The 288,358-nt window shown below is 40.1% G+C and overlaps 1 protein-coding gene and 1 non-coding gene across 6 annotated transcripts; both read left to right on the top strand.

The window, feature by feature from the left end:
* The first annotated feature begins 77,272 nt into the window (after positions 1–77,272).
* Osbpl3 (oxysterol binding protein like 3) lies at positions 77,273–260,109 on the top strand. Of its 5 annotated transcripts, none has more exons than XM_074065166.1 (23): positions 77,273–77,378; positions 175,795–176,033; positions 192,153–192,269; positions 192,751–192,804; positions 193,613–193,726; positions 197,598–197,765; positions 198,305–198,428; positions 200,435–200,538; positions 200,738–200,830; positions 201,908–202,064; positions 210,815–210,945; positions 214,545–214,652; positions 222,212–222,346; positions 223,283–223,376; positions 226,287–226,537; positions 229,778–229,915; positions 241,634–241,697; positions 245,291–245,369; positions 246,499–246,643; positions 250,471–250,615; positions 252,954–253,080; positions 255,700–255,822; positions 259,747–260,109. In XM_074065166.1, exons 2-23 carry the CDS (start codon positions 175,932–175,934, stop codon positions 259,841–259,843), a joined length of 2,670 nt encoding a protein of 889 aa, XP_073921267.1. In that variant the 5' UTR covers positions 77,273–77,378; positions 175,795–175,931; the 3' UTR covers positions 259,844–260,109. The 5 variants fall into 5 exon arrangements, with proteins under 5 accessions (XP_073921267.1, XP_020034995.1, XP_020034998.1 ...); XM_020179406.2 differs by lacking the exon at positions 77,273–77,378 and adding an exon at positions 97,274–97,412; XM_020179409.2 differs by lacking the exons at positions 77,273–77,378; positions 200,738–200,830 and adding an exon at positions 97,274–97,412.
* Positions 80,475–80,608, top strand: LOC141421077 (small nucleolar RNA SNORA70). The gene has a single exon (XR_012445765.1). It is a non-coding gene; the product is annotated as a small nucleolar RNA SNORA70 (small nucleolar RNA).
* Positions 260,110–288,358: the final 28,249 nt, after the last annotated feature.

Genomic DNA, 288,358 nt, shown 5'->3' with positions numbered 1-288,358 from the left:
CCATAGAAGCACTGTATAAACACCAAAGTGAAAGAGAGAACACGATGAATAAACAGATAAATGAACTCAGGACAAAAATAGACAACATTAAATAGGAAACCACCCAGGATATGGAAAACCTCAGAAAAAAGAACGAAACAGAACTGCAAAACAAAATGGAAGTCCAATCCAGCAGAATAGAACAAACAAAAGACAGAATCTCAGAACTTGAAGATGAAATGGTAATTAAAGGAAAAACCGAAGAACTATTAATTAAACAACTCAAGACCTGTGAAAAGAAAATGCAAGAACTCACCGACTCCATCAAAAGACCAAACTTGAGAATTATGGGCATTGAAGAAGGAGAAGAGGTGCAAGCGAAGGGTATGCATAATATATTTAACAAAATAATAATGGAAAATTTCCCAAATCTAGAGAAAGATAGTCCCATACAGATGCAAGAGGCCTCCAGGACACCAAACAGACCAGATCAAAATAGAACTACCCCACGACATATCATCATTAAAACAACAAGTTCAGTAACTAAGGAAAGAATATTGAAGGCTGTAAGAGAGAAAAAACAAGTAACATACAAAGGTAAACCCATCAAAATCACAGCAGACTTCTCAACAGAAACACTAAAAGCAAGAAGAGCATGGGGTGAGATCTTCCGGGCACTGAATGAAAATAACTTCAACCACAGGATACTCTACCCAGCAAAACTATCATTCAAAGTAGATGGAGCAATAAAAGTCTTCCATGATAAGCAGAAACTAAAACAATATGTGACCACAAAGCCATCACTACAAAGGATTCTTCAAGGTATTCTGCACACAGAAAGAGAAACCCAACTTAACCATGAAAAGACAGGCAGCACCAAACCACAGGAAAAGAAAAAGCAAGATAGTAGAGAGTAACCCCAACTTAGGTACACACAATCAAGCCTTCAAACAACTAAGACAACTAAAGGACAGGAATCACCACATACCTATCAATACTAAAGCTTAATGTTAACAGACTTAATTCACCCATCAAAAGGCACCGCTTGACGAAATGGATTAAAAGGAATATCCAACAATTTGTTGCTTACAGGAGACCCATCTCACCGACAGAAATAAGCATAGGCTAAGGATGAAAGGCTGAAACTTCTTCCAGCCAAGCCAATGGCCCCCGAAAACAGGCAGGAGTAGCAATACTTATCTCTGACAAAGTAGACTTCAAACCTACATTGATCAAACGAGATAAAGAAGGACATTCCATACTAATAAAAGGGGAAATAGACCAAAAGGAAATAATAATTATCAACCTGTATGCACCCAATGTCAACGCACCCAATTTCATCAAACATACCCTGAAAGACCTAAAAGCATATATAAACGCCAACACGGTGGTTGTGGGAGACTTTAACACCCCATTATCATCAATAGATAGGTCATCCAAACAAAAAATCAATAAAGAAATCCAAGATTTGAAATATGAAATAGATCAAATGGACCTAGTAGATGTCTACAGAACATTTCATCCAACCTCTACACAATATACATTCTTCTCAGCAGCCCATGGAACCTTCTCCAAAATAGATCATATCCTAGGGCACAAAGCAAGTCTCAGCAAACATAACAAAATAGAAATTATACTGTGCATACTATCTGATCACAATGCAGTAAAAGTAGAACTCAACAACAAAAGTAAAGACAAAAAACATGCAAACAGCTGGAAACTAAATAACTCATTACTTAATGAAGAATGGATCATCGATGAAATAAAAGAGGAAATTAAAAAGTTCCTGGAAGTCAATGAAAATGAAAACACAACCTACCGGAACCTATGGGACACAGCAAAGGCAGTCCTGAGAGGAAAGTTTATAACCATGAGTGCATATATTAAAAAGACTGAAAGATCCCAAATCAATGACCTAATGATACATCTCAAACTCCTAGAAAAACAAGAACAAGCAAATCCCAAAACAAATAGAAGGAGAGAAATAATAAAAATAAGAGCTGAAATCAACAAAATAGAAACCAAAAAAACCATACAAAGAATTAATGAAACAAAAAGTTGGGTCTTTGAAAAAATAAACAAGATCAATAGACCCCCTTGCAAATCTGACTAAAATGAGGAGAGAAAAAACCCAAATTAGTAGAATCAGGAATGCAAAAGGGGAGATAACAACAAACACCATGGAAGTCCAGGAAATCATCAGAGACTATTTCGAGAACCTATATTCAAATAAATTTGAAAATCTTAAAGAAATGGACAGATTTCTAGATACATATGACCATCCAAAACTGAACCGAGGAAATTACTCACCTGAATAGATCTATAACACAAAATGAAATTGAAGCAGCAATCAAGAGTCTCCCCAAAAAGAAAAGTCCAGGACCTGATGGATTCTCTGCTGAATTCTATCAGACCTTTAAAGAAGAACTGATACCAACCCTCCTTAAACTGTTCCACGAAATAGAAAGGGAAGGAAAACTACCACACACATTTTATGAAGCCAGTATTACACTTATCCCAAAACCAGGCAAAGACACCTCCAAAAAGGAGAACTATAGGCCAACCTCCTTAATGAACATTGACGCAAAAATCCTCAACAAAATAATGGCAAACCGAATTCAACAACACATCAAAAAGATTATTCACCACAACCAAGTAGGCTTCATCCCAGGGATGCAGGGGTGGTTCAACATAAGAAAATCAATAACCGTAATAAACCCCATTAACAGAAGCAAAGACAAAAACCACTCGATCATCTCAATAGATGCAGAAAAAGCCTTTGATAAGATCCAACACCATTTTATGATAAAAGCTATAAGAAAACTAGGAATAGAAGGAAAGTACCTCAACATTATAAAAGCTATATATGACAAATCTACAGCCAGCATTATACTTAATGGAGAAAAACTAAAACCATTCCCTCTAAAATCAGGAACCAGACAAGGATGCCCACTATCTCCACTCCTATTCAACATAGTACTGGAATTCCTAGCCAGAGCAATTAGGCAAGAAGAAGGAATAAAAGGAATACAAATAGGTAAAGAAACTGTCAAAATAACCCTATTTGCAGACGACACAATCCTATACCTTAAAGACCCAAAAAACTCTACTCAGAAGCTTCTAGACATCGTCAATAGCTATAGCAAGGTAGCAGGATATAAAATCAACATAGAAAAATCATTAGCATTTCTATACACTAACAATGAGCAAACTGAAAAAGAATGTATGAAAACAATTCCATTTACAACAGCCTCAAAAAAAATCAAATACCTAGGTGTAAACCTAACAAAAGATGTGAAAGACCTCTACAAGGAAAACTATACACTTCTGAAGAAAGAGATTGAGGAAGACTATAGAAAGTGGAGAGATCTCCCATGCTCATGGATTGGTAGAATCAACATAGTAAAAATGTCTATACTCCCAAAAGTAATCTACATGTTTAATGCAATTCCCATCAAAATTCCAATGACATTCATTAAAGAGATTGAAAAATCTACTGTTAAATTTATAAGGAAACACAAGAGGCCACGAATAGCCAAGGCAATACTCAGTCAAAAGAACAATGCAGGAGGTATCACAATACCTGACTTCAAACTATATTACAAAGCAATAACAATAAAAACAGCATGGTACTGGCACAAAAACAGACATGAAGACCAGTGGAACAGAATAGAGGACCCAGATATGAAGCCACACAACTATAAGCAACTTATCTTTGACAAAGGAGCTAAAAATATACGATGGAGAAATAGCAGCCTCTTCAACAAAAACTTCTGGGAAAACTGGTTAGCAGTCTGCAAAAAACTGAAACTAGATCCATGTATATCACCCTATACCACGATTAACTCAAAATGGATCAAGGATCTTAATATCAGACCCCAAACTCTTAAGTTGATACAAGAAAGAGTAGGAAATACTCTGGAGTTAGTAGGTATAGGTAAGAACTTTCTCAATGAAACCCCAGCAGCACAGCAACTAAGAGATAGCATAGATAAATGGGACCTCATAAAACTAAAAAGCTTCTGTTCATCAAAAGAAATGGTCTCTAAACTGAAGAGAACACCCACAGAGTGGGAGAAAATATTTGCCAACTATACAGCAGCCAAAGGACTGATAACCAGAATATACAGGGAACTTAAAAAACTAAATTCTTCCAAAACTAATGAACCAATAAAGAAATGGGCACATGAACTAAACAGAACTTTCTCAAAAGAAGAAATTCAAATGGCCAGAAAACACATGAAAAAATGCTCACCATCCCTAGCAATAAAGGAAATGCAAATTAAAACCACGCTAAGATTCCACCTCACCCCTGTTAGAATAGCCATCATCAGCAACACCACCACCAACAGGTGTTGGTGAGGATGCGGGAAAAAGGAACCCTCTTACACTGTTGGTGGGAATGTAGACTAGTACAACCACTCTGGAAAAAAATTTGGAGGCTACTTAAAAAGCTGGACATCGATCTACCATTTGATCCAGCAATACCACTCTTGGGGATATACCCAAAAGACTGTTACTCCAGAGGCACCTGCACATCCATGTCTATTGCAGCACTATTTGCAATAGCCAAGTTATGGAAACAGCCAAGATGCCCCACCACTGACGAATGGATTAAGAAAATGTGGTATCTATACACAATGGAATTTTATGCAGCCATGAAGAAGAACGAAATGTTATCATTCGCTGGTAAATGGATGGAATTGGAGAACATCATTCTGAGTGAGGTTAGCCCGGCCCAAAAGACCAAAAATCGTATGTTCTCTCTCATATGTGGACATTAGATCAAGGGCAAACACAACAAGGGGATTAGACTTTGAGCACATGATAAAAGCGAGAGCACACAAGGAAGGGGTGAGGATAGGTAAGACACCTAAAAAACTAGCTAGCATTTGTTGCCCTTAACGCAGAGAAACTAAAGCAGATACCTTAAAGCAACTGAGGCCAATAGGAAAAGGGGAACAGGTACTAGAGAAAAGGTTAGATCAAAAAGAATTAACCTAGAAGGTAACACCCACACACAGGAAATCAATGTGAGTCAACGCCCTGTATAGCTATCCTTATCTCAACCAGCAAAAACGCTTGTTCCTTCCTATTATTGCTTATACTCTCTCTACAACAAAATTAGAAATAAGGGCAAAATAGTTTCTGCTGGGTATTGGGGGAGGAGAGGGAGGGGACGGAGTGGGTGGTAAGGGAGGGGGTGGGGGCAGGGGGGAGAAATGACCCAAGCCTTGTATGCACATATGAATAATAATTTAAAAAAAGAAAATTTTAAAAAAATAAAGAAGTTTATGTTCTGCTCAGTTTGTCCGGGAGCTGGCCCTGTGTACATGTGATTCCGAGGGTAACAGCAGCTTTTAAAAACTGGTAACCAAATTCCAACACTTCCCATAGAATAAAAGATGCATTTTGAAGCACCCCTTGGCAAATCAAGACAGCCGGCAGTGCTTGGCCTGAACACAAGAGGGTGCTAGGTTCCACTGCAGTGCACAGTTCACTGGCCTTGAGGTACACATACAGAATGCATGTATACAGTTATTTTCCAGTGATAGTTCTTAAAAGTTTACCATCTATTAAACCTGTAGTTTCTCTCCTAGCTATATCTACCTCTAATTTAGTTGATACCCATCTCGATTAATTTTATCATTTTATGTGATGTTAAGATTTGCCAGTCACTAAATTGAAGACTTTAGTATTTCTAAAGAAATCAAAAGAAAGTCAAGTCAGGCATGGAGGGCACAGAAAGAAAAGCCCCAAAACATCCGTGAAGACCACCTATGATTCCTCCACAAAGAAGGAGCCAGAGCTGGCATGAAGTACTGCAATCCCATAAGATCCACACTGTTTAGCTAGAGACTGTTAACTCTAAAAGGGTCTCATTATGTAGTGCAGACTGCCCTTGAACTCTCAATCCTCCTGCCTCAGCCTCCTGAGTGCTGGGATTACAGGTGCTGCCATGCCAGGCTCCCATCAACTCTTCTAAATGCCACACTGATTCCATGCTCACAAAAGCAACCTGCAATATTACCTGGCTTCTGGTGGGGGTAGGGGGTCTGTATCTATGGACAGAGCACTCAAGAATAAAACAAATTTTAAAAATTCTAGTTTTCTTTAGCAAAAACAGAACAAAGTAAAAATATTATAAAGAAGTATTTGGTGACAGCTTTATTTCTTATTTTAGGAGGGTTGCAGGACAAGAAAAAAATTTAAATAGCACTTATACATTATATCTGAGTGTTAAAGAAAAATCACTGAAAGAAATAGGAAAGGCCATGGGCATCAGTGGCTCAGGCCTGTAATGCTAGCCAATCAGGAGGGAGAGATCAGGGGAATCGAGGTTTGAAGCCAGCCTGGGCAAATAGTTCATACGCCCCTATCTCAAAAAAACCCATCACATAAAAGGGCTAGTGGAGTGACTCAAGGTGTAGGCCCTGAGTTCAAACCCCAGTACCACCAAAAAACAAACAAACAAAAAGTAGTTTGGTTAAAAAAATGATGAGGGGAAAAAGAGTAGCTAAGATGTATTTAAAATAATTTTCAATAATCAAACCATATTAACAAGAAAACAAAGAACATAGACAAAAGGAGGGGAAGAAAACATTCTCCCTCCATTCCAACACACATACACTTATACTCTGGCATATTTTTCTTTCAGCATTTTTCTCATAGCATGAGAAATATTTTCACCTTTCCAAACCCAAAGAATAGACTTAGAGACATGTAGAGTACAGTGAAAGCGAAACTGTAATGGTGGTCTTATAAGAACAGGTGCTGGCTGAGTGGACACACCCAAAGCAGTTACAACAAGCATTATATTGTCTAGTGCACAAGTCCCTCCCCCAGTTCCTCAATGGCTGAGTCCTATGGGGTGTAGATTCTTTCCCATGCATCACCAAAATTGTCTATTGAGTTATTTAAAAATATGTCTCTCTTGGAATCAGTTAAATTCTAGAAGCAGGCTTGAAGTGGTATCTGCTTCCCTTTGTGGTGGGAAGGTCTTCCTGTGATATGTACTTTCTGGCACAGACCCACTTTTTGTCCATTTCCTCATTGTGCTGTGATTTACCCCTCCCAGTTTAAGTTCTCTTAGCAGTTGGCCTCACCCAACGTCTGCAAACTGATAGGCAAGCAAATAGCCAGGGTTAAATTCCTTGCCTTGAAAATGGACCACCACTGTTTTTATTTTTGACAACAGCGACAATAATAATTTCTAGGTGTCATGTAGCAAGCTCATATTTGTATGACAAGCATTTTTCTCAATACTTTAAAAATATTGCCTAAACATATGAATGAATAGATAAAATATAGTACATACCTACAATGGAATATTATTTTGCCTTTAAAGGAAAGAAATTCCAACACAACATGAATGAACCTTGCAGACATTATGTCAGGTAAAATAAGCCAGACACAAAAGGACAAATTGTGTGTGTTTCCATTTATATAAGGTACTTCAAGTGCCCAAATTCATAGATCAGAAAGCAGAATGAAGCTTGTCAGGGGCTGGGAGGAAGGAGAGGATAGGAGTAATTGTTTAATTGGTACAGAATTTCTGTTCGAGATGATTTTCTTAAAGTTTCCAAAAATGGATAGTGGTAATGGTTGCACAATTGTGTGGATGCATGCAATACCTCTGAGTTGAGCATTTGAAAATGACCAAAATGGGGATTTGGGTTGTGGCTCAAGTGGTAGAGAGCTACTGCCTTGCAAGCAGGAAGTCCTGAGCTCAAACCCCGGTACTGCCTTAAAAAATTACATAATCTTAAAGCTGGGTTTGTGGTTTAAGTGGTAGAGTGCCTGCCTAGCAAGCATAAGGGCCTAAATTTAAACCCCAGTACTACAAAAATAAAAAAATAAACCTAAAATGGAAAGGCATGGTGCCTCACAGCTGTAATCTTAGCTACTTAGGAGGCAGAGACCCAGAGGATCACTGTTCGAGGCCAGCCTGGGCAAAAAGTTCACAAGATCCCATTGCAATAACTAAAAGCTAGATATGGTAGCATATGCCTACCATGCGGGAGGTGTAAATAGGAGGTCATGGTCCAGGCTGGCCCAGGCACAAAAACATGAGACCCTATTTGGAAACAAAACAAAACAAAACAAAAAAATAAGCAAAATGAACTGGGGTGGCGGCTCAAGCACTAGAGCTCCTGCCTAGCAAGTACAAGACCCTAAGGTCAAACCCCAGTATGGCCAAAAAAAGACTAAAATGCTAAGTTTTGTTATGTATATTTCACCTCCCGTCAAAAACCTCATTCAGACCTCCTAACTGTTCTATAAAATAAGTTAAGCAACTAACAAATGGATTTGGAGCCCAAAAATCTGATCGCAGAGCCCATGCTCCTCATCTACACTGCTTCTAGTGCATATGTGTCTGTCTACACAGGCAAAGTCCATTATCATATATTACTGTTTGCACTCATAATTTTACACTCATTTTCCTTTTGACACATTTTATTATCATTATTTGTAAAGGCCACATGATCTATCAATGAATGAATCTATCATTTATTGGGCCTTTCTTCATTGATGGATATTTTGATTATTTTTAAAGTTTCCTGTGTTATAAAAATATTACTTTGTGCTTCTTTTTTCCGTGTACCTGGACCTTTTTTTTTTTTAATTCAGAATATCTTCTACAGAAAGACCCAGAATGTTTTTATGGAATACAGGGATCTGAAAAAGGGGAAAAGAAAAGAGTGGCTGAAAATAGCACATCAAGGAAAGATGGGAAAAGGTACAGGGGAGGTAGGAGGGAAGGTGTCAAGAACACCAGTTTAGCTGGATTACAGTTAGAAGCCAGCCCGGGCAAACAGCTCATGAGACCCTATCTCAAAAAAGACCCATCACAATAAAAGGACTGGTGGAGTGGCTCAAAGTGTAGGATCCAAAACCACACACACACACACACACACACAAAACCAAAACCAAAACATCAGTCAAGATATCTTTCTCCCTGCAAAGGAAAAGATGATGCCTGTTCTGGGGAAGTGGGAAGGACAACAGATGGGGGAGGAGAGAGGGGATCCAAGGAGAGGAGACCATGGACTGCTGGAGTTCTGAGCTGGAGAAAGGGAACTGAGGACTAGAAGTCACAGCTCCCGTAGTCACAGAAGGCAACTGATTAGGGGCATGGGAAATGCCAAAAGGTGCAGAACTTTGGGAATCAAGTAGCAGAGGTGAGAAAAAGTTTTGCAAGCAGCACTTGGGACATACTTGAAGTGAGCATGGGGACTGGAGTCAGCGAGGTCTAGAAACATCCTACAGCAGTGTCCTGGAGGAGAATTGGAGAAAGTGGACCAAAAGGATCCCCAGGCTTTGGGGATAAGCTCAACAGGCTTGGAGGGAAGCAAGAGCCCTGTCTTCTGCCCCACTCACTGCCTAATCAATGTACCAGCCACTCCAATGGCTTGTCATTGGTTAAATACCAACATATGTGTCACCATTATCCTCAGGAACATTCACTGCTGCCTCTCCATATGTTAAATGTCTCCCACATGCTTCTCATTGAATTTTCACAGCAGCACTAGGCAGTTAGAAGTCATTTTTTTAATCCCCTGTAGACAGGTGAGAAATGGAGCCTCAAGAAACTAAGCAATTTTGCGTGACACAGCCTGGTCATGCTTCTGAGCCCTGGGTTATGCCAGTCCTTAGTCTAGAAGTCTCTACCCCAGTGCAACAACCCTCATGTCCTGGCTCTCAGCCTCACCTTGGGCAACTCATTCCAACCCAAGTAACAGATTCCACCTGTTTGAACTTCTCCTCCATCGTAGCAGGAGAGAGCTGGACCTTTCCACATTTTGCCTTCCATGAGGAAAAGATCTGAAAGGGAGAAGCTAGAATCCTGCAGGGATAAAAGTCTGAGAGATGGACCGGGTAAGATGTCAGGCATTATGGGGAATTCCCAACAAGGGAAAGGACCAAAACAGAGCTCCCAAGTTCCTTGATAATCTTACAGCTCTACCACACCTGTGGCCAGGGAGAACGCCTAGTCTGATCCAAGTGGTGCATTACATTCCATGCCCACTGAGGGGCGGTATCTGCATTTGATCCTGCCAACCACCTTCATCCTCACAACCCCACACTCCCATTTATTAACTAGTTTTAGAAAGGAAGACTGCAGCTGATTACCCACTTTTTACAGATAACATTCGATTCTGCCACCATTACAGACACCAGGGCCACATTACATCTAGGTTTGTGAAGTTTCATCAGTTGTGTATCCTCACTCCCCATTTCCACTTTGTTTCCACCTCGGGGAGGAGCCAGAGTCATTTTGGAGACTGGGAAAGAAGAGGGAATAGAAGATAAGGCAAGGAAATAGAGAGAAAGCTGTTCTTCCCTCCCTTCCCCAAGTTAGAGTACAAGAAAGGCTTTAATCTTAAAGATAAGCTAATACATGAGATTCAATTTTAATTAGTGACTTGGCACCAGAGGATTTCTTATTACCTAAGAGTAAAGGTTGATACCAAGCCAGACCATGCTGATAAGGCTGGACCAGTCATCAAAATACTTAAATCGTTCTGTGCCAGTTGGTAAATGGCCCCGGTGTGAGCCCCCGGTGCCTCTCACTGCCCTGCCTGCCATACACTTCTGAAATCCTCCATAGAGCCCACAGTGCAACTAAGGAGGTAAGATTGGACCAGCAGGGCCCCCAGCAGCCTGCTGGAGCACTGGGGTTAGTGTGATTTCTCATTGTTTGGGATGCAGCCAGAACAACTTTAAATAACGCACCCATTTACATTGACCAGAAATCATCAAACCTGCCAAAGACTTAGTTAGGGACAGAGAAGGAAGAGTTCCACAGAATATGTTTTAACAGGCAGTAGGAGAAAGGAATAATGTTATTTTCTGACTGTACTTCCTTTTGGTAAAAATATCTGTTACGTTATTATTATGATAGGAAAATCTACAACAACCAAATGAAGGAAATGAAAAAGTCAAATTTGCAAGATATAAGAGAAATCCATACAAATCAATTGCATTTCTACACCAAGTTAAAACCTACAACAATCAAAAATTCTACTCATAACAGAAAAAAAAGCAATAACAATTTCAGAAAAGGAGATTTTTGTCAAGGAAGTAAGTTTTAAATCCTGGAAGAAGATAGAAAATGAAAGCAAGACATATCAGAACAAAGGGAAGGTTAATATACTGCTTAAGAGACCAGATACAATGGTCAGCGATTCTCACTGTGCTCTTCAAAGCAGTTACTGTTCTAAGAACTGAACATGGGACCTGTCCCGCTCTCACAGCAGTGTCTCATCTCCTACACTTACCAAAGAGGAATGGAGTTAAAAACAGTAGTGTTCAATGCTTTGAGATCCCCAGAGTTCCCACATGGTGGCACCATAGATAGATGGAGCTCTATTTGATTCCAAAGCTGTGTTTTTTCCCACCCAACAAGGCTATATCCCAAATAAGATGTTAATGCTATAAATGATAAAGAACTATCTTAAAAAAATCTTGACTTTTTTTGGTGCGACTAAGATTTGAACTCGGGGATTTGCACTTGCAACACAGGCACTCTAAAGCTTGACTCATACCTCCAGTCCATTTTTGCTATGGTTATTTTGAAGATGAAGGGAGTCTCATGAATTATTTGCCAAGACTGACCTTAGACCAATATCCACATAATCTCAGCCTCCCGAGTAGCTAGGATTACAGGCATGAGCCACCAGTGCCCAGCAAAATCCTGGCTAAGTGCAAGCATGCTCTATTCCCCTGCTCCTGGACGCCAAGGAGCCTCAGGAGCTCCCACAAGTCTGTGTTGTCTCACTCTCCTAAGGTTTCTATTCACGATGGGGCGGTGTCTCTTGAATGTGCAGTGGCGATTGCTGGGAACTTTGTCTCCTGAAACGGAAGAATGAAAGTCACAGACAATGGGGTGAGCAAAAGAGCAGAGTTTTATTAAGTAGAGAGGAAGGAAGAGAAGCTCCTGCATCAGAGGGATCTCAGAAAGACTGAGCCACCTGAACTCCTTTCGTCTAGGAGTTTTATAGAGATACTTACTTCCTTTTTGTAGTACAGCTGGCCGTTGTCTCCTTGCTATTGGTCCATTCATGGGATATACGCCTGTGCCAACCCATGGACATCATGAGGGCACTGTGCATACCCTTTTCCCTTCCCAGTTGGACTTGAGATCCAGCACACAAGCCAAGCATCCTATCAGGGCATGGCTCACATGCAGTTCACACGTCTCAGCAGTTTCAAGGTTTGGGCGAACGGTTTCAAGACTCCCCACTCCCCATACCTGTTTAACCCATCTCTGTGTCCTTGATAAGTTTCCATAGAGTTCCCCCATCCCTGTTCTGCAGGACCAGTTTTTACCTCCTAACTTCCAGTCTCATTAGGGCAATATTAGATCAGCATCTTTATAGAACAGGTACATGGACTGATTTCCTGCATTTGAGCAGTAAATTAAGAACGGATACCTTGTAGCCAACTGAGTCTCACTGCAAATTTTATCAGTGGTTATGCCGGAGCTAGCAGAAGAAGACCAATTTAATAAAGAGCTTGACCTTGGTAGCTCCACTCACACAGGCCTGTTCCAGGCATGGCTCCGGACATCACTCCTCTAATAAGCTTATGGTCCCTCCCTGCCCCTGGCAAAGCATAGATAATAGGAGGAGTTCCACTTTGGTAGCTACATCAGGTGACAGAGTTTAATCCTCTGGGGAAAATGCTGGGGATTAATGAGGCCAGTTGGGTGATGAGGCTGAATTGCCTCACTCTCACATTTCTCTCACAGATCAAGTGTTAACCAGCATGATATAGACCAGTGGCGGGTTGTGCTCTGGTAATTTCCAGAAAATAAGTGCATTCCTGCCTTTGTTCAGGACCAACATCCCCAAAGCTCCCAGTTTCAGTAACACTAATTATAAGTGGGGTTCTGATGACTCAGCTTCTCTCAGCAGTATGAAGACAGCAAAGGCTTCCAGGGAGACGTGGATATTCCTTTTATCATTTTCCTTCTCTTATAAGTGCTTTTTCGCCTGGCATCTCAAGATTTAGAAAGTCACAATCTGGTGGAAAAAGTAACAACCACTGAAAATGAACCATAAAACAGCAATTTCCCTGCTCCTAGAAACTGGTACAGCTGTTTTTCAGGACTCAGGTACAGAACCCTAGGACCTGACCTATAGTGACTTTGAGAGCCTGGCAGAACCAAAAGTCTCCAAGAGCAGACTGTGAGGCATGAGATGAGGCATGAGACCAGGGCCTCAGGCACCCAGAGTAGAAGCCGGGGTGCTGTCAGTACTTGCAAGATGGATCAGAGTAATTGGGAAACTAGAGATTTCTCCAAATTACAAAGTATCCACAAGTTCTACCTGTGCTGGGACACTTTAATTTGAGATTTGAGTCTGCCTCTTATCTCCTTGTCAGTTGATCTACAGTACAGCTCTTTCATTTGTCAAAAAAAACAAAACAAAACAAAAAACCCCAAGGACTTGGGGCACAGGAGTCCGTGAGCTCAAACTCCAGTACCACCAAAAAAAAAAAAAACCTCACAATCATAGCCACAACGCAACCTAATTAATCTTGTTAAATTCCCAAGAAGCTCTGTTTAGCTAATTTATGCTAATAAAAACTAAATAAAAAAGCAAGGATTTAATGTTGACTTTTTGCACGGTAGGTAGCCAACCTTTGCTGGATATCACCACCACCAGATTAAGGATTAATTCAGAGCTGCCCACAAAGCAAATCATAGCATTGCTAGCAATATAGAATAGAGTACTCAATAGAGCTCCGCCTCTAGCTTTAGCTACTTGCTGGAAGGAAGTCCAGTGACAGAATTGAGAAACTGAAGGAAGTTTGCCTTGTGAGGAGTGTCAAGGAGGACGATGATTGCACCTTTAATTTTACACACTTATAATGATTAATATTTAAAGGGGAACCATATATTTACTTCTCTAATAATTTCCAGCCTTTGTGCCTTCTTTTTCTCCTCTTGGATCTGTAACACACCACATAGTTATCTGGAGCAGCCTGGGAGATGGCTCAGAGTCTTGTGGCCTACATCAGGGATGTGACCCATCAGTTCACAGGTCAGTCAGCAGCAGCTGAACCTTGAACTTGAGTTAGATAAGCATCTTCTAAATCATGACTTCCCTAGGACATGTGAGAAGCAAAGGGAAGAGGAATCCATTTTTCAGGGCCTCTTTCCGATCATAGGGAAAATGTTTAAAACAGGGATAGGCTCTGAGGCTATTAGATGCAAGGCCCAAGTGCCATCTCCAGCCTCCAGGGGACCCTTAAAACTAAGCCATTATGTGGAGAGCACTTGCCAGACTCTGGGAAAAAAGGCACTCACAGAGAAAATCTCATGATATTTAATAGGTGTATTGTGCACATTCAAGAAGTAGTGGGTGAAGGACGAGCATTGCTAAGTGCATCGATGCGCACACATTATTATGCCTTCGACGGTGCCCTTGCAGTCAAAGGTTGAATTAGACACATATACATTTGCCATTGGAAATGTCTGGGGTCCCTTAGACAGTGAGAGACTACAGTTCTCCTGAGTTTATGAATGTCAGTGATAATATGTCAAGCCTTGGGGTGGGTGGATGAAGAGGGCCCTCAAACACTGTCAGATATGGTTAGGCTGTGAGTGGCACATTTGGGAGAGTGTGTTATCCCAAGAAAAGAGCCTGCTGCTATATCCGCAGTACTTGGCAGCTTCAGGCTCTCTTCTCTTCCTCTGGTAAGGGGAAAAATGACAGAGGTGACTCCATTTTGGATGAGAGAGGCAGTTTAGAAGCAGACATGTAAAAGAGACATGGGAAACAACAGGCTTCTCAGAGAAATAACAAGTCCCTCACCAAAATAACAAAATGCATCTGTACAATGTGGGTAATGGGCCCAATGGCCAGGGCGAGCTGAGCAGACTCTCAAGGCCAGGGCGAGCTGAGCAGACTCTCAAGGCCAGGGCGAGCTGAGCAGACCTTCTTGGAATGCTCAGTCCAGTAAGGAGAAGGCCGTCCTTGACTCGACACCAGTGAGTCACAAATGCAGTTTCAAGGTAGAATAGTTGAATCTAAGACAGGTAGCATCCTGTATCATCTCCTAGACTTCAGCCTTTCTTTGACTTAGCTCTTTCATTAAGTCCCACCCGGCAGGGTGCCTTGCTATCCTTTCAACACCGTTAGCGCTTGCTTTACTCTTAACTCCTGGTCCGGCATCTTTAATCATCCACTATGCCCGACATGAACTTGGGATCAACAATCCAGTATCACTCTCATGGCAGTTTTCTGTATCTGGTCTCTGGTGTTAGACTGTGCTTGAATTAAGACTTTGCTATTACAGCTTTAAAAAAAAAATCTAATTATGGAACAATCTAGCTTCTTCATGTCTGTTTTGATAATGTGTTATTTGTACTTGCTCTGTCCTGATCTGGCAAAGGAAGCTTGTGAGCTGTTCTCTAGCAAACACTTAATCATGACTTTCACCTTAACACCTTTGCTAAAGGAATCGAAAAACACAAAGCTCTCTGACTTTGCCAATAGTCTTTGAGCCAGTTTCCTTCTTAGAGTTTTGTTAATAATATCTGTTTCCTATAGTTACTATGAGAACATGATAGGAACGGTAGTGGGTTTTTGTGTATGGCAGGGGGAGGACTGGGGTTTGAACTCAGGGTTTCATGCTTGCAAAGCAGGTGCTATCCAGTCCATTTTGCTCTGGTTATTTTGGACATTGGGTCTAGCGACCTATTTGCCTTGACTGGCCTGAAATGGTGATACTCCTAATCTCAGCCTCCAAGTAGCTAGGATTACAGGCCTGAGTCACCAGGCCCCGGCTGTGTTTCATAATTTTTAAGCTAGAAAAAAAAAAATATCCTCTAAAAGTTCCTGGAAGTTTTCTGCCTATAGATGTAGAAGACCTTTCACCTTTTAAGGCATGTTCCTTTATTTTAGAAAAAACACCAGAATGAACAACTTTAGTTTAAAAAGGTAAAACTTCAGTATAAGTACATATAATCTTGGCAAGTACTAATGCATTTAATCTAATCTTCCTCACATTTAGAACATAATTTCTACTTAACAAATATTTACATAGCATTAGTATGTACCTGGCATTGATCTAAGTGCTTTGCAAATATTAAACCATTCAATCATCATGGGGTACAATTACTTCCTCAAGGTCACACAGTGACCACTAATGAGCAGGATCCACACTGAGGCATTGGAACCTATGCACTTCACCACTATGCTATTAGTCATGCCCCCGTTTCTGAGTGTAGTGTCTGCCCTGTTCACTGCCATATTCTAGGCCTAGGAGAATGCCTAGGACTGTAGCTTGCACTCAAATATAGATTAAGCTTGGCTTCCTGGCACCATTCTAAAACACTGTCTATAAAACTAATGTAGACCTCTCAACAGTCCTATAAATTATGGGTTCAGTTATTAGAGTGAACATATAATTCATCACCCAAACCAGTACACTATCCATAATTATAGTGAAAAACAAGCCTAAGTCAGAACTGTCCCAGGCAAACCAGGACATATGCTGCCCTGTATTATTATTATTATTATTATACAGGCGATGAAACCAAAGCACACTCAGGGTCATTAACTTGCTCAAGATCACATATCACTAAGTGATGGCCACAGAATTGGAGACCAGGCACTCAAACTCCAGAGGCTTCAGTGGTGGTATTTTCTATAGGGAAGTGAAACTTAAGACAGGTGACATGCTTTCCTCAATGCTACACAACCAGTCAGTCCCAAATCTCACCCATTTGTACTGTGTCTGCTTCCCCTTCTACGACATTAGAGACATCCATGTGTCCTTCACATGACCTTTCGAGAAAGAAGGTCTCTGTTTATTTCCTGAAACCTTTAGGAAAATATTCCAGCAATATTTATTTAATATTAACTTATAAATATTTGATGTTCCCAAATATCTGTCTGTCTGCAACTGATTTCTAGTTAAATTCCCTTATGATCAGAGAATATGCCTTGTGTGACTTCTGTTCCTTTTAATATGCTAAGGTTGTTTTACGGCTTTGTCTTGATGTTGAAAGGTTTATTTTGGTTAATGTTTCACTTGAAGAGTATATATTCTGCTAAGGTTAGGTGGGGAGTTCTACAAATGACATGTAGACACAATTATTTGATAGTGTTGTGTAGACCTTCTGGTTTTTGGTCAGTTTCTGACTAATTCTAACAATTGCTGAGGGGAGTGTTGAAGTCAATTATAATTTGAATATGTCTCTCTTTTGCAGTTCCATCTGGTTTTGCTTCAGGCAATTTGAAACTATGCTATTAGGTGCATACACAATTATGATTGTTATGTTGTCTTGGTGAATTAACCCTTTTTTTCATTATGTAATGTTCTTGTTCTTATCTCTAGTAACATCCCTTGTTCTGAAATCTACTTTCTACTGGCATTACCAGATGTGGTTTTAGTACATTTCTTTCCATTAATGTTTACCTGGTATATCCTTAACTATCTTTTACTTTTAACATGTGTATGTATTTAACTTTAAAACGAGCTTTTTAAAACCAGTATATAATTGAGTCTTATTTTTTATTCTGTCTGAAAACATCTGCCTTTTAATTAGTATGTTCAGTAATTTATGTTTAATATAATTATTGATATAGTTGGATTTTGGGCTACAATTTTATTACTTTGTAGTCTGCTTGTGGCCTCTGTGTTTTTTTTTTTTTTTTTTTTTTAATCCTCTTGTTCTGCCTTTTTATTATTAGGATTTTTTTGCTATTACATTTTAGTTTGTCTTTTGAATTTTTGTCTGGATCTCTTTGTAATTTTTTTCTTTAATGATTGATTTGCATTCCTAAACTTCTATAGCTTATTTAGAGTTTATCAGACCAGTCCATTCAGGTGCTGGTGGCTTACACCTGTAATCCTAGCTATGCAGGAGGCTGAAATCAGGAGGACTGCAGTTCAAAGCCAGCCCCAGGCAAATAGTTCATGAGACCCTATCTCTAAAATCCTCAACACAAAAAAGGGCTGGTGGAGTGGCTCAAGTGGTAGAGTACCTGCCTAGCAAGAGTGAGGCCTTGAGTTCAAACCCCAGTATTGTCAAAAATAAAAAAAAAAAATACTAAACCAGTCCAAATAAAATGTAGAAACCTTGCAACTATATATACTTCCTATAACCTCTCCCACTGTTAGAGCTGTTAAATATATTACATGTAGATTGAAAATCCTATCAGTGTTATAATTTTTGCTTTCAAAAGTTTTTTATATATATATATATAAACTCAAGAGGAAAAATTCTTCTGCATTTCTATGTATGCTTAATATTTATATTAACAGATAGCTACCATTTCTTTTGCTTCTTCTTCTCTCTTGAACATTTCCCTCTGGCATTCTTTCCCTTCAGCTAAAAGACTTCATCTATCAGCACCTGGCCAATAGTGCATTTTTTAAAGAAATCTGTATTAGTATTATCCAGAGAAATAGAACAATAAGATCTGTCTGTCTGTCTATGTCATCTATAAGATTTATTAAAAGATTTGGCTCACATGATTATGGAGGCCAAGATGTCCCTCATTCTGATGTTTGCAAACTGGAGAATCAAGAATAATTCAGTCTGATCCCAAAAGTCTGAGAACTAAGTATGTTAGTCAGACTTTTCATCGCTGTGACAAAATACCCGAGAAAACAATTTAAGGGAGGAAGGATTTATTCTGGCTCACAGTTTCAGAGGTTGCAGTTCATGGTAGACTAGCTGCATGTTTATGGGTCTGAGACAGTACACATCATGGTGGAACAGAGCTGTTCAATTCATGGCAGCCAAAAAACAGAGGAGCATAACAGGAAGGGTCCAGGGGCAAGATACACCCTTCAAGACAGATCCCATTGACCCACTTCCTCAGTTTCACCTCTTCCCAGTAGTCTATTCAAATTTTGAATCCATCAGTGGTTTAAACCATTGATGAGTGCAGAGCCCTCTGCTCTCACCCTTTCTGGAAAACCCCTCACAGATACACCCAGAGGTGTGCTTTATTAATCTCCTATACATCTGATCATACAATTAAATTGACAATCAAGATTAACCATCACGGAGAATCCAAAATGGCAGCTGGCACACAGATGCAGACAGCATGAGCTCTGTGAATCAGGGACCTTGCTGAGATAATGGAGACACACTTGGCTGAGGTAAAGCACAAGGGAGAGCTGAAACTTTGGCACCCTGAACCCCTAGCCTGTGGGAGGCTTCTCCATGCCACCATACACTGAAAGAACAAGGAGGCTAACACCCCCATGCCACTGCCAGGCCTTCGCCCCACAGGTGCACAGGGCCCCTGCCCCAACACAGGAGGGCTCCAGCACTGCCAGACACCAGCTCCAAACCTGCCTAGGAGATGCAGACAAACAGGACTGGAAGCTAAAGGAGCAACACCAGAACTAGTAAGACTGAAATTCTACTGTTCCTGAACCAGGAATTTTTATTTTCTTTTTTCTCTTTTCTTTAAGTGTTTGTTCATCTTGTTCGCTGTCTGATTGTCCACCACATCTCCCTGTTGATTTCTTTGGTTCTCCATTTTTTTTCCTTCTTTTTCTTTTTCTTTTTTATCCCTCTTTCTTGGTTTTGTTAGCTTTACTATTGTAAGTTAGCTAATGCTAAATTACACATAAACCAGGGACAGAAACAGTACCAAGTAGAATGATGGGAAGACAAAAAAAGGATGGAAACAATTCTCCCCCCAAAATAAATTAGTACAGGATTTAGAGGGAAATGAAGAAAACAGCTATAGCAAAGTGGCAGGATATAAAATCAACTTACAAAAATCATTAGTTTTTCTATACGTTTACAACAAACAAACTGATAAGGAATATATGGAAACATGGGACAAGAGCCTCAAAAAAAAAATCAAATACCTAGAAGTAAACTTAACAAAGGATGTGAATGACTCTGCAAGGAGAACTACAAACCCCTGAAGAAAGAGATTGAGGAAGACTACAGAAGGCAGAAAGATCTCCAGTGTTCATGGATTGGTAGAATCAACATAATAAAAATGGTTATACTACCAAAAGCAATCTACATGTTTAATGCAATTCCCATCAAAATTCCAATGACATTCATCACAGAGATTGAAAAGTCTACCCTAAAGTTCATTTGGAAACACAAGAGACCGTGAATAGCCAAGGCAATCAATACTCAGCAAAAAGAGCAATGCAGGAGGTATCACAATACCTGACTTCAAACTATATTACAAAGCGATAGCAATAAAAACAGCATGGTACTAACACAAAACAGACACGAAGACCAGTGGAACAGAATAGAGGACCCGGATGTGAATCCACACAAAATACACCTTATTTTTGACAAAGGGGCCAAAAATATAAGATGGAGAAAAGACAGCCTCTTCAACAAATGTTGCTGGGAAAAGTTGTTATCCATCTGCAAGAAACTGAAACTAGGTCTATGTTTATCCTGCACTACTATCAACTCAAAATAGATCAAAGACCTTAATATCAGACCTGAAACTCTGAAGTTAGTATAGGAAGGGGCAGAAAACACTCTGGAAGTAACAGATATAGGCAAGGACTTCCTTAATAGAACCCCAGCAGCCCAACAACTAAGAGAAAGAATAGACAAATGGGACTCCATAAAATTAAAAATCTTCTGTACAACAAAAGAAAGGGTCTCTAAACTGAAGAGACCACCCACAGAGTGGAAGAAAATATTTGCCAGCTACACATCAGACAAAGGACTGATAACCAGAATATACAGGGAACTTAAGAAACTAAACTCTACCAAAATCAATGAACCAATAAAGAAATGGGCAAGTGAACTAAACAGAACTTTCTCAAAAGAAGAAATTCAAATGGTCAAAAAACACATGAAAAAATGCTCACCATCTCTAGCAATAAAGGAAATGCAAATTAAAACCACACTAAGATTCCACCTCACCCCTGTTAGAATAGCCATCATCAGCAACACCACCAACAACAGGTGTTGGTGAGGATTTGGGGGGATAAAGGAACCCTCTTACACTGCTGGTGGGAATGCAAGCTGGTGCAACCATGCTGGAAAAAAAATTTGGAGGCTTCTTAAAAATCTAAACATAGATCTGCCATATGATCCAGCAATTCCACTCCTAGGGATATACCCAAAGGAATGTGACACAGGTTATTCCAGAGGCACCTGCACACCCATGTTTATTGCAGTGCTATTCACAATAGCCAAGTTATGGAAACAGCCAAGATGCCCCACTACTGACGAATGGATCAAGAAAATGTGGTATCTATACACAATGGAATTTTATGCAGCCATGAAGAAAAATGAAATTTTATCATTCTCAAGTAAATGGGTGGAACTAGAGAACATCATTCTGAGCGAGGTCAGCCAGGCTCAGAAGACCAAAAATCATATGTTCTTCCTCATATGCAGACTTTAGATCTAGGGCAAAAACAGCAATGTTGTTGGACTTGGACCACACAACAAGGGGACAGCACATATGGGAGTTATGGGGATAGGTAGAAAACCCAAAACATGAAAGCATTTGATGTCCCCACTCTGGAGGAACTAATACAGAAACCTTAAAGCAACAGAGGTCAACACAAGAAGGGGATCGGGAACCAGTGTAAAGATCATGCAGAGATGAATCAACTTGGGTTGTAACACATTTGTGCATGGAAGCAATGCTAGGAATCTCTCTGTATAGCTGTCCTTAACTCGACTAGCAAAAATGCTTTGTCTTTCTTATTATCCTTATGTCTTCTCTTCAACAAAATTAGAGATAAGGGCAGAACAGGTTCTGCCTGGAAGTGAGGGGGTGTGGGTGGGAAATGGTGGGGGTGGGGGGCAGGGGAGAGAAATGGCCCAAACAATGTATGCACATGTGAATAAATGAATAAAAAAAAGATCAACCATCACTCCAAGGGAGTCACTGGTACAAGGTCTCACTTTGAGTCCAAACACCTGAAAACCAGAAGCAATGTCTGAGAGGAGAATATGGATGTCTCAGCTGAAATAAGAAGCCCTTTTCACAGTGCTGGGGATCAAGCTCAAAGCCTTGGTACATGCTCAGCAGGTGCTCTATCACTGAGTTACACTCCCAGTCCATCAAATAGAAAACAAATTTACCCTTCCTCTGAATTATTGTCCCATTCAGTTCCAAAATGGACTGGAAAATGCCCATTCACACTGGTGAGGGTGATCTTTATTCAGTCTACCAATTCAAATGCTGATCTCTTCCAGCATCACTTCTTCACAAATATACCCAGAAATGTTCTAGCAACTACCTGGGCATCCCTTAGCCCAGTCAAGTTGACACATTAATCATCAGAGAGTAAAAATGCCACAGTTCATATTTTTTAAATCTTTTTCCTGTTTTTTTTAACTTTTATTTTTCTTCGTATTGCTATTTGTTTATTTAAGACAGGGTCTTGCTATGAAGCCCAGGCTGGCCTAGAACTTGCTATATAGCTATGATCCTCATGAGCCTCCTGTCTCAGCTTTCCAAGTATGAATCAGCACACCTGGCATCTCTGCGCTTTAGATAATTTTTATCAATCTGTCTTCAAGTTCACTGATTCTTTCCTCCATCCTGCTATTGAGCATGTGAAGCGAATTTTTTTTTATTTCAGAAATTGTATTTTTCAGTTCTAAAATAATTGGTTCTTTTATATAGCTTCTATTTCCCTGCTGAGGACTTCTATGTTTTTATTCCCTTCAAGCATGTTTACCTTTAGCTCGTGGAGTACAGTCATGATACCTTCTTTAAAGTCATCTTGGGTGATCTTGGTATATCTGAATAGATACTGCAGCATTGTTTGAAGTGGCAAAAAACAATTGGAAATGACCATTAAGAAGAATGGTTGCATATATTCACACTGTGGACTATTCTGTAGGTGTCAAAATGATTGAGATAAATCTATATCCAGATGGCTGGTGATTGCTAGGTGGGTTTTAATATCAATTTTCCTCTTTTTACACAATTGATTTTTAAAGCTGGGTTCCTGGGTGTCCAGTTTAAGAGTACATTTCCCAGCCTTCCTCTTAGCTAGGTGATGTGTGACTAAGTTCCAGAGAATGGGGTGTGAGTGGAAGGAATGTAGGAAAATTTCTTCTTCCCTTAAAGGGAAGGAGCTCACCCTCCTCTTCACCTTTTCATCCTCTGACCAACATCTCCCCAACCTGCCCCACCTCCAGGGACTATCAGTCCCTGATAGTCACCATTCAACTCTCTGATCCTGTGATTAATATTTCTGTGGGTGTGTGTGTGTACACATTTGTTTATTCTACTTATGAACAAATACTGCTTTATAATTGTGTTGTCAGACTTTTTGTTGCCATGATGAATACCTGAGAAGAAACAACAAAGAGGAACCATTTATTTTGGCTTATGGTTCAGTTCATGGTCATCTGGCTCCTTTGCTGTTGGGTCTGAAGCGAAGTTGAGCAGGTGGTGGAACAAAGCAGCTCAACTTATGGGTGACAGGAAGCAGAGTGAGACAGGAAAGGGCCAGGAGCAGGGTATATCTTTCCAGGACACACCTCCAGTGACCTACTTCCTTCAGCTCTCCCCATAGCCTCCTTTCTATCACCTCCCAGTGGTGTGTCATATTGTGAATTAGGTCAGAGCCTCATGACCCAATCACCTTTCAATGATTGACTCCACCATTTGGGGACCAAGCCTTTGGCATGAGTCTTTTGGGAGACACTTCATATCCAAATCACAACAATTACATTAAACATTAATTTTTAATATACAATTACTGATTAGTAATTAGTAATTATACTTCATTATATAATAAAGTATATATTACATTAAAAGAACCCTTATGTTTTGTTGTGCGATCACAAGTGAGGCCCCAATGAGGCCTGGAAAATGGAGACTTAACAAAGAGTCAGCATCCCCTCTGGTTGTTTATGTGTGTTGGGGAGCCAGATGTAAAGAGGGACTTTAAGGTTATACTCTCTGTATGTTTACATAGTTTGAATAGTTCATGCAAATATGTAATTGAAATTTTTAAGAAAACAAGGACAACTTTAGTTTTTCTTCATAAAGAAAAAGAAAGAGAGAGAGAAAAGAAAAAGAGGAGGCCAAGCATAGTGGTTCATGCCTGTAATCCTATCTACTTAGATGGCAGAGATTGGGAGGATCACAGGTCAAGGTCACTCTGGGCAAAAAGTTATGAGATTCCATCTCAATAAAAAAGCTGGTGTGGTGGTTCATGCCTGCAATTCCAGCTATATGGGAGGCTATATATGGGAAGACTGTGGTTGAGGCTGGCCCAGGCAAAAAGTGTAAAACCCTATCTGAAAAATAACTAAAGCAAAAAGAACGCATGCCTAGGAGGCACAAGGTCCTGAATTCAAACCCCAAAACCACCAAAAAGAATAGAGCTTCTAAAGAGCCTGGTAGAAAAAAAAAAAAAAAAAACTTTGTCATGGTTCTTAGAGTAACCCAATTCCTGGCCCAAAAGACAGCAGGAAGTAGTGCTATCTCCCTTCTTCTCTGTCAGTGTTTTCTCAATGGCAGAACCATGGTAGGTGATGGGTCCACCATAGCAATATGGGCATCATCCCAAGAGAGGGCAGTAAGCCTGCAGAATAGATGGCCACGAGCTAGTGAAAAGAAGGAGAAGTCTGGCTGTGGAGTTAAAAGAATGAGGCCAAACCCCAACAGCTACTTATTAGCTGTACAACCTTGGGCAATGGCTTAATCTGCCTGAACCTCTGCTTTTTCATCTATTAAATGTGAGTAATTATAACCACTGTATAAAGCTGTGAAAATTATGTGAGATAAGACATATGATAGCCTAAAAGTGTGAAATTGTTTGCTAAGGGTTGCTCTGTAGGGCTAGTGATAGAGCTTTTGCACAGCATGACCAGGCTCTAGGTTCAAGTCCCAGCAGTGGAAGAAAAAAGAAAAAAGAAGAGGTTGCTGTTCATAAAAGTCTTACCACTAAAAGTCCTGGTTGCTAATAAGATTATTCTACTTCTTGTTTGATGATACCTAAATAACTCATGAAAATATATTTAGGAAAACACTCATGAAAATGAGTTTATGGATATAATTTTCATTTGACTTGAGGTTTTATGGACTTTTAAAAACAGTACCCTTCATTCACCAGTTACACAAAAATACTTTATGTGATCTTGGACAAATCATTGAGCCTCAGTTTCTTCTTTTGTATATTGGGATTGATATCTCCTACCCTACTTATTACACATGATTTCTAAATATGATATACAGTTTGTGAAGATATTTATAAAATGAAAAATGCTAAGCAAAGATAAGATGCTATTTTAAAAATAGTATTTTATTTTTATCCCAAAGGAAGTAGGAAATAAAGTAGAAAGAAGACAAAAATCACTTAAACTTTTAGCAAACGTCCCCATTAATAATTGAATCTTATGTTATTTTCAGTATATAGTATAAGAAATTTTGATCATACATATGTATAACTTTATATTTTTCACTTCTTTACCATAAGCACTTTCTATGACACTAAACATAAAAATTCTTAGTGACTATATAATATTACCTTCAATAAGCAAGTACTACTTTTTACTTAGGCTACATGAAGTTTTCAGTGACCAGCATGAATGACAAGCATAGGACATCTTAGTGTATAAGCTCTTCCATTTTTCTAATTATTTTCAAATAGAAGTTCCATCCTACAATGATAAAACTGAGTCACTAAAACAATATCACAATGGAAATGAAAATTGACTCTACATTTTCAGAGTGGGAAGGAAAAATGTATGAGGCTAATGTGTTCAGATTATTTTAAAGGTTCTTTATGTCCTTGCTTTTGCTTCCAGAAAGGAAAATGGAAATCACAAAAGATGCATTATGGAAGTGATTTATGAAAGAAAGATGGGAGTACATAGGTCAAGAGTTGACAGCCAAGGGAAGTTTTGGCTCTGTATCAAACAGTTGACAAAGTAAGTGTGCTTCCCCCCCCCCCCCCCAATGGGCCTTACATTTGCTAGGCAAGAGTTCTACCACTTAAGCTATGCCCTTAGCCCTAAATGTGCATTTATATGCTACACATTAAAATAAAATATTGAGGATAAATATGTACCTATTTTAATGATTCTCCTCTTTAACTAAAATTTTTGATTAACTGACCAAATAGGTCCAGACTATTATAAGAATAATCAATATAATCCTAACTGAACTAATATAATTATTTATATAACCTAACATAAGTAAGCAACATTATTTGCTTTAATATACAAATATAACAAATATGAACACAATTAGTTAAATTAATATGAAATGTGTGATACATGTACAATATATGTGACATTGCAGGTCTTCAGTGTGACCCATCTCTCACAGACAGCACTGCCAGTATGTGTGAGCTCCTTCCCAGAACACAGACTATGGAATTGTTTCACAGAGAGTGCTTATGATATTTGCAGTATTTCTATAAAAATTTCCATGTAAAAATATTGTGCTGCTTATTTTTTAACATTTCTACTAAAGAAAAAAAATCTTGTCATCATTGTCTCTAAGAGTTATGACTAGGCATCTTTTTTAGTTTACATTTTCTACACTATGAAGAGCAATAAAAAGAGTCAAAACACTTTCCCCTTTTTCGGTCACCTGATCACAAAGGCTTGGTGGCCTGGAGTGGGGACAAGCCCATGCCCTCCTCATACTCCCCCTACACCAGGATTTTGGTGCTCCTGGCTACTTGGATAATTATGACTGGCACCATCAGGCAGGAGAAGGGAAGATGACACGGGGCAGTGCTGGATCTTGCATTTTGGACAGGACAATAGCACCCTTTTGGTCAGTCTGTCTCAGGGTGTCCTGAAACTTCAGTTCATCTCAGAAGTCATAATGATGATGAGAACGATGGCGAAAGTTCTGTCCTGGAGAGAGGAAGTTTCTCCACCAGTTTTGACAGATCATAAAATACAGTCTCAGAGTCTCAGTCACAGTTTCCCACTTAATTTTATTTGCCACAGCTGTACTTGCCTCAAAGGAAAAAATATGATAAAAAAACAACAACAAAATTATTGTTATGGTTGACAAGTAAATTTTTTTAATTAGTAATTTTTGAATCAAGAGAAATTTTTGTTGATAGTTACATCTTGTAAGATCTCTCTTGGGTAGCCATGGAGTTCTCTTCTTTGATCTGAAAATCTGTAATTCCATAAGCATGAATGACACCATATTATAGCCCTGTGTAAAATGTTTTGTTTTCACAGAGTACCATATAGCACAGAAAATGGCACGAAAGATTCAGCAGAGGGACTTCAAGACTGTCTTAAGTACAGCAACTTCTAAAATGGCTTCAGCAAATTGAAGTTTTTCTTTCCCTGTTGCAGTCTCTGTAGCCTTGGCCTCCCGAGGCTCCTTTTTGTTCCCACTTCTTTAGGCACTCCAAGGGTTCTCCACTGACCCCTTTCTCATCTCAATTCCTGGCATGGTAAATCCCAACCATTCCTTCTCTTGTCATGTACTCCGTCATCCCAAACCCTCCCTATCTGCCCACTTAACTCTCCCACCTAACTGGTGCTTCACACGTAGAAATGCTTATAGCTTCAAGCGAGTGACTGGAGGTGATGGTTTAAATGTGTTCTGTTACTCTGAAACTCATACTTAATTTATCTGCTGTGTGCCAAAGTAAGATGGTGGAAATGTATCTCACTATGTGTTTGGAAGTGGGGCTTTTGGGAGGTGATTACAGTTAGATGGCCTTCAGGGTAGAGCCCCATGAATGAACACTGGTGGATTTGTGAGAAGAGGGAGAAAGACCAGGAGACACACACACACTCCCTGCCTCTCACTGTGCTGCCCCTGAACTCTGCCAGCAAGAAAGGCATCACCAGATGTACTCCCTCAACTTTGGGCCAGAACCCTGAGTCAAAAATAACCCTCTTTTCTTTATAACTTATCCAGTCTGTGGTGTCATGTTATCAGAAACAGAAAATGGACCAAGAAAATGAATAACCCCTAAATCTGTTAACTGATCATTTCCTCTTGCCCATTCCCGAGCTCCAGTCCCTCTGCTACTTCACATTCAGCATATCTGACCTTCTTCTCCCTGGAGGTCCCACGGCTCCCTACATATCCAGTTGTGTTTTGTTCACAGGCTCCCAGGTTCAGCGAATGGCAACACTATTCTCTGTCTTCTTTGTTTGCCCAAAGCTCTCCAACTCATCAGTGTCTGGCCTGGGATGAGGGCCAGGACTTTCTAACTCAGGATCTGGCAGGACTCTTTATTTCTTGACAGTCTTTCAATCAGCCACACTCAGAGCTCTAAAACCAGTGTGGCTTCATCTCCATTCCCCCTCCCTCACAACCATCCAGTCACCATCTCATGGTGACTCTATTCCTGAAATGCCCGTTTTCCTGGCCATCAGGCAGTCTAGTCTCTCAACAAATACCCTGGTGCCTGTTCTCCTGTGACAGACTTTGTCTGGTACCCCTGATTCTTAGCTGTCCCAACTTAATCCATCCTGCATCCTGCACACTAGTTCTCTTTCTCAACTACCTCCTTCCTCTTCAACAAGTGGAGTTTGGGGGGCTGGCAGAATGGCTCACGTGGTAGAGCCCCTGACTAGTAAGTGTGAGGCCCCGAGTTCAACCACAGTGCCACAAAAAACAACCACCAAGTGGAGTTCGAGGACCAGAAGAATCTCTATGGATGAGACAGTTTAACCCATTTACTTTAGAAATTAGATAATGAGGTTCAGAGAGATAAAATGACTTGTTCAAGAGGGTCACCTGGGTAATCACCCAAAATCACAAGAGCCCTCAGTAGCTCCCAAATCTGTGCCTCATACATGTTCAGCTCCACGTTATAGTTCCTTTTCCCTCTTCCATTTTCTGTCCTAGATATAAAAGTCAAAGAAACTATCCACCTCAATACCAGACAAAGATTCTCCTCTTGAGAGAAAACACAGGGCCGCATTTTCACTTCCAGGATAACAGGTCAGAAAGGTCTGGAGAAGGGAAAAGAGAGTATCTCAAAAAGACCAGTGAGGGATGAGAAATACTCAACACAGAAGGCGGGAGGTAGAGGAAATGGTATTCACAGAATAGAACACATCTGAGAATGTGACACTTCTTCCCGAATCTTACAGCTCCATGCCCCTCCTCATGCCTTCTTGGCTCATCTTTGGACTCCAACCAATGCTCCAGCAACCCTAGCTGGTGGAACCTTGGATTTCATTTCTTCTTTCCTGGGCTTCTCTGATACCCCTGTGGGAAGCACTCAGCCATTCTGAAACTCACATGGACCTGAAGCCCCAGGGAGTTAGCACTCTAGAGAGCAAACCTTTGCTTTTGGGGGAACTTTGGATTAAACCACTCTCGAAGCGAAGGCCACCTGTCACCTGTGGAAATCTGCTGGTCAGAAGACTGAGCACTTACAGTTCCCACAAACAGAGGGATGGGAGCCTAAGGGCTGATGTGGACTGAGAGATGTAGGGAAGGATTTCCCTGTGAGTGGGAGTGTAGTGGGCCCCCAGGTACCGTTACTTTTCATTTCAATTTTATGTTGTGACAAAATGTGCTTTTTCCTACACCGTTCATGAGCGTGAGTTCCAGTGGACACTCGAGAGTTGGTCTGTTGTGTGAGGATAAGAGTTGTCCTGCTGAACTTTTAGAATAAGGCCAAACTCCAATGCAGTGAGTCAAGCCTCCCCTACAGGAGACACGCATTCATGAGACCAGGTGGAACTTGAGGCAGGAAACCAAAATTGCAAAGTCAAGCTTTAGTGGAGGCAAAGGGGGTTTTCATCTCTGCAGGATTCATCTTCCTGTGACTAGCTCAGAGGAGTTCCCAGCTGGTGAAGAGAAGACAGCTTCTGCCTCTGTGTGTGCAGTAAAAGATTAATCTGACCAAAGAGAGGTCTGACCTTTGACCTTCAGGGGGATTGATCTCTAGGCCTTCCCTGACAACAGGATCTTTACCTGGGGGCCTCAGGCCACACCAGATGGTCTGACAATGTGATTTATGGTGGAAGCTTAGGCCCACACAATATCCATTCTATCTCCAGAAGGGCTGGAGACTAAAGACCAATATGTGGGCAGTCAACTATGTCTTTGTAACTGAGTCCCAGTAAAAATTCTGGCCACAAAGACTCAGGGGAGTTGCCCTGGTTAACAATGCTCTGTGCGTATTTTACACATCTCTGCCAAGAAAGCTAGTGCTATCAACCACAACAGAGAGAGGATAACTGGAAGTTCCATGTTTGATACTTTCCTGGACTCTGCCCCACCCACCTCTTCCCTTCGCTGATTTGCATTTGTTGTAAACCACACCAGTGGGCATAGCAGCTTTCAGTGAGTTCTGGGGTGAATTGTCTTTTAATGAATTATTGAACCTGGAAATAGTTCTGGAGGTCCCCCAAACTTGCAAATGTTGTCCTAAGTAAAAATGGTCTATGGTCTATCAACAACTTTGCACCATCAAATAGTACAGGCCAGGTCAAGTGTGCCAGTCTGCTGTAGGAAAAAGAGGAAGAGGAGTAAATGTGGGGAAAATGGCCATGCTTACACTAATCTCTGCACGCAAGCGCACTGAGCATATCCAAGAGAGTGACACACTGCTATGTAACCACTCAAGGTAAATTACTTATGCAACTATGACTGGATTCACTTGCACAGTAGATCTAATAGTTTGGCAACATGCCACTTATGTCTACATCTATATAAAAACCACTGAACAGAGTAGCCCAGCTGGCAGCACTGAAGAATAATAAATTAGCATGTCAGACCTCCCTAAGGCTAAGGTCCCATTTCTTCTTTAGACTGCCTGAATCATGAATCCATCTGCTTGGAGCAGAGGGTTTGACCCACAGTAAACTATATTTATATATTTCTAAGTTTGTTCCAGCTGGATCTCACCAGGTTTATTGGGAATTAAAGAACCAGTATGCCTATGACTGGACTACAGCCTTAAAGATACATCAGGGAGGTCCCTGTCATAAGCCAATGTGGGGAAGAGTTGGGAATTGGTATCAGAGGTGTTAGAGGTTAAATGTTGGACTCTGAAGGGTGTTTTCTTTGGTTGGTTGGTTGGTTGGTTGGTTGGTTTGAGATGAGATCTCATGATGTATCCCAGGCTAGCCTCAAACTCATGATCCTTCTGCTTCAGCCTCCCAAGTGCTTAGATTACAGGTGTGAACCACCATGACTGACTTGGCTCTGGAGTGGTGCTACCTTTTTTGCATATGGAAATCATTCCTAATTAGCCAGACTTAGAGAATTCAATCTGTGAACTAACAGGTTTCCTGATGAAACTCATTAGGCCAAGAAACTTGTGAAGTTATGCTTCTGCATTCATCACAGCACAAAGAAAAGCAGAGAGTAAGTGTGCCATAATTTATGGCTTTTAAATTGATTCTTTGGTACATAATCTCTCCAAGAGGAAAGAAGAAAACTTTTAAAGAACATAAACTGAAAGATGTTTTGAAGTGTTCTTACCAGCTCACTTTCTGTTAGTGCTAATTTAATTTTTTCTATTTTTCTGATTTGAGTTGAAAGAACATTTTGAAGAAAAAGTACCTATGATTATCCCCTTTCATAATCATTTTGCTATATAATTACATAGCCTTCATATTACCTGAAATCCTGTTAAATGTTCTATGGAGTGTATTTGTGAACACGAGCCATAACGAAAGTGGGCTTTGGGAAGATTATTCTGGCACCATGCAGAAGAGTTTAGAGTTTGAGCTGTTGACCAGAACCTTCTGATGAAGCCAGTAGATAAAAGAATCAGTCACCACATGGAGGAGAGCACCACTCTCCTGGAACACCCGACAGAGATGAATGAACACCAGAAAGAAATTTATATTTTATTTGAGCTGTTATATCTTGGTTCTGTTTATTATAGGAGTGGAGCCTACCCAAATAATGCAAAAGTTGACCCCATGAAGAAGGGTGCTGCCCTAAGAACCCCTACAAACTAGGTGGCATCGGCTTAATGGTTGAGCATAAGGAGGGAAGTATACAGCATGCTATAAATCTGAGAAATCGGAATGCTCTAAAGTCTGTGCGCTCATCAACCACACTGCATTGCCAGACAGGGCTTCCTGACTCACCTGCTGGGAATAGGTACAGGTGTGCTCACAACTTGATGCCCTCTGCCCTCCCAGGATTGTCAGGGCTCAAGATGGCTGGTACCCAGCATGGTAACCTTCCAGCCAAGAGAAGCCTTGTATTTATCACCCATGAGCCATTTAAATACTAAATCAATGAAAAGGAAGCATTTTTTTCATTCTTTTTGACTAAAAAAGAAAGCAAACTACTCAGACTTTTTTCTCTCTTGAGTTTTACAAACAATTAAAAACTGGCTAATTTCAAACTAGTCCCTTCCACCTCTCCGCCTCCCTAAAACAAAGGCTATCAAAGTCAGTATATATCAAAGTCTCTCTCCTGTGTTAAATTGATCACTTTGTTTTTTCATCCCTGCTTATCTATAGCCACAGGTAACATGGGTAACATGGGGATTACAAGGAATTTCATTACCGATTTTCACTTGCAGCAATGTGATTAAATGAAGGCTTTATAGTTTCCAACTTTGATAGTAGGAAGTGGAGTAACCCATGCTCTGTAAACAAATAGAGCATTTCCTTAATGAACTTTGTTCCAAATTGCAAACACGGACTAGCTGGTAGAGAATCCAAGGACAAATTAATGCCCAGGCAGGTCAAATTCTGACTGATACATGGCTCTTTCCTAGATCCATTGTATTTTATCACAGATGTCTCATTTTAAAACTTTAAAAGTTTATGTCTTAAAAAGGATTAAAACAGTATTTTATTTGTTTTTGATGACACTGGGTTTGAACTCACAGCTTCATGCTTGCAAATCAGGCCCTCTACTGCTTAAGCCACACTACTAGTCTGTTCTCTACTTCTTTTTTGTTTTGTTTTGCTTTCTACTTTTTTTTTTATTTTTAATTTTAATTTTTTTTCTGATTCAAAGGAGCTATTCCTTTTTTTTTATATTCATTTATTCACATGTGCGTACATTGTTTGGGTCATTTCTCCCCCCTGTTTTCTGCTTCTTAAGCCATGCTTCCAGTCTGTTTTGCTCCAGCTATCTTGGAGATAGGTTCAAGCAAACTATTTGCCAAGGCTGGCCTTGAACCACGGTCCTCCCAATCTCAGCTTCTCAAGTAGCTAGGATTACAGATGTGAACCACCAGTGCCCAGCCTGGTAAATTTGTTTTTGAGACAGATTCTCATTATGAAACTCAGGTTATCCTTGATCCTCCTGAATGCTAGGATTATAAGCATGCAATACCATTACCAGCTAAAATGGTAAAATTTATGTTATATATATTTTACCACAATTTTTTTTTGTTGGAGCACTTGAAATGTTTTCTTTTTTTTTATTGTTTTATTATTCATATGTGCATACAAGGTTCGGGTCATTTCTCCCCCCTGCCCCCACCCCCTCCCTTACCACCAACTCCACCCCCTCCCTCTCCCCCCCACCCCCTCAATACCCAGCAGAAACTATTTTGCCCTTATCTCTAATTTTGTTGAAGAGAGAGTATAAGCAATAATAGGAAGGAACAAGGGTTTTTTGCTGGTTGAGATAAGGATAGCTATACAGGGAGTTGACTCACATTGATTTCCTGTGTGTGGGTGTTACCTTCTAGGTTAATTCTTTTTGATCTAACCTTTTCTCTAGTTCCTGGTCCCCTTTTCCTATTGGCCTCAGTTGCTTTTAAGGTATCTGCTTTAGTTTCTCTGCGTTAAGGGCAACAAATGCTAGCTAATTTTTTAGGTGTCTTACCTATCCTCACCCCTCCCTTGTGTGCTCTCGCTTTTATCATGTGCTCTTAAAGTCCAATCCCCTTGTTGTGTTTGCCCTTGATCTAATGTCCTCCTATGAGGGAGAACATATGATTTTTGGTCTTTTGGGCCAGGCTAACCTCACTCAGAATGATGTTCTCCAATTCCATCCATTTACCAGCGAATGATAACATTTCGTTCTTCTTCATGGCTGCATAAAATTCCATTGTGTATAGATACCACATTTTCTTAATCCATTCGTCAGTGGTGGGGCATCTTGGCTGTTTCCATAACTTGGCTATTGTGAATAGTGCAGCAATAAACATGGGTGTGCAGGTGCCTCTGGAGTAACCTGTGTCACAGTCTTTTGGGTATATCCCCAAGAGTGGGATTGCTGGATCAAATGGTAGATCAATGTTTAGCTTTTTAAGTAGCCTCCAAATTTTTTTCCAGAGAGGTTGTACTAGTTTACATTCCCACCAACAGTGTAAGAGTTACCACAATTTTTAAAAAATGTATATGAGATATACATTCCTATTCCCAGATGCATTGAATATTGTAGAATATCAATGTCATTAAGAAGAACCTTAGAGGTCACAGTTTGATTATTAAGCAATTTTTATTCATTCATTAGTATACCAACTTAATTACACAAAATTTAAGGCAACTTAAAAGCTATATATGCCTGCATAGCAAGTGTGAGGGCCTGAGTTCAAGCCCCCATACCACCAAAGAAAAAAGAAAAAAAGCTATATAAAAATATTAAAGATAATATAAAACAAAAGTATTAGGTGAGAACTTTAAACAAAACTAAAGGTATAAGAGAAATAATAATTTTCTAAGTTATTATTTATTTTATTTTTATTTATCTTTGGTGTTTTTGAGACAGGGTCTCACTACGTAACCCAGTTGGCTTCCAACTCAGTATTCTTCTGCCTCAATCTCCTGAGTACTGGGATTATAAGTGTGCACCACCATACCCAGCTTCAAAGTAATTATTTTTGTAATTTCAAAAATGGCCATTTTCAAAAGGTAGTCTTCTCTTTTTTTGGTGGTACTGGAGTTTGAACTCAGGGCCTCACACTTGCTAGATAGATGCTCTATCACTTGAGCCACTCCTCTAGCCTCAAAAGGTATAGTTTTCAAAATAAGACAGAATCATGTTACAATACAGAAGCAAAAATGAAAATATATTTAATGTGTTGTTAATAAGGAAACTACAAAGGACTCAATTTAATGTAGAAGTTAACACACAAATATTTGTAGGTCAGTAATATTGAAATCAATTTGCGTGTGGAAGCCCAGCTGACCTCTTGCTTTGCAGAAGGAAGTCAACTGACCATCTACTAGACAGGACAGAATCTGCATTTCTATGGGCAAACTATTTTTATTTATTTATTTAGGCAGTACTGGGGTTTGAACTCAGGACCTCATGCTTGCTAGGCAGGCGCTTTATCACCTGAGCTACTCCACCAGTCCCCTGCATTTCTATAGGCAAAAACTATTTGCCAGCAGTAATCTATAATTTTAAATTACAAAATGGCTTCCATTTAATCGGAATCAGATACTCCCAGAGGGGGGCACTGTAGAGTTTAGACAATGCACAGTTTCCAATGAAGCATAAATTTCTCCTTATGTCTTAAACCAAGACAAGAATGAAGCTAATATGAAAATATGGACTAGATTAGAATAGAATAGAAATAATTCTATTTTCACAGAGAACTTAAAATTCCAAATTCTCGAGCTTTGCTTTGTTTTTTTTGTCTCAGAATCCAACTGGGAAGTTGATTTGCAAGTCCAACACATGAATTTATTTTATCTTCCAATCCTTGCAATATTCCCATAGGTAGGATGACCTTTTATGATATTTCAGTTAATACTTCAGGGCTGTGTGAATTTCCCCTTTATTCTTTTGGATGGTTTCATCTATTTGCAGTTTAGTCTTTTTCATTTTTTTAGATAAAGACCGAGAATGTGATGTGTCCTTGACAGTAATGGGATCATATGAATTGTTGCTTCTGAGGAATTATAAATTCCGCCAATAAGATGAAACTTAAAGGTGACTTTAAAATTGACTGTGGCACTCCTTTATGGGCCTTAGGAAAAGCAATAAATTAAGAGGCAAACAAAATCCACTGGAACCGAACATCTGCTACTGCCCTTTCCCTATTGTTCAAAGCCATAAGGTGAATCTCTGTTAGCCACAGTCCATTCTGACTCTTGGCTGAGTTTCCATAGCTAAAGAACTATACCAACACAAGTTGCTTCTCAGGAAATTCAGGTCAAGGGAGAATCCGATCCTCCAAATTACCAGAAGAGGAATTCAAAGATGAATAAAGAAGTTATCCTTCAATTCAAATTTAATTCAATTTAAATTGTGACTCTGGAGCTGTCATTATCCCCACCAAGAAAATGAGGGGGTTTGTTTTTCTCTCTCCAACCTCCATTCTGAGATGACTCCAAAAAATATTTAGGGATATTTCTCATTTCAAGGGGGTCAGTTCTGGATATATCACTTGAGGGGAGAAAAATAAAATGGGAAATTGATTCAATCAACAGACAATTCTCTTCAACTAGAGCTATTCATACCTCTAGGTGCCACTATTGAAACTTGAGCTATCCATCCTGCCTGGTCCAACTCAGTCCTTTTTCTATTTTAGATTTTTTTTTTAATGAATGGTGTGAACAGTTGGGTGTAGTAGCCACACCTATAATCCTAGCACTAGGGAGGCTGAGGTGGGAGGATCATGAGTTTGAAGTCAGCCTAGACTACATAGTGACATCCTGCCTCAAAAAACCACCACCACGACAAAAACAAGGAATGGATTTAAGAACATAAATAAAAATGAAATCTAAAATCCTGTTGCTAAATGTCACAATATACTAAAGAAATAATTTACAAGAGAGGCCTAGGCATTCAAGTACATGTATTGATGCTCTAAATCTTGTATTTTATCATGGATTTTTATACTAGTGAAGAATGGGAGCACAAGTTCTGGAGTCCAGAGCCCTGACACATTGGAATATTTGTCTTGGGACTTGTCCTGACTCTTTTGTCATCACTTTTTTCTATTCTATCAAATCATTCTCATCAGCAAACAAATATGCTGAAATATCTCCCAACTGTGGAAAAGTTCTCACTTGAACACACAATATTTGTAATTTCAGTCTGATTTTTCTACTTTCATTTACAGAAAAGTTTGAGTTTACCATACTCACTGTCTCCACTTTTTCTCCTTCCATTTTCTTTCTAGTCGGGCTTTTATGCCATATGTCCCCTAAAAAACCTGCTGCCCGATCCAGTGTTGATGCCCACCCTCGTCTACCTGGACTATAGTAGCACCTTACCCACTGAAACCCTCTCATCTTCTGGTTGCAACTCTCCTGCTTTACCTTTGACCTTCCTGGCCTCTTCTTCTTAGTCTTAGCTGAATATCCTCACCTCCAAGGTATTTCACTGTGGAGTGCCCCAGGGCTGAGACATGGACACCATCTCTCTGCATGTCCACTCTTTAAGTGACCTCATATGCCCCATGACTTTCTGTACCAGCTACACACTATGACTCCCAAATTTGTATCTCACTCCTGTTTCTATTACCCAAGTTGCTCAGGCCACCTACTATAAGTCATTCCAGACTCTTCTCTCTCAGACCACATCACCAAATCCAACCCAACGGCATCTCCTCTTGGCTCCATCTTTAAAATGTATCTGGAACAGAAGAGTTCTCATCATTTCCATGATCACACCTTGTATTAGTCTGTTTTTCATTGTTGTTTTTTTCATTATTTCATCAATGAAATAAATGAGACAAGCTACTAATGAAGAAAAAGAGATGTACTTAGCTCATAGTTTTAGAAAATCTAAACAGCATGGTGCCAGCAAGAGCCTCTCTTGGCAGCATAACCTCATGGTAAATGAAAATAGCAGGAACATGGATAGGAGCAAGAAATCTCTGCTCAAAGCAGGAGCCAGAGAGAGACTGAGTGAGGCCACGCTCTGGCTTTTATAGAAAATGGTTTCCCAAGAACTAACCAGGGTCCCACAAGAAATACTTTAATCCCTTCCAAATATACCCCCAATAAGCTAATGACCTTCCACTAGGCCCCACCTCTTAAAGGTTCCATACCTTCTCCCCATACCTGCACCCTGGGGACCAGGCTCCCAACACGTGAACCTTGGGGGGACATACCACACCCAAAACATAGCATACCTCCACAGTGCAAGTCAGCACAGTCTTAGCATAGGGACTGTCCCCTCCTTTGACCCTTGACCACCCCTTACAATCCATTCTTCACATGGTAAACAAAGTAGACTTTTAACAAAGGAAGTCAGATCAAGTCACTCCCTTGCTCAAAACACTCCATTTCATGTCATGAAAATGACATCCAAATGCCTCACCATGGCCTGCCTGACCCTACTGACCAAGCTCTTGGTGATCTTTCCTACTTTATCCTCTAGGACTCTTTAACCCTCTTAGTCTACTCTAGCCACAGTGGCTTCCTAACTGTTCCACAGACTATGACGGGCCCTTCACTAGCTGTTTCCTCTATTCAGACTCCTCTCATGCTTCAGGGCTGGCTCTCAGATGGCTTCATCATAGAGGTTCTTCCAACTATGTTATTTAAGATGACATCTCCTCTCCTTCCCTGCCTCATTTGTCTTTATTGTACCCACCACCACCTGACATTAGGTTAAATGTCCACATATTTATCGTTAATTTTCTTTGCTATAAATATGTTTCATGAGGATAGGACTTTGGTGAGTACTGTAATCCCAGCACCTAGACCAATAGCTGGAATATAAAGAACAATCAGTAGATATTTACTGAATGAATGAATGAAAACTAAGGTATCTCTTTCAAAGACAGATGACTGTAACTGCAGGAAGACCTCTAGAACTAGAATTTAAGACTTTGTCAGAACATTCTGATCACTTTTGGTGTTCTGGAGTATTAAACAGAGCAATACCTGGTAGTAACCATTATTGATCCTGGGCCTCTATGGCCAGCAATTGCTTTCATGTATTTCCCAAATACTCTCTTAGTACCAACACACAAATGCATCTGTTATGGTTGGACCTGAAATGTCTCCCAAATGCCCATAGACTGAAGGGTTAGTCCCCAGCCTATGGTGTCATTAAGAGGTAGGACCTAGAGGGAGAAAGTTAGGGCACTGGGGGTGTGCTCTTGAAAGGGATATTGGGACCTTTCCCTTTTTTTTCCTCTCTCTCTCTGTTTCCCAGCTGCCACAAGGTAAGCAGCTCCTTGGCATGTACTACTCCCTGCTATAATGTATTCTGCTGCCTGCCAAAGGCCCCAAAGCAACAGGGCCAAGCAACCATGGACTTGAAACCTCTGTTATCATGAGTCAAAATCAACCATTCCTTCTTTTAAGTTTGTTTTCTCAAGTATTTTATCACAGCAACAGAAAAATGACTAACACAGCTTCCAAGATTTCAATTTTCCCACAGACTGACACTTCCAACAACAAACCAATGGTAATGACATCATCTTACAAAAGCATTCTCAAAAAAATCAAAATTTTCACATTTCATACTTAGTTCTTGTTAATAGTCAGTTAAAAACAAAGTTTACTTTGATAGAAATTCACAAGAATGTTCTTATGATTTCCAAACTCATTAGGAAGTTCTCTGAGCTATCACCCCAGAGACTTTCAAAGCTTCTTTCCACAGACAAATTGATTCCTACAGAGGACTTTCACCATCCCTTCAGGACACTCACAGAACCAGATTGGAATATGGACCACCTGGAATGCTCTATGCATCCACCAGTTAGATCACCTGTGACCTGGGACGATATCAGCTCATTGTGTCTGGTGGCCCTTAGTCTGATAAGATTTCTGCCCACCCACATAAAAAACATTGGTGACCTAGAACCACAGCCTAAATCACAGTCCCTGGTCTGCCATTGCTCCTCTGGGTAGTGGGTCACTCAGAAAAGGAAATCTGCCTCTTTGCTCGGGTGCAAGTGCTTCAGGCCAACTCGATGGCCCTTTCATAACATACCTCGTTGGGTGTAAAACAGAGTGGAGATAGTCATTTCCAAGTGGATCCACAAAAGGTTTCTGAATGTCCTGAGGAAGTATACCTCCTTGAGTCGTGCATCTTTGGATCAACAGTCAGTTGATTCTTTTCTCTCTGCCTCAAGACCATGTTTTCTATCTAAGGATGTAATAGTCTTTGGGGGAGGAAGGACTTACCCTTTATTATATAGTTGTTTTCAGGTAGTTGTTATCAAATAAACTTAAAAAAAAGTATAAACTTACTCTACTTATTTAAAGAGAGTCAACCACTAACTGTGAGGAAAGGTGTGGTTAGCTCATTGCCAGAAGGCAAACAACAAACAGTAACTACTTACTGGTGTTGTTCTTTTGGAAAAGGAGTAAATCAAAATGCAGGTGGTTTTCAACCTTTTAGATTATGTGCTAATTATCATAGTTGTTAAAAGTTGGTAAGGGAAGAAAAAAGTCTCTTGGGTACAGTTTCCTAGCAGGAGGTGAGATGTATGTGAGATTCTTCCCAGGAGAAGCATAAATCAGCTGAAAGGTCAAGAAAAAACCAGTATCACAAAATGACTTTGAAGGAGTTGGTTCAGTTAAGTGTTAATATTGCCCTGTGCCCCTGCCTTTGGAGCCTGTTAAGAGTCCTTTCTACCCTCTTGTTCTGCTCCTTTCATTTTAGCGCAGGAAAAATTTGAAGAAACAGAACAACAATTTAAAGGTAGAAAGCTGATGTTAAAAGGTTTTTATGACGGCTTATTTTAGGGGCAAGCTCTTAGAACCACCTAAGGCTGCTCCCTTTAGAGCCCTGCCAGGATGGATGGCTGGTATTTATTATTTATAAAGTATTTGCCCTTTGTTTCTTACTTGTTTTTCTTCACAGTACCCTAAGATTGATAACTTCAGACGGGAAAATGTAGGGCAAAGATTTTAAAGCACACCAAGCCAGATGACATTATAACATCATGGTACTATTACACCTCTATTCTCTTCTTGGTCACTTTTAGAGATGTTAATCCTCCCAGGCAGCAATGGTTGGGAGGCAAACCATAACTGATGTCTTCTCCCTTTCAGAGAGAAGCTCAGAAATAAATGGAGAGTGGAGGCTTCTTCCTAGAACTGCTCTTTGGCAAGAATGTGTTTGACATAAGAAGACATAATGACCTCAAAGGATCCCACTTTCATATATGCACCATGTGTGTGTGTGTGTGTGTGTGTGTGTGTGTGTGTGTGTGTGTACACCTATGCACCTGCCAGAGTCTTAAAAGAGGAAGAAGATCTGGAAGGTTTTGCCACTATGGGACTCTCTGCTGATATTTGCCAAATTGCTACTTATGGCTTATTGGCAACTTCATTCATTTTCTTGACAGTCGCTACCCAGCTCAGCTCATTCCCCAAACTGTGTTTATTTCAGAAATCTTCTCTCTGCTGTCACCTGTCCCACTAATCCACACAATCACTAGTTGATGTAATCACCAATTTGTTCTCCCTTAGGTGACACTTTTACTATATACCTGTAGCCCAAGCCTTGAGGTCTGTGGCTTCCTGCTACATGGTGGTATGGTATAGTCCCTGCCTCCCCAGTACCACGGCTGGCATTACATTGCTAGAGTGCTCTGGCTGTCCTGTTCAATTTCACTCCTCCTGGCCAGTGTGGTGCCTCTTGGGAATTACAAAAGGTGCCCCTGCCTCAAGGCTCTCAACTGCCATCTGTTGGAATGTTGCCATAATGAACTTGCACACCTACAGCAAATAAGATGTGAATGAGGCCCTTGAGAATTGTGCAGTGTGGTTGGAGGAGGTAAAGGAGGAGACAATCACGAGGTATGGTTTTGGTGACTTCAGTAGAGACCAGCTTGGAGGGCACACACAGTCTTGCAGAGCTGGCATGTGAGCAGTGACAGTACAGATGTCAGCTGGGGTCCAAAGTAGGTGATGGAGGTGGAGAGACCTTGACAAAGTGAGGTGTGCACGGTGTGGCTGTGGCCTGGTGGGGCCAAGGCCTGGCCCAGCACCTCAGGCTGCTTGGAGGCTGCTATCGTATTGGTAGATGAGGATGGAAGGGGCTGTGGGAAGGAGAGCACAGGCAGGGTCCTCTTCTGGAGAGTTGCCCCAGGACCCCACTGGAATCAGAAAGTTCTCACAGAAGTGAAGGGGAAGGGAAGGGGCCCTGTGATTCTGTGGGCTGGGGTTCATCTGTTTGGTTGCTTTACTGTGATCAGTTGCACTTCTAAGATCCTGATCTATTAAGCCACAATACCTTCAATGTTCCTTATCATCACTGAACTAAAATTGTTTGAATGTTTTTCTCCATCTCCCAGAACATCATTAAACTCGACATCTGGACCTCTTTGCTCTGGCCAGGGTTCCTTCATGCTAAAAGTAGAAAAGACTGGCAACAGAGCAAGATTCAGAGACCACTGTTCTCCAGATGCTTCCAATGGAGGAAGGAAAGGAGCAGAAATTGCTGAGTGCCACAATACTTTCAGTCTTGTATTTTGCTCCCCTCATAACATCGACTTGCATCTCTTGCACAGTCTCCATGAAACAGATAGTTTGTACAGGGTTACTTTGCGTTCTCACAATGACCTTATAAGGTAGTTTGTTTCACAGAATAATGAAAATGACCTCCCAAAAGTGTCTACGTCCTAATCCTCAGAATCTGTGAATGTTACTTTAAAGGGCAAAGAGGACTTTGCAGATAAGATTAACTTAAAAACCTCCAAATGAGGAGATTCCCCGGATTATCTAGGTGGGCCCAGTGTAATTACAAGAATAAATGAAAGTGGGAGGAGGGCAGTCACAGTCAGAGAAGGAACTGTGACAACAGAAACTGAAGCTTATAAATTTGGATTTTTTTATAAGCCAGGAGTCAAATCTACTTTTCTGTGACTTTGAAGCACATACTCTCCTCTGTATTCCATTTCTATCTTTTTAAAATTTTTATAAGTAGTGTCCTTATTGAAATCATCAAATATTTAATTGCCACAACAGGCACTTTAGAAAGAATCACTAATGGTGTACTTCTGAATATCTCTGTTTGTCACAAGTAATTTGTTGAAAGGGAAGAAAGTTTTGAGACTGGGCGTGGTGGTGCATGCCTGTAATTCCAGCACTTTGGAGGCTGAGTCAAGAGGACTAAAACTTTAAGGACAGCTTTGTCTGTATGAGTCCCTGTCTCAAAAAAAAAGTCTCAGTTGAATGTTGCCTGGAGAGTTATGAAAAGAAAACCAAAATTTCCAAATTTCCCTGCAGAAGTACTTTCATTTAAGGGGATTCATAGTTATTACTTTTAGGCTTATTTATTAATTTGGTTGAATTTATAAATGATCATGCATGGACTTAGTAAAATATTGCTCATGAAAAGGTGCAGAAATTTCATTAATAGCAGGGAAATATAAATTAAAGCCACAATGAGCTAGCACTCCACACAATCTAGAAGGGTCAAAATTAAAGACTGAGCATATAAGTGTTGACAAGGATATGGAAAAACTGGAAACTCATAAATTGATAGTTATATGTAAAAGTATAGCTGCTTTGAAAAACTATTTGGCTGTATTATCTGGAAATTCCACGTATAGGTATTTATCCAAGAGAAAGTACAAATATATAAGCTCTAAGCAAAAATGTTTCTACCAGCTTTATTCATAATAGTCCATACTTGCAAGTGATCCAAATGTCTATCAATAGGTAAATGTGATATGTTCCATGCAATGGAATATTACTCAGCAAGAAAAAGGAATGAATTTACAAAAAACCAAAAAGGGATGAATTACTGATAGGTGCAACAAGAAGGATGATTCTCAAAACTCAGTATGTATCAAGGAAGAAGGGTTTTTTTTTTCTTGCACTTTTGGTATCAAACCTAAAGCATTGAGCATGTAAGACAAATGCCCTACACTGAGCTACATCTCCTAGTAAGAAATCATTATGTTGATTGAAAGCAAGACAAACTCAGCAGCCTACCTGTTGCAGGATTCCATCCTATGCAGTTCTACATTGGGAAAAACCAACCCTCAGTGAAGGAAAGCAAGCCAGTTGTTGCCTGTGGTTAGGAACAGGGACAGGGGATGACTAGATGCTCTGTATCTTTATTAAGGCAGTGGTTACCTAGGTGTATACTTTTGTGAAAACTCAAAAAAAAAAAAGCAATTCTTTGCTTAAATCTTTGTACTTAATTTATTTCTGAAGTTTAGAAGAAGTAGTTGAAACGAGGGAACAAAAATTCCATTAAGGGCCATTTTACAATCAGTTGTGTGTCAGATGAAGACTTTTATGAGCAGGTGAGTGGAGTGGTGGAGAGAAAATCAGGCAGGAAGTCGGAGGCTTCCTTCTGGTCTTAGTTCCTTCACTGACTTAGAGATATGGATGACCTTGCAGAATTTGCTTCACCCTTCGGAGCCCCAGAGACCTCAACTGCAAAATAAATGAGCTACATTAGATGACCTCAAGTTTCCTTCTCACTCTAAAATTCCATTATCTACCTTATTAAGTGGCAAATCAAATAGGTTCAGAACTTCTAGTTGATACAGCACTGCTTTTCCAACTCACATTGATTCTAATCTATGATTCAGTTGCTACAGCCAGCACCATCATTCTCAGAGATCACATTTTCTCATTGGAAACTTGGGTCCTTTTTATCAGATAGTTTCCATCGTGGAGAAAAGCAAGTGATGGCTGCATACACTCAGATCATAGGCATTTTCCATATTCAGGCACAGCAGTGCATGTAATCTCATAGAGAAATGGTTACTGCCACTGGACATGTAGATTGGGACCCCAGGTGAGATATCACAAGATCAGATAGCACACCTGTCTCTATCTGCCTTCCCAGGGCTGGTTAAAGACAAAATGAGATCTTGTGAAACTGGATCTAACTTGCCAAATGTTGCATGAATATAGAGTGGTTTGTTCTTATTGAGATTGGGAAGACATACGAGCAAGTGTCTCGGAGGGGACCAGTCTATAAACCCATTGAAGGTCTGGTCAGTACCAATCTCAGGTGGGAAATAATTCCCTCTGTCAGTGACACTGGTGTCTGAGATAGGAAACACTGAGAGGGAGATGACATTTGGGACACGGGGGGTAATAATATTTTATAAGAATTTCTTGGGTTACCTTGAACTCACCCAGATTTCTCCTGCTTATCTATAATCTCTCAGTTTATCCCCTGCATGTGAAGTGACCTTTGATTTACCTGGCCAGATTGGGAACAACTCAGCAAAGTGAGGTTGGGGAAGGGGGAGGTACATAGAGAGTGCAAAAGCTGCGGAGGCTGCCCAGTGGATGCGGAGTGGGTGGTGGGTTTGCAGAGGGATGACCCAAAAGAGCTTTAGAGTGTGTGGTGGGGGAGGCAAGTTTGAGGGCAGGAGAAGGAAGGGATGGGGACTGGTTCTGTCCTGCACAACACAACCCTCCCTAAGAACTGTGGGTATTTGAAGCTGCTGTTGCTGCCCTGTTATGTAGCCAGCACCTGAAACTGTGTTAGCCATGAGGGAGGTGCTGAATGAATTGAATGGAATCATAGAGAAAGGCTTGCAAATGCAGATTAACTGTGCCCACCCGGCCCCATCTCTCTACCCTTGGAGCTGAAGCAAAGAAGACTCAGATATCTGTACCTAAACTGCCAGAATCACACAGCACTGATAGATATCCTTTTTCTTATTACCCAACTTAGGAAACAAACTTGATCTTTTCCTTTCTTCTACGCTCAGTCAAGGAACCAATTCATCATTCATCAGTGCTCTCAAAATGTTTTGGGTGATTTTTTTAAATCATTCTGTTTTCACTATTTCTCTTACTCCAATCCCCATCGTCTCCCAACTGGACCACAGCAATGGTCTCTTAACTGGTCTCCTCATTCCACACTGCTTCTCATTCTCTCTCTGTCTCTCTCTCTCTCTCTCTCTCTCTATCTATCTATCTATCTATCTATATATATACAACATGTACACATATATTATGTAGATATATACATCTCTCTGTGTGTATGTATATATATGAGGTGTATGTGTATATATGTGGTATATGCATGGATATACATTTATATATAATTTAGATAGTCATTTATGTAAAATAATTTACATCTGTGTACTCATATAGAGTCACTCTTCTGTCTGAAATCATCCAATTGCTTCCAGTTGCATGTGTAACAGTATCTTGTCTCCCTAATAGCTGAATTTCTCATGTAACTAAATACAAAAACACTTGAATTTATATACATTAGTGAGTTTGAGTCTGATTAATGGGAATCTGTCCCTAAAAGATGGAGGGTGCTGATGGCTCATGCCTGTAATCCTAGCTACTCAGGAGGCAGAGATCAGGAGGTTTGCAGTTCCAAGCCAGCCTGGGCAAATAGTTCATGAGATCCTATCTCGAAAAACCCTTCACACACACAGACACAAAAAAATAGGGCTGGTGGAATGGCTCAAGGAGAAGGGCCCTGAGTTCAAGTCCCAGTACCATAAAAAAATGGATTCTGTTTTGGGGTGTTAACAAATAGTATGTGGGATGCCTGGCTCAGGTATCCAAGGAATGGCACCTGAGGATATTTTACCTGGGTGTACCCATGACCTTCGTGACCTTACCATGAGTTCCTCTGGCTTCTTTTTGGAGCTTTTGTAGGAATATGCAGAGAAGAGCTCTGAATGTAACAATCACCCAAACTGTGAGAAGGTATGTAAGTGTTCAACAGCTCTCTTGTCTTGAGCTTTTATACTTTGTGGAATCTTAATTCTACCCCAAATGCCACACCTGCATGGAGGCCATTGTTTTCCTGTGTTCTCTTCAGTCTAATTGAGACAAGTTACACTTGTGAAGGAGAATAAACTAATAACCATTGAGCACTTTACTGTGTACCAAGCACTAAAACCTCACAAATATTCTTCCTCTTATGGCTATATTTCTAAAAACCAAGAGAAATGAAAAATGTAAATTGTTGATAAGCATCCAATATTCAAAGTAAGACAACACCTGTGGGCCAAATCAGACTCTAGAGATCAGGGATTTTACCCCATGTCTTAGTCCACTTTCTGTTTCTGTAATGGATACCAGAGACTGGCAATTTACAATGAAAAAGAATGCATTGCTCACTTCTAGAGTCTGGGAGATCCTGCACTGAGGGACCAGCACCTGTCGAGGGCCTTCTTGCTGTGTCATCCCATGCTGCAAGGGCAGAGAGAGGGCGAGAGGGAGTGAAGGGGGGCAAACTTTCTTCTATAACAAATCCACTCTGGTGATAACTAGCTAACTCTTGTCATGAAAACATTGACCATTCATGAGGGAGAGGACCTCATGCCCTGACCGCCTCTCATTAGGCCCTGACGACCCCTAACACTATGTCACTGCGGGTTAAAGTTCTAGTGCATGACTTTGGGGAGCACATTCTAACTTTAGCAAACAATAACACCATAACTTGCAATTTTAAGGGTACAGTTAATTCTGAGGTACAGGCGAAGCCTGGACCCAAGTCTGCCAAAGCTGCTCCCTGTGTCCTTTCTTGCTGCATTAGGTTGTGCTCTGGTGATGATGTAACTATGAGGTCATTAAGTAGTGCACGTTCTCAACACTCACACCAAAAGTACAACTTTGGTTTAGACACATGTTGACTTTATACTCACATAGTTACAGTTCAAGTGACATTTCCCAGGGAGATGTGCTTTACAAAGTCATGGGTTCCAGGTGTGTCTATCACAAGCCACCCTCCCTAGACTGACCAGGCACATCCTGCTAAGTTTCTATAGATAGACAGACAGATAGATAGATAGATAGACAGACAGACAGACAGACAGACAGACAGATAGATAAGGACTCTCCTAATAAATACAATTAGTTTCATTTTCAGGAAGTTTGCATTAGTGTGTACAAAGAAATTTGGCTTGGTCATCTCTCTCTCCTCTCTCTCTCTCTCTCTTTCTCTCTCTCTCTCTTTTTCTCTCTCTCTCTTTCTGTCTCCCCTTCCCTTTGTTCTGTCCCTTCCAGTGGCTTCCTAGGGAAAAAATAGAATGGGCAGCTGCTAACCTTTTCATTTCTCCAGGAAATAGATTTCTGACCCAAGAATTCTATTGGAAGCAGCTCAGTGATTATTTCCCTAAGCCTGGAAAGCCTTTCATCCCAATCAACTTTGCCTCTTCCCAGGGAATAGCAAGCACAGAGTGGCAAGCTGCATCCTAGCTCCCAAACCTGATTTTCTACTGCAGGGCAGATATCTCTTCCACTTAGGGTTGCTTCTACCACTAAGTTAACAGTCAGTTATCTTTCCATATAGACCTTAGGGTTTGTTTGTTTTCAAAAAAAAGAATTTTTCTTTCAAGTTGCTCTTAATCTTAATGTTTTGTTTCTTTTGTATCACTGACTGACACCCACCAGCACCACTCAGTGGGATCAGTGATAGAACAGTGCCAGCACACTGAGTCCGAGTTCTATTCCAAAGGTACAGAAAGCCCACAACTTGCCTACTGGGTACTGAGGAGAGAGAGGCCACAGTCCTTGCTGTCAGGGAACTCACAGTCCACTGGGAAATAAAAATGTGTCGATCCCCCAATCCTCCAGTGTTATAGACTCACTCTGCCCTTAGTGTCTGAATAAAAATGGCTCCTAAAAGAGAACAGAAAACATTCTCTTCCTAATGGCGTTCTGGAATCAATTTCAAATGAACATCTTGTTCTTCTCAATGCAGCAATAAATAAGTAATAGCATGGGCTATGTTTGGTGCTGCAGTATAAGATGAATATAGAGAGGAAGGAGGAAGGAAACAAGGCATTCCAGTTGGGAGTGTGGGAGAAGCCCACAGAGGACATGCTCGTCATGCTGGGTTTAGTGACATGCAAGCAGTAAACCTGAAGCATGAAAGAGCAAGCATGTTTAAGGGTCTATCATGTAAGCCTGAAAGCATGTTGATAGAGTCTGTGTATTTTTAAATCATAATGAACAATGACTTTTGCACAGGGAAAGGTCTGTGTGAATGATAAGGTATCACCTTGGCATAAAGGCACAGATAAAAAGAACAAAATTTGCAGTGCTTGGTTGCTGATAGGACCTGGAAAGCAAAGGAAAGAAGAGTCACAGTTCCATCATGGAAAACTGTGTGACACTTCCCCAACAAAATCAAAACTAGACCTACTATATAACCCAGCAATCTCACCCCTGGCCATACATGCAAGATAATTAAAAGCAGGGTCCAAAAAGGACACCTGTACTCCCATGTTCATTGCAGTACCATTCACAATAACCAAGAGGTAGAAGCAACCCAAATGTCTATTGACATGATTGGATAAAGAAATGTGGCATTTCCATACAGTAAAATAGTAATTAGCCTTAAAAAGGAAGGAAATTCTGGCATATAACACAACATGGATGAACCTGGAGGACACTAGGCTAAGTGTGTCTAGTCACAAAACAACAAATACTGTATGATTCTATTTATATGATTTATTCAAAGTAGTCAAATTCACAGATACAGAAAGTAGAAGAGTGGTTACCAGGGTCTGGGGGCTGGAGGCGATGGAGGACTGGTTGTAGAGTTACAGATTTGGAAGCTGAAACAGCTCTTAAAGTCTATTTCACAGCAATGTGAATGTCCTTAACATTATTGAGCTATGCACAGAAAGATGGTTAAGGTGGCAAATTTTATGTTAACTTTTTTACCACAGTACAAATATTCCATCTTGAGTATCCAAACGAGGAGCAGTAAAGACTGGAGGAACTGCGGGTGTGTGGATGGAAGATTGTAGGTTCAGTGTTAGACAGACTGAGTTTGGGGTGTTTCAGGGCATCCAGATAGAGAGGATAGGTCACTTATACAATGATCAAGAGCATGGGCTCTGAAGCCAGCCTCACAACCCAGTCTGGCTCACTCACTCAAAATAAAAGCACCTCCTTCATAGGGTTGTTATGAGGATTAATGAGACTGTCCATCATGGTGTATCACGCCTGACTGACAAGTACTCAGTAACTTCTAGGATTTAAAAAATAATTTTGTCTAATAAGCACTATAGTCTGGAGTTCAGGAACCTCTTTTAGTCCTTCTAAAAAAAAAGTTGGAAAATAAGTACAGATCTGCTAGGTAGTAAATGTTTCAAGATATACCAATCAAAATCAGTTTTGAAATCTGACATTTCCATTAGCTCATAGATAAATACATAGTCATAGATACATACATAGTTTGCATTAGAAATACTGAATAATAACTGTTGGACAACCAACAGTCCAGAGCAATTGATTTCCCTAACCATTATTTCCACTTGAAGGATGAATGGTAACTTCTCTAGAATTGCCTCCCCCCCCCACATCTTCCCTGTGAGTTTTAATTTCTAGTGGAAGGAACACTGAGCTTGCAGTAGAGTTTGGGACATAGTGATGTACTTCAGGGTTCCATTGAGGGATCGGGACCATCTTGGCTGAAATGATCAATTTCCATTTTTCTTATAGATGGAAACCCTTGGAAATAATCTTGGAATAGTCACTTAATTGTGAATTAACAATAAACCAATACATCATCTATTTAAAAAGCTATTGTACTCATTATTAAAGGATTATAATAATAAGCACACTATTTTCCTACAGAGGTAGTCTTTCTAAAAATTATTAATGTGTAAATAGAATTAAATTTCTCTCTGTTGTGGAAGAAGTTATAAATAGACTCAACTCTTCCTCTGAAGAAGTTTAGAGGTGTTGCACTGAAACCAGAAGTATTAATTTGAACTCATAGTATCTCAAACTACACACAAATATATATATACACACATATATACAAACACATGCATAGACACATAAATACAGAGATTAATACAGATGTGGGGAGAGGGGGTTAAAATAAAAACATATATTGGAAGTCTGGCATAGTGGCTCAAGTGACAGAGTACCTGCTTAGCAAGCATGAGGCTCTGAGTTCAAACCCCAATACTGTCCCCCCCAAAATAAATAAATACAAATATCTCTTATCTCTGCCTACTGAGAGGGTCTAGAGATAATGGTACCTTAGTAATAAACAAGGATGAAGAGTCACTTACTGCTTAGTCTAATAGCCTTATATATCTCAGTGATTTTCTTGAGGACATCATGCAGTCATTTCAATAGCTGTTGTAAGAAACAGTGATCCTGAATCATCAGGAAAAGGTTCAAACTATTCTACAGTTACCACTTTATGGTTAGGAAGGCATACAAAAGAACTCTATCAGAACTTAGCATTTAGGTTCTGCTTTCTTAATAACCATTTTCCAATATAAAGCACCAGAACTTTTTGGAGAAGTAATTGATTCTAGGGTTTGGCTGGAAAAATTCAAAATGAGCTCAAAACATTGTATGCCAAAAAATAAAGAGGTACTTTCAAAACCATGGGGCTTGTTAAAAAGATACAAGAGCCAACCAGAAGGGGCTCCCAGAGAATAAAGATGGACAATTTTAGGAACAAAATAAATAATGATAGACTTGATTATATCACATAAGATAAAATGAGTAGCGATGATTTCTTACTGATGCTAATTATTAATTTTTAAAATTAAAGTTTACCATAAATTAAATTTTAAAACAGCAAGAAGGAACAATTTTTTTTGGACAATTCTTTCTTACTAAGGATTTCTAATTTAAAAATACAGAAAAAGAGTGCAAGAATTCTCTTTCTGTGCTTCCTATTGCCATGATGTCAACTGCTCAGCTCCATCATGCCCTCCCCATCAAGATGGACTAAAACCTCTGAAACAATGAGCCAATATAAATAATTCCTCCCTTTAGGTTGTTTATGTCAGGTATTCTGTTAAAGTGATGAAAAACTGACTAACATGGAAAATTGTTACCAGACAAGTAGGGTTGTTGTGACTATTTATGGCTATGTAGCTCAGAAGCCTTGGAAACTGGTTTGTAGAAGGGATTTGGCAAAGTTTTGGAGATATGGGCTAGAGAAAGCCTGGAATGGCATAAACAGAGCTTAATGAGTGATTTTGGTAGGAGTTCATAAGACAAGAATGCTGGTAGAACTACAAACAGTGGACTGTGTTCACAAGCTTTCAGATGGGAACAGGACTCTATCAGGAATTAGACTAAAGGTCATGCAAGTTACAGTCAGGAAAAGAACTTGCCTACATTTTGTCAGTGCATTGAGACCTTGTGTGAAGCTGAACTTAAAAGTGAGGAACTAGTTAATATGACAGAGGAAATTCCAAGGCAGCCCAGCATTCAGGCTGTGGCATGGTTAGTACCAGATGCTTTTATCAAGTTTGCACTGAGAATTGTGAGCAGAGAAAAGCTTTGAAAAACTTTCAGTTTGGTCAGAAAAGGACTGCTTGTAAGGTTGGAGGCAAGAAAATTGTCACTGCTGAACAGATCAGAGCAACTAAAAGAAGCCAAGCACCTTGGACGACAATAGGAATGATGCCTGAGGACATCTCAGGAATTAACTGGACACCCCCCCACCCCCCACCCTGTAGCAAGGTCAAGGGTGTAAAGATTTTTAAATAATTTGAAAAACTTTCAGACACTTCTGGGGCACCCTTCTCACACAGGGTCACCTGTGTTTCCCTAGGATTCATTTCACTATGCTTAGCCACCCAGGCACTTAGAGGCTGCTGTAGCTGTGGTCCAAGTGGGCCTGTTACTGGTGGGTGATCTCAGAAGGCTCTAGTAGAGAAGATCTCAGGTCCTTGCATCTTGGAGCAAAGCCTTGGACAGAGACACAGATTGCAAAGCAGTAGTAAAGTTTTATTGAAAGGAAAAGATAAATACAGGCACTGCAAGAGTGGTGGGCTCTGGCTAGGATGGCATTATTACGTTAGTTGGAATTATGACTTTGTTTTTGTCTCTCTCTCTCTCTTTTTTTTTTTTTTTTTTTGGTGATTAAGTATGGTTTAGGAGCCAAGCTACTCAGCAGGCAGAGATCAAGAAGATCATGGTTCGAAGCCAGCCCGGGCAAATAGTTCACAAGACCCTATCTTGAAAATACCCAACACAAAAAAGAGCTGGTGTAGTGGCTCAAGTGGTAGAGTGCCTGCCTAGCAAGCATGAAGCCTTGAGTTCAAACCCCAGTACAACGCCCCCCCAAAAAAAGTATGGTTTAGATGTGTTCAAGTGTCAAGTTGACACCTACCTCTGCAATTGCAGACTATGTACTTGCTGCTGAAAGCCATCGATTGCAACTTAAATCAATTCTTCTAAAAGGAGATTTAAGGGATAATCAGAGCTCATCTTAACGATGGGAGAAGTCAATCAAATTCTTACCAAAGAGCTCAACTCATTTGTCTCACTTCTGAGATGCAACCTCCTGAGTACCAGCTATTAGGCCACTTTCATAACTGCAGGTAACTGCATAATTGGCACAGTTCATTCTCCCAGCAAGACTTCCCTGTCAGTTCTGTCCTGGGGTGACTATGGAGACCAACAACACTGCTAAGGAGTGCCGCTCTGGCTTCCATCACTCTCATCCTTGAGATAATGCCCCTCATTCCTATCTTCATCCTCTTTTCTCTTTGGGCTCCTTCTCTCCTGCTGCAAACATTCCGGGATGTCTCTCCCTCACTCCCCATACAATTCTGAAGCTACCGCTGCTCTCCTTGACAAGCAAAAGGCAGATGCTCTAGGAGCAGTAAAAAACCTATTTTGCTCTGCCCAAGTGCATAAGTAAATTCACTAAATGAATTAATAAAATTTCAATCCCCAGTACTGCAAAAAATAAAAAATTTTCTACCTTGGGCCTTTACTCATATATACCCACTCCCTTATCTATCTTTTTCTTTCCTCATAGTGTTCAGTATCTCAAAGTCATTGGGTCCAACTCTGAGCCCATTGTTTAACTCCACACTCATGAACAAGCAATCACCATCCTCCACCCCAAAACCACAGTATTATCTTGGTTGGTAGCTTCTGTATAATCCAAGTTGCCCTAGTTAGGACCTGGATGTGATCCCAGACACTTGCTTATCTCCTTTTTCTGACATCTAAATGGTCACCAATTCCCATCAATTTTATCTGCTTAGTATCTTCAAATCCAGTCTTTACACTGACCTTTATCTTCATCACCACTGCCTAGTCTCAGGCCCCCTCTTTCTAGCCTGGACTATTGAACTAGCTGACTCCTTTTTACCTTCTATCTCACCCCACCTTCCACCTGTCCTCCATGTTGATGTCCAGTTAAAGATGTGCCTCCCTGCTTCTGTGGTTGAAGCATTTTGGGCTGGGGAGGTAGGGGGTTCCCTGCTGTGGTTTGCATAGTTTTTCTTGATCTGGCCTTTGCCAATCTCAAATCTTCATTTTCTACCTCCATAGGAATTGTTATTGAAAGCTTCCCTCATCCTAGAGGGTATATAATTCTAAGTATTTTATGAGAGTTAGTTTATTCAATATTTACAAAATTCCTTTAGTGGAGGTATTGTTTTTTAGCCCTCCCCCCAATAGAGAAAACATTAGGGCCAGGCACAGTGTTTAACACCTGTAGTCATAGCTATTTGAAAAGTGAAGAGGTGGAGATTGCAGTTCAAGGGCAGCCTGGACAATAAAGTTCATGAGACCCCATCTCAATCCATAAAAACTGGACTTGGTGGTGTAAGCCTATCATCCCAGCTACATGGGAAACATAAATAGAAGAATTGTGGTCCAGGTCAGCCCCGGCATGAACACAAACCCCAAGAACCTATTAGGAAAAATAACTAAAGCAAAAAAAGGGCTGGGAGCATGGCTCAAGTGGTAGAGTGCTGCCTACCAAGAGTGAGGCCCTGCATTGCTAAAACAAAAAACTAAAACAAAAAAAAAAACTCTTGATGAGAGCCAGTCCTTCTTTTAAAATCCCTCTAAAACTTCCCCTTTTCACCCTCTTAATCTTCTCTTAAAAAGTAAGTTACGCCAAGAATTTCATTCATATTTACATGGATTTTAAGTGGTAAGCTGAGACTTGAACCTAGGTATACTGGTATCACACTGCCAAACCCCTAACCTGGATATGCACACACCAGAAAACCCAAATGCCCACTTTTGCGCATACACACACACACACACACACAGTATTGTTTAAGGATTTTGCATGTGTTGTTTTCCCCTCTTGGAAAGTACTTCTTCCACTTATTTGCCTGATTGCTTGATAAACTCCTACTCTATAAAACTTCTTCTATAAAGATTTTTTGCCCCCCTTCTCCAAAAACCATTATCCATCCTTACTATGGTTCCTTCTACACACCCACACACCACGCAATGCTGAATTATTTACTTTTCTTTCTCAATATTTGGTTTGGATGTTAACAGTTTTATTTGTCTTATTCCTCAGCAACTGGCAGAGGTTCTGGTACATAAAAGTCACGTTTTTATAAAAAGCTTTTTAACTGAAAAGATCAGTTTCTATTCAGGATTTTTGCTATTATTTATTTTTGATTTATTTATTATAGTGCTGGGGGTCAAATCCATTGAACACAGGCCTTCTGCATGCTAGGCAAGTGCTCTACCACTGAGTTACATTACCAGCCCTCTATGCAGGTTTTAGTATTTTATTTCTTTGTTCTTTTTTTGTTAAAGGTATTAATGTGGCAATGATAGATATCTCACAATTTAAAAATCAATTAAACATTAGAGCCAAAAATTATAAACAGTCCTAACATCCATCAACAGATGAATAGATAAACACAATGTGGTACATCCAAACAATAGATTATTCAGCCTTAACAAGGAATGAAATTCTGACATATGCTACAATGTGGGTGAACCTTGAGGACATTATTATGTTAAGTGAAATAAGCCAGAAGCAAAAGGATAAATACTATATATTTCTATTTACATGCAATACTTGGAATAGTCAGATTTACAGAGACAATAAGTCCAATACTGGTGAGCAGAGTCTGGGGGGATGGGCAACTTTAAATTATCATTTAATGAGAACAGAGCCTTAGTTTGAGGTTATGGAAAAGTTTGAATGTTTCCAGCACAAGGTACACGTACTCAATGCCTCTGAACTCTGCACTTAAGATGGCAACTTTTGTGTTACATATATTTTAGCAAGTGTAACAACATCAATAAATACTCAAAAACTATTAAGGTCTTTAGAACAAGGAAAATTTCCATAGCTAGTAGACAGAAGCCTAAAGATAAATATGGTCTCCAGATGAGATTCTGAAATAATAAAAAGGACATTAGGTAAAAACCAAGAAACTATAAACATAGTACAAATGTTAATTAATAATAATGTAGCAATACTGGTTCATTCACTGTAACAAACATACTAACCTTACTAATTGGTATAATGTTACTAATTAAAAAATGCAAATAGTAGGAAAAAATGAGAACTCCCAACTCTCTTCATAATCTTTTTGTAAGTCTAAAACTCTTATAGTTAGCTTTCTGTTACTATACAAATTACCTGAAACAATCAACTTTAAAAAGAGGAAAAGTTTATCTTGGCTCACAGTTTTGGGAGGTTTCAGCCCTGGGTCACTTGGCCCCATTGCGTTTGGGCCCGTGGTAAGACAGTACATCAGGCAGAAGCATGTGGCAGAGAAGCAAATAGAAAGACAGGAAGGGGCCACAATCCCAATATTCCCATCAAGGCACACCCAATGACCTAATGTCCTTCTTCTAGGCTCCACCACCTGAAGGTTCCACTACCTCTCAGTGGTGCCACAGGCTGTGACCAAGCCTTCAATACATGGGCCTTTGGGAAACATTTCTGATCCAAAGTACAGAAACTGTTCTAAAATTAAAAATCTATTAAAATTAGTCAATTTGATTGTCCCTTTATTAGAATGTCCAGGTCCATTTAATCAAAAGTATCTATTTAAAAACCCAAATCCCAAATTAAACTTACACATTATGATTACAAAGAAACTTAGAAATACTTCTACTCTTGTACCTGTTAGCTGCTGACAGTAAATATTTCATGTAAAGAACATAATTTAAGTGGAAAATGTAGGACAGTGACTTCAAACAGTCTGGGTGCTAAAGTTTTACCTGGTTTTGATTAAAAACAACCATGCCAAAGTCAAAAGTTAATATACTTGAGGATTTCTTCATACCACAGACAAATTAGCCCTTGGTACTTCTAGTTTCAAAGGATACTTCAATCATTAGAAAATGTGGCTGGCTACTCCTAACATGACTTGCAACAACCTCAAATATTTGCTAAGACAGGCACATGCCAATCCACCTCCTCTTCAGCCTGGAAACTCTGTTCTAAGCAAACAAGGGTGGGAATGGGATTCGGGTTAAAAAGCAAGCATAAATGGGAAGAAAGAGCAACAAAAGGAAGTGTCATTTCCTTTCTCAATCACCAGCAAGTGATCACAAATGAGCCCCTATGGACTTCTCCCTACCCCTGGAGGACCTGGGACATGGCAGCAGATCACAGGTCTGCTCTTATGATCAAGAAGCAGGAGCCAGAGGTACCCTGAGCATGGCTTTGAGAGGCCTCCCTGCCAGTCTTCCAATTTCTGAGATTTAATCCAAAACTCATGGCTGGGTCAGAATTGAGTAGGCTTCTAGCTGACTGGGAGACTTCCCAGAGTTGTGTTCTTGGGTCCTCTCTGAGTGTGGTCAACACAGTGACAGGGCAGGAAGATGCTGCTCTGCTCAATAAGGCAGTGCTAACACAGACAAGAGGGGACTTGAGAGTTACCACTCTTGTTTCCAGTCTGGTTGGTTGTGGAATAAATATCTACCTGTTTTCTTATGGTTACCACAAAGTACTTATCTTCATGACTTTACAGCAGATTGAGAGGGAAAATGGAGGTAGAGAGGGAGACAAATCATAAAATAGGACACTGATCCAATAGATAGAATAACAGATATTTATTGGACACCTATTATGTAATAGGCCACCTAAAGATGAGGACATGCCCCCTACATTTAAGAAGCTTCCAATCTGTGGAAGATGAAGAAACTCAAAAATTATAATGAAATTCCAAAGTGATAAGGAAAGGAATGATTCAACCTACCAGACAGAGCCAGGACACACTTTGTGGAAGAGGTAACATTTGTGCTGGTCATGAGGAACTAGACTACCCCACTGGGAAGAAAGGATATTATCAGGGAAATGTAGCAACATAAGAAGGCCCCATATGGTGGACCTCATTTGGGTCTGCATGGGTAGCAGTTCTCCATGGTGGGAGCATACTGTTTGTGGGCTTTTGGCGGGGAGATGGGTTTGGGCTCATGAGTACAGGGCCTTAGAGATGGTGCTGGGGAGCTGGATGCTATCTCAAATGTCTCTCTAGTGTGCCATGTCTTTTCTTCCTCTGCATCCCAGCTGCTGGCTCCTTGCCTGGAAGGCTGTGGAAGTCTGCTAATGACTGTCTCTCATCCACTCTGGCTCCTCCAATTTATTCCCCATACTGAGGCATGGGAAAGTGTTCAGACTCCTTCCTTAGAACCCACAATTGGAAAACCCAATCTATAATGGAAAAAAAAAACAGAGCAGTGGTTGCCAGGGACCACGGACCAACTGCAAAGGAGCAGGAAGGAACTTTTGAGTCCTGGCAATGTACTTTCCATATCTTGACTGTGGTGGTGGCCAATCCCTGAGCTGCTCACTTAACAAAAGGACTTTCTAATTGCACCTCAGGAAAGCTGAGTTTTAAAACAATCACCTTTCTTTGCCTTAGGATGAAAACCAGTACCCTTGACATGGCCCCCAGATCCTGCCTGACTTCTGGCTTTCTCCTGCCTCTTTCTGCACCACCCCTTCCTCACCACTCTGCCCAACCTTGCCAGATTTCCTGCATCTGCAGAACTCAATGCACCATCCTCATCAAGAACAGTGCCCATGCTGTTCTTTCTGACCCCACTGCTCATCCTCTTCCTGTTGCCTTGTTTGCCCAACTGACTGCTGCTTTCCTCCTTCAGGGGGCAGCTTACATCTTACACCCCTCCGGGGAGCTTTCCTCTTGGCCCTACACCCATCCATGCCTCTACTTATCCTGCACAATCTTGACCTCGTATGAGTAGTCATTTAGCTTCCTTCATCTCCAATGGACCATGCTCCAGGAGGGTGGAGCCAAGCCTGGCTAATCACCACCACCTCTCTGTTACCTAGCTCTGTGCTTGTTATGGTAAGGGATCAGTAAGGGTCTGAATGGATAAAACCATCTAAGGGTTCTAAGCAAGTTTCAGAGAGGTATAATATGGGCGTTGTGTTTCTGATAGAGGTTCTCAACATCTCAACAAACTGTTTGAAATGTCTTGGGTATTCTGCTTCTGACAACGACTGAGGGCTGCTATTGTCATTTAGTAGCCCAAGGCCAGGGGTGCTGAACATTCCTCAAGGTTCAGGACAGCTCCTTGAGAAATGCTGTTCTGGAAAGATCACCCTACTTGTTTGTGGCTACAACTGTGAAGTGTGGAAGAAGAGGAAAGGGAGGCTGAAATCAGAGCAACTAGCTAGGAGACTTATAATCATCCAAAACTAGGAGTGGCTGGTGGACAGAGGAAGCCTGTCTATTCTGAATAAAATAGAAGCTGAATGAAAAGAGCAAAGGGGGCAAGTTGAGAGGATTTTAGGAAATAGACTCAACAGGGTAGAGTACCTGCTTAGCAAGTGCGATGCCCAGAGTTCAACCCACAATATTGCTCAAAACAAAAAATAAAAATTAAAAACCAAGGACTGGGATATAGCTCAGTGCTTGCCTAGTGTGTGCTAGGCTCTAGGTTCAATCCCCAGCACCACACACACAAAAAAGAAATAGAACCAACAAACTAGGTGATCAGTGGATTGAGAGAATACTCCTTTGAGAAAAGAGATAGGCTGTAAAACAAAAATAGGAATAAGATGTGTGACCTTGGGACAGTTATTTAACCTCCCTATGTCTAATTTTCTCATCTGTAATATGAGGATAAAAATAACACCTGGATCACAGGGGTGTTGTGAGGACCACATTAACAAAGTCAGTATATTTATAGCACTTGGCTCACTGCCTGCACCATAGTAAGCACTAGATAAATGTTTCATATAGTTGGAGATACAAGAATAAATAGGTATAGGGAAGTATCAACAGAGTAATAGAGGAAAGAAGGCAAGATGAATGGATTGGATGGCAATCCAATATTCATCTCCCATATTGAATGTGGGAGATGAAGGAGAAAGTGTGATTCCTGAAATGTTTTTTCAAAGGCAGTCACACATTTGAGCAAATCTACCCACACTGTCCCTTCTTCCTCGATTCATGTGCAATGCTTAGAGTACCAGGTGCTTTTTGTTTTATAGGATAGAGCTACCGTGTGTAGCCTATACTGGGCCACTGCCAGCCTTGGAAGCATGAAGTGAGCAAAGGGCTGATGTGACAAGAATGTGCCACAGGCATACTGTATTCATCTGTTTTCTGTGGTTGTAACAAAATTTCAAAGGTCAGGTATTTATAAAAAAAAAAAAAAAAAAAAAGAGGTTTGTCTAGGTCACAGTTTTAGAGGCTGAAAGTCCAGGATCAGGTTGGCTCCAGTTTTTTGATCTCTGATGAGAGCCCCTTCGCTACACAGCAGAGAAGTAGGAAGAGCAGCCTCTAAGGTGGTGGGGTGGACTAACTTTGTAACAGCCCTCTCATGAGAACTAATCAGGGTCCTGAAAACACTACATTGGTTCCTCCTGAGGGCAGTGCCCCAATCACCACATTGGGAACCAGTTTTCCAACAGATGATCCCTTAAGGTTGTTACAGTTTGGATGTTGAATGCCCTCTAAAGGTCTCTGTGTTAAAGGCTTGGTGCCGGGTTGGCCCTATTGGGAGGTGCTATGGGGCTCAGTGGGAAGTTCTTATATCTTTGAGGGCCTGGTCTCAAAGAGAATTGTGAGACCCCAGTTCCTTTCTGTCTCTTTTTGCTTCCTGTCTGATGAGGTGAATAGTTTAGCATTTTTCCATACTCGTACCATGATGTGTACCTTCACTAGAGGCCAAAAACATGGCCCTCATGGGCTAGAACCTTCAGAATGATGAGCCAAAATAACCTTCTTTTTATAAGTTAATTATCTCAGTGTTTTGTTATAGTGATGGAAAGCTGTGTAATGAGAAGTATTTACTCAAATCATAGATCCTACCCAGCAGTTGGCCCCTGTGGGACACACGGAGTAGATAGTCAGAAAGAACTCTTGCAACCCCAGCTCAGGGCACTTATGGGGCACCCAAACAGCTACACCTTTCTCAACTCTCTCTCTTCTTGCTCTCTAAACATTTTGTCACTTGCCTACTTCTCTATTCTGCTTTAACATTCACCAGCGTGTGATAAACTTAGCGGTTCATGTATATTGCCTAACAGGACATTGACTGGGAATCAGGAGACTGTACTACAGTGTAGACTCTGAAGCCATTTGTTAGTGTCAAGCTGGTCATTTCACCCCTCTGCCTTCAGTAGCCAACTTGGGGAGCTCTAGAAAACACCTCAAACTCCCTGCAGCTCTAATGGCTAAAGGACTTTGTTTAATTTCACACCTGCAATCTGGCCAGCGCCTCCTGGTTCATTGTTTTGACTCCTCAACCCACCTCTCCAACACTACACACTAAGCTTCTGTGCCTTTGCTATTTCCTTGGCCTTGGATGACTTCCTCTTGTTTCTCTACTAATCTCCCCCGTGGTGGTTTTGGAGTTTCAGTGTGAATCACCCTTGGTTCCCTCGAGTTGGGGTGCTCTGGGCACCCACAGTACTCTGTGGACCCGAGTGAAAGCACTCTCCTGATGGATTTGGTGACTTGCCTGCAGACCTTTACTGCAGGAATTACATCAGTCTCAGTCTCAGTCAAGGGTCAGTTTCAAAGAACGGAATCACTCTAACCAGTTTAAGCAAAAAAGGATTTATTATGGATATTAAATGACTGATAGAGTCAGTGGGAGAGGAACAGATCGACTCAAAATGAAGCTGGCAGAGGCACATGGCAGAACAGAGCCTCCAAAGTAGCTGCTAATTCCTTGAGTATCAAGAAGTCTCCAGCCTGGCATTGCCACCATTAGCATAAGGAGGAACATGGTTCTCTCCACATTTATCTCAGTGTCAAATTCTCAAGAAGATCAAGTCTGCTCAGCTATTATCATCTTGCCTATGACGATATTTGTTGCACCAGGCCACACCCAACCCTCTAGATTTATGACTAATTGCTGCTGGATCAGGAGCTAAGTGTGGTCTCAAGACTTAAATTTTTGCTTGGGTATGTGGTCAGACTTTATGATGAAGGGCATATTTTCTGTGATTCTTTATCACACTCTCATCTCCTCCACCCTCTGAGTGCTGAAATTACAGACATGCACTACCATGTCTGACATTTTCCAGGACTGCTTTTTTCTGGGATGCTTTCTGATGATTTTGAGGCAGGATATATTAGGGAAAATGAGTGATGAGAAGCAGGAGCCAGGAATTCAGAGATAAATATTATATTAATAAATAGCTTGATTTAAAAGCTATTCAAAGAAATCACTACTTTCTTTGCATTAAGCTTCATACCCCCTCATTAAGATGCAATGTATAGTTAAGAAGCAGTTCTCTCTTTCTCTCCTTGCCCTCTTGCTTAAATGATTACTACACTCTGGAACTGATCAAGAATATCTTAAAGATGCTAATCTTGGGAGAAAACATCTGGCAAAATGATTACTTTGATCAAAGAAGTGTTTGCAGGGTAGAAAAAAATTCTCCTATAGAAGGTCACCTGGCTTAAAAGGAACATCTGATGAAACTCAACTTTGTTTAAAGCCATGTTCAAGAAAAACAGACATCTATGTCACAGTGACCCAAATTTAGTAACTTGACCAGACTTGATATCTCTGGGCCCAGTGATAGTGCCAAAACTGTGTAACAGCAAGAATGATTGAATGTACCAGGTGTCTAGAACAAAGGGTAACACTTACCTAAGGCAACTTTAAGGCAATCCCCCAACCTACTTTTCCCTCAGAAGTATCCCTGAGTTTAGAACACTCTGTGCAGCACTTATCAGATGTGCCTGTACCCATTTCTGGGCATATAAGGTCCTTTCTTTACTTTGCTTTACTAATAAACTTTCTTGATCTCTACCTCAATGTGTCCTAAAATTCTTTTTTTGTGTGTGTGACAATGTCACAAACTTGGTACCCAAGGGCCAGATAGAGGCTTCCTCACTTTTGGAAACCTCCCTGGCGCCTCAGAGGTTCTGGGAACAATTTCACTCCTAAGTCCAAACTTAATTTTTATAATTTGGTATGAGAATCTATGACTTAGTCTACCATTCATAAGCATGTACTTATTAAAATATATACTATTTCACCTTAGGTTGCTTCTCTGGGCTGACAATCTATTTATTGTCCTCCCTGAGCTCTGCTCTGTCCCCCAGACAAGGGCTTGGTGGCCTCTGCAGGCTGAGTTCTCAGGATTTCCTGCTAGATTTTTCCCTGGGAGGTAGTAAAGAGGGAGTGGAGAGGGCAGGAGGGGGGAAGTTCAGTCTGAAGTAGCCGTTTCTCTCCTCTGTGGACCCACCACTGCCAGGCAGACCCAACAAGGTCTCAACTTCTGCCAGGTGTCCTTGTCCCCAGTCTGATAATACCACCTCTCACTAAGGTCCCCCCAGCCAAGCAACTGAGGACTTCTTGGTGATGCTTAGCTCTGGAGTGTACCCATTAGTGGGGTAACTACTTGTCTATGTTAAACTCTGCTATAAATACTCAAAGGGCTTTCCTGTTCCCAGGTTAGACCCTAACTGACATAAACACGATTCTCAGAATTGGAATTGCTGTGTCACATGCTTCAGGACTTTGAAAGTGAAGGTTAAAGAAATGGCTCCTGCTTTCTTTGCTTCCTCAAGGCCTTTCTTCTCCCTGTAACTCATTAGGGTTAGGGCCCTTCCTTCTGCCACCCTATCTGTTTACACATTTCGTCTCTGGGCACTATCCCATCCCTCCCTCTGGTCACATTACATTCTTAAAATGACAAACAAAGCAAAGAGGTAAGGGGGAAAGCAACCACTTCCTGTGATAACTGATATCTAGGCTTTCAGAATTTGCCCAGGCAAGTGGAAAGAACAAGCAATTACCTGGGTGGTTCAAGCAAACATTGACTCCCTTTGTCTGTCATGAGTGCATGTTGGAAGGGAAGGAGAACTGGAATCAATTATTAATGTCTTCAAAACCATGGAATTGCTAGCGAGTTTACTGTATGCCCCACTCCAATTTCTATCCTGAGGCTGGTAAAGGGATGGCAACTGCTCAGCCATTTCACCAGTCTTTGGATTTTGGCAAGATTGGGCCAGGGGACAAAGTGACTTTGCTGTTCACAGAGCTGACAGACTTAGTGATATTGATGACACATGTTGGACAAGGAGGCTCTGGGCACTGCCTTCCCAGGCTAAGAGATGGCTGGCTAGAAATCTTTCTGCATCTTTCCCTTCCATCGGACAGGGGCTTGGTTATAAATAAGCCTGTCACCAACCGTGGACAAGTTGTGATTTATCAGAAACCAACCAAACAAAACCCCAAAAACTATCAACTCAACTATCAGGTTGCTGATGTATCTTTAGCTTTCTCTCACTATAGGACCTTTAAAGACTCTGCTTATTTAACAATATAATAATAACCACCACCACCACCACAACAACAACAAAAAACATTTGTCCAGCAAGCCCATTCTTTGAACATAAAGATAGGGAGGCAATTGCCTTGGGGAGAGTGCTGCTCTTGCAGTCAACACATTTGAGTTTGAGTTCTGGGCTTGCCAATCTCTAGCTGGATAACCAGACTCAGCCACTTAGGGTGGGGCGGCTCTCGTCCATCAAAATAAAGTGCTGTGAAAGTGAAGGAGTTAACACTAAAGACTACATAAGTACAAGTTAGTGTTATTATTCAATTCTTGGTTATATTTTTTCAATATTGGTTATAGGTTTATTTGTGAGATGATTCTACTTGTATCTTTTCATTAGCTCATTGTTAAAAGCAACAAAATCAACAACATGTGTTAGCATAACTAGTCAGGAGTCACCACTGACATGGCTATTTGGGGAGTGGGGAGTAGGATCTGAAAGCCATAGCTTAAGTGACCCTTAAGTGACCCTTAGTTAGATAGTCTAGACTGACTAGCGTAGGAGTGCTTCCTCAGTGTGTCCTTTCTGACTTTCCATTAATGCCACTGTTTGGACTTGTGCAGTTCCCATGAGCTTCCCTACTATTGTGGGATAGGGTAGCTTCAGAAGCCAGAAACCTGTCTCAGGCCAATTAGGGACAGTGAGCATGATGAAAATGACCAACCTTTTACAAAAGATCCAGAAATAACATAAGCCAAGAACACAATAGATATCATCTATGATTTACATGTGGGATCATGGAAACAAAAGCCCTTGACTATCACTGAGGCTTTGCTCTCCTAGACCAGAAAAATGAATTACAGGAGAGCAACTAGAAATGAATTCATAACTCTTTAGTTCTGTTTTCATAACAAAATTTATATTCTGGTGGGGAGAACTGATACATATATAAATAAATATATAATATAGACTCAGGAAGTGGTAAAAGTTAGCAAAAAAAAAAAAAAAAGGTAAATAACACCTAGAAGGAAATTAGACAGTGATTCTTTTAGATGAGATTGTCAGGGCAAGTGTCTGAGTGATATTTGAATTGAGACCTGCATGAGGTGAGAGAGTGGGTTTCAAGGCCGTTTGGGGCAGAAGAAACAGACCCCAATGGGATGAACATGAGCCTGGAGTGTTTGCATAATAGGGAAGTGGCAAGAAGGGCTGGGTAAAGTGTGAAGGGGGAGGGCACGGGAGAGGGATTTGAACTCTAGCTCCTACCACTAGGTAGCTTGGAGACTTTGCTCAATTTCTTAAATTTCTAGGACCATAGAATCCTTGTAACTGTCATCCTTTGGTATCCTCAGGGAATTACCTCCAGGACCCTCAAGGCACCCCAAATCTGCAGGTATATTTGCATATAACTTCTGTATATTTCCCATTATTTCTTTAATTTTTAACTTTTTGTGTTTTAATGTCTGTAGTCAAACAAAAGCACACTCCAACATGCACATCATTAGCCCTGTGGCTGTGTCTCCCTGCCACTTCCTCATTTGGTCTTTTTGCAAGTTACAGAATTACAAAAATAGCTGCTACAAATTTTCTGCATCTGGCGAATAAAAACCCAGCAAAAAGTATCTCAGTACTTGCTACTTTAAAACAAAATATCTCTAAAAAAATACAACAGTTAACTTCTGCAGTGTCTTTTTCTCCTATAAAATACTACAAAATAGACTTCTTAAATAGTGAGATAACAACCAAATTATATACATTGTTACAGTACAGTGTAAAACAAAGTGTCCAGTTCTGTTTCCCAGGTGGGGAGGAAGGCCATGGGAGAGGTGCAGCATGGAGTGTCATCCAAAGCCATGTACTCCTGATATCAGTGCAGAAGGGAGCCTTTGAGAAGGACAAGCAGGTACAAAGAGCAAGTGCCCAAGAAAGACCCATGGCTCCTTCTGAGGACAGTGAGGATGATGTGTTAGTGCTTGTTGGACTTAGGGGCCTCACCATCCAAGCAGAGTGGACTGGGGTCCTTGGTGATCTGACAACACTGCAGAAGCCCCCACCAGTGTCCCTGGTGGATGCCCACATTCACCCAGGGCCTGAGAGCTGGTGACAGGGCCTTGCAATATCAGAACTTGGTCTCTGCTGCACCCTGAGGCTGAAGTTTCTGTGTGCCCTAGTACTAGGGCTGGGGGGCATTACTCCTGAATGCAGTAAATATTTTCCCCTTCTCAAGAAACAAACCAACAAACTGAAAAAAAAATCTCCCTTGGTTTTCCACAATAATTCAGCTTTAATACATCCCAGTTGTAGATCTTGCATATAGTAGGTTTAGTCTCTGTAGGTGTATTTTAAGAAGGACAAGAAGTTATTAAGCAAATGTATCTCAGGCCTTTTCCCCTTTTGCTAGGTAAAGTTTGGGGTTGTCTAATAAGAGTGTTCCGTCCCACCTCCTCCTCCATCTCTACCTCCATTCCTACTCCTGGGTACTAAACCACAGATTGGAGGTAATCCATTGAGGAAGAATAGAGAAGCAAGGATGGGAATTGGCTTTGAAAAAGGAGAGATTAGAGTAAGCCATAAGGAGAGAGGCTTTGGGCAGATTGTAGAGGGAGGGAGGCAAGGAGAGGAATAAGGAAGGAGCAGTTGGAGAACTGTCGCCATGGGCTATGCATTGGATCCTCACTAATGACATCTGAGAGATGCTAGTAAGATTAAAATTACTTCAGTTACCCGTGACTGGAACCAGTGTGCAGTGCCTTTCTGAGATGGAGCAGGTGGGTACCTGGATTTTGTGTCATCTACATTTATCTATCTATCTGTCTATCTATCTATCTGTCTGTCTGTCTATCTATCTACCTACCTACCTACCATTCCTCTAGGAAATTATCATATTTGGGAGATGCAAGTTTTAAATACTTAAACCTACAAGGCATGAAATGATTAGAACACAAGACAAGACAGTATACAGTAATGTACAGAACTGAGTATAATCAAAGAATTAAACTATATCTAAGATGACAGAGGCACCCATGATTTACAAAATCTTCAAGTAGCCTTTGTTTTCCAGGTATGGAGAATATTTATGAAAGTCATGGAGATTCCTTTGACATTTAGACAAATAAAGCATTCTGTGTGAAAAGCACATTTCATCAGGGGAGTTTCTACATAATAATTTTGCTTTTCTATTATGCAAACAGCAGTCTTTATTGATGTAGTGCTCAGTATAAGAATGCCTTCCAGATCACTGATGCACCCTTTCACGAATCATCTTTGATGAAAAATTAAACAGATACTAAAAGACTTCCTGCTTCATAGCTAATAAACAGACCAGGAACACACTTAAGAAACCTGAATCAAATTGAAAATTTGCATCGAAACTCATTTAAGACAAAACAATGCGTGCTTTTCAAAATTCTGATTATAAAAGTAATACATATTATTGAATACTAGAAAAAAATGAGGTAGATCCAGACAGATTAACATGCAAACTTATTTATTATTTGATGTTATGTGTGTTTTAAAAGCATTTTACAGTATGTCAAAAGGATACAAGATGATAAATTCAAAAGCCTTCAGAGGCTAAGCAACCATTGAAAATGTGGACAGATAGGTGTATGGCCACAGGCACTAAGCTGTTTGTGTTGCAAGAAAGCACTATTTGTGAAGCTATGCAACCTATTAAATCATTGCCTAGGTCAAACAATAAAATAACTGTACTGGGAATATCCAACTCCCCCATGGTTTTATGTAAGCAATAATTGTTTTGAAAAACACAACTCTATATAGGCATATTTTCTGACATATGTATGCATGTTTATATATCTCAAGTAAAATACCTAAAAAAGATAAATATATAAATTGCTATTGGTGTTTATCTTTCAGAAAACAAACCTACCAAGGGGAATTGGTGAAAGAATATGCTGAAGGCAAACTTTTAATTTTTACTCTATATTTCTTGAATATTTGACCTTTATAATGGTGATATAATAATAAATAAAATATTGAGTAATTATGCTTTATCAAAATTAAAATGTAATTCAAAGTTTGTGGGAAATAATGAAAATAATAGATAAAAATCATCCATAATTGCAGGTACATCTATTGTCTTCCTGTGCTTGCACTGTTATAACAAAATATGATGGACTAGCTTAAATAAAAAACATTTATTTCTCACATTTCTGGAAGCCAGGAAGTTCAAGATTAGAATGTCAATGAGATCTGATTCTGGTGGGACCCTTCCTGACTTGTAGATGGTCACCTTACTTCAGTGGTCTCACATTGTAGAGAGAAAGAGAACTTTCATGTCTTGCTGGGATCACAGAGGTCCTTGACCCAAAAGGGCTCAGGGAAGAAATGAACAGACAAGACACATATCGAGAGGGCCAGAAGGCTGATGACCAACTGGCAAATTTTTTATTTTTCAGCAAGCTTTATATAAAAGAGGAAGAGCATTAAACACTCTGACCTAGTAACAACCTTTTGGGTTTGGCCACCCTGCATTCTTACTGCCAGTGTCCTTGACAAGTATAAACTTCTTAAGGAAACCATTTAGCATTCCTTCCCACTGTGTAGAGACATGGTGCACATGCAGACTCTGACCTTGTCAGATTGTGGCTCATGGCTCCCAATATTTCCCCCTTTCTTGTATTTTAAGTGGACATGATGGAGCTCCTCTCTGAGCCCGAAGATCTGGGACATTCCAAATCTGCAGAAGACTGGGAGCAAGCAGAACACAATGAGCAAAAGAATAATGATCTCCAGCAATATCCAAAAAGAGTGTCTTAAAATGTTAAAGGGAGTAAATCCTTGTAATGCATCTAGCACTCTATTTGCTACTTCCCCTGGGTGGATAATAGGCAGTTTGCTATTGCAGCTATCCAAGACTTTTGATGCAAAACTATCAAGTCTATACTTAAATCTGTATGGGACCAAACTCTCTGTAGATGATGTTTGATGTGCTTCCAATCCCAATGAAAATCACTGTAAGTTTGGAGGTAATGCATAACCATTGGAAAGACACATGAGACCTTAATGATGCCTTTTTTTATATGAAGTAGGATTTATAAGAGAGAAAAGAAAGGCTACAGCTAGAAAAGAGTAGTGGAGCCTAGAAATCGGTAGCTCCCTGCTCAGGTGAAGGCTGGGGTTTTTATTGATGTTTCAGCTCTGAGTTAGGTGAGTTTTTTTTTTCATTGGCTATGGATTTTCAGCCTTTCTTAGGTGAACTGCTATGGTTTGTACCTTTACTGGGGAAGAGAAAACAATCTAGAGAGCATTTTGCTCATCAGCCTTGTGGCAGATCTATCAGATCCTGTATCTTTCTTTAGGATACAGAAATGCAGTTTATAACTCCCTCTCAGGATGCAGGAATGCAGGCCTATAACTCCTCAGGATGTAAGAATGATACGGCTCTCAAGAGGAGATGGGATACCCATTCATCTGCCTTCAGTCATCAGACCAAACAAATCCCCCCTCTGAGACAAGCACCCAACTATTGTTGGGGAGAGGGGCAATGACTCATCTAGCTGCTTCATGCTGACAATGGGGCGATGGGAGGATAGGGGAGGGGGTACTTATCTCAGGAGTTGACCCATGTAGTCTCCAGGGGCCTCCAATAGAATGGATGGAGGGCAGAGGTGAATATTTCTTGAGCAAGAGCTGGAGTTTGATCCATTGGACCTGTTGAGATATGAATCTTGAGAGAGCATTTATTATACAAGGCCCACATCGGAGTATTAGCAGGACCATAAAAAATGGTCTGGCAAGGGCTGCATATCTAGGGATCCAGATTCTGCAAAATCCTGTAACTCCCAAGAAAACTCTAAGCTACTTTATGGCATAGAGGAGTGGGAAATGGAGAATTGGGAGGATTCGCTCATGACTCAGGGAGTGAGCCTGTCCCTTTAAGACCACACTTAGGTAGGTGACCTGCAGGAGGCATAGTTGAGCTTTTTTCTTAGAGATTCTGTATCTCCGGGAGGCCAGAAAGTTTAAAAGGGACTCAGTTGCCCTGCAGATGAGGGGCTCTGTAGCTCTGCACTGAAGTCATCAACATATTGAAAAAATATGATCTCTGGGTAATGCCAACCCAATAAGCCTCTGGTTAGGGCTTGTCCAAAAAGATGAGGGCTGTAACTTTCATAAGAATTTGAAATTTAAATTTAAATAAAATTGTTTTTTTCAGTTAGCCTTATTTTTATTATATAGACCCATATAGGAAGGCAATTTTAAACTGTTTTTATACAATAAGTAACCTATAAAGACACCATTTGCTAATAGATCTAATTATAAAGGAATTGAATGTAAATTACTTATGACAAAATGAAACAGACTAAGGTTACTATCTATAAAATAATGCCTATAATTTAGTTAGACCTGATTGACATAACCTTTAAAAAACTGGTTTTTCTTAAAAGTAGCACAGAAGAGGTGGGGGAGAGAACAGAACAGAAGCCTTATATTTCTTTACATTAATTCTATAATAAGAATCATCCTAAAGATGTTTAAATATATGCATATGTAAAAAAGTTTTAAGTTAGGCATGCCATAAATGTCAATTTAAGCATGCATAGATTCAAGAGCTCAAGAACATGTAAAAATTAACTTAAGTGGCCACAAGTACATCAATAAGTTATTTTTTAAAACTTTTAGGAGTAGATTGAGAAGTGTCCCATTCAGTTGTTTTAGGACTTGTTTTGGGTGGATTGATAGCTGAAGTAAGAGTCAATTTTAGGAATAGTGTTTTGAGTCAGTCTCAGTTTTTAGTAAGACTGTTATCATAGCTATTAGCTTTTTTGTCTCTAATAAATTAATCATATCATAGACGTATACAAAACTTACACAATGAAACACAAAACAATTATATTAATTTTGAGCGCACTCTTGGACATAAGACAAAAACCATTCAAGTTGACTTTTAGACACTTTACATCCTTGACCATGCAACATTGAATGCAAAACTTCTGTAAAGAGAGCCTGCTCTTTACTTTTTTGTTGCTGCATTTCCCTCGATGTTGCTCCGTAACCTCAAACTGAAACTAAAACATATGCGTGCGTGCCACCAGAGTCTTCCTTACCTTAAGCCTCTGTTCGGGTCCCTGTTCTGGGTGCCACATGCCAGGATTGCAGAGGTCCTTGACCCGAAAGGGCTCAGGGAAGGAATGAACAGACAAGACACACTTCGAGAGGGCCAGAAGACTGATTACCAACTGGCAAAATTTTAATTTTTCTCAGCAAGCTTTATACAAAAGAGGAAGAGACTTCAACATTAAAACACTCTGACCTAGTAACAACCTTTCTGGTTTGGCCACCCTGCATTCTTACAGCCAGTGTCCTTGACTAAGTATAAACTTTTTTTCAGTCAAGGGAAACCATTTAGTGTTCCTTCCCACCATGATAGAGACATGGTGCACCTGAAGATTCTGACCTTGTCAGATTGCAGCTCATGGCTCCCAACGTCTCTTCTTTGTCTTATGGGGCCACTGATCCCATCATGGGCCCCCTCAAGACCACTTCTAAACCTAACTCCCACTTGCTAATACTATCACATTCAAGGTTTAGACTTCAACAAATAAATTTGGGCAGCACACAGACATTCTGCCTTGTATAACAATCATCTTTCATATATTTCCTCCCAGTCTTTTTTCTAAATGCATTTATAATAGGTTGGATTATACTCTATGTATATAATTTTATACATAGTTTTATATCCTGTCATAAATTTTTCCTTGTCATTTTATTGAGTTGATTATTACTATAAGATAGATTCATGTAGATGGAATCAGTGGGTCAAAGAGCATAAACTTTGAAATATTTTTTAGCCAGATTGCTAATCAGCTTTCCAAGAAGAATGACTAAGTTTATAGTCCTGCCAACAGTATATAAAAGTACTTGGTTTACCACACCCTTGCATCTAACTGATCAATTTAGAAACCATAAAAATGCCATCTGATTTTTTTAAAACTTTTTATGAAATATAAAGGTACACAAAAGAACGTGTCTGGTTATCAAAAAGCAAACATGAGGCGGACTAGACTTAGGGAAATTCAGAACTCTTAGAACATGTATTGACTTAATATTGTATTTCAGGTTGAACTTTATTCTCTTCTCTGAGCCTTCTTTTCAATGGCAGATATGTGTAAATTATTTGCATGCTGGCTGGGAACAACTCAAACTGTGCCCATCTGGTTCAGAGACCACCCATGCCCCTCCCACTCATTGGTGGTTAGAAATCACCAAGTTCTACTCTTCCCATAGGTTAGTGGGTGGGAGTTTTAGAAGTATCTGGAAAAGAGAAAGATACTCTCTCTGCTTCCAGCTCATCCCACCATGGCCTTTTGTAACCTTCTTTCCTAAGTTTTAATAAAATGCCATTACCTTCCTTATTACACCTGCATGCCCTGTCTGGATGTTTCCACATGAGACCAAAGAATTTGGCAATCTTCTGATCAGACTGTTCATTGCTGTCAACAAACACACCTGAGCAATCAACACCTATAACCAGAAAGAACAATTCATCATCTTCATAAGCACCGCTTAGGCTCCTGCCAGTCGCTACTCCCCCAAAACAGTCACTCTTTTCACTTCTAACAGCAGTAGATTCATCCTGTTTACTTTCCTTGTCTTGGCATAGTATTCCACTTTAGACATCCAGTATGTTACATGTATTTGTGAACGTTTATGTTTTAAATGCACATTTGGACAGTTTTCTGCTTTGTACTATGAACATCTCTTTACAGTTCTCTACAGTTGGTGACTATATGTGTGCATTTTTTTATTTTTTTTTGGCATGTACTAGAGTTTGAACTCGGGGCTTCACATTTGCTAGGTAGGTGCTCTACCACTTGAACCATACCTTCAGCTCATTTTTCTCTGGTTATTTTGGAGGTAGGGTCTCAGCTTTTGCCCGTGTAGGCCTGAACCATGATCTTCTTATTTTACATTTTCCATGCTAGCTGGGATGGTAGATGTGTGCCACCACACCCAGCTTAAGTTTGTTGAGATGGGGTGGTCTCACAAACTTTTTTTTTTGGCCTGGACTGGCCTTGAACTGTTATTCTCCTGATCTCAGCCTCCCAAGTAGTTGGGATTAAAGGTGTGAGCCAATGGCACCCAGCTAGGTATATATATTTATGGGCATCCAGTCATTTCCAAGATCATTCTTTCAATTTAGATTCCTCCAGGAGTGTATAGGGATTCTAGTTTCTCCAAGTTTTGGTTAATACTTGATAATTATAAGTCTTTTTCATCTTTCCTAGTGTGCTGTGCTGGGTAGTAGTATATCATTGTGGCTTTAATTCACTTTTTTGATGATTAATGAAGTTGAATAACTTTTCATGTTAATCCTCTTTTGTAAACTGAGTATTTTCCCCATTTTTCTATTGTCTTCCATCTATTATTATAGAATCATATAAGCAATATTTATGTTCTAGATTAGAATTCTATGCCAGATATCAAATATCTTCCTCTACTCTTTGGTTGTCTTCTTATTCTTTAGTGATTCTTTTTTTAATAAACAAAAGATATACATTTTAATAAACTCTTATTTATCTATGTTTCCCATACAAAAGCATAGTGCTTTTATATCCTTTTGAAAAAGAAGTTGTCTACTCTAAGATCCTAAGCATATTCTCCTCTTGTTAAATTTGCATTCTTTGACACTCAGTGAAGTAGAATTCTCTTTTTAAAAATTATTGTTTTGATCTTTAGCAATTTCATTGTCAGCCCTTGTTTTTTGTAAGCATTGTTATATAAACATATTGGTGTTTTTATCAAGGTTTTTACAGTATGTTTATATATTGAGAAAATTTTTGCCTAATTACTTGCTAGACATTTTTGTTATTTCTTACCTTGTAATTATTTATAATAGATATTAATCAAATAGTGCTATCTTTTATGATTTTTTTTCTTTTCCTTTGGGTTTAAAAAGTATTTTCTTATCTAGTTGTTAGAAAGTTGTTAGGAAAAAGATATTTTCTTCTAATAATGATGTTTTTATTTTGTTCTGTTTTCCTTCTTTATGTTTAACTTTTGATTCACATAAAGCTTATGTGGATATTTTGAGGTGAGAATCTAATATGATTTATTTCCCCCTTGTGCTCAACCAATTTATTCTTTATTAATTAGATAATAAGATGAGTTAGTTCATATACCATAAATTGTTTCTCAGCTATTCATGCTGATCACTGATTTTTATGTCAGTTCTATGACTAATTCTATAGATTTCTAGTTAGGTGTTTTTGTGGTTTTTTTGCAACAAACCTGAGAGCTTTTTGTCTGTTTCAGTTTGGTTTTGGCTAAGCATACTTTCCCATCATTTTCTCAACTTTCCAAACATTATTTTGGCTACACTAGTTTATTTGCTCTTCTAGATTTAGATTTTATTTACTCTTCTAAACTTTAGAAAAATTTTTGAGCTCTCAAAAAAAAAAAGTCTTTTGGGAGTCTAGATTAGAATAGTTTAAGCCTGTGAATTAACTTGTGGAGGTCTACTTTTTTTCTGTTCAATATTTAGTCTTCCACACTGGAATTCTGTTCTGTTTTTTCTTTTTTAAACAACACTTTGGGATTTACTTAAAGCTTTCTCTCTCTGTCTCTCTCTCTGGATATGGAAATATATTAACATCCCTTATAACAATGAAAATTTGGATGTGGTTGGTTATTGGCTCTTGATTCACTTCCTTCTCAAATGTCTGCATACGGAAGTCCCAGCAGGTGATTTCTTGGGAGGTAGGGAGAAAGCAGTAAGGCTCTTTTACCAGCCTAGACTCCCTCGATTAGATCAGTGGAATGTATGCCTAACCAATGAGATACCTAGAAACTTCCCTCTGTCCTGACATTCCCAGCCAGTCACACAACCCAGAATTGTCACCATCGATATTTAAGCTAGAGTGAACAACTGCAACCAGTTGGCATGGATCTAAAACCAAGGAATGGGATCAGATTTGAATGGAACAGCAAGGAAATCAGGACATAGATTCATTCCAGCCACTCTTGAGGTAATTCAACCCATATTTTATACAGTTGAAAATCTTTGAAGCCCATTTATTGTGCTATGGCAGCATATTACATGTACCTGACAGTAGAGTTGACTTCAAGTGACTACATTGCATGGTCTTTCACCACTCCAAGTATTAAACCGAGAGATACAAAGAGTATTCTGTATTTGGGAGAAAGAGGAAAAAAATATTTATCTTTGATTGTTTATATCATGACTGATCCTAAATTTCTAACTTTGGAAAAATACTTTGGACTTGTATGTGGTTGGTGAGAGGATCTGCATGACTCCTAGCCCTAAGACTTGAGGTAGGATGGCAGCCACTAGCCCTTGTTCTGTAAAAAGCGCTCAGCAAAGCTCTTCAATGTGTCTCACATGGCTACTTGATATCTCCTCTCATGTGCTAGTCACAAAGCTAGGATTCCTACATCTATTCAGCTTCAACAGAATGCTTTGTAAAGAGGTGGCAAATGCAAATGGACTAGGTAGTCAAGTCCTTTGCCCTATCTTAGAAGCCTCAGAAAGACCCCTCCCCTCAAATATTTCCTTCCACTCAGCTGTTACAGTTCTCAACATCCAGAAATTAATTACTTTGCAACCAAACACTCTTTCTCTTCAGATGTCATTTAATATGTAAACTGTTTTTGGAAGTGTAAAGTCATTAACACCTTACTTGGAAATAGTTTCTCAAAATTAAAGAAACTGAGAAAATGTGAAAGCTCACACCCTGGGGGATGGAGAAGTCTTTTGAAAACTGGGGAGCAGGGAACAAGGGGAGACATGTAGACAATGAACTATTTTGTGATTTTGCCTAGCCTAGGCCTTAGGTATATATGACTTCATATAAACTGCATGCATGTTCATTGGTATTTTTTTCAAGATATTTTCTATATTTGCCATGAATACAACATGAAATAATTTTATCTCCTCTTGTTTTTAATCCCTTCCCCACCAAGAATATATTGGCTACCATTGTAAATCCTTTATATTTGAGAAGACTAATGTATTAGTCAGGATTCTCCAGAGAAACAGAGCCAGTTGGCTGTGTATGTATGTTTGGATAGAGAGATTTATTTTGAGGGATTATCTCACTATTTTTGAGGTTAGGAAAGTTGAGATCTGTAGGGTGGGCTTTTGCTGTGGTCCATGTTTAAAAGCAACTGGTACAGAACTCCTTCTAGCTTAGGGACAAGTCCTTGTGGTAGTCAGACCTTCAACTGATTGGATGATGTTCACTTACATTATGGATGGCAATAAATTTAGTCAAATTCCACCAATTTATTTGCTAATGACATTCACAAACCACCCTCTCAAGCCTGGTGAATGCCTGAGGCTGAGGGTCATGAGTTCAAAGCCAGTCAGGGTTACACAGGAAGACCCTATGTCAACAAAACAAAACACAAACAAAAAACCCGCACTGTCACAGGCATGTCTAGAATGTTTGGCCATCTCTGTGAGCATCATGGCCCAGCCAAACTGGGACATGAAATTAACCATCGAAACTAACTTCCCAAGTACATCCCAAATTCTCAGGTTTAATATAAAACAAATAACAACTTAAACAAAACTCTCCAAAACTTGCCTGAGCTAAAGATGCTGATAACAGTCAGGCTTAGTCTCTACCTAAATACTACAAATTCAAAACTATTTGCATTTCTGTATTTGTTTAAGTAGCGGTTCTCAAATTTGTGGTCACAGGACTTCCTTACATTCTAAAATTTATCCAGGACCCCAAAGAACTTTTGTTTACATAATAACAATAGAAGTGATAAACTCTGAAGAGTTACCAATTTATGTAAAGAACAAACAGTTAATATTAACATAAGTAACATTTTAATGTCAAATAGCTACATTTCCCCACACAAAGGAAAATACTGAGAAGAGTGACAATGTTGTATGTTTTTAGAAATTTGACTTGATGGAAGACAACTGGATTCTCTTACCTGTTTCTGCATTCAATTGGTTTCCATCTCTTGTTTTGTTTGAAGTACTGGAATGAAAATAATCTGGTTTTGTGTAGATATGTGTGGCTGGAAAAGAACTATTTTATTATGCTTTTCAGATACTAGAATATTCTGCTATGATATGTACTGCCAAATACCCATGGTTCATCTGCCAGTTGTGCTTGTGAGTAAAAATAACATTCCCTTATAAATCAGCTAGTTCAGCTCACAAACAGCTGCTCAGTCTGGAGACCACATTTGGAGAACTCTGTGTCGTCCTCACACAAAGGAGACGCAGGAGAGCAGTGGGCCGTGGCTCTGAAAAGGCAAGTGGACGTGCCCAGTGCACCCTCGGAGGGCATTAAGTGGGACGGATGGGTTTCAAAGACTTGTCGTGCTGTAGGTGATAGATAATTGCACCTTTGGATCCACAGTGCTCTTTGACTTTTCCTGACCTTTTTGGCTTCCAGAAACTGCTTTGCTCAGATTCTAAGACCTGATCACTAGGAGCAAGGCTGAACTTGGCCTCACCATCTGGTTAGGGGAACTTCTTCAAAAACGTTAGTATAGTTTCTGACTCTATGGCAGTGTTCCTTTGAGTCTAATGTACTCGTTAACATTTCAGCCTGGGGGGCCGACAATTTCTCTGGTACTGGGCATACTAGTTTTTTAAAGAATTTATGATCCAAGCCAGGCACTGATGGCTCATGCCTACAATCCTAGCGACTTGGGAGGAGTCAGAGATCAGGAGGATTGAGGTTTTGAGGCCAGACCAGGCTAATATTTTGCGAGATCCTATCTTCAAAATTACCCAGCCCAACAAGGGGACTGACAGAGTGGTTCAAGTAGTAGAGTACCTGCCTAGCAAGGCACCCGAGTTCAAACCCCAGTCCCATTAAAAAAAAAGAAGAATTTATGATTCAGTAATTGCAAAACATATCCTTAGAACTTTCTCTTTTGAAAAATAGTTCTAAATATAGATATTTCATTTTTTAAAATCTCCAAATGTTAAATAAGTACCAACTGTATGGTATCTTTGGGAATGTAGAAGAAAAGTTTTCCATTTTGATGGAAAAGGTGCAGTCTATGGCCTATCTGCCTAAGTTATCAGATCCTTGTCTTTGAGCTGACATGTAAATTGTATGTAAATTATGAGGTTGTGATTTTAATTAACACCCTCCTCCTATGGAGAAACCAGTCTCGTTCTCTCTTTGCAGTAATTCTGTGAGATAATAAATGTCTGTGTTTTCTGTTACATGCGTGCAGTGTCCGTGCGTGCAGTGTTGCGCGCATGTGGCCCTAAGCTTCCGGACATATCCGGTGAGAACCAGGGTTGCTCATACTGTGCTGCCTGCTCCGCAGAACTGTACAAACGTTCTTTAAAAGGTATTTGATGGAAATTGTTCTAAATGATGATGCAAAGAGTTATGACATATGGACCCTTGGGTGTCGGAAAGCTGAAATATCTCCATCTCAGAGGCCAAAATTAAAAAAGAAATCAGCTCATACAAACTCATTTTAATGTAGTTGCAGGGTTTTTGTTGCTGTTGTTTTGGTAGTACTGGGGTTTGAAATTAGAGCCTTGTGCTTGCTAGCTAGGTAAGCACTCTAGCGCTTGAGCCATGCCCCCAGTCTTCCTTTTTTTTTTTTTTCTGCTTTATTTTTCAGATAGGGTCTCACTTTTATTTAGGGCTGGCCTCAGTTTGCAGTCCTGCTACTTCTGCCTCCCAAGCAGCTGGGATTGCACATTTCTGCCACATTCCCTGCTTTTTTTTTTATTATTATTCATTTATTTTGGTGCTGATACTGAGGTTTGACTTCAGGGTCTTACGCTTGCCAGGCAGGCACTCTACCTACTGTTTGGCCGGTGGGCAGCCACCCCATGGTGATCAGGGACTCTCTGCTCACTTTCCACTCCATTTCCTCCTTCCCTTCATGATTTCCATGGCAACTCCTGCTGGCAGGCAATGGGTCCTGACCCATATTACCCCGAGCTCCTCCCCACCAAACCTCGACCTATCCCGATGCCCCATAATACCTTAAGCTCTTGACTTCACCCAGGATATAAAAACTGGGCTGCCATTTCTCCGGCGCGACTTCTCCGGCCCTGCTCTTTGGGGACGGTGAACCTCACCCGAGAGCGCGCTCTCAATAAAGCCTGCTTGCTTTATTATTTGGCTCCAATTTGGCCTTCCCATCAGCGTCGACCTAACACCTACCACTTGACCACTTGAGCAAAGCCCCCAGCCCCCAGCCTGTTTTTTTGAGATAGGATCTCACTAGTTGTTTTGCTAGAGCTGCCCTTGAACTCACATTCTCTCACCTCAGCCTCCCATGTGACTGAATTTATTTTTGACACTAATCTACAAAACTTGGTCTCACCTATTTGCATCACACTGGAAAGTGGCTGTTGGAATTCAAGGGAAAGTGGTCAAGTAGAAAGGCCTTTAGTAAAGCGAATGTTAAAAGCACAGCAATCAGTACTTCAAGGTTCATTTTACCATTGCATTTCATTACTAGCATGTCATTATGTTTATTTGCCCCAGACCTGCAAATGGTTGAGTTTGTAGTTCACTGCAAAGTGTCTAAGGCCCTCTGTCATCACAAAAGGACTATTTAGTTAAAGTTTGTGCAAGGTCTTAGTACATGTACAAGTGATCGTTTATTAAGTCCCCATGGATGATGACAATTATTGTGGAATCCCTCTCTAAACCCTCACTTCCCAATTTGCAGGCACTTAGAAATTAGTTTAAACTATTTCTGCTTCTCTAAGTTATGTTCTGAAACTTGGGTTTCCTTTTAGGTTGATAAAAAATACTATGGAACTACATAGTTGTTATGGTGGCACAAGATTGGGAATTTACACTGAATTGTACACTTACAATGATAACTCTTGGATTCTCTGCGTTCTACTACAGTGACAAACACCTTAACCCCATCCCCATAATCCAAAAAACAAAAACAAACTTTCTAATGATTTTTTTTTTTTTTGGTGGGTACTGGAGTTTGCTAAGAAGGTGCTCTACTACTTGAGCCATACCTGCCGACCATTTTGCTCTGGTTATTTGAGAGATGGGGTCTCATGAACAGTTTGCTCAGCTGGCCTTGAACTGCAGTCCTCCTGATCCCATCCCAGCCTCCCAAGTAGCTAGGATTACAGGTGTGGTCCACAGTGCCCAGCTTCTGATGACTTTAATGTGAGCCAAGTTTGAGAACATTTGCTTGAGAAGTGGAGGATACACCTAAGTAAATCACTAATTTTAAGAGAAGAGATTTAGGATATCAAGGCCTGACCTAAGAACAATCCTCCATTCATTTTAAGAGGAGAGTGGGCTGTAGGCACACTGGTTTCTGTTACCAGATTGTCCTCTGGCCAGATCCCATTTAGAATCCTAATGAAAGGGGCTTCAATAAAAGAGCATCTCTAACCAGGTAAGCTGATTGGCTCCTTTGCTCATGGGCACCAGATGTGCAAAGGCTGCAAACAGCAGCCTCTTCAGTTATGCACACAGCCCGTGGCTCACATAAGTCACCCTGAAGGACTTTGGAGACAGCCCTTTCTAAGGGATGCTCGTGCATCTGACCTTGTGCACTTACCCATCAAGGATCCAGACAGGTATGCTGGGTACCTTTGGGAAGCCCTAGGATACAGTAGCCAGGGTTCACATTGGCCAAGTCATCAGCTCCATCTACACCAACCTGCAGAACAAGGAACATGTGATTGAGGCCCTTCTCAGGGCCAAGTTCAAGTTCCCTGTACACCAGAAGATCCACATCTTAAAGAATTGGGAATTTGAAGATGTAGTGGCAGAGAAGAGCTTATTCTGAATGGTTGTAGGATTAAATACATCCCCAATCCTGATATTCTGGACAAGTGGTGGACCCTGCACTTGTGAAGACTTCCATTGTGCTGCCCCCTCTTAACTCAGGTCCACCTTAAATTCTACTTTCTGTCCCAAATATAATCAATAAATAGAAGAGCAAACATAAACTGGAAAAATGCAATTCAAAATGACAAACTGAAAGGCATCAACTTATCCTGGCTTCCTAATTCCTACTGAATTGCAGAATGAGGATAAAAGCTAGGAAAGAACACAAACCAAGACCAAACCTAATCAGTAGCAGAACACTCAACTGAAAATCAAATCAGAGGAAGAATGTTCCAAGGGTTCTCCCAGAGGAATGGGCAATAAGAGTGAAAAATGAAAGTCGTTAAGGATAAAGTTTCTAATAACTTTATTACAGGTCATCCAGAAATTTAGAAAATATTAAAAAAATGGAATATATTTGTTTTTAAATCTCATAGCTGAAGAAATGAGAAGCTTCAGTCCTAGAAGGGCCCCCTGAGTATCTAGCAAAATTAGTGAAAAAATAAAAGCAGTCCTTGATATATGTCCTGCTAAAAAGTCTGAACTGCAAGAAAAAGAGAAAGTCCTGAGGGCTTATAGTCAGGAAAAAGGGAACAGATGACATGTATTGAATTAGAACCACCAACAACAGATTGTCAGAGAAAATGGAGCAGTTGTCTACCCAGCCAACTATAAATCAAGAGTGGGAGAAAAATAAAAGATATTTTCAGACATGCAAAGACTTAGAAAGGTCTCTGTATGAAGAATCACTTAAGGTGAAGTTACCAAAACAAAACACAAATCCAAGAAAAAGAAGGATTCGGGATACAAGGAAAAATGAACAAAACCACTAATATTTAAGTCTAAATAATTCTTTTATTTATTTATTTTTTGGCAGTACCAGGGTTTGAACTCAGAGACTCATGCTTGCTAGGCAGGGGTGCTCTCTCTACCACTTGATCCACTCTACCAGCCCATAAGTCTAAATAGTTCTTGATAAGATGATGAAAAGCTTAATGCAATTATTAAGAACTTATTCCTAGAAAAATAAAGACATTATGCTGAAAATGAAACTACTACAGATGGGTGTTGGTGACTCATGCCTGTAATCCTGGCTACTTGGGAGACTTGAGTCTCCATCTCCAAAATAACCAGAGCAAAATGGACTGGAGGTATGACTCAAGTGGTAGAGCACCTGCTTTACAAGTACAAAGCCCTGAGTTAAAAAACCCAGTCCCACCAAAAAAAAAAAAAGTAAATAAAATAAAACTACTATAGCAATCTACAACTCTGTTCAATAGAAACACAAGTCACAAATGTGAGCCACATACATAACTATAAAAATGTAATGTAAAAATTTTCTAGTAGCTATATTAAAAAGAGAAAAATAGGTAAAATGTTTTAATAATATATTGTACTTAACCCAATATATCCAAAATAGTATCATTTCAAAGTACAACTAATATAAGAACTAGTAGCAATAGATTTTACATTTTTTTATATTAAGTCTTTGAAATCCAGTGTATATTTTGTGCCTACAGCACATCTAAATACCGACCAGCCCCATTGTAACTGCTCTGTAGCCACTCATGTCCAGTGCTATTTATTGCACAGTCCAGATCTAGAGCTATGAGTTCAGATGATTTTAAGAAAGCAAACATGTAGGTGGGAGTAAAAGCATACCAAGAGTCTTGTCTTGTGCTTTCAGTAGGCAGCAAGATAAAAGTCCTGAAAAGATGTTAAAAATTAATATTAACCAATACAAATATGATGTACACATTCCAAAACATTAGAGAAAAAGTACAATCAATCAAATAAAAGGCAGAAAGTGAAAAGAGAATAAACTGGAAGTCATAGTTGACAGTTAAAAAACAGTGTAGTTCATACAAACTTTGGAATACTGTGCTATAGTTAGAATGAGGCATGTAACTGTGTAACTGTGGTGGGCACCTCTGATGACTCCTGATGACGCCTGGTTACTGGCATTCATGCTCTGTGTAATCCACGATACACAGAGTAAGATTACTGATCTGTGATTATTCTTGCCTTTCTTCTCACCCTCACCTCTCTTTTAGCTGGCAAATCAGGAGAATGTGTATAAACAAATGTGCCTGAAAGTAGAGGACGTTGCAAGAGACCAAGCAAACCTACACAATGAGGAGTTGGAGAATGAGAAAAGAGGGGACAGAAATAGGCACAAAGTAGGGCTTCAGGAAGGGTTTTTGTGATTTTGTGTGTGAGAACTCCAAAGCAGTTTGAGATGTGTAGTGCATAGTGTGAATTGGGGCAGCTTTAGGATTTTTGAGAGATGGGTAGCAGGATTGGAAATGTCTTTTAATTAATATTTTGTAGATATATTGTATTTCTTTGCATTATTTAGGGACTAAACTGTAGAGAATTAAATTTATTAGGGTGACATATGGATTTAGGCAATATTGGCACATAAAACCCTTGTAAGCAAGGAATGAAAGACTTTCTATTCTGGGTTCTGTATTTGAAATTTCAATAGCAAACCCATATTGACAAACACCTGAAAGAGCTATCTCACTAATCCTCTATGAGATGTTGACAGTGCAAGACAGTCAACAAAAAGGACATAATTCAGACCAATAGCTATGACAGACTGAGATGGGTCCTAGTGGCCTCAGTGGTGACAGGAGACAGAGCGAGAGAAGAAAATGGTGGATACCATAGTTGACTGAGAGGCCTTTGCTGGGAATGCTTGTGAAACACCCAGAATTCATGGGGGGAACATAGGGAGTGCAGAAAACCCAGTGATTGTAGATTGTGAGAGGGTCAGAGAAATCCTGTTTCCTGACTGACTTGTGATCTAGTTTTAACCTTGGGGTTGTGAACTGTGGAGAAATAAGGATGGTACTTTCATAACATTACTAACAACCCTATTCACCCCTAAACAATGCCCCGTAGAATCTTAATACACTAAGCTAGTTCTGGGATACAAGGAAATGGAAACTCTCAGAAACTGCCGGTGAGAGTAGATTGGCAAAACCAAGACAACTTTGTAGGGAGCATTTTGGCTCTTTAACTCTCTGAAGGAAGAGAATTCTCCTTTCACATTCTACCTCCACATTTCCCAAACATACCAGTTACCTTTTGCCTATGAAAACTGTAGAAACCAGGGGTGGGGATTTCATTTGTTCTGATGGTACAATTATTTACTGTATCTCTTTTGTGCCTAACATTGTGCTAGAAGCCATGGGTTCAAACATCCTACAGTACGTGTCTCTGTCCTTCAGTTCCTATGCTCTGGTCAAGAGAGAAAACACATCCAGTGAGCCGCCAGTCCGGTGATAGTGTTGGGAATATTGACACTTTATTGATTGTCGAAATATAAAACTGCATGGTCCAGAAAGACTGCAGACTTTCTTCTTTCTCTACCTCTTTCCATTTATTCTTTTTTTTTTTCCTAAGATAGAGTTTCGCTATGTGGTCCAGGCTGGCCTCAAACTCCCAAGTACCTGGGATTACAGATGTACCAAGCCCAGTTTATCCATCTATTTTTTTTTTGTGGGTGTAAAGGGAGTTTATTAAAAGTTAGAGAAGAGAAATACAAAGGGAATCGTGGGGGGGGCCCAGGTAGAAGCTGGAAGCCAAGAGAGTATCCATCTATTTTTTTTTTTAAAAAAACAAGTGTTCATTGAGTACTTAGTGTAAGTTCTGTACTAGGTTCTGGGGATTTAAAAAAAAAGGTTAAAAGAAATCTAATAATTTAGAGCGTGGAAGCATGCACCATGCACCTGTCATCTCAGCACTTGGGAGGCAGGAGAACATGATTCAAACCCAGCCTGAGGTACATAGTGAGACTCTGCCTCAAAAAAAAAAAATCATTACTCAAATATCTTTGAGAAGTAAGGAGATAGATCAAGTAGTCATACAAATAAATATAAAGTTATAATTTTGGTAAAGGTAGGAAGTTGGACAACATAGTGTTATGAGGCTGTGTAACCTGACCTTGCATGGGATTCAAGTCTAATTTGATGTCAAATTCCCCACTCCTCTTCCTGGCCATCGTTTGCTTCCTGCACAGAGGCCAGAATCACATGTTAAAGAGAATACTGCTCAACTTGTCTCTAAAACTTCCTTTGGAGAGAGACCAAGATGGCAGATAGTTGATAAATCCTGGAACTCTGAGCTTTCATGGGTCTAAAATTTCCTTTCCTTCTTTGAGCAGTCCTTGTCATTGCTGTGACATAGCAGTATGATGTCAGGCTTCGGATTTGGAAAGTCCAGTTTCAAACTGACTTTGGCAAGTGAAATTGGCAAGCCATTAGAATTCTCTGGGCCTCAGGTTCCTCAACTGCAAAACAGGAATACTGGTGCATGGTAAGCATAAGGGACACTACACATACGCACTAAATGTCTATAGCTAGGTACAGCTGAGACTCTAATTGCTCATAAATGTGGACCCTTAAACCCAGGAAAATGGTGTGGTTTGTCTAGAATTAGAGCCATAGTTGATGTTTAAGTTAGAATTTTGGTACCTTATGCTCATGAATTTTTTTCTTGATATAAGAAAAAAGGCAATGAAAAAATATATATAAAAGAAAAAGACAGGCCCTGTGGTGTTTGTGTTTATACAGTCAGCATTTTGTGTTAAAGGAACCATTTGAGGAAGAGTTTCCAGCCAGAGCACTTTAGCTGTATATTTTGGCAGCAGTCAAGGGAGTGGTGTAGGGGCTCTTAAACATCCCGTGTTTCTGGAAAGCTGGAGTCAGGGCTTTTGTTCCTGGAAGAGTGACGTTAGCTTATCCATTTACATCCAGTAAGTTTATTATCCACTGATTGTAATGCATCACAACCCTCTGGAGATATTTGGGCTTCAGTTCTATTACACTCTTGGCTCATGACTACTGCTCTTCTTGACACCTCAGTTCTATCCAGGTGAGTGAGTTCTTGCCAAAAAATCTACATAATTCTGATCAGTTCTTTGGATGGAGTCTCTGGGAGTGCAAGTGGCCCATCCATCTGACTGGTCAAGGGAGTTTTCCCCTGCCCCCAATCTGGAGATATAGAGACACATAGGGATCATGTTTAGATGAGGTCCTAATCCTGCGTGCCACTCACAAGCTGTGCAACTTCAGCCTTCATCATCTTGGTTTCCTGTGCATGGCACATAAAAAATGTTTTGGGTATTACTAATGTAGTGTAACTATTATTCTCCCCATCTTCATGTGGGTAGAGTAGTGAGATTCAGAGAGATTAAGGTCAAGGTCAATGTATTTGGTTGGTGATGCAGCCAGTGTTTAAACTAGGGTTTCTCAACCTTGGTATTATTGATATTTTGGGTGAGATAATTGTTGGGGGTAGTCTGTTCATTGTAGGATGTTAACAACATTCCTAGTAGGTACCAGAATCAACCCTCATAAATTGTCCCCTGTTTTGACAACCAGAAATGTCTCCTATGGGCTAGATGCAAGGCCAAGTGGTAGAGTGCCTGCCTAGCAAGTGTCAGGTCCTGAATTTAATTCCCAATACTGCTCCTAAAAAAAAGTCTTGTATGTGGAACAAAAACTATCCTTTGCCTTCAATAGAGAAGTACTTTTTAAAATCAGGTCTTTCTAGTTCCAAATCCCATGATCACTCCACTACATCATGTTGTCATTCGTATTTACCATATGATTTCCTATTTTAAAAAAGAAATTTAAGGGTGGAGGATGGAGCTCAATGGCAGAATGTGTGCTTAGCCTACACAAGGACATGGGTTCAGTCTATAGCACCAAAAAATAAAAAATCTAAAACATAAACAAGTCTTTTAGTGATCTCAACTTTGCTTTCTGCTTACTCCCACTGATTTCATGGCTTCCCAAACTCTGTCATAATCCTCTTTTCAAAACAGGGGCAGGAATTTCTGGCCAGTATGGCCAAAGTCCCTGCCATACCACTCTGGATGTTTCTGCATGTTTACTGAAAGTATGGAGCCTCCATTCCTCCAATATGAACACCTTTGCAAATGTGGTTTCACCTCTGAAACAACAAAGGCAATGATGGCCTTATTTTCTTGTTTATTATTAAAATTTGAACAAGTGCTTAAAAATGCATGACCACTTTGATTTACATTTCATGATGACAGTGACACCAATGGTGGGGGGAGAGAACTGATGAGATGGGTGTCACATAATACATGGCATTGAAGATTGAGGCTCCTTTAAAAGAAACAATAATCTACATTGACCTATGTGGTAGCAAATTGACACATGTGACTACTGAACACTTGAAATTAGCAATTAAGATGCAGTGTAAGTGAAAAATACACACTGAATTTCAAAGACTTAGTATTAAAAATATAAAATGTCTCAATATATTTTAATTGGTTACATGTTAGAAATGACAATGGCATATTTTATTACATGAAATATATATTAAAAATTTAAAAACAAAAACCAAAGTGAAATATATGGACTCATATTTATTTGATTTGACAGGGGCATCACTAACATGTTGCACTAGTTCATTCTTCCATTACTACAGTGAAATATCTTAGGCTCAGTACTTCACAAAGACGTTTATTTAGCCCCCAGTTTTGGAAGCTGAACATCCAAACAGCATGATACCAGCTCAGGCAAAGACCTCCGTGACTGCATTCATCATGGCTGATGGTTGCATATGTGAGAAGGAGTGGTCACAGGAAACTAGAAAGCACAACCAGGGATTAACTGAGGTTCCATGAGAACTATATTAATCTTTCATGAGCAAACCTCCAATGATTTAAGGACCTTCCATAAGACTTTACTTCTTAAAGCTTTTATCCTTCTTAATACAAATTTAGTTTCCAACACTCAAACCCTGGGGGCACAAACCACCCATTGCATGTCTTAGCCATACCTTGAGTGGCCCAAGGAAATTTCCCATGCCAGCTCCTTTAGTCTACACATTTCTCAACAAAATACTGCTTCCTTTCCCCAAAAGAGGTCATGAGAGTTCTGCCATGACTGCACAGCCAAGAACGTAAAGAGACCCCTGAACAGACACCTGCCCAGCCTGTCCTTGAGAAGGAAAGAATGAAGGCCCTCTTGAAATTATCCAAGAGGGTTAGAGTGCAGACAAGTCATAGAGAGTGCAGAAAAGAGTGGCAAGCCTAAGGCTGCTATCTTTAGAAAGGCTTGCTTGCAAGTTGGCACTTGGCTGGCATCTGGGAACATAGATGTAGGGAGGGTTCCCACAATTCCTTAAGTGCTGAGTGGCCCAAGGTGTTTGTGAAAATGATGTGGTTTATGCGGAACACCTGACTCCTTCTATGTGTTTCCATTGAATTGTAGTTTTTGTTTTGTCTTGTTTTTCAGATCTCAACCAGTCATGGCATAAATTGTGTTTGGTTCATGACTCCTTTAAGTATGAAGGGACACATATCCCAATTCTGACCAATGAAACATGATGGCAACTTAGCCAGGGGTTTCTGGGAAAGGCTTCCTCACTTACAGGATGTGACTCAGGAAGGGATATTCTTTTTTGCCTCTGGCTATGGTGGTTTTCTGGATATGATCTTGCTAACTGCTGCATCAGTATCACATCCAAACTGAGGAGGAATCTCTCCCAGTGAACTTGCAGAGCAAGAAGACAGAAAGAATTTGGGTCCTTTGCTGATATATTTGAGCTACTGAATAAACTAATATTAAAGTCACTATATCTCCAGATTTCTTGCTATGTGAGATAATATATCCTCTTATTTAAGTGGTCTTCAATTGAGTTCTTCTCACTTACAGCCAGTGTATTCTAGCAGACAACAGGAATGTAATTACACTACATGTTATGTGAATTTAGATAGTAGGTTTAGCCAGACCTGGTGGCACAGGCCTGTACGACCAGCACTTGGGAGCCTGAGGGTGGAGGATTATGAGTTCAAGGCTGGCGCAGGCTACATAGTGAGTCACTGTCTTAAAAAAATTAAATAGTAGTTTTGAGGAAATACATTTGACAGATAATTTATGGAATACCTTTTATGTGAAGGGAGACTATCTAGGAAGAATAAAGAAGAGTTTATAATCCACAAGGAAATAAATGGGAATCCGAGCAAATACAGTAAGAGGCATTTGAAGTCACATGAGAGACCACAACACAATGCTGGTGTTATCCAAGCTGTTTTATGCAAACGCTATTCTCAGTTCATGTTATTCAGGATATAAATTATTCCGAAGGCCACAGCAGAGTTATCTTCATGTTTCAGTGTCCAGAATTGGGAAACATGCCTGTTCTTTCTTATAGCAGTTGCCAAAGTCAACCACCACCTCCCACCACCATGATAGACTGAGACTCTGGAAGCAACAAAGAAGGGCTTGAATGGTCAAGGTCTTTTCATTCTGTCTCCCACTCTGAGAGGAGTACAGGTATCAGGGAGCCCTGGTCTCCAGCCCCTTAAGGTAATACTGCATATGTTTCAGGCACACTCTAGGCTTAGGCTGTTGAACATAAATGGTCGACCCAGTGAAGAATGGTCAGCCTCCCAGACCTCATGCTCCTTCAGCAAGTGGACTTATTATTATGATTTCCTGTTTACTCTTGGATGGGAAGAGGTTGCTCAGATACCATCCTAATGAAGGAAGAAGTAGTTCAGTTTATGGGATAAACGAGCAGGGTTTCTGACACTCATTAGTTCAGTGTAGAATCATTACAAACATCTTTAGAAATATAGCTGTTTGGGAGAGGATAGGGTGAGAGGTGCAGGCTTCAACACTGCCATAGCCACAACTGGGTGGCTTGAGGAAAAACCATTTCAGACCCATACACCAGTTATATCTTCTCGCCCAGTAATTCCACTCTAGGAATTTCTCTAAGAAGGAACTAGTGAGAAGATAAATACTTCACTGTAATGTGATTAAAATAGAGATCAGCTGGGTGCCAGTGGCTTATGCCTGTAATTCAAGCTACTCAGGAGGCAGAGATCAGGAGAATTGCAGTTCAAAGCCAGCCCTGGGTAAATAGTTCCAGAGACCCTATCTCGAAAAAAACCCATCACAAAAAAGGGCTCATGGAGTTATTCAAGAGGTAAGAGCTCATGCCTGAACAAGTGTGAGTTCAAACCCCAGTGCCACCCAAAAGAAACCCCAAAAAACAATAGAGATCAATTTGATTTTTTTGGGAAAGAGAGGTTCATCAAAATAAAATTTACTCAAAAACAAATTTGTATATTCTTGAGTACCTGCCTCAGCTGAGTATATTATTAAATACAATTCCTTGAGTAGTATGAAGCAGCTATTTATTGAACTTGATTGTAAAAATGAAGAAGCAAAAATTTAGAAAGGTTAAATTACTTGCCTAAGAAGAAAGAATCACTAAATGGGAAAGGTATTTAAATCTAGTTCTTCATAGCAAATTCAGTTATTTTTGTGAAGGTACAGATTTAATTGATACAATACAGATTTATCAAGGTTTTTCTTTTTTGGGGGAGGGTGATTGAACTCAGGACTTGAGCTTGCTAGGCAGGCACTGTACCATTTGAGTACTCTGCCAGCCCTTCAGGGTTTTTCGTCTTCAAAAGGATAAATTCATAAATATTAATAATATTTAATAAATTCATAATATCGAATTGATAGTTATGGAACTAGGAAACCATACATAATATCAAATCAAAAATAGAATTTGTGTATTTATAAAATACTAGAAGTAAACACTGAATAATGAAAAAAGATTTTTCTGTAGGTAGCATTACAGGCAGTTTTATTCCCTTTCTTTAACTTCTATTATTTTTTGGCTTCACTATTCTTTCCCTATTGTTATTTTGGTATAAAGTTATTTCGCAAGAAATATTGATGTAAAGCAAACATTGGAATTTTATACTTTCAAAATCAGACATTGTTCTTCATTTTACAGTCCCAGCAAGTTGTACTCATTTTGAGAGGAAAAGAAAGGACTGTAGGTATTGATATATTTTACACTAAATAAGTCCATACTTTCCACAGAGGAGTTTATTTTCAGTTCTGAAAATTTAGTTTGTTGTTGTAACAGTCTATAAGAGCCAGAGCAAGACAGTCACAATTTCTTCTCTGAAGTGCTGATTTTATCTAAGTATGATTTTCAGGTTGCTGTGAACCAGTAGGGAATTGTGTGGAAGCAATAAGCATCAGGGAACAAAGCTCGTTCTTAAAAAATTTTTTTTTTACTTATTCATTCTTACTTTTATTTTTTAATTGGCATACATTAATAGTACAAGGGGGTTCATTGTTATAATTCCATATTACTTATAGTATATTTTGATCAAGTTCACTCCCTCTATTCTGTTCCCATACAAAGCTCTTTCTTTTGATGATACCAGATGATCCACCATTGTGGAGAAATACAGAGGTCAACACAGAGATGACAAACACACTGCCAGAAAAGGTAAAAATATATATTCCTGCAGAGGAATTCTAGTTTTCATTTCTGTAAATAGAGAAAGGTCTATGGGAACCAACCTCTAGCAGAATGGAGGCAGTCAAATGAAGCCCACCTCTTTTGATGTATTTGGCCGAGTTGATGTGCACACTTTAAGAAATATATCAAAGGGGAAAAATGATAAAATTAAAAGTTAACTCATGGTCTTGGTAATTTGGTAACTTTAAAGGAGATAATTTTTCTGATGTCAAGTTGCTATAAGATCCTCTCTAGGACCTAAGATCCTGAGTGGTCTCTATCTATAAGGCCTGTGATGGGCACCCACTCCCAACTCATAACAACACCCCTGTTGCCATTAGAGTTCATTCTTTTGGATTTCTTTTACCCTTTCAAGAAATATTTGAAAGCTTATTAAAGAGTGTGCATTGAGACAGATTAAAAACATAAGGATCTTCACCTTGTAACACCTACAATCCAGTTAGGAGACAGAAATTAATCAGAAAATCACAGAAATGAATATGATTACAATTGTGATAGGTATTACCGAAATAAACAAAACCCAAAACAAACAAAAAGCCCAGTTTCAACCAGAGCAATGATCATATGTGTGAATCTGATTTCGAAAGTCAGGGAGGATGTCCCTGAGGAAGGAATGGCTGAATATCTAATGGATGAATTAGCACTAAGTTAAAGAACAGAAGGGAACAGCATGTAACAGGACCATGTTTTAGGAAGGAACAAAGTCCTGGCGGGCAGGCCTGTGCAGAAAGGGGAGAAAAGAAGGGGTAAGGTGGCACAAGATGAAGTACGTAGATGCCAGACTGTATGGACTCTTGAGAACAATATAACTTGGTTTGTCTTTGTCCTAAGAGCAATAGGAGACTCTGAAAGAGTTTTATGGTCAGATTTGGCTGATCATAAAACCATTCTGGCTTAGAAGTAAAAATGGCTTATGGCAATATAAAGGTAGATCCTGGTCTTACAGTTTTCCAGGTAAGAAATTATGGCAGCTTGGACTACTGTAGTGGTGCTGATGGATACAAACGTGGGAATGTAGAGGGAATCATGAAGAACTATCCCTTCTGGGTTACTCTATAAAAATTGAAACATAGAAAGAGGATATCACATATATAAACTTTTTCTGCCAATGTATTTGTCAGAGACTTGGAGGAAAAGATATGGTGGAGGCTGTGGTTTGGCTCATTCAGCTTTTAACTCAACCTTTCTGTAGCACAGAGGCTGAAAAGATAAGAATTGCATTTCCTTACCTCTCTTACAGCTAGACATGAAGTAATAAGAGAGAACAACAGGATTTCAGGCATACATTTTGCTGGCGTGACTCATAACAGAAAGGGTGTGGTCCTGGCAATTCAGCCAAATCTTGCTATTTGAAAGGCAGGCTTCTGATAGTAGCGGGAATAGTAGCAATCTTGGCAGTCCAGTTTGGCACCTAAACACTTACTACCTATGAGCTGTGATTATACTTAATATTTACAGTAGATAATGATATAGGATCACAGTGCTAGAGTTAGTATTTAATGAAGTGCTCAGCCTGAGTCCTGAGGTAGTTCAGTCCTAAAGGAAATTCTGTTTCATGGCATAATGTACATGACATTGATGTCCTTCTGCCCGTTATGTTCCTTTTTACAAGTATGCTCCTGCAGTATAGCATGCTTTAAAAAGTGGATCTGTCAAATACTTGGGAGAAAGCTATCTTGTTCCTAAAGGTGAGAGATCTAGAACATCTCAGAAATTTTAAACAGTTGATAAACAGTGACTCACGATTAGAGTGAATGGTGACCTCAGAAGCTAGCCACTTACATTAAGCAGGAACTGTAGCTGAACCAGGAAACCTAAGAGTGTGGCAACTTCCTTTACAAGGATAACTTTATTGTAATAAACACAAATTTTTGATCAAAAGTTTAAAATGTCAACAAAGACATGCAGGAAGTGACTCTGTGCTCCTAATTCTCAAAATAATCTCTTTCTTCTCTGAACACATTTTTGGTATGTCTCTTAGGACATTTTCGACTTTTTTTTTAGCTTGTATTATAGTTATTTATATCCATATTTGATCTGCCACATAGATGAAACTGTAAAAGCAATGAGAGCAGGAACACCCACCGCTTCATCTTTCATCTCTTAAAGTGTCTGCTAAGAATGGTCCCTTATACAATAGAGGTAGGCAACCTATATTTAATCAAGGAATGGATGAATTCATGTACAATCCTTGTCCTGAGCTTACTGACACTTTTGAAAGACTGTTTCCAAGGTGTTCCTATGTACCAAAATGCTTTGATTCCATTTTCCAGATAAAAGTGAAGGAGGGAGATGAAAAGGAATGTACAGGATGGGCAGGTGGTATCACTCCTCCAGATAAATGTTTTCTCTGCCTCTCCTATGTGATGGATATAGAAATGAGGACTGCTAAGCAGGCAGGAGATCTAGTGTCTGGTCTGTATGATTATGGTCAAGATGTTGGAGCTCTCTGGGCCAATCCCTCCATAAAAGGGGTTGATGAGGTAATAAGCTATGGTTCTGTCTCGCTTTTAATCACCATTCCAGAAGATTTGAAAGCATTAGGGATTTTAAAGGTCCTCTATCCCCAGGATGGCAATTCAGCACCTTCGTATGTGTTGACTCTGGTCTATCAGTAGTGGCTTCCTGGAGCACTCTGTTAAGGAGGATTCTGAGGTCCTATTTGAACTCAATAAGAAGTTCAGCCTTGAGTTAGTGTCTGTAATGATGCCAGGAAGGGAGTAGCAGCGAACAAGCCAAGATATGTCATCCCTTATTTAGCCTTCTCCTCACAGGATGACAATGAGACCAGAAGATTGTTTTGAGCTTACTGAACAAATTGCTTTTACACACTTGTACTTAATTGGATAATTTTAAAAACTTAACATAATTATGATTCCCATTTTACAGATGAGGTTTAGGGAGGCAAAATTTGCCCAGGGCTCACACTTAGAAATTCATCCTTAATCACCTGTTTATACTGCCTCCTAATTCCTGGGCATTTGCTGTGTGCTAAGTGGTTTTCTTCCTGGAATGATTTTGATAATATCTAGAGACCTTTTTTTTTTTGGTTGTTACAACTGGGAAGGAGGGGGTGTTCCTTTCATTTAGTGGGTAGAGGGCAGGGATATGGCTAAATGCACAGGAAAGCTTCTATCCCACAACCAAGAATTATCTGGCCTTAAATGTCAAGAGTTGAGATTGAGAACGCTGCTAGGCTGTATGCCATTTGTTTTCAGATGATCAAACACTTCCAGAAGGAATAATTATTCTTTGCATTTCAGAGTAGGAAAGGTATCTCGGAATGCGGAAGTAGTTGTGACAAGACAGAAAGCCAGGTGGCTTGATTCTAGAATCTGTGTAGTTTCTGCCCACACTCCATTATGATCAACTTACTTCACTATCAACACATGGAAACTCACGCAGCTCCTGCTTATCTATTATGACGTTCAGACGCGGCCAACTGCGGGGTGGGGGGCGGGGCGAGGGAAGTCCCCTCCATGGTGGGTGGGAGTATCTTCAAAGATAAATGGTATTTGTTCAACAGTTCAAAGAAGAGGTGCTCTAGAAATTCTTACTATGCAGCCATTTATCCTTCTCGCGTACATTCAAATCATTGCTTTAAAATAAAACTCCAAGGGGAAAGCTAATTTTGGACCATTAACAAGCTTTTTCAAGAATAATTAGCTCTATGTGGGTTTCAACTTTAATTTTTTTTCCTTTTGATTGTAGCTGGAGAGCCTGGCAGCTTATTTAGGAGTAGAAGAGGAAATGAAACTATGAAAAGACACAGTAAGATTCCTCTTTTTCTTGGAGGCAAGGCACAATCTGGATATGAATAAATAACCCTCTTGTCCTGTCTAATTAACTGCCTCAATAGGGAAGCGCGCGCACACACACACACACACACACACACACACACACACACACAGAGAGAGAGAGAGAGAGAGAGAGAGAGAGAGAGAGAGAGAGAGAGAGAGAGAGAGAGCCAAGAATTGGATGCTAGATTAAACAGTAAGACCCTACGCAAAGAAATTCCTTTCGTATTGAAGATCTGCCTCCCGCAGAAAAAGTAAAGCTGATGAAACAAGCTGATGGTGGAAGTGGGGAAAGAAGAAGAAGGAAAAAAATAGCTTGAGTGAGAGAAGGGGCGTGGAGGAGGAGGTCGGAGCGAGCTTCTCTCTCAGGGAAGAGTTACTGGAAGGGGAAGTAAGGTCGGGAAAGCGCAGTGTGAGCGGCTCAGGCAGCCGGGCTGGGAGTGAGCAAGGCGTGTCTTGAATTGAAGATGAGTGGTTCGCGGGCCCGCCAGACCCGTTCCTCCACCGGTGCTCGTCAGGTGTCAGGGGTGGCTTAGGAACCTCCGCGTCATTCCATTTGAAGTCTTCTGCAACACAGTTCTTCGTGTGCCAACGTGGGCAGCATGGCAGCCAGTTTGTTCTGCAGCATCTCGGGATCCTCCCGCCCTCGCCCTCGGCTTGCCAGAACCAAAGCAGACAGTCCCACGCACTCCGCCACAGTGAAGGTTCCAGAAAGCGGAGAACTGAGCGGGATGAATAAAATGCGGAAAGAATCTGAGAAACCTTAACTTGGGGTCAGTGTAGATCCTGGAAATGCGGCGACGGCCGCAGGTGGCGTCTGGCACGGGAACTAGGCGTTCTGGAATGCCTACAGTGCCAGGAAGGGAGCCTAACGAGCCACATCCATTGCCAGCTCTGTCTTCAGAGAGGTTAAATGCTTTGCATTTGCGCTTCCCTGTGTCTTGGGACGCTCTTCCTGAGTCTGGGTGTGGCAACTCCTTTCCCAATTCAGGAATCTGCCTAAAAGCCACCTCCGCCAGGGGCCTTCGCGTTTCCCCGTCACACACATCGTCACTTTGTGAAAGCTCTGCGTGGCCCTCATCTCAGAGCTAGTAATGCATCATTTTCTTGTTTATATTCGTGTATTCTCCTTTGTTTACTGTCTGCCTCCCCCGGGTACCTTTTTCACAGGTGTAGGGCCGCAGCTGCTCCTGGCACACCAACAGGCACTCGATAAGTGCTCATTCTTCCCTTCCCTCCCCGCCACCTGCGGCACTGGATGCATTGCAGCCTGCAAAATGACCCCAGTGATCAGTGGCTTGCATTCCAGCTAGGACTGGAGGACGCTCAGGACCGAAAGGGCAGTCAAGTCAGGTGGACCTTCCCGTCTATAAAGGAGCTCCTGAGTTTTAATTGCAACTATACCGCATCTCTTCCTTGCACCGAAATTGCAAGAACAAAACGAGCAGTCTCCCCTCACTCTTCCCCTGGGTCCCGGCACGAATCTGTGCGACTGCCTGGGTGGCCCGGTCACAGTCTCGGAGTCCAGTGTCCCACATTAATTCTGTTCTCTGACATCGTGCCTACCTATCATCTCCTCGCCACGTATTATCCCGTTCTCGGTCCCCCCTGACTCAGACTTTTTTCAAGCAGTCAAGTGATCCTTGCCTGTTAGACAACATGTGTCCCCTGGAACCTTCTCCTTAAACTAGTCCTCCCGCGCCACCTTCATTTCTCCTTTCCTGGCCCGGAAATGCTATTCGACAAACATTCGTTGAGGCCCTACAGCACACCAGCATCGCGCTGGGAGGCGGGGAGTCCCTTGTTGCATTCGCCGTAGTTTTCATCCCCCTCCGCCCTTTCGACGGGTTCCAAACCCAGGGACACAACTCGTCTGACGCATCACGGAATCAGCCAGTTTCTTCCAAGAGCAGCGCCCCATCTTCGTTCCCGACTGCTGATTGGAGAACGTGGAAGTCACTCTGCCGTTCTCCCGCCCTCCCCACGTAGGCCCGCCCCCAGGACCGACGTAGGCTCCTCCTATTCGCTCTTGCTCCCGCCCCTTGCTCGGAGGCTTCGACTAATCGCCCTGCGGCGCGCGCGGAGAAGTTCTGGGCAAAGTACTGGGAACTGTGCGCGCGATCGCAGCGCGGGCGAGCCGGCGGGACTAGGAACCCCAGCGCCCGGCGGCCAGTGCGCGGCGCCAGCTCAGTCAGCGCTCCTGTTTCCTGCGGCTGGTGCGGGAACTGTCAGCAGCGCGTTGCAGGAGGGACCAGACAGAGAAGCCGGATTTGCCTCCGTCCCAGAGAAGCCCGGAGTCACCCGGAGACACCGGGGAACGAGGCGGCTCCCCCAACGGCAGAGCGGGCAGGTAAGCGGCAGGGCGTCCGCCGGAATGGTGCTGGGATGGGGTGGTTACTTGGAGGCGGTGGGGGCTCGAAGGGCTGCGGTTTCGGGGAGCAGTGTCTTCTAGGTAGGAACAGACTCTGTCCTGCAAGGAAGAGCTGGCCGGCGGGATATTCCAGAGCCAGAGAGATCGCCCCTGTGTCGGCTTCAGTCCTTTCCCCAGTCCCGGGAGGAAGGACCGGGTGCTTCCTACTCTGCGGTTCTGTCCATCGAGGGACAACTTGGCCCTGGATGACTGCGAGAAGTACCAAGCGCAGGGGCCTGGGTGGGTGCGGGAGGATGCGGCGCGCCGGAGCTGTCCGGAGCAACGGCCAGGCGCGGTGCCGGAGAGGCAGGCACAGGAAACCCTTTTAATTGGGCCAGGCGCGAGGCTTTACCACATCCGCAGGTTGGGGTGCGGCAGGCCGACCCCAGCGACGATCCACAGTGAAGGCGCCGCGCTCGCTCGGGTCCCCAGCGCCCGGGCCACTTGGGACTCTCAGGCGCCCCGGGGAGTGTGTGCAGCCTCTGGAGTCACTGCTGGCACTGCCCTACATCGTTTAGATACTTCTTCAGCCAGGGCGCGCCGCCCTCATTCTTGGAACTGAAAGGACTGTGGAGTTGTCGATTTCCATGTGTGTGAACTGCTCTGAGGCTTTGGAGTCCCCACAGAGGACGCACCGACATTCAAGTTTTAATTACTGGGATGGGGGCATTTAGAAACAGTATTTTAAACTATAGCTGCAAAAGACAAACTTTCGTAGACATGTGAAAGCGTGGGTCTGGCTTCTCATCATCCACACTTTTACCCCAAGCATTATACGAGGTGAGGTCCCCCTTCTGGCCCAAAGGAGATTAGTCAGGCAGACCCAGGCTGCGATGTATCCAAGCTAAATGGCCACTCTTCCCAACGCCACGCCGCCCTGTTTCCTGTTACTTGTAGCACTTATCCTTCTCTGAAATGATATTCTTGGTTTATTTGTCATTTGCCTTCACCTACTAGAATGTAAAGCCCAGGAAAGCAGAAACCTTACCTGTCTTGTTCATCACTTGATCCTCAATGTCATGAATACTGCCGAACACACAGTAGGTTCGCAATACACATTTGTAGAACGAATAAATGAAAAATTTTCTGCAGATATGAGAAATGGTGATTTCATAGCTGGTTTTGATTTTTCATCTTTATACTTTTTTTTCCTATTGGGAAAATTAACAATTAGCAATTGATGAGCACCCACTAACTGCCTAAATACATGCTAGGAACTTTGTATTGTCTCATTAAACTTTACAGTAATCTAAATATCTAGGTATTTTTAACCAGATGGAAAATTAATTTGTTGTTTTACCACTGTGATAACACAGGTTAACCAGTTTTCCCAAGGTTGTCTTGGGAAAACTAGGATTCCAGACTATTTTCTTCTTTGTTGTGCTGTGCCACTTATAAGAAACTAAATGTTGTTTTCACTGTTAGAACCAATGGACCTTTAGCTTTGTTGCAAGAGCTATTGCTAAGCCAAAAGATTGGTTGTTTTACCACTGTGATAATCTTTTTTTTTTTTTTTTTTTTCGGTACTGGGGTTCACTTTGAGCCACTCTACCAGCCCTATTTTTGAGATAGGTTCTCACCAACTCAATCCTGCTGATGTCTGCCTCCTGAGTGGCTAGGATTACAGGTGTAAGCCACCAGTGCCCGGCCCACTGTGATAAATTTTCAATAATAGCTAACAGTTATGTTGTAGGTCAGCTACCAGCAGGCTGCCGGAGGTCATATTACTACATTTTCTTCATCATCTTGATAGGCAGTGTTGTGATATTATCTCCATTTTCTCAGGTGAAAAAAAACCTGAAGGAATTTGCCTAGGGTCAATAGTAAATAGCTGAGCTAGATTTTATTACTCTTTCTGACTCTAAATCCTTAGCTCCCTCCATTACACTCTAATGTTTCCAGCCCTACCATTTAACTAGATGTTAAGTCATATGGATAGAGCCCAATGATACCATATATTAAAACCATCTGAGTTTGGGCTATAAACTTGCTGTTGCCAGGATAGTCTAGGTGCACTGTTTCTGAATTGTTGATACTCTTGCTGCCATTGGTTTTTGTGGTTGAGTCTGGTAGATCAGGTGGCTTTTAAAAGGGGAAGAAATACAATCCTCCTTTCACCTAATCTAAAGAGAAATCAGATTGTTTTTGCCCACTGTGGTAAGTGAACTTTGAACAGAGTTCTACCTCTTAAGGGAAGTGCGGAGAAACCAGCTAGTCCCACTACATAGAAACCATTAATTCCAACAGCCTCTGGAGCAGTCTTTTAGTAAAATAACATTGCAGCTTCTTCTCTCACATTGAAACTGAGGGTGCAGAGCAGCTGGGAAAGAGTGGCATGGTTACTGCCTAGAGGGCCAATGGCAAAACGGCATGGGAAAGGACTTTTTTCCCTCTATTTCATTTCAGTTTGGGGGGACAATACAGTGTTTTTCCCTGCACGAGGGTCTGGATTATCCATAATTTTAGGTATGATGTGATTCTTGGCAGTATTGTGTTTTCTTAATTGTCATTTCCATTTCAGAAACCAGCCAGGGAGGGTTGGAGGAGAGTGCCCAGGAAGTGAGGGGGGTGTGAGACATTAGGGAAGGTGGAAGCTGTTAAGTTGAAATGAGCCTTCCATGCATAATTGAGAGTTGTTTATGGCTCCCTGCACATTCATAGCTGTTCATCAGCTCTCTCCTCTGAAAACTTCTTTCTTGACTTCCCAAGACCATGTTCATGTTTATCCAACTGTTATCTCAATATCTTCCATGTGGGTCATTTCCTGTTGCCCCCGTCAAGTCATAGTTCTTCACTCTGCCCTATCATTGCCTATGGATGGGTTTTGCTACCTCTGTCTCCCTTTCATACCATGGATGGTCAGGTAAATTGTTTAAGTACTATCATTACATTTTAAAAAACGTTCTGGGTGGCTTTTATAGTTAATAATAACAGTAACAGCGGCAAGAGCTGCTGAACTTTCATGTGCCAAGTGCTGCATCAATGCTGTACAGCCATCATTGCATTCAATCTTGGGAGTCACATCAAAGCTGGTGTGTTATACTCTCAATCTCCAGATGAGGCTAGGAAAAGTTAAGTTCACATCTACTGTGCAACCAATAAAAGTTGGAGCTAAGAGCCAAACCCAAGTCTTCTTTCCTACTCATCTAAGTATAAACTCCCAGCCAGGATCCAATAGCCTGGGCTCAGCCATGGCCTTCACTAATAATTCACTGACACTGTGTCCTTGTAATCTGAACAAAGCATTTTGTCTTTGAGCCTGCAGTCCTGTTGCCTAGAAAGTTCTCTCACTGTCTCCCTGAGAAAATCTAAATCTCTTAAGGCTGAACTCTTAAACTACTGTCAGCATAATCTCTCTGAACCCAAACTCTGTGAGCATTTAAGAGCCAGAATGAATCTCTATTTTTATTTCTAGTCACTGAGAATGTTGCTGCTTTGTTTCATTCATTACTTCATTCATACTTTTTACATTCCCTCATTCCTCCTATCCAATTGCCTTCTGACCCAGTTATTTATTCAAATGTATTATGCTCTTCCTAGATTTTAAGTGTTTTGAAGGCAGGGCAAGTATGTATTCCTCATGTTTCTGTCTCTCACATAACTAGGCTTGGTGTCCTATCCTTAGTAGGTGCTCAATTCAAAAAAGAATATTAAGCAACTGTATTTGGTTGCATTCTGTTAGAAAAAGTAGTTGGAATGTAGCATTTTGTTTTCTAGTTTTTGATGCACAATACTTTAGTGCTTTCATCAATTTATGATGAAGCAATAGAATCTCTAGTTAAATTTACGGAAAGCATCTATTCTGGTCATCCTTACCTGTGGACCGTGGATCTATAGCCAGGGAACCATAGATCTTTACAAACATTGCCTATAGAATAAATATCTTGGCATAAGGCATTTACTGTTTTTTATATTTTTGGTAATGCTGTTATTAAAATGTATTAAAATTGTTCTTGAATTCACACTGTTTGTGAATATTTTGATTAATGAATATTTCACATTTTAAACCAGGTTGAAGACATCTCTGTCCAGCTCCTAGTACACCAATCATCACTTGCTCTGTTTGTTCAGTCTCACTGAACTAAATGCAGCGTGGCATTCCTACCCTCAGGGCAAGGCAGGATGGGGTTTGGCCTCCTGGTTTTTGCATGATCTTTTATATTCATCATAATCTTTTCTTCCTCGCCCACTTTTGCCTGATTCATTTCCAGTCATGCATCACATTTTAGCATGGATGGAACTTGTAGCTTAGCATGGATGGAACTTGTAGGAAGTCTTCTTTAGCCTCCTTCAAGTTGGAGTTGAAGAATGCTCACCATGCTTTGTGCCTACCCATTTTATATGGAGCAATTATCTGCAGTTACACAGCATTGTGTAACTGTCAGTCACTTGTCTAAATCTTGCCCCAACTCACCATTTCTCCTTTGGCTTACATTGGAGTTACTTAGAGATCCTTAAGAATTTTCTCTACCAGTGCCCCTTACTTCCAAAGTTTCTGGATCAAGTAGCTTGGGTTGAGGAAGGCTGGTGACTGGAATTTCTTAAAGGTGCTTTCTCCTTCCTTGTCTATTATAGCTGGATATTGTTTCATTGTATGAACTTTATTAAGTTACTATTTTTATTAAAATAGCAGCTATAATGAGATATAATTCACATAGTATACAACTCACCCATTTAAATAATACAATGTAATGTTTTTTAGTATATTCACAGAGTTGTACAGCCATGATAACTAATTTTAGAAGATTTGATTACTCCAATTTTATGTCTGTATGGACTTGCCTGGTCTATAAATGATATCATATATTCAGTCTGAGGCATTTTGTGTCTCACTTCTTTTATTTAGCAGGTTTTCAAGGTTCATCCTTGTTGTAGCAGGAAGCAGTACTTCATTCCCTTCGTTGCTTAATAATATCCTATTGTGTGTAGATGCCATATTTTATTTATCCATTTGCCAGTTGGTGGAGCTGGTATTGTTTTTGTAAAGCTTCTCTGAGAGATCCTCATGTACAGTAGAAACTCAACTGGAATTCCTTTGAGTCTTGCTTACTGTGTGTCTTGGGGCTGGAATAGTGTGTGATAAACATCTGAATGAATAAAGCATATTACTAAAAATAAAACTATTATGTTGGAGTCATCAAAAAATTATTATCTTTTTCTTTTCTTGTGGTGCTGGGGATTAAATCCAGGGCCTTGGGTGTGCCCTACCACTGAGCTACACCCTCAGCTCTAAACATTGTCATTAAAAAGAAGCCATCATAGGTAATTATTATTGTTTAGATCTCAATTTAAACAAACCAACCTTGGGGAAGGGATGGAGAGAGAGAGAGAGAGAGAGAGAGAGAGAGAGAGAGAGAGACTGAAGGAAATTTGAACATGGATAAAATGCCTTAATTTTTAGGATTTCCTTAAAAGTAATCTGTGGGTGGGGAGGAAGTATAGAGGAAGCAAGGCTGTCTGAGAGGTGCTAATTACTGATGCTGGGTGATGTGGTCCTGGGGATTTAATGCCGTTCTTCATATCTGTGCTGTCACTGGGCCACCATTGTTTATATGTGGATACTGAGCAATGGAATTGTGGCTGGTCCTTATTGAGATGTGCTGTAAGTGTAAGCACACACTGAATTCTGAAGATTTGGTATGAAAAAGAATGTAAAAGTATCTCAAAGCATTTTGTTGATTACATGTGAAGATGATAATATTTCAGGTATATTATAATAATGTATAATCAAAACTAATCTCACCTATTTTACTGTTTTCCGTTGACTACTTAAAAAGTTAAAATTACATATTGAGCTCAATTAATTTCTGTTGAACAGTACTATTCTATACTTTTGTACATGCTTGAAAATTTTCATAATGCTAAAAAAATCAAAAACGTCTGAATCATTTAAAAGTCTAAAGTAAGATGTTTTCATAAAGGATTCCTCTTATATGAAAAGACTGGGAAGTGTTGATTTGTCTTCAAGATATTTCTTTTCAGACGCTGATAGCAGCCAGGTGCGGCGTTCCATTCTCACTCCTGGGCTTATTTCAAATAAATGGAAGAGCAGCTTGAGGGAGAAGGAAAATTAACTGCTTTGGTTATTATCTGATTCTTTTTGTTTTGAAGTTGATGAAGTATTTCCTTCATCTTGGAAAAATATAGAAAATGGGATAGTAATTTCAGTGTTCGTAGTCAGTTCATACCTCTGAAATTGAATTTCCCCTGGACTTGCTTTATAACTGCTTTTACCTAAGTCTAGTGTTTATTTTGGGAGTCAGAATATGATTGTTTCTAGACTCTCCAAGACCCCTTTAGGATGAGTGGAATATGATTCTTAAATAATAATAGTGTGCCAATTTAAAGCTGTGCAGCAATCTGATTTCATATAAAATTTCTTCTCTTTAAAAAGAGATTACTGGCATATAATATTTGTGTAGGAGGATACATTGTGATATTTACACATGTGCTTACAATATATTTTACATTTGTCCCTGCCAATTTGTTCTCCCTCTTCCCCCCTTTCCCCTTCTTGAACGATTTCAACAGGTTTCATTCTTCTATTTTCATATGTGAGTACAAAATACATTCACCATATTCACCCTTCCCTTGTGTCTACCCACCTTACACTAGTACCCCCTCCCAAAAAAAAGACCTATTTTACCCTCCTGCCCTTCTTTTTCTTTTTTTTAAATCAAGTATACATTGATAGTCCGAGGGGGGTTCACCTTGGTATTTCAGGCCTGTATATATCATGCTTTAATCAAATTAACTGCTCCTTTCCACATTATTTACTCATTCTGTATCACCATGTTCCCTTAATATTCAACAGCTTACAGTACATTATGTTATATTATATTCATATATAGATGGGCTGTTTCAATATTTTTCATTCTCTAACATTTTCTTTCCCTCTACTGCCTCCTTGTAGTCCCTTCAGACAGACTCACTAATATAATTTTGTTCTCTTTCTCCCAATATATCATACAAAGTTTCTTTAGATGAAAGTTACGTCACTGTCTAGATGTCTGTGTTTACTCATAAAATCATAGTGGAGGTAATAAACCCAGTTCTTTGATGGAAGTGTGAGCTTGATGAACAACACTGAAGGATGGTCTCATTTGTGATTCTGACACTATGAATGTGGACCTGAATTAAAAATCACTTGAATCTAAAGCAGAGCTGAATCTAGTTGCAATGAACAAGGGATCAACAGAGGATCCCAGGTACTCAATATACACAGTTGCTAGTTGTTTTTACTCTCTATGGTTACAATACTAAAATTTTTTTTAATGTTGTATGGGTCAAACACTTTTCTCAATATAACATTTCCAAATATAACATTTCTCCATTTATGTATTAAAATGTAGTAGTGGTAAAGATTTTAATCTTGTTTTCTATCTTGATATTAAATATTGTAATAGTCACAAGATATTAACAATTCTGATTTAAGTCTTCTAAAACAAATATTCCTCCCCAAACTATTGGTTGCTGGTGGGCAAAAGCTAAATTATATACAATTATCTGTAATTTTAACCTCACAAATATCATTAAATTTGGAGTAAATGCCTTCCTAGAATTAAAGTGTGTACTAAAATTTTTGTGTGTATGTGTTTCTTAAGTATTTGTTGAGCACATGCTAAGTGCCGGCCACTGGGCTGGGAAAGGGGATGGGGTGATGAATTAGACAGAGGTAGAAGCTCCCTTCAAGGACTTTACAGTCTAGAAGAGGATATAGACATCAAACAGAGAATTAGTAAATTATCATGGTGATATTGTGGCTCAAAGGGGAAGAGTCTGGATTTTAATTGGGACCCTGGGGGGAAAAATTCCATTTTTCTATAGGTCATGATTCAGGCTGCAAAGATCTGAAAAAGGAAACAAGAACCTGGCTGGGGAATCCTCTGGGGAAGATGAGATGAGCAAAGTCCTGCCTTTTGTCTCTCAGGGGATTACTGGGGACTATGTAGAACTATGTAGGAAGAGGGCTTTATCTCCTCTTCTAAGGGCTTGAATTTCTCTCTGTGATGCTACATGCAGGTTCATTCATTTGCTAATGGGAATTGAATCCAAAGTTGCAAGTGCACCGCCTTTATAACTGAGTCTAGATCTAACAGCCTGTCCTCCAGTGTAGCCCTGAAAGTAGTTTGAAATAACTTGCTGGCTCCAATTCTAGTGTAACTCAGTTGTCTAGCATCTGAGATGAGTTAAAGGTATTTGAAGACCTGAAAGAAAAGAGGGAAACCCACTTGAGTGTTTTTTTCTTAAAGGTTCAGAACTGCTTCAAGCTGATTTCTGGTGTGAATAGAGGTAACTGAGGTTTGCTTCATTTGCAAGGTGTCATCAGGAAATGGGGAACTATCTTACCTTGAAAGGTTGTAATGCTAGTAAGAACCATCAATATAACCATCAATTATAATATAATGGCAGTAGGAACTGTTTAACTATGTGTGGGGGTCAGTGCTTTAGTTAGACTGTCTCATTCTGTTTGATAGTTTATGATGGTTATCATCATTTGAGTTTACCAATGAAAGCAACAACTCGGGGGTTGTTTTGCTGTTTGGTTTTCCTTCATCAATCTACCCTTCCTGATTTCCACTTGAGAAACGTCTTTTTTGCTTTTGGACCAAGTCTGCTGGGAGCAGAATGAGAAGCCCTATTCTCCTCAGTCTTAGGTGGTTCTGTGTCAGATGCTTCTTCCTGGATTGTGGCTCCAAACGAAGGGTCATGGAGATTCTGGTGTGAGTATGCATCCTGATCAGATCATTGTTGGCCACACAACATTGATATAGTCTGGCTTTTGGTTCACAGAGATGTGTCAGGGCTTTCCTTTCTAGCTTTCTTTTAGTTCTTCAAGTTGATGGCTTTTAAAATCCATTTTCTTTGGTTATATTTGCAAGATATTAAAGGAGCACAGAAGGAGTGATGGGAGATGCTGTTGCAGAACAGTGGCTATTTGAGCCAAGGAAACACATATGAGATGAAGGAAGGGATGGAGGGCTTGGTAGAAAGGATATTCTAGGCAGAAAATGCAGAATGAGTCAGTGCATAACATTTTAGAATGATGAAGGGAAGGACTGTTTTGATGGGAGAAGTGACAGGATATACATGTGAATATGAACACGAACGGAGAGGTAGATTGGGGCCCAACTAAATCCCACAATGTAAGCCTAGAAACCATTCTGTAGACAGTGCTCAAGGGAGTGGCATGGTGGGAGCTGTCTCCAAGGAAAGCTTTCTGGTGATGGTAGAGGTCAGAGGTTGAAACTGTAGGCACAAGATGATGATCACAGTGGGAGAAGAAAGACAATATCAAAATATTGATATTAGCTCCTAGGAATAGGGGTGGCAGTTAAGGGAGAAGGCAAAGATGATTCCATGGGGAATAATAAGTGGTAGTGGCACATTCAGATGAAAAATAAAGTTGGAAACATGTCATGCCTTCTACAAAAATAAATTCCATATACATAAAAAATTTAACAATTAGGAAAATAACATCCTGTTTAATAATAGTGGCGATGGAAAATCTTTTCTAGATATGACACACAATCTAGAAGCTATAACAAAAGATTGATCATTTGAGTGCATATAATTTTTACAGGGCCATTTTAATTTATTTTTTAGCTATGTCAAAAGGCCAAAAATTTTAGGAAAATAATTCATATCATAAAGATATACTTTCATCAATACATAAAGAGCTCCAACTAATCAATAAGTGAAAGACTAGTTACATTGGAGGCAAAGAATATGAACATACAGTTCCCAGAATCATATTAAAATGACTCTTAAACATATTAAAACTTTAACCACACTCAAAAAAGAAATGCAAATTAAAACTTTAGTAAGATTCTATTTTCCACCTGTGAGATTGGTACATATCACAAAACAGGATAACAATATTGATAAAGGTTTGAGGAAATAGGTCCTCAGACACTGTGGGTTGGAAGTGTAAATTGGTCCAAGCTCTGTGGGGAGCCATTAGCAGTGTCAAAATTCAAATCATGCATTGAATCAGCAATAATAATTCAAGGAATTTTATTCTGCAGATATGCAAATATGCAGAAAGATGTATGTGCAAAGTTATACGTTGCAGCATTGTTTGACTAAATAAGATTGTAAGTAATTTTCATCAATGAGTACTGGCTAATAAGTAATAGAGCACTTAAAAATGAGGCAGTTCTACACCTACTTATATGGAATGATATGAGAAAGTTATTGTTAGGTTAAAAAAACAAGATGTAGAATATGTATGTGATCTACATAAAATATATGAAGGTATGTATGATATTCATCATTTGGGTAGTATGCAGTATATATGTAGTATATTTTATGTATATATATATGCTTTCACATACATGTCACATATATACATATATTCACATATGCATGCGTATATACATGTATGTATATGTATAGTTTTGGTAAATATATAATAAAATAACAATATAGAGTAATAATAGAAAATCTTGAATGATATATAAGAGATTGATAACTTCAGATTCCCTCAGGAATGGGGTAGTGGGAGGCAGGAAGACAGGTGTAAGTTTGAAATCGTACCTGTCGAGTTTTATTCCAGGTGCTACTTATTCTGAAATAAATATATAAAGCAACCAAAAAGTCACTGCAGAGCTTCTGTCTATGTGTTTGTGTTATTTATGGTGCCATTGACTTTGATCAGAAAAAATAGAAAGATAAGAAGCTCTTAGGGAAAAAGAAGACTTCTGATTTCGAAAATGCCAAGCTTAAAGCATTACCAGTATGACGATGTCCAGCTGCAACTTGAGAGCGAGGCAAAGCCAGTGGTCAGTTTGGGGTCAGCAGTTTAGTTGAAATTGTAACAGTAAAGAAGTTTCCAAGGGAGGCCCCGCCTGTATAGGTCCTAGAGAGAAAAGAGGGGTGGTGTATGAAATACTGTGGGGAATGTAAGCCATGAGGTAGGTAGGGAAAAGGTCACTAGCCACAGGTAGGAGGACCATAATATCATCATTAGAGTAATTTCTTTTATGGAGTGTCTACTGAAAGTGAGACACCATTCTCTGTACTTTCTAAAAGAACATCATCTGATTTAATTCTGACAACCACATTCTGGGTTGAGTTCATGATATCCACTGAGTGGGGGAGGGAATTTCCAAAGACTCAACCATGAGAGCCCTCCTAAGAGGGATGTTAATAGAGCAGGACTATGGAGTGGGGTACAATTTCAAAAGGTAGAAAAGTAGGCAGAGAATGACATTTCAGGCCAAGGGGCGTGATGAGCAAAGATGGAAATCTGGTTATCCTTTGTAGCTGCTGGCAATCAGATATAGATGTTAAATGTTGTATTACTGAAGCACTTTCTCTGTGTTTGTTGAGGAGAGCAGGAATGATAGGAGACAGGAAAAATCACCATAAGATGTGAGATCGATTGTGCAGGTTGCCTGTGAATACAGGTACCGGTGAGTCTATATGCAGGTGTGATGATGCCTTGCATCCATTCAGTCGCTGGTGTTTTGATGTAAGCTGAATTTGCTTGAGTGGCAGAATATATTTTTTTCATCTGTCAGTTACTTATGGAATGGAGGCGATACTGTTCAGAACCCTGTGGATGGGGGCTAAGCAAAGTGGAGGTGAATAAAGAAATGCTTATTTGTTGGCATCTATTTATATGTATATGATTTATTCATGAGTTGCACCAGAGAAGTCATGGTCTACCTCACAAGGTACACACTCACACTCCCTGCCTCTGTTCTTCAAGGGACACTGTTGGTACTAGCAATTCTTTCTTTTTATAAACCCCCAACTAGGTGTTTAGCTCAGGTTTTCTATAGCCCAGTGTGGTCATAAATTCGTTGTAGATGTATCATTAAGGAACGACACACAGAATAAGACATCAAAAAGGAAAATGAGAACGCCTGTGGCCTACACATGGTTCAGAAAAAGGACTATGTGGACTTTCGTGGTGCAAAGCTGTGAAGGTTGCATACTTTGGACTTGTAATTCCTGTTTTTCTAGTCTTTGATCCCTCGGCCAGAATAACATTCCGAGTTTGTTAGTTTCAATTCTGAATCATGTGTTCCTTGATTAAGGGCCTGAAAGCCTCTTTTGTTCTCTGGTACCTAAAGGTCTTATTTTTTTTAGTGTATGTAGATAGGTATAGATAGACATATAAAAAAGATTGCTGCCTTTTCTGCCCATTGTCTGACAACTGTTGGGAATCAGAGGATAGAATATGAGAATTTGGATTTCTTCTGTAAAATGTGAGCTATGTGGTCTCAACAGATGCCCTGACTTTCCTTCACTGAGAAGATCTTCATAGACTAGTTGGGCAGAAATAACTGTGTTCTAGGAAGAGAAGTAGTTGGGTCTTGCTGGAGATAGCTAACTCATGCTGAGTTTTAGCAGGTCTTGAACTTGACTGCTTCCCTGTGGATAGCACTGCTTCTCCATAGCCAAGATGCTAATAGATGTAAAAGGGGCTCTGCAGGAAACAAGACCCTGATGATTGCTAGCTAGGCAGGGAGCTAGCTCCAGGAGTGGGATCTTATGAGTAGAACACATAGTAATAGATTTCTGGGGGCAGTGGTGCTAAGCTTCAGCAGTATCAGAATGCCTTGGAGGGATTCTGATTGTGCACCCCACTCCCAGGTTTTTGATTTAATAGAGCTAGGGCAGGACCCAAGATTTGGCCTTTCTAACAAGTTCTCCAGGTGATGCTAATGTTGCTTCTCCAGGGACCACTTTGCAAATCTAAGCATTGCTTTAGTGGGCAAAAGACTTGAGTCTGCTCTGATTTGGGGAAGAGCCAGAGGATTCCAGTTATCAATAGGTTGTCATAACTCCCTTATTTTGAGCAGTATTTCCAAGTTTATAAGTCACTTTAATATGATTTGCTTCTGCTCTGGTTTGGAGAAGTCTCCCAAAGGTTCATGTACTAAAGGTTTGGTCACCAGCCTCTGGCACTGTTAGAAAGTGGTAGAACCTTTAGGAGATAGGGCCTAGTGGGAGGAAGTTAAGTCACTGTGGGGGAGTGTATCCTTGAAGGGGTTATTGGGACCCTGGCCCCTTCCTGTCTCTCTCCTTTTCCCTTCTGGCCACCATATGATCAACAGTCTTCCTTTGTCTCTTAGCACCATTATGTATTGTACTGCCACAGGAGCAAAACAACCAGGCCCATAGTCTAAAAACTCAAAACCATGAGCCAAAATAAACCTTTCCTCCTTTGAAGTTGATTTTCTCAGGTATTTTTGAGGGCGATGGAGAGCTGACTAACACAGCTTCTCACTACAAAATAACCATGTGCTCAAGGCAGGACAGGTATTAGCCTTGGTGGACAGTGTGGAAAATCGCACTAGGATAGCCGAGTGCCTCACCCTGGGGCCAATAGCTGGCTGAGACTTGCATCTAGATTTTCTTGCCTTGAATTCCATACTCCTCCCACAGTGTCTATAAAGCTGATGAAAAGCTTAGAGCTCATCTGCTCCAAAACCACACAAAGGGTGTCCAAGTTTGTTTGTTTTAGTCACACCCTCCCAACACAAAAAACAACTTTCAATTTTAGAAGAGTTTTAGAATTACAAAAAAGTTGTGCAGATAGTACAGGTCAGTGCCTCAACCTGGTTTTCCCTATTAGTAAAGACGTACATAAGTGAGGTACATTCGCCACAGTTAATCAACCAATACTAACCAATATTATTAAAGTCCACATTTTATTCAGATTGCCTGAGTTTTTTCCTAAGGTCCTTTTACTGTTCCAGGATCCCATCCTGGAACATCTCCTTATTTTTAATTGTCACATCTCCTTAGGTCCTCTTGGTTGTAACAGTTTCTTAGATGTCTTAGTCTATTTTGTGCCGCTATAACTGAATACCTGAGATTAGGTTCTTTATAAAGAAGATAAACTTATACTTTCACAGTTCTGGAGGCTGGGAAATCTAAGATCAAGGTAATGCATCTGATGTGGACCTTCTTACAACATCCTCACATGGCAGAGGGGCAAAGGACAAGCCAGGAAACCTACTCTTTCAAGCCCTTTTAAAAAACCCATCCATAAAGGCTCCATCCTCATGACCTAACTACTTCCCCAAAGTCCTCTCTCTCTCTCTCCTCCTACCACTGTTGCATCAGGCTTTCCTTGTTTTTGGTGATCCTTACAGTTTTGTGGGATAGTGGTCAGAATTTTGTACAATGTCCCTCCAAGGGATTTGTGTGATGTTTTTCTCATCAGTAGACTGGTGTGAGAAAAGAAGTTCCCTGAGGTTAAGTGCCACTTTGATCATGCCAAACCAAGGGTATATGCTATCATGATTTTTGTTTATGTTCATGTTCACCTTCTTAGTCTGGAAGGTAGTATCTGTCAGGCTTCTCCACTGCAAAGTTTCTTTCATCCTCTTTCCATTCTATGCTCTTTGAAAGCAAGTCACTGTGCACAGCACATCCTTAAGGAGTACGAGTTTTGGTTGACCTCCTTCAGGGTCTCGGATCTAAGTTACTTGACATTTTTCTTTGTGGCAGATTTGTCTATTCTCTACCACTCATTTATTCTATTGATTGGTATTTACATGGATTCATGAATATTTGTTTTCTATTTTGGGTTCTAACCCAATAGTACTTTATTTTGTTTCTCAAATGGCTCCAGCTCTCACTATTAAGAGCTCTTTCAGTTGGCTTACTTGTCCTTTTGATACAGGCCCACCATCAAAGATTTTTTCTTTAATCATGTTTTTACTTTCTGGTACTGAAACTTGCTCCAAGTCATCTTGTATATTACCTGTCTCAGCCCTAGATTATTTTGTTTTTAAATTGACCTTGATCTACTAAATCAATCTCCCCACCTACTACATGGATCACTACCCATAGAGAAGAGCACATAGGTATTTCTACCCCTCACATGTTAAAGATAAGAAATTTATTACATTGAGAGGTGAAATGGCTTAACCAAGGTCACTCCTAGTTGGCCAGGACCAGTCCTTTCTACCACTTCATGCTGGTGGATTCTACCAGTGGGGACCAGCTTCAGTACACTTCCATTCCACCCAGGTCCTGTGCAAAGCAGTTAGATGTGAACTCTTCTGGATGTGCTACTGTCTAGCCAGGGCATGTGTCAACAAAAAGGGGCAAAGGGTATTGACCACATTTCTTGTGGAGGCTGCCATTGTGGGTCTACACTGTCCGGACAGAATGAGGTTTTGCGTTGGTGAGTAAGTTGCAAACTCATGGCATGTCACTGCCAACATCAGTACTTTGCAACTGTGCTTTGAACACATGACCTGCCTCTGTTTTGTGTAGAATCCAAAAACATTCTTCTTAAGAGTTCTCCTTTCCACAGAGGAGGATAAAAGTGAATCCAGGCAGCAAAACCCTCAAGTTTCACTTCATCCTATGAACTCCTGAGAGCCACAAAGACAGAACTGAGCAGACAGGTTTTTGGTTCCCTGAAAGCTTAAACAACTTGGCATGAGGATCAGGTGTAATCAATTATGCCAAGAAGCATATTTTCCTTTGTGAGAGAAGAAACAACTCAGTCATCCAAAGGCTCCTAAGATCTAGGGACTAATAAGAACAAACTTATTTCATATTAATTTCTCAATGTTCCTTTTCAAAAGATTTCTATTTATTCATTTAATTAATTTATTTGTAATTGAGGGTGGATACTCTTCCTTTTTAAAGAAATAAAACAACGTTAACCATATTAGGATGTTTATTTGGATCTCACCTTCTGTCTTGTTTCTTTTTTCCAGCAGAATGCCTACTTGGTGATGTTTCTATGCAAAACCAGTTTTGTACATTGACCAACATGAACTGTGATGGATTTTGTGTGAAGTTCCTTTAATAATCTTAGTGTCACCTTATAAAACAGGAAGTTGAAAGTCACCTTCGAAGTCACCCCCATTCCTCTGGTTGCCTAGATTCACATTTTAAAAATTTGCCTCTGTCTTGAGTTCTATGAGGATTAAGTTAAAAATTCATTAACAAGAAGTCAAAAATGATATGATACAAGTTCAGGAGCTTTAGGGGTAAGTGTTTGGGTCTGTTCTCAGTCTCAGAGTGCTATTTCTGTAGTTCATGGCCAAAGAGAAAAGATTTTTAAAAATATGTCTCTATTAGCAAAGATAATTGAGTTTACTATACATTGATTTTATGTTGTCTGGTTTCTCTGTTTGTTTTAAGACCTGCTTGGCTGGTTTGGCACCATCAATGTTTTTATTTTACTTCTTTTTTTTTTTTAATCTCCAAAGTATTTGCATCTGGGCTGTGGTCAAGATTCATAAAAAACATTTTGATTAGGTTTCTCATTCATTTATAAGCAGGGCATGTCTTCATATTATGAGAATACATATTTTTAGAAGACTAATGAGGTGGAAGGATTGTGTTTCGTTTCCCTTAGTTTCCCTCTGTTCAGACACCTGCATTTGCCATTAATTACTACTCCCATAGTGCACACTCTCTCTTTGTCTGCTGTGCAGTGTTTTAAATAATATTGGGAGGAAAGCTGGGTACAGAGGCGCATGTTTGCATTAAAATAAATGCATGCTTTTATCTTGGTAGTTAACAGAAGAGTCCTTTAAGAGTAAGAGCTATTTTGGTACCATTTTTAAGGAAATTCTTTTTATCTTTTTCTGCAATCTTTGCCTCTTCTATTCAGGCAATCTCATTTTCCTTCTTAATAAAAAATTTGAATACTATATGTGATTCCTGCTTTGTTTCAGAAGTAGAAGATTGCTTCGTTTGACATCTCTTTTCAGCAGTAGGCTCTTGGGTCAAACCAGTGCAAATCGATTGGGTTTTGCAAGTGGCTGATAATCACCACAGCATTTAAAACACATTTATTTGTAAAAGGCATCTTACAGAGAAAATATTCTGTAAATTTTCTGGAAGTTTAACCAATTGCTTTTATTTTAGGTAAACTTTTTATTGAAGTATGACATATATAAAGAAAGCTATGCAAATCACAAATGTGTAGTTTAATGAGTTTTTATAACCGTCATCCAGATTAAGAAATAGAACATTACCAGCTCTTCAGAATCCTCCAATCCCTATCTCTGTTCAAATGGGTAGTTTCTAACCTGATTTGTAATGCAGTCACATCACCTTTGTGTGTTATTGTACTTTTTATGAATTGAGTTGTGTAGACTTCCGGTCTGGGAGTCTTACTCATATTTGGTTTGTTGTTGTAGTTGTTAAATGTGTGGGTTTCTCCAATTTGGGACTGAATGTGAATATTCTGTACATAGCTTTTGGTAAGCATATGTACATGTATTTATTGAGTACATTCCTAAGAAGTAGAAGGACTGGGTCCCAGGTTGACAAATGTTTAGCTTTAATTGATTCCCCCAAATGGTTGTGCCAATTTACAGTTCCTCCAGTTGCTTTATATCCATGCTTGTTACTTTCTGTCTTTTCCATTTTTAATGGTATCTTGTTATTTTTAAATTGTATGATCTTGGTTAGTGAAAAAGTTAATATCTTTTCATAGGCTTATTGGATATTAGTACATTGCTTTAAAAAAAGACTTTGATTTTAGTTATATTTTTAGTCATTTAAATCAGTCAACATTAAAACAATAAACATTGAACAACTTGGAGGAAAGATTTTATCAGCATTTATTAAATTGTGATATAAACTTATAGACCAAAGGACATGACTCCAGATCTTACTTTTTTTCTTATCTTGGTGATACTGGGATTTGATCTCAGGGCCTCATGCTTGCTAGGCAAGTGCTTTACTGCTTGAGCCACTGTACCAGCCCTTCCAGATATTTAATTTGCTGTCCACATCGCTAGATTTGCAATGTTGTTTTGGACATTTAAAAACACATGTGCAATTAGAAGTCCGTCCTTCCTTCCTTCTTTCCTACTTTCCTTCCTTCCTTCTCCTCTCCCTTCCTTCTCTCTCTTTCTCAAGGCCTGATACATGCTATGCAAGTACTCTACCTCTTGAGTCATGCCCCTTAGCATTTTTGTTTTTGCACTTTGCTTCTGAGATAGGGTCTTGCTGCTTACTTTACTTGGGCTAGCCTTGAACTCATGATCATCCTGTCTGTTCTTTTCAAGTAGCTGAGATTACAGAAGTACATCACCACTCCCAATTCAAGTCTTTCTTTATAATTGAGTCTTTCATTTTACATTGGAGTAAATGTTCTGTACATCATGTTAAAATGAAATATATAGTATTGACCTTCAAGAATGTCATTGCATGTACATGGAAGAATGAAGTAGTGCTATTATGAAGCTTTGAAGATATGCCCCAGGTACTTTGAGGAAGGAGGGATTAAGCCCTATGAGGAAGATAGGGATTGTTTCAGAAGCATTGAAATACCTTTGAACTTGACTGTCAAAATATTTTGTAAGTAAAAGATGGAAGGAATGAGCATTCCTCAAATTTCATCCATTTGAGGAATAGCAAGTATCTCAGAGTGAATGGATCATAGAATGTTCAGAATGAATAGAGGAAGAAAGTTAAAGAGAATGTAGTAATTTTTCCTAATATTCAAAGATACCATTAAAAAAGAGCAAAAACCTCATTAGAAAAACCAAATTAAAACACATAGAGATACCATTTCCACTATTCTATTGACTGAGATGTAATAATCTTTGAAAAGAGCTTGACAAGTGTGTGGAGAAAGTCTCCATTTATGGCTGGCTGGAAAATAAATTGTTCTAAAAGTCTATGGAGGGTAATCTGGCAATGTGTTTCAAAATCGAAAATGTGTATACTCAGCAGTTTTCCTTTTAGAAATGTACCTTGCAAATAATGTTTAGTGTGAGCAAAAGGTTATAATAATAACCTAAATGTGTGAGAATGTTTAGCTATGGTCCATCCACTGAATGACTTCTCATGCAGCCATTAAAAGTTTGGGGGAGCCTCCTGTGTATTGACATATCGTTATACAACACTCACCAAGACATATAGTTAAATGGAAAAAAGAATGTCTAAATAGTTCATTGCTTGATAGCATTTATGTAAAAATTGAGGGGAATTAATTTTGCATCTGAAAAAATAAATTGAAATCGATGATATTAATTGCTTCCTGAGAGAAGAATTAGGTGGCTGGAGGCCAGGAATGGGAGACAGACTTTTTTACTGTATGTCCTTTACAACTTTAGCATTTTAAACCATATGAGTGTATTATTTATGCAAATAAATGAAATTATCCCTCTCATCCCCCTAAAACCAGAATGAGATCATGGAGGACTTCGAATTATAGTCAATCAGTTGTATTGGTAGGGTTTATAAAATTAATTCAAATGCATTCCTTCCTAAACTCCACAATGTCAAATAAGGAAGCCATTTTTATTGCTGAGACTCAGGGTTTTCTTTTTAAAGCAATTTGGACAAAATCATTCAATGGCTGATAATGTAATTGAGAACATCAAGTGGCTTGTTTAAGAAACAACTCTATGTACTATAATTATTTTAGTGAAAAGATAAAAGCAAAATGCTGGAGAAATTTTTAGGCAGAATGAACATATAGCAAATAATAGTAGTTGTGAGCTAACAACTTGAGAAATGTTTACTAGCAATTTTTAACTAGATCTTTCTCTGCATACCTTATTACTCCCCTGATCCAGTCTTAGCTGTACAACCTAGATTAGAGCTTGGCTCCAAACTCATCATCGCTGTGTGGCAAATTTGAATTCATTAAGAAAGAGGCAATAAAAAGCTTGATGATTTTTGGCTTAATGAACCTATGGATTGGGGTGGTAGAGTCTGCTTAGAACTACGTGTAATCTTTTTTTTTTAATTGATGGGAAGGCAGGCAATTGGTTTTGCTTCCCAAACCTTACATTGATGTTGGTGAATTTTTTCTTTTTTCATTTTCTGTTCTGCTGTGTCTCAGTAAAGATCATAAAAATGAATTAATATGACTTCGATAGGATTGGGCCCCTTCTTTCAAAGTATTAAGTTCTCTTTTATCAGAAGAAATGAGCCATTCAAGTATAGAGATTAGAACTTTCTAGTATATTTTAAATAGCATCTCTCCCTATTTGTTATTATTTGACCTTGATAGCACTGGGGGAAGCAGTTAGAGTATAACTTATTCCAGCTGTACAGATGAGAGGCCAGAATTGTGGATGTGAAAGGGCATATCCAAGATCTTACACTGGTGGAACACATAGTGAACCCAGGAACTAAGTCAATAGAACAAAGACAGGCTATTTTTAAAAAGAATTTCAGCAGACCAAAGGAACTTCATGAGAAGAAAGTAATGGTTGAAGAGTAAAAGCATTAATAGAGAGGGAAAAAAAAAAAGCTGTATTTTTCATAAAGAAACAAAAATGTTTATCATCAATGAAAAATAAACTATTAAACAAAATTGCATAATTAACTAAAAGACAGATGGGAAAATCACAAAGTGTCAGAAAAGGCCAGATTCTAAAACGTTCATGTCTAGCAATGAGACCAACTTTATAAGCAGAATACTTTTTTTTGAGAAATGTTAACATTGTGTGTACACAAGACAAAGGAAGATGCCTATATGATAACTCTGAGAAGACATGAGAAGGGCAGTAGATGTTCCAGTGTTTTGCTCTTCAATTTTTTGAAACAAAAAATACATGGAAATGAGCAGGTGGGAAATTAAGCCGGAGTAGAGAAAATGGATGAGGGATTTTTTTTTTGTTGTTGTTGTTATTTGTATTCTAGTCAGATTGGCCTGATTGTTCTGAGAGTAAAGCCATTTTGTCCACTGTGTCTTGTGCAGATGTGGATATGTCTGAGAAGAACAGACAATGCTTAGTTAGCTGAAAGCAAGTTGGTGCCCTTGAGACAGGACCAGGGATTGCCTGGGATAGGCAGGACAGGCTTGGCAGAATTTCAGGCATAGGGTGATTTTTATTGAAGTCTTCATGACTAGTGGGTGACGTGAGTAAGTGGGTTGTGGATGATGGGAGTCAGTACTGAGTCCACATCCAGATGTTGACTGTGGGTCACTGTCTCTGGGGAGGAGTCAGTGATACTGATCTAGGGCCTGACAGAAATGGACATTTTTATTAGTGATCTGGAAATGAAAAGAGAAGTATACTTTTATGGTTGCAGATGGTACAAGCAGTTGGTAAGTTGAGAATAGTGGAAAACAGTCTGATCTGATAGCTGCAAATGTAGGTTTTTTCCTTAGTAGGATCAAGAATTAGTTTGAAGGGCTTGGGAGTGGCTCAAGTGGTAGAGCACTTGCCTAGCAAATATGAGGCCCTGAGTTCAAACCCTGGTACTGCCAAAAAAATAGCAAACTAGTTTGATTGAAAAAGGTCTGTAAGGTCACAGTGACTAAGCTGCATAGCAGTGGGCATGCTGAAAGAGCTTAATGACTGGACATTTAAAAAACATTCATTCTGTATATATTTATTGAATGCCCACTAATGAGTCAAGTCCCCTGTGAGTCCTGGAACTATAATAGTGAATGAAGTCACTGACCTCACGGAGTTTCTGTTGTAAACAAGCAAATATATGTGTCAGGTGCAAGTGCTATGGATAAGGAGGTCAGAGTGTGGAAGACCAGGAGTTGCTGTTCGATTTTACTTAGATCGTCAATGGCTCTCTGATAGGGTGACATTTGAGCAGAGATCTGAAGAAAGAGAAGGACCACAAACTTCACAAATGTCTGAGGAGACAGTTATCCAGGTAGAGGAAATAGGTAGTGCAAAGGCCCCCAAGAGCACCCCAAAAACTTGTCCTCCAGAGAGCAGCTAGCTGAGTCACTAGAATGGAAGCTCTATGAGGGTAGCAACTCCATCTGTCTTATCTACCACTGTATCGCCAGCATCAGAAAAATTCCCAGCATGCTGTAGGTACTAAATATATTTTTGTTGGTGAATAAATGAATCCCAAGATTGTGTGACACGGTGGCACCCGATCTCATTTTTTGCCTTATTGGTGAAGAATTAATTGGTAAATTTGCTGCTGGCTTTAAGCAAATTAATGAGTGAATGCACTGTAATAATTCATTAAAAAATAATTTATTAGGAGCCTCTTATGTGCCAGATACTGTTCAAGGACTAGCAATGTATATAACAGTAAAGAAAAATAAATCCCTGCCCTCAAGAAGTTTCTAGTGCCCAAGACATATCATGGATTGTTGAAGTCATGGTCATGTTGAGTGTGATCACATTCCCATACCTGCCCTGCTGCCTCTACCTCCACTCTGTCCTTAGATCCGTCCCTTTAGTACTGTGGCCAAGAACCCTTGGCCGGAAGGACTACTTGCCAGACCTCATGTGGTTCTTCTTGCCCTTTTCTGGAAACCCCTTCACTGTATCTTTCATTCTTATCATTTCTAGATGATATGGTTTGGTTAGCATTTTCCTGCTAAAAATTTCCAGGTTTGAAATTAGAGAATGTCACAATGACTTTTTGTTTAGGGTTTGTCTTAGTCCATTTTTGTAACTATAAAAAATACCCGAGACTAGAAATCTGTAAAGAGCTTGAGTTATTTGGCTGACAGTTTTGGAGGCTGGGGAGTCCTAGAGCATGGTGTCGGCATCTGGTGAGGGCCTTCTTGCTGCATCTTGGGATGGTAGAAGGTGTTATGGTAAGACAGAGCAAGCATGCTAGCTTGGGCCTCTCTTCTTTTTTTGGTGGGCCTGGGGTTTGAACTCAGGGCTTCAGACTTGCAAAGCGGGTACTCTACCACTTGAGCCACATCTTCAATCCATTTTGCTCTGGTCCTTGAGATGGAGTCTAAAAACTATTTGCCTGGGCTGGCCTCAAACTATGATCCTCCTGATCTCAGCCTTCCAAGCAGCTAGGATTATAGACATGAGCCACTAGCACCTAGCTTCTCCTCTTCTTATAAAGCCATTGATGCCATCATGGGGCCCCACCCTCATGACCTCATGGAATCCTAATTACTTCCCAAGGGTCCATCTCCAAATACCACTAACATACAAATTACTTGATTAAGTTCCCAACACATTCAAATCATAGCTGGGTCCAAATCTTCAGTTGTTTTTACTGTGCTGTTACACAGAACCTAAGTTTATCTGCAGGAAGGAGGGTAAGGAATATTGCACAACTGGCCTTTTTGCACCCCTGCCTTTCCTTTTTATCCTGAGCTGTGTGAAAAAATTGGCCAGGCAGCACTGAATGATACAGATAAACAGAGTGTTGTTTGTGTAAATACTTTCTTTGTAGCAGAAATGCTCAGGTTAAATGGGTCTGTAGTGGATGTGTTTATATGAATTCGAGTCATGTATATGATTCTTGGTGTAAGAGTAGCTGTAAAGTCTTATTATAGAACTTTTTAAGCTATTTTGGTTTGATGACTTACCTTGGAACTGATAGATTTTGACATCCTTATGGAGAAAGAATTAAAAAGTAACAGTTCAAGTATGATATATTTGATATACTGGAAGAATTTTTGTAAATGACACAGTGTACCCCCATCCAGCACAGCAATAAAAAAAAAAGTAAGTCTTTCTTAGGACAGAGAATAAATAATAACTTCAAGAAGTTGTCTTCATTTGCAATAATTCTGGTAGTCCAGAGTGTTTGACTAGACAGATTTCTCATTGCTTAATAAAGCAGCTAGTGGACTCTTGGGGCTGAGGAAGATGTCTTGGTTTATGAGGCCATTATTGATACTTTGTTTCCCACATGAAATATGTAGTTCTTGACAAAGTAGAAAGTGGAACACCATGAAAGAGGAAGAAGGGTTTGGGTGGAGTATAGCTTAACATGGCCTATTTGGGTCTGCCACTTCATGTTACGCAGATACCTCTGCGTCTGTTCAGTATCTGAGGAAGTATCTCAGACTGGTCTCACTGTTGGCTGTTATGTTGATTAGCATGAAGATTATTTTCTTCATGAGTTGCTTCAGCTCACATTTTGTAGCAAGAGCTATCCTGAGATACTTACTACATCCTTCCCGTTCATGTCATTGGACATTGAATGCAGTGTCAGTAGCACTGGCCATTTTTTAAATGGACCCTCAATTGTGCCTTGGTCTAAAGTGACTTAGTTTTATTTTCTTTCTTTCATTCACCAGCATTTATGGCATACCTACTGTGCTAGGACCGGAAATGGGTAGTGTGTACAACTGTGTACAAATGTGCAGCTTCGGTTTAAAGTGAGCTCCCTGGTCTGGAAGTGTAACTCAGTGGTAGAACAAATGCTTAACCTGTGCCAGGCCCAGGGTTTGATCCCCAGCACTTCCCCCACCCCAAATATAAATAAATAGTGACTTCCTTTCTTGACTATGAACCACTTCATCAGTGATAGTCTTACCGCTTCCTACTATGCTGATTTCTTTTTCTGGTAATCTACTTAATGTTCATACTGAGAGTAATAACAAGTACTTAATTAATAAATGTTTATTTAAGAGGAATATTGAAAGTCTGGTCCTGATTCAGCAGATATTCAGTACTTATAGGAGACATTTAAACCCACCTTCTGAGCAACCTTTCCTACAGGGATAAGAAATTAGAACCTGCTAGTATAATTTTCCCTGAAAGAAACCCTAGGGAAATGTTGCTTGGTTTGGAAAGATACAGGCTGACTCTCTGGCAAAGCAGATAAATGGTTGACTATTAAGAATTGAGTTGTAGATGGTGGCCAGAGCAAGTAGAGTGATGAAACAGAACTATTCCACTGAAGGATTTTAGTCTTTTCATCTTTTTGGGTGGTATGATGTATGAAAAAGCCCAGCATTAGTTTAGGTGAGATGGGGGAGGGAAAAAGTAATGGGTGATGGGGATTTGGGTCAAAAATGTTGTAAATCTGAAAACCTTAATGGTTCTCTTGTTTATAAATTCACCTAATATTGTCAAGCCAGGGAACCCTGAAATGACCTCACCTTGATCTTCATAGTCTTGATGGAATGCACAGAGTTAAGAATATTGTAGGATTTTGTTTATGAATATAACTAGGTCTGGCATGAATTGCCTTGAAGTAGGGGAACAATTTGAGTCCCTGGCATACTCACCATCTCAAATTTCATCCAATTCCAGGTTATTCTTCAAAGATATTAAAATAATTTTTAGGCATGGAAGATTAGACCACACCTTCTGAAGTTTCTGAGGTTTCCGTTTGCTGCAGTGTGTTGTAAATCTTGAGCCTCAGGGCCTTAGTTCCTTATCCTTTTAAATCAAGGATTGGAGGCTGGGCATGGCAGCTCATGCCTGTAATCCCAATTACTTGGGAGGCAGAGGTAGGAGGACTGCCATCCTAGGCTAGTTTGCGCAAAAGTGAGAAATCCTATCTGAAAAACAAAATAAAAGCAAAAGGACTAGGAATGTGGCTTAAGTGGTAGAGAGTTTGAGGCCTTTATTCCAATACTGCCAAAACCAAACCAAACCAAAACAAAAACCCAACTATAACAAAACAAAAACAAACAAACAAAAAAACCCAAAACTAAAAAACTAGGGTTGGGCTGCTTATGTTTTACCTGGCTTCTTACTGATACCAAATCTGAGCCTTGCTCAGTAGACTTTTGTGTGCTATCCAGAGCTGGGAAGTTCCGGTGCCTCATGATAAATCCTGCACGCCAAGACTTAGCATGTCTAAGCTCCTTTTTCAAGGCTGGAAAGAGCAGCCTGGAGGTGACCTCTCTGCAGTCCCTCCAGTACTTCCTTTAGTTATTTGGTGATAGAATCTAGTTCATAGTATCTCTAAGAAGTGTTCCCATCAACAACACTAAAGCTCTCTACAGTCTCATTCATGCTTGAATAAAATGACTCCTTTTTATGTTTAAAACCAAGATGAAAACATTTGAGGTCTCGGTGGAAGTGTTTATTCATGAGGCTGAAAGCTGTGCTGTGGGTGTTCTGTCTGATTCTGAGAGCTTCTGCAGCAGGTTTATGTCTAAAGTGTTTGTCCCTTTTTATTTCTATTTGTTTAGACTGAAATTAATAGAAAGATTTTCCTGCAAGCCATGAGGGTCATTAATACGGGTTTTCTCCCCTGGGGTGTTTTTTGTCAGCCCTTGCCTGGAAGAAAAAAGTGAAAGAAGATTTTTTTTTTCCTGAGCTCAAAACTTCCATTTTTACCAGTCAACTGAGGAACTTGGGGAAAAGAAAAGGAATATTTTGTGTGTGTGTGCATATCTGTGTATGTTTGCAATAATGGTGTTTAAATCATGAATGCTAACACTCTATGGCTTTTGTAAACAAAATTTCTCTCCCAGCTCTCAGAGTGTTTTCATATTTTATATCAGCTTTCATAGTCATGAACTTTATATGCGTATTTTTAATATTCAGTAACCTTTTGATTTGCCTTTAATGTTCATTTTCCCCCTTCTGATCAGAAAGAATATATGAAGTTAAATATAAATTCTTTGTGCACAATTGAAAAGTGATTCCAGCTTTTTACTTGAGCAGGAAGTTGCCTGTGTGTGTGCGTGTGTGGTACTGGGAATTGAACTCCGGGCTTTATGCTTGCTAGGCAAATGCCCTACCACTTGAACCTTTCTGCCCATTCAAGAAGATGCTTTTATTCCAATAAGACATTTTGTTGTAAAGAAACTTAAAAAAAAAAAGACCACCTAAGGAGCCATTAAAAAACATTTTTACATAAGATTTTGATTGACTTCTTTCACAATCTATTTCCATAATCCCAGAAATCATCATTTCTTTCTCTTACATTCAACCTTCTGATGCCACAAGTATCAAAAATTGGTGTTTGGGGAGTCTTTTCATTTTAATTGGGATTTTGTGGGCAGAGATTGTTGAATATTAGTTGAGCAAATGGTAATTGTGGGGAGTTTATACAGTTTTGCATCTTTAATCTATCAAGATTTAACAGGGCAGTGACTGTAACTCAGTGTAGAACATTTGCCTAACACATACAAGGACCTGAGTTCAGTCCCCAGCACTGAAAAGAAAAAAGTGTTTTAGCTTTATATAAATATGAAACTTAAAAATGGTTTTCAACTCAGGCTCAGTCCCTGTGATTTTGTAACTTGAGTTTTAGCTGTCGGGCACTGTCTTTAAATTGTGCTTTGTGGTGACTTGATTTCCAAATCCTATAACTGCTTTAATTCTGAACAGACTTGTTTTTAATGCTCATTTCTTTCCTTTTACCAAGATAAATCACCTTTGGCCAGATGTTTTACATGTTTTCTGTCTTGAACTAAATTGTTTCTGCTCTTCCCCTTTTGGGAGCTTTGGTGTCTTTCTTGGATTTCAAGTTTTAAGTAGTTGTAAGGCCTTAAGTGATATTGATGTAGACATGTTGATTCTGCAGGTACCTGCTTTCACCAGTATGTGTGTATGTTTGTGTGTGTAGATGTCAAGATGGGTGGATATTTATTCCTGAAGCCTTGATTGCATCACTCCTGTGTGTGTGTGTGTGTGTGTATGTGTGTGTGTGTGTGTGTGTGTGTGTGTGTGTGTGTGTGTTTTCTGGTAAAGAACTCAGTGTTACAAAGTTTATGTGCTTCCTTAGGAACTTCTGTGCCGGCACTCTGTGCTGTTACAGTATTTAGTCTGTAACATTTTTAAAGGCCAGAACGGAAACCTAATCATTTATAATAGAATTTCTATGGGAAAAACAGATTTCAAATCCAAGCAGTTGATTTATAAACTTACTTTTTACCCATAAAGCACTGGTAACTCTGAGACTGTTTAAATAGTCCACCAAGACCAGAGCTCTGTTTTGGTTCCTCTGAGTTTGCCCTAGTTTGGTTTCCATGAACACAGAGCCTGAAGCAAGGATTTGAGTTCAAGTAATTTATTTGGAAGGTGATCCCAGGAAGCAGGGGTGGGGAGCAGGGGTGTGACAGAGAGAGAAGAAAAGTCAGTGTCAGAGTGTGCTGTGAAGGTTGATGCTGAAGGTAACAATCTGATTCTGCTCTCAGACTCCACCTTTCTAGAGGTAGGAGTTAGAATGCTTAGAGCCACCCCTGTAACTGCAAGTCGAGATGGTACCCTGGTCCATTTGTGCTCCCACACTTGTGGGCTATACTTGCCTTTAGGTTGAGTTGGTGCCCTGCTTCAGGGAAGACCCTGGGGAAAAGAAGAGACCCCGTGTGTGCTGCCTGTGGTAGAAGCTGTTAGCCAAGATCATCATACTTAGAATTCCTACCATGGCCATGGTGAAATCAGAGCTGGGCTGAGGGAATGGGACAAGAGACGTCAAGAGTATCTGCTGTCAGTACCCAAAATGGATTGATTATGTACAGTTCAGTCAACTATTTCATTGAATCAAAGCCCATATTTATTGAAAGATCCGTCATTAATTTATTTTCACTAAGAGAAAATGCACCATAGAGTAATTAAAATACGCTGTCAAGAAAAGCATTAACTGTGGCTCAAGTGGTAAAGTATCTAACAAGCATGAGGCCTTGAGTTCAAAGCCCAGTACCTCCAAAAAAAAAGAAGAAAACCATTAATTGTGAGACACACCCAATATCAGAGATAATAAAATGTGGGGAAAAGCATGTCATAGAATTGATGAAATGCTATATAGTAAGTACACGTCTCGCCATAGAAAGACATCTAGAATACATTGTTAAGTGAAAACAATTCCATTAATGTGAAGAATCAGATTGATTAATTCTAGGTGGATTTATACAAAACTGCTAACATTAATTCTCCACAGCAAGGCAAGATTGCTAACAATATTTTCTGGAAATTGACAAAGAAGAAAAGATGTAGTGGTCTAGAGGAATCATAGTTTGTTGAGTCTTTTGGTAAATCATTGATAGTTCATGAAGGGCATATGTAAAACCCTTGTGAATATTGTCTAGTTAATTATGTTTCTGTTGTCTGGAGAGCAGCAGTGTCTTTAGATACTTCCGGTTTCCTTTGATGAATCATAAGCAATCATATACTCGGTACACAGAAAAGCTTTTTCCTGGGGAGTCCACCTATCTGCCTTTTCAGTTAAGATCCTTCTGTCATCTTTCTCCTATCCTTGATAAGGAGGTAGAAGGGTCATAGTGAGACTAACTGGCTTCAATATTAGACTAGGCAAATACTCAAACAAAGATGTAGGATTAAGAATCTTGATATCTTTAATAGGTGATTTGGGAATTCTTTGCTCAAACAAAAGATGAAAATTCCTTTTCCATAGAATGGATAACAGTGTCTCAAAGAGAGGTTCTTAAATATCATCCAATGCACTGTGCCATCTGGTTCTGTAATGTACACAACTTTGCTGGCAGACATCATTTAACCTCTGAAAGGTTTTTCAGTGATTCAGCTATGAGCTTTGAAACTGTTGGAAGGTTTTTTTTTTCATTTTTCTTTTATTATTCATATGTGCATACAAGGCTTGGTTCATTTCTCCCCCCTGCCCCCACCCCCTCCCTTACCACCCACTCCACCCCCTCTCGCTCCCCCCCCTCAATACCCAGCAGAAACTATTTTGCCCTTATCTCTAATTTTGTTGTAGAGAGAGTATAAGCAATAATAGGAAGGAACAAGGGGTTTGGCTGGTTGAGATAAGGATAGCTATACAGGGCATTGACTCACATTGATTTCCTGTGCGTGGGTGTTACCTTCTAGGTTAATTCTTTTTGATCTCACCTTTTCTCTAGTTCCTGGTCCCCTTTTCCTATTGGCCTCAGTTGCTTTAAGGTATCTGCTTTAGTTTCTCTGCGTTAAGGGCAACAAATGCTAGCTAGTTTTTTAGGTGTCTTACCTATCCTCATCCCTCCCTTGTGTGCTCTCGCTTTTATCATGTGCTCTTAAAGTCCAATCCCCTTGTTGTGTTTGCCCTTGATCTAATGTCCACATATGAGGGAGAACATACGATTTTTGGTTTTTTGAGCCAGGCTAACCTCACTCAGAATGATGTTCTCCAATTCCATCCATTTACCAGCGAATGATAACATTTCGTTCTTCTTCATGGCTGCATAAAATTCCATTGTGTATAGATACCACATTTTCTTAATCCATTCGTCAGTGCTGGGGCATCTTGGCTGTTTCCATAACTTGGCTATTGTGAATAGTGCCGCAATAAACATGGATGTGCAGGTGCCTCTGGAGTAACAGTCTTTTGGGTATATCCCCAAGAGTGGTATTGCTGGATCAAATGGTAGATCGATGTCCAGCTTTTTAAGTAGCCTCCAAATTTTCTTCCAGAGTGGTTGTACTAGTCTACATTCCCACCAACAGTGTAAGAGGGTTCCTTTTTCCCCGCATCCTCGCCAACACCTGTTGTTGGTGGTGTTGCTGATGATGGCTATTCTAACAGGGGTGAGGTGGAATCTTAGTGTGGTTTTAATTTGCATTTCCTTTATTGCTAGGGATGGTGAGCATTTTTTCATGTGTTTTCTGGCCATTTGAATTTCTTCTTTTGAGAAAGTTCTGTTTAGTTCACATGCCCATTTCTTTATTGGTTCATTAGTTTTGGGAGAATTTAGTTTTTTAAGTTCCCTGTATATTCTGGTTATCAGTCCTTTGTCTGATGTATAGTTGGCAAATATTTTCTCCCACTCTGTGGGTGTTCTCTTCAGTTTAGAGACCATTTCTTTTGATGAACGGAAGCTTTTTAGTTTTATGAGGTCCCATTTATCTATGCTATCTCTTAGTTGCCGTGCTGCTGGGGTTTCATTGAGAAAGTTCTTACCTATACCTACTAACTCCAGAGTATTTCCTACTCTTTCTTGTATCAGTTTAAGAGTTTGGGGTCTGATATTAAGATCCTTGATCCATTTTGAGTTAATCTTGGTATAGGGTGATATACATGGATCTAGTTTCAGTTTTTTGCAGACTGCTAACCAGTTTTCCCAGCAGTTTTTGTTGAAGAGGCTGCTATTTCTCCATCGTATATTTTTAGCTCCTTTGTCAAAGATAAGTTGCTCATAGTTGTGTGGCTTCATATCTGGATCCTCTATTCTGTTCGGAAGGTTTTTTTTTAAATTAATGATAAAGTAAGTCTGCCTGCTTTAATTTTTATCTATAAGCCTTAGACCTACCTTCTGAAGTAAAATGAGTCAAGGATCTTCTATATCTCAGTACATCAAATATTTCCTCCAAAGCAGAGTAAGTCTGATGTCTTTGGTTCAACAGTACATCAAATATTTCAAAATAGTAAACTTGTCTTCTCTTAAGACTTTCTTTTTTAGGTCAAAATTCTCAGATTTGATACCACTGGGGAGATTTCTGTCTATCTCTGTCTTCCGTAGCTCAGGGAGGCTGTGATTATAATGTGTTTTTGTGAGTGTCAGCTTAAGAAGACTCCATAGGACTGTGAATTTGCTATATGGTATTTAATTTTTTTATTTCCATCATTTATTTCCAGTAAAATATTTAGAAGTGAACATTGGATTTTAAAAAATCTTTAATATTATTAATTTTTATTCCATGATATAATCTCTTGTATATTTGACAAACAGTGAATGGATGGGCTATTTGGGACCATTATAGTTTCTGCCTGTCTGTCAGATCACCAATACTTGTACAGAATCTGCACATAAGTACTATGCAATGAATATATATTTCAGTTGGATATGTATATATTTACATTTATGTGTGTTTACATTGTAGTTTAGTGTATAGCTTATTTCTGATGTTTAGACTTCAGGAAATGTTCTGATTTCTATTCAGAAATAAGTGACTCCTAGATATTTTTGGCAATATTTGATTTTCTTGTTCCCTGTATAAGTAGGAAAGTTGCTGATATGGTTAGGGATGAAACATGATGCTAAAAATGTGACTCATTTTTTGTGAGTCACTGTGGAAAGGTATTTTCTGTGAAATCAGAGTTTGTGACTTTTAGAGGCATGGAGGGTGCAAAGGAAGAAGAAAAGGAGTGAGCTGGGGGGGTGGTTGCAGTGAGATTTCTGAGCCTCAGTGGAGCCTGGGTGCATAGATCCGTGGCTGATTCCTTCTGTGGACCATTGAATTACACCTTGAGAAGATTGATTTAGAGGATTTCCTAGCTGGCCTTTTCTTTTTTTTAAATATGTTTTTGGAAAGAGGATAGTGAATAGTAACATCTTACACACTTACAGGAATTCAGCTTTGTATTCCTTTTCTAAATCCCTTTTTATGGAATTACAGAAATCTTTCTTAGAAGAGATCTTGGAATCTTAGCGCCCAGAGGCCTTGGGATGTTTTTATTCTCTCTACCACACATTGACTTGACTATTGTTAGGGATAGGGAAGCTCTGACATTGTGTTTGGACAGCTCTAAACCTCGCTAGGACTCAGCAGTCCAGCCTCCTGGTATAGACTGTCTTCTCTGTTGTAGTGATTTAATTCTATCGGGTGTGGGAATAATGAATATAGTGCTCATCCTTGTTTTTTTTTTTTTTTTTTTTTGATCATAAGCCAAATATCAAATCTTTGTTACATGCCTGTTAGGTGCTGTGGGAAGAAAAAGGATTGAGACAGCTTTGATACTCATAAAGCTAATGATAGAAATGGAGTCAATTCTTCTCTTTCTCTCTCTGTTTCTCATAACACACACACACACACACACACACACACACACGCCCAGAATTTCTCCTCCCCTTGATAGGTGTGGTCTGTGTACCTTTCTGTTGAATATGAGTTGGCTTGTAACTGCTCCAACTGATACAGTATGGCAGACATGCCTGTATGACTCCAGCACTAAGTTGTAAAAGGTCATATAATTTCTGTTTGCTTGTCTTAGTTCACTGGTTCTGGGTGGGGAGCAACCTGCCAAGTAGAACTATGACTACTCTGAGATTTCCATGCTGGAAAAGCCACATATCATGCTCTAGCTAACAGCTCTGATTGAGCAGCCAGCTAACTGCCAGAGTCTACCAGCAGCCTTGTGGGGGACCCTCTTGGTCACCCACTCACTTGAGCTTCAGTGGACTCAGGCCCCACTGTGAGGCTAATTGTAGTCATATGGGAGACCTGGAGCCAGAACTGCTGAGCTCAGCCCTTTTTGAGTTTTTGACTCTCTCAATTTTGAACTAAATAAAATGGTTGTTTTAAGTTACTAGGTTTGGGGGTAATTTGTTACTTAGCAGTAGTAATTGTAAGAAGTACTAAGAAATAAAAATGTTTATAATCAACTGTGTTCTTCATCTCTGTAAAATTTCTTCTGTACTGTACTCTTTTCTTTGAACAGAGCCTAGACATAATCTGAACCTCTTATGACCAGTGTACACCTTACTTTGTGATTAATGTGGTTATGTCTTCTAGCTGTAAAATGGGTTTCAGAGGGACTCTAGACTGTGCAGTTTATCAAAGTCTCATGGGTACTTCCAGTTTATTCTTTTCCATTGCTTCTGGGCATCACTTTGCTGTATCTGAGCCTGTAACTCTCAACAGGTTAAACCACATTTGAAGTCATTGTGTTCATACAGAATGTTTTCACCAAAGAATGTAGTGAGTGCTTACTTTGTGTCTGACATAGTTCAAGGTGGTAGATACAACACTAAGCTTTAAGAAAGCAGTGATTTTTGTCACCTATGTGTCCCCAGTTCCAAAAATAATGCCTGGTGTTTGCTAAGTCTTCATTAAATGAATAAATGTGGACTACTGTGTAAGGTGGTCAGAGCACATGCTCAAAATAGATTCTGCCCTTAGAAGAGTGAAGAAGATGGAGAAAGAGCTGGAAACTGTGTTAGGAGAGAATGAGTGAATTAGCTGGACATGTTTATCCTGGGAAAACATAAAGAATTGCTTAAAGTAGTGAAGGATTACTAAATGGAAGAGGACTAAATTTAAAATAAAGCATTTTTCTTCTTTGTCTCTTTTTATTAAATAATAGAAAGAGTAATCAAGTCTTAGGTGGAGTTTGCAGTCCAATAACCTGCCAGGGTTGGTACTAGACTTGCTTAAATGCAAGAAAAAGCCTGATCTTGGCATTCATCAAGAGAAAAAGTAAAATGTTGACCCCTCTGGGTGAGAATTATTGCTTCGTGTTTTGTGATTTCTAATATATGTTTTTGAATGTGGCCAGTGTAGATTATGCACTCACTTAAAATGTCACTCACTTAAAACGTCACTCACTTAAAACGTCACTCACTTAAAACGTCACTCACTTAAAAAACGTCACTCACTTAAAACGCCACTATTAAAGAGAACATGAGGTGCTTCATGGAAGAGTTATGTACCTTGCCAGATGAGAAAAATCAAATAACATTTTATAGTAGGAATCTTTGGATAAAATGGTGAATGCAGAAGAACGTTGGCATTCCTTCTCTTTTTGAAATGTTACTGTGGTATTTGTAGCACCTGAAGTTTCTTTTTATTAGCATCACCATGTAATCTCTGTAATTGATCAGATTAAATTTAATGCAAATGAGAAACTAGAAGCTCTTGGTCAAAGTTTTGGAGGTGTTACTGCCACTTTTCTAACCAGAATGTCATACCTTGTCACAGAATGCAAAGAATCCTGCTATCTCTCAAAGTCAGCATCACTTTTTAATCTTTAGTTTCTCCTCAGTAAAATTCTTTTCTTAAATGACCTTTGACTTTGGATTGACAAATTTTAATTCCTTCTTTGGTTTTCTTTGGCTATTGAGGGAAATTATTGGCTACTTATAATCTCTGATTCATATTGGGAACACTAATTAATGGATTCTAAGTTCAATTGTTCTTGTCTCTTCTAGTTTGTGTTACTCTGAAACACAGTGTAAACTTCATAAACTGACTTCTGTGGTTGAGTACAGTAATAAATGGTAGTAAGAAAGATTCAGAATGGACCAACCCAAACCACATATGTTTATAGTATCTGCTCTGGGCAGTGACATCTTCAGTAGTCTAGCCCGATTTGCTTCGCAGTGAAGATGTAATCAGCACTGGGGACATGAAAGGTTTTCTTAGAGTCATATTTCCATTTTATTAAATTTGACTTGTCTGATTTGTTTCAAAATTTAATCTGTTTCTTAGCAGGACTCTAATATTAGATGGGTTTCCTAGGAGATATATACAGATACAGAGTTATAGTGCTCACCCTGATCTTATCTAGGTTAATAGGATTCTTCTTAGAAAGGTATGTCATTAAAATATTCCACAGTAGCAAATATAGAGACCATGCAGATAAGATTTCAGTTGTTGCCTTTCTGGTTGTGAATGTGCTGCTTTATCCTAGTGGCTGATTTCAGAGGTGGAGATTGAGGAAATAATGGTGGTTTGGGGTATCATTCCAGATAGATTTTAAAAAAGAAAGACTATGTGGAGGGCTGGGGATGTGGCAAAAGTGACAGAGTGCCTGCCTAGCAAGCATGAGGCCTCAACTTCAAACCCTAGACTATATGGATAAATACACATGGAAAGTTCCAGTCCTTATGCTAGTAAGAAAGACTTCTTAGAGAAGTCTTCAATGGAGCCTCATAAGGGATTTGTGACATCTTGTTCGAGCTCATTGATCCATCTGAGAAGAGTCTATCTGAGGTGTACCTTCTGATGCTGAGTCTGATCTGTGAAAATGCAAACTGATACTCACATACACGAATGATCTATAGAAATTCAAACTGACATTCACATACATGGATGACATAAACACTCGGTAACTGTGTTCGTAGTTCTTTAGGCTGTTTAGTCATTCATTTCAACAAAGGTGTATTCAGATTATTGTCGTATCAGTGGGGATGCAGATGCCCCATTTTTTTCTGCTTCATTTTTACCCACTTTCTTTGTGTTTTTCAAACATATGGCAGTGGACATGCTACTCACTAAACCCTAGTGCAGCTTTCTTAGAGGGCCAGGAAACTGGGACCTGGAATGCCTTGAGTGGGTACATCTCTCCTGCCCCATATTCTTCAGAGAGGGTCTGATGTAGAAGCTAGGCACCTTGCTTGTTATTTTTGTTTTGTAACAATACCTGAATGAACCCACTGAAGTGCTTTCTGTCTTGAAGCTCCAGGAGCAGTTGTGTACAGGCTGCCTCTACAGTGTGAGCATCTTTCCCACGGTCACGACCTGTGCGGCGTGACCCAGAGCACTGAGGGCAGGGGAGGAGCAGCATTGCAGCATGAGCACAGCCCGTGAGCCCTGGGCATGGCCCTGAACCAGAACAACCATGGAAGGGCATAAACTGGTTAAGTCATAAGTCCCTGGGCTGCCACAGCCAGGGTAGACTCTAATAAGGCATAGCTTAATGGGGAGAACATGGCTGTTTCTTCTAGCTCCAGAGGGGGTTCTGTTTGGGGCCTCACAGAGAACAGTGACCCACGTGGGTACTGCCATAGCATCTCCTCCTCACAGAAGCAACGATAGTGCTATCCAGCTCCTTGAGCTCTGGCACATCACAGTTGTTTGTAAGACAGTCACTTACACTACTGTGTGATAGCTGCTGCTGCTTTTTTTTTTTTTTTTTTTTTGAAGCTTATTTGATGGCCTCCTCTGACTTGGAGCTATATGTGGTATTTATCCTATTTAACCGAGATGTTCATGCATGGAAAAATATGAATGTGCTTAGCTATGAGGTGCTTCTCCAGACCCTGCTGGAAATGTTAAAAATATAGGACATACATACCATGTTACCTCTTTAAAGTTTAAATTTTTACCAGTTCTGGTAGAGTGGCTCAAGAGGTAAGAGCACTGGCCTAGCTAGCATGAAGCCTTGAGTTCAAATTCTAGTGCTGCCTCCCCCGGCCTCCGCCCCCCCCCCCAAAAAGAAGTTGAGACCTGATACAAAGATGCAAGAATGTTTCTATTCTATTGACAATGGACCTGGAATGTATGGAGTATGGTGTGGATTATTGTGGAATAGCGAAGGGGCCCGTGAATGGTCTAAATGCTGGAAATGACAGAAGCGAAGTGTCTGGACAGACCTGGCTTCAGTCCCTCCAGCTGTGAATGGGCTTAAGGTTTCATTATTCTTAGCTTTATTTAGAACTGTATGTTCACAACACTGATTGCATAAAAGGATGCCTATACTTAGATTGACTAGTAAATTTGGTTTAGCCTATCCTATAATATACGAGTTCCATTCAAATACTTCCATTATTTTCTTTATAAATTTTTGAGGTATAAAATCTTGAACTGGTATGGAAGAAGGGCTACTTAAATCAGCTGGAGCCAATTTACATTTCTGTTATGCCCAAAGAATGTGCAGTAAATACACTGCAGCCTTGGAACAAAAAGCCATCACAAAAAAGGGCACCTGCCTAGCTAGTGTGAGATCCTGAGTTCAAATCCCAGTGTTACATGTGGCACAGAAAAATGAGAGCAACATACAATATGCAGCTCAGTGTCCTCAGAAAGATAGCTATGGATACCAGTAACTGTGAAGCCAGCCCATCTTGCCTTGCATTTAGGATAAATTCAGAAAAATGTGAGAAAGCTAGAAAGGAAAAAGTTGGGTCACAACTTGGGAGGACCTCAAATGTTACTGGTCCATAGTAGACTTTATTTTGTCTTTTTTGTTTTGTTTTGGTTTTGGTGCTGGAGATTAAACCCAGGGTCTTATGCATGGTAAGCACTCACTGTCTTACTGAGCAAATACTCTGTTGTTGTTGTTATTGTGCTGGGTGGGGGTACATTGTGGCATTTACAAAAGTTCTTACAGTATATCAAATATATCATATTTGAATTCACCCCCTCCACTATTCTTCCTCATTCCTCCCAATACTTTCTTTTGTATACATTTGCTTTTTTTTGCTTATAAGTTTTGCATGTAGAATTTCATGCAATGATGTGTTACATTTCAAATAACTAAATGTATTAGTTATTAGCTGCATAAGCTAGCTCCTCTATTAGACAAGTCCACTATTGTGGACAAGGGGGAATAGGTGCCAAAAGTTAGGGAATTTTGAAGCAAAGAAAGTTAAAGTAGAGGAAAAACATCTAGGATATCTAATTTTTTTATTTCTGCAGTTCAGTGACCAATTGTTGTTACTTGGTTTTTGTCATGGAGTGCAGTGGAGGGGAGTGCTATGACAAGGGTAATGCTGTAAGGAGGAATTTGTAACATAGGTATGCTTTGAGTGGGGTTAGCCCCAGGATTGCCAAGCTAGGCTGCAGCTTTTGCCATTATCCAAGCTAGAAACAGACATTGCCATCTGAAGCTGGCAGGTAGCGGTAGCAGTGGGAATAGAAAGGGAAGAAATTCTGGTAGCAGAGACTTAAGAAATATCTTAGATGCATTTGGTTTGCTTGGAGTGTTTCATTTTATTCTCATGGGCAATTTCTCAGTGAGAAGGAAGACCCCTTTAAAGGAGTTGTCTGATAACAGGCTTGGTTTTCTAGGATTTCCCAGGGTTCAGGGCAACATTGTAAGTGTGTATTGTAGAAGATTATCTGCCTGAAACTATTGCCAAGGCTAATAGAATTCTCTTTATAATAAAGAAATGTTGAACAGGTTCTGCCTGGAAGCGGGGTGTGGGGGGAGGTGTCCCAAACTATACATTTGTGAGTAAACGTGAAAATGATAAAAATTTAAAAAAAATACATGTTAACAAGACTGGGGTGGGAAGTGTCAACTTCCCTTTGCCTTTGACCTCTTGGCCTGCTGTTCTCTGCTATGCCCACTCTAGGGACCCAGCTGATGTCTTCACTCACAGTTCCCCATCTGCTTGGTTTCTGTTATCTCCCACACCACCTCAGCCACCTACTCAGTGGCCACAACCTCAGTACTCACTTCTGCAATAGTGATCTCTGAAAGAGCCCTTCCTGTCATAGCCCCCAACTTTCCTATCTCCCCATCTCCTTTCACTCACTGAACCTGGTCTTCAGGTGCTCTGTGAATGGATTCCCTTGATCTGCACCCTTTTTTCTATCTGTCTGGTCTATGGTTCTCTGATGTGACTGGACTGTGCAGTCAGTCTTTTGGTGATCTGTCACCGATCCTACCCCCTAACCTTCCCTACTCATGTCTCCTCTACCTCAGCTTCAACTTAACTGTCATCTTCTCCTGTCCTTGTACTCACTCTATCACTCTGATTATTGACTCTTAAAAATTTATGATTGTAATATTAACAGAACCCTGTGATACTACTTGGAAATCTTTTGCAGATCAAAAGTTTCCACCCTTCTCCACAGCTGTAGCACCTCTTTTATTAACTTTAGAAGCACAGCTTCCTTTCACATTCTCATTTTCAGCCTTTACATTTGTCTCCATTTTATCTAGACACAGAGGTTACTAGGAAGAAATCCTCCAAACTTTATTTATAGCCCCTTGAGGTATGGATATCTTCTCCTTCTTGGTGATTGAACTGGGCCATTCCATTCTGTATCCTCATTCCATTCTGTATCTCTCAAGGCCTCCTTGACCTATCAGTAACTTCTGATACTATTGACTATTAGGATGGTTCTGGATGCAAGTAGCAGGAAACTCAAATTGGAGAGGCTACATTAAACAAGTCTGGAATTAGGGCAGGACCAAATTGACTTAATTCATTGTCTTGATAATGTTATCATTATCATTATAATGGATCTAGTTTATTTAGTTCTTCCTCCCTGCCCTCATCAGCATGTTAACCTTATTCCTCCAAACATTCCCTAGAGTCCCATTGGCCAGAATTATATCATATGCACTTGCCTAAGCTAATCAGTAGGAGGGAGCATGAGCTTATCTAACAGGCTTACAATTGTCCAGATTTACAGCCTGGGGTAGGAAAAGAACCTATGCTCCTCTCAAGGACATAGCTTCCCAATAATTGAACAAAATTGAAATTTTGGAACCAAAATTGGAGCCAAGAAGCACAGAGAGAATGACTGCTGGGCAGACAGTGACCAGTAGCTTCCACAATCAGCTCCTCCTTCCTGAAGACTTTGTCCTCTTGAATTTGGAGAATGATTTTCTTCCTTCTGTAAATATTGTCCATGTCCTGATTCTTTTCATTGACTTTTACTCTTTCTTCCTCGTAAATCTTGACTTTCTTGTTACATAGACCTCACTGGCTGTTCTTGCTCAGTGGCGGTAGCCTTGGACGATCTCAGTCATTTCTATGATTTCATCTGATTTCTGTATGCTGAGGATTCTTAAAACTTTATATCCATTGACCTCCCGTTCCTGTGTTTCATTTCTTCTTACTTGTTCTTGTGTTTTATATCTTAATTATTTGCATTATTTAGTATGGCAAGTACTTTTATATCCTATTTTGTGCCTTTTTCCTTAGAACAGAATCATTTCTTTTTCTTGCTCTCAAAAAACAAACACAACAATAGCAATAAAATACCTCATAATCTAGTTTCCCTTGCAGCTAGATGTGGCTATGTGACAAAAATCTGGCCTGTGCATGACTTGGGATTATCATATGAGACTTCCAGAAGACTAGTAAGAAGAAAGCTGTTCAGCTAGGAGGCATGTTCTCTTGCATGTTGATTTTTCCCTTTTTCTGGCCTTAAGATTTGAACAATGACCAGAGTTTCAGATGCTATTTTGGATGCTGTGTTGCTCTTGAGGATGGAAGGTGGAGTAGAAGGATGCTAGTTCTTTATACCCATGGATCTACCATGTCCATTTTGGAATGTCTACTCCTGGATTTTTACATGGCAAGTGTCTTAATTCAGGCTGCTTTAACAGAATACTGTAAAAGTGGGTAATTTATAAAAACAGAAGTTTATCATTCTTTGTATTGGAGCCAGGAAGTTCACCATTAAGGTGTGGCAGATTCAATGTCTGGTGGGAACTTCCTACTTCGTAGATCATGCTTTCTGTTTTAAGAGCAAAACAGCTTACTTGGGTCTCTTTTATAAGGGCACTAATCCTATTCACAAATTCTTCCTAAAGGCCTCACTTTCTAATGTCATCAACTTTGGTGATTAGGTTTCAGTATATAAACTTGGGAGGTACACAAACATTTAGACCATGGTAGCAAAGTAAGCCCTTATTTATTTAAGTCACCATTCGTGGGAGGGTGGGTGTCTGTTAATTGCAAGTAAATACATATCCTGACAGGTATTTCTATTCTTGTTACTCTAGCAGAGCATAGTTGCATAGTTTTCCTCTCTCTTCCTCACTGTCCGCATCCTATTCCATGGATTATATTTGATATACTGTTAAGAGCTCCATCATTTATCCCTCCTATTTTCTTCTCCCATTTCAACTCAGTTTTGATATACTACCAATCTAGTTCTGATTAAAACCCTTGAGTTTCCTACTGCATGAAGGATAAGGCAGAATTCAGGATCATTTCCAGAATCATCCCCTTCACATCTTCCTGGACCTGTACTACCCAACTGTTCTTCAGCAAGCACCCAAAGTCCCTGTGCCCACAGGCAGTGACTTGTCACTGAAATTACCTTTGTATACTCCCACTTTCTCCCTTTCACATGCCAAAAGTCAAAATACAAGCTTTCAAGTTGAAGAGCCATGGTCTTCCTTTCTCTAGAATCCTCCTGCTTTCCCATTCTAGACAGAGTTGTTTGTTTGCTAGTCTGTATATTCTTGGAATTTATTTTCAGTGGAGGTATAAGAACTTGGCTCATTGTATTATAGTTTTGACCTCATTCAGACCAGGATCTTGGTTTTATACATCTTGAGGTCCTGAAGCATCTTTTCTTGATTTTAGCACATAGTTTCTGGTTGTTAAAGTTGTACTGACAGAATGTATTCTTGTAAATAGTGAGAGGAAAAGTTAGTCCTAAATTATAGCCTGTTCCCACTGTCTGGGCTTCCTTTGAAATTGCTTCTATACTCCAACACAGTGAGTTTCACAGGGAGGACTTTTTCAATTTCATCTTTTACTAGACCAGCAGCATAAGGGCCCTTCACTATAAAGGTGGTAGAAGTTGTATTTTAGGGGAGCAATAAAAATGATTGTGCTAGAAGCATTCAAGTTAGCTTCTCAGCCACTAGATACTGAAGAATGAATTAAGTGGTGACAACAGATTCCTTTTTTGAGACTATAAAGACCTTTTTGTGATATTTTCTTCTGCATTATTAAGGTAATTCTTATTGGTTATAAATATAACTATCAGAAGACATGAAATAGAATTTACAGAAGAAAATGAAATGTCAGTGTTTTGGGGACTCTTTCCTCCCCTGGATACATACTGAAAAAGTGATCATTCTATGCATGTTGTTGTATCTTTTTCAAAAAATCTGAATTCATGTGTCAACTAATAGAGCTTCATCATCGTTCTTTTTAAATTCAGGAGGAATTGGTACTCTGTATTGTGTAAATCTTAAGAATACAGCGTAACCCCTTCCTAGGTCAAGAGATAGGACATTTCTAGCACTGCTTCTTCATGATGATGAAACTATTCTGTATCATGGTTGTGGTGGAGCTACATAAATCTCTTTATATATTATACAGTTTTATAGACTACACAAGACAAGCACACACATAGGCACAAATGAGTGCATGTAAAAACTGGTGAGTTTCCGAGTAAGCTCTGAAGTTTACTTTAACCTTAGCAAACTCTGTTGTAGTTAACTATATTGTGCCCAATATTAATTCCCAATTTTTGGCCATAGTTCATGTAAGATGCCACCATTGGTAGGTGCTGGGTAAAGGGTGGACTGGTTTTCTCTGCACTATTTTTTACAACCACCTGTGAATCTATAATTTTTTTTAAGTTATAAAATCTCCCTTATATCTGCTTTATTATTTTAATGAATGTGATATCTATAAATTATTGTATAGTGTGCCATGAATTATTAACCAACTTTCTATTCATTTAGGTATTTTCTAGTTTTTTTTACTAGTACAAACAACTTAGTGATAAGCAACTTTGTACTATTTTTCACAAGTGTCTTGCAATTCATTTCCAAAGACCGTACAACTTCTAAGATCATACATTGCATAAAATGAAACAAACTCATGGAATAGGCATAATTAAGTCACCTCCCCCCCAAAAGAAGCCATGTCAACAAAGTCATTTCTGGCCTTCCCATCTGCCTGTTGCCAAAAGTCCAAGGACGTTGGACCCTGAGCCAAGGAATAGACGACATAAGTGAAAGTTAGCCTAAATACAACCCAGGCATTGATTCTAAAGGGTGAAATATGCCTGGAAAAGCTTCACTCAAAGGTAAGCTCTATGGCAAACTCAGTTTTACAGTCTTCATCTAGAGGATAAAGCCATTTGAGCAGTTATGCTGTTTCTCTGGTATTGTTCATCCTAATACTGAATCTGATTTTGTGAAGACTTGGGTACCAGCTGACACCATAATGTACTTTATTCTACTCTTCAGTGGTTGGGGACCAAAAGGTAGATATGTTTTTGATAAATCACGCATTATATGAGAGTTGTATTCCATTTGGGCACAGCAGGTGTGTTCTCTGTAGGTGATGAAGGTGTTTTGTTGGTAAGTGCTCAATTTCTTCTATTCTTTTACTGAAGATTGTGTCTTTGATCCAAGGCACTTGATTATTTGTCATCAAAGTTTATAACTCAAACACATGAAAGGGTTATAATGAAAAGATTACCGCTTCTCAGACATCCAGCAAAGAAGACTTAGACTCGTCAATAAGATGAGTGTTGAGCATGCTGTGTTCATCAGTGTAATTTTTTAATAAAAATTTATTAAGATGATTGACACCAGTGTTTTTCAAATGAAGCCTGTATTGAAGTGGTAAGATTTAACATTTCAAATAAATAGCTGCTCCTGTATGACCTTACTTTGCATCACTTCCAAGTTTTAACTCTTGGTTCCAGTTGAGAAAATTAACTTTTTCTGGTTCCATTTTAGACTTCTTACATACAGGGTTGATCTGCATTCTCGATAAACTCCATCACATTCTGTCCCTTCCTCTTTCAGACTTTGCTTTTCTTATTTTTATCCCTGGGGCTATTTATAGACTAAACTGATACAATGCCAACAAATTTTTATTGTTTTACCCTTTCTATTTGTGCTGTATGTAATGCTTGTGAATATCTTTAAGGGTATGCTTCACTGTTTATTTGACTGAAATTCCAATTTTTGACAGTAAAAGTAGATGGTTATTAACTTGGTGGACTACCCATCAGTTTACTCTTCTCATAATTAATTATTTAAACATCAGCTTCTAATCAAAACTGGAAGCATAGCAAATACTTACCTCAGGTAGAATTTAAGATGAATTATACAGAAGCACATATTCTTTGTCTTTTAGATAACAAGCTTAAAGATTTGTTCAACGATTGGGTTTCATTGGAAATAGAAGTAGAATCAGAAAGAAATGTGATTAATGCTGTGAGTGTTCATTTTGCTGGGTGGAGGTAGTTTGTGCTAATACCCAAACTGACCTATGAATGTCAGTGTCCTTACTGTTTCTTGGGTGTTTTTGTTCTCATATTTTGCTTCTTCATAACTATTCATAAATTTAAGATATCATTATGCACTTACAATTACTCAGTAGACTTGAGGACCAAATCAGCTCACTGGGAGAGAAAATGTTCTAAAGTGTATTTGCATGGTTGCTTTTCACCTTTGTAGGTCTGTTCTTTTTGACCCTAGAACAGTGTTAATAAATTCTCAAGCTGAAATGCTTCATTTCCACTCCTTTTGGGGAATTTGCAGGTAGTATTAATGATCTTGTGCCCTTGAACATGTGTAACTGGATGTCCCTGTTCTCTTTAGTCTCCATTTTAACCTTGAGCAGTGAAACCCCTCTCAGCTGGGCCCCAGTTTGCAGGCGTCTGCTGGCTTGGCCTGTTATTACTCTGTGAATCACTGCTGGCCTTATTAAACTATTTTGGGCAGCAGCCTTTTCCATTCTCCTCCTGTGAACCGTGAAGCCTGGAGTTGCTGCAGCGGCATCAGGTCCGGTGTAGAATTTGAACATGAAAGGAAGACAGTTGACTGGTTCCTAATGCACCATCCTACCTCAGAACAGCAGGGTGTCTGCCTGCTTGGGGCCACTTTGTGCTCTGAAATGTTTCTTTTGTTTTAAAAAGTGATGTCAGAAATGTCATTCGTGAATGTCTGGGCATCTAAAATACTTGAATATAAGGCAGTTTGTTTTTAGTTTGGATGCTATAGCAAAACACTGAAAGACTTTTAAAGAACAAAAATGTATTTCTCACAGTTCTGGAGACTAGAAAATTCAAGATCAAAGTGCTGGCAGGGTTGGTGTCTGATGAGGGTTTGTTTCCTGATCATACCTGGTGCCTTCTTACTCTGTCCCTTGGAGTGGCCAAGGCAGAGGTCTGGGGCCTCTTTTATAAAGGCACTAATCCTGTTCTTTAGGGCTTTGCCTTCATGACCTCATCATTTCCCAAAGACCCATCTCCCGTTGCCATAAAATTGGTGATAAGTTTTCAATATATGGGAAGATAGGTATTCATGCCATAGCACCCCTTATCCTTTTCCTTTTCTCTAGCATATTTATGATTCTGGTTTGTGTTGGTGGTGTTCACCTACTGTTGACTTCAAATCTATCGCAAGTCCATGGCCTACAGTGTGTTCTTGGCCAGGAAAGGCAGCATCATACTGGGGTGAGATGGTGGCCTACAATCAAATCCTAGTGATAGGGGCAAATGAGGTAACCACGTCAAGCTTTGCTTGCCAAAGCTTTAAGCTGGGAGGGATGTGCCCAACCTCACAGAGTAATATTTAGGATTGATTAAGATAAGGCATGGACAAATTGGCTGATGAGAAAACCAATCATGGCTTAGAATTCATCCTTTGACCTTTGTTAGGAGACATTATAATTCATCTAGTCTAAATGTTTTCTTTCAGTCACTGAGACCCAAAGAGGTTGTGCTCGCCTAATGCCATGTCACTATATGTGGAAGAGAGTGGACAAAACCCTGGGTTTTCAAATTCCTGGGGTTTATCTATTAAGCCACATAGCCTCCTTGCTTGCTCGCTCAGAGCCACCCACATTTGAGTTATTCTGTCTCATTGGTAGAAGTTTTGTTGTTCCTCAGAAAATACTTTTCCCATGTTGTTTCATACTTTTCTTTCCTCCTTAATGAAGAAAAGTGTAATTTGTCTTCTACTGCTGCTGTAACAAATTAACCTAATGACTTAAAACAACACAACTTTATACTTTCATGGCTGTGGAGGGCAGATGCCTAAACTCAGGTGTGAGCAGGCTCTGAAGCAGAATCCATGCCTTGCTTTTTCTCTATCCTGTAGAGACTACTGTGTTCCTTGGTTGATGGCCTCCTTTCACACACCCCCTTTTCTTTCTTGCTACCATCATCACACTGCCTAAAGCCAATCTCCTGCCTCCCTCTTAAAGGATCCTATGATTAGATCCTGCCTACTGGATAAGCCAGAAAAATCTTCCCATTTCCAGCGTTTAACTTAATTGTGTCTGCCGAGTCCCTTTTGCCATATGAGGTAGAATTCAGTGGTTCTGGGGGTTAAGATATGGATATGTTTGGGTACTGCCTACCACAGGCACCTGTCTTACACCCAAAATTCCCAAATTATCTCTTTCCACCTATAGTTCTGAACTTTTCCAAATTAAACCACATTTTTCAGCCTGTGCATTTTTCTAGCCAGGTGCTTTCTTCCCTCAATATCTCACAGTGAATACCTCCTTTTAGAGCAAGCCTATTGGTGGAAATGGGAGATTTTGGCACCACGCATCCAAATGACTGTTCAAACATGTCAGTTCACCCTGATGTGAAGGAAGTGATGGTTAGGGATGGGTGTCTGGGGGCATTTTGTCTTCCCACAGCTCATTCTCTGCCTCTGAACATGTACTTCCTGTGAGAATGTTAAGTAATTTTTGAAATTTAAAAATGTCATCTTCACATTCTACCATGTTTGATTTTGGCATTTGGACCAGGTAGAAATTTGCTTTCTTAGTTTTGGATATTGGTTATAGTTGAAGTTTTCTTAGCAGAAATTCTCACTGGTGAATTCCTCTAAATCTAGGTCCCAAACTAGGCATGGTGGCACTCATCTGTAATCTTACCTACTCCAGAGAGTGAAGCAGAAGGATCCTGAGTTTGAGGCCAGCTTGGGCTATGTAGCAAGACCCTGCCTCAAAATAAATAAACAAATAAATGGTCCTAGGTCCCTCATCTTTTAAAGGCTCCACATCAGGCCTTCAGAGAGCTGGACCCCTTAGGCCTCTGATCATTTTTCTGGAAAGACTGGACCATGAGTTTCATTAGATTTTCAAGAGGTTAGTGATGCAGGAAAGGTAATGACCAACTGAGTTGATGGCCGGTGGATTACTTTCCATTTTCCCCATAGATAAAAGGCCCTTGGAAGTTTTCTGTGTATATTTCTTAATATGTGATCTTTTTTTAGCAGCAGCTCAGCTCCCCATTCATATTGAAATAGACCTCCCACTGAGACCCATGTCTTTTTTGCTGTCAGTGATAAAAGGTTTATTCTATTTCACTGGCATATTATGAGATATCTTTAGAACAAGATATGGGAAACCTTTGTTAAGTGTAATCTGAATCTTGGATAGGCAATATATAATTTGTTTGTTTAGACAGGAATTGAAGATAAAAAGTATTGAGTTTTCCCTACTATTCCCACAAACACCAGATGTTTTATTTGTAATTTTCTTTTCACTACATATTTCTTTCAAACTGAAAAAACTAATTTCCTTCAGTGTTTTATCATGCATTTCTCCCTCGTCTTTGATCATGGTTTACCTTTCTAATGCCTTAAGTTCCCTCATAAAGAATGCACAATAGTTCCCTTCCATTATCAGTGACTTTGCCTTCTCCTTTACTCTTACCTGGCCTTATGGAAACCCAAACACATGAGAGCTAACTTTTGGGATTTGCTTAGTTTTGGGATTTGCCAGATATGAGGCTTACCAATAGTAAAACAATGTTACATAGGCATGCAGCAAAAAAGAAATGAAGCCAGGTGCTGGTGACTCATGCCTGTAATCCTAGTTACTCAGAAGGATCATGGTTTGAAGCCAGCCTGGGCAAATAGTTTGTGAGACCCTATCTCAGAAAAACTCATCACAAAAATAGGGCTAGTTGGAGTGGCTCAAGGTGAAGGCTCTGACTTCAAACCCCGGTACTGCAAAAAAAAGAAAAAGAAATTAAATTAAATCCAAAGATTTGCTTATTGAATCACCTGTAGAATTTGAAGTAAAATATAAATGACCAAAAGTGATTCTTTACGCATTTTGAATCAGAAAGGTTTTTAATAGCTGCTATTAAACTCAGATGACTTCAAAAAGGAATGCATTAAGGTTAGTTATTTGGCAAACTAGCTCTGAAGCAGGGAAAGGGGAGTGCCTTACATTGAATGCAGTCTCTTCTATTGATGGGTTCTTTGTGTGTGTGTGTGTGTGTGTGTGTGTGTGTTTTACAGAAAATTATTCCTTTGGCATTAAATAGGACACATGCAAGTTCTCTTTAAAATTGTGGGACATTGCACAAAAATAATACCTGTGAAAGGGTCTACAATGCTTTTAACAAAACTGATTTATGTTCATCTTAATTTAGAACAAAAATTTCAGTATCATTTGGTCCAACTTAACCATTTTATCAAAATGAGGTGAGATAGGTCATCTTTATAGCCTATATGGCTATTTAGTAAGAACGTTGGTGATAAAATTCAATACTCTAGACCCTGACCCATTGATTTTTCATTCTACCTTATTGCTGGTGTTCCACAGAATGAGGAAAAAGTTGAATGAAACAGGTTTTGTACCTTGTAAATTAACCTCCAGTTAGGTACACCTACACACCCACCAGCATGACTAAATTTAAAAGACTGAAATACCAGTGTTGCCTTGAGTTTGGGGCAACTGGAGCTGTCAGACCTGGTGATGGGAGTATAAAAAGTTACATCCACTTTGGAGAGCAATTTGCAATTTATAAAACACATCCAATGGCTAAATTTCTGCTCCTACAGATTTACCTAAGAAATAAATATTCATAGCAGCTTCATTAAAAACTGGAAACAATTCATATCTATGTATATTAATAGCCAGACTGTTTTATATATTGTACTGTTCCATTTTTATGAAGCCCTAGAACAAGTCACATTCATCAGCAGTAATAGAAATCAGAGGAATGAGTGTCATAGTTGATGCAAAAGAGCACGAGGCACTTTCTGGGGGAGGATATGGTCCATGGTCATTATATGGATGTGTACATTTGTTCCAAGCTCATCAAACTGTACACTTAAGAGGGGTACACTTTATTAAATGAATTAGACCTCAATAAGGATGATTTCAAAAAAAGAGTTAGGATAACATAGAGAGCACCTTACATTGAATTGAATCTCCTTTCTTTCTTTCTTTTTTTCCTTAAAGAAGTTTTAACAGTATTTATTTTAGTACAACAGGATAAAGTATGGAGAAGCTGGGGGTGGGAGAAAGAGAGAAGCATTTCCTGTTCCCCATGCAGGAAATGGGAGCAAAGACTCTGGAATTTCCTTTCTTGATGGTGCTAAGGTGTTGAATAGCAAACCATAGTTGGTATAGTGCATAAAGTATTTTTACTATATCATTGAATTTTCTCTGATTCCATTTTCTCTCTTAGAACTGTGGTCCTTCTGTCACTGTCCCCCTGCTCCGTGTTTAAGCAGATTAAACTACAAGCCAACATATGACAGTGGGACTGAACAATCTGCCCATCCACAGTTCCATGAGCAAGTTACTTCTGTGCCTGTGGATTTTTGCCAGCTAAGCAGCAACCATGGGAATCACTTAGAGCTTCAGTTATTAATTCTTTAGTTACCAAAATTTTACTAGCATAACTATATATGCAAATAAAATAATACCCAAGAAATGCCAACTGCTCTTCTGTTCTCTAGAAGGAAGTATAGAGGATTTGTAGACTGAGTGGGTTGAATTTATTGCCATATTCTCTGTTAAAAAGTCTAAAAATAAAAACGTTGGCATCACAGTTGGTGTTCTGAGTCACATTTTAAGTCCTGTCAGCCTGTAGGTTAGAAAAATGCTATTCACAAAACTCTAAACTGCACATAAAATATATCTGCATTTTGCCAATTCCCCAGCCAGCTTCTTGCTTCAAAGTTTTCTCTCAGGTATGTCAAGGACTAGGATTGAAAGCAGGCAAGGCTCCTTCCAGTGAGTTCCAGACATGAGCGGGAAGCAGCCTTGTCTCTTGCTGAGTGTGTGGTCCCTCAAAACTTTCTCTTGCTGTGGCCTTGAGGGTGATGGAGGAACTTGTGGAACCTGAGCCTCACCACAGAAAATCCACTTGAATAAAAACTCATGACTATATCCATTCCAGTTTTCTTTTGCCCAACTTAAAAAACAAACAATGCCAGCAGCCTTTGTTGTTGCCATGTTGGGCTGTACTTCTTTCACATGGATGTGTTGATGGAGTATTTATTGAGTACCTATCAAATCACCTGCCACAGGTTTTGCTAGACAGCAGCGTCTAGAGGTAAAAAGAACAGTGTCTGTCCTTCAGGAGCTTAGAATTCAGTGAGGATGCAGACATGCAAACAATTTTTTTTTTTTTTTGGTGTTCCTGCAGTTTGAACTCAGGGCCTTGCTCTTGTCAGGCAGGTGTTCTGCCAGTTAGCCACACCCCCAGTCCACAAACAAACATCTTTATAATAATAAATATGGTTGTGAGAATAAAATGTGTGTGAGGGCAACCTGGTAGGCTTCCGCCTGGGGATGCTAAAAGGAATGGATACTTGGCCTCTGTCCTTTGAGCTACAGCATGGCCCCCCTGCTATGCCCACAAATGAAGGGTGGATGGCTGCTTCAAAGGACCTGAGACAGGTTGTGAGGATCTGCAGCTGGACTCGTGTTCTGGGAGGTGAAATGTGAAATGTGTAGTTATGGGAACTGATGCTTGTGTTTAGCACAGAGGACCCCAGACTTCCTCTTGTAAGTTGGTAGTCCTCAGTACTGTGCATTTGAATCACCTTACAAACTTTTTATTTAAAAAAGGTTCATTCCTAGATCCCAGGACAGTTGAACTAGAAAGAGGACCAGGGCATGTAGTTTTCTTCAAAATATCCATAGATAAGGTGCAGCTAGATTATCTGCTCCTTGTAATGAATGTCCACTGAAGAAATTTAAGCATTACATGACCTAACTTGTTCAAACTGAAGACTGGAATGCTTTGTATACAGTGGGGTAGCCTTATCAATACTGCTTCTGTGGATGCAAATAGGTCACTCTCGGTTTCCTCAATTCAGAACACCTACAGGGTAATTGTTAAATGATAGGCTCCACTTGCCACTGGCATACACTGTTGTGGGAGCCCACCTAATAGTTAGTTGTGTCTGTGTCTTTATCACACCGTTGCAAACTGAGGCTTCCCTCTCTAGTTATTTAGGATTATTTTTTGAAATGTAATAATCTTTACCTTTCTCACTTCAGGTATGCTATCCTGCTTCAAGGTAGCTATTCTACACATCCTTTTCCATGTCACAGATATGGGTAAAAGAATAGCTAGGGAGTTGTATAAATGAATGCAGTGGGTTCACATCTTGGTGAATGTAAAGCCTAAATAAGCATAACCAAGTGATAAAAGTGGAGGAAGATTTATTCCTTGCAGTAGGGGAGTATGGGAGCTATTTCCAAAGTGATTCCTTCCTTGAACAAAAGAAGCCTACATATGTTCATATGGGAAGCACATTGGGAGGTGGTACATATGAATTCAAGATGTACTTTACTGAGCACGCTCAGTTTAATGTCATAGTTCAAGAAGGAAAAAAGGCAGACATGAATATTTCTTGGCACACTTTGCTTCTTTTCTCAAAAAGGTTTTAGCAGTAGCCAAAAGAAGGGACACTTTGAAGGTGCATTAAATACTGGAATTTGCTCCTACAGGCACCTGCCTGACTGAGCTGCTAACAGTCAAACCAGCCATGACTCTGAACTCTATCAACATTAAGGTACAAAGGAGAAAATCTGCTTAAACACTTTTTTAGCAAAACCACTTTGATTCCTGCTTTTCTGCTATAGGCCCACGATTCTGTTGGCTACAAAGAGAATAGAGAAAAGCAGTGAAATGTTCCTCTATGCATAGAAACTGCTGAATGCATTTTCCCCTGAGAAGCTAGAGAAAGCTCTTGCAGGAAGGATTTTCCCCCTTGCTTTAGCTTGGAAGGAAAGTCATTCTTGCAGAACTCACATGAAACATGTTAGCACCTGTTGCTTTAAAGCAGGCCACTTGGGAGGGGACAGGTTTTTTTTTTTTTATTAAACAAAGGGCCAGCAAGGTAAGATGGGAATTCTACACTGGGCCCTTGAGTACTTGGGCTGGAACTGGGATATTTCTCCTCTTCTTAAAGTCACCCAGTCATGCATACTACACATAGGAGATATCCCCAGTGTTCAGGATTGGACAAGAAATCACCAAGTGAGATAAACACACCCACGTCTGCCTGGAAGCTCTTGCCTTTACATCTGCAGGTGTTCCTGGGCTTTATGTTGGAAAGGCTCACTGAAGGGAGCTCATTATTGTGGCTGTAAGTCAGCAAAGACCAACACTGTGCTCACGTAATGTATACTTAACATACTTAACTGTAGTCATGCCGTTTAGTAATCCTTAATAACATTTTAAAATGTTAATTATATGTATAGTTCCACTGTGCCCTTACATTGTAAAGACCAGAAGACATAAAAATGAGGAACTGCAGTGTCTGCTCCTTTGTCTCCTCTGCATACACACACATAGACAAAAATGAAAAAGAGGACACTCATAAGAGGAAGGAAATTAAATAGGCACCCTGAGCCAGAGCAGATAACTCCTGTGCAGAACCCTGAGCAGCTGTAGGTCTAAATATCTTGCCAGAAAAGGGGGGCCTCCTGGCACCGCATGGCCTTCTGACAACGATTGGATTGGTCAGCTGCTCATTTGGAACACAGGATAGCTTATTAAGTCAGAGATAATCGACGTTACCAAAACATTTAAAAACGGAATCTGCTGTCTCAGAAAGTGAAAAGTTGTCCCATCAGTGAGTAAACTTGGCCTTGAACAAAGTGGGCAGGCGTGGAGGAAATGTTTAATACATAAATGTCACCATGGTAATATTGGGAAAAAGCTTAACAGGAGAATTGCTGATCTTAGAGTTAGTAATTGTGTGTAGAAATCCACACTGGGTACCATGCTGGGTAAGAAAGTCAGAACTTCGGAAAAACAAGTACAGAAGTGTATGGGGGCTGGACGTGTTGCTCTGTGGGAGAGCATGTGCCCCCGGCTTCTGTTCCCAACATAAAAAAAAAAAAAGTGTATAAGGGATAGACCCTCACTGCTTTTTTTCTACTTTTATTTTAAAAGTAAGTAAATATAACATTTGGAATATATTTTCATTATATAAATGTTGAAAATTCAGAAAATTAATAAGGGGGAGACCATATATAGCCTCCTGTCATGTCTTTGTGTATTTTCTTCTTTCTTTTTTTTTTAATTATTATTATTATTATTTTGGTTGTACTGGGGTTTGAACTCAGGGCCTCACACTTACTAGGCAAGTGCTCTACTACTTGAGTGCTCTACTACTTGAGCCACTTGCCTAGCCCTTTTTGGTCTGATTATTTTGGAGATAAGGTCTCACTTTTTGCTCAGGTGGGCCTGGACTGTGATCTTCCTATTTATACTTGTGGTAGTTGGGATGACAGCCACATGCCATCACAACTAGCCTTTTATTTTGAGACAGGGTCTTGTGAACTTTTTGCCTAGGCTGGCCTAGAACCTTGATCCTGCTAATCTTAGCCTCCCGAATAGCTTGGGATGACAGGTACAAGCCACCTGTGCCCAGCTTGCTTTCTTTTTTGATGTGCATTTTTACATAGTTCTATTCACTTTTATATTTAGCATTTTTTAAACCATAAACATTTTGAGGGGCAGTATTATTCACTGTGTGAAATGCATTCTGGTTTTAAATTGCCTAGAGGCAAAACCTCTACCATTGAACATTGAGGTTGTATATATACTTTCCCTTCTATTATAAATATTGAGTCAAAAGGTAAGAATATTTTATAACATTTTGATAATGATAGCTAAATAAGTTTCCCAAATATGTTTACCAATTCATACTGCCTTCTACTATGTGTTAACATTGCCAGTCTTTTTTTCTCACTGGGTGTTGATTTTTAAAATTATTTTTCTAAATTTCATAAGTGAAAAATAGTATCTGAAATGGGATCAAATAAGAGAGGGTTTTATTAAAACGTGGGTGGGAGATGGGAAGAGGGCAGCTCAGAGAGCTTCAGGCAGGCAGCAGGAAGCACTGCTATGACTTGTTGTCCTGGAACATGGCAGACAGAAAGCCTGGCACGTTTTCTTCTGCCCTTCAGGCTGTCTTAAGTCTTCAGGCTCTTCATCCTGGGTGGCTCTCCCTGTTGCTTTGTTGGCCTCTGCCTTTCTAAGAGTGTCTCTGTGTGTGCCTCACTCTGCATTTCTTTGAGTCTCTCATCTTTTCCTCCTTCTTTCCTCCCTCTCTCCTCCCTTCCCTCCCCCCCACCCACCCCCCTTCTCATCTGTGTTATTCCATCCTTATCTCTGTTGTCCTGCACATGACTAGAAATAGCTGCCCCTGCGGTTCTACCTGTCCTCTAAGGTCAATGGTCGTCAGAGTCTACCCAGTTCCCCTTGTTCACCTAGCTTGGCACAGGGGCTGCCCTTGCTTTGGGGTCACCCTGGTGGCCAGGGATCACAGGGCCCACCCACAGAGTGGGAGAGGCTGTATGTGGGTGCAGGAGCTGGGGGAGAAGACCACTCTTCTAAGCACCATTGCAGGACGAGGACCTTGCCTGCTTTTCCTGCAGCTTGGGGAGAGCTCAGCACCTGCACCCTGTGCACAGTGCATCTGTGTTCACCTCCTAGTCATCTTTGCCATGGGTGGTGTCAGGTTTTCTCTTCTAAAGGGAGGAAAGTCTCTTTAATTGTGCCCATCTCTGATGCCATGTTTGTGTTGGTGGTTATACTGTATGGTATCGCTGATGTTTTTCTTTCTTTTATTCTGCTCCTAAACTGTAAGGAGGTTTTTTTCCTGCATTGGTAATAAGCTTGTTTTGAATTCCACAGTGGCCCTGTGGTTCCCTGAGGCAAGTGATCTATCACTTTTACTCACCCAGAGTGGGGTAGAGAAGACTAGTGGCCAGAGATCCTTGACCTGAAAACTTGAAGCCAGGCTGAAGGATTTGGCACAAATATTAGGGTTGACAGTAAGGCTGTGAGTCAGAAGCAGGTGGTCAGGCTAGAATGATGTCAGCCTAGGGACCAGGGCAGAGCTGGCAGCTCAGTGGAAGTCAGAGGAGAACCAGGAGTGGGACACAGAGATAGTGGGAAGAGGGTTCGGGAGAGGAGCCTGGCATTATTATGCCCTTCCCAGCTTCACTTGGACTTTGTTGTAATAATGAATTATGTGATACATTTTATTTCTTTAATTGTTTAATGAAAGATGCATGTTTATGGAGCCAAACCCTAAAAGTTCCAAGGTAGTCACTGAAAATCTCTGGTTACTCAACCACACTGTTCCCTGCTGGGGGAATTGATCCTGGGTTGAGGAAATCAGGGTATAAGGAGGCAGATAGGTGGCTTCAAGGAGACATCGCTAGTAAGGGCAGGCCTGTCTTTTTTGCACCAAAGTTTGTGTCCCCCCCCCACCTCCCCCCACCATCTACCTCATTGCTTCCTGTTGGACTGTCCATAACACAGTCCAGATGGTACAGTGTTGGTAGATAGTTATCATTGTCTGCTAGCCATCTATTGTTCTGTCTCTCACCTAAATGATCTTTTCTGAAGCTAGGTTAATCCCCACCACAACGTATGTAAATTATAATGTTGAATAAAAATCACACCCATAATTCTAAAGACGGTAAAGCAAGTGTTTCCGAGGGGCCGCTATGTGTCAGCCTCTTCGCTGGATGCTGGACGTGATGACAGTGAGAACATGGCACCTGTATGGGCCATAGGCGATTCTGAGAAGTTGCTGGAAGTCAATGACATTTCCAAGTCTACTTTTCACGTATCTTCCACAGGAAATATGTCTTTTGAAAAGTCCAGTAATTTGAATGAATTCAAGTTCTGTATGAATGAATGTTGCTCTTCAAATATTCAATAATGTAATCTCTTGTTTGTTTTCATTTCCAAGTAGGCAGAAATGTACTGAATTAGAACTTCTGGATAGTAGCAAAAAAGGCGACAGGCCTTCCCAGGCTTAGTGATTCCTTGTGAGGGATTCATAGGTCTGAATGGGAGTGGGTGGAATCTGCAATGTGCTCCATGCCTTGTACCTGTCCACCAGCTTAGGGGATCTGGGGTGAGGTGGGACCACAGAGGGCTCTGATTACTTCTGGATGTTACAGGTGGATGTTGCCATTTCTGAGCTATAGTGTGGAGTTGAACTTGACAGGCATTACCCTTGAAAGAGATATCTTTAACACTGTGCTTCAAGTGCATTTCACCGGCTTCTCTGGGCTGGCCTGGATACGTGACCACAAGCTAACAGTTGTCTATGAGAAAAAAAAAAAAAGGATTTTAAGTAGTTTTAAATAGCTTTTTACAATAACCTTTTTGAACATAACGCCTCAAAAGTTGGAATTATCTTTGCTTGCTCTATTTATCTTGCAGTTTTGACTGCAGACGATAGAATTTAGACTTTTTATTAGCTTGTGTTCTTTTGACTTGTGACGTGTGGTTTGTGGGAATATGTGTGTACATGAGGGTATCTATTTTAATCTATGTGGTGGTATTTCTGAGTGTCTGATTTTTGTAACTTAAAAAAAAGGGCCAAAGTCACTGCTAAATGTAAAGCAAGTGTACACAACAAAGATCCACCAATTGTTTTGAATAGGGAAGGTCATTTTAACATCAGACCCAGATTTGGGTTTTAATTGGCCCCCTAATTGCATTTAGATAGACTTAGAGATTTCAGCTGGTGCTACCTCCTAAGATAGAAAAAAACCTTTGAGATTACAGGACTCCAGGTTTCACGTCTGGATATGATTGTCCTCAGCCTCTCAAGTGAAGACGTATCTGTGAGTCCCAGGGTGATTAATGTCACTGCCAGAGCTGACAGGTCTTGTGGTAATTTGTGTGGATGTTTCCACATACTGCAGTTGACGTTGACCTTTGACTTTTGCCACTTCATTCTTTCCTTTCCATGAGTTCACTAGATGGTACAGATTTGGTCTGTTTTGCATAGACCGGTCTGAAACCACACACTCCCATGTTGATATTGTTTTGCCCATTTATTTTCAATTGAGCACGCTGCTTTAAAGCAGTCTCAGTGACACCACCAAAATATTCTCATTGGAGTTTTAAAGTCACTTAAAAATTGAGATTTAATTCACTTATTGCAAATTTTACTCTTTTTAGAATATGTCAGTGGATTTTTTAGTATATTCATAAACTTATGCAAACATCACCACATTAACTAATTTCCATGGTCCCCAAAAGAAACCTATACTTCTCTATTTTCAGGATCTGGCAAATAATCTACTTTCTGTCCCTATAAATTTATGGCTTTTTAACTGATGGATGACTTAGTATTTCTTTTTTATTGCTGAATAATATTCCATTGCATTGATACTTTACTTTTATTATCCATTTACTGGTTGATAGACATTTGAACTTTTCTATTTCTTAGTGATAATGAATTAAACTGCTATGAACATTCCACCCATATGTTTGGGAACATATGTAAAAGTGGACTTGCTGGGTCATGTAGGACCCCCATGTTTAACATTTTAAGGAATTATCAGACTTGTCCAAAGCATACATTCCCACCAAAAGCTTCCAGTAGTATCTTCCATAACACTCGTTATTATCTGTTAATTAATTCTTAATTTTTAAAATTACAGCTACCTGGAAAGGTTATGAAGCATTATCTCATTGTGATTTTGATTTGCATTTCCTTACAGCTCATGGCAGCAAGCATTTTGTATGTGCTCTTCAGCATTTTTATATCTTCTTTGGAGAAATGTATATCATAGTTATTTGTCAGTTTTAAAAATTGGGTTGTTTTTTGTGTTTTTCTTTTTAGTGTTATATTGTAAGCATTCTTAATGCTGAATATTAGACCCTTATCAAACATATGATCTGCAAGTATTTTCTTCCATTCCAAGGGGTAAGCTTTATTTACTTAATGTTAAAAAGCTCTTCATTTTGATGATATCTCTTCCCCCTTTGGTGCTTGTTTCTTAGATGTCATATTTAAGAAACCATTACCTAATTCAAGATCAGGAAGAGTTACTCCTATGTTTTTGCCTAAGAGTTTTATAGTTTTAGCTCTTACATTTAGGTCTTTGGTACATTTTGTACACTTTAATTTTTGTCTAAAGTATGATATGAAACTTTTAATTTCATCCTTTTGCATGTAGACATCAAGTTTTCTAGTACCATTTGTTAGAAGAATATCTTACATTAAATTGTCTAAATACTTTTGACAAAAAGAATTGACCATAGATGTACACATGCTCTCTCTGTCTCTTGCATGTGATCTTTGCTACTAAGACCATCAAGAGGGCAACACAGATATGTTCTTAACCTTCTACCTCCAGAGCCATATGCAATGATAGAGCCTCATTTTTTATTAAAAAAGAATAAGCTGGCAATAAATGTGACGATTTCTCAATCTTACTTCACTGATCTATGTGCTATCTTTATGGCAGTATACACTGTCTTGATTCCTATAGCATTGTCATAACTTTTAAAATCAGGAAGTGAGTCCTTCGAAGTTGATAAGATTATTTTTCATTGTGATGTTGATGTCTACCTTCAGTCCGGTATGCTTTGAGATATTTTTTTCTCTGTCATTGTGAATCATTAGAAATGTGACTTTGAAGTGGCCATGCATTCAGTTTTGGCTCTAACCTCACTGTTCTTATATAAATGGTATGGATTTAGATGGAATGAAACATATTCCCAAAATTTTCCCACTGACTCTTAGATTCTTAACTATAGTATTATATACTCATGTATGAAAATGGAAAAATGAGTCCTGTTGAAACTATTGTAAGAATTGGGGAGAGGGGGAATAAAGGAGAATGATGGAGAGGTGAATTTAACTAAGATACACTCTCAGCACTTTTGTAAATGTCATAATGTACCCCAAGTACAATAATATGATAATAAAAATAAAGACAACAAAAAAATTCTTAACTATAAAATGTGACTTAAAACCCAAGTCAAAAGAGAAACAATATACCATATGTAAGAGCATGTAGCATAGTGCCTGGGAGGTGATGGGTACAAAAATACATGTCTCTTGCCTTTTCCATCCCCTTCCCATGGATACAAAGGTTTTTCTTGTACCTTGTAATATGGTTCTGAATTACTCCTTAAAGTCAGTCTTTTTCTATGTGGAAACTATTTTCTCCAGGGCCATCATATAGATTGGTATTACGGAATTTTCTCGATTACTCTGTGATATTATCTGTAATATAGTGTTTCAGATTTAGTTCACTGCTTTATCTCCAGTGTCTAGAACTGTGCTTGACCAATAGCAAATGCTCAGAGAACATTTGTTAAGTGAATACTAAGTGTTGGTCCTAGTCTCTTGTTTGCTTGGGATAATATAATGCTAATTGCTTGTACATATGTTTCTAAGTAAGCCCACATAACAGTTGTGTGAATATTTAATTACTAAGATATTTGCCACAAGATTTTTTTTGAGACATTTATTCATCTAACCTAGATTTTGACTTTCTTGAATGGCACATCTTTCTTCCAAATGATGCTTTGCTTTGCTTTCTCCCATCCAGATATTTCTTTTTAGGGCAATTTCAATAGAAAGGATTGAGTCTGTGTAGTAAACTTCAGAAAGCAAGAAGAGAGGAGAGTAGAAAAGTTGGATAGAAATGAGATATGGAATAATGAGAAACCAAAAAGGGACTCTTAAGGAGTATGGGGCAAACAGAGAAGCACATTCCAGTCTCTGAAAATTGCTATGGTCTTTATGCCACAGTCATGGTTTCTTGTGACTCCTCAGACCTCCCAAGTCTAGATGGGAAACTATAAACACAGTATCCAAGAGTTATTATTGCTGGCTGATGTTGGCCTGACTCATAACCAAGAAGTCGTGTCTGTGCTTGTTGAGTTATGTCCATCATGGATAAACCGACCTTTAAAGGTATGAGTGCAAATCATTTTATGGACTCAGAGAATAATTGAATTTGAAAGCTTGCAGAATTGTCAGGCTGAAGGCATGTTGATAGATGGGTGAGTATTGCTTCGAAGAATGGACTTTATTGTCAAATAGCTTTGGAATGAGTTCAACAAAGTTAGCAGGTTTAGGTTCATGGTGGTTGTTGTTGTATGTTATGACTGTAGGATTTCTGAGAGCTTTTAGTGTGCCACAATGTATTACAGGATGTCTTCAAGAGAGATTGTAGGAGCAAAAACCTCCAAAGATGACCAAAGACTCCAAAGATGTGGAGTCTTACTTTTCTCTCCACAGAGAGGCCTGTAGGGCTGGTATTTAATGGGGCAAATTTTAAATAATTATGCCTTATTTTTCAGACATTAGTTCTGATTTCTTAGTATTTTGGGTTTTGTTTTTTTTTTTTAGCTGCTGCTTGTAGGAAGAGTCACATCTGCTGGACATAGCATCAAAGCCCACTGTGTCTGTTATTTTACTAAGAACTGTCTCAGAAGTAAGCACTTAAATTGGGAGTTGCAACCAAACTGATAAAACTCTGTGTATATGTATGTATCACTTATTAAAAAAAACCTCTATCTTCCAGGATATAGATATTTGTTATTGTCTGTAATGTTATTTATAAAACTCAGTCTGTGTGGTATGATAATCCCTTATCTAACATAGTAAAATTTCAATTTCTAAAGCTTTTGCTATAATACTCAAGAGGGGAGGACACGAAGAGGTGGAATAGGACCCATGGAAAACAAGATAATTGATTTCTGCTGTGGAATGAACAAAATGGAGACAACTCATGATCTCGTGGGGTGACAGATAAGCTTGCTATGACTAGAATGCATTGTTGGAATGCTACCACAGAGCAAACTGTGTCCACTTACAACTGTGGGCATGAGCTACTCCAGTCCTTCCCTCTACCCATATCCTTGCCCTCTCTTCTTCCAACTATCTAATAGGAATTATTCATTGAATTTTTCAGAGAGAGAGAGAGAGAAAAGAGGAGTTGAGAGAGGGAGATGGGAAAATAGAGGTGACATTTTGACATCTCAGTGGTCTAGTTGCCTCACTATCAGTAAATTCAGTCTGTGGTGGTGTATGTTACCATTGTGGTGTGACAACAAGTGTGGCAGGGATTCCCAGCGTGGGCAGTTTCCATTCACACATCTAGTTAAAATACCACTGATTTTCTTATCTACAGTCATGGGAGGTTTCTTCGTTACTGTACTTGGTAACTGTCCATGTCCCTCTCCCTGGGTGATACAGACATCCTCTCATCTTGGAGCATGGCCTATAATCTTTATTCAACTTCTGAGATACAGCCAGAGAGAGGAGGGTAGAGAATGAAGCGGACTGATGGGGTGTTTGAGTTGGAATCTGAGGTTGGTGAGTGTTGGGGGGTGGGGATAAGAGAAACAGGTCAGGCAAGCATTTCAGGAATAGAAACCATATAAATTAGAAAAGTAATTCTGTTTTATTTTTATGTCATTGATATATCATCCTAATTTTGAAGAATTCATCAAAAGAAAGGTCAAAGGAGAAAGTAAAACATTACTCAACCAGAAAATAACCTATGTTAACTTCAATTCAGACATACCTCTGTACATATAGTGAGAGAGATTAATAGAGGGGTAGTTACATAAGTGATGGGCAGAAATAATTGTGGAAGAATGAGTTCAAACAAAACAAAAACATAGTTTTAAAAGTGAAACGTACAATTTGATTTTACTTAAATTTAATAAAAGGAAAAGACATTGCTGATCTTCTGAAAAGTTATTCTTTATCATAAGACTGTGTTCTTTTGAGTTTAGAAAAGAGATGAAAACCACTGAGAGGGTGGGAGTCAGAGGAATTGAGCGTCACTGAATGAATGCTCAACAATCTAATACTTTTGCCCTCTGTCCCTTACTCATTTTCAGATGCTTTCTTCTTGTTTAATTTTATTTTTTTATTAGGTTTTATGTTTTTAAAACTATGTAGCTCTACTTTTCTCTGGTTACCCCCATGCTTATTTAATCTAAATCAATGCACTGTTAACCTTTTTTTTTTTTACCATGATTTATCATTTTGATCATTGAATGGTTGTTGGGTTTCATGGTCAATAAATGTTTTTAGAAAGCGTCTTGAATACCATGTTCCCTGAGTTTGAGAATCTTCCATGTTTGTGAATTGTTTATTGCCTTTATTTTTGGAAACTTTTTTTTTTTGGGAGTGCTGGGGATCAAAGCCAGGGCCTGGTGCATGCCAAGCATGTTCCGTACCTCTATACCACATCCCCAGTGCTTATTGCCTTTATTTTTGAAAGATGACTTTTACACTTTACTAGCAATTTATGAGAATGCCTGCCTCGAATGGGAAACATTTAAGAATATCTATTTGCCTCACATGGTGGAATTATATTGGGCAGTGACTGAAATAAGTTTGATTTGGTAAATTAGGCAACAAATTATAGAAAAGACTTGACTGTCAAGAGCTTGGCTGTTTTCTTGGTAAATTTCTGCTTTGTCAAACTTACAGTTTTCCTGCAGGCCAGCTTTCCAACTATTGGGCAGTTTTGTAAGCTTTCTAGAAGTTTGTAAATTGCCCGGGGACTCTCTTCAGACTTCTTCCCTCCTTACTCCCTGTAAAAAAAAAACAAAAAACACCAGGCTGGCTATGAGTAGGTTTTTGTTGCCATCTGAAGATAATAGAAAGTGTTAAATATTTTTTCATCTGTCCCCAAATTGGTGACTGATAATTGTTTGCACTGGTAACATTGTTGTTGTTGTTCTGGAATTGATCTTTTACCTTGCATCGCAGAGTATTGTCTTAGTACTGAGCAGCCATTATAAGACTTTCTAAATGACATATGAACCCCACACATTTCTGGATAACATTGCTGAATGGTTTTCTATTGAAGTTGCATGGACGGAGGATCTGACCCTTTCAGGGCAGCTCATCTCGTGTTGGCACAGTTTGAAGTACCCATAAGTTTAAGCTAGGCTTATTACTAAAAATCCCTGTTGACCTCATGCAGAAAACCAATAGCCTGTTTTACCCGTTAGTTCATTTTAACCAGCTAATAAAGTGAATAGGAAAGAAAATTGCCTGGATGTGACTTAATGCATTTAAGTTTTGGAGGTCATACTTGACAGCCATTGATTTTGTCAAAGGAGATAGAGGGAGAAGCACACCTGGAAGATTTCAGGAGGCAGAAATGTTTTTAAGTGTTCATGTTTTTTGTTAGCAGAAAAGGGGGAGAAAATAAGTGATTTAAAATGGCATGGTCTGAAAGTGTTTGTCCAGTATTGTCGCTATGTAACTGATTTAAAATTAATAAAACTTAAAATTCAGTTTATTATTTGTGCTGGTCCCATTTGAGGTATCAGATGACAATGTCATCCTAAATTCTGTTGAGGAGTCTGGGTCAATCTGCAGATTTTTTCATGCCCTAATCTGCAGGGTTCTCCTTGGTCCCTCTGCTTTCAGATGTTCTTCTGTTTCAACTGACATGATGAAGCACTGCTTTTCCTATGGCCTTGTTGGCATCCTTTGTGGTTTCTGGGCACAGGCAGCCCCAGGATATCCTGGGAGGGTTTACCACTAGAGTTTTGCAATGTAGGATTCACTAGGTAACTGTCTTTGGTAAAGGCCCAAGAGTTTGCATGTTCTTACCAAAGAGCTAAAGGGGCCAGGGATTTTGACTCTTTCATTTCAAAGTAAATTTGCTCTTTAGAAATCATAAAATATATTCAGTTAGAACTTTTGCTTTTAGCATGTTTTCCCCCCTCTGGATGTATGTCCTCACTGGGAAGTACAGTTCTTAGTTCTACCCCTACTCACTGACCTTGTGCCCTTTACTAAAGTAATCTCTGAGGCCCAGTTATGAGTACAGAATGTGCTCCCAGCTGTGGTGTAAGCTATTATGAAAGTAATGCCAAGTGCTAAGTGAGAGATGTTGAGGTCCGCTTTTCATTTCATCTTTGTGCTCAGACTTAGATTTCCAGTGTTGCACTTGTCACTGTTAGGCATATATCCACCTTGATCAGCTAATTGGCCCACACAGCAGACTATGTCTGCTTCACCTAAAGGACTTTGTAGGAGAGGTTTGGGTTGGCCAAGGAGCCTCTTCCAAATTTGACCACAGGGCAATGGGTGGAATGCTGATGGAAGGGGTCCACTGGCTTGAGAGTCAGGAAAAATGGATATTGCTGCTTACTTAACTATGAGGCTTTTTGACCTCATGTTCTCATGTTTTCTACCTTTCCAGCCTGAAAGTCTATCAGGCATTCCTGTCTGGTATTTCAGTTAACTAATTCTGTGTAACAAACATTGCCCCCCCCCAACTTTGACAAGGCTAAATAAAGGTAGAGATGAATTTCTCAATAAAAAGATTTATTTGGGAGTAATATAAAAATTAGGATGGCAATCAGGAACACATGTGGAGGCTGTGTAGTCTCTGGCATGTTCAGAGAACAAAGGATAGGTTGGAAGTTTTCTTAGGGCAGAGAAATGTACACAAGCTATTTTTTTTATTGCTGTGCTGGATATGGGTACATTGTGGCATTTAAAAAGTTCTGACAATATATCAAATATATCATACTTGAATTTACCCCCTCCATCATTTTCCTTTATCTCTCCCCCCCACCCCCATTGCTGGAATAGTTTCAGCAGATCTAATTTTTCCATTTATACACATGACACAAGTTCTTTTGAAAAAAAAAGTTCTTCACTTTCTGAGCTTGAGGGAGCTGGCAAACTCTGATTGGTAAGTAGGTAGCAGTTAATCTAGAAAGCTAGTTAAGGTTGCAATCAACAGTTCCATCATCAGTTGTTAAGAAAAACATAGTCTTAAGATAAGGTAGACTACTTTGTTTGTTTGGCCTAACAAGTTGGTTCCTAGAACAATCCTTTGCAACCTGTTTTTCCCCACAGCCTCTTGGCTCTGTTTTAGATGGTTATTACAAGAGTGTTTTCGTTTGTGTGCTCAGTTTCTGTGACTTGGTAGGTTAAGACGATGACACAATTTACCTAGTCCTCAAATCTGCAATTTGGGCAGGACTCTGTAGAAAAGCTGATTTCTGCTCCATTCAGTGTCAGCTGGAACATTTGAAAGTCTGCTCACTCACATGTCCAGGGGGTGACACTATCAGCTGGGGGTGTCTCAGTACACTTTTCCAAGTGGGCCTTCCCATATGTTCTTCTACATTGGCTACTTTGGGCTTCCTCACATCATGGTGTCTAAGCTGAAAAGCATCCTGAGACAAGAGAATATCCAGTAGAAGTTGCCTTGTCATTTCTGCATGGCCTTGCAAATCACACAAAATCACTTCTGCCATAAACACAATTCCACTCAGATTCAAGGGAAGAGGACACTGACCCCACCTACCTACAGAGAAGTGCCAGGGTTGCTTTATTAGAAGAACGTGTGGAATGGGATGCGTTTGGTGTGGTCATCTTTGAAAACCACATCATTACAGAATGAGGACTTTATAATAATGAATCAGAGTGGGCATCAGCTCACTCTTAGCCAGCTAGAAGCCATAAGGTCTGGAGATTGGGTGCTTCACATTTTTAGGAGGTATGGCTGACACTGCTTTGCCTTTGGGTGGCCACCTAGAGTCCTTTGATGAAAGATGCTATCTCAGTACAAAATGGTGCATTCAAATACCCTCAATGCACAAAGCTCTGTAAGTCAACCAATGTCTACAGTAAATGTAGAAGGCAAGGAAATCCACAGTGTACTTTACAATCTGATTCTGGAATGTGTTTTTTAAAATTCATTTGCTAGAATTTAGCTAGAATTTTAATACATTATTTACACCTGACATTTTGACTTAGATTTTCTTATTTGTAAGTTCTGTTATCTACTATTTTGGAATATTCTCACTAGATGTAACCTTCTAAGGAATTAGGATCCATCTTTATAATTTTTTTCTTTTTTGTTTTTTTCCAACAGGGTCTCACTATGTAGCTAGGCTGGCCTCAAACTTGTGATCTTCCTGCTTTCAACCTCCCATGTGGTGGAATTACAGACATGTGCCACTACTCCTGGCTACAAAATTTAAAGTTTGATCTAGGATACTTTAGAATAATACTTTTCTGAGATAAAATAAGTTACAGTGAAAATATTTTTCTAGCAACAAGTATGAGGGGCAGGGAGACACACAACATCAATTTGATACACAAATAACCTGCCAGTTACCAGATCATGTGCTAGTTGTAGGAAATTATAAACAAAACCCAAGAAGAATAAGACAGTCTTCAGATTTGCTTCTTACCCATCTTTTCTACTGAAGAGAATGATTAATCATTGCATTGTTAACATTGACAACAGAGTCATTTCTGAGTGTTCTTGCCTTTTTAGCTATAGTTTGCCAAAATCCACCCCAGTTTTTTTTTAACTTGTTCTCTTTGACTTTTCCTTCTGTTTCTCCTTACAATTTTGTTTCTAGCGTGTACAATTAAAAGTACCTCTTGTTCATTTCCTTGCAGCCATCCTTCCCCTACAAGTGAGTTAAACTGCCTGTATCCCTTTTTCTTTCTACCTAATTCCCTAACTTAGTGATTCTCTTACAAGGGATTGTTTATTATTGTCCCTACATTTTTGGAAGAATAATCCCAAACTAGATCTCAGGAACTTAGTTTTATAGAGTTTGATTTGAGCTTCTGTTCTCAGGTTCAGGGTGATTTTTAGTTAGGTGGACAACAGGCTCGAAGTGCTTTCAACTGATACATGAACCACTAGGGTATTTAGTTCCTTGTTATTTGAGTATTTGGTTAATGTGCTCATTGGAGCACTATTCATCTTTAGCAGAATTCTTACATTTCTGAAAAGCTGGTAGGTAGATTTTTTTTTTATAGACCAAAGAGATTTAAAAAATTTACTTTCACATTTGTAGTAACTCAATTGATAGTCTTTTTAGATAAGTTAAATGAAATGCTGTGTGTGGTTGCCAGTTGTTAAAAGTTACCCTGCTTCTGTAAGCAGTAAGCAGTTGCCAGTTCAGGGAGGGTGACACCACCCACTGATAAAATTCAAACCCCTAGATGTTATTTTAAGTTCTTCTGTGATGCCATCTCTTCTTACCCTTTAAACTGCTAAGTCACATCCTGCTTTGCATTTTAATTTGGTGTAAATTAGATGCAGCAGACATAGGTCTGGCATTAGATACTCAAGTGAAATTAAATACCAAAATAAAAAGAAAAGTGGTTCTATGGAGTAAATCTATCCTTTCTGGATGCAAGCATACTGTAGAGGCTTAGCTCAGCCCTCACTGTGCCTCCGAGTCACTTGTCCTTGATCCCCAGAGGGCCTGGAGGAATTGGTATGAAGTGGAGCCAGGCTTTGGGATTTTGTAGAAGCTCCCCAGGATGACCCTGCATGCAGCCAGGGGTGATAATGTCACTGGAGGTGCCCCTCCCCATCTAGTCCCCAACTCTGCCCTGTATATTCCTCTCTACCTAGCCAGGCTGTGCCACATGTGCATGGTGCCCAGCAGGTCACCCCTTTGCCCTTCTGCTCACATCCCAACCCTGCTGAGCTTTTCCCTTGTGACTGCCCACAGCAGCCACTGATGGCCAACCCTGGATGTGTTCTGCTTTGTTTCGTGTATGTCTTGTCTTCTTGATCAGAGTGCTTTCCTCCTTGAATTACACTTCTGTCACTTAGTGTCCTTTGCTGAGGGGTTAGCACAGTAGTGGACATGGAGTAGATATTTTCTGGAGACACATTGAATTGGATTTTCCTCAGCATGGCTATTCTCCTTTAGAGTTATATCTTTCACTACAGCTTCCTATATCATTCCGCATTGATCCATAAATGATTCTTTTGGGACACTGAGGAATAAGTAAGAGTAGCTGCACTGCAGGAAAAGAAGGAAAAATCAGTCAAGTAGTCACATTGCCAGGGATTCCTGTTTCTGGTCTAGGAGGCCAATCAGAGAAGAAGTGATTGGCTACTTCTGACTGAGAGGTATAGATGTGACCCATGATTCCTAGTTTTAGGGCATGCTAACTTCTTAGGGCTTACATTATTTGTATTAAACTTTGAGACCTCCAAATTAAGTGGCTTTAACAAAATTGAATTTAATTTTCTCTCAGGCAACTGCTTAAATAGTTATTCCTACACTGTCATACACAACTCGTAGCTTTCATTTCTGGACCAGTTGTCCCATCTCTCAGCCCCTAGAAGTGAACAGGAAACACACACATCTCTTTTTAGGATCATCACCTGGAAAAAACATAGCTCCTACTCTCATCTCATGAGCAACAATTAGTTACAAGGCACCCACCAAGTTGCAAAGAATTATGGAATTGTGGCCTCTTATTAGATGATCATAAGCCCAAGTAAAAGCTGAGAGTTTGTTATTATAGAAGAGGAAAATGGATATTGGTGAATGACAAGGCAAGGCATGCATGATAATACCAATATACTAGATCCGTCAGGTATCTCCCCATTTACTGGCTTGGATAGGAATACACTAAGGGTCAAAAGAAACCTCAGAGGTATCATAAGTACCTTCCTATCATGCTAGGAAACTAAAGGACTCATGGAGGCTGAGTGGTGCTTCCATCACGTAGGGTATGGTCAACATGGGCCAGAAGAGAATCTGAAGAGTAGACACATAACCATAACCTGGATAATTGACACGCACAGCTTGATTTGCAGGGCAGGTTCTTGCCTCTTTTGAAGATAAGTGTATTTGGCAAGAGATTTGCTGACCTAATCAGGAGAGTAGAACTAAAATTTTGTGGGAAGGAAAAACATTAAAATTTGATTGGATAGAGAATAATAGGTATAGCAAAGATAAGAGCAGTAATAGAGGAGAAGAACTTCTGTAATTCTGAGCATCAGTAGGATCAATATTACAAGTTATGAGACAGAAGCTGTGGATGTTAGTTTCTCAAAGACTGAAAATCTAGAATGGATGACAAATGTGCTGATAATATTGTGCTAACTTCTGATAAAATCTTAACTTTTTTGGTGGCAAATTCAGTTTTTAGGAAGACTGAAACAATGATGTAGAGAATATCATCTCTTTGTTTCTTTCTGACCTAACAAAGAATCATTGACCAGGGATGTAAAGTGACAGGAATAAAGAGACAAATACCTCCAAAGAAAAGTTGTTAAGCCAGGCATGGCAGTACATGTCTGTAATCTCAGCACTCAGGAGGCAGAGACGGGAGGATCCTGAGTTTGAGGCCAGCCCGGCATGTCCAAGGTCCACAGCAAGAGTTTATCTCAAAACACCAAGAAAAAAAGAAGGAAGAAAGAAAGAACAAATGAAAAAGAAGCATTGGACATATGTCCTAGAGACCTTACAGATAGGTTACAGAAAAAAACCGAAAGTGGGGGGAGTAAGAAAAAATGATGTCTCTTATGGCCAAAGACTTAAATGTTAAGGAGTTCTGAAAAGGAAGAGATGGGTGAGAGCTCCTGCAATCTGAAATGATTTCAGTGAACAGGAAAGGAGGCAGGCTCCCATGGGAAAACATGTGCTATACAGAGAACTTTCTCCTTGCTTGACAACTCTTGCTACCAATCTTTGTAAGTTACTTTTCCACAGAATGCAAAGATAAGTAAAATGCAGTCCCTAAGTGAGATCTGTAGATCCACCATCTATAGTCAGGATATAAAGGGTGACTCCAAATACAGGGAACATGACTAATACTTTCAGATAGTGCAAAAGTGAAGGCGTCCAAAAGAGAAACAAAGCCATTTGGGGCGGAGGAGGGGTTGAGAAAAAGTTTCATGGAGAAGGTGATGGTTTAAATTGAGCTTGGGAGGATGGAGGAAGTTTCCACAGATGGGAGATAAAAGGGGACTTTCAGGGTTCTCTGTGAAGAAGGACAAGCTAGGATGAAGGCAAGAAGTGTAGAGAGAGCAGGATATAAGGTATGCGTTGTTAAGGTGTTGGAGATGTGTTTGAGTGATATCAGCTAAAACGTAATGTGAAGTTCTGATATCCATGACTGTTTTCACTTGAGAAATACACAGGAAATAGCAGAAGATCTAGACTCCAAAGCTGGTTCAATATAACTGTATCACAGAGGGTTTTGAATCCTGGGCCTTGCAGCTTTTACTTACTCTGTAAGCACCGGGAATGTGGAGCAGGAGAGAGTGCCTGGAAGATGAAGAGGATAAGGAAATGTAGGATGGATTGAAGTGATGGAAGACAAAAAGTGAAGTCAATTGCAAAGCCCAGTGGTGGGGGGTGCGTCTATGATAAATTGGTGAGATTTGTTTCTTTGTTCATAGTCCTGGGGGCCTTGTATGCTAGACAGGCTTACTACCACCAAGCTACATCCCCAGCAGTTTTGAGAGTAAAAGAATATAAAACAAACTGGAAGTGATGAATGCCAGAGAGAGCTACAGTCTACAGTGTGGGGAGACAATAAGAAGTGGGTGTCTTATTCAGAGTTCAGGAAGTCAGCAGCTGGTATTAGCACGAGGGGGTGATGTGGTTGTCCTTGAAGTTACCGGTAGGCTTGGTGGTCCAGGAGTCAATCCAGGGCTATCCAGCAGGCTATGAACTGGAAGAAGGGTAAATAGCAGGGTGGACAGCTGGCTTACTAAATTATAGGCATGTGTAAGATTGCCATGGGCTAAAGCTCATAAAAAGAATGGATGAAAGATAAAAACCTCAGTAAATGCCTAAGTAACTGTAAATGCCTATAAGCAACACTGAAGGTTAAAAGGATATTAGCACTTCTGTGTTCATTGCAGCCTTATCCACAACAGCAAAGATATAGACACAGCCTAGATGGGTCTATTTGTGGTCTATACATGCAAAGGAATATTACTCAACCTTTAAACAGAAGGAAATCCTGAAATAGGCAGTAACATGGATGACCATGGAGGGCATCTCGTTAAGTGAAATCAGCTAGTGACAGAGGGACAAATACTTCAAGATTCCACTTATACAAGGTATCTAAAACAGTCACACTCATAGAAACAGTGTGTAGTGGTGGTTGCCAAGAGCTGGGAGTGGGAAAATGGGAAGTTACTGTTTAATGGGTTCAGAGTTTTATTTTTACAAGATTAGTAAATTCTAAAGATCTGCTCTACAACAGTGTGCCTATGTTAATGGTACTGTACTGTGTATTTATATATATATTTACAAGGGACTGGAACCATGCACTGCTCACAGTCATACTCATAACCCAAGAGAAACCCAAGCCATTGAACAAACTTGCTAGAATAATGTTTGCACAACCAGTGTTAGGAATGAGCTGGAGCTCATAAAAGGTGGTTAAATGGCAGTAAACAGTTCTGCAAGTTTTCCCAAATCCAGTTGCACAAGTAAAGGATAAGGTTCTGGGTGTGGAACTTTCTTGTCACAAAACATCGAGTCAAAAGGATTGTTCCAATCCCACTGTTTTCTGTCTCTCTTCTAAAGGAGAGCTACTAATTGGAAAGAGTAAGTTAAACACAGAGAAGAAGCAGGTGAATTCCACAACAGTGAGGGGTAGGAAACATGCACCCAGTTAAGTTAGGAGTTCTAGTGCCCCTTCAGCTCACATACAGAGCAGGGACAGGATTACCACTGATGGCAGACTACCAAATGAAGGTGATAGAGATAGATATCAGAAGCCTCAAAATGGTTAGGTGCTGTGAAACTTACTAGAGGAGAAGGGACATTTGTGAAAACTCTAGACCAATTTTTCCCAACCCTGGCTGCACACTGACATCTGCTGAGAAGCTTTTACAAGAAGATCCTGCTGCCCAGGTGCCACCCACAGAGTGTGACTGACATGGTACAAGTTCCTGATTCTATTGTGACAGGCATCTAGGGGCAGAATCAGGACTCTCTACTGAGTTCTGTCCATCCATTGTGAAATTCTTCAATGCATCATCACTAAAGAGGCGAACAGTCCCATTCAGGAAAGAACCAGTTTGGGTTCACTTGAGATGAGACATGCAGTATGACCCTGGCTTCCTCTTGTGGTTAGTTACCAGATCATGAAAATACCCTGGATGCAGTAGAATTATTTCTTCCAGTTTATACCTGAAGATTGGGAAATGGTTATTTCCCATCCCAGGAACTTAGGCCTGGAAGGAACAGTTTCCAGTCTTACAGGGTTGGCTGGTTATGTATTTATAATTTTTTTCATTGTAGGTCCAGACCATAAATCAAGAGGCCAGGACAGATAGGAAAAGCAGTTCTTAATGCTCTATGTTGCAATTCCACCAATTCAACCACTGGATGGTCTGGCTTGAGCTATGTATGTACACACATTCTTTATCTTTGTAAACCATTTGATGGCAGCTCTTAGCCCTGTTCTGTGCCAGAATCACCTGTGGAGGTTTAGGAATTCCAGATGTTGTCCCCACTATAGATTCCAATGTAATTGATTTGGTACAGGGCTGGTCATCAGTATTTTTAAGCTCTCTACATGTTTCCAAAATGTAGTCATTTTGGAGTTGTGTCCCTGTTCAATAAAGTCTGGACTATACACAGTTCAAAGTTACAATTTATATTTGGCAAGAGCCTGGAGAGAAGATACTTTGATATAGGATAGATCCTATTTCTTGTCTCTTACGACCAGATTTTCTTATGAAATTAAGGTTCCTATTCAGGATAAGGGAGTGCATGGATCTTCACCCACCCCACCATGTCAAATGGACCTTCACAGCATAGGAACTGTCTCATCAACTCTACTTTCAGTTTTCCTGAGTGATGCTTGATGAAACTTGCCATGATGTTTAAGCATGGAGGTGGGGACTGAGAGCTCAGGCACCTGACATTTGCCATCCTTTGCCTACTTTAGGTTAGAAGTGGGGCTATAATTCACTTTTTTTTAGTTTTTTTATTAGTATGTAATAGTTGTACAGGGGATACATTGTGATATTTACATATGTGCTTACAAGATATCTTGGCTAGATTTACCCCCTCCATCATTCTCCCTCTTTCCCCCTCTTCCCCTTCTAAGAACAATTTCAACAGGTTTTACCCATCGTGTGAAGAGTAAGTCAGGCAAAGTAAGCCAGGCTCAAAAAGTCAAAGGTCACACGTTTTCCCTCATGTATGGAAGCTATTCCCATAGGTTAAATGCATCTATAGATACAAATATGATCGTATACCCGCACACATACATATATATATCTATATAGTAAGAGAGACAACTAAATTAATGAGTCTGCCTGAGGGGACTGTGGGAGAGGGAAAGAAAATGTTAGAGAATGAAAAATATTCGGACAACCCATGTTTATATGAATATAATATGATGCACTGGACTGCAAGCTGTTGAACATTAGGGGAGGATGGCATTAGAGAAAGAGTAAGTAACGGGGGGTTAATTTGATTAAAGCACAATATGTACAGGCCTAAAGTATCAAGGTGAAACCCCTTTGGACCATCAGTATACACTTAAAAAAATGAAAAGCAGTGAGGGTAAAATAGGTCTTTTCTGGGAGGGATTATGGAGATCCCTCAACAGACTAAAAACAGACCTACCGTATGATCCAGTGATACCACTCCTTGGCATATAGGTGAAGGAAGGAATGTGCTCCAGGATTGATAGAGGCACTTGCACCCCCATGCTTTGGAAAGAGCCCCAGTGCCCCAGGACTGATGAATGGATTAAGAAAATGTGGTATGTATACACAACGGAGTTTATGTTGTTTGCAGATAAATGGATATTCAGTGTAATAACTGGTGTCTTTGAACTTTTCTGTTTACTCAGTGGTGAAAAATAAATGGCTGAAGCACAAACTCCCAGCCTGATGCCACGGTCTAGCAGTGTGTTTCGTGGAATCTGCCACATTTAACATCTGTGTCCACATGCGTTTCTGTGGCTGCACAGCTTTGAGCGATCACTGTGTTCTTCCCTAAAGAAGTGGATTCTGAAGGGCTGGCAAGGAGCAGAGGGTAGAGATGGGTGTTTTGTTTGAAAGTGCCAGACAGAGTAAGCATTTGGAAGTTCCTTATCTTTCCAGAAGAGAGAGATTACAGTGAAAATCTTCTCCTGGGGAGTGTTTGGGAATGGAGACTTCTGACTGAGTCTCAGTGTTCATCTCCTAGGACAGTCCAATATTAGTTCTCCTGACCAGACTAGTAGTCCAGATAGTTAAGGCAGATTAGCCCTTGCTTCGCCCAGGGTCCAGTATCACTTATCAGTATCTGAGATTATTGTGACTAGAATCTGCCTCTAGAAGCTTCTAATCTTGAATCTCTGAGGCACTTTGGGCAAAATAACCAAAGGCCTATTTCTGATCATGTAATATTAAAAAAATTTAAAATATTAATATAATTAATATAATAATAATTATTACGTGTTTCAGAAGGTGCCATCTCTAAAAGGGATCTAGGATTAGAATCATTCCTTTTACCATAGACCAAAAAAAGATACCCCATTATAATTTTTTAGTGTCAATTCAGGGAATAATTTATCTGTTTTATTGAAGGATTGCAAATTAACTGGAAATGTATGCCTTATGGTCTTCATGAGAGTTATTCTTCAACTAAGGAAGCAAAAATCTGTCTCTCAAGGCAAACCTAACCAAATGTATGAGTGTAGTGCCCAGCCCTAACGGCTAATAAATAGCTGTGCTGAGTGCTGCTGTATCCAGGCTACACATACATTAAGCTGCTTCGTTGCACAGCCAGTGGTGATGAGTTATATGGCTTTGATTCTTCTGTGTTTGTCTTCTTCTAAAGTAAACACAGTGCTACCGTGATTTTAAAATTGTCTGTTCTCACTTGTGGTACTTCAAAATTCTGTTGAGTTCTGATTTGCTTGGGGTTGAAAGAGGGATTGTAGGTCCTTATCCTTTGCTGCATTTGCTGGGAGAGGAAGAAATGGAACTCACATTGTTAGGTATCTGCGAGCATCTGCTCTATTCAAGGCAATCACTTTATCCTCCTTTTCTCATTTAATGCTTACAATTCCCTGGGAGGTGGATATTATTATTCCCCATTTTATACAGAAAAAACTGAAGACGTGAACACCTTTATCAAAGTACAGAGTTTGTAATAAGGGAGCAGCAGTTCAAACCAGAGCTGGCTCCATCTGAGGTACATGGTGGTATGTACATCTCCTTTCCATCTCCCAAATGGTGCCTTCTTTTCTAAGTGAGATACTCTAAAATAAGTCTTAAAATTAGCTTGGCAATACACTGCTCAATGATTCTTGCCCATTTTGGGGGTGGAAATCTGTTCTCTTTGCCCTAATGGAAGCTCCAGAGTGGCAATATGTTTGCCTATCTTAAGCCCACTTGACTTGTAATCAAAGGTGATGAGACTAGAAGCAAGATTATGGGGGATGAAATAGACATATTTCCCTGGGCAATAATCTCAGGCTCTGCCCTGGAGATGGAAGTGAGAGGAGATGGGAACTTTCCCTTTTTTCTCTCTTAAAAGGGAAAAGAGGCAGGGGCCAAATGTTGGCAGAGGCCTTAACCCTAAGTGCTAACTTTGATAAGTATCAGATTTAGCTTACGAAGAGAAGAGTCTTGGCATGAGTAGTTCCCTCCAAAGTGAGATTGTCAAGGTCAAGAGATAAAGATGACCTTTTTTAACAGTTGCCTCTAAGGCCGTGTTATAGCCTTTCTGATTTAGTGGTTTCAGAATTCGTGTGACTCATTTCATTGCCCACGTTTCTCTCCCACCTTTGCCTGTCGCTTATACCTTTTGTCCCATACTCTTGTTTATCAGACCCTAAGCCTTAAAAAACAAAACTGGGGCTAGGGGCATGGATCAAGTGGTAGACCTTCTGTCTAGTGAACATGAGCCACTCAGTTCAATCCCCAGCACTGCCACAACACAAACAGAAAAAAGAAGAAGAAGAAAAAACTGGCACACATAAACAGAAATCCTTTCTTGGTATCCTACTCTACTGTGAATATGTTGCCATAGCAACGGGTGGCCCCATGTAGATGCACACACACAGACACACATATGAATGTCAAAAACGTGAACACAGAATTATCATATGATCCAGAAATTCCACCTCCAGGTATATATGCAAAAGAATTAAAAATACGTGTTCAAACAAAAACTTATAGGTCAATGTTTGTAGCAATGTATTCACAATAGCCAAAGGTGGAAACAGTCCATATATACATCAACTGATGTATGAATGGATAGACTGCACCTAGGAAGGTGATCTAAGTGTTACTCAGATATTAAAAGGAATGAAGTACTCAGACATGCTATAACACAGAATAGCATGGGATTTCCATCAGGTGCTTCTTACCCTTTCTCAAACAACAGCAGCCAACACTGTTACTAAACAAACCATTAATATCCCTTTATAGCCTCTCTTGGCAGTTTTTTAGATTAATTTGCTCCTAATTCAGGTTTACTTAGTCATGCTCCACAAGTAGAGCTAACTCTTTGAAGAGACTGTAGTTGGTTTTCTTTTAGTCTTATTTATAGTTGGGTTCAACTTATAATGAATACAGAGATGGGGGGAAGGGGAGAATAGATGAGAGTAACATGGGAACTGACTTCTATGGCTGTAGGTACCTTAGTTTATTTTCTAAGATTTAGATATTTCTCTTCATTGTTTTTAGTTTATGACTTTAATATATTTGTTTTAAAGAACTAAATATCAGTGTAGACATAGAAAATTTAAGTATTTAATAATTAACCAGAAGTTTGATACCTTATCTGACTATCTGATTCCTGGACAATTATATAACTTCCTCCTTTTAAAGTTAAGTAACTAGGTGAATTGGCTTGTTTATTAACTAGGTGAATTGGTTTATTTATTTTTTATTGTTGTTAACATGCATGGGAAAATTGTAGATTGCTTGAATTTACTGTATTAATTAGTCCTCACCTTCAGAAGTCCAAACCAAACATCTCAGTTACCCTTAACTCAGGGCTGTGGATAAGGGTGATGATTCTGGGGCTTCTCTTCTTTGAGGACTGGAGAACCACCATCAGAATAAGACCTCCTAGAGCTGCAGAGGTGACAGGCAGCAACTCCTGGAAAGGGTGCCCCATCTCTGCATTTTGCCACCCCAGGCACTTTGCCATCTTGGAGATTGGTATTGTGCTGTAGAAATGAATAGGGTATTATGTCTTCAAAGCTAGCCTATAATATTCTCTCTCCTGAGTCTTCCTAATCCAGATACCCATCTCTCCCCATGTCTCTCAGACATGGGGCAATGGCTGTTATCACCACCTGGCCAGTAGGGTTGTGCTAATTTCTAACGCCATGGTTAAAGGGTGGGCTAGTGCCCTGATTCAGTCTCTTGCCAACTGTGTGATTGGGCGAACGACCTAATTTCTCAGAGACTCTGTTGTCCTCCATAAAACAGAGATAATACTCCCTCATCAGCCTATGGATTAGACAATGCTTGTGGGACTCCTTAGTACAGTACTTGGCAGTAAGTAGTATGTACCCAGTGATTGTTGTTTTAATTACTAGCATGCTGATAGATGTGGAAAATTCTGTTTTCTCCCCACAGTTTTGTTTTGTTTTGTTTTGTTTTGTTTTTTTCTATCAGGTTAGTTTGTTTTTTAGAAGATGTTTCCAAAAATCATTGGGAAAACAAATCCTGCATCATTCTTCAAAAACCAGAGATTAGAAAAAATTATAGTATCATAAAACATAGCATTAAATTTGCCTTGTTAGCCATTTTCAAGGTTATAATTCAGTGATATTTAGTATTTCTACAATGTTGTGCAACCATCACCTATCTAGTTTCAAAACATTTTCATCATCCCAAGAGGAGACCCCATAAGCCATTAAGTAGTCATACCCCTTCCTTCCTTCCTGTCCCCCACCCCCAACTCCTGGCAACCACTAATTGGCCTCCTGGTTCTGAATATGTCTATAAATAGAAACATATAATATGTGGTCTTTTGAGTCTGGTTTCTTTCACTTAGCATAATGTTTTCAAGGTTTACCTGAAAAATATTTATATTGCCTTCCCGGTGCAGTCTGTCCACTCTTCAGGTGATACACATACGGATTATTTCCACCTTCAGCTATTGTGAATAACGTTGCTATGAACACTGATACAGGTTCTGTTTAAACATTCATTTTCAATTCTTTTGCATACATACCTGGCAGTGAAATTTCTGGATCATATGATAACTCTGTGTTCATGTTTTTTATAAACTGTCAAACTCTTCTCTGCCATGGCTGTACTGTTTTACATTTCCCCAAAAAATGCCTAGGGTACCAGTTTCTCCATACCCTTTCCAATTCTACTTACTGTCCTTTTTTTTTTTTTACAGCTATCATAATGTGAATGAAATGATGTCTCATTGTGCATTAGGATTTTTTACAGTACTGATTTTGTATGTGTCTGGATTCAAACTTCCATATTGATGTTCTTAAGCCTGTCATTGCAAAGCTAGTTGAAAACCCAACAATATAAAGTTTCCAATAAGAGGAAGATGTAAAACTAGGCATGGTGGTTCATGCCTGTAATTCCAGTGTTAGGCAGGAGGCGGAGGCAGGCAGATCAAGAGTCCAAGGCCATTCTGGGCTACTTAGCAAGTTCCAGGCCAGGCTGGGTTAGAGAGTAAACCCTGTCTAAAAAACAAACAAACCAAAAGGTGAAAAGCATCCTTGCCTTCACAGTGTCTGAGGAAGCTGAGCACTGGGGCCTGTGATACGTAGTATGAAAAACCCACTTGCATGGCTCATTAAGGATGATATCTGATGCCCTTGACCTTTTCTCTGATTCCTTTTCTTTTGGTTTTAGGAACTTCCTCTGGACTATTCAAAATGGTTTTTAAACACACTGGATAAGTGCTGAGCCCCCTGCCTGTGTGGGACTCCATCTGCACGGCTCCACTGCCTGCTGATGGCATTTTGACTGCATCAAGGCTGAGTGATCAGATGCCCATGATGAGTGATGAGAGAAACCTTGGTGTGTCCCAAAAATTGGTCTCACCTTCACGGAGCACAAGTAGCTGTTCCTCCAAGCAAGGAAGCCGACAGGTAAAGCTAAATTCATGCATATTTTAAGATGCAAATTTAAACCACTAAGAATTTGCAGGTTAAAATGTACACATTCATTTGGGAAATTCTACTTCTCAGTTTGAGGGCATTTGCTTTCATGTCTTGATTACATGAGAAACTCAGTTCTAGGTAATTCTAATAGTTTAGCTCATGTATCTACCAGGTGGAAAGAACTGTTATTTGGCTCTTCTCGTTGTTTTATTCAGTCTTTGCAACTGCCCATGGGTGTTAATATTTCCATTTCCCCCTGAGGAAGCTAACTCAGACCTGCCAGGTTATTTCCCCAAGAACACACAGCTAGTGAGGAGCACAGAAGAAACCAGAGCTTCATTTGTTTGGCTCCAGAGCCCTTGCTTTCTTTATACCATGCTGACCAAAATAAGCAACATTTTTCCAGTAGTCATAATAGCCACCTCCACTTCCTTCCCTTCACCAAACCTTTTATGACAGCCTGTAACCACAGGTTGCCTCTGAGTAACCTGCTTTATTTCTCTAATGTGTTGAGGGAACCTAGTCAACAGAAAAAAATTATGGAAAGGAGTTAAGTAAGAGGATGAAAAAGTGAAACAAAGGACTGAATAATTAACTCCTAAGTAGCTGTCAGCTACTTACACATTGCTTCTTGGTTTCCTTTCTAATGAGTCTCTGTTGGTGGGGTTTGCTGGTGTTTGATCAGTGGCAGTAAATACACTTTAGTCATTATGATCCTTCCTTCTTCGCTGTGAGGGGAGGGACAGGCTGGCAAAAAGCTGGATTTACAACCCAAGTGGCCTCTGAGCCCTGTGGGCATTGGCTTTGCCCCACAGGAAGTTGTAGCCTAAGAATTTACCCAGTATGCTTGGTTCCAGATTTGGAAGCCACAATTAGCTTCCCACCTCAGGCATGTCCACACATTTATGACTCAGCAGCACGGGCATCTCTCTTTCTGTTTGAATGTCCCTGGACAGGGAACGTGCTACCCATCCATCTATGATTCTAGGTAAATGAGAGTTTGCTGGAGGGCTGAATGTGGGGGACCCTCCAAGATCTTCTTTGAGGGGTTAAGAAGGAAAGTTTTCTTAGCATTTATCTGTGATTAAAAAAAATAATAAAAGGCTTACAAGTAGACACTGACTAATGCACCATGGCTCCCTGGAGCTCCGTTTTCATGAGGGTAACTGTGCTCACCTACCTTGCGAGCCTTCCCCAGAGTTTCTCTCCCCTTAGCCAGAAGGCTGACTGGGATTAGAAGGGATGTGTGATTTACCCATCCACTCCATCCCCTTTTCCCCTAGTAGCATCTATTGTGATGTCTGCCTTTGATCAGGCAGAGGTCATGTCATGATTCATTGAAGTAGCCAGTGCTGCCATTACCAGAGGAGCAGAAAACAGTTTGGTGAAATTCTCAGATTCAGTGCTATAGACACTTTTTCAGTGTGTTGTTTGAAATCAGTTTGGTGGGGTTTTTTTGGGTTTTTTTTGAGGTTATATCATAAAGAGAAACAGCCCAGCGCTCACGTTTTTTCCTGATTGTGAATACTTGGTCAGTTAGTCACTCATTTATCAAATGATTATCTTTTATAGTTAAGATCTCTTACTTGGATTTGCACATAGTGTTGCTTTATAAGTGTCAATACTTAACATTTCTTCTGTGCCAAGGAAAGTGGAGAATTTAATACAATTATTTTGCTTTTAGCAAGGTTCAGTTACATAGTCATGTTTAATATTTAGGAACCATTTTCTTAGTCTGTCCACTGTCTCATTCTCTGTCAAAGAAAAGGTCTCTGACCCAGGAAAACCAGGCTTTCCCATCCATGTTGTCCCCTTTGGCAGCCCACGTCCATTCTGTCTTCATGAACTGGCCTGAGATTGTGTGTCCATTTTTAAACCTCTGTTGAGGTGCTGGACCCTGGGAAGCTGTTACTTGCTGGCTCTTAGGGACACAGCTATACCCAGTGATCTTCCATGGCTAAATATAGTGATGGCCTTTTATTTCCAGCACGTCGCTAGAAAGTACAAGCTAAACATTTAAAACTTCAATATTTCCATAGTAAAAAACTTAATTTGAGGAATGTTAAAATGTAACAAATATTTACTTTTTTTTTAATCACACAGACACAAAAGGGCCCTAGATGTTAACATGTGTAACTTCATGTATTTTTATGTTTGGAGCAGGTATAGCAGCAGGAAAGGGGCACTAAATGCCTGAACTTAAAACTCCATCTTGGCTAAAAAACTTTGTCTTTAAAGTCATTTTCACTTTAAATTTTCATCTAACACAGCCAAGTGATGGTGAGGGTCTCTGTACTTCAGCCACACTGGCTTTCTTTCAGTTCCTTGAACTGAATTTTCCCTGTCCTTTCTTGAATTGAACTTGAACTTGCCCTTCCTATCACAGACCTGCTCATAAAAATCTCAAGAACCAGTGCACTATGTGTAGATGCTCCCCTCTCTATATATCTGTGTTAAAAGAATTTGCTTCCTTGGTGGAAAAAAGATGAGAGCTAAATGAAATAGTAAATATGAAGCACCTGGCTGGCACCTGGGCGACACTCAGTAAGTGTAGACCAAGTTATTCAATGAATGAACAAGCAGGCAGTTGCTAGGTAGAAAGACTGCTATTCATAAACTTCTATAGATACATGCAGTGGGTGAAGGGATAGCTAAGTGGGAGGGAGAATTGCTATTTTAAACCTATAAAATATGAGTAATTGCAATTTCCTTTTGTCTTTTTCCCACCACCCCCTTATATTTCCTGCCTAGAACTTTCAAAGTAACACATTTCAGAAGCTAGATCAGGCTAGATAAGATGAATGAATAGTGCTTGTCTTTATGAACAAAATTGGATAGCTCTGGATTTTAGTTCTTCAACCACTATCTATTGAAAAGCTATTATTGAAAGCTCCTGAGCAGGGACAGGACAGCTGAACAGAGCATAACCAATAAGAAATCAACTGATTGCAAAGATTGCATATTGTAAAGAGGACACAATTTCCAGTCTTTCATGTGTTGTTAGCATTTGGCATGAAAGTCAGGTATCAGAAAGTGAATTGTGCCAAAATAATTGACAAGTGTTTCCCTCATTGTTGCAGGGAATTGAAGTCTCTTGCTAGGTAAGTCTCCATTTGGCCATGCAGTTTGCTCTTGTCACCTGGCTGGGCTAATTTAAGGTGCCATTTGAGCCCTCCAAGGTCACTTGATGAGAGTTAATATATTCAGGCTTTTAGCTTACACTACACTCGAGAGAGTACAGCTAGGCTGGGCTCAGGGCCAGAATCCTTAGGACACATGAGTTTAATGGGGGGTGATTTTGCCAAGCTTTGAATAGTGAATTAAAGCTACAATGTTAAGGTGTTTATATTTTCAATTGTCTGAATAATGGAAATGTTTAGTCTCAAGCTGGGCCTGGTGGTCCCTGCCTCTAATCCCAGAACCCAGGAGGCTCAGGAACTTGAGGTCAGCATGGGCTACATAGTGAGACCCTGTCTCAAAAAGGAAGGAAAGAAGGAAGGGAAAGAAGGAAAGGAAGGGAAGAAGGAAGGAAGCTTAGTCCCACGGATTTCTTTTAGATCATCATGTCTTTAGAGATACTGAAATTCACCAGCTGCCATTTAAGTAAGGATTGAATCAACACTACCAGACCAGCTGAATAGGAGTGATCGTGGGATCTGCCTACTTGTGTTACATTGTTCTGTGGTGGCATCTGAGTTCACTTATTGTTGCTATAATAGAATACCTAAGACTTACAAAGATTTATAAAGAATAGAGGTTTATTTGCTTCTGGAGGTTGGGAAGTCCACGAGTGTGCTGCTGTTATCTGCTTGTCTTCTCTTGAGGCCCTTATACAGCTTCAACTCTTGGCAGTGTGGAAGAAACAAATACAAGTGGCAACAACCTGATCTTGGTGACTAAGAAAGACATGAATCCCTCTTAATGACCTCATCACCTCTTAAAGGCCCTACCTCCCACCATCACTACAATGGCAATCAAATTTCCACATGAATTTTGGAAGGGATAAATCATATTCCAGCCACAGCAGATGATCATAAAGGTGACCTCTGGAGCCTAGTAGGCCTGATTCTGAGTCGTATGCTGTTGATAAGCATTTTGGCCTTGGCAGGTTACATACACTCTCAGTACCTTGGTTCTTGTACAAATTGCTTAGTTAGAACAGCCTGTACCTAGGAAGGACTGTGGAAGTGTCTGACAAATAAACCACTCACCTCCCATTAACTGGGGAGTCCCGGGGTTTTCAAGCCACCCCACAGGTGACTGCTTCCCTGCCTCATCCTTCCATCTGTGAGGGAGACAGCTCGGCACATGTTGACTGCACTGAGAGGAAGAGTCAGCAAGGGACACTGGGAGTTCAAACCGTCCAGAAGCATCTTCATAGCACTAAGCATCTTTTCACACCTTGCTCTCACAGACTCAAATGAACCCCACAAGGTCTGCATTCTTTTCCACACTGAAAAAACCTTATGGCCCAGAGATGTTAACTGCCATGTTAAGAGTCACACAGCTAGTAAGTAGGAGGGAACCAAGCTACCATCTGGTTGGAGAACATGACATTTCTTTAGTGCTAGAAGGCTTCTTCAGAAGTTAATTCAAGGTGGGGTATGGGGAGGAGGTGGCACAAACAACATATACACATGTAAGTAAATGTAAAAACAATAAAATAAAAGGGGAAAAATATTTTTAAAAAAGAAGTTAATTCAACTTCCACATGTGCTGTATAAATGGCTATTTAAATAAGCCTCCATCAGGCAGCACCTCTACGAATGCAGGGCAGAGAACAATACAGATGAAGGAAGCAGCCTGTGGCTCCCTCTTGGCCACAAGAGGAGCTGGGTTTTTCCGGTGGACCCAACAGAGAAAAGACTTAATTGTATACTCTGTGTTAATTTTCCAGGCTCTCATTTTTTTGGCCTTCTCCCTCTCCTCTTTACTGCTGACCTTTGACCACGTTTGTGTTTGTGCCATTACACCCTGGAGGTAGGAAAGGCCAAGAAATAAGGCTCAGTTCTCAACACATTTCCACACTGAGTAAGTCTTGTAAAGAAGCAAACATTTGATATTGGAAGAGGTTAAAACTTCAGCTAAAGTGACAGAGTTGAGTTGTCAGAGCACCTTTATTCAGGGTACCTCTGTGTCCACAGATGACAGACCATCAGCTCCATTCTGCACTCAGAAGAGCAGGAGAAACACTAGGAAGTTACTGAACTGTTAGTACTATTCTGCAGTTCTGAAATAAAGCACCAAATATATTCTGGTGTGTTTTAGAAATGTTACTTTGATTAAAAAACAAAAAACAAACAACTACATGAGATGCCTTAAGGAAATAAATATACTTCTTCATGGTTGGCAGCAGCCGTGGTGCAAGACAAGGAAGTCAGAACCCCAACCCCAACACCCCCCCCCCCCCCCCCCCCCCCCGGTGCTTAGGCTGAATGTGACTGATCAGCTGTGCAGCTCCTGGAATATTCTTGAGAAGCTCCAGATGCAAATGTGAGCTGAACTGACTTGACAGTTCTTTCCCAGAGAGGGGAAGGTCTCCTTCAGTAATTTGATAACACTAAAATGCTAGCAGCCCAGAAGTGACAGTGCAGGAAGTAGGACAGAGGCCAAACAGCAGACTCCTAGAATAATCCAATATCCTGCTAAGGCCTGCACCCTGGACCTGCCACTGAGTCCAGCTGTTTCCCATAGTACTTGTACCCAAGCCCAGGTGAGTCACATTCCTGCCACATTTATGCCCATGTGGTCTCTTGCCCTATGCAATGGGCTGAATTGTGGCCCCCTCCAGATGAGTAGTTCCCCATCCAAATCCTCAGAACCTGTGAATGTTACCTTGTTTGGAAATGTGAACTTTTGCAGATGTAATTAACTTAAGAATCTTGAGATGAGAAGAACCACCTGCGTTATTCTAATGGGCCCTAAATTCATCAAGAAATCCACTGAGGAGAAAATGGGCACAGAGGAGAAGGTGATGTGGTGGTGGAGATAGCGATTATCTGGAGCCCTGTGGCTACAAGGCAAAGCACACCATGGAATGCTTATAGTCTTGGGAACTGGGAGAGTCCTGGACAGAATCCTTCCCTGGGACATCCAGAAGGAGTATGGCCCTGCCAACATCTGCATTTTGGATTTCAGCCATGAGAACTATTAGAGAATAACCTTTTGTTGTATACTAACTTCTTGAGGTCATCACTTTGTCCTACATCTTTGCATCTCTAATGCTGGGACTAAGTTTTAGCTCTTTGAGTCAGGACTGCCCTACTAACGAGAAACTCAGGTATACCCTGGACTATACCATCCTTAACACTAAAATCATTCCTTCTTGGGTTCCTAAGGTTCTACTGGATCTTAACATGCTGCTGGGTTCTCATTATGAGCACCAGCTCATAATGAGCTATGTAATACTGTGAAAACAAATCAATGCTAATTTGGATCAAAGATAAGAAAGGGTTTATGGTGCCAAACTTCTGCAGCCTACATCTGTGATTCTCAATCATATGTCTGTACTGTGATGCAAATTTCAATTGACTTGGGAAGAGTAGTTGAGCACACGGTGACTGAATACACTGTAACCAGCTAGCACCGTCCAGCAACGGACTAGGTTTTCTTGAGAACTCTTTGAGTGCCCTGTGATTGGAGTGTAAAAGTGTTTTATCTGAAAGCGAGAGCACACAAGGGAGGAGTGAGGTTAGGTAAAACACCTAAAAAATTAGCTAGCATTTGTTGCCCTTAACACAGAGAAACTAAAGCAGATACCTTAAAAGCAACTGAGGCCAACAGGAAAAGGGACCAGGAACTAGAGAAAAGGTTAGATCAAGAAGAATTAACCTAGAAGGTAACACACACGCACAGGAAATCAATGTGAGTCAACTCCCTGTATAGCTATCCTTATCTCAACTAGCAAAAACACTTGTTCCTTCCTATTAGTGCTTATACTCTCTCTTCAATAAAATTAGAGGTAAGGGCAAAATAGTTTCTGCCAGGTATTGAGGGAGTGGGGGGGAGAGGGAGGGGGAGGAGAGGGAGGGGGCGGAGTGGGTGGTAAGGGAGGGGGTGGGGGCAGGGGGGAGAAATGACCCAAGCCTTGTATGCACATATGAATAATAAAACAATAAAAAAGTGTTTTATCTGAATACAGAGTCTAAAGTTCTGTCCAGTGTTCAAACACCAAAGGACAGGACTCTGCATTATACCATGAGAGATTTTTTTAAAATTGAAGGGTAATAAAAGTAAAACATTAAAACGATGCTGAAAGACATAAGGAACAAAAATGTGTCCACCTTCTCACCCATGGCCTGTCCCATTCCCATGGGCTTCTGGACTGGAGAGTCCCCATCCCTAGGTGGGATACCCTTGCCCTGTGGAAGCAAATCATTCTTAGAAAGCAAGTCATTCTTAGGAAGGACTATGGAAGGGCCCTGAGCAAGGCTCTCAGTCAATTTTGTGACCCAAAGCAAATCATTTCACTTAGACTCCTCATCTTTAAGCTGAAAGCATCATCTCTAAAATAACTTCCACATTCTCTTTCAAACTCTGAGGTTCAAAAGAAGTATCTATGACTCTGCAAGGGAGAGGGGAAACCAATCATTATAGTGTGCCTTGAAGTGAAAAAGAAGTCCAGAGAGACCCCCAAGTCCCTTGAGTGAATAGTGTGACCCTGTTATCATTGTCTCGCTGTCAGAGATAGGCTTGTTCAGCCTGGGGCAAAGGTCATGCTGTGGGCAAGGGATGGGGTTGGGGGGTGTAGGTGGCTCTGAAGGGACTCTACTGAGTACTGATGGTCTTTCGGACATTCAGCTGAAAGGTCCTATATGTGATCTCCAGACTCTTCACAAAATTTATAATCTTGGGCACAGTACTTTGGAACTCCTGTGTTCTCATCTGTAGAATGAGGATAATAAAACTTATTATGGAATCACTGTAATGCACATAGAAAGGATCCAATAACTGGTAGTCATTGCTTTTATTACTGTCACCACTCCCATAATAACTACAGAAACCCCACCACCACCCTGGTGGGCTGCATGGTGGGAGCAGAGTGGCATTCATAGATTCAGGGTCTTCATCTTTAGCAGTAGCCACAGCTCTCACAGGCCCTGTTTAAAGAGCAGAGTGTTATGTAGAGAGGAGAGTGCACAGAAGATGCTGTTCATAGCCTTAAAGGGGCTTCATACAATCAGGAGAATGTTTAGCAATATTAATAACTTCCAAAAACATCTGAAGTATCTAAAAAGTGCCAAAGTAAATTGCAGCCATAAATGCTAAGTGAGTCACCAAGAAGGTAGAAATGTCATTATATGTGTATCTGCTAAAGTTTTTTTTTTAATACTATTTTAATTATAAAGCCATTTTTGGTCAACACAGTTGCAATAAACATTTTTCTCTTATATAGAAATCCAAGATGGGAATGACCTCAGGTGGAGCTAGCTGACAGCTCACAAAAAAAAGCTTTTTGTTTTGCTTTAGTTTTCCTCCTCATTGTCATTGTCGACCCCTGGTAATGACTCAGTTTCTTCCCCTCCCCTCCCATGCTTTCTCAAGTCTTCAGCCAAAGGCTGGGCACATCTTTTCCCATTTCTGTCCTGTAGCTGGCCAAGTGCTAACATTGGAAGTATTTGGGGGCCTGGGTCATCTTGGTGTTTGCTTCACAGCCCTGGCATGGGGTCGGTGAGCCACATCTGTATATGTGAAGGGGGAAGGACAGTGCTCATTGGCAGATGGTGACTGCCGTTCTCTACATAGCCTTCAGAATTGAGGGCTCTCCATTGCTTGGTCTCCCATTTTCCTGAATTTTTTCACTCAGATCCTAAAGCGTAGGATTGTACTTGAGGTTACTACACTGAAGCTAATGCTGTTGTTTGATATGACATGAGTTTATGATAAAAGTTTTAGAAGGGATTTCAGAGCTCATTTATTCCAGCCTCCCACTCAGACTTGGAGTTCCCTCTGTGGTACCTCTGCCAGGTGGCTGTCAGCTTCTGATGGACCACTCTAGTGACTGGACAATTTGCTCTCTCACAGAGCAGCTATGTCATTTTTGTCAGTTTGTTTAGTACTAATTATTAGATAATCAGACAATCTGTCCTTTATGTACAGCTGAAATCGAGGGCCTTATAACTCCCAACCATTAGGCCTGTTTTTGTCCTTGAACTCTAAGTCAAGTCCTGATTCTTCAAAACAGCCTGGTCTTATAGAACATGGCTACTCCCAGAGGGCTCGTGATCCAACAGCAGATGCAGAATCTCCTCTTCTCCAGCCTCTGAACTGAAATATGCTTTGGGACAAGCTCTCCAGGGTGACCTATGCATGCAACAGTTTGAGAAGCAATGAATTCCATCTCATACACCATCCCTCCCCAATGAATTCTTTTTTATTGTCATTGCTATCAGACCTACTGGTGGTTTAAAAAAAAAAAAACTCAGCTGAGAGAAGAAAAAAAAACATGTAACAACTCCAACAACTCTGGTCTGACATCTGTTAAAGCTGTCATTCTGTAATGGAAATCTATTGACAAGTAATTATGTGTGCCCGAGGTACAGCCATGAAAGGCGATATTGATGATCTTCAGCCTTTTTTTGATAGGTTTTACAAGATCACAAATGCCTTTGAAATCGTTAAAGACAGATTAAATTATGCTCCATGTGATTTAATGACCCTTATTGCCTTGTGATTTTTTAAAACCCGATAAGCTTGATAAACAGACTAAGTAATTAGAATAATCACTCTCCAGTTATGACAGATAGAGGCTGCCACAAAGCTTCCCACAATACATCTCAGCTGCAGGGAGAAAAAGTTTTAGATCATGTTCTATTTCTGACATCACTGCAAGAGCAGCAACTGAGAATTCAGCATCTGAGAGGTGCCTGGGAGGTGTGCACTGTGCAAACAGCTGTGCTGGAGGGAAGTGCTTGCAATTGATGCACTCAGCAATATGGAGATGAGCTTGGCCAGCTCATGAGTGTGAATAAGTGCTTAGCTGCCTTTCTAACCACAAAGCAGCGTTCTATCTTTGGCACGTTAGACATTCAACAAAACAGACAGAATTTAATGCCAGATGACAGTGACAGACTGTCTTAGGTAAAGCTCAAGCAAAAAGCCATAAGAAGCTCCTTCCCCAGCCACTGTCTTATTTCTATCCCTGTCTGATATTCATGGTGACCTTTTAGCTTGACAGGATGGGACATGGTTTAGCAGTGCCTTAATAATCTTCATTGGCACCATCTATCCTGTACTGTATCTCAGGATATTCAGCCCAAGATGCATGCCCTATGCTCAGGTCACTAGGTATGTGGAGGACAGTGAGACCCACTTCTTCAGACCTACTCCTTTTAGCTAAGAGAAACTGACATTTCTAATTTTTTCTGTCCTTAGAACCAATTCACTCTATCTCAGTACAACTTACTGAAATTTCATATCCTGTGGGCTTGGTGGGGGCCTTTTGATACCCACTGTCTTTAGATTCATTCAGTAAATACTTATTCAGGGCCTATATTTTCCAAGGAATAAGATTCATTTAATGAAGGACTGAGGCATAGCTCAAGTGGTAGATCACTCACCTAGCAAGCATGAGGTCCTGGGTTCAATCCCTAGGACTGCAAAAAAAAGAATAAGGCACAGAATGCAATGCCTAAGATTATAATAAGTCATGGAACCCACATTCAGTGCAAAGTGAGGTTTGTGTTAGTGCTGCCCATCTGCAGAAGATTTGTGGGTAAACAAGAATTTACTGGGCAGAGAAGGAGATGGAGCAGATATCCTAGATACTAAGGAGTGAATGAACAGCATTAAAATGCACATGCTAATTTCCCACCTGTTTGGTGGAGACCTGGCAGTTCTGAGAAGGGTTCTAAACTCTACTTGCCCATCTCCATAGTTGTCCCAGGGTCTGGACTACTTTCTGGATTTACCCACTGCTAACTCCCTGCCACACAGGTTTGCCCCTTGTTCATCATCAAAATTTACACATTCTAACTATGGGAAAAAAGCAACATGCTATAATTTGTAGCAGAATGAGTAAAAGATAGGCTTTGGAGTTAGGTGGCTATACCACTTGGTAGCCACCTGACTTAGATAACTTAGACAACTTGACTGACTTAAATAACTTGGTAGTTATCTAATGTTCTTCCTCATTTGCCACATTCAAAAAAGAAGAATACTAATTGAAAGGAAAGTGAAGAAGCTGATAAGAGAGATATAGGTCTTTACTAGGGAGAGGAGACCTGAAAGGGACCCTCGGCCATCAGAGTAGCACTCTGAGAGAGGTGAGAGCACACCTTTCTTAAAGGCTGGGGATTTTAAGCATCCTGTGGTGGGAAAAGGGAGATTGGGGGGGGGTGGGTGGGCACTAGGTAAGATGTTTAGGAAGGAGAGTGGGGGAGGTGCTGGACATTTACAGGAAGGTCACTGGGGTCAGGCAGTTATGTATGTTGTTTTCCCAACATTCCAGCATTTGCATTGTTTCAGTATTTCTCAACATTCCAGCACTGATAAATGCAGCCTTGAAGGGTTATACATGATAATGGAAACCCTAGAAAGTTAGAGATGCTAGATGTGTGCATCTGTAGGTAACAAGTAGAGCCAGCCCAGGAGAGAGGCCATGTGGGCTGCAAATGGCAAAAATATAGGGGCAGGGCTGCCCAAACTCATTGGAGCTCACAGCATGAGACCACACACCCCAGGTACCAGACTTAGAGCTACAGGATTTGGTGTTTGTCCTGCTGGGTTTGCTTTGGTTTCACTCCCCATTTCTTTGCCCCGTTCCTCCTGATGGCATGGGGATGTTTACTCTGTGCCATTGTGTGTTGAAAGTATGTAAATTGATTTTTGATTTTACAGGGACTCACAGCTAAGAGACTGGCTTAAATCTCAGTAGAGACTCTGGCTTAGACTTTTGAACAATGTTGGAACTGTTAAGACTTTGGGGACTCTTGGATATGGACTAAATACATTTTGCATTATGAGATGACTAGGAGCTTTTGGGGACTAGGAATGTAATGTTATGGTTTGAATGTGAAATATCCCCCGTGGGCTCATGTGATGAGTGTTTGCTGTCCAGCTGGTGGAGCTATGGGGGAGATTGTTGAAACTTTAGGAGATGGGGCCTCACTGGAGGTAGTAGGTCACTGGGAGCATGCCTTTGAAGGTTGTACTTGATCCCTGGTCCCTTCCTTGCTCTCTGTTTCCTGTCTGCCATGCGGTAAGAATCTCCCCTACCATACACTCCCACCACCATCATGTTCTGCCAGGCACATGATGCCAGGCACAGCTATGAATTGAGCCCTCTGAAGCTGTGAACCAAAATAAGTTCTTTCTGTCTCAGGTTGTTTATGTGAGGTATTTTGTCACAGCAACGAGAAAAGTAACTGATACAGTCCTTATGATAATTTGTGAAGCAAAGACCAAAGCACTGGGAATACAAACGAAAAAAAGTCATGAATTAATTAAATGTTAAATTATCTGGTAATTGATAACAATATGACTGTAATTTACAGGAAAATATGAGTAACGTGGATTAGCTAATTTAGGATTTTCAAGAAAGGAGGTTAAAAATGAACTAACATCTTCAAGAATTTTCATGGATAGAAAAGATTCAGAGAAGATTCTGGGAGGCTGGGACCATATGAGTAAATCACAGAAATGAAAATAAAGACAAACACTAGGTGATACTCATTTTCATATTGCATGAAGGATGGGCCAAACTGTAGTCTGCAAATGGTTGTTGACTTTAGTAGAAATAAGGAATCAATAAATGAGAGTCTGGGTCAGGGTGATACTAGGGATAGAGAAGCAGGGACATGGGAAGTAGACAATTTGAAGATGGAACCAGTAGGACTTAACAGCCCTTACCGTAGGTTTAATCCCTTAAAATTTTCAAAGTGATTTCACATGTACTGTGTTGTGGCCTGGTATTCCTTCTCATAACAGTACACAGAATCTGTGCCAGGTTCATCAGTGGTACTTAGCCCATCATCCCCTTAACCAACATCCCCTTGCTATGAGTAGTATTTTAATGGCCCCATTTCTTTCCTCAAATGAAGGTCACTGCTGATTTATTTGTACACATATTTTTTAATATATCAGCATCATGCTTTTCTGTAATTCAAAAAAAATGTCAAAGAATGTGGTTAATATTAAAATATATTTCAACATGGAAAAGCTCAGATGTGACTAGACCAGAAGACATAGTGATGTAGTCAGATAAACTTATACATAGAGTGTGATGGCTGCAAATACAGACCAGACAGATGTGTGTCAACAAGTCAAATGGCATGACCTGTGGTGATGTAGTTGTCTAAATGGTAGGCGATGCTGCGTAAAGTTCCAGAAAGAACAAAGTATGTCTAGTCCACAGTCTTCCCTCAGTTATTCAGTACTTTGCTTTCCTAAGAATTCAGAGTATATGTAAACCATGAAAAAATACATGGATATATGTGTGAAACAGAGACCACTTGTATACCCAAGTGATTTTATCAATTTTTTTTTTCAGTGCTGGAAATCAAACCCAGGTCCTTGTGCATGGTAGGCAAGTGCTCTGCCACTGAGCTGTCCCTTATTCCTCCACACTCAAGTGATTTTCAGCAGATTTTTCATCTCCCTATCACTACCACAATCATGAGTGGCCTCATAGGGAGTTTCCCCTGGCCACTAAGAACCACCAGCTCTAAGGTGGTGGCTGCTAACTCTAGGATGGTGACACACAAGGAAGCTGGGAGGCGAGAATTTGGATGTAGAGACCAGTAGACATGTTGGCTGCAGTGTGTTTTCTCTCCCAGCCAAGGGTGGCTTGCACCATCTTAAATACTATAAATCTGGCTTTTCCAGCCTGGTAACAGTGTCAAGTTTTGAACACAAGTAGAAAATAAAATTAGGAAAATAGATGACATTTTGTAGAGAATAAAAAGTGCAAATCCTTTTTGGCTTATTTACATGAAGGGCCAGCAAAGCCATTCCAATTCCTTGAACTCAATGTTGGCTCATTGGTAGGTGTGTACTGTACCTCAGGAATGTTGGAGCCATCTAGTTCTAACATGAATCTTTGAAACTGTTTTGAAATTTAATTCTTCCTTTCCTTTAAACTACAGGCATGATCTCATCCAGTTTTGTAAAGTATGTAATAATGGCTAATCCCTCTTGGCATTTGTACTGTGCACATAGAAGGTCTTGAGCAGATGTGCATGATTGTTCAGTATTAGTGCCCTGCAGGTTGCCTTCTGCTCAGGAGTCTTAAGACAAACAAATCCAAAGGGCTTGATCCACTTAGAGCACTTCCCAGAGGATTTGGGGCCTTGGCTTTTCATTTAATGACAATACCACACATGGCTGTCTTTCACAAATATGGGTGTGCTATATCTAATTTGTAAATAGTCATTTAGGCCAAAGACACTTCAAATGCATGCCAAATTATAATCTTCTAAGAGCACAAATCTGTTTGCAGCTTTATTTTGGACTGAGGTTATTCATTTGCTATTAGATACCTGCTATTCACAGGGTAGCAGGTTAGACAGTGTGAGGAAATCAGAAGTAGACTAGACCCTTTACCCTCAATGAGTCCATTGTCCAGTAAGGATGATAAAACCTCAGATGTTATTGAGAGTAAGTGGGGAGCCATTGGAAAGTAAGATGGAACACTGATGGAGCTTGTATGGATGAAAAGTACTTTTCTCTGGAAGAGGGATATTTCTTAACTTGAGGACCTTAAAGATTCATTAACGTTTAGACTTTTGATAAGTGGCTTTCTGAGCCAAAGTAAATGTTAGCAGGATTTTTTGTGTTTTCACTTGATGGGAAGTATGCCTTCTCACCACTTAATAATATGCATTCTCTAATTATTGTCTGTGTGTAATAACTGAGTGACTGGATAACTGGTAATAATTACCATAAGGAAATCTCATTCAGTGTTGCTGCTTTTCTGGGAAAAAAGTTCTCTAAATTAAAAGCTGAATCTTTTTTTCTTTTTTCTATTGAAGAAATCTCTTTTGCAGCTGAGATACCACTGTGATATTTCAAAACTCTGGGTTTTGAAATGAAAGGGGATCTGATAGATGGCAAACAGCTCTGTCAAGATCATTACAGAAAGAGTGCAATTGCTAATGCAGGAAAGAGTTCTTGTTGCCAGAAGAACATACATTGAACTTGAGGACAACCTGGAGATGAGCCACAGGGCACTGCTGTTGGTTTCTATGCACTCCCCAATTGGCCATCTGTGTCTGGCGCCTGAGTCTCACTGCCCCTGGTTCCTGGTGCTGCGCCAGACTTACTCTGTATTGCCTGGCACCTCCAGTCTCTGGCTCCAGTCTCTGGCCTCTGCCTCTAGGCTAGAGAGCTGACTTGGAGCATGGAATCAACATGAAATCTTGGGCCAAATAAGGGGGAGGGAGGAAACCTAGTTCTGGGAGAAAAAAAAGGATGGAGATACTTGTTACCAGACCACTTTTTGATGCTTCTAGATTTCCCCTGCTTAAAATAACTAGAATTTGAAGGTGGTTAATTATCAACAAAATCATTATTTCAGCCAAATTATCATGCTTACCAACTTGCATTTTGTCATAATGTTCAGCTAATTTTTAAGGCAACCCCAACACAGAGGGGGACGGAGGAAGAGAGGGGGAAGAGAGCACTTCTTGAGCTCTGTAGGTTTTTTTTTTTTTTGTGGTACTGGGGATTGAACCCAGGGCCTTGTGCATGCTAGGCAAACATTAAACCACTGAGCTATATCCCCAGCCCTGTCTGTAGCTTTTGGTTGACATTCAGAATGAAGTCTAGTGAGTGAACAGTAACTGTGTGATGATGTCAAGGTGAACAAAAATAGAACCTGCAGTAAAATCTTTCTCTTTAGCTGTGGTTGTCAAGGTTCAAACACCAAAAGAGAAACAGTTCCTTCCAAAGCAGAGCTTAAAAAAAAAAATCAAATTTGATGCCAGTCAAGTGCAACATTAAATCTATAAAGTCCAGGGATTATATGGAAATTAAATTTGAATTTCTTCTTCCCAAAAAACCCCACCAGGCTCTCCATCTTAGATGGGTTTTCTGGCAGCATGAAATTCTTCTTAATGTTACTGTGTTTTTAAAAAGATAGACATTTAGCATGGACTCTTGTTGGAACAGGACAGCTGGGAAGTGGTGGAAGGACTGAGGGGAGAGATGAATTACACCCAGGAGCCACCTGTGCAGAAAGGATTTTTGCTGAAAAAGAGGAAATGGCCCTTAAAAGGCTGGCACAAGGTAAGACATTGGCATTGGACTCCCCTTTATGGGTACCTGCTTTGTCCCACTCAGTACCCCATTCTTGGGCACTCAAGTTTGATTGAAGTTGAATTTTTTTTTTTTTTGGCGGTACTGGGGCTTGAACTCAGGGACTCGGACTTGCTAGGCAGGTGCTCTACCACTTGAGCCATACCTCAGCCCTTTTTGCTTCAGTTATTTTTCAGATAAGATGTTATGTTTTTGCCCAGGCCTGCCTGGTCTGTGATCCTTCTACCTATACCTCCTGTGTAGCTGTGATCACAGCTGCATTTCACCACAACTAGCTTATGGATTGAGATGGGGTCTTGTAAACTACTTGTCTGGGCTGGCCTCGAAATGTGATCCTCTCCATCACCACTCCCTGAGTAGTTGGGAGTAAAGGCATGCTCAGCTGAAATTTGAGACCAAGTGAGAGATGTTTCAATGGAGCATCATAATGAATTATACCTGTTCCCCGCAGAGATTCTTCTACCTGGACAAAGGAATCTTGAAATATGCCAAGAGCCAAACTGACGTAAGTTTTCTTGTTGGTCCAATATACTGTGAAAGAGTTCTGCAGGGGTACTTGCTGTAAGATCAAGGGTGAGATTGTGTGTAGTCCAGGGCCACAGTTCTCTGAGGATAAGGTTTCCCACATTGGGCAGAGGTACTTGCTTCTCACTGTCCCAGCTGTGGCTTCTAGGTGGGTTCAGTTCTCCCACCAGGGGTCAGTGCAGGGCTCCTTCAACACTCCACTGGGTATCCATTGGTCTTTTCTGGCCTTATGGTTGCACTGAGGGGTTCTCTGGATGGAAACATCTAATAACAGGAACAAAGCACAGGACAAGTGACATGCCCACTCTTACAGTGACTGAGGTGCTTGGCCAAGGAAAGCTTCCCCTTGGAGTAAACACTAGGAAGTCAATCTGTGGGGGCTCTGAGTGACAGGTAGGCCTACCTCGTAGGGTCTTCCTCTCCTCTTTTCCTTTCCTCTTATCCTACCTTAGCCTTCTGCCCATGCTCCTCCTTTTAAGTCACTTCTGAATGACTTTAGACACCAGACACTAAGTCAGTAGGAAGCGAATGCATTGCCATGGGAGTCACCCTGTGAGGTTCACTCTTGTTTCCTCGTGTCAAGGCTGTGAAAACTGTTCATTACTTAGCTTCTCTGCACCTCTGTCTTCTCATCTGTGAAATGGGGGACAGTACTGTGTACCTCACAGAATGCAGACTCAATGCTTCGTGTTGGTGGATGTGGAAGGTGAGGGAGGATGGGATAGGGAGGGATGTTATTAGTACTTCACCACTGTGGTTCTCAAGCAGCCCTCTTTATGGCTCTGCAGATCGAGAGGGAGAAGCTGCATGGCTGCATTGACGTGGGGCTGTCGGTGATGTCTGTAAAGAAGTCTTCCAAGTGCATAGATCTTGACACTGAAGAGCACATCTACCACCTGAAGGTGAGCGTGCTGCCCAGGGGCTCTCTCCGAGCCCCTTGAGATTTTATTTTGTTTGTTTGAAATGTTGCCCACACTGGACTTGAACTCCTGGGATCAAGTGGTCCTCTTGCCTTGGCCTCCTGAATAGCTGGGGCTCCAAGTGTGCAGCACGACCCCCGACTCCCTTGATGTTGACGAGGGACGGTCAGTTATTACGCTGTTGGTGATGCCTCTTAGACATCTGGCAACTTGTAGAAGGTCTTCATCACCAATGTGTCCCTAAGGACAGTGTTGATACTAGGATGGGACAGTTCTTCAAATGCAGGACTGGCTCTTACACTGCATGTAGGTATCATGTCCTTGTCGCCTCATCCCTCAAATTTTACTACCCCTCCTCCCCAGTGACTGTGACAACAATCGATAACAAATAACATCTTCATGTTCCCAGGTCACCCTGCAGGCAGTGGCATCTTTAGCAAAGAATCATTTATCATATGTTAAAATACACTGTCTGAAATATTTAGTATGTGGAGCCATCTTGCAACTGCAGCTAATTTTATAGGGATTCTGGCAAAGTTCTCTTAGTGAAATGTTAGGAATTTTTTCCCTATAGGAGAAGTCTGCAAATAGTACCTCTCAGTGAAGTTTACCATCTTGTTCTCTCTCTCTCTTATGGATGATATAGCAAGTTAAAAGCACAAAGCTTGAGGATGAGAACTAGATGAAATTTTGCAAGGCTACTAACTTGCTGTTAAACATTGACCAATCATTGAATCTCTGAAAGTCTCAGTTTTCTCCTCCTCAAAGCATGGAAGAAAGAAAAAATTACTGCAGTGCTCATTTTTCGGGCTGCATATGAAAAACTTGGCATAATGCCCGTCCCAAATACACTCAGTAAGTTTAGTTCCTGTTTATGATTCTTACGTGGTCTCTGAATATCAGGAATTAAATGAGAAAATGCTAAGACTCTTTTCTTGTTTGGGAAAACTACTTAGGATTTAGGGAATAGAGGCTGAAGGCTGGGGAAATAAAAACACGAGACTGTAAATTCCAGGTTTTAACATGTCCCTGTCCTCTGTAGCATGTGTGTAGTGATAAACACGGTTTCCCATGTACATGTGGATGACTGACTGGCTAGATAGTCAGACGCATACTGCCTTCTAGTTTAACCCTGAACCTCTAGGTTATGTAAAGCAGGGTTTCAGGCCCAGCATGGTGGTACGTGTCTGTAATCCCTGCACTAGGGATGTTGAGGCAAGAGGATTGCAAGTTTGAAGCCAGCGTGAACTACATACCCTGTTTCAAACAAACAAACCAAAAAAGAAAGTAAAAGAAAAAAATCAGGCTTTCTTTTCTGGTATTACTGTGTTTTGAACTCAAGGCCTCTTACTTGTTAGGCAGGTACTTTACCACTTAAGCGAAGTCTCCAGCCCTTTTTTTTTTGGCTTTAGTTGTTTTTCCAGATAGGTTCTTGTGTTTTTGCTTTTTGCTCAAGGCTGGCCTCGGAGGCAATCCTTGTACCTGTGCCTGTGGTGTAGTTGGGATGACAGGGCAGCACCACCACACCAGCCTTATTGGTTGAGATGGGGGTCTCACTAACTTTTTGCCTTGGCTGACCTCCAAGCATATTCCTCCCAGTCTCCACTTCCCAGGTAGCTGTGAAAAAAAATCATGCTTTCTTAACCTTTGCACTGCTGACATTGTGGGACGGATATTTGTTTTGTCATGGGGCTGTCCTAGGCATCTTAGGAGGTTTAGCAGCACCTCTGACCTCTGCCCACTGGATGCCATGGTGTGACAACAACAAAAAAGAGTTTCCAGATTTGTCCAAGTATCTCCTGGGGGATAAAATCACCCCTTGTTGTCCAAAATCCCACCTTCCCAAAATCCCAGGTAATTTGTCCAAGTAAAAAAAGAGTAATGTGAAGTAAAAGAAGGAAAAACCTATAATCTTAAAAAAAGAAACGATTCTAAGCCCATTCCCACCCCCACCCCTAATCAGTGGTCAGTCTCGACTAGAATAGTTCAGGTTACTGTTCTGTGTGCTTCCAGTGGTTCTTCCTTCTGTGCTCTGACATGGTCAGGAAAGAATTGATTCTTGTTTATCCACTATTCTAGTTAGTGGGATAAAAGTAATTATTAATTCCTAATTTTAAAGAGTTAGAATGTCTTAAAATATCTTGAATACTAATAAGTATTTTAATATTTTTTCTTTGTGATTCACTTTAAATTTTGCATGGTTTCTTGTTCATTCTTCTGAATATTAGCTGTGACTGTAGTATAAGTAGTGTAGTTAGCTAGGGTTCTAGTTAATAGCCTCAGACTCAGGCCCTGTGGTCTGTCTCTCTCTTTCTCTCTCTCTCTTCTCCTTGGCCCTCCTCCTCCTTTATTTTTTGTTTGTTTGTTTGTTTTCTTGAGACAGGGTGTGGGAATGTAGTCCAGGCTGACCTTGAATTTGCTGTGTAGCCTCAACTCTCCCGCAACCTCCCAAGTGCTGGGATTACAGGCATGTACTTCCACATACACCTGGCTCCATTCTCTCCTTTTGTAGATGAGAGGTCTGGGCAGTAGAGATAACTGTCCACCCACAGTAACATCCTCAGGGACTGGGACACAACCCTGGGCAGTTATTTATTCTTCTGCCTTGTTTAACCAATAAAAGATGAGTCAAGATGAGTGCTTTGGGCACAGACTTTAAAGGGCCTCTGGGAGTGGATCGATGCAAGATGACACAAGATTCTCATAAAATTCCTCTTAACCACATCTGGGAAATGAAGTACACTTTAGGAATGTCATAGTGCGGTGAAGACAGATAGACGTGTGTCTTTGTATTGCTGCTTCCTGTAAATGACGTGTTAAGCAACACCTGGAGCAACCTTCAGCCTCCAGGTGCCTCTCCTGTTCAACATAGAAGCCGTCCTCACAGTTTCTCTAGGAAAGCTGTGCTGGTTGCTGTTTACTTACACGACCTCGTTCTCAGCTATAGCCTTAGTGAAGACTGTCACAGGACTGGCCTGCATCTCGGAAGTTCACCTACCATGCATCCTTTTGTGTTGTTTTAAATTGCAGCTTCATATTCCCTGTGTTTCTGTCATTTTTTCACTTTGAAAATACGAATATATTCTCATACACACACAAGAACATCGACTTTTAAGAAATATCTATGCTACAGAGGTGTTTGCTATATTTGTTTTAGTATTTTATGAGCACTTGAAATATCTTTAATAAAAATTACTACTCACCAACCCTCTTCATGGAAATTCGAAATTGATTGTCATTTACAGTGGAGAGAAGGGACAAATGTGTGTAAATAATAGCGGTAATGTTTTATAATGCTGTATCACAGTTTTTCTGAGAAGTGGGAAAAAATTTCTTTTAAATAATTTTCACCTTCACTACCATCCACTTTTCAGCAGTGTATCCTTTGTCAGAGTAGATGAACAGGTTGATTATTTTAGGAAGAATTTACTAATTCATTCCAGTTCAGAGAAGATTGATCTGAAAAGTCTGGATTATAAAAGAGTATAAATAGAAAAATGGTACTAATATATTCAGTAGGAAAGGGAGAATCTGGGCCTAGAGATCTTGAAAACATTAAGAAGCAGAAATACAAATTTCAGTTTATTGTTCAGTATAACCGGCACTATTTTTCTTTCTTAAAAATAGCATAACAATTGGAACCTCTCAAAACGTAAATATATACTTAGGAAGATCATGTTTACCCTATTTCCTCCTAAACTTGTTCCTGTAGACCATATAAATGTAAACTAAGTCAACAGAGGTTATTTCTACATTTCTACAACAGTGTGTCAGAAGTGACCTCAATTCGATGAATAATTGTTCCTTTCAGCAAGTGACTCTTATTCCCTTCTTTCAATTCAACACATTTTAGGTGAAGTCAGAAGACGTGTTTGACGAGTGGGTATCCAAACTCCGTCACCACAGAATGTATCGCCAGAATGAAATTGCCATGTTTCCACGTGATGTTAATCACTTTTTCCCAGGGTCCACCATCACCGACTCTGCGGCAGGGGCATTTGACTCCATTTCCAGTAGGAAGGTAATGAGTGTTTTGCACTGGGAATGGCTTCAAAGAGAGAGGCCCATCTTGGGAGCTGAGTCTGAGGAGAGGTTTGTGGGGATGGCAGGGTAAGTTGGGCTGGTGATAAATTAGTCTTTTTGTCCAATGAGATGAGCATCTGTTGAGGGTGGGACAGCACATAGGAGCAATTTAATGTCCCTGAATACTTCCTCTTGGTTAGTTTGTCTGGTTTTCTTTCCTGATGTGTAAAATACAGTTATGTATATATCTGTACAGGATTGCAGAACCTTTCTAAACACTTGTATCATTACTTTGGTAGTACCATTTGATAGTAGAAAAGAAGAACCGTCACCCAAGGCCTTATAAGCTGATATGGCCAAGTGGGGGTGAAAGCCAAAGGTGTTAGGGTCTCCTAGGGGGTGTTTTCTAGAGGCTTCTTCCTATGACAGGCAGATTGTGTCCATGAGGGACTGACCCACCCTCTTATCCTTTAACCCAAAGTGTCCTTGCTGGGCTGTCTTTTCATTTGCAATGTGCTCTTGTCATCTGTGAAACAGCGTAGCAGTATATCAAAGCAGAATTCATTTCAAACCGGAAGCAATTTATCATTTTCTTGTGGTGGTGAGACACGAGTTCCATTCTGGCTACAGTCTTCAGAGGACATGGAAAAATGCTCAAAAGGTAGCGTGACTGTAAACATCTGCTTCTCTCTCATGGTCTAAAGTGATCCTGGCTTAGTATTTATACTCAGATGAATCTGTGACCCTCCTTTTACTCATCTATATTCCCTCCTGTATTTTGCTAAAGTCACATTCATCATCAACCAAAGACACTTTTACTGCTTCACATCTTTTCCTGAGTGTGCATGCAGACAAGTTTCCTTTTCCAGACTTTGAGTACTGATGTTAATTTCTACCTGAATCCATAAACCACGTCTCCAGGGGTGAGAACTGCCATCTCTCTCTCTCTCTCTCTCTCTCTCTCTCTCTCTTTCTCTCTCTCTCTAGTACTGGGGTTTAAACTCAGGAGCCTTGAGCTTGCTAGGCAAGAGCTCTACCACTTGAACCACTCCCTCATTCCTCTCTTTTTCTTAAGTGCCAAAAATTATTCTGATGTACACCCAAGATTAATGGTCAGTATTCCAGAGGTGAATGGATGACCAAATGGAGATTATCACAATACAGGTGCTCACCACTAGAGGATGAACTTGGTGTCATGTACTTATAATCTTAGCACTGGTTGCTGGAGGCAGGAGGATCACAAGTTTAAGACCAATCTGTGTGAAATAGCAAGACCCTGCCTTAGATAACAACAGCAAAAAAAGAATCACCAAGAGAGCTTATAAAATGCAGGAGTGCTCATGTCCAAGCCGCTCTCCCAAATGCTCTATTTAAATTAGCCTGGGGTGGGGCTCTGGCAGCATGGAATTTCCAAAGTTCTTAGGTGGTTTTGATAAGGAGCCAGTGTTGAGCACTGTGGCCACAAGGAAGCTCACTGTTCTCAACCTTAGTTAGCTAAGGCTCATCCAGGGAGTGACAAGAAAATCTCCAGTGGATGAAGAGGGTTCTGAGTCGTCTAGGGATGGGACTTAGGCATGCGCAATTAAACAAATTGCTCCAGTTGATGTTAAAGTATAGTCATGGTTGGGGGCCACTACTAGAGAAAGATGCCAGTGGTAGCCTTGGAAATTGTTCTTCCTCTTGTCAAATGCAGATGTTATTTCCATTGGGACCATGTAGCCTTTGCCCTTCTAATAAATATTATTCATGAGTTTCACTGACTGACATATTGGTGAAATAGTCCCTGCAGTGTTGTACCTGGACCAGCAGCATTGGCCTAGCCTGGGAACTTATTAGAAATGCACATTTTCAAGCTGGGGTCAGTGGTGCATGCCTATAATCCTAGCACGTAAGAGGTTGAGGCAGGAGGATGGTAAATTTGATGCCAGCCTGCACTACATAGTGAGTTTTAGACCAGCCTCAGTTGCATAGTGAGACACTGTTTCAAAACCAAAACAAAACAAAAATTCTCAAATCCAACCCAGATGTACTGAATCAGAAACTAGGGGTGGAGTCTAAGGCTTAACAGTTAAGCCTGATGATACCAAAAATCAAGAGCCACTGTCCTAAGCATTTGGGCCTTGCTTACTCAGCAGACACATCCCTCAGCATCCAGTAGAAGCCAGTGTGAATTATCTTACGAGTTGGTGACAAGGCTCTGGTCCATGAGTACTCTTCTTTTATCTCAGGTCCATCTTTGCAAGTACAGAGTAACAGCCCATTATTGCTGAATTAGGAACGACGATGCTGCTGCTGCTGAGGGTGGCTATGTATTTAGTTCTTTGGTATGACACTTGTAAGCACTCTGCATATATCAACTTATTTAACTCTCACTGCTCCCCATGAGCTAGGTGTGCAGTTACCCCCATTTTCCAGATGAGGAAACTCAGGCACAGAAGTTACATCATTTTTCCAAGAGTCACGGTTAATTAGGTAGATTCAAAGTAAGGCCACTTGGTTCCCAGATCCATGCTCTTAATGACAGTCCTTCCTGTAATAAAGGAAGGAAGATTTCCTGCCTGTGAAGATGGAAAATCAAATATAGAAAAATAAGAAAAGTCTCCTGAACCAGCACAGTGACTGCTCTTGCTAGCGGAGACTTTGAGCATTTCCCTCTTCCTCCCACAGACCTGGAACACTGCCATGCCTATCTGGTAGAAATGAGCCAGCTGCTACAGAGCATGGATGTCCTACATCGGACGTACTCAGCGCCAGCCATCAACGCCATCCAGGTTAGCCCAACCCCTCTCCTGTGTGCCTTCTGGCTTCTGCTTTCCTTTCACTCCCTAGCCTTTGACTAACAGCGGGATGTTGTCTGGCTAGTTGCTTCAGCCACACTCAAGCGGATGGAGGTGGTCACTTTGCTGTGCATTCATCACTATTGGTTTGGTAGACCTTACTGTCTGTGCTCTTTCCTGTTTTGAAACAAAGGGTGGAGCTTTTGAAAGTCCCAAAAAGGAAAAACGATCACACAGGAGGTGGCGGTCCAGAGCTATGGGCAAAGATGCTAAAGGAACGCTGCAGGTAACCATTGCTTTTGCCAGCAGACTACTTTCCTCATGGTCCCTGCTTGCATGCCTCGTGTTGGGATTGCTTGACTCAGACAGGAGAAAAGACAAGTGAATGTTCTGGAATTACTCTCTTCCATACTCTGTGTGGAGAGATAAATTCAATCACTTTGGTCTTCTGGACAACCTTGTAATGGATATTGAGCAGGGGAGAGAGAGAATGTTTTCTAAGAGAAAACAACACAGGACTGGAGGTATTGCCACCATTTCTAGGACTCTGTTTGCCTTTCTTTAGTGTTTAGCCTGCCTGCCCTCTTCCCTGCTTGAATGTGTGCTTTGTTTTGTGGCTGCTATGACCTTATGCTCTGACCTCCCTTTCCTGTTGATGCTCAGTGGATTTTCATCACTCTGAGCCTACAGGCCCCAGTCTGTGAGCCCAAGACACGATGAGGATTCTCTTTCATGAATCCTCATTTTCTCCAAATTCCTAGTCTCTCACATTAGGTTCACTTTGTGGTGCTGGGGGTTGTCGTTCCAATGTACAGCTAAACCACAGACCGGTCTTTTCAGCTTGACTATTGTGTATTAAAATCATAACACTGTTAGAATTAAAATGATAAATTCCAAACTTTGGGATCAATCATCTGATACGTTTACTGATATACACTCTGGTTCAAAGTTCTTTATGGGTTGAACTCAAATACTTTTAAAGCCCCAGGTGCAGCCAAAGAAAAACATTTTAAACCTATTTGCTGTAACAGTCTAGTTACTGGGTGATGATTCCCAGGAAGAAGGACTTGAGTGTAAATGAGAAAGCCTGGCTGTGTTAGCTGTCATTTTCAACCGATAGCTTTAAAACTTCTGTCATTTCAGAAAGAACACATGATTTCTCACCCATTTGTATTTCCTAAGGGGCAACTTGCTATGGACAGTAGTTTCCTGGGTTTTCATTTACTTCTTTCTAAGTTATCACTCAGTAGGAAGACTTAAGTATAAAACCCCCTTCTCTTAGTAGGCTCCAATCTAAGACTCAGGTAAATATTCAGAACAGCATGCATCTGAACAGAAATCTCTCCCTTTTTTGTCACTTTAGGTCCCTAAACCTTTTTCTGGCCCAGTAAGACTACACTCCTCCAATCCTAATTTATCAACACTAGATTTTGCAGAAGAGAAAAATTATTCTGATGGCTCCGAAACTTCATCAGAGTTTTCTAAAATGCAAGAAGATCTGTGTCATATTGCCCATAAAGGTAAATAGGATTTCTTTCTTCCTAATATATTTGGTGAAAATGTTAATGCATGCTTGAATCTGAGATGTCCTCAGAAAGGGTATCTCACTTGGTTCGTTTTTTACTCTATGAAGAGTTTGGGCAATTTTTATCTGTTCATTGGTAGTACAGATGTATTTTCCAGAAGTTTCTTTTTAATCTTTTGAAAGAGATAGTGAGAATATAAAGTATATAACAGATAGGATCCATGGTTCCACCTAAATGCAGATTGAAAATATATTTAAAAATTGCATCTGGGGCTGGTGGAGTGGCTCAATTAGTAGAGTACCTGCGTAGCAGTGCGAGGCCCTGAATTCAAACCCCAGTACCATTAAAAAAAAAAAAAAGTACATGGACTGATGGAGTGATTCAGGTTGCAGAGCTCTTGACTAGCAAGTGTGAGGCCCTGAATTCAAACTCCAGTACCACGAAAAAATAAAAATTGCATCTGTACTGAATATGTACAGATTTTTTCTTGTCATTATTCCCTAAACAGTATAGTATAACAACTGTTTGTAAGGCATTACATTGTATTAGATATTATAAGAAACCTAGTGATGATTTAAAATACACAGGAGGATGCAATACCAAGGGATGGCTATACTTTAAAGCTGAGCAGTTCTTATGATGCTTATGACACATAAATCACTACTTTTCTGGAGCACAATATTATGTTCCAGCTATTTTATTAATCTGCCTGTTCAGCAATTCCATTTTGAAGAATCCATTTGTGGTAATTAACTTAAAATTTACTTGAATAAAGATATCCATACTAGTATTATTCATTATGTAAAAAAAAAAAGAGAGAAATAAATGTTCGTCCATGATGGAAATAGAAATTAAAGCCACAGTGAGATATCACTACACACTTGAGAGCAGCAAAAAAAATAAATAAATAAAAAAGTTAAATTAAATGCTAGGAAGGATACACAGAAATGGATCAAGGTTCTACATGATATTGAAAGGAAGAAGAAATTAGTGGTTGCCAGAGGGAGGATGGAAAGGGAGGCGCATGAAAGAGTCTTTGTAGTGATGGAAAGTTCTGTATTCTGATATGGTGCTGGTTACAGGAATCTGCACACATGATTAGGTTGCATTTGCTTTCATCCATACCACATACACAAATCAGTGTGTAAATCCAGTGGAATCTGAGTAAGATCTATACATTATACTAAAATCATTGTCCTGGTTTTTGTAGTATGCCAAGGCTATGTAAGATGTTACCATTAGGAGAAGCTGAGCCTAGGGTACAGGGGATTTTTTTTTTTTTTTTGCTAATGGTTTCAAAATAAAAATGAGAAATAGCCTAAGTGCCTAGCAGGAAGGAGTGAGAATTTTGATGTACTCTGTTTATATCGCGATAATCAGCATAATAATAGATATCTTCTATTGAACACATAACTGTCATGTCAGGTATTTGTTAAGCACTTTATCTGCATCTGCATTGTTTCATTTAATTCCAGCAGCAGCTCCTGGGGTGGATAATATTGTAATGTGGGTTGGATAGATGGGAAACCTGCGTGTGAAGCTGAAGGACTTCCTAAGGGTCATGTGGTTGCAGAGCAGCAACTCTGACACTTGATTCATAACCTGCTTGATGCTGGGGTCCACATTCCTTGCCTGGTATTTCACTGCCCTTACAGAGAGAGTGACTAGGGTAATTTTTTAATAGATATAAATAAAGATGTCCATAATATCTCCTTGAATAAAATTATAAGGGTACAAAGCAATATCTTCCCCCTAAGACTCTTAGCCTGGTCACCGTTAGAATTTCTCAGTGTTTCGCAGGGCTGTTGTACCATTTGTCTGTGAAACATGAGGTATCACCTGGCCCATCTCTTCAAAGCTCTTCAAATGTCCCCTTGGGCATTCTTCAGTATTAAAGAATCAGTTGCAGTGTGGTATTTTAGGTTTTGGGGGAGGAAATTCCTTTCAAATATCATTACATATTAATATGAACTGCCATTTTAAGGCTAAGAAGACCGGGCCTCCCTCCCAAAGGGAAACACCTTGGATCTCACCTGCATTGTGAAAGCTGCTTCCTCAGCAGGGCAGAGGTTGCTATATTGAGTGGATCCATTGATCGCATCCTCCTGCAGAGGCCTCCATCTCATTGAAAGTCTATAATTGGCCCCCAGCTAGCTGTGCTGTCTTTAGGGCTTTGTGAAATCAGCTGGCTATAGAGCTGTCAATACCTACATGAGGTCAAGGTTTGTGCTCCAAGAAAGGTCCAGGTGTGCTATTCAACAGCAGCCTGAGCCACCTGGGCCTACTGACAGTAGATGCCACAGGGAGCTGTACAGTGCTGTGTTTCATTCCTGTGGATATCAAGTGCATCTGTAGAAACTGAGCGATCTCCTCCTCACTGGCTCAGGAAGTCTTGTACACAGGTGCTAATTTGGGGGCCTCATGGAATAAAGACAGCGCTCAGGTCTGCCCTAAGTTCCACAACCTTGTGTGCTTTCCCATTTTCCATGCATTCAGACACGAACAGTCTTGACCTTTCTTTCTGCAGAAGCCTTGTTTTGTTACTGACAGTGTGTATTATACTCTTGACTGCACCACTGTTCTGTTGACTATAATTTTGAAGTAGACAAACTAAAGGAAAGAATTCCACCAATGTAACATAGTCTGTGATATTAAACTTGTTAAATAAACCTGAATTATGGCTTTGTAGATAAAATGGTAGATAACCAACATATATCCATTCTGGTTCTTAAAGTTCTTGCTATATATAATAGAGTGTAAGTCTTATTTTTATGACATGCCATCGAACAAATTTTTATGGTTCATGTTTCTGGCTTTGTGTGTATGTCAACATCCATGTAAGCAAACAGAATGAAATATACTAATTCTAAAAGTAATAATTTTTGTTGTGTATATTGACTTTTACATTTCCTAAAATATATTTTTGTAGAATACTTTACCCATAAAATGCATCAAAATCAAAACGAGAATTTCATGATAAAAACTACTTAGAAAATGAGTTCATGCTGTCGAGATAGCCAAGGGGATTGGGCTTGCCGTCTGTACCACCAAGGAGTCTGCAGCACAGATCAGCATCACTACTGTCTCATTGGCTTCCGCTGTGCGGCCAAAGAAACCAAGTGTTTGTGTAGCGAGACCCTGCACTGGGATACCCCTTTGAAGGACTTAGCCCCAAGACAGCTGCTGTGAGAAGGAACTGAGAACCAAAGACACTTCATAGCCCTTGGGACACTGCTCAGAGGGTGTTCATCCCTCAGGTGTCCCCAGCACCTCTCCCCACCAAATTCTCCCTGACTCTCCATTATGAATCATCCCATCACCATAGGAGGTGGTGCCTCATCTAAGGTCTTCCTTATTGAAAGGGGGCTGTGCAAAAGCTACATTACAAACTGCTATCTCTCCACCAGTTTCTATGGACTCTGTGGCAGTAGGTGCTTTGCCCTATCCATCGGTGTGTGGGTGTGTTCCAATAAAGTTTGTACACTTTCTTTAAAAAAAAAAAAGTTCAAACCCTAGTTCCATAAAAAAAATAGAAAGGAAAAAAAGCAAAACTGGAAAACACTGCTGACTCTTGTTTCCTTTGCTTTATACAGGAGCTATAGATAGTAAAGCCCCAAGAAGTCCTGCAGCAAATAAGCCTATTAGCTTTAACTCTGATTTTCAGTGTTACTTAGGAAGCTCCCAGCTGTTCCCCCGAAACCTGCTAACCCCCACCAGCTGTTAGCATCCTAGCCCTGAAGCCCCTGAGAAACTTACTTCAGGAAACACTAAATATTAGGCTGTTTCAGAGCTGACCCTCTGTACTGGACACCTCTGTTACTAACTGGCTGTGGGGCCTGACTCCACTGCTTAACCTCTCTGGTCCTCAGTTGCCTTATCTGTTAAGTGTCCTAAAGTAGCTGTCCTGACTCTTTTGGCCCTCAGATTCTGTCAGTATCTTCTATGATTATTCGTTACACCCTGAACAGAGAATTCATACTGTTGCTTGTTGTTAAAAGATTGCACAAGAGCATCTGCTAGTAGCAGCAGAAACAGAGATGATGGAACCAGATTTAGGGTGGAAAAGCAAAGAGCAGGATGGGGTCAGTGTCGGGGTGCTCCACATGGAGATGCGTATTCACATTCTGCTGTGGAAGGGAAACAAATGAGGTTTCAGGATTACTATTCCTATAAGTGAGGAAATTCTCATTTACAGATATAAAGCTAAAAGTAGAACAAAAAACTATATTAACTTATTCTTTTGTTCCTGGTGCCTTTTCTGGTGTTGAGTTGTCATTTTCTGAACTGTTTTGAGCTTACAGAAGCATTGGATCAAAAGCCAAATATGGTGCCCTAAAAATCCTCTGTGCTCTGTCTATTCATCCTTCCTTCCTCCAACCCCATTGATGTTTTTAGTCTCAATAGTTTTGCCTTTCCCAGAATGTCCAATAGTTGGAATCATTAAGAGTATATAGCCTTCTCAAATGGCTTTTTTTCATTTAGTAATATGCATTTACTCCCCACTAAAGGGCATCTTGGTTGCTTCCAGGGTTTAGCAATTGTGAATAAAGTTTCTATAAACATCCTGGAAGGAAAACAAGGCCATGTATTGTTCATAAATTAGAATTCAGTATAAGCGTGTTGAGCAATTTGATTCATGTGCGTTATCAGTAAATAAGTAGGGCCATTTAGGAACATTACCAAATCTATGTAAATCAGTTTGGAAAATGGGTTAGAAAATATTTTTAAACCGTGGCCACTCTGTGAAGTTTGAAACTTGATGGAAGCAGATTACAGAAGATCAAATCATCCCAGATATTTTAGGAATGTTCATATTTTAAAGATAATTTACACAACATGTGTTTCTATTAAAAAAAGGAAGAAAGAAAGCTGAGTAACCTCAGCTGAGTGCTATGTGATAGTATGTTTTTTCATTGTTTCCTTAAAGCACTCCTGAGATGTGGGCATTATCCACTTATACAGTGTGGAAATGAGGATCCGTCCAAAAATCTAAATGGCAACTAAGTGGTAGAGGCAGGATTTAGCTTCACATCTGCCTTATTGCAGACTTTCTTTCCCCTGTGTCACACTGCCTCTGTGGGGGCAGTGTCCCTGGCATTGTTAATTATACTCCTTAAGGTCGTAGTCCTTCCCAGAGCTGAAAAACTGCTAATGAAGGAGCGTGTGAAGTAGTAGAGCTCAGTTGCGTTAAGAGTATGATTATCCCAGGACTTGGGGGCGTGGCTCAAGTGGCCCTGAGTTCAATTCCCAGTACTAAAAACAAATGTTCAATTATACTGTATCCCATCCAGGCATGCTAGGTGTTACAGTCTCACCATCCTCATGCAATAAAAGAACAGTATGGAAGTCTGTAACAAGAAAGGTGATGGCCACCAGTTGTCAACTGTATGATGTCCATGGTGTTCTGTTTTGTGTCTGCAGTTTAAGGTTTCCTGTAGTTGAAATCTCCACCTGTGTCCCACTCTTAGTCCAGCTAGGGAGCCTGTGAAATAGCTAATGAGAAAGAGATGAGTAAACAGAGATCCCATAACTGTCTTCTGATATTTGACCACCCCAATGAAAGAGGAAGCAGTCCTATTTGACAACGAGGAGAGACCGAGGCAGATGTTGTCTTAACAATGGGAAGGACCCTCTAAATCCCAGAGCAGAATGATGGATTTTGAGAAGCGTCGTTGAAAGACCATTTGGCAAAGTCATTAGGCCTCGAAAGGGGTTGTCCACACTCTGGCCTGGGTGACTTTGGTGATCTCTGATGTTCTTTATAGCTCTGGGTATCTCAGACTTCTGGTGTGGTTTTGTTTGTTATCAGATATCCATAGAGGCAATACCGTCACTTGGATCTTCTATTTTTAAGCTTTCTATTTGTCTGTAATAAACTTAGAATCAAGTTAGGAACAAAGACACTCTTATAGGGAGGAATGTCCCTTACCTCTGGGATTCCTTGTCTTTAATAATGAATATAAACATTGTGTCCCATGAGCAGCCCCAAACTGTTACTCTGGGTACACTGAACCGCTGCGTGTGACTCCCTTCACGTTCCCTGGGTGGGCCTTAACATTCGCTTAAGAAATTTAGTTCTGGAGATCTGGTCTTCTGAGTCCACTCGTCAGGTGATTGAGGCAGTTTTACACCTTCAGTGAAATATAATTATTACATGAGTTTCTTTCTGTTTATTTTATGCCTACCAGAGTGCTAACACATCCCAAACCAAATAGTGCACATTCTGCCAATTTAAACATTTTAAAGAGTTTTGTAGTTTGATTGAAAGCCTTCTTGGAGCAGGACATCTGAAAGCCAGTGGAATCGATTTGGGAAACTGGCAGCCAGCTGAGTGCCATGATAATTTCATTTGGAGGAATAAACACGTCAGTGAAGAGGTAGTTCCCCCAGGGACCCACCAGGATGGTTGTGGATGTTGTGTTGGGGTGGGGGCGTTTGTCTAATGGGATGTGAAATGCTGTGAGCTCCCTGCAGGGCTCATGGCCCTCCTCCCAAGGCTGCTGTTCTGTGGCTCAATACGCCCTGCCAGTCTCTCATTCTTAGACTCTCTACTCTGCGTGCAGTTTTTTACAAGCATGCTTCTGGCAAGGGACTAAAGCATCCTGCTAGAACTGCTGTCCCTATTTCAAGAGAGTGCAGCCACCCTCACTCTCATCCTCATATCGCTTTCAGCATCATCACTATTATTATTGCAGTAGCTTTATCTGCATTATCTTTCTTAATCCCTATATCTACCTATAAAGTAAATGCTATTAGTATCTCAATTTAGGATCTCAGGCACATCATACACTTTGTCCAAGGTAATGGAGCAAATAAACAGTAGATCCCTCTCTTCTGGTGCCAGAAGCAGCGTGTGTGTGTGTGTGTGTGTGTGCATATGTGCACACAAATTGCTTCTTGTTTGTATTTTGACTTTGTGAAGGTGCTGTCATCCATAATCAAATGCCACAACCTCAGACAAGTTCAGTGACAACATAGAGAGAGGGTCAGTTGTCCTCCTCACTGTTAAATGAAGGCAGTAAGTCGATAATGCGTATTTAGTTTCTGTGTTACTAAATAGGCCACTCTTGGATAACAGTACTGCTGGAAATGCATGCTGGGGAGTTCAGTAATATGCCAGGTCATTTGAGAAGAAGTGTGTCTCAGTCTCTTCCTTCTTCCTGCCCGTCTACAACAAAATATAATAGAGGAGATTGGAAAGATAATATTCAAATGTGATATACACGGTTAGTAATTTGCATGGCAGTTCTTTATTCCTAGGGGGTGACTTGCACATTTTTGTGACCAGAGCCTGATAGATTTTTTTTTTTTTGCCATATGTGCTCATGTTTTTAAAAATTTCCATTCAGGCATTTGGGTCCCTAACAGTGCTAAGTGCTCATCGTACCTGAATGTTCTCGAAAGTGAGCAGAGTAGCTGAATGCCAAGATTAGAGGTGGGGGGTTTCTGATCCTGCAGCTAGAGAGACTAACAGGGAAGAGGGTAGACAACACCTCATTTTGAAATATTTTCAAAATTACAGAAAAGTTGCAAGAATACTGAAAGAACTCTCATATACCCGTTACCTAGATTTGCCATTTTTAGTTTCTTCTCACATTTATTTCCTCTCTGTCACTTTCTGTACACACATACTTGTATTCTTCTGCGTCGTCTGAGAGCAGAGACGTCATGCCGTTCCTTATGGCATTGCACTTTTAGTGGATATTTCCTGACAATAGCACTATGCTGTTATATGACCCCAATGTAGTTGTCTAATTCAGAACATGTAGCATTGAAACAATACTTGAATCTGTTCCACCTTCCCCATCCAAATGTTGTCAGGTTAGGAAGAATGCCCTTAATGCTTTTCCCCTACATTCAGGACGTGGTCCGCAATCCAGTGGCACTTCACTGCTGCCTCATGAGCCTCCTTTAATTGGAACAGTTCTTCAGCCTTTCCTTCTCTTTTATAAAATTGATACTTTTGAAAAACACAGATCAATTTTTAAAACTAGGTAATTCAGCTGTTCATTTCCTCCTGATCAAATCCACATTATATATCCCTAGCTAGCTTTCAACAAAGAAAATATCGTGTCTTTTCCAGGGTATGGTACCCAGAGGCACAGACTCCACTGACTCTCAGTTGTAATTACTTTTAATCATCTGGTGAAGGTGCTGTCTAGTTTTTCTGGTGCATTATTACCATTTTCCCCTGATAACTATTAAGCCTTGTTCTTATCCATTTCCAGTGTTTGAGGATATAAACAAAACCAGATGCTGACCATTTGCTGACCATAAGTCATAAAATCATGGAATGTTGTAGTAGGTTGGGGGTTAGGCTTGGCAAATGTGTGTAAATTTTAATAGACTTTTTCAAGCAGTTTTAGGTTCACACAAAATTGAGCAGAAAGTAGAGAGTCCCCGTAAATACCCTACCTCCCTTGTGGCATAGCCTCCTCTACTATTGACATCCCATAGCAGATTGTTACATGTAATAATAATAATAGCAGTAATAATAATATAAAAACTACATTGACATGTCATTATCACCCAGAGCATGTAAATTATATTAGGGTTCACTCTTGGTGTTTCCCATTGTAACTATGTTTTTTTATTAAGTCAATGTAGAGTATGTATTTGCTGAACTCAAAATATTTGAAGCTATGACTTTGCTTAATTCTTTTATAAGAAGTACATATTTCTGTGTTTTGTTTTTAATTATATCTCTTCCTTCATTCCTTCTTGTAATGATTATATCTTTATAGTTTACTTCGCTTTAAGGTCGGCTTTTAATAGCATCTCAACGGAGAGAGAGAAACTGAAGCAGCTGATGGAGCAGGATGCCTCCTCCTCCCCTTCTGCTCAGGTCATTGGGCTGAAGCACGCTCTGTCATCCGTAAGTCACCCCGATGCCTACACATGTGTCCAGACTCAGGAATTGTTTATGTTTCCGTTTCCATGATTGCATTGAAAGTTTATGATTTTCACAGTTGGGTTGAAAATTAAGGAGAAAACCAAACTATCCAAATTACATCCCAACCTTCCATCAGATCTGCTTATTCGAAATAGTGAAACTTGGCTAGCCAAGTCTTAGTAATTAGTATTTTATTAAATGTTAGGTTGTTTACATTTGGTTTCCTCCAAATTACCTTAAAATTTTCTCCTTATAGAAAACTTTCATTGTATGTTTATGCATGTCTCTACAGACATTGGTTTAATGCTTACAAAATCTGAGTTTGCAGGGAATTTTGTGAACCTGAGACATCATAAGCTTAGATCAACTTCACTAATGACAGGTGGCAGAGAAACATTTCCAATTCACACTCTTCTCTACTGCAAAGCCCTGATCCTACTTACTGCCCTTTCAAAGACGTGAAAGTTATTTTATTAAATAGTACAAAATATTTAGCTTTCTTTCCTCTGTGGGTACAAAGAATGAATCATACAGAAGTGTCTGTCAGGTAATCATTGTGTCTTCATAAAGAAAAATCACTGTCACAGCCTCAAATGTTTTCCAGTAAGCCGTTCTGTCACCCACTCTCCTTTTTTCCTTCAACTTAAAATGTTCCTCAGAAGAGTTGGGCTCCATTGATGTGCTGTGCACTAGCGCTATTGGAATAGCTGAAGATGCCTGGTAATTCACCCTTCATCTATCAAGATGCTAGAGATCTTTTGAAGTAGTGTACTTACTTGCTTTTATTCTTTGCTTGTACTTTGGAATTCCTACTTTAAAAAGAGAAAGAAAGCTGGGCATGGTGAACAAGCCTGAAATCCCAGCACTCAGGAGGTAGAGGCAGGAAGATTGTGAGTTTGAGGATAGTCTGGGCTACATAGAGAATTCAGGGTCAGCCTGAAATAACAAGACCCTGTGCCAAGGAGAGAGGGGATGAGGTGGAGAGGAAGAGAGAGAAGGAAAAAGAACGCACACATGTATTATTAGGGGTCAGGTAAAGGAGATGAATTTCAGGATTTTGTTACCAGAAACCAATATAGACAGTGAGAGAAATTGTCCATTGATATTTTCTATTTATCATATTGCTGAGAAAAGCAATGTTCTTGATGTATTACTAATGATAAATCCCTCACCAGTAGTACACATTGTAGTTATAGAATATTTAAGGTATATTCACTCAGGTGACAAGTCCAGCGATGCTGTCTTTGAAAGAAAAATTTAAAATAACGTTGACTTAGTCTACATATAGAGTGTTAGTGTTCTTTTAAGGTCAGAGATAGAAAGATAGAAACACATCATTTTGAATTGCAGTGAACAGCTGGCCACACATTGGGTTACTTACTACTTTGGTTTGAAAGAAACAAAGTAGGCTGTTTGTTTGTTTGTTTTTTGGTCTTTGTTTATTTCTTAGTGGTGCAAAGCGTTTATTGTTCCATTAGGTTGGCTTTTAATGCATTAGAATGTACCTCTGATGGGCACCCCAAAGTTCCTTTCCCAAGGTCTTCCCCTTCCCTTCGCTCACACAGGTCTGGCCTCATCTTGTTAATCTGCTTGTGTCACCAGCGAGACCCATTTGGTCTTGGTGTCCTGGGTCAAAATTGACTTCAGCTTTGCTAAGAAATTCTCTCTCACCCATGTTCATGGTTTTGGAAACTTAAAGCAGAATGATCCTTCTTTTATTGACTTAGATTCTTTTTTTTTTTAAGTTTAAAGTGGGAGGGTTTATTGAGATAGAAAAGTGTGAATGGGAGACTAGACCCCCAGTGTTGAGGGGACCCCCAAGAGAGGGTGCCCTTGACTTGGATTCTTGATTTGATGCAAGACTTTTTTAAAGATAAAATTTCCAGAATCATCTCAGAGCTACCAGAATGAATATGCTGGGATTGTAAGTGCAGTCTTTTTTGTTTGCCTATGGTTTACAAAACAAAGAGAAGCTACCAAAATACCACAATTTTTAGGCTAGGTGAAGAGTCTAGCCACTGAATCAGAGATATATTTACCAGGATGAACTGAGTGCCCCAAAGAGATTGTGATTTGTAGTTGTTACATATGACCCTTGTGCTTATTCAGTGTTTCTTAAATGATCTTTGAGGATTTTTACTTTATTTTATTTTTTTTACTTTTTATTTATTTATTTTTTTTTCATTTTTCTTTTATTATTCATATGTGCATACAAGGCTTGGTTCATTTCTCCCCCCTGCCCCCACCCCCTCCCTTACCACCCACTCTGCCCCCTTCCTCTCCCCCCCTCAATACCCAGCAGAAACTATTTTGCCCTTATTTCTAATTTTGTTGTAGAGAGAGTATAAGCAATAATAGGAAGGAACAAGGGTTTTTGCTGGTTGAGATAAGGATAGCTATACAGGGCATTGACTCACATTGATTTCCTGTGCGTGGGTGTTACCTTCTAGGTTAATTCTTTTTGATCTAACCTTTTCTCTAGTACCTGTTCCCCTTTTCCTATTGGCCTCAGTTGCTTTAAGGTATCTGCTTTAGTTTCTCTGCGTTAAGGGCAACAAATGCTAGCTAGTTTTTTAGGTGTCTTACCTATCTCTTTGAGGATTTTTAAAAATAACCTGTAGCTTCTGCAGAAACTAAAAAATAAAACCAGAATCCTTGTGTAATATAAAGCAAAGCAGTGGATTAAGCATACCATGTTACCAGGTAGGTGCTTCAGGCCCCAACGGATTCTCTGAGCTTCGTGGAAGACAACCAGAAAGAAAGACAGAGGTTGGGATCTGGGTGCAAGCACCCCTGGAACTGATTGTGGGAATATTTAGGAGGACAATCAGGAGAGTTTGTCCCCTTCCAAAGTCAAGCCATGTGAAGCGCACAGGAGAATCAGCCAGGAGGAAACAGTTTCCTTACCCCAGGTCCCTCCTACAGCTGAGAGGTTGAGCTAAGGGATGGGACCTGCCCAGGGGAAAATAAAAGAGGTGTGGGTGGTCTCATATATGCTTATATCCACCCATCCCCAGGGCCATCATTCTTAAGCCATTATGCAGGTAAGTGAGGTTTGTTTTACTTACTCATTTTAAAACAAATTGCCTCAGTCCTAAAATCAGTAAAACAACCAGCACCTGTATTAGAAGAGTAAAATTCACCTTTCACATCCTTATTTCACAAAACACTCTTCCTAGGATCCAGTTCAACTGCTATGATAATTAAATCACATTGAAATATGCCCAGCCTCCTTCCAAGGATGAGAGACACTTGGAATCTTGAGGGGAAAGTTGGCCAAAGAGGTGGTTGGGCAGGAGGAAGAGCTGCCGGGTGGGGTCTGTGACTTCCTTTTGCTACCTTTACTAACCCTCCCTCCACCTCTAGGGATGAGGGTAGCTAAGGAGCGTCATTTGCAGGGTTCCTCCTTTGTAATCTCCCCAGTGTCCTGCTGAAGAGCAAGTGGAGAAAGCCTGGTATCCCTCAGGGCATGTCACCCAGAGGTTCACCAGCTCCCAGAGATCTCTTCTGCTGGGCCCCTGCTGTGCTTTGCTAAGCCATCCCTGTATTAACAAAGCCCCGCTATTTTTAACATGTTCCAGGCCCTAGCACAAAATGCAGAGCTTAAAGACCGCTTGCGCAGAATCCATACGGAGTCTCTGCTCCCGGACCTGCCCGCTGTTCCCAAGTTGGGTGACAATCTGGCAGAGGTGGGTAGGTTTCTTGTCTGGTTACCATCTCTGCGACTGCCACCCCTCACATGACACCCTCTGTCTGGTTGCACGGTTTCCCTGCTTCACCCTCCTGAGTGGTGTTTGCCTCTCCACAGCCTTTTCTGGGTGCTGCCACAGCAGGAGGCTGGCCACAGCTGACTCTTGGGATTCCAAAGCTTTCCTGAGGGTTACTGTCAGTCACGTTTACAACTGCTTCCCCAGCTACTGAATTCTTCCTTTTGTATTTCTTCACCTCATTTCCCTCCTCAGTGTGTCTCCACTCACTAGGTATTTCTGGAGTGGGAGCTGTGCAGAAACAAGCATTTTCTGTGGCTCTCTGCTGAAACCTAAATTTCTGTGACCTATAGCATCCAGTTCCATGCCAGCTTCCTTTGTCTGTGCTGTAAAAACCATGCTACCCTTTCCTTGTGGCTGTTCCCTTCCTCCTTTTCCTGTGATTTTTTTTTTCTTTTATAGAATATAGCTGTACACTCTGAGGGAAAAAACCATTGCATTTCAATCGAAATGTCTTGGTCAGTAAACAATATATTACAACGATCTTTTCTCAGGACATGGGATGTTTACTTAAAATAGTCTTGGAGCATGTTTAAAATGAAAAATACACTTTGGTTCCTCAAAAAATAAATCAGAAAGGGTAATGAAAGTGAAACAATTTTAAGCTGTTTCTTATATTTATCTGCCTGCCTCAGATGTGCTAAATTGTTCATTAACAAATTTATAAGACTGAGTAGGTTTAAAATAAAAATAAGACTATAACAAAGTGTATGTGAATATGTAATTTTTAAAAATGTTTAGTCATAATCCTTCTTTTCCTGTCCTAAAAAAAAAAATAAATAAATAATTCCTTACATGTTCAGGCAGCCCTTGGGTTGTAATGGGGAGAGTTAGAGGCTGATGCCAGCGAGGACAGACATTTCCAGGGCCCTGGCCTCTGTCCATTTGCAGTCCAAGGCTTGCCACGTGCTTACAGGACGAACTCATCTGATGAGGGGGCACCCCCTCTCTGCAGAGGCTCCTGGCCCTCTTACTTCTGAGGCTCTGAGGCTCATAAGAATGAAATTCCTCTACAGACACATTGCCCCTAAGAGAGCAGCCCTAAACCACTATCTGCAGGATTTAGCACTTAAATACTACTCCCAGTGGTCTAGACAAAGACGTGCTTACCCTGCAGTAAACATTTGCTACGGCAGGGCTCGGTCATGGCCATGTCTGACCATCATTGAGGGTTGCTTGCTGCCAAACTCCATAGCATTCTCCAGTTTTATGCCTATTTCCAGATAGTACTTACCTTTAACATAGTATTAGCATATAAATTACATTTTATGAATTTGTGCTCACATATATGCTTGGGGGTATCAGTGTTTTCAGATGGAAACCCAAATCCCAAGTCTTGAAACATGCATGTTTTTGCACCACTTTCAAAAATACCAGCCTGAAAACTCAGCAGCTGAAAACTGTCCCCGAGGGGTGGCTGTTCATCCCTCCAGAACAGCCTTCTTGAATCTCACTCAAGTCAGTGATGCAGTTGCTCGTTTATTTCCTCCTTCAGAGATTTTCTGTTTCCCACGATTTATCCTTTTCTATTCACTGAATGACTCAAGCTATCTTTCCCAGCAAGGGAAAAGCCATTGTTGCCTTCAGGAAATAAGAACAGGAATAAGTGGAAAGGACCACCCACACTGAAAACTTGACTCCAAGTTATTTTTCCAAGGTAACAACCAGGCACCGCAAATACTGTTAGGGATGACAGCCACCAACAGTGGGGCCAGCCCAAAGGGCTCTGGTTTTAGGACCATCCATGGTCTTTGTTTACTTTCTGTTGCCTTCCTTTAATTACCCATGTTTGGTGTTGAACCTGGATACTCAAACTCTAAAAGCTCCCCTTTCCTATCAGAAATCACTCCTATAACCTGGCAAGCCGCTCCTACTTTATATTATTGAATGTGAAATTTTAATATCAGGTTATCAGTTCTTAGATTATTTTATATTCCAAATGAAAGGCCAAATGACTTTTGAAGATAACATTCTTCTCCATCTAAAGTCCATTTAAAAGAATAAAAAAAAGATATTTAAAAGGAAAGTCCGAAAGACAAGGAGACAGTTTCTTTATTTTAGTTTTGAATTTTTTTTTTGCTTTGTTTTGCAGTTCTGGGGATGAATCCTAGGGCCTGTGCATGCTAGGCAAGTACTCTACCACTGAGTTCCATCCCCACTGCCTGCGTGCTATACTCCATAAGCATTTGAAAGCATTACTTTACAAAATCTCAACCCTGACTATATGGAGTAGGTGATGGTAATTTCAATTTTAGAGACGAGGAAAGTAAAGCTTACAGAGGTTAAGTAAGTTCCCCCAGACACACAGCTTGTGAGTCAAGGGGGAGATTTAATTCATATTTAAGAGGCAAAAGTACGTGTTTTCTCCATAGCATCACACTCTATGTAGTGAGGAAAAGCATGCCAACCCAGAAAATAAAACACTTGTTGAAGCTCCTTTAGTTAAAATAAGGTGGCAATCCTGTAAGAATTGGCCAGAATGACTATCTCAGGCGTAAACACCATTCTGCATATAAAAGAAATACACACATGGGTAAGAAAGGTATCAAAAGCCAAAGGGAAAGAGATAGATTATTCAATAAATTGGGGCAGGGCAACCCAAAATGATTTGAGAAGTTGAAATCTTTCCATTGCATGCTCATGTGAATCCTCAGCCAATTCAAGTTAAATATGAAAATGTAAACTGAAAAATATTGACTTGAATATTTATCAAACTGCTAGAGTAGGAAGGATTTCCAAAATCGAAGAGTAATAACAAAAATTGCACAAGAAATGTTGACCACATTTGATTATATACTTTAGGGAAAAAAATGATATGTGTCAAAAATAAGGCACATACTAAACTAGGAAAAATATTTTCAGTGAAAATGATAGGCTTAGATAATACTAACTCAATTACAGTGTTTTAATAAGTGAACAGTGAACAAATAATATGTAACCTAGGTCTTTGCACATAAATGGAAAAAGGATATAATTCACACATATGCACATGCACACACAATACAAATACAGTAGTTGTAGGGTTTTTTGGTCTTTAGTTTTAATGTTTGATTCAGTCATGCATTGCTTAATTACTAGGCTATGTCCTGAGAAATCCATCATTGGATGATTTCATCGTTGTGTGAACATTATAAAGCGTGTGTGTGCAAACCTAGACGGTAAAGCCGACTGCATCCCTAGGCTGTGTGGTATGCACACCTAGAGGATATGCTGTAACCTATTTTTAAAGTGTTTATGGCTTTGTTTTTACTCTTTGTAGTTTCTTGCTAAACACTAAGATGTAAATGCACACATTAGCCTATGGCCACAGCGTGAGGATTATCAACATTACTGTCTTCCACCTCCACCTCTTGTCCCACAGGAAGGTCTTCAGAGACAGTAAAAAAGCAGGAAGCCGTTGTCTCTTATGATAACAAGTCCTTCTTCTGGAATCCTTCTCAGAGGACCTGCCTGACGCTGCCCACAGCTTACTGGTTTTTTATATATATAAGTAGAAGGATCCCAGTCTAAAATATTAAGTATAGGATAGTAATTCATAACCCAAGGACAGAGCTGTGTGTTATCATCATCGAGCATCATTGTGCTGCCACATAATTGCTTGTGCTGTACTTTCACAGGGCCTGCAGCACTGTGGGCTTGTTTGTACCAGCATCCCCATAAACACGAGTCGTTCCTTGGCATTGCATCAGCATGATGGCTATGAGCACTAAGGAATTTTTCAGCTCGATTATTATCTTTTGGGACCCTTTGACAGAAATGCCATTTATGGCACATGATTGTAGTTATTCCTACAGAGGTTCAGAGAAATGCAAAGCAAGCCTTGTGTACCACTTTTCCTAGCCTCTCTCCACATCAAAACTCTACAGCTTGTATTTTTTTTTAAAAAGAAGAAGAGCATTTAGCCTGATGAAAATGAGAACAAATAGATTAGCACAAATTTTTTTCTAAATTATGGTATTCACTGCCCTTGATATAAAGACGTAGAGAAGATATTTTTCTTACATGTTAATATAATGAAGTTATGTGCATACGTACACATATATATATATATATATACACATATATATCTTAAGCATTTTGTCTTAATTTCCTTTTCTTTCTTTCTTTCTCTCTCTTTCTCTCTGTCTTTCTTTTTTTGTGCTGGGGCTTGAACGCAGGACCTTGTGCTTGCTGGGCAGCTCCTTACCCCTTTTAAATCACTCTGCCAGCCAAACACCACCCTTAATTTCCAACACAGAGAATTATTACTGTATGACATACACATAATAAAATATCTACCAGTTAAAGTACATTGTCTCACAGTATTTGTAATGCCTAGGAAAATATTCACAATATAATAATAAGTGAGTGTAGCAGATAATATATGGTTATATGCAGTTTGACCCCAGTCTTTCAAAATAAAAAGAAAACTACACAAAAATATTTTAATACTAAAAAATACCCCAGTAGACTAGAGATGTGGCTCAAGCGGTAGAATGCCTGCTTCACAAGCATGAAGCTCTGAGTTCAAATCCCAGTTCCATCAAAAAAACAAAACAAAACAAAAACCCAAAAAAGTTCAGACCACATCTGGCTGGTGGAACTTTAATATTTATTTTGTTTACATTTTTATACATGTTCTACTTTGAGTACATCTTACTTTATCCTCAGAACACATTAGTATTAAAAATATTTTTGTGCAATGTTTGGGAAAAGTTGATAAAATGACATATACAGAAATAGTATGATTATACTCATTTCAAAACAAATCAAAATTAGATGTATAAAAAGATTGGAGCAGGTGTGATGACGCATATCTGTAACACCAGCACTCTGTAGGCTGAAGCAAAAGGATTGTGAGTTTGAGGGCAGCCTGGGCTACACAGTGAGACCCTGTCTTAAAAGTAAAGCAAACAAAGCAAAAAGAATCCAAAAAGATTGAAGGGAAATGTGTCCAAAGAATTGTAGCAGTTGTCTTAGTGTGATAGGATTATGGGAGTTTCCTTCCCTCCTTTCCTCTGGTTAACTTTCTGCAAGGTAAATAGTAGATAGATAACCACTCCCTAGTTACAAACAATAAGGGGAAATTACTGAACTGGTAATATTTCAACAAATGAGGATCTGAGTTGTTCAAGCAATGGTGCTGGGGAAGTCCTGGTGAGTTCTCAATATGACTTCAGAAGAAGTTGCCAGAGTGGTGGAAGGCCAGAAAGGGCTAGAGTTGAACATCTCTAACCCAAAAATCCCAAATCTGAAGTGCTCCAAGATCGTAAACTTTTTGAGCACCAATATGAGGTCACAAGTGGAAAATTCGATACTTGACCTTGTGATAGGTCACAGTCAAAACACAAGTACACTGAAATACTGTTCCACATTACCTTCAGGCTATGTGTATAAGGTATATATGAAACATAGATGAACTTTACATCTAGACTTGGGTCCTATCACCAAGATACCTCATTATATATATGCAAATATTCCAACATCCAAAAAAAAAATTCAGAAACCCAAAATACATGTGGTCCCAAGCATTTCAAATAAGGGAGCCTCAACCTGTATCTTTTTCAGCATTGATTAGCAAGGAAATCCTTCTGACCCATCAGTGTAGGAAGAGAAAGAATAGAGAGAGCAGGAATGTACAGTAATGAATGAACAGCACAAATAAATCAATAGCATCTCCTATGGTGGCTCACACAGGAGACACAGATTCCATTGCCTGAAAGAGCTCTGCTAGTCGCTACAGTGTCTTCAAATTCTTCTGTGCCTTACTCTTTTGAGGAGAGACTTTTCCCTTAAGATGATAGCTGTAGTACTCACAGATGCTACAGTGATCTCTTTGTTAGAGTAGAGAAAAAGCTGGCTTTTCAGAAGGCTGCATGGATATTAAAAAAAAAAAAATAGTAGAACCTGACTGGCTACCAGTGTCTATAATCCTAGCTACTTGGGAGGCAGAAATCAGGAGGATCTTGGTTTTCTAGGCCAGCCCAAGTAAAAAAGTTCACAAAACTCTGTCTCAACAGAAAAAAGCAGGTTGTGCTGGAGCACACCTGACATCCCAGCTACTGTTGGAAGCATAAATAGGAGGATCATAGTCCAGGCTGGCCTGGGCAAAAAGCAAGACTCTATCTCAAAAATAACCAGAGCAAAAAGGGCTGGATGTGTGGCTCAAGTGGTAGAGCAAAGCCTTGACTTCAAACCTCAGTACCACCAAAAAAAAGTGGAATCTTTAATCCAGTACCTTGGACAGGTGTTTTATTTAGGAAGATTCCAAAGAAAAGGAATAGATATTTCCATGTGTTTCGTAAAGAGACCCCTTACTCTTTGTTATAAAACTCTGCTGAGAGCCTCCTGTCCTGACATCCCCTTCTTAGGCATAACTTAGGTTGCTGAGACTGAGCAATGTATCCTGAACTCATTAAACCTCTGGGCGAGACATCTGCCTCAGATTATTTTGGGTCTTGCTTATCAGATACATAATTATACAGAAGTAACTCCTTTACTAGCCCAGTAAAAAATGTAAGCTTCTCTGAGTCCAAGAAGTCAAATCATCTTATCCTAAATCTGTCCTAATCAAGGTCTAGGTCACATGTCACCTCCATGAAGCCCTCCCCATACCTGATCTCCTTAATCAGAGTCAATCCCACCTTCCTGACTGTCTCTATAGTCCTTTGCCTCTTCACAGTATGTGTGTTGGTCAGAAACCTTGACTTTACTCTTTACCATATTCCTCCATGGCCAGCTGAGGACTATATACAAATCAGTTGCCTAAAGTATTGAGTTGAATTGAGTCTTTATTTCACATAGAGTAAAATGCATGCTCCCCAGTATTTCAGGTCCTTCCCATAGGGCAAGTCTAGATGCAGTGTAGTGAAGGATGGAGGGCCATGTATGATAAGCAGAGTGCTATTGTGTTGACTATCAAGGGTCAGAGGTTTCCTTCCCTTGAAGAATCATTGTTGGTGGAGAAAGGCAAAGAGATTTCATCTCACTTACCCAAGAGCAATGAACAACCTGCCACCAGGGGCATCCCTGAACCAAAACATACAAGCATATCAGCTTCTGAGTGTGCATAGGGACAGAAGAAAGCTATGTTGCTTGGAGCCAGCCATGCAAGAGCATGCATTTAGTACAATTCCAAGGAAATTTGGGGATGAAAAGAAGCAACCTGCAGTGGTAGAAAATAAAAGGATATATTCAAAATGCGTTTTAATTTCCCCTCCTCAAGTGGAACAAACATTGACCTGGGCAGCTGTTGTTTGGTTTGAGATTGGTGGCATGTATCTGAGTAGTGATAGTGCCAATAAGTTAAGTGCCTATTTGGGGGAAACTTCACTTTTCATTTTGTTTTGCCTGAGGCCTGCTTCTTCTCAATTCTGGAGCTGACCGCTGCTTTTGAGTGCTTATTGGCATGGGCCTGTGACCTTGTGTATTATGCAACTAAATTACTTGTTTGTTTCTCATGAGACTGTTTCTAAATATATGCATTTTTGTTTTTCAAATAGGACAACTCCAGAGATGAAAACCGAGCCCTGGTTCACCAGCTGTCCAATGAGAGCAGGCTCTCTATCACTGACTCCCTTTCAGAATTTTTTGATGCACAAGAAGTTCTCTTGTCTCCAAGCTCTTCAGAAAATGAGGTTTGAACACTATTTCCAGCTAGGTGCCTCAAAAAATCTCTTTTGCGGCTTTGTTGACTAACCTGTTCAGCAAAGATCCATGCCTTAGAAATGCTAAACTCAATAGCCCCTTTCCACCATTACATTCTGAGGGTCCTTTATATATTATACCCCAAAACACAAAATGATACAATATGCTAGAGGGAAAAAGTTGTAAAAGTACAGGGTATTAGATACTTTCTCATTTCTGCTGCATAGTAATTCATCATACTTTTTCAAATTACAGATTGATAATTCAGGTTTCTACCTATTTAATTATATAGTATTTCCACTATATGGAAAGGAATTAGTATTGTATGTATTTTTAATCCTGTTAACTTGTATTATGCAATCTTTATATTATTACAGTTGTTATCCAGAGGGTTATTGTCATATTAATTTATAGTATATAATATTGTTTTAAACTGTTACCTAAAAATAATGCTTTCTAAATGAATAAGTACCATTGTTCTCATTACTATGTGGAAGTGTGTGTTAATAATTTACCTCTTAAGTAATTTTGTTTATGTATTAATTCCCATAGAAGATTCTTTTACTTCACTAATACTTCAAAGACAAATTGTAATTCCTTCTACCCAATACAAGCAAATTCTGAAAATGCAGGCTGAATTAATAAGGATTTTTATAGTAACAGAAATCTGGAGTTTACTTGCTGTTTTGTTTTCCTTGTAAGAACTAACAAAGAATATATAAAAATTTAGATATCATTTGTTTTGCTGTGGGCATCACCTCGGAGGATTGGCATTATGGGCCTCTATGAAAATAGCCCCCAAAATGAACATGACAGGCTTGTAATATGGAGTGCTGCATGTTTGATCATTTGGGGGTAAGGACTTTATGAAGATACAGCTCTTGTTTGTTCTTTCTGTAATGTGTATTATTTCTTCTTTCCTGTAGATTTCTGATGACGATTCATACGTCAGTGACATAAGTGATAATCTTTCCTTAGATAATCTCAGTAATGACTTAGATAATGAAAGACAGACCTTGGGTAAGATTTACATTATTTGATCTCTGAAAGTTTGAATCATCATAGAATACTAATAAGCATAAATAGAGTGCCTGCTGTTTGCAGAGAGAATGGTAGCAAGTTCTACATAAGAAAATTAATACATAGTCCCCACTTCCCAGGATTTTATAATCTAGATAAGGAGATAGCATTCATATGTGAAGGTTGTATTCATTCAAATAAATTTGTCTGCTTGTACAAATTTTTTTCTATAAACTGAAACTATACCAATTTTCATATGAATATCAAAATAATACAACAACTACCCCTTATGCAGTCAAACATTCTCTCTGCAAATACATTAGAAAATAGCCTTTTGCATTTAGGTGTCTAACAGTTTTTATAACTTAAGAATTTGCTAGGGCATATATAATAAAAAGTCTGATCTAAGTGGTAATTTAGCTTCAGATTATTCCAAATCATATGCTTCTACCTCACCTCAAGTTATCCTAAGATGTCCCTTCCTTATTGCTTAATCCCGAGAGGCAAAGTGATGGCCAAAATAGGTATTTCATGATGCAGGGTACCTAGAGGTCTGACTATTCCCAAACAGTTTAGGATTCAATAAGCAGACTGAAGCCTGTTTAGGAAAGTGCTCTTTAAAAGACTGTCCAATTGAACTTTTCTCTGTATGGATACTTCAGTATCAAATACTCCCAGTCTTGGTACTCAGTGTGCCCTGGGGTCTCTAGTTTGTCTGCTCTGTGTTGGACACTCAGGCACTATTTTCACATCTGCACAGAGGACAGACTATGGAAGGTGCCTTTATTGATATTCAGTGTTTCTCAGCTCAATAACTATGGGGGACTATGGTGATGAATTGTCTGAATGCTAAAGAGCTGCTTCTCTAGGTCCATGGGTCAGGTAGGTAGTTTTCCCATTATCTAGAGAAGCATCCTTTCAGCATTGCACCTGCTAGAAGTGAGATGTTTGTCATGCTCTGAATTTTTGTTTGAAATGTTTCTGCAGAAATTAATCCCTTTTAGAAAAGTCTTAAAAACCAGTGAGTTTAAAGCCAAAGGCCAGTAATACAGAGCAGCTCACATGCTACGTGTTTTTCTAAGAAATCAGGAAAACAAAAGAGAAATGAAGAAATATCACTTACTCCCTTGGCAAACAAAATGTACCCTAAAGTGGTGCTCCCCACTACACGGTGGAAGATGGCAGATGCTGTGGTCCTCCATCTTGTGGAGCCTTAGGGAGGAGCCAACGGGAACACAGAGTGAATGAGGGGGTTCAGAAACCAAAGCTGGCAAAAGAGGACCATGCTGAACTCAGTTGATAGCATCCAAGAAACGCAAGAAGAAATTAGGGCTAGTTCACTCTAACTTATTCCATCATCGTTTTGCTAGAACGCTAACCTGAGCTTAAACACCTGGCAAAACTGAGCTTACTTCTTCATCTGTATTTGAATTCTAGAAATGGGTGTCCCCCAGTTCTCCCGTGACATTCTCTGAGAAAGATTAGATTTCTAAACATCTTCAAATGATGGATGTACAAATAACCCTTATGTCCTGTAACACAGTTTTACCTACAAAACGAAATAGGATTAAGTCAAGATCTTGATACATTATTACATTAAAATGCCTTAGAGCTCACAGTAAACCTAGGTATTTTAAATACTTCCTATTAATTTCTTTCTCCAGAATCACCGGGCATCTGATAGGGCCTGTCGCTGTGCTGGGTGCTGTGAGAATATGGATTCAGCATTGATTAGCCAACCCCAGCTCTGCCACTCATTGGTTATGTATGCTAGGGAATATTCACCACTGTGTTTTCAAAACTTTGAAAACATCAAAAACATCTAATAGATGTAGATGTTTTTGTAAATCCATCCAGTAGATGGATGATTAAGCAAATCATGGTGTGGCTATAACACCGAAGAAATTTTTTTCAGCCAGTACTAGGATTTGAACTTGAGGCCTTGTGCTTGCTAGGTAGGTGCTTTACCACTTCAGCCATTCCACAGCCCCAGAATGATTTTATAGGCACTAAAAATTATAGGGTCTTTTATTGTTGTGCTGAGTGGGAGTACATTGTGGCAATTCCAAAAGTATCAAATATATCATACTTGAATTCACCCCCTCCATCATTCTCCTTTATCTCCCCCAAAAATTATGTTTTAGAAAAGAACTTTAAATAACATGGAAAAATACTTCTGTTAGCTGAATAAGCAGAATATGAAGCTATACATCTGAGGAGCTAAATGGATGGAGAAGACATTAAATGCAATACTCCAAAATATAAATGGCTGCTACTTGGAGTAGTAGAGTGATAGATCACTGTTATTTCTTTTATTACTTTCCTGTAATAAACACAATTGTTACAGTGGTGGATGGCACACACCTATAATCCCTGTGGTTGGGAGATGAAAGCAGGAACATAATGAGTTCAAGGCCAGCCTGGGCTACATAGAGAGACACCCCCCCCCCCAATCTCAAAAGCAAAACAGGCAAAGAAACAAAACACGATTGCATTTATCAGAATTTGATGTGATTTTATTTAAGTTCAGATTTTTATAAATTTAACCTGCTATAGGCATAAAAATGCAAGTTCCAGTTTTATTCTAGTGAAGAACTAGCTTTTAAATAGGAGCTCATGGTCTCTCCATGAATAAAGCCTGTGAGTTTATAGAAGTGCAATTTTTGGCATTTGTTTGTTTATTTATTTTGCAGTGCTGGCAGTCAAAGCACTCTAAGCATATGCTCTACTATTGCGCTCTACCCCCAGCCCTAAGTTTAGTATTTAATTGCTCAGAATTCTTTTGCTTATTTTCTGGCTTTGAGTCATATCCTGGTTAACTGACTTAAATGGTAAAATTGAGCCCTTGCTAGTTAAAGTGGAATGAAATTAAAAGCATCACAGAGACAACCAGGCCACTTTCCCTTCCAGGACCTGTTCTTGAAAGCAGTGGAGAAGCAAGGTCCAAAAGAAGAACTTGCTTGCCGGCACCAGGCCCCAACACCAGCAATATCAGCTTGTGGAACATCCTGCGAAACAACATAGGCAAGGACCTGTCCAAAGTGGCTATGCCTGTGGAGCTGAATGAGCCCCTGAACACGCTGCAGAGGCTCTGTGAGGAGCTGGAGTACAGTGAGCTACTGGACAAGGCCGCACAGATCCCCAGCCCCCTGGAAAGGATGGTAAGGACCCAGCTCTTTGCCACGTCGCTGTCCAGCCTCTGTCCTGAGCCACATGGTGGTTCACCTGAGCCCACCAGAACCCAGGTGGGCAGACATACTGTTCAGTTCTCATTTTGTGCTCCTTAGAGAGCATCGTTTCTCAGAGATGTCTGGTTCCCCTCCAGTCACCTTGTCGGGATCTGGCAGCTGGGGCTGGGGGCGTTCTGTTCTGTGATTTTGTGTTTCCTCTTTCTCTAGAAGCTTCCATCCGATGGTGTGATAGGCCTGGCTGGAAAACATGACCTTAGGACTGTCTGCATGTTTATTTTTACTACCCTGAGTGGACAGAATTTTAATTTCTTAAGCTGTTTTTCTCATCCTGAATAAATTTCCCTTGAGAATGTTTTTATTTCTGGAGTTGTCCCATTAGTTCCTAGGATTTTGGAAAAAATCATTCAAAGAGGAGGTTTTTACATCAGGAAGATTCCCTTTTTTCTCCTCTTGTTATAGACAATAAGTTTATAAAAACAAAACTTGCTCTCCAAACTGTTGAAGAATTTTATTATGAAAACCATTCATTTGGTTTCTAATATGTGACCTGGTAAACCATAATGTCCTTGTCTGCATGGGGAGCTGGGACTTCGGTGTCCCCCAAATGCAGACTTTCTCCTGAGCATTCGCTAGTTAACTACATTGGAATTGTTGTGCAACCCCCCCACCCCCCGGCCTTGGTTTCACAGACCTAGAGAGCCAACAACCTCCCTTTGTTAGGGGACACAGACTTTTTAAAAATGCTACACATTCTGCAGTTTTCACCCTCATAAAAACTTCATTACTTCAGGGATTTGAAAATTAAGCCCGAGAGAGACATCCAACCCCAGTTGGTCTCCTGGCCTCCCGTCAAACAGACTTACTTTCTTGATACTAATGATAATAAGGACAGGACAGAAAAACAAGCTTGTTTTTTGGTTTTTTTTTAATCTTCTTTGTTACTTTTCCCCCAGAGAATTTCTGCTGAAGAAAGGGAGGCAAATAGCTTCTAAGGGAAGTCAACATGTTAAAAGTCAACATGTGTGGGCAGCTCTCTTTAAAGAAAATGATTGACTTTGAACATGAAAGTGTCCTCAGAGGTGTTTCATTCTACGGCAGTTTAGAGATCCTTAGGATGCTCACCGGTGCTCTGATTGATCCACGTGACTGACCTTGAGCAGAAGTTTGAGGCCAGCCTTCACAGGCACTGCGTGGAAGCATTTCCTTTACTCCTGTGTAGGTTCTCTGTTGTGTCACCAAGCCATAATGAGGTGCTTCATTTTGCTCTCTTGCTAACTCCCTCTTCCCCCAGCATCAGGAATGAATTCTGGTTTCAACTTCAAAGGAGATTCAGGGCTATTCAGCATTCCATATAGGCATTTTGAGCTTACTGTTTCATATGTCATAAACTGAGGAAGCAGAAAGAGGATTGTGTGCCCAGGTTCAAAAACACATGCAGTCACAGATGAGATTGACCCAATTAGAGTGAATTGACTTTCTTTTTCCTTAGATGGTGCTGGGGATGGAACCCAGGGCCTTGCACATGGTAGATAAGCACTCTACCATTGAGCTGCATCCCCAGCCCACAATTTTTTTTTTTTGATGGGACTGGGGTTTGAACTCAGGACTTTACTCTTGCAAAGCCGGTGCTCTATCACTTGAGCCACACCTTCAGTCCATTTTGCTCTAGTTATTTTGGAGATGGGGTCTCACCCACTAGTTGGCTGGCCTTGAACCATGATCCTTCTGATCGCAGCCTCCCAAGTAGCTAGAATTACAGACATGGGTCACTGGTGCCCTGCCAGAATTGATTTTTATAAACTGTCTGATAGCTCTCAAGCAGTCTTCAGTGTGGGATGGCAAGGTGGGTCCTATTACAGGCAGCACTCAAACATTCTCGAAAGGCTAATAAGGAAGGTTATGTGACTAGAGGGCACTTAGCTTTTCCTCAGTATAAGAAACTTCATGAAATGTGCAAGAAGAAATGTTGAGATCATTATGACTCACTATTAGAAAAGAAAATTTGCTGTTGCTACTTAGATTTAACATTTTTAGCCAAAAAAGATGACAATGGCAGAAAAGGTAAATGCTTACCATGAGGCCATTAAAAGATTTTCCTCATTTTACATTCACATAGTTTTCCTCCTCCTCCTCTTCTTCTTTCTTGTGTGTGTGTGTTTTCATTTTTCCTCCCAGAAAAGCAGAACTTTAAAGTCACTGTGTCTAGTAAATTTTTTTTTCTCAGTCAGAAAATGACTTTCACAGATTTTCTTTGGTCAAAATGACTTTTTAGATTTCTACTTTTTAGGCTTTGTGAATGGTTCAACATCTGATGCTTACTCCTGTTGTTTTTTTTTTGTTTGTTTTTTGTCTTTTGGTTTTTTTTTGGTGGCACTGGGGTTTGAACTCAGGGCTTCATGTTTGTTCGGCAGGTGCTCTACCACTTGAGCCACTCTGCCAGCTCCCTGATGCTTACTTCTGAATTGGGGGAAATTTGCTTTCTTCTTTCTCTCCTCCCTGAAACCATGATGTCAGGAGTTCCAGATAATGTCAGGCTGAAAGAGACCAGATGCAGCTGAACATGTGGTTAATTTTATGAATGCTTTTAGACATCAGAATAAACGGACAGTTTTAAAATGTATGATGGACTTATGTCTGTGTTTTATTAGTCAGAGTTTTTGTTGTTGTAACAAAATCCCTGACAGAACAGTTTAAATGGAGGAGTTATTTATTTTGACTCATTGTTTCAGAGGTTTTAGTCCCATAGTCCTTGGCTGTCTTGATTCTGGGTCCATAGTGAGGCAGAACATCGTGGTGGTAGGCGCATGTGGCAGAGAATACTCATCTCATAGTGGTCAGGAAGCAGAGAGAGACACAGCAAAGAGCCAAAGACAAGAGTCAACCCCCGAGGACATGGCCCCAGTGACTAACTTCCTCCAACTAGGCCCCACCTCTTAAGGTTTCCAGAAACTCCCACAAGAGAGCCACCATCTGGGGATCAAGCCTTCAATAATGAGCCTATGGGGAACATTTCATATTCAAACTATAACACTGAGCCAAAATGAACATTATTTAAACCTACAACTTCAGTTTTCTTTAAGCTCAAGGCAAATTTTTGGCTTTCTGAAATAAAACTATAGAAAGATAAATTGAGGTTTTATTTTATTTCTTGTGAAAAATAAATTTCTTGATGACACAGAAATAACAGGATTCTTTCCTTCTCATCCTCAGGTATACATGGCAGCCTTTGCTATATCTGCATATGCGTCGAGCTACTTCCGAGCTGGGAGCAAGCCATTTAATCCTGTCCTTGGAGAGACGTACGAGTGTATTCGAGAGGACAAGGGCTTCCGGTTTTTTGCAGAACAGGTGGATGTGCGCCGTTTGTGTTTGTTGGGAGGAGTTGCTTATGCCTGCCACTAAATGTGCTGCTAAAATATTTATTTTCCCCCTTTCACTGGCTTCAAAGAACTGAGATAATTACAGTGCTTGGAAATATAAAGCCTGGGGTCCATTTTCCTGCCACTGAAACCTGGCACCACCCATGGGTACAAAGGCACCAGGATTCCAAGCACTTGCTTGGCTACATGCATTAACAGTGTTTTTTTCTTTAGAATCATTAGCAAAAGGAATTGTCAGAGCGTGAAGAATTTGCCCTGAGTGTAACTTAGAGGATGAAAGTGTGCCCAAAGTATTGACCTTGTCATTCTAGAGCCTGACGCTTCCTCAAAATGAGTAGCACCAAGACAGTGCACTGTTCTCTATTTTGATTTGGGAGGAATCATTCATTCATGTATTTATTCATTAAAGTCAACAGGTCATTTGTCGCATGTGTACCACGTACCTGACATTGTTCCAGATGCTAAGGTACTACAGTGGGGTGGAAGGCTAGGGCACCAGCAGGAATCTCTGCCCTTTATTTGGGAAGAGGAAGGGAATCAGTGAGAAGGGGGAGGGCGGACAAGAGAGGCAATGGGGTGGTGATGAAATATGATCGAAATACATTATATGCATGTATGAACATGTCATAATGAAACCCATTATTTTGTACAATTAATATATGCTAAAAAGGAAAAAAAAAGGTGGCAGGGGATTCAAGCAGTGAGGAATTTTAAAAGGTCCACATCTGTTGTGTTGTTAAAAGGTTCTCAGTCCAGGCCGGGTGTAGTGGTACACACCATAACCCCAGCTACTTGGGAGGCAGAAATAGGAGGATCACAGACCCAAGACAGGCGCCAGAGTTAGCTTGAGATCACAGACCCAAGACAGCACAGAGTTAGCTTGAGATCTTATCTGAAAGAGACTAAAAGCTAAAGAAATAGAGCATGGCTCAAGTTGTAGAGTGCTTGCCTAGCAAGTGCAAGGCCCTGAGTTCAATCCCAAGTTCTCTCCTCCAAAAAAAGAAGTTCAGGGAAGTTGTCCTTTCCTAAAATGGGACTTAGGAGACCATAAACATTTCTCAAGATTCTGTAAAACATTCATAGCAGAGTGTTGGAGAAGAATAAACGCAGAGGGATAAGAGGTGACTTCTTGGTGATGGAATCATTGTATATTATGATTGGGCAGGGGTCATACAGATGTATACATTTGTCAGGAATCAGCACACATATTTAAATTTTGTGTATGTAAATTACACTTCAATAAAGTTGTTTTCTAAAAACTTTTTTTTTTAAAAAAAAGAATCCCTCATCTAATGGATAGCATCACTTACACGCCTACGTTTGAGGTTCCATTAGATTCTTCCCATAGGAATTAGCATAGATGAATATTCGAGAGTCAAACAGCCAGCATTCAAATCTCAGCTCTACCTCCTACCAGCTGCATAACCCAGGGCACCTTACTTAGCTTTTCTGTACCTTAGTGTCCTTTTTAAAGTAGTGGTGGCAGTGCTTGTTCAGGTCTCATGCGGCTTTGTGATGGTTGAAGGACTGTCTTCAAAGCATCTCTAGCAGGGTCTGATACCTGAGGGGTAAGTGTTCTGTGCATGATTCCTGTCATTGATGTGCAATAGCAAAATGTTGGGAACATCCAGAGTGTTTGCTGACAGGGAAATATTAAAGTAGAGTGCAAACAGTTAGAAAATAAAAAATACAGCCCTGCCTCTCTTTGTTCATCCTTGATTGAGCTCATTGCCCTCTGTATATCCCTAAATGTAACCTGAGGAATACTGAACATCATCGCTTTGGTACATTTCTCTCTTCCCACTTAGAAAATGGAGGAAAAAGAGAGGGTGGCTTGCTGAAGTATTCTTTCCCTCTGGTTACCTTGCTGCCTTCTCTATCAGTGGATTTGCATTAGGGGGATTAGAGGAGATGAGGGTGTGGCCGGCCAGGAGATTTATGAAGATGGTGCTTGTCTTAACTGGAAGTGACAAACATTGTTTTCTGAAGTTCAGAGGAAAATGAGTCTACAAAAAATCCCAAAGCATGTTATTGGTAGCTTCCCAGTTAGGAGCTAAAGTGAGACACAAAACATTAGGGAGATGGGGAGTAAACTCAGTAGTTAAGGGATTAGATAATCTGCCTGATTTAAATTCAACTGGGTTATTTAAATACTGAACCTAAAATGGAATGAGAATAAATGAAAATATAATTTGGTTACCATGGTATTATATGTATTCTTGTGGAAAAAAAAAAGAAAGGCCCAAAATAGCCCCAAACTATAGCCAACAGTAGGAAAGGGTGGACAAGAAGAGTAGTGACATGAGCTTGTGTAAAGTTGAGCCCCGACAGGGAGGGGCCAAAGGCAGGACCTCCCGTTGCATCTGCTGTGATGGCTCCAGGTGGGGACCGGAGCCCCTGCTTTCACACGTAGCTGGAGAGAATATCATACACTTAGCCTTTAGTTCCACAAACTGGATCCCAAGGAAATAAGCTAGAAAGAAATGCAGTCATTGTCAGTAGCAAAGAATCTGCTGGCTGTAGAATTTGTAGACCTGCTTGCTTCAAACTCCTCCAGGTACTGTGCATTTGGCCTCATATAAACTAAACTTTCTGAGCACTGTGTTGGCTTAGAGGTTGTGATAAGGCTGAAGTGAGTACACTGACAATAATATACTTCAGTAAAAAAAAAAAATACACAGTAAGTGGTTATTTCTCTTATATTTAGAGGAAACTCTGTGTGTGTGTGTGTGTGTGTGTGTGTGTGTGTTTTGCTGGTGATCAAACCCAGGGCCTTGCACATAGTAGGCAAGTGCTCTGCCACTGAGCTACATCCCCAAGTATAAAGAGAACTTTTTAAGTGCCTTTAAATATAGAGCATTAAAAATAGTAAGAGGAGTGTTGAAAGGCAGAAGGTAAAATAAGATATGGTATATCTACTCTACAAAAGAATGTCGCTGATGAGACCAAAAAGCCAGGAGTCCTCATGGCTGGCTTCATCATGGTAATTACCACCAGTCCTGATCATGGTGGAGCCACCTTGTGGGTCTGGAATTTAGTGTTATGGCCTCAGAGAGTTGGTTCTTTTAGTAAAAGTGGATAGATTCACACTAGGTAAGTTTATAAGAGAATGATGTATAAACTAGAATGCTACCAGTATGTATATGTGTATGTGTATAGATATATGTACATGTATATATATGTGTGTGTATATATACATATATGTACATCCATATGCATGTGTATACATACTAGTAGCATTCTAGTATTTTATATACATATACATATTTTTGAGATTTTGGGACAGGGTCTTGCTGTGTAGCCCAGTCTGGTCTCCACCTCATTCCCCCAAGTGCTGGGATTACAGGTGTGTACCATAACATTGGGCAAGAATTCTACTACTATATATGCATTTACTGTGGAAAAAAACCTGCCACGGGGACCAGAAAGCTTTAGCCAGAGTGACCAGAAATGCTTTCCCTATTAGCCAGTTACTTGGGCAATTAAATTGTAATTATAGGTGAGTGTACAATGAGAAGAAGCTGTGGCTGCCTGCGGCCCATCTGACTCATTGTCCATGAATGCCTCCTAATGTGACAGGTCTAAGGGGAGGGCCAGAGCACTCATTTGTTTTGTGCAGGTCTTGCCAGGATGACTCTTCTGTTTGAGACAGCATGACTCTGCTCTTGTCTGTTATGTGTAGGTGATAAACCTTCAGGGTTTATCCTCTGTCTCTCTATACAAGTACAGGCTTCTGAAGATCAAATGTGATAAACTAAGCCAGGCCCCTAAACTATATGTTTTGTGAAATTTTATTCTAAGAAAAACATTGATAGAAATCATATCTGAAGAAGCAACTTGGCTCTTTATTGCGTTTTCTAGATAACAGAGTCTTTAGTTTTAAAAGTAACAGCTCTCTCTTTCTTCCCAGCCCTGAGATTTCCTTGCTTTGTGGTTTTGGTGAGTGTGTGGATATTCGAGGTGGCGAGTGTCCCAGAAGTGAAGTCATTTCTGCCTCAGAGAATTTGGCTACATCAAAGCTTGTTTCCCTATTTTGTTTCTATCTAAAAGACATAATAACACAATATCAAAATGATATTGTGGTCAGTAACCAGAGAAAGCATTTCTTGTTCAGCTTTTTTTCATCACAATTAAGTAGTTTATAGGAGTGGTTTATGCTTCCAAACAAGTATGTGACCATATTTGTTCCCCACACTGCCCAGGTGAGGATCAGCTACAGGTGCGGAGAAGGTCTGGAGGATTAGAGTTTCCACTGCCCACAGCTAATGCTTCACCCAGGCCCCCATTTCCACTCCAGTGATCTTTCTCCTAAACTTTTTTGGGGTCTCTTTTGTAGAGTTGGTTACTGTGTTCAGAAGTGCAGGAGTTGTTGGCTGTGGATATGAAATAGCCTTTTTGTACACTGTTCTGTGAATGGGATTTTGCTTTTCATTGTCACTAAATCCTTTAATCCTCCAAATTCATGAAGAACTTGTTTTCATCTCCCCATGTGGGCTGGGGTGTGGCCTTTGTGAAGGAGAGAGACATTCCAGAGTGCCTCTCCAGAGGGAAAGGCCTTCCTATCTTCCCTTGCTGGGCAGGCACTGAGCATCTGTTGAGGTGATTCCTTGTGCCCTCTCCCTCTGCCTGGTGGAGTCAAACACTGGCTATAAGCTTCTTCCAAGGTATGAATGGGTTAGGGAAGTCGTTTCAGTTGCTTGTTTTGTACCTGTGAGAAAGACTTGGCTTGGAAAGGATGTGCAATCAAGCTGTTATCTACAAATAGCTTTTCCTGTTTACATGGGACTTCAGGTATCCCCATCATTACTCAAGTAATTTTAACCAAGTAGCCACCCAGAAAAGCTGAATGCAGCTATTAAAAGTTCCTAAAATGTGAGTGAGTCAAGTGAAGTCAAGGAGGGGCTCAGGACTCCCTGCCTTTCTGTTATTCACTTGGAGAATTCCGGACATATATTCTTGGCCATGTTTATAAATGCCTCTCTTATTACTTTTCTGTCACTTGTCTGAATAGTTCTTTTACCTACTAGGAGACAGTTATTTACAACTGATTAAAATTGTAGCATCAGGCGGAAATTCAAGCTGTTCAAATAAAACTAGCAACAATTCAAACCTAAGGCAACTAAGCCATTGCTTTGTGGTTTTCTACATTTCCAGGTCAAGTTATCACTTACATGTTTTTGTTTTGTTCATGAGATAAGTGATTAACTATGAAGATAGGGGAAGAGAAAATAATTTGAACTGCCTTCTCCCCAGAACAGTCTGTCTTCTGGCATAGTCCTTCATAGCTCTTTGTTTTATAGTCTCTATCTCAGCTAAGGTGGGGAGGGGGTCCCTTCGGAAGCTTTCTTTCCACAGCCACCCATAATCAGTGACTGGGACTAATGCACTGCACTCATTAACTGGACTGTTGTTCCCACAGCCAGTACCTCGCCCAGCAGTCACAGTGGTTATTTTAAACAGAAGCAACATCTGCTCTGTACTCTCCAACAACTTCCAAAATGACTTGAAATGAAATCCAGAGTTCCAGCTGGGGCCCACAAGGCCCATGCTTCTCCCCCTTCTCTTCCTCATTCAGCTGTAGCCTCTCTGGTCTTTTGCTTCTTCTGATTCACAGTAGCAGTTTCCAGCCCTCAGCACCTGTGGTGTCCTCTGCCTGGATACACTTCTCCCAGATATTTGCATGTTCCCTCCCTTATTTCCCTCAGCCTCAAAGGTTTCCAGCATCACAGTCCTGCCTCACCACCCCATCTGGAAGAGCACTCTGCTCATGAAGCCCCCTCCTTATGCCTTGCTTTATCTTCCTTAATTCACACTATGAGTGAAAAATCAGATGCATACAGCATATTGTCTGTCTCACCACTTCCGCCCTAGGATATAAACCCCACGAATATGAGGGATTTGTCTCTTTTGTTTATCATTTTATACCCAGTAACTACAACAATATCTGACCCATCATAGGCTATCAGTAAATGTTCAATGAATGACATAGGAAGAATGACCACTTGGTCCCTTCCTTGGGTGACTTTTTCACCCAGCACTTGTCCTCTTTTTACACTGTTGTAGGGATGTCAGGAACCATGAGGACTACATAGCTGTGTCTCTGGGCTGTTGCAGGGAGAAGTGATGTAGTAAGGAATAATTTTCCAAATCAGAAAAAACAAAAAACAGAAAGCACAGAAATATTGAAATACCTTGTTTTTAAATTTGCTTCTCTTTTGATTGCCTACCTCTTACATAAAGTACATTTAAAGTTTAAATCATAAATTCAGTCAGGGTGAGGAAAGTCCTCTTATATACAAATAAGTTATAAATTACAAGAATTCTTAACTGCCAGGGGAACTGTACTGGAGCTTGGAGGAAGAAAGGCATGTCTTATCCTATAACTATTTCCTAGTAAAATACATATATTAATTTATTGAATCTTTACCAATCAGGAATTGTTCTCTGATTAGAGAGAAAGTAACAGAGAAGAATGCTAGATAACCATTCTAAATTGGATAAATCTAATAGGCTAACAGAGTGTCTCCTCTGGGGCTAGATTAGTTCAGACTGAAACACCTCTACTGATCTTTTATTGTCTGGATGAAGATATAATAAGAATAAGAATAGAGACTAGCCAGACATGGTGGTACATGCTGTAATTCCAGCACTCAAGAGGCTAAAGCAGGAGGATTGTGAGTTCAAGGCTAGTCTGGACTACATAGTAAGACTCTGTCTCAAAACAATAATAGTAATAAAACACAAGCAAACAAACAAACAAACAAAAAAGAGACTAACCCACATCTCATGCTAGAAAGATCAGATGGTGCTGGCTATTCTCTACCCCAGCACAAAGTCTGCCATCAGCAAGGATTAAGTGATCAGACATGAATTATCCTTTTCTGTGGACATTCAAGTTAATCAAAGCCCTTGAATTATAATTGCAATGTGACTGGCACCCACTGGCCCATTTGATGCTCAGATTCAAGAAGACAGTGAGAGCAGATGTTAGAATCAGCATTTTGAAGCCAAAAGAGATTGTTTGACCTCATTTTATAAAGAAAGAAATGAGATTCAGAAAGGTTAGTAAGGTCAGATTCAAAGGATTCTTTCTTTAAATGTTCATAAGAAAGGACCTCAATGCTGTGCAGTGACTTTGTGGAGGAACAGGGGCCCAACTTCAAGAGCAGCCATAGAAAAGCTGTTGGACATACAGGAGAGAACATTGGATTTATCATCAAATTCTGCCTTTGTCACTTGTTAATGGGACACCATTAGGGAAGTTCCTTGCTGGACAGGACCCCTATTTCCTAATTTATACAATAAGGCTAAGGAATGTGTGAGGTTACCATGATAACTAAGCAGACATACACTCAATAAATTCAAATTTAGTCTCTGCCTAATCTACCCCAGCGTGTAATCCTGGACATATTTTCCATGTACTGTCCTTTTCTTATGGTCCAATCAGTGCTATTAGCCCTATTTTACAGATGAGGTAACCAGGGCCAAGAGGGATTAAGAAATTTTCCCAAGGCATGATCACACACACCTGTAATCCCAGCACTTGGAGGTTGAGGCAGGAGGATTGTGAATTAGAAGCCAGCCTGGCTACACAAACCCTGTCTCAAAATAACAGTGACCTTGGGAAATTGCAGTTAGAACCTGTTGTGAGGAGGAAACACATTCAAGAAAAAGAAAGAATTTTGTAAATTTCCTTGGTGGGACTGAGCTTTGAATTCAGGGCTTTGCACTCATAAGGCAGGTGTTCTACAGTTTAAGCCAGACCTATAGTCCATTTTGCTGTAATTATTTGCAAGATGGGGGTCTTACTTACTGTTTGCCCAGGCTGGCCTTGAACCTTGATTACACGATCTTGGCCTCCCAGAAACCTGGGATTACAGGTGTGAGCTACCACTGTCCAGCAGCTTTGTAAACTTCTGAAAAGCTATTTTGTCCAAATAAACTATTCTCAAAGAGAATAAACTATTCTCTGTGTAATTCATAAGGACATAGCAAGATCCTTGATATTTGAACATTGAGACTTACTCATTCAGAAAATATCTTTGGGGGCTGGGAATGGTAGTATATTCATGTAACCCCAGCACTCAGGAAGCTAAGGCAGGAGAATTACAAATTCGAGCCTAGGCTAGGCTATATATCAAGACCTTATCTCAAAAAAAAAAAATCTGTTGGGTGCATCCAAAAGTACTCTTATAAGCATCACTTTATTAATCTAACACAATAGTTTTTAAAAGATCAAACTTGCATTTTTATAGGATGTATGTGTACTTAATGATATAACAGGACTTCCTTTATTATTCATATGGACAGTGTATTTATCCCTGTTTATGGAATTTAAAATTGTTATAGAACAGGTACATAGTTTTTACATACAGCATTTTGCTTTGATGATTATATTTAGCTATACCTATAAAGATGCCAAGGTTGTGATGAAAGCTAGAACGCTGTCCTTTCCCATTACTATACAGTTTCTATGGGACAAATATAATGTACTTTATAATAATCCACTTTAAAATAGGCCTACATTATTGGATGAGCTCCTCTCTTACTCCCATAGTGGGTTGTGTGAGGTGGAGTGGAGAATGGGGCATGTAGACTGTCTCATCTGATTTAATTTTATATGAACCCACGGTTGAAAAGTTAATTAGATTATTTTCTTTGAGATCTGTCTGGTGGGACAAAGACAGAGATGCAGCATTTTGTTTTGTTTTTTCCCATTTTTATTAGGATATAGGCATTGTACAGGGGAATTCGTTATTACAATTCCAAATAGCTTTATATTGTACATTGGCTAGGTCTCTCCCACTATCTACCCCCCAAACCCCTCCACTTAAAACAATTGCAGGATGTTTTATTTTGTATATGAAGTCCGTCAACCATATTCCCTCACCTTCATCTCCTCCTTTCACCCTCTCCACTCCCACAAGTACCCCCCCATACACACTGTACCTATTTTAGTCTTATCTTTCATTATTAATTCCAAAGTTGATGTTCAAAGCAGTTTCTCGATGTATCCCTGCTTGTAAATTTACTTACTTTGGTTCATTCAACCCCTTCCATTACTCTCCCTTACTTCTTCCCTCCCACCCATCCATTAGTCAACAACTTTCAATACATATCCTTAAATCCTCTACCTGCACAAATGTGATGTATTTCAATATTGTTGACTCTGTCCTTCTCTTTCCCTTTCCCTCCTCTCCTGAGTTCCATAGAGAAGTTTCACCATTACAAACATGTTCTACATATACATTTGTATATGATCATGTTTGTTTTTGAGTGTATGTTTATCTTTTGGCTCCATTTTCCACATACGAGAGAAAACATTCGGCCTTTGTCTTTCTGAGCCTGGCTTACATGATGTCCTCCAAATGCATCCATTTAACTTTAAACCACATGATTTCATTCTTCCTTATGACTGAATAAAACTCCCTGTGTGTGTGTGTGTGTGTGTGTGTGTGTGTGTTGATAGATAGATAGATATAGATACAGATATATGCCACATTTTCTTGATCCATACCTAATCCATCAGTTGTAGGGCATCTGGGTTGTTTCCATAGCTTGGCTATTGGAAATAGTACTGTGATGAACATTGATGTACAGGTGCCTCTATTATCACTGGATCATATGGCAGTTCTAGTTTTAGATTTTGCTTTCTTGTTGTTTTGTTGGGTTTTTGTTTTGTTTTGTTTTGTTTTTATGGTATGGGGGCTTGAACTCAGGGTCTACAGCTTGAGCCACTCATCAGCCCTTTTGATGTTAGATATTTTGGTGTCAGGTATTGCAAAATAGGGTCTCACAAACCATTTGCTGGCTTTGAACCACGATCCTCCTGATACCTGCCTCCTGAGTATCTAGGATTACAGGCGTGAGTAAAAGTTGCCCAGCTATTTTTAGCTTTTTGAGGAATCTCCATGCTGCTTTCCATTGTGGTTGTACTAATTTGCATTCCCACCAACTGCATATAAGGTTTCCTGTTTAATTGCATCCTTGACAGCATTTGTTTTCAAATGCAGCATTTTGTAATATAAAGTGTGTCCATGTGGTTGGATTCTTAAATGACAACAAAGGAAAGGAGAGTTGTAAGGAGTTAGGTCTCTACTAAGTCAGTGCTTGAAGCAGAAATTGACCTTGAAAAGCCCGCAGGACAGTCAGGGGTTTTAAGAGGCTAGTGGGGAGCTAAGACAAACCAACAACAGCACATTACATCTCCTGCTTCACATAGCAGCTGAGATTTTCCTTCATTGAGTAATGGAAAGATGGGCCCATTTTTTTGGTTTCTCTCTGTACTTCTCTGTGGCCCAAGCTGGCTCAGTGGCGGTCCACCAGTTACTTGTATCTATGTGGCTCCCAGCTGTGGATCATTCCATCCCTACAGTTCACCTGAGAAGTGGTTTGCAAACCATGCTCCTCAGCACAGCCGAGGGTCCAGAACAGGCAAGTGGCTGTGGATTTGCCATCCCTTGTCCTCCCCTTCTCACCTCACACACACACCTGGCCTTCTCAGGTAGAGTTCAGCATTCAGAGTTCTTGACAAGATGCATTTGTAAACAGGGTGCAGCTGTTTAAAACTTTTTTTTTTTTTTGAAAGTTGAATAACATTGAGGTAAACCAAAATCCTAGTTTTTCCTCTATTGCTTTCCTAACTATCTGTGTGGCTTGGGAAATATTACTCAGTCTTTCTGGTTTTGGGCTCCACATTTGTAATATGAAAGACTTTGGGCTGGATACTCTAAATATAAGGTTTCTTGGCTGAGAACCAGTTAAGTCAGAGAGATTTCTGGAAACACCACTGCTAGCATGACTCTGGCTTTTATTAGTACTGAATTACAACAACAGAACATGTGTCTTGAGAGTTACTGAGATAAGGAGGAAAAGGAACAGAGAAGTCATTTTCTCTTTAGCTTATTAGCTGATGAATTAAAACAAGTAATGAGCCATCCCCAAGAAGCAGTCTCTATTACCAGGGATTGTCTTTTCTGGGATGTGATTATTACATTTATTTATTTATTAAAGGTATTTTTAAAATTTTGATAATAGATAAACACATTTTTTCTTGGGAGCTAGTGAACTTTCCTCAACAATTGTGTATTTCTTCATTTTATACCAAAAAATGTTTTTTAAAAATTTATTTTGGATCAACCATTTTGTAGGTGACTTGAGAAGAATCTAGACTTGGTGGTACAGTTTTCAAGAGTTAAATTTGCTGAGCTCAAGGGAGACTGTTTTTGTGTTTCTTAGAAGTAGCATGGTAAAACACTTGTTCTTTGACATCTTAGTTAAATTATTCACAAGTATTTTCAGAACACCTAAAAGATGTTGACACTGGTAGCCAATCATCAGATCATTTGGCCTATGAGCGGGCCAGTGTCTGTCTTTTTATTTTACACCTTTCAAAACATGTCTCTAACCCTCATTACCTGCTACTGGACCACCCTTCCAGGGAAGATTCCAGAAGCTTCCTTAGGCTTCCTTCCATTTCCAGCTTTCTTCTCATCTTGACCTGAGCAAGACTGAGCTGACTGTATCGGGAGTGCCCTCTTGAGGTCAGACTTGTTAAAGGAAACTACAGAAGTTTTCCTTCAAACACTGCACCTTGTGTCACATCTGAGAGCAAGGGAGAAAGGATGGATTTCATGAAATACAAAACATTCTTCACTTTTTGTTTTTTACCCTTTGTTTTCACCAGGTCAGCCACCATCCCCCTATCTCTGCCTGTCACGCTGAGTCTGGAAATTTTGTTTTCTGGCAAGGTAATGTGCTAATATATTTTACTTCCATTTTGAATAACCCTGTAGGTTTATGTTATTTAGGAATTGGTGTAAATGCTGCCATAAGTGGTCCTTATAGGACTTAGAACTCATAGAGGGTCTGCTGTACTTGGTGTTCCCATCTCTCATCTCTGAATAGTAATTGATTTTTGCTATTTATTCATTGATTGATGTTAAGTATTTTATGTTAGTGGATTATTAAATATTCAGGGATATCATTTCATTTTTGCCTCAATCTTTATCTGAGTCACCACCATTTATTCCTTTGATTTTTCCTTTATCTTATTCCACAACCACTTGAAATGCCTCACTTATTATAAGAGACACTAAGTAGTTCCAGCTATTCGTCAGAGTGTAGACAACAACCAAATGAGTTTTTTACTTTTGAAAATTTTAAATTTTATTTCCAAAATCCCATTTTATATTGCTGATTTCTTTTCGGGGTTTGTTTTGTTTTGCTTTGCTTTGTACTACTGGGGATTGAACCCAGGACTTTGCGCATGCTAGGCAAGCACTCAACCCTGAGCTACATCCCCAAACTCACATTTTAGTTTTAAGTTTGTTGTTCCTAAAACTTTTTTCAGGTTGTTTTTGTTTGTTGGTGGTTGTTTTGTTTTTTTAATTTTTGAGACAGAGTCTCACTGTGTAGTCCAGGCTGGCCTCAAACTTGTAATCTTCCTGCTTTAGCCTTGTGAGTGCTGATATTACAAGCCTCCACCATGACAACTGGCTGCAGTTTATATTTTTGGATAGGGGAGGAGGGTGGCAAGTTTTTCTCAAAAATAAATAGTAAAGAAGACTGTAGATATTTCCTAGGAGGGTTAATTAATTTTGTTACTGTCTTCCTTCACGCAAAAGATTTGAGTATACTATAAAGAGAAAATACTAGCACCTTGGGTTTTCAAACTGAGCACTTAACAGTTTTTAAAATAATTTTCTTTGCTAATAATAATATTGCCTGATTTCCCAATTGCCTTTCCCACATTGTATGTATATATACATATGCATATATCTTTGCAAAAATTTTAAAGTACATAGCTGAGCATCAGTGGCTCACACCTATAATCCTAGCTACTCAGGAGGCAGAGATCAGGAGGATCCCAGTTCAAAGCCAGCCCAGGCAAATAGTTCATAAGGCCCTACCTTGAAAAACCCTGCACAAAAATAGGGCTGGTGGAGAATCTCATGGTGAAGGCCCTGAGTTCAAACCCCAGTACTGCCAAAAAAAAAAAAAATTTAAAGTACCAAACAGCATACTGTAACACCTACTGATCTCCATCCCTTTCCCCAGCAACTCCATCTAGAGACAGTCACTATTACCACTTTAATGTTAAGAGTACCATGATTTCTTTTCTTAATCTTTGTTATTAAAGTTTAAATAAGCTTGATTTAAAATTTCTCTACCCTTCACTAAAAAAGCCTTCTGGAAATAATCTCATAAGGTTTCTAAACTCCCAATTTCCAAATCTCATTGGCCCTATTTTATATATATATATATACATATGTATTTATGCATATATTTAGTTATATATGTGTATATATATATATATATATATATATATATTTTTTTTTTTTTTTTTTGCAGTACTGGGGACCAAGTCCAGACCCTTAAGCTTGCTAGGCAAGTGCCTTACCACTTCAGCTGTAGCCCCAGCCCTTAAAGCTATGCATTTTTAATGGGAGGGTCTTCTCAGAGTCCTCTCTAGGAGCTTCCTGTGTTACACAGTTTCCTCCTCAGCTCTTTTGTTCATCTTCCTTTTCCTGGCCAATTCTGCCTATTTCCTAGGTCCATAACCCCCATGACATTTTTCTGCCTTTTTATTAGGTTGGTTAGCCCATTTACATTTATTGGGATTATAGATGTAGTTGGATTTTATTCAGACCTTCTGTTATTTGCTGTTTGTCATGTGTTCTTTCCTCTCTTTCTGCTTCTTTTGGGTTAATTGAATACTTTCTATAATTCCATTTGATCTCCTCTGTTGGCTTATTATCTATACCTCTCTGTTTTGTTTCTTAGCTGTTACTTTAAGAATCATATTACATATTTTAATGTATTACAACCTATCATCAAGTAATATTATATCACTTTACGTGTACTATAAGAAACTTAGTAAAATATACAATTTCTGTTTTCCCTCTCCCAATTCTATGCTCTTTTATCTATATACACTTTTACCTAAATATATATATGTTATATAAGCTCTGTAATACATTGTCATTTTTTCCTAAATGGCCAATTCTCTTTTATTCTTTTGATAGCAACTTTATTGAAATATATCCACATACTCTATAATTCATCCATTTAAAGTGTATATTTCAATGGTTTTATTATATTCAGTCATATAGTCATCACCACAATTAATTTTAGAAAATTTTCATTGACTCCAAAAAGAAAACCTTCAGCAAGCCCTCCAGTTTCCTTCAACAGCCTTTAGACAACTATTTGTCTATTTCCTGTCTGTATAAATTTGTCTGTCTGGGGTATTTCACATAATGGAGCCATGTGCTATGTGGCCAAGTGCTTCCTCACCACAGTCCCACCCCTTTCACCTGGGCCACAGTCATGCAGCCATATATTCTGACTTCTCTGCTTCCGCCCTTATTTCCTATAATCTGTCTGTCCTCAGTGTAACACCCAGACAGGACTCTCTACTATTCTTTTGTTGTTGTTGTTTTTCCCTGGCTCCTTTGTTTATACCACCATTTATGCAAGTTAGAAAAGTCTGACACTATTTGTAAGTATTCCCTTTCTTTCTCAGTTGGTGTCTAATTTGCCACTCAGTTCTGTCTATTTCTCCTTGTTTAGTATTTATGGGCTCACTGCATCCCACAGCTATTAACTTGGTTTACTTCATTCTTGTTTTCTCCTAGGCAACTACAATCCCCTCCTAATTTATTATCTTGCTTTTAATCTCTCCTACCCTGTGCCCTTCCCCATGTGCTTTCAATTATCTTTGCAAGGTCTGTATCTAATCATGTCTGTTCCCTGTTTATTTTCTCCCAGTGCACACAAACCAGACTTCTTAGCCTGGCTTGTAGTGCTCACTGTTTTATGTGCTCAATCTGACTTTCTGCTCTTCTATATAGACAATCTCAGACCTATAAGATAGAACCACACTCTATACTCTTATGTCTCTGCCTCCTTGAATAAGCTGTTTCTTTTGCCTTGAATTGTCTTTCCTGTGCCTGGTAAACTCCTTCATATTCTACAAGGCCCTGTTTAAATGTCTCCTTCTGACAAGCCTCTTCTCATGCCTTCCCCAAGGTCACTTTCATTTCACCATGCAACACATTTAGTTACAGCCTCTGTCTCTGTGTGGTCAATACTTGTTTTTACTTCTGTCTGAGTTCATGCTGGTAACTCTTCAAAGGGAAGGACTTTATAATTTTAGTTTCTCTGGTTCTGTTTCAGGTTCCCAACTGGTATTTTTATTGTATAAAATGTCATCTTATAGAATAATTGATGTGAATCAGAAGCTGTACTATGTAGCGATTGATCACTTATCTAGTCTTAAGAACTCTCTGATCTATGTAACTGTTCTGCCAAGTATGTAACATTTTGTATTCCATTTCAGATGTGAGATGGAAAAACAAATTCTGGGGCAAATCCATGGAAATCGTCCCAATTGGCACAACCCATGTGACTTTACCTGCGTAAGTTGCTTTGTGTGGTTAGGAACTTACAGAATTTAGGACCAAGAATACACTTCAGGGGCAGAATCCTCACCATCCCTCAAGGCATTTAGGGTATCTTTTTTCCTTTTCTCTTGTTAGGAGTAGAATCCAGCGCCTTGGGCATGCTAGGCAAGTGCTCTACCACTGAGCTACATCTCCAGCTCCATTTTTTTCTTTGAATCTGTTTGGCAGTAGATTCAAATTGCCTCAACTGGGCAATCTCATAAGTTCATGTTTTCTCTCTCTCAAGTGGAAATACCTTGTACAGACCAAAGTTCTCTGACAGAAGCTCTTTAAAAGCTCACTCCCACTTACTAACAAGATTAAGGATGGTAGTTTTTCTTTAACATTGTGATCCTGCCTCACTGTCAAAATTCTCTTTAAGACATGGCCTTGATCTGACAGGGAATATTGATACTTACTTATGCAAAATGATTATCAGCTGGAACGCTGGAACCAGCCTGCCCAGGTCCTCATGCTCCATCTGCTGCTTGCTCATGGCAACCCTTGGGCAGGCTGCTGCACCTACATCATCACCAGTTCCCTGTGACATAGGGGTAATAAGCCACCTGCTTCACAGGGCAATTCTGAAGATTAAGCAGATAAAACACATTTAAAATAGTACTTGCCACATAAATGTGCTTATAAGTGGTCTTATTACTAATTCCTCATAATTATTATTTAACTGCACAAGTAATATCAGAATATTTCTCATGGTAAAAGATGTAAGCAATGTGTAATCAGCGAATTGTATAAAACCCTATTATCTTCCTGCCACCTACTTCCCTTTCCTAGTTTGGTGACTTTGTTACCTCCGCCTCTCAGTTGCCTCATTTGTAGAAGGAGGGGAGTGGATGATCCAGGAGACCACCAACTTCGCCAGAGTACAGGGGTCAACTGCTGTTGTCATCTGTGGCATGAGTGACTCCTTAGGGAATGGCAATTCACGGGCTATCCAGAGCCTTGCAGACACTCAGTCAGCACAGGGTCCATGAGTGAAGGGATGAGAGATTCATTACCTGACTCACTTTATGAGATAGCAGTGTTTGTTTGCATCTGCTGCTGGCTCTGCTGGGAATTGTTACTTTGGCTTTTTCCTCCCTTTTAGTTTTGGAGATCATTTTGAGTGGAACAAAGTGACCTCTTGCATCCACAACATCTTAAGTGGACAGAGGTGGATTGAGCACTATGGAGAGATTGTCATCAAGAACCTGAGTGATGATTCCTGCCACTGCAAAGTGAACTTCATAAAGGTAACTGATGCTGGAAGGGCCGAGGCAGATCCAGTTCTCAAGACACAGGCCATTTTGAAGGATTTTTCACTAGTCCTGCTGCCTGGAAATGGATCCTGGCTCTCAGCAGAGGCTCCTAACATTCAGAGATAAATGGAAAGATGGGCCAGATACCAAAAAATATGGGATCATTCTACAATTGCCTTGAATTGAGATCCTTCCCCACCCCACAGGATTCTTCTTTCCCTTAAAAATCATGACTTTAAAGCATTACCCTTGTCAAAGAGTATCTACATTTCACTAAGATCAAACCATGCACTAAGAGATGGGCTTCCACTTATGGAATTTCATGCACTAGCTCTCTGAACCACGTGTGACCCACAAGGGACATGTATGATGATACCAGTTGGGGTCTTTGTTATAATCTAAAGTCAGATGGGGTTGTAGACAAACATAAACTAGTCATGACTTTACTTTTGGGGCAAAATAAAAATGATCCTACTTTGAAAGCTTTGCCTAAACCCTCTGCCAAAAAAACAAAAGGCAACCTGGACCAGGGATATGTTTTCCCTGAACCAGGTGGAAACCACCCATTCCCAACATTTTCCCCAAGGAAATGTGCTCAACTCCCATATCCACCACACACCTGGTTCTTATCCAGCCAGGATTGGAGAAGGAATTTGTTTCTTTTCTTTTTTTGAGGCAGAGTCTTGCTATGTAGCCCTTGCTGACCTTGAACTTGTGAGTCTCTTACCTCAGCTTCTAAGTGTGTGTCACCAGGCCTGGTTTCAGAGAAGGGATTTTTGTAGTTGTGAGAGATGAACATTGGACGTGCCTCTGACATTGAAAGAGAATCTTAAAGCTAATTACCCATGGAATTTGACTGTGCCCTCTGTGGCTTCCTGTCCAATTGTCAGTGTTGGATTTGTTGACATTAACTCTTTTTTTTTTCTTTTTTCTTTTATTATTCATATGTGCATACAAGGCTTGGTTCATTTCTCCCCCCTGCCCCCACCCCCTGACATTAACTCTAAGAGAAAATCTGACCCCTGTTTCCCAATAAACTTAAGTATCGGGGCTGTGTTTTCTTTCCTTCCCACTTTTATATAACTGAGGAACTCAATTTAAAATTTCTCATTCACCTCTGAGATGTCACTGCTCCCTCCCTACCTTCCCATTTCTACCAACAGCCTTGGAGGAAGATAACCTGAAAACGCCACTCAAATTTATGGGCTTCCAAATACGAATTGTTTCAGCTGAAAATAGTGGTAGGATTTTTGATTTATGGAGAAATGCCTTCTGCTCTTCATAGTTTTTTTTAAGGACCTATTCACTTGTTTGTTTAAGATATCTGTACAGAGAGTTTCATTATGACATTTCTATGTATATGTATATGTATTATACCCTGAATTGGTTCATCTCCTCCACTTTTCTCCTTTCTACCTCAGTCCTCCTCTTATGGTGAGTTCAACAAGATTAAAAATTCTATATTCATTCTTGTATAGAAAGTACATCACCCATATTCATCCTTATACCTTCCCCCTCCCATTAATGCCCTCCCTTAGTGTGACCTGTTTTTTCACTCTTATCCTTAATTGTGTAGGTGTCTGTTTGTTGGTCAGTGGGATTTTTGCCTGTACTTCATAGAGATTTTAAAGGTGGTTGGGAGAGTTGAGAAAAAAAAAAATCACCTCTAGGGAGTTGGAGCTCCCTCTGCTGACTAGAGCATGGTACTGCATAAAACCTGCAAAGCTGAGCTGAGTGCTCTGGGCTGAGCAGGAATGAGCTGGACAGAATTGAACTGAGCCACGTGCAAGGCTAAGTCAGGCCACAACCAATACACAGTAAGAATGGTTGCAGTAGGTGTCTTTAGGCCAGATAAACAGTCCTAGTGTGGGGGAAAAATAATAACCAGAAAACGGAAGCCACCCTTTTGATTGGTTTGTAAATGATCATTTAGTTCCTTCAGAAAAAAAAAATCAGTTAATTGTTTAAAATTGTGATGGTCAGAGTTACAGTGACAGCCATGGAAAAGCTGCTCCACAGAGGGGACTGTAGCACTGACCACCCTACTTGGCCAGCGTCTGAGAGCAGAACTGAGCCTTTCATTCCTACACTGCATGTAGGAAATTAAAGGAGATGGGGTAACAAATGTTGGCCATAGAGTTACAAACTATAAATATAAGGTTAATCATTATTTTTTATTAAATAACTATAGGTATGTTTTTAAAAAGAAAACTCGGGCCTCAATGCAGACACATAGACCAATGGGAACAAAATAGAAAGCCCAGAAATAAGTCCATGCATTTACAGTGAATTGATTTTCAACAAAGGTACCAGGGGCACACAGTGAGAAAGGACAGTCTCTTCAACAGTGTTGGAGCAACTGGAGAGCCACATGCAAAAGAATGAAATTAGACCTGTGTTTCACACCACATGCAAAAATCAAAATGGATTAAAGATGAAAACATAAGACCTGTAAAACTACTCAAAGAAAACAGTGGTAAAAGCTCTCTGACATTGGTCTAAGCAATGGTGTTTTTTTGATAGGCCCCCAAAAGCACAGGCAACAAAAGACAAATGGAATTAAATCAAAGTAAAAAGCTTATGCACAGCAAAGGAAACAATTAATAGTGAAGAGACAGCCTCCAGTATTTTTTTAATATACAAAAAATAGGAAACTCAACTCAACAGCAAGAAAACAATCTTATTTTTAAAACCCTAGGAAAGGGGCGAAAAAATTAAGGCCCTAGCATAGGGGTTAGGGTTATATCTCAATGCCCTGGGTTCAGTTCCCAGTACCCCAAAAGAAACAATGGGCAAAGCACCTGATTACATATTTCTCAAGTTACACAAATGGTCAACAGATATATGACAAAGTGCTCCATATCATTAAGGAAATGTACATTAAATCCCAATGAGATATCACCTCACACCTCTTAGACTAACTATTATCAGAACGATGAAAGCTAAGTGTTGGGAAGAAGGTAGAGAAAATGGTGGGGATGTAAATTAGTACAGTCATTAGGGAAAGCAGATGGAGGTTCCTTAGAACCTCAATTACCATGTTCTCCAGCTGTCCCACACCTGGGTGTGTAGTCAAAGGAAATGAAATCAGCATGTGGAAGAGACATCTGCACTCCTGTCTTCATTCTAGCACTAGCCAAGATAGGAACCAGCATAAGTATCCATCAACAGATGACTAGAGAAAGAAAATAGTATTTCATCACTGAATACTATTCAGTGATGAAAAAGAATGAAGTCCCATCATTTGCAACAATATGGATGAGCCTGGCAAACATACTGCTAAGCCAAGCACAGAAAAACATGATCTCACTTATATGAGAGATCATGAACTCATAGAAGCAGAAAGTGGAATGGTGATGGTTGGAGAATTTTTCTGTCAAGGACACAAAATTTCAGTTGGAAGGGATAAATTCAAGAGATCTACTGTACAAAATGGTAAAGAGAGTTAATAACAATGTATCATATACTAGAAAATTGTTAAGGGTAGTTTTTTAAGTGCTCTCATAGTAATAGTACATGAGGACTGGAGGTGTGACTCAAGTGGTAGAGTGCCTGCCTAGCAAGCACAAAGCCCTGAGTTCAAACTCCAGTACTACCAAAACCATCAAAATATGTGAGGTAATGTTAACTACCTTGATTTAGCCATTTTACAATGTATGCATATTTCAAAATATCATGGAGTACATGATAAATATATACAATTCTTATTTGCTAAACAAACAGAATCCAGAACTGACCAACCATATGCAGTATAGAATCACTCTTACCATTCCTCCTCTTGTTTTTCTTTATAGTCCTGACCACTCTCATTTGCATCCTAGGCAAAATACTGGAGCACTAATGCCCATGAGATTGAAGGCACGGTGTTGGACAGGAGTGGGAAGGCTGTGCACCGGTTGTTTGGGAAGTGGCACGAGAGCATCTACTGCGGAGGCTCCTCATCCTCCACGTGCATCTGGAGAGCCAGTGAGTGGGGCTCAGCCATGTCTGGCAGAGAGCAGGCTGGTGGGCAGGCAGGGAAACTGGGCTGGGCAGGGGTCAGTCCACTCTGCCTCTCCGGCCTCCATCTTCCTGGAGCCAGGTGAGCAGCATTGGAGCACCTTTCCTTCATCTAACCAACTTTCAAAGTCCATGACATGCTGACCTCACAACTCAGCTGGGCTGCTAGGTCCTGGATTGTTAGCTCCAGAAGGAAGCCATTACTAGGATACACATGGGACAGTGGGGGCACCATGATGGAGTGTCAATGAAATGAGGAAATCTTTCTAAAATACCAACCAAGAGAAAACATTAACCTGGAAAAACAGAGTGACCTGGAGGTTCCAAAAGAGTGAGGGATTCCAGGTTGACCCAACTCATAGGCCATCCGTATCTTCTCTGTAATTGCAGAGGACATGGAGTCCCTGAAAAGCAGCTGGGGAAAAGGTGGTAGGTAGTGAAGGCAGCCTCCCTCAGCATGCCTACCTTCCGGTCTAAAAGATAGTTGTTTCTACATTAGGTCATACTGCAAAATTAGTGTTCTTAGGATGCCTAAGGCTGATAAGAAAAAAAAAAAAAGAAAGCCTATGAGGATATGTGAGGAGTGAGCTGTTACATTAGCAACTTAACAGGTTTCAAAGACACAGATCAGTGAGGACACTTTCTCCCACTCCTAATGGACTGTGACATTTTCCTTCTTGCATGGAAAAACAGTTGTCACAACTCAGTATCATATCCCTGTAGGACTGTGTGCTACGCAGGAAGGAAGGGGAGGATAGAGGTGCTCACTTCCTGTCCACCTCCCTTTTCTTGGGAATGCAATATTTCCTAGCATCCCCCAGCAAATATGTCTGCACAGTACATCAGCCTGAAGTGGGTTCAAACTTCATCCGTGGACCACGTATGGACAGCAGGATGGGCAGGAAAGACTGAGATGAATTTGAATGCATCCCCTGGAGAGGGCACATGGTGGCCTGAGCAGAATTCCTGTAGTAAGAGGAATGACTGTAGAGGACATTGTTGAAGTGGTTATGGTGTTACTCCTCCACCCTATGTTTTTGCCTTGGCCATGAGGCTCATTGGCCCATCTTTAAGGATAATGACTGTCTCCACTCTGGCAGTTGAGGAGCTGGGGTGGAAGCTTGGAATATACAGACAATTGGACCAGTTACAAGGAGGCTTTTTAACACTTCAAAACGTAGGGCTGCAATAAAGTTCATGGGAAACGTGTATTTTGGATGTGTGAATAGTGAGAACTGAGGCTGTAGGCAGATTTTATTAGCCTATTGTGTTTGCCTAATATATAAACTTGTCTGTGTTTAACTTGATTTTTAGCTGAAATTCAAGTTAGAGCAATACACTTCATGATCCTAAAATTAAGATGTAATATTTTGGGACTAGGCATGGTGGCATACACCTATAATCCTAGCTACACAGGAGGCAGAGATTGGGAGGATCCTGGTTCAAGGCCAGCCTAGGCAAAAAGTTAGTGAGACCACATCTCAACAAATAAGATATGTGGTGGTACATGTCTGTCATCCCAGCTGCTGCACTGGTGCCATAGGTAGGAGGATTACAGTCCAAGGCCAGCCTCTGGCCAAAGCTCCAGACCTGGGCTGGTGGAGTGACTCAAGTGGTAGAGTGCCTGCCTAGCACGTTTGAGGCCCTGGGTTCAATCCCTAGTACTGCCAAAAGAAAAAAAAAAAATTCCAGACCCTATCCAAAAAAATAACTAAAGCAAAAAGGGCTTAAAGTGTGGCTCAAGTGATAGAGCACCTGTCTAGCAAGCACAAGGCCCTGAGTTCAAAGCCTCGTACAACCTGTATCTATATATATGATATAGGATTTTAGGGGATAAGAATTTAGGGGATGAGAAGAAGGACAAGAATGGAAGAAAAGACTAATATTGATTGATCACTTAGTTCAGCACTGTTCAAACTACTCTACTGTTGCAGGAGAGTTTGACATCACTTCCATGAAAAAATGGATGTTCTAGAGAAAGTGTATGGCTGATCAGGAAAAAGGACCCAGAGTTCTTTTTAGGTATACTTAATAGCAAATTATTTTACAGCTCAAACAGTACAGAAAATTCACTACAGGACCAGGCAAAAGAGGCCATATCCCTGAAGACAGAAGAAAATTTATAGAGAAGAAAGTTCATAGGGAAATATTCAGCATCTACTTGTTAAGTCAGAAAATTTTAATACAAAGGGAACAGTTTGGAGCTGAGAGAGAAATTGTAGCTGATCTGAGATTAACAAAAAAGAACTAAAATGTAACATAGATGAAAAGCAAGCTAGGAACGAATGATTTGTTTCTCTTTTAGATCCCATGCCGAAAGGCTGTGAGCAGTATTACGGCTTCACACAGTTTGCGTTGGAGTTAAATGAAATGGATTCATTGTCAAAGTCTTTATTACCACCTACCGACACTCGATTTAGACCAGATCAAAGGTAAGGATTTTTAAAGATCTTTCTTTCCAGAGATTTTGGTTTTTAAAATCTATAAGTGGTATTGAGCTGGGTGTGGTAGTGTATTCCTGTAATAACAGCACTTGGGAGACAGTAGGATTGCCAAGTTCAAGGTCAGCCTAGACTGTGTAGTGAACCCTGTCTCTAAAAAACAAAAACAAGACAGAACACAAGCACCAGTATTAACAGCTCCCAGACCACCCGAGGAGCCTGAGAGAGGCAGACATTGTCTCCTAGTAGGGGGTGTAGGGGACTTTGAACAACAGTGTCGTGAGGATTGAGAGACCAGCTTCAATCCATGTATGACATGGCTTGCTTCATCAGTAAAGCCCCATTTCCGTTGAAATACCAAAAAAAAAAAAAAAATTTATTTTGAAGAGTTTTATGGCATGCAATAATAATTTATTGTTTATTTAAAAGAATAAAGACCATCAACTCATGACCCCTCAAATTTAAGGTTTTTTGCTGCATTGAGGTCTAACTTCTAATTGAGGTTTGCTATTAACACATTATGGGATGTATAAGTCTTTTAATTTTTCTCAGCCTCAATATCCTATTCTGTAAGATGGAACTAATAGTCTCACCCCTAAGGCCTTTCTGATTAAGACTCAAAAGTTTGAAAGAAGGAAAAGATCGCTACAATTGACTATTTTTTTATAAAGGGAAAAAGCCTGTTTCAAGTGGTCAAGTGGCAGAACTCCTGCCTAAAAAGCACAAGGCCCTGAATTCAAATCTCCATACCTCCAAAAATAATAGTAATAATAAAACAAATAAATGGATAAATAAATCTTTTAAAAGCCTTCTTAGTGGCAAAGTATGTAAAAATGTCAAAAGGTAGGTCAAGGTCAAAAGATAAATGATAAACAATGCGTACTACGAGTTAGTGCTGGAAATCAAGTAGTACATCAGCCCATTAGAAAAATGGTTATGAGAAAGTATCTAATTCACAGACCAGGAAACACGTGTGTTCCGTGAACATAGGAAAAGAGGTTCAGCCTCACTCAAGATAGGAAAAGTGCTGGTTGTTAAAACCACATGCACATAGCATTTCTTCTTTATTTGATTTTATTTTTGAATTAGTGTGCATCAATCATCTGAGGAGATTTCACTGTGATAATTTCGTGCATTTGTACTGTGAGCAAGTTCACCCACTCCATTATATTCCTGTTCCCTCCCCTTTTTCCAGCAGTACGTGGTGGGTCTCATTATGCTCCCTTATTTCCATCCTCTTCACCCCTCCGTATCCTTTCCTTTCTTCCTCCCTAATTCCCCATACCATTTCTTTAATTTTATTTTGGCAGCACTGGGGTATGAACTTGGGGCTTTGGGCTTGCTAAGCAGGCCCTCTACTGCTTGAGGCCCTCCATCAGCCAAAAACAAACCATTTCTTATCAAATTGACAAAAATGATGAGGCAGTGGGAGAAGAGGGCATCCAGGCATGCTGATGGGAATGTAAATTGCTGTAATCCCATAAAGGACAGCTTGGTAATACATAAATTACAGATACCCTTGACCCCAGAAATTCCACTTCTCCAAATTTCTCCTACAGTACGCCTTCCCAGACTGGAGGAGTGGCTCAAATGGTAGAGCGCTTGGCCTAGCAAGTGTGAGGTCCTGAGTTCAAGCCCCAGTACTGCCAAAAAGAAAAGAAAAGAGAAAAAAAGCAAATGTGCTTTCCCACATGTAATATGATGAATATATAAAATAATTTGTTTAATCATTAATTGTAATGTTCAAATTTTAGGAACAAGGGCTGGGGATGTGGCTCAAGTGATATAGAGTTGTTGCCTAGTAAATGCAAGGCCCTGAGTTCAAACCACAGTACTGCCACAAAAAAAAAAAAAATTAGGAACAACCTGTCTGTCAATAGAGAATTGTTTAAGTAAACTGAGCTATAGCCACACAACTGAGTATTTTTTTTATATTAAAAATTTAAACATGAATATTGAAAAATGAAGATTTTGGGTTGACATCTAACTCAGTGGGAGAGTGCCTGCCTAACATGTGCAAGGCCCTGGGTTTGATCCCAGCACTAGACACACACACACACACACACACACACACACACGGAAAGATCTCCATAATACGTTGTTAAATAAAAAAGTAAAGCAAAACAAAAAACCCAAGGTGTATACATATGTTCAGTGTGCTATCACTTAGGTTTTTAAAACAGAAGGACAAGAATACCGGGGGCAGGGAGGAGAAGTGACCCAAACAATGTATGCACATATGAATAAACGAATAAAAAAAAAGAATATATGCTTATATTTGCATAAATACACATAAAGAATCTCTAGAAGGATATCCAAGAAGCTAATAACAAAGGATTGCCCTGGTGAGAGGACGAAGGGGATGGAATTAGAGATGAGGAAGAGAGGGAGACTTTGCCCTAAATTCCATTTGATAGGATAGTTTTGAACCCTGTATATATCAGCAGTTCATAAGATGATATCTTCCCTCTTTACCTCAAAATATTGCCTCAAGATGGGAGTATAGAAGATTTTGAATATATAGTCTTGAGCATATGGAAGTTTAGTAGAAATGACCATTATGTTTTCTTGGAATTAATATTCTTTCACTTTTTTCCCTGAATGCCTCAGGTTTCTAGAAGAAGGGAATATAGAAGAAGCTGAAATACAAAAGCAGAGGATTGAACAGCTACAGAGAGAGAGGCGGCGGGTCTTAGAAGAAAACAGTGTGGAGCACCAGCCTCGGTTTTTCAGGTTGGTACCTGCATCCAGTGTGGGGGTCATGGGCTCAGAGGTCCTGCTGGAATGTCTAGAAAAAGAGACCAAGGCTGTCACCCTTCCCAATGACAACTTCTGGATGATTTTCCTGCTGGAGAACGGTTGTCACAGTTCCTGGGCAGGACTAGCACCTTCCTTTTTGCATCCCTTGCCCTTTCTCTTTCCCTCACCATGGAGTTTCTCAGAAAATGCTGTGGAAGAAGCAAAGGACCAGAGCTGGTCCCCTTACTGTGCCAGGCCAGCGTATTAAATTCATGGCTGTGGTTCTTCACCCACATAAATATATTTTACACAACAGAGAGAATTAATTGTCACCTCACGGGTTACCCAAATGGAATTCCAAGTAGTCTAAGTCTCCAATGGCAGAAATTCCAGTATACTTGACCTTGGATTTACTGTTATTTTTTTAAATGACTTGCTAAGCAAGTCTTATTTAAAATACTTAAATTTTGCCGGGTGCCAGTGGCTCACACCTGTAATCCTAGCTACTCAGGAGGCAGAGATCTGGAGGACTGCAGTTCAAAGCCAGCCTGGGCAAATAGTTCATGAGACCCTACTTTTAAAAACCCATCACACACAAAAAAAGGGGGCTGGTGGAATATCTCAAGGTGCTGACCCTGAGTTCAAACCCCAGTACCTCAAAAAATAAATTTTTTCAATAGTTTCTTTTCAAAAACTAAATTTTGAAAAAGGATGTGAGAGATTGTAGCCCTTTACCTTCCCTCTCTTCCCTCTCCTCTTTTATTTTAACTGAGGAGAAATGGAGGCCTAGGAAATGTAGGCAATTTGATGAGCGACCCAGTGGAATGTTTCACAGAACCCAGCTCTCCTGACAACCCAGCCAGTTAGGGTTGATTTTTGACTTGCTCTTTTTTAAAAAAATTAAAGTTAAAGCTGCAGACATAGAGGCGGGGCAGGCTTCTGCACAACTTTCACCCTGTCCCCTCTCCAGACAACTTTGTTGTTTTGGGGTGTGTTCTGTGTTTGTTTGTTTTGAATAGACAACAGATATAACTTGTAGAAGAATTTAACTACTAATCTCTGAACAGCAGCAAAATATATATTCTAAAACAAAACAGCAAGAAGTAATGTTTTATCTCCAAAATATAATGCTTTTTCCCTCAGGTTGATGTAGATTCTCCCTTCTGATCATTTCCCCAAACTCAGGGGATTAGCAACTGAAGATCAGATCACCAGAGTTTTAGTCTGACATAGTCACAACTTTACTTAAACATTTAAAAATAAAATAGACACCTTAAGCCGGGTACCTGTGGCTCATGCCTGTAATCCTAGCTACAGAGGAGGCAGAGGTCAAGAAGATCATAGTTCAAACCTGGGCCAAATAGTTAGCGAGACTCTGTTTTGAAAAACTTATCACAAAAGAGGGCTGGTGGAGTGGCACATGTTGTAGAGTGCCTGCCGAGCAAGCGTGAGGTCCTGGGTTCAAACCCCAGTGCCACTAAAAATTAAAAATTAAATAAGATTGACACCTTAAATTCTATTTTGAAAAAAGGCAAGGAATAGAAAAATAGATTAATGGTCTGATCAGTTGATTTACTGACCAGATGTTAAGATACACATATACCCTTAGATCGTTTGTTTCTTATTTTCGTGTTTCATAAATCATCTGGTTTTTCCTTAAAAGTAAAATCTGTATTTATAAAGATGTTCATTACAGTGTATTTTCAGATCATTAAAAATTATGAGTAACCAAACTGTCTTTAAGAGGCGCTAAGAACATTGGTCAGCCTTATCTGATAAAAAAGCATTAAGAATGACTTCCCAGTCTGTGGAGCATTATGGGAAACAGATTAACACTTCCGTGCAAAATACAGAATGTTATGTTTGCTGCCGTTGTAGTCAATACATCTGAAATGGAAGAGAACTGAAGACTCTGGCAGTTGGGATGGCCATCATGCTTTGTCCTTTAGATTGTCTGTAAAATTATCATAGACCCTAATAGGGAATTTTTCCTTTTTATTAGCGTATATTAATAGCACACAGGGATTTCACTGTGATAATTCTATAGATGTATATGGTGTACTTAGAACAAGTCCGTCCCTTTATTATAGTCCCTTAACCTGGAGTGGACTTTTAGAAACTGGAGAAAGGTGAGGGTTGTTCAGCAGTAGCAGTCTTACATGGGACTCTTCAAATAATTAGAAACCTCCCAAAGCTCCAAAGAGCTCCAAAGAGCTTTGGGAAAGGCTGTGGGGACTTGGTGTTACTGTCAGCATTTATTGAGGAATAATGAAAACATCACTGGAAATTCCTAGTAGAAACTATAATCCAAGTCAAATTGGGCCTCTTTGTTCTGTCATGAACTGATGCACAGACTGACTCATTTTAAACATATCCCTTCATTGGAACAGGCAAACAAGTGTAATAAAAATCTATGTTCCCAAGAATACAGAAAAACAGTCACTCTTACTTTTGTTCCTAAAACATATGGCAATGTCAGTGAAAATTAGAAATACACATATTCTCTGACTCACAATGCTAATTATAGGAATTTTTAATGTAACTACTTTCACACATAAAATTACATGCTGTGTTTATAATCGAGTTGAAAACAACCTGACTGCCCATCAGGATAGGGTACCTCTTAAGTAAATTGTGGTCTAACCATTTTGAAATGTTTAGAAGACAAGGAATTCCCTATTGGTGGAGTCACTAAACTTTCTTTTAAAGACCAAGTGGTAAATACTGCTGCATTGCAGGCCATAAGGCCTCAGTAGCAATTACTCAACCCAGCTGCTCAACTTAAAAGCAACCCTAGATGATATTTAAAGAAACGGGCATGGCTGTGTTCCAGTAAAACAGTATATTTCAAAGATATGCTGGACTGAGATGTGGCTCAGTGGTAGAATGCTCACCCTAGTATGCATGAGGCCCTGGGTTTGATCACCAGCACCACAGAAAAGACATATGTGTCACATGTGTGCTTGAAGGCTGGATTTTGTCCTTGGACTATAGTTTGCTGATCCTTGCTTATTGTGCTAATGAGAAATTATTGTCAATTTATATTGTTAAGCCAAATACTCACTACCACTATGTGAAAGTGAGAGAAGATGGAGTGTGTGTGCAGGCACACACAGGCACACTCATACCTGCATGGAATTTCTCTAAAGAATGAACCTGGTAACATCTCTGCCTCCAGAAGAGGAGTCGGGTGGCTGGGCATAGGACCAGAAGCAAACTTTTAGCTATATATTCTTTTGTGCCTTTAGAATTTTGATTTATGTAGCATACTGTCTATTCTAGCAATAGTAAACTGCTATGATGTCCAGTTTCTTTTTTGTTTTATTTTGATGTAATGTTAGCTTACCACTTCCTATCAACAGCCTGGTCAATGTGTAACTTTTTTGTGGTACTTGAGTTCGAATTCAGGGCCTCAAACTTGCTAAATAGACATTCTATCACTTGAGCCACTCCATCAACCCATTTTTTGTGTTGGGTCTTTTTGAGATAGGGTCTCATGAGCTATTTACTTGGGCTGGCTGTGAACTGTGATCCTCCTGAACTGTGCCTCCTGAGTGGGGAGGATTATAGGCATGAGCCACCAGTGCCTGGCTCGATGTGTAACTTTTACATGGTCATTCCCAAGGTGGTGATTATCCTCCCAACCATGTTTTAGATTCAAAAAACTCTCAATCTTACTTGTCCTTCCCTCAAAAACACCCCCCATCACAGCCTCCAGGGTTGAGAAGTTAATGTCAGAAGTAACAAAATGGTTCTCAAACTTCCAGTTTTCTCACCGTTCCAATACTGGACTATCAGGGATGTTGAAGGTGTCCGAGAATGATGGTGGGAAAAGGAAAGAAAGGAGAGAGAGAGAGACAGAGAGAGAATATGACAATATTTTCAAGAGCTTGCAAGAAATCTTTTCATCTTTCACAGGAAATCCAGTGATGACTCTTGGGTGAGCAATGGCACCTATTTGGAACTTAGGAAAGATCTGGGCTTTTCCAAATTGGACCATCCTGTTTTGTGGTGAAAAAAAGCAAAGAAGAAGAAAGATGCATTAGTGTACTCCCCGCATGTGCTTCTGGAAGCAGCACAACCTGTGCCCGCGTATTTAAAGGCGGCCTCTGGGATGATACTGTGCTTAGCTTAGCTTTGTAAGTATTTAAGTGCAGCGTTTCTTCAGTAGGTCTCTTTACAGTTCCGAATGTTATCATGGCTGCTTATATGAATGTAGAACACCTTGGCATTTCTTTTTATATATGAACTATTTAATAAAAATGAAAGATTGAATGTTAATGTGTGGATTCAAAAAGAAGCTTTAACACTAATTTTCCAAAGGTTAGGAAAGATTCAGATTACATTTATGCCTTACAAAATTATGTTGGAGGAAAAAAAAAATCAACCTCTCCCAGGTGCGTTAAGTAAGAACTCCCAGGGTTACTCACCGATGTGTAAGCTACCCAAGTTTAATGTGGTAGCTGAGATATCTTTTTGTCTCAGACAGCTCTTGAATTGCTCATATAGAACAATTCTGCTGGTGCTGGAGTCCAAAGGATACTTTCATTTTCATTTCAGTGGTTAAGGGGCACCTCCATGAAGGGAAAGCTTTTGAGTTTGTCCCTTCTTATATTTCTACTGCCCTACATGCAAAATTGTACACTCTCACTCAGAGAAAGCACATTAATTAGAGAAGTCCCCATTAATTCAGTGTCCTAGTGGTGTCCTGCAGAGGAAGTAGGACAGCCAATCCTTGGCAAGTTAAGAAATTACTTCCTGGTAGCTTTATAACCCCGCCTGTTGGCCGCATCTCTGTTGTGTCTAGAATGTCCCAGTTTAGTATAAAACGTACACTACATTCCACATAGTAGTTTGACTTTTAAAAGTTAAGCAGAGTTAACTGATTGTTTCAAATAACTCAACATGTTTTTCTTAACTACTGTTTTGGTATTTTCTACCTCTGAATAAGCACCATATTTTAGATCTTGTATAAAAACGTTTTACCATCTGCCTTATAGACCAGTGTAGAGAGGTGATGTTCTATTGTGTTGTCTTCTGAGAAAACTGTCTTACCCCTTTCCTGTACTTTCTTCTTACTTACATCACTCGGTGAGTTCTGTAGCAGTATCAAACGATAGATTATAACAACTGAAAGGGGAAATATTGTTCTTGTAAGTGTATTATTTCAACATAACAATAATATAATATTTGTGCAGTAGTTGAATTGTGTTACCAGAGCAATTCTAACTTCTGCCCAGATTACATTAAAAAACCAAAGCCTGATTGATAAGCCTTTGACTTGAATGTCCGTAACAATTCTATCCAGGCTAGTAATGTGGTGAAGAGATTTCTCCAAAATCGTTTTTAAATGTTTAAATAGTTTCAGAGCATATGGAATGTTACGAATGAAGGGTAAAATAAATAACAGGGAAAAGATGCATAATTTTTAAAAATTTTTCACACCCAATAACCAATTGAACAGCATTGCATTTTCCAAATGGACAGTTCTTTAAAGGGGATCGGGAGCCTTTTGGAGTGGCATTTTAAAAGAACTCACTAAATATTGAATTCATTCATGCCACATTATAGAGATGTCAAAATGAATACAATGTGAATATCAATTCCACTTCTAAGCAGTTGACTGACACAATCCAATTCTTTGGAAAGTACTTTGTTCTTTTTCTTTTCAAGCATTTATACAAATTCTGCTCACAGACATGAGGAAACAAGCTGTAGATTTAAAGGTACTCGGGAAAAACAAATCTGGTTTTTACAATGTGAGGACAACTGCAGAATTTTAGTAATGTGGGCTGTGAACTAGGCCTGCTCCAGAGTCTGGCTCAAAAGAGAAAAACAAAACAAAATGTACAGCCTCGATGAATATATCTTTGCCATGCAGCATTTGGAAAGTTTGTAATTGTCCCAGTGCTGTTATTGCTGATTTCATGCTTTATTTTGGCATGAGAAGGACATCTGGACCAAATGTCACCTCTGTAGTCATCTTATTTGAATTCAGGTTGGGAATGGAAAATGTATGGTACAGAACTATATGCAAATTTTAAAATCTAGTCAGTACTCGCATCTTTATAAAGGGCTTTTTTGAAATTTAAACAACTTGGTGATACATCCTGATATTCATATCTTAAAACTACTTGGTGTGGGGGAGATAGTTTCTTTTTCCTTCTCCATCCTTTCTCCCAAAAGCATCTTTTCACTAATTTTATATATCTAGGAATTTTATAATTTTAAGATGAAGAAAACAGATAGATGGAATTGTTGGGAAAGAATTGAGGTGGAATTTAATTTTCTGGATTCTGAATCTCTCAAATAAATTATGCCAGTCACTGCACCATTCGAGATGCCTGTTTTAACCCTGATTTTATTCCCAATTATCCTGTCTCACATATATCCCCACATAGTCTTGGAAATGGGACTTTGTGTCGGCAACCACTCTACACTCCAGATGTTCTGTCGCCATAATTGACTCCCCCAGAAGTGCAGGAAACCCATTGAGGAATGGGCATCTCTAGGGCAGCAGGGGAGGAGATCTGTTCCTCCTCGGGCACCAGAGCACTCTCAGGCTGGTCTTTCCCTGCACCCAAGGTGGTAATAAAAGCCTCATTTCAACATGTGTGAAAATTTCATAATGAAACTCATTTTGTACAACAAATATACATTAATTTAAAGAAATCATCATTGCAACTTCCCCCTGCAGTTCACCTCCTGGACACTAGGTGGGTTCTGGTATTAACTAAACAGATGGGGGTTCATTTTAGGACAACAGAACAGAGACCTACTAAGTACCCAGAATGCCTAGACAGTTTCTAATCTCATGTGCTTCCTGGAGGACTCTCTGAGGGAAAAAAGTATATATACAAACTTAATTGTTTTTAATTTTTACTTCATTTGAGCTGCTGCTTTTCTCACATCCTTCTTTTAATTACTTCCAACAAATCATTTGGTTGGGCTTGGAGCATTGTCCTTCATCAGTATTTTCCAGGTTATGTTGAATTATCTTGTTCTACCATTAAAGATGTCAAGCCTAAAAGAAAAATAACAAAGTGTTATTTTGCTTTTGAACCTTGATGGAAGCCTTTTACATTTACCCCAAGCTGTATTATTGCTTCCAGCTATCCTAGAATTTCCTTAGATTTTAGTTATGTGTAGGAGCAATAAGATCTTACGATCTTAAGATGAACAGTTACAATGTTTTGGCATAATTTATTTGGATGTCTTTAATTTTGATATTAACATCAGCACAATCTATTTTTCCTAGCAGATGACAGCTATTTTCATGTGCTCGATTTTCTGCATTGTAGTAATCTGTTACTCAGCACTAGTTTTTCTCTTTCTGTGTTGGCAATCTGCATATCACATAAGTATCTGCAAATCATGACAATTTAAAATGAAAACCAGTTTTTGAGACTTTGGTTTTGGGGAATACAATTATCAGAAATAGCTCATTTATTTTATTCATGATGATTTTTACCTTCCTCTGTTACCCTTATAGAATACTATTTTTTAAATGGATATTTGTAAACCTTCCATTTAACCATTTATAAAAATTATTTTCTGTCTAAATCCCACCCATGCCCATATGGCTTCCCGAAAAGTTCCTGTTAATATTTTTCCTCTCTCTTGTAGCTAGTTGGCTGTGAATAAATAACATGGAAAAAGGCCACCTTTGTCTTTGTTTTTCTGGGTTTGGGTACTGGGTTGATGGAAGGGGGTACAGCAAGACTGCTGCCTAGGGTCTTGCTAGGAAGAAATACACCAGGTTAACTAAAGCAATGGGTCTTGGAGACAAGAACACCTTGAGATACAAAGAAACTTGGAAATCACAGAGTTGCCTTATTCTTGGTTCCAACATTTCCCATCATAGCACAAATGTAGATCCCCAGCTGTTGGAATAAGGATCTCAAGCATCTAGAGACCCAGACAGCTCAGCCTCCCAAGGAGCCCCCTGTTTCCCATGCTATTGAAATATTTTCTGTGTATGGAAACATGCAATGGGAAAATGCTGACTAGTCACAACAATTTAATGTCCTTTAAAATGACTAACCTATCTTCTCATACCCAACTTGTGCCCTTTGTATACAGGAAGACACTTGGCACTCACTAGAATTCCATTTGATTCCATTGGTATATTTATGGTGTTGCACTGCACACTGGATTGCCAAATTACACAAAGAATGTCACATCTCTCAATCCCTAAAGACTTTTTTTTTTAATTATTCATATGTGCATACAATGCTTGGGTCATTTCTGCCCCCTGCCCCCACCCCCTCCATCCCACCCACTCCACCCTCTTCCTCTCCCCCCCACCCCCTTGAAACCCAGCAGAAACTATTTTGCCCTTATCTCTAGTTTTGTTGTAGAGAGAGTATAAGCAATAATAGGAAGGAACAAGGGTTTTTGCTGGTTGAGATAAGGATAGCTATACAGGGAGTTGACTCACACTGATTTCCTGTGCATGTGTGTTACCTTCTAGTTTAATTCTTCTTGATCTAACCTTTTCTCTAGTTCTTGGTCCCCTTCTCCTATTGGCCTCAGTTGCTTTTAAGGTATCTGCTTTAGTTCCTCTGCATTGAGGGCAACAAATGCTAGCTAATTTTTTAGGTGTCTTACCTATCCTCATATCTCCCTTGTGTGCTCACCTTGTGATCAAAGTCCAATCCCCTTGTTGTGTTTGCCCTTGATCTAATGTCCGCATGTGAGAGAGAACATATGATTTTTGGTCTTTTGGGCCAGGCTAACCTCACTCAGAATGATGTTCTCCAATTCCATCCATTTACCAGCAAATGATAACATTTCATTCTTCTTCATGGCTGCATAAAATTCCATTGTGTATAGATACCACATTTTCTTGATCCATTCGTCAGTAGTGGGGCATCTGGCTGTTTCCATCACTTGGCTATTGTGAATAGTGCCGCAATAAACATGGGTGTGCAGGTGCCTCTGGAGTAACCTGTGTCACAGTCTTTTGGGTATATCCCCAAGGGTGGTATTGCTGGATCAAATGGTAGATCAATGTTTAGCTTTTTAAGTAGCCTCCAAATTTTTTTCCAGAGTGGTTGTACTAGTTTACATTCCCACCAACAGTGTAAGAGGGTTCCTTTTTCCCCAGCATCCTCACCAACACCTGTTGTTGTTGGTGTTGCTATTGATGGCTATTCTAACGGGTGAGGTGGAATCTTAGTGTGGTTTTAATTTGCATTTCCTTTATTGCTAGAGATGGTGAGCATTTTTTCATGTGTTTTTTGGCCATTTGAATTTCTTCTTTTGAGAAAGTTCTGTTTAGTTCACGTGCCCATTTCTTTATTGGTTCATTAGTTTTGGGAGAATTTAGTTTTTTAAGTTCCCTGTATATTCTGGTTATCAGTCCTTTGTCTGATGTATAGCTGGCAAATATTTTCTCCCACTCTGTGGGTGTTCTCTTCAGTTTAGAGACCATTTCTTTTGATGAACAGAAGCTTTTTAGTTTTATGAGGTCCCATTTATCTATGCTGTCTCTTAGTTGCTGTGCTGCTGGGGTTTCATTGAGAAAGTTCTTACCTATACCTACTAACTCCAGAGTATTTCCTACTCTTTCCTGTATCAGCTTTAGAGTTTGGGGTCTGATATTAAGATCCTTGATCCATTTTGAGTTAATACTGGTATAGGGTGATATACATGGATCTAGTTTCAGTTTTTTGCAGACTGCTAACCAGTTTTCCCAGCAGTTTTTGTTGAAGAGGCTGCTTTTTCTCCATCGTATGTTTTTAGCGCCTTTGTCAAAGACAAGTTGGTTATAGTTGTGTGGCTTCATATCTGGGTCCTCTATTCTGTTCCACTGGTCTTCATGTCTGTTTTTGTGCCAGTACCATGCTGTTTTTATTGTTATTGCTTTGTAATATAGTTTGAAGTCAGGTATTGTGATACCTCCTGCATTGTTCTTTTGACTGAGTATTGCATTGGCTATTTGTGGCCTCTTGTGTTTCCATATAAATTTAATGGTAGATTTTTCAATCTCTTAAATGAATGTCATTGGAATTTTGATGGGAATTGCATTAAACATGTAGATTACTTTGGGGAGTATCGACATTTTTACTATGTTGATTCTACCAATCCATGAGCATGGGAGATCTCTCCACTTTCTATAGTCTTCCTCAATCTCTTTCTTCAGAAGTGTATAGTTTTCCTTGTAGAGGTCGTTCACATCCTTTGTTAGGTTTACACCTAGGTATTTAATTTTTTTTGAGGCTATTGTAAATGGAATTGTTTTCATACATTCTTTTTCAGTTTGCTCATTGTTAGTGTATAGAAATGCTAATGATTTTTCTATGTTGATTTTATATTCTGCTACCTTGCTATAGCTATTGATGGTGTCTAGAAGCTTCTGAGTAGAGTTTTTTGGGTCTTTAAGGTATAGGATCATGTCGTCTGCAAATAGGGATATTTTGACAGTTTCTTTACCTATTTGTATTCCTTTTATTCCTTCTTCTTGCCTAATTGCTCTGGCTAGGAATTCCAGTACTATGTTGAATAGGAGTGGAGATAGTGGGCATCCTTGTCTGGTTCCTGATTTTAGAGGGAATGGTTTCAGTTTTCCTCCATTAAGTATAATGCTGGCTGTAGGTTTGTCATATATAGCTTTTATAATGTTGAGGAACTTTCCTTCTATTCCTAGTTTTCTTAGAGCTTTTATCATGAAATCATGTTGGATCTTATCAAAGGCTTTTTCTGCATCTATTGAGATGATCAAGTGGTTTTTGTCTTTGCTTCTGTTAATGGGGTTTATTACGTTTATTGATTTTCGTATGTTGAACCACCCCTGCATCCCTGGGATGAAGCCTACTTGGTTGTGGTGAATAATCTTTTTGATGTGTTGTTGAATTCGGTTTGCCATTATTTTGTTGAGGATTTTTGCATCAGTGTTCGTTAAGGATTTTGGCCTATAGTTCTCCTTTTTGGAGGTGTCTTTGCCTGGTTTTGGGATAAGTGTAATACTGGCTTCATAAAATGTGTTTGGCAGTTTTTCTTCCCTTTCTATTTCGTGGAACAGTTTAAGGAGGGTTGGTATCAGTTCTTCTTTAAAGGTCTGATAGAATTCAGCAGAGAATCCATCAGGTCCTGGACTTTTCCTTTTGAGGAGACTCTTGATTGCTGCTTCAATTTCATTTTGTGTTATAGGTCTATTCAGGTGATTAATATCCTCTTGGTTCAGTTTGGATGATCATATGTATCTAGAAATCTGTCCATTTCTTTAAGATTTTCGAATTTATTTGCATATAGGTTCTTGAAGTAGTCTCTGATGATTTCCTGGACTTCCATGGTGTTTGTTGTTATCTCCTCTTTTGCATTCCTGATTCAACTAATTTGGATTTTTTCTCTACTCATTTTAGTCAGGTTTGTCAGGGGTCTGTCGATCTTGTTTATTTTTTCAAAGAACCAACTTTTTGTTTCATTAATTCTTTGGTTTTTTTGGTTTCTATTTCGTTGATTTCAGCTCTTATTTTTATTATTTCTCTCCTTCTATTTGTTTTGGGATTTGCTTGTTCTTGTTTTTCTAGGAGTTTGAGATGTATCATTAGGTCATTGATTTGGGATCTTTCAGTCTTTTTAATATATGCATTCATGGCTATAAACTTTCCTCTCAGGACTGCCTTTGCTGTGTCCCATAGGTTCCAGTAGCTTGTGTTTTCATTTTCATTGACTTCCAGGAACTTTTTAATTTCCTCTTTTATTTCATCAATGACCTATTGTTCATTAAGCAATGAGTTATTCAGTTTCCAGCTGTTTGCATGTTTTTCATCTTTTGTTGTTGAGTTCTAGTTTTATTGCATTGTAATCAGATAGAATGCATGGTATAATTTCTATTTTCTTGTATTTGCTGAGGCTTACTTTGTGCCCTAGGTATGATCTATTTTGGAGACGGTTCCATGGGCTGCTGAGAAGAGTGTATATTGTGTAGAAGTTGGATGAAATGTTCTGTAGACATCAAGTAGGTCCATTTGATCTATTGTATATTTTATATCTTGAATTCCTAAAGACTTTTAAAGAGGCATCTAAAAGCAGTTTATGAACCTTCATTGGATCCTGGCTTAAAAGCAAAAGCTATAAAAGACATTTTGTGGACAGTTACTGAAATGTACACACGTGCTGCTATAGCAGTGCTGGAAGACAGACTGAATGCATTTTGCATTCTGAGGTGGACATGAATGTTTGGGGATAGGAGAAAAATGCTATAGCTTGGATCTTGTGTCCCTCAAAGGCCATGAGTTAGTGGCTTGGCCACCAGCCTGTGATACTACTGAGAGGTGGGGCATAGTAGAAGTTAGGTTGTGCCCTTGAAGGAGATATTGGCACCCTGGCCCCTTCCCCTTTCTCTTTGCTGCCTAGCCACCATGAAGTGAGCAGCTTTGCTCCAGCATGCACTCCCTGCCGTGATGTTCTGTCTCACCACAGGCCCAAAGCAATGGAGTGAACCAACCATGGACTGAAGCCAGTAAATCTGTCCTCTTCACAAGTTGTTTATCTCATTTTGTCATTTATCTTAGTTTTGTGAGAGTGGTAGAAAGCTACACATACACATAATAATGAAATTATTGCCAGTTTTCTTAAATGTATTATATTGCCTATTGAACAAAACCAAACCTACCATTAAAAGAGGGCGATTTTTCCAGCATTTTTTCAAAATAATGTGTTTTAGATACTAAAGGAAATCTTAAAAGGCAGGCTTGGAATATGTTGGCCATTATTTTAATGAGTTTCTAAAGCATCCTTAGGTATCGACTTTGAAGAGGTAATAAAATTTGGAGTTATAAGTTCCAAGCCATTAGTTTAGAAATTCAGTCATTCAGTAGTCACCAATGAAATACCAACATTCATGTAGTTAAATGTCACTGGTAATGAGCAAATCAGAACATTGCTATCTCCTTAGCCAATATCAGTAAGGGAGTTCTTACAGATTTAATAGTGGGGCCAGTGCAGGAAACAATCCGAGTAAGGCCATTCAAGAGACTTAAATGAAGAGACTTCATGCAGGTGTAAAGTACATAAGATTAGCAACAGTGCCAAGTTGGTACTGCTCCAAGTAGCAGCTGGAGTTCATGAGGAAGACAGCCATCAGGAGCTGTCATTTCGGAAGGACACAACACTTCTGCCAGAAAATCCAGAGCAGAGTAAGGAAGAACTATCTCTACCTGTGTCTCCTCCAACATCCACTCCCTTGGCAGTGAGTGCCCCCTAGTGACTGAACCCAAGTGAGCACAGATGCCCTCTAGGGTGCAGTTCTTCCAGCTTAGCCCCTAGGGCCGGGCAGGGCAGGTAAAACAGGGCGACAAGCACCTGAACCTTCTAGTTGTCTGACCTTTAGAAGATTTTCTAGCAAATTAATAGGCACAAGAGCCTTGAGGAAGATAAAGTTTGTTAAGTGATTTTGGCCTCCATTTTATTAAGGGAGAATTATGACCGAACATGCCTTTTTATTAATGGAATGGTTTTGTTATTGTTACTGGAATGGTTGTAATGAACTTGTAAACTGCTATAATTTAAACTCATAGACTAGGAAAGACACAGTAATGAAAGCAATAATTCTCAAATTTTGTTAATATTCTGGGGATAATTCACACACACATACACACACACATACACACCCCACGAAGTTCCCCCGGTGGTTCAGCCCTAGGCTACCTCACATAGCCTGTTGATCAGCATCTGATCACCATGGAGCTGGAACATCATTTTCTAATTTCATAATTGTTCTTGGATTTCAAAAATAGCTGTTGCCAGTTAACCTGTTGCTTAACTGCTTTTGCTGAAAAGCACTGCCTCCTTACTTGGGTTCATGAATTAACTAAGAACAGGGAAAAGCATGGCATTGCTCCTTCACTTTGTGTCTGTCTTTGCTTTAAGCCATTTTCTCTGCAGTCACTTTGCAATCACCTTGGAACCCAGGAAGGACAGGACTTACAGATAACAAGGAGGGCTGGAGAAAACTCCCCCAAAAGAAGGGAACATCAGAGCCTCCCCAGGACAAGCTCTGGAACCCCTTCCAAAACAAGAACTGAGATAATGACCAGCCAGATCACACCTGGGACTGGGACTGTTTATGCATACCTTTTGCCCCCTGCCCTAATTTTTGTCTATTTAAAGCTAAAGCTTGTGTTTATACCCAGAAGCTGGCTGTGGATGAACTGAGTGCTTTTTTTTTGCGGTACTGGGGCTTGAACTCAGGGCCTACACCTTGAGCTACTCCATCAGCCCCATTTTTGTGACAGTTTTTTGAAATAGAGTCTCGAGAACTGTTTTCGCTGATTGGCTTCAAACTGTGATCCTCCTGATCTCTGCCTCCTGAGTAGTTAGGATTACAGGCATGAGCCACCAGCACCTGCCCTGAGTGCTTATTTTGCCTCTTGCCACAGTGTCCTGTGTCATGTAATAAATTCCCTTTCTCTGCCCTTCACCTTGTCTATTTGGCATATTGGGGCATGGGGCCAGACCTGATGTAGAATCCCAAAACTTGGGCCTGGGGTCTAAAACATAGGGAACCCAGATTCCCTATGTTTCTCTTCACTAAATTGTGTTGCTTTTGTGCTGTTTTTGTAATTTAAATTTATGGGGCATATCACTTCTTCCCCCTGCGATATCACTTGGATACTTTTTGAGATAGGGTTTCTCTGAGTTGCCCAGGCTGGTCTCAAACTGGTGGATTTAAGTGATTCACTTCAGCCTCTCAGCTAGCTGCCTCCACAGGCATATGCTATTCTCTTGAATACTCTTGAAAGGGCTGCACACAAGCCAGGCATGAGGCACATCCCTATAATCCCCGTACTTGAGAGAATGAGGCAGGAAGATCAAGAGTTCAAGGCCTGCTTGGGCTACATAGCTCACACACACACAGAGGTCCTAGACCCAGACAGCTGTGTGCTTTCAGGAGCTTGTAGGTAGGTCAATAATGACAGTGGTGATCAGAGGCTCCTCTTCCCAGTGATGTGAAGATTGGTGATCAGGCTCCACTAAGAGTGATGAGTGAGAGGGAGGGATAGCCTGAGACAGGGAAGGAAGTAGAGAGGCCATGGCACCCAGGGAAGGGGGAGAAGTCACGAATGACTCTAAGCTCCTTTCCACATTCACTAATCCACGACACTACTTCCCAATATTAGTCACAATGAAACTTTTGATGTGTCCTAACATCTGGTGTTTCCTGAACCCAGACGCAAGAGACAAAGGGTGAGGAGTAGAACCAGGCAGCACTTAAGTGGTCAAGGGAATGAGAGGACAAGGAAAACATTCCCAAGGACCTCAAAGGCACCACCTCCAGCACCCCTCCCCCCAACATACGTCCAAACACAATCTTTTCTTGTTTGGTGGTGGGGGTCGGGCACTGGGGTTTGAACTCAAGGCTTCACATTTGCTAGAAAGCCGCTGTACCACTTGAGCCACTCTGCCAGCCCACCAAACAATCTTAGGAAAAAGTTAGAAGAATCTAAGTGACTGAACATTATCAGAACAGACTGCCTATGTGACTAGATTTTTAAAATAATTTTACTGTGGTAAATGTTTATCATTGTTATTATTAATTTTGATGCGACTGGGGTTTGAACTTGCAAAGCAGACATTCTGCTTGAGCCACACCTCCAGTCCATTTTGCTGCAGCCATTTTTGGAGGTGGAGTCTCTTGAACTATTTACCTGGGCTAATCTCGAATCTTGATCCTCCCAATCTCATCCTCCCAAGTAGCTAGGATTACAGACATGAGCCACTAGCATGTCTGGCTTATACATAATTTTTTTTTTTTACCATTTTAACCATTTTTAAGGGACACTTCAGTGGCACTAAATGCATTCACACTATTGTGTGACCATCACCACTGTCCATCTCATCCCCTGACCTTTTCTATTATCACATGCTGAAACATTTTTTTTTGGCCGTCCTGGGAGTTGAACTTAGGGCCTTCTGCTTTGCTTGCCAGGTAGGGGCTGTACTGCTTAAGCCACTCCACCAGTCCTTTTTGCATAGGTTATTTTTGAGAAATGGTCTCTCTTTATGCCTAGGCCGGCCTAGACTACAATCCTCTTTGTGCTTCCCCACAGAGCTGGGATGGCAGGCACATACCACCATTCCCAGCCATGAGTTGAGATGGGGGTCTCAAGAACTTTTTGTCCAGGCTGGCCTTGAACCATGATCCTCCCTATCTCAACCTCAGAAGTCATTATGATTACAGGCCTGAGCCACTGCACGCAGCCTAGGCTGAAACTCTACTCATATTTACTGTTTTAAACACAATTGGACCAGTAGTTAATTTTTTTGCTAACCAACAAGGGGCAGTCTCATGAGGACTGGGGCAGTTATTAACAAAATGAGTTAGAGAGTGAGCTGCAATTTTGGAACATCACTCCAAAAGTCCCTCAGCAGCCCATGTAGGTCATTGCTGTTTATCAGAAAAGTTTGCTGAGGACCAGAAGTTAAGCAACTAACTCATTAATAATAGTGGGGGTGGGGGATGAGCGGGAGTGTCTCATTTCCAAATCCAGTTCTTTCTGCTCCAGAATGAGTTGCGAATAGCATGATCCTCAAACCTCCTTCCCTTCACTACAAGTACTTGTCCTTTAATCCTGGTTCCAAGGTCTAGTTGAGTCTTTGAAGCAGACACAGGCAGCCCAATCCATTAAAAAAAAGAATCCAATTCTGAATGAATCCAATTCTAGCTAGTGGTGAGCTCTCGGGTAGGCTCTGCAAATCTCATTTGTCCCAACAACAAATGAACGGATTATCATTTAAATTATATTCTGTCATTTTAGAATTTCAAGATTAGGTGGAAATGTTCTTTGGTCAATCAACAACCATTCATGAGCACCACACACATGCAGACACAGTCTCTCTTCATGGAGTTTACCTGCAGATTACAAAATCTCCCTTAAATCATTCTCTTCTTAATTCTAAGACAACAAAATTTTTGGCTATCAGGAAGAATTAAATTGTTTACATACAGTGGGGGACTGTGAGATGGTAGCCAATAGCTTATAGGTAGTACTGGGGTTGAAGAATTGCTAGAGAAAGAGTGCTAGAAGGAAGGTGCTAGAAAGATAGGAAGTGCTAGTCCAAGGCTGGGATGCTTGAAATGTTTAAAAGAAGCAGACTCTGAATAAATCCTCAAAAGCCTTTATTTTTAAGGAAAGGGTGCAATCATTATTTCATCAATATCTTTGGTATTTTGTGTGTCTGGAACTATGCTAAAAAGCACTTTGTAAAGTAATTAGGGAGACTAACTCAAGGCTCAGCATTTTATCCTAGGGATCTATCTGCAAGGTCTTTTGAGAAAGGCCGAAGAGTGTAATCTCAGGCTCTGCAGACCACCTGGCCTCCATTACTCTGAGCTCTGGTGTCATACATAGCTGGGGAAAAGCAGAGCCAGTGGGAATGTGAGTGGGCATGTTTGTGTTCCAACAAAGGTTTATTTACAAAAAACAGGTGGCAGGCAGGACTTGAATTGTGCACTATAGTTTGTAGCTACCTGCTCAGTCTACAGATGTGCATGAATAACTATGAGCAATCATCTCTCTCAAGTCATTGTCTAAGAAAGTCAAGGTCCCAGAAGCACATGCCTAAAATTTACCAAAGTAAGAAAAGTAAACTGCTCTCAGGATCTTAGGACCCCAGACTGTTAGCAATGAGAGTCTCAGGAGGTCAAGCACCCTGGCCAGTCTCCCAAAAGTATTGCGTCCAAGATCTGCTGTATCCTTCCATGTTGAACCTCTCCTGACCTTGGCATTGTCATTTCCACTGCCTGTGGAAATCCCCACTTGGTGTCCCTGGGGCATCTCGAACCCACACATCTGAGACTGAAATCGTCCTCTTTCCATGTTGCCATTCCTCTGTTCTCTGTCTCAATAAACATCACCACCCAAAAACTCACAGGAGAAACCTAGTAGTCATCCCAGGTGCGCTGGACTAAGTCCTGCCATGCTCCTCTTCTCAGCCCCACAGCTGCCCTCCTCAGTGCCCACCTGGTAGACCAGAACCCCCAACTCCTTTCCATGCAACTCTTAGCAGCCACCAGATGGGGACTTTTCCAAACTCCAGTCATGTTATTAATCTGCTTAGAATCCTTTGCTCAGAACATCTTTTGTGTGACACAGCAGTCACCAGCATGGCTGTCAGACAGAGAAATCAGATTTGAATCCCAACTCTGCCATTCTGAGCCTCAGTCTCCTGAATTCTAAACTGGAGCAAACCCCGGGGAGTGGGAGGGTCACTGCTTGCTGCCACCCAGAGCCCTCCCACCGTGCTGGACAGTGTTCTAACGCTCCCAGTCTGTCTCCACTTTACGGAGGAATTTATTGAGACCGAGGAGAGGGAACTCACAGTCACACCGTGCACTTGATAAAGTCAAGATGTGAATCCCAGAGCGGGATCGGGGGAGGCTCCAGGCCCATACAACGAGTAGGCAAGACCTAAACAATTTTCATAAAAACATCAAGACAATATCCTTTTCTCTTTCATGCTGCCATATGGGAAGTGGAGTTTTCCAGAGCTACATGACACATGGCAATGCAACAAATTAATGCAGAAACAAATATGAGAACCCTGCTGTTCTGGATTCTTAGTACAAGAATCAGAAAATTGATTTTGTTTCATTAACTTTTGTAAGGGAAAATAAATTGGAACAATACATCTCATTAGGATTTAATCTCCTTCAGTTATACCAAGAGAAATCACTCCTCACATCAAAGCCTGGAAGGACGAATTGAGCTGAGTGGGTGAACTGGGCTAGGATACATCAGTGGTGCTTCTTGGAACCAGAGAAATCCAGGCTCATTGATTGGGGAAGAGGGGAAGCTTTCTGCCTGGTGAATTACCTGCAAGGATGGCCCCCACTGGTGCCAAGTTACCTTCTGAATGTCTGATTTTTCCAGGAGAGCATTTATCTTAAGCAACCCACCCCCTTTTCTTTAAGAGTTATCTTAACCCCAGGATTCCAAGGGTTTTATTCCTAAACCACCTTTCCTACAATGCTGCTTGCTGCCTGAAGAAGCCCTAAGTGCCTTGGTCAGTCCATCAGTGTGTTTCTTTGGTTCAGACAATATGAAGAGCCAGGCACTGACCCATCCATAGGCACACAGAGATCCACCTAGGTGGACAATTTCAGGGTGCCCGCATTTTGTTAATTGATTAAAGTATTTTGCACATTTTACCGCTATCCTAAAGAAGTCAACCTGTGCAAAGAATCTTATGTGTTATATTCCATGAAAGTTTCTTTGGAATTTATATATTTTTATGGTGGACATTTTTTGTTTGTTTACTTAATCATAAAGTAATTCATTACTGTTCTAGTTTGGACCTTAGCAGTCCCCCAAAGGCCCATATGCTAAAGACTTTGTACCCAGCCCATGGTTCTGTTGGAAGGTGGTGGTTATTATTATTATTAGGAGGTGGGGCCTAATGGAAGGAAGTTAGATCATTGGGGGTGTACCCTTGAAGGGGATATTGGGACCCTGGCCCCTTCTTTCTCTTTGTTTTCTTTCTCCACCAGAAACATCTCCTCAATAGAGATGTTCTGCCTCACCTCAGACCCAAAAGCAATAGGACCAGGAGACCATGAACTGAAATGTCTGAAACTGTGAGCCAAAAGAAATCTTTTTTCCTTTTAAGTTAATCTCAGATATTTTGTCATAGTGATAGAAAACTGACACAATTACTTTTAGTAATAAGGAAAGTTTAAATAATTACAAAATAGTATAATATTTAATAATACACTGAACATAGTAAATATTCATTACTTTTAGAAATAGAAATAATTATAAAAATAAAAGGAAAGAATACCCTGGGAATTTCCCGAGAGCACACACTCCTAAGGAAACACTTAATATTTTGTTGTATAGCTTTTTACTTTTTAGCACTATTTGTATGACTATGGGTATAGACACATAAGTGAATTTCTAGTATTTTAAGAAATAAAAGGATATAATTTGCATCAGCTTGTTTCGGGAGGTAAATCACTTTGGAACAGGAGGTGGGAATAGTGACCCAAGAAAGAGTGATGCTGGATGACTGCCCATTTGGTTCCCATGTCACCTGGATCAGTTGCTTAATAGAGCTTCTGTCTGCTGCAGGAGGTTTTCATTAAGGCAACTTAGAAAGGTGTTGATTGTAATTTAATCTTTCAATGACATAAAAGCATATCCTAATGAGGTGTTGAAGACCTGATTACAAAATGAAACAGGATTAGCTTCAGAATAAAATGGTGGTGACAGGGGCAGGACATAGATGAAAAAGCTTGCCAACACACTGATGATTACTGAAGCAGAATGATAGATACAGAGGAGTTTATACTATTCTATCTTCTTTGATATAGTTTTGATATTTTTCATATCAAAAATGAAACCCAGACACTGGTTTATGGCAATAAACTATGTCTCTCCCCCTTCCCCATCTAAGACTCCTCTTTTCTCAGAAGTCTCCCCTCCTCCCCCCCTCCCACACATCCACCATGGCCAGCCTCCCAGCACAACGATTCTGAGACTGGTTGGGGCAGGTGGGAAGGGATGGAGGGCAGCAATGTCAAGGAGTTCCCAGCAGGCCTTTGCAGTCTTGAAATATCATGGAATTCTTCTCATTTTACACATTTGTGTTGATTTTGCCTTCTAAACAATACGATTATTAGACAAATTATTTCATCTCTCCAACTTTCAGTTTCCCAGTAAGTTAAATGGAGATAATCATTCTGATTTCATAGTACAGGAATGAATCAGACAACATGTATCCAAAAATATCCAACAGTGTGCTGAGCACATAGCAGAAGATGAAAAATTTGCTCCTTTCCTGGGCTATATGCAAGACCTTGTCAGAGAGAAGGAGGAGGAGGAGGAGGAGAGAAGGAGGAGAAGAGAAGGTAATGTGAGTAATGTATCCACATTTTTTTTAACAAGAAGAGAAAAAAAATACCATAAAACCTGGTATTGGAATTCCTCTAAGGAAAGGACCTATCTTCACTGGGAAAATTAACTTGTGGGTGGAAAATGACACCCCAAGAGTGTGGCCTCATACTCATTTTGTGTCAAAAAAGACGAAGAAACCACAGAGATAGCAAAATCCAGGCTACCCATTGTGTAACATTTAGGTGGTTGTTTTGCTTTCTTGTAAACTCTTCTGTTTCTCCAAGCATTCAGTAACATCTTCCACACACAGATGCCTTGTGTGGGTGGTATTTGTGTAAATGACAGACAGTGGCTGGATTCCATATCTGGATCAGCCCCAAAGTAACTGGGTAAGCATGGCTGAGTTGGCAAATCCAGGATCTTAAAGGCAGAAATTGAGCCTGAGATTGAAGTTCTGGGAAAAGTTCAGGAGGCATTGATTATGGTTTGAGGGTCCAAGGGGAAAGATGGATTATAAAAAAAGAAGACAAGGAAATGACTATGATAAGATGATAAAGTGATGGAGTTTGTGTTCAGAGGCACATGAGTGATGCACACAGGAAATGACAGAGAGATCACTTCTTTGGAGAATCAGGACGGAGTTATTGGGGAGATGAAAGAAGAGCAAAATCTAGACATTCCTCATAATTCCTACTGGTACTGACACAAAAGTCTCTCACAAAAAGAGAACTGTCCCTTCCTGAAGACTGCAGAATGCTGTGTTTACAGTCTAGCCCTCACATTCTTTCCAGAGAGATCTGTGTATCTCCTAGACAACCATCTAAGAAGCACAGTGAGATTAAAGATAAAAAGAGGCCAGAAACCATGAAGAGGGCTGGGGGAGTGGCTCAGGTGGCAGAGCACCTAACAAATGCTAGGTCCTGAGTTCAAGCCCCAATATTGCCAGAAAAAAAAAAAGAAGAAGGAAAAGCAAAGAGATGGTTGCTCTGGGAACAAGGGAAGATACGGTGTTTGAGCCTTTAATAACTTCAGGAAGTCAGAGTTTCTTTAGCTGACAAAAGGAGCTGTAGTGGACTGGACGTGTGGCTCACGTGATAGAGTGCAGGCATGAAGCCCCGAGTTCAAGCCCCAGTCCCACCAAAAACAAAACAAAACAAAAAGAGCTTGCTGTTCAGCTTGGCTGGTGGAATGGCTCAAGTGGTAGAGTGCCTGCTTAGCAAGTGCAAGGCCCTTGAGTTCAAAGCCCAGCTTTGCCAATATAGGAAGGAGGGGAAAGAAAGGAAGAAAGAAAGTTTTTTCTGGGCGTTGGTGGCTCATGCTTGCAATCCTAGCTTCTCAGGAGGCAGAGATCAGGAGGATCACAGTTCAAAGCCAGCCCAGGCAAATAGTTAGCGAGACCCTATCTCAAAAAAACCCATCACCTTATCTCAACTAGCGAAAAACCTTGGTCCTTCCTATTATTGCTTATGCTTTCTCTTCAACAAAATTAGAAATAAGGGCAAAATAGTTTCTGCTGGCTAGCGAGGGGGTAGAGGGTAAGAGGAAGGGGGGGGTAAGGGAAGGGATGGGGGAAGGGGGAAGAAATGACCCAAACATTGTATGCACATATGAATAAAATAAAAATAAAAATAAAACCCATCACCAAAAAGGACTGGTGGAGTGGTTCAAGGTGTAGGCCCTGAGTTCAAACCCCAGCGCTGCAAAAAAAAAAAAGGGGGGGGGCGGGAGGGGAGCTGTAGCAACTCAGCAGAGCACTCACTGTCTTCTAGGTGTGTTCTTGCAGGGAATGTTTTCTTCTGTCTATATTCATGCTTAGTGTTTTGGTTCCAGGACTCCCACCAGTAGCAAAGTTCGTTATATGAAATGGCACAGTATTTGCATATAATCTACAAAATCCTCCCCCATACTTTAAATCATCTTTAGATTACTTACAATACTTAATAAAATGTAAGTGCTTTATGGTGTCAATAATTATTATATTGTACTAGTTAAGGAATGATGACAAGAAAAAACTCTGTATGTGTACAGTACGGACACAGATTTTTTTCCCCAAATATTTTTGATCCTTGATTGGTTAAATATACAGATGCAGACCCCATGCATATAGGGGGTGTAAATCCCCTGGCTCTGCAATACCCAAGGGCAATGGCAACTCTACTTTAGAAGGACTCTTAGAAGTGTGGGGGAGTGAGGAAGCTATTCTGACAAATTCCAATATGATTAAGGCTATTAATTAGCCTTAAACATTCTTCAGATCTGCATAATATATATGAAGTTGAGAGTCTCCATAAAACATCCACAAGAAGAGAATTACAATTTAGTAAATGGAAGAACAATGTTAATTTCCATCAAATATGAATACAATTACAATGAATTAGTCATAAGCCATATTAAAATGAAGGTCATGGATATGGATTTATTATTTGGACTAATATATGAAGTAATAGTATCACCCATCTTAATTTTTTTAGTGTGCTTCAGGGACCAGCTATATAACTTGAGATGTCTAAATCATAATGCAGATTTATAACCCAAATGAGTCAAATAGTGATATAAGATTATACACTGAATTAATTTACACCCCAAAGATTTATAATACTGAATGGAATTGAGTTTATAAAAAATAAGATGAAAAAATTTTTATTGTCACTGATGAGTTTCCAGGATACTAAAGACAGACTCTTGAGAAATGAACCAGTCTGTTCTATTGTTCTATTGAGGTCTGCCTTGCAATTCCTTCAGCTTAGAGCCTCCAAACCCAGAAGGCAGCCTAGGGCTCAAGGACATGGTGTTCTATAATAATGCAATTCCCAGTAGTCTCTAACTTCATTCCCATAGGTCTTTGAGGGCTATTTGGTGTTTCATTGTCAGGAATAATTCCAAGTCATTTGCAATCAGATTCTTCATCTTTTAAGGTCAAGTCTCATCTCGTAGTCTCTTTCATAAATATAAGATGTATTAACATATAGAAGGAGAAGCAGTTGTCCAGAGAAAACACCTAAATTCTACCAGCTTGGGAGTCTAAAAGAAATTACTAAGCTCCATAGGAATTCATTCCTATAACATCAACACCCTTTGCAAAGACTTAAAACCATATTATTATTCCTCTCCAGAAAGCAGGTGCAGTGGGAAGGCCCAGAGTCCAGTGGTAGGGGTTGGGGTGACAGTCATGGGAGGTCACGCTGCTTTCCCTAGGCTTCCACAATGATCTCTGTGGCCCACACTGCAGGGCTTGTGAGAGCAAGCTCTTCTACAAGGGGATTCATGTTTCCAAATTGAGGCACCTGGTCAAGAAGTCCATGGAGGTGGTCTACCTTTTCTCCATGCCCGGCAAGGAGTCTGCGATTACTGATCTTTTCCTGGGGATATCCTTAAGGATAAGGTTTGAAGATTGTGCCTCTGCAGAAGCAGATACGCTGGCCTGCACACCAGATGCAAGGCATTTGCTGCCACTGGGGACGACAATGGTCACACCAGTCTGGGTGTTCAGTGCTCCAAGGAGGTAGCCACTTCCATTCAAGGGACCATCATCCCAGCTAAGCTATCCATTGTTCCTGTGAGGAAACAAGATCAGCGAGCCCCACATCTCCTATGCAAAGTGTCAGACCACTGTGGTTCTGTGCTGGTGTGTCTCATCACTGCCCTCAGAGGCACTGGCATTGTCTCGGCTCCTGTGCTCAAGAAGATGCTGATGATGGCCAGTATGGATGACTGCTACACTTCTGTCTGGGGTTGCACTGCCACCTTCGATGCCATCTCTAAGACCAGACCCTCATCCTCTGGAAATAGATCATGTTCACCAAGTCTCCCTATCACAAATTCACTGTCCATCTCACTGCCCACACTTGAGTACAGAAGACCAGGCACCAGCTGTGACTACAATTTAAGGTTTTTATACAAGAGAAATAAAATGAATTCAAAGCCTGTTTAAAACAGAAACAGAAAGAAACCAAACATGTTGGTCGTGGAAACCACCAGAGCATGATAAGAAATGTGTCCATAAAATCAACAGCTATCACTTATTAGGCACCAAATATATGCCAAACCCTATGCCAATTATGGAGTTTAGGATTATCTCTAATCTCTGCAACCTCAGTTGATTGTTCGTTCATTCATTACTGCACTCAACAAATACTTGAGGAGTGCTGAGTCTGTGCTAGACATTGTGTGAGACACGGAGAGAGCAGTGAACAAAGACAGGCATGGCTCCCTCTTTACGGAGCTTACATAAAGAAGACGTTAACAAACAGTAATACACTATTAAACAGCTATAATTAAGAAAAGCATTATGAAGAAAGGTATGAGAATAAAGAAGAGAGATAGCGTATCTGTGGGTGAGGGAATGCTGCCTAGAGAAAGTGAAGTTCAAGTTGAGATGTAAGGATAAACAAGAGGCAACCATATCAAGAGCTGGGGAGAGTGTTCCCTGCTGATCAGTGTCCTGTGGGAAAAACTTTTGAGATGCTGATGGAAGATCAGGGAGGCTCCTTACACACAGAGTGAAGGCAGAGATGGGCGAGGTGCAGATGGTGTAGAGATTGGGATTCTTTATTTAGGAGAAATGGGAGGACATGTCAGCTCTTTCCAAGAAGGCTTCTTATGATGGCATTTTTTACCCAGGGTTCAGGAGAAACCTACTTTTATCAGCATATAAAAGCTAGTACAGATGCACACTAGTCAAGTTTCTGATAATTTTTTCATGATTTTGAACAAAAATGCCTCCTGATTATCAATAAAGAATTAGTATCTAAGGCATTCGATACACTGAGCCCATGTGACCAGTCCTTTCTATCACTCATAACTAAGGAGCTGCTGAATGTGAACCAAGGCAAGAACCAGGGCAAGGGGGCAACAATAGCCAGATCTAGCTATTTCTCATCACAGGGGTGACCTTAGGCTCTCTCTGTAGAGTAGGACAGAGTAGGACTGGCCTCAGTAGTGCTTATTAGAAGTCCCTTGTGTCCTTTCCAACTGGACTTTCCTTTCTTTAGAAGTAATCATAAGGCCAGGCTTTGTCACCACTAGGGACCTTGGTGCATCAAGTGAATCTTCATGTCAGCTCTTCCAAGGCAGTCTTCACCTTTTCTTTTCCAAGTTCTTTGAGGCACCTTCCTGTAACCTGCAAACACTGGCCAGGATACAATCTGTAGTTGTGGAATAGAACCCAGAGAGTCAAGTAACTTGCCCAAGATCACACAGCCACTCAATGGCAGGACCAGGATGCAAACCAAGTTATACTCCTTTTACTGCACCAAGAGGCCTGTTATAGACCCCAAAAAAACAAAGGCATCCTTCATGTGTCCACCATCATAATAATTGACCAAAAGGCTGCCTTTCCAGGGAGGCCATGCAACTCTTTGGCTCCTTCTTTATTTTTTACCCCTTGGCATTTACCATTATCTAACATACTTTACAGTTTCTTTTTTTCAAAGTTAAAAAAAATTGCTTATATGCAATTTGCACATGATGTACATTAGGTGTAGATTTTTGGTATTATCTTTTTGTTTGTTTTGCTTTTTTTTTTGTCATTTATCTTATGTTCTCTGAGATTTCTGGATCTGTGGTTAATTTGTGTGACCTTAATTTGAGAAATTCTTAGTCATTATTGTTCCAATTTCTCCTGGTCCTTTCTTTTTTCTTTCTGGTATTTCTATTATGCTTATGTTATACCTTTTATAATTGTCCTACAGATTTTTGAAATTCAGTTCTATTTTTTCAGTCTTTTTTCTTGTTGCTTTTTAGTTTTGGGACTTTCTGTGGACATATCCTCAAGCTCAAAGGATTTTTCTTTCCTCAGCTGTATCCAGTCTGCTAATGAGCCCATCAAAGGCTATTTTCAATCTGTACAGTATTTTTGATCTCTAGCACTTCTTTTTGGTTCTTAGAATTCTCATTTCTCTGCTTACATTTCTTTCAAGTTTTTGCTCATACCAGTGTCTTATTCTCCAATCCTCTGTCACCAGCTAGGTATCCAAAAATTCAATTCAATTTTAATACCAATTCCTCACAGGTAAAGGTCTCAGTGCCACAAGATTGTCCTCACTTCAGACACCAGTTGCAAGTATCAGGTCCCCAGGTTACCCTACACTTTTGTCTAACTTGGCAACAAATGTGGGACTTCTCACAACTCCCTTCTCAGATTCAACAATTTTCTAGAATGATTCACAGAGAACTCAGGAAAGTGTTTTACTCATGGTTACCAGTTTATTATGATAAAGGACACAACTCAGGAATACCAAGATGGAAGAGACACATAGGACAAAATATAGGGCAAGGAACAAAGCTTCCATGCCCTCTCCCCAGCACACTCAGAACCTCAGTGTATTCACTGACCAGAAAGTTCTCTGAACCTCATTGTTCAGGAGTTTTTTTAATAGAGATTTCATTAAGTGAGATGATTGATTAAATCATTGATCATTGGAGACCTGGAGGTGTGGCTCAAGTGGTAGAGCACCTGCTTTGCAAGCATGAAGCTCTTAGTTCAAACCCTAGTCCCACCAAATCATTGGTCACTAGAGACTCAACTCCATCACTAGCCCTTCTCCCCTCCCTGGGAGTTGGGGATGTGGCTGAAATTCCAAACCTTCTAATCACAAGGTTTGGTCTTTTTGGTGACCAGTCCCCATTCTGAAGTTATCTAAGGCCCCTGACCAAAGAGTCATTTCATTAGCACCCCAAAAACAGCCATCACTCAGGGGTTCCAAGAGTTTTTAGGAGCTGTGTGCCAGGAACCAGGGACATAAACATATATATATATATATATATATATATATATATATGAAACATATATATATATTAAAAAAATATATATATATATAAAACATATATATATATCACACAGTTACCCATCTGTTCTTGCCTGTTCTTATCTGTTTTTTTTTTCATTAGCTCCTTTAGCATATTAATCAGAGCTATTTTTAAATACCTGGTCTGAAAATTCCAAATCCCTGCCATAGCTGTGTCTAGCACTGATGCTTTCTCTTTTTAAACTTTTATTTTTACATTTTAAAGAGGGGCCTAGTGTACTGGGTAAAAGGGATCATGGTAAATTAGCCTTTAGTGATATGCTGAAGAGGCATGGGGAGAGTGGGAGACTCCTAAGGTACCATTTCTCTGTGCAAATCACACCTGTTTCTTAGTCCCCTCTCCACCTTAAGTGAGGCAGAAAGGCCAGAGGGGACTAGAGTTGAGTAAAGAGCTGATAAAACTTTGGTAGCTTAGGTTTTAATAAAATAGTTTTTCTTGAAGACAGGCCTAAGAACTGAATGTTCAGTGTTTTAAAAAATGGCTACTTCTCCTCCCTCTGCTGGTAACACAAGGGAATCTTCTCTACCACTCTGTAAGAACCTGGTTAGAGCCCAGGAAGTTTAACTCACAAAACTGGAAAATTTTTACCACTTGGACTTGGCCATTTTAAGCCTCCCTCAACTGTCCATTACAGCTCAGATGTTCCTGCTCTCACTGTGGTTCCCAGAGAGGTTTCTGCTTTGGTCAGCTGTAGTTCTCTGTCTGTCTCCAAGATAGTGGTCTGTGCTGTGACCTCACTTCTCTAACAGATCTAGGAAGAATTACTGATTTTTTTACTTTGCTCATCTTTACCTGCTCCCTTCTGTGGCACTGAGGTTTGAACTCAGGCACTCTGCCCTTTAGCAATGACTTGAACCTTTTTTGCTCTGGTTATTTTTGAGATAGTTTCTTGCTTTTGCCCTGGACTGCAATCCTCCACTGCTGTAGCTGGGATTATAGGTGAGTACCCCCATGCCCAGCTTTTTTTTGTTGAGATGGAGTCTTGTGAACTTGTTTGCCTGGGCTGGCCTGAAAAGTGGATACTCCTGCATAGCTGGGATGACAGGTATGTGCCACCAGGCCTGGCTTTTGTTCAGCTTTTTAATCATTGTTAGGACAGAGTGATGACTTTGGAGCTCCTTACAAGCTATACCACACCAAGAAATCTATTTTCTTAATTCAGCCTGCTTATTATCATTCTACCTATTAGAACATGAGCAGTATGAGAGAAATTGTTTGAGTGTGTATTTGTCTATTTCACCAGCACCTAGCACAGTGTCTGGTGCCTACTGGGGCCTGATGACTATGTTAAGTGAATTTTCTCTTTTGATCTTATTCAGTTATTGAGCTAGCATAAAATCATATAATGCTTCGTAATATCATATAATTTAATATAAATGCTACTTATGTTTGAATCACTGGCAGAAGCCATTTGCTGAGCAAATTAATTTGGTAGACTAGATTGGTTAAAACAGCACTTTCAGTCTTTGTCATATCAAGGCACATATAGAATATAAAAATATTCATGCAATAACTAGTCAAAGGTTTGCAACTCAAAGGCTAAAGGCCTCAGTTTCTAGGTCCATTTGTCACCTGTATGCATCAAGGTAGGAAACCCTGCTTTAAGGGTAATGTTTAACCAATGCATTTAGATAGTCCTATTTCAGAGTTTCCCAAGGACTAAGGTGAGTGAAGGCCAAGAAGTGGAGGGAGACAGTATACAGCAAAGATCTAAATGACACTGTCCTATTGTCACACAAAGCCTTTCCATGTTGGTCTTAGCCTGTCTTTCCAGTCCCAATTCCCACTTTCCCCCCAAATGCTTCACCTGGTCTGGTTCCCCTCATGCTGGTTTCTAAATTTTACCAGTTCTTTTTCCACCAGGTCTTAAGCACAGCCCAGCAGCCATTTCTCAGCTTCCCAAGCAAAATCCCTTCTCTGATTTCCTGAGTGGATGGGTAGCCCCCAGCACTGCATTTGTGTTTCTGACTCAGAATTTTAAAGATTGAAGTAATCAGGAGACTGGGTTCAACCTTCAATCTTTGGATGAAATCCATAGGGCCCAGAGAAGAGAAGGGGTTATGCTGCTCATGGGGCTGTGTGGGGGTGGCCTTGGGACATGGGTGTCTTGTTCTTGTGCTTTTTCCAGTACCCAGTTTAATTTCTTTTGCTAATAATGAAACTTCATAATTTATTGATGAGTGAGATCTGACTCATTGGAGAGTCTGTATGATTTGTAGCAACAACCAGATGGTCCTTCATAAAACATGAATAAAGCAAAAGCAGGTGGCATTTAATAAAGCATTATATAAACATGCCCAGGAGCCATCAAAAGCACTTTTTCTGGACTCCCTAGAGATAATAAACTTCAGTGGAGAATTATCAGGCAAGGCATAAAAGAGGAAATCAACATCTAAATTGTGATGTAAGAAAAAAATTTTAGGTTTTTGTAGGAACTGTAGATAATAAAAGTTTTAAGTGTAATTTTATCCCAGATTTCTTAGCTCTACAATGACAGGTTGATAGCAACTTTGTAAGAAATGACAAAGGCTAAAAATAAAAGGAAGTTCCTATAACTTCTTCCTTCCTTAAAAAACCAACTAAAGCCACACTGTCCAAATTTTCCCACTTTTCTAGAAAAAAAAAGTTTGGAATCCATGAAAATAATTTTTCATATTTTTTTTGACACAAGGTCTTGCTATTTAGCCCAGGTTGGCTCCGAACTTGCCATCCTCCTGCCTCAGCCTCCCAAGTGCTGCGATTACAGACACATGCCATCAGTGTAACAGAAATAATGTATTTTCATGCCAGGGTAGAAATCACTAGACTGGAGTGGAGTTACTTTAGGAGTCATCCTCAGAGAACTTTTCAAAACAGGAGAAACAGGCATGGTGGTGCAAGTCTGAAATCCCAACACGTGTGAGGCTGAGGCAGGAGAGTCCCAGTTCAAGGCCAGTCTGGGCTGCACAGCAACAACAAAAAAGAAAGAAGAATGGGAGCAATAACCTGTCTTTGTGGATTAGTATTAGTTTGCCTGAAGGTAAAATAATCTTTTTTTAAAGCTTCCTTTTTATAATTTTTCCATGTAGTTTTCAACTTCCTGATTCCAGAAAGGCTGTGTATGAACATTGATGGCTTAATTGATGGTTACAGTGTCACTATCCTAGGGAATATTTACATCTCAAATATTTCTAACTCTGTGATATACAGGTTAATTGTTCTTAGAGGGAATGTCTGACATTATGCCGGGGGCAATGCTTTTTGGGGTAAGAATGGAGAGATGAGAAACTGAACCTCAGAGGTTTTCAGGCATGTTTGCTGGGCTTGTCTAACCTTTCTTGGCAATGTCCTAACCAAAGGCTGGTCTTTCCAGGACATGTTTACCTACAGCTTTTCCCTCCCATGTGAGAATTACTGAGTTGTTTTTCAGCAAGCAATTTTGCTAGTAGTTTTAAGCTTCTTAAGAGTGGTCAAGTTATCACCCGGCTTTTTTCAAGTGCACAATAGGCGCTCAATAATGTCTACAAAATGACTGGAAATCCAGAGAACCAGAAACTTATGATCATGGCTACCATTGATCAAGTTCCTACTGAGTGCCAGACAATGAATCCCAGTAACTTTGTGAATTAGGTGTTATCCTCACCACCTCATAGATGAAGAAGCTGAGATTTGGAGGAGTGTGACAGCAAATAGGAGGCAGAAGAGGGACTCAAAGTAGAACTTGTACCAATGCCAGAGTCATGACATAGCCAAGTCTTAATCAACCTCCGCATACTGACAATGGGATTTGCTTATTTTTTTATGGCATTGACATTTTTCTGGTTTTTGGGGGATTTTTGGGGTGAGGAAGTTAGCAAGAGAAGATGCATTTGCTTGAGGATGGAGCAAGCCCACTTAAGACAGGGAGTTCCTAAGTGGCCACTTCCTGCTGGCTGCCAGGAATCCTCAGAGAAACTAGCTTGCAGTGAGCTGACAGGTATAGTTCTACCAGAAAAATAAACCCTCTATGCTGTCAAAGGTGCCCAGGTGAAAGAGCTCAAATGTCAAGTCATTTTCTCTTCCATCCTTCAGACTAACAAACGAATTGGGCTGGCACTTTGAGCAATCAGTCAGGAAGGAGTCAGATGCCAAGATAATTTTTTCTTGCCAAATTGCTTTTTCTAGTGCAATTAGCCTTTTTAAGGACCTTACAAAACAACAAATGTGTATACAATTCCCACTCTCCCCCTCCAATTATAACTCAGCTACGAAGTTTTATTGTAATAAATTATTGTAAATGAAAACACCATTGCCCGCTCTAGCTCTAGTTTCTCCCTGTATTTTTAGATATCCTTTAACCAGTTGGAGGATTAAGAAAGGCTCAACTTTTTAATAGAATGTTTATATAAGCTGAAAATATATTATTTAAATGAAATCCACTCAGCGTTCTGGACTGCCATAGTTGGAATTCTTTATGAAATATCTGAGTTGGCTAACACTTCTAAAAGCATTTTGTAGTTGAGTTTGCTATGCTCTGGGACCTTTGTTCCCCTATTCCTTGGGTCAAGTGCTTGCCTATCAAGCATGAGGCTCTGCATTTAATCTCCAGTACCACATACAAAAAAAAATTTCCAGCCTCCCTTGCAGTTAGGAGAATCCACAGGACTGATTGATTGCTGACCAAAGGAAGGTAAAGAAAGTACTGAATTCCCTTATGTGCCTCCAAGGGATGTCTGTGCTGAAGCAATCTTGGCAGCCTAGAGCACAAATGGCAGAGCATCCTCTAGCTCCTTCCTGAGGGAACAGAAACTATTCTTCTCCAGCCCTACCTCCCACCACTTGGAACTACCTTAGATTGTCCACTGAGTAAAACATAGCTATTATTGTGTTTCAGCCATAATTTGGGGATTTATTTGTTTTCA

Source organism: Castor canadensis, chromosome 2, assembly GCF_047511655.1.
Source record: "Castor canadensis chromosome 2, mCasCan1.hap1v2, whole genome shotgun sequence".
NCBI lineage: Eukaryota > Metazoa > Chordata > Mammalia > Rodentia > Castoridae > Castor > Castor canadensis.
This window is presented reverse-complemented; position numbering and strand designations above follow the sequence as displayed.

What these genes read in the sequence shown, in the direction of transcription:
- Osbpl3 (XM_074065166.1), top strand. Translation starts at nt 175,932, where the DNA reads ATGCCCATGATGAGTGATGAGAGAAACCTTGGTGTGTCCCAAAAATTG. An exon ending in CAAGCTCTTCAGAAAATGAG is followed by an intron (nt 222,347 to 223,282) that starts GTTTGAACACTA and finishes TCTTTCCTGTAG; the next exon opens with ATTTCTGATGACGATTCATA. An exon ending in GCAAAGTGAACTTCATAAAG is followed by an intron (nt 246,644 to 250,470) that starts GTAACTGATGCT and finishes TTTGCATCCTAG; the next exon opens with GCAAAATACTGGAGCACTAA.